Source organism: Corythoichthys intestinalis, chromosome 1 (genome assembly GCF_030265065.1).
Source record: "Corythoichthys intestinalis isolate RoL2023-P3 chromosome 1, ASM3026506v1, whole genome shotgun sequence".
Lineage (NCBI taxonomy): Eukaryota > Metazoa > Chordata > Actinopteri > Syngnathiformes > Syngnathidae > Corythoichthys > Corythoichthys intestinalis.
In genome coordinates, this window is record NC_080395.1 from 7,968,050 (window position 1) to 8,217,460 (window position 249,411).

Consider the following 249,411-nt stretch of genomic DNA (forward strand, 5'->3'; position numbering starts at 1 on the left):
CAATATGTCTAAATTTTTCTTAACAGACTGATGAGAGTAGAAAGGCAACTTCGTAAAGAGCAAACAATTATTTCTCGTCAGCATTTGACGATCTGATATGAGGGGACGACAGGGGAGCTGACCGGATTATTTTATTTGTTAATACCAGTGCAAAAATTCAATACGATCATCTTAATACTGATTTGCAATTAAACTGTCAAATATCAAAATGTAGTATTGTTTTTATTTCAGAGCAGCAACATTTGACAACTAGCTATTTACACTATAGTTTTAACAATAGTGACCAAAAATAATAGTGATGAGCATAAAAACTAAAATACAACAGAGCGAGAGGTAAATATGATGTGTTGGCCGTTCCATATTTAGAAATTAAACTTTCGATTTATTTTTATTTTCGTGACAGCAAGCATGCCGCGTTGGCTGGTAGCAGCAGCATTGTATATGTGATCAAGATCATGCTAAAGAAAGTCCATGCGCCCCCGACCCCAAACCCCCACTCCCCCCACAAAAGGAAAATGTTTAACCGTGTCCTAAATCGAAATGCAAGCACGAGCCATGACTTTGATCCCATACAAATACGACAGACGACGCGGAAGTTCTCCCTCGCTTTTGCAGCAGCGGGAGGGAGACGAGGCTGGGAAAGCAGAATGAGATCGTCTGTCACTCATTTCTGAAACTACGACGAGCGGTCAATGAGGAGCCTGTGTGCAAGAGCGGGAGGGGCCAAGCAATGTCACTTCCCGTTCAGTTATACTGCGAAGCGGTCTTTGGTGATTCGTTCGGCAACGTCACTTCCCGTTCACTAACCGAACGATTCATTTGGGCGGGGAGGGATATGAGGGGGGCGAACGATTCGTTGAACGATTTGTTTGAACGAATCTTTTTACTGAACGAACCGGAATGGATTCGTTTACTCAAGTGAACGACAGATCCCGTCACTAGTTCCTGACCTAGCTTGCTGCTAACTTGACTTTCCAGTAATGACTATGCGGTGAACGAGTCATAAAATGAAAGGAAATGACTTTGTCACATATTTGTTAACGTGGAGCCTATCAAATGCTGCTCAAACAGACAAAAACACCACACAAATCTAGCGAGCATGGTTTAGTGTTCTACTTTTCTCAACAGACTCGGGACTACATATAATGACATACTATCAAATTTACAGTAGTAAAGACTTTCGCGGGTAGCTACGAGGCAAGCAAAAGCTGAGCTGCGGTCGCGTGACGGCAGTGAAGCGGGCAGAGAACTGTCACTTATGGAGGCTTCATGGTAGCGATATTTACCTCATATGTGCACAGAAAAAAAAGAATATTTAGTATGATCACCATAATACTGATTTGCAATGAAACTGTATATACATGTCAATTTTTTCCGAGTGTTTTATTTTTTTTCGTGTCAGAGGGTGTCGGTTGGTTTGACAAATTATGTCAATCCGTCCATCATGTGCTACTCAAGCGCCCAAAAACAACGCACGCGGACACGGGGGATGTCGCAATATGTCTACATTTTTCTTAACGGACGAATGAGAGTAGAAAGGCGACATTTAAAAGAGCAAACAATTATTTCTCGTCAGCATTTGACGATCTGAGATGCGGGGACGACAGGGGAGCTGACCGGATTATTTTATTTATTAATACCAGTGCAAAAAAAAAACCAATACGATCACCATAATACTGATTTGCAATGAAACCGTATATACATGTAATTTTTTTCCGAGTGTTTTTTTTTTTTTCGTGTCAGAGCGTGTCGGATGTTGGTTGGTTTGACAAATTATGTCAATCCGTCCATCATGTGCTACTCTAGCGCCCAAAAACAAAGCACGCGGACACGGGAGATGTCGCAATATGTCTACATTTTTCCTAACAGACTAATGAGAGTAGAAAGGCGACATCATAAAGAGCAAACAATTATTTCTCGTCAGCATTTGACGATCTGAGATGCGGGGACGACAGGGGAGCTGACCGGATTGCTTTATTTATTAATACCAGTGCAAAAATTCAATACGATCATCTTAATAATAAAAAACAAAAATACAACTGAGCGAGAAGTAAATATGATGTGTTGGTCGTTCCATATTTAGAAATTAAACTTTCGATTTATTTTATTTTTGTGACAGCAAGCATGCCGCGTTGGCTGGCACCACGTCTGCAATATTGGTTTCGGATCTGTCCATTTTTTTGATTTGTCAGTCCCAAAGCGGCTTTTCGGATCAGTCTATTTTGTGGAATCGATGGCTGCGACATTGCCATGGGATCGGTCTAATTCCTGGATCTTCGAGTGAGTAAAAAACGCGGATTTGGATTACTATTGCTATCATTTATGTTGACTATTCTTCATGGGAGTTTTCCCCAAATCATACTAAATAATTAAAGCACGATGGCACGCTACAGTGACGACAGTGACAGACGTGGACCTCACAACAATGTTGGGAGTTAATCAGGGAACGCGTGTTTGCACGCCAGACCCACTTAGTGTTTGTTGCCAGAAAGCTCAATCTTGGTCTCATCTGACCAAAGCACACAGTCTCAGGCTTCAACTGGGACCAAGATTGAGCTTTTTGGAACCAAACACTCTAAGTGGGTCTGGTGAGCCACGAAAAGATGCGCATGCTGAAAAAGCACCTCATACCCACTGTGAAGTATGGGGGTGGGTCAGTGATGCTGTGGTGCTGTTTCGCTTCCAAAGGCCCTGGGAACCTTGTTAGGGTGCATGGCATCATGAATGCTTTGAAATACCAGGACATTTTAAATTAAAATCTGTTGCCCTCTGCCCGAAAGCTGAAGATGGGTCGTCACTGGGTCTTTCAGCAAGACAATGACCCTAAACATATAGCCAAATCTACACAGAAATGGTTCACCAGACACAAAATCAAGCTCCTCCCATGGCCATCTCAGTCCGCAGACCTTGTTTTGTTGGCAAAAGGGGGTTGTACAAAGTATTAACACCAGGGATGCTAATAATTGTGACACACATTATATGATGTCAAATATTTTTTTCTTTATGTGGGATTTTTTCCCCACTGGATGAATGCACTTGTATTGAAGGTTGGATTTTTCTCTTTTTTTCCATTAAGGTCCCATATTATTTGAAAAAAATATATATATATATTAGAAGCTAAAAAAACATCTTTTTCAGGGGTGGCAATAATTATGGAGGGCACTGTATTTGCGTTACGTGTTCTTAACGAGCAACGTCACTCTTGCGTGTTGGAAGTCGTCTCCACAACAACACAGATGGCGAACCGGAGAGCCGAAAATATGTTCCAACCCACGGTAAATTCAATTTTAAACGACCAAAAACACATCGAGTCGCTAAAACCCTAGCAACTGTCTCGCGCTAGCCATGTTGAAAAAAACTTCTCAGTTTTCCTCGTATATTTACCAACGTCGCGTCCACCCGTCGCTGATAGGTCAACTCCGCTGTCTGTTTGCTATGGCTTGCTCCGGCCTGGGAATTTGATCCGCAGACTGTATAGCTGGAACAGCGGTGAGTCTGGAGTTTCAGGCTAGCATTATTCATCAAAATCCCTCAAAAAAGAAAATTTGGAACTGCCGCATCCATCTGCCTGGGAGGACAACATGAAAAAATGGCTAACAGTCACCTTAACCAAAATGTTTTTGTATTTCATTGATTTAATGGCAGTGGATGGAAACACAATCAGGGACCTGAAAAGCTCCGGCGCATCCAGTTGAATGGATAACAAACTCATGTCATACATGGGTTTTTTACCCTGAATGCATAAATAAAAGTGTTAAATGTTTTTTGTTTGTTTGTCTACAGGTGGAAGACAACTTGATGTGCCTCACAACAACACTTACTCAACGTTGATGGACAAATATCGAGACTACGTGCATTGTACTGTTAGGGTTCCTTGATTGCAGGCTGGAAACCAGACGGGGGGAAGCGGCGACAGGTGCCAGCCATTAACATCAGCTGCCTACAAAAGCCTGATCGTCGTTGCCACTCGTCGCCAGACCAACTCTTTCGGCATTCCCGTCAGTCACGTCCAGCACTCAGGTATTTACCAACATATATTCTCCCGGCTAATCTGACCTTTGCTCCGTCCCAGGATTCCTCGTGCCTGCTCCCTGACCTGTACCGTTGCCTGATATCACGTCTACGCCTGCCAGCGACCACACGACGTGCACGTGTGCTACAACGACTCTCGACGTGCCGCTGAAAATAAACCTTGTTAAATAATAACGGAATTCTCCCTTGTCTGCTTTGGGGTCCGATTCCCAGCGCTCCCTGACAGTTTGGTCTGGCCACGTGGACCCCGCGGACATGGATCAGAGTTCCGCTTCCCCGTCGTCCCCCGCCCTGGACCGCCATGTGCAAGCCCTCGAGTACCTTTTCCAAAAGGTAGGAGAGATCTCTCTGGCTATTCAGTCTATCCAGACGCAGTTTACGCCACTCCCCGAGCGACCGACATCGTCACCCCGCCGAGGCTTCGTCTCCCCCCCGCCGACGCCACGTGAGCCACACGTGCCCCCCCCTGCTCCCTACGATGGCGACTTGGGCTCTTGTCGTGCATTTTTAGTGCAGTGCGGTCTCGTGTTCGATCAACAGCCGCATACATACAGTAGCGAGCGGGCCAAGATCGCTTACCTGATCGGGTGCCTTCGTGGGAGAGCCCTGAGCTGGGCGGCAGCCTTGTACGAGAAGGGCTCAGCGGCGTGCGCCTCGTATGCCAATTTCACAGCGGAGATGCGCAAAGTTTTCGATCACCCAGTCCGTGGTAAGGAAGCCGCCAAACGCATAATGTCCATCCGTCAGGGGGAACGCAGCGTCGCAGAGTTCTCCGTGGAATTCCGCACGCTTGCGGCGGAGAGCCATTTCAATGACGCCGCGCTTCAAGAGGTCTTCACTAACGCTCTCAGCGAATCCCTCAAAGACGAGCTGGCTTCCAGGGACGATCCAGGAGATCTCGATCAGCTCATTAATCGTTCGATTCTGATCGATAATCGACTTCGCGAGAGGCGACGACAATGCTGCGAGCTGCCGTCTTCCGCGTTTCGCAGCTCTGTTGCCTCAGGTTTGGCCCCTCCTACTAGGGTTCCTCGACCTGCTGGCGCCTCCTCACTGCCCTCTGCTGAGAATCCGGAGCCAATACAGCTAGGGCGAGCCAGACTTACTGAGGAAGAACGCACTCGGCGGCTCACTGCCCAGCTATGCATCTACTGTGGCCAGGCGGGACATTTCCTCCGCCATTGTCCGGTACGTCTGGGAGGAGGGGCAGGTTCTCCAGTAGATGAGGAAATACTGCTGAGTCAGGCGTCTAACAATCCTGCAGCCCGGCTCCAGCTCCCAGCCACTCTTTCTTGGAAAGACCAGTCCTGCAGTTTGAAGGCTTTTATTGATTGTGGAGCTGATGAAAGTTTTATCGATCGCAGGTTGGTGAAACAGCTGGGCGTCGTAACACGCCCGTTGCCCGCTCCGTTAAGAACCGTCGCACTCAATGGACAGGTGCTGTTTAGTGTGAGGGAGCAGACCGACCCAGTTAAACTTCTCCTTTCGGGTAATCACCAAGAAATGATTAGCCTATTTGTCATTGACTGCCCTCGCACGCCGTTGGTCTTAGGCCTACCCTGGCTAAAGACTCACAATCCGGTGGTGGATTGGACCCACCCCAAGCTCACCTCATGGAGTGCCCACTGCCACAATAATTGTTTACGGTCTGCCCTAGCTCCGACCTATCCTGTTCAGGATCCAGTCCAGGCCGACCTCTCGTCAGTTCCAGTGTGCTACCATGACCTGGGGCTGGTCTTCAGCAAGGACCGCGCAGGGGCCCTGCCCCCCCACCGTCCTTATGACTGTGCCATAGACCTGCTTCCTGGCGCCGTCCTGCCGAAGGGGCGTATTTATAAGATCTCTGAGCCTGAGAGGGAGGCGCTGCAGTCTTACATCACGGAGTCCTTGGCCACTGGTATAATCCGTCCGTCCTCCTCCCCCGTCGGCGCCGGTCTCTTCTTTGTGGGAAAGAAGGATGGCACGTTGAGGCCCATCATTGATTTCCGGGGCCTCAACAAAATTACAATCAAGAACACGTACCCGCTTCCCCTGATGGACTCTGCATTCACCCCCCTTCATGGTGCGCACGTGTTCACAAAGCTAGACCTGCGCAGCGCTTATCACCTGGTCCGCATCAGGGAGGGAGACGAGTGGAAAACTGCATTCAATACGCCCCATGGTCATTACGAGTATCTCGTCATGCCTTTTGGACTTGCCAATGCCCCCGCAGTGTTCCAGAACTTGGTCAATGACGTGCTGGGGGACATGGTCAATAGGTTTGTGTTTGTTTATCTTGATGATATTTTGATTTTCTCCTCCAACCCCACAGAGCATCAGCAGCATGTGCGCCAGGTCCTCCAGAGGCTCCTGGAGAACCGACTGTTCGTTAAAGCGGAAAAGTGTGAGTTCCACGTTCCGGAGGTCTCATTTCTTGGCTACGTCATTGCTGGTGGAGAACTCCGAATGGACCCCAGCAAGGTAACCGCGGTGGTGGAGTGGTCTCGCCCCACCGATCGGAAACAACTACAACGTTTCCTAGGGTTTGCTAATTTTTACCGGAGGTTCATTAGAAATTACAGTCAGGTCGCCGCCCCACTCTCGGCCCTGACGTCAACTACGTTGCCCTTTCGCTGGTCCGACACTGCCAACACCGCCTTTGAGGACCTTAAGCGACGCTTCACTTCAGCCCCCGTGCTGGCGCATCCTGACCTCACCCTGCAGTTCATCGTGGAGGTGGACGCCTCTGAAGTGGGCGTGGGAGCAGTCTTGTCCCAACGCCAGACCAGCGATGGCAAGGTGCACCCCTGTGCGTTTTTCTCCCGCAGGCTCTCCCCCGCTGAGCAAAACTATGGCATTGGTGACCGTGAATTGCTGGCTGTTAAGCTTGCCCTGGAGGAGTGGCGACACCTGCTGGAGGGAGCTCGTCAGCCATTCATAGTTCTGACAGACCACAAGAACTTAGAGTACCTCAAATCCGCCAAGAGACTCAATCCACGCCAAGCCAGGTGGGCCATGTTTTTTGAACGCTTTAATTTCTCATTTTCCTACATCCCAGGGTCACGCAATATCAAGCCTGATGCCCTGTCCCGCCAGTTCCTGCCCAGCAAAACTAAAGAAAAACCGGCTCCTATACTCCCTTCCACCTGTTTTCTCCACTCAGTGGAGTGGGAGATAGAGGCAAAGGTCAAGGAGGCCCTTGATGAGCACCCTGACCCCCGAGAGGGACCTCAGACTACCTTGTTTGTTCCCGCCTCAGTCCGGCAACAGGTGCTGGAGTGGGCCCATTCGTCCCGCCTGTTCTGTCACCCGGGTATCCGCAGGACCCTGGCTGTATTGCGTCAGCGGTTCTGGTGGGCCACCATGTCGGAGGACACTCGGGCTTTTGTCATGGCTTGCCACGTCTGCGCCCGCAGCAAGACCTCCACCAAACCCAGCTCTGGTTTGCTTTGCCCTCTTCCCATCCCTAGCCGCCCGTGGTCTCATATCGCCCTGGACTTTGTCTCCGGTCTCCCCCCTTCCAAAGGTAACACCATAATACTCACTGTGGTTGACAGATTTTCCAAGGGGGCCCATTTCATCCCGCTTCGAAAACTCCCATCAGCAAAGGAGACCGGAGAGTTACTGGTTCAGCATGTTTTCCGCCTGCACGGCATTCCGGCTGAGATTGTGTCAGACAGGGGTCCACAATTCACCTCCCAGGTATGGAAGGCTTTCTGCGCAGCTCTGGATGTTGGGGTGAGTCTCTCCTCAGGTTACCATCCTCAAACCAACGGCCAGTGTGAATGCACAAACCAGCAGCTGGAAGCGGCCCTTCGCTGTGTCGCACAGTCATGTCCCAGCTCCTGGAGTGACCATCTTCCCTGGGTCGAATATGCCCATAACACCTTGCCGAATGCCTCCTCAGGCCTGTCCCCCTTCCTGTGCTCACTGGGCTATCAGCCCCCTTTGTTTCCTTCCCAAGAGCAGGACATTGCGGTACCCACAGTGCAAAGGCACATCAGCCGGTGCACCAACATCTGGAAAAGAACACGGGCTGCACTTATCCGCTCTTCTCAAAGTTCCCAGGCTCAGTCCAACCGCCGCCGTGCACCAGCACCTGTCTACTCTGTGGGTCAGAGGGTATGGCTCTCCTCAAAGCACCTGCCATTACGGGTTGACTCCAGGAAACTGGCTCCACGGTTCGTTGGCCCCTATGAAATAGAGAAGGTGGTGAATCCCTGCTCCGTCCGCCTCAAACTCCCAAAGTCTCTCCGTGTCCACCCCACCTTCCATGTTTCCCAGATCAAGCCAGTCTCGTCATGCCCCTTGTCCCCACCAGTTCAGACTCCCCCTCCTCCATTGTCAATTGACGGGCACCCAGCTTTCAAAGTGAGGCAGCTCTTGGACGTTCGCCGCCGTGGCCGTGGGTTGCAGTATTTGGTTGACTGGGAGGGCTATGGGCCTGAAGAACGGAGCTGGATCCCTGCCAGGCAGGTGTTGTGCAAGTCCCTGATACGCGATTTCCATCGTGCCAATCCCGGTTGCCTGTCTTGGACGCCTGGTGGCGCCCGTAAGGGGGGGGGTACTGTTAGGGTTCCTTGATTGCAGGCTGGAAACCAGACGGGGGGAAGCGGCGACAGGTGCCAGCCATTAACATCAGCTGCCTACAAAAGCCTGATCGTCGTTGCCACTCGTCGCCAGACCAACTCTTTCGGCATTCCCGTCAGTCACGTCCAGCACTCAGGTATTTACCAACATATATTCTCCCGGCTAATCTGACCTTTGCTCCGTCCCAGGATTCCTCGTGCCTGCTCCCTGACCTGTACCGTTGCCTGATATCACGTCTACGCCTGCCAGCGACCACACGACGTGCACGTGTGCTACAACGACTCTCGACGTGCCGCTGAAAATAAACCTTGTTAAATAATAACGGAATTCTCCCTTGTCTGCTTTGGGGTCCGATTCCCAGCGCTCCCTGACATGTACTTTGATAATGGAAGGGTCGACTTATGCGCCACCTTCATTAATATTTTTCTAATTATTTTCTAAATTGGGATTTATTGACCAGATTTGCACATGCACCACTCATTTGAAATAAAACAAGAAATTGAATCATTTTGTCCAAAAGTTTTATTGCCATAAATATGGCGGAAAACACAGACAAGCCTGGAAAAAGCAGTTTCTGCTCTTGCACTCCTCTTTAAAATAAACTGCTGTATTTTAAGCCAATAGAACTGTTGTGTTTGATAGAACAATATGTCTATATGCGGCCACAGCAGATTCATGGCGCACTAAGCCTCCGAACTATTTTTAATTTTTTCCGTTTTACCCCCGTTTACAGACGTCATGCAACCGCTTTTGTTTCAAACTAGTCATAAAAAGAAATTTATTTATTATTCAAAATGTTTGTCATTTATAGCTTAGAATCATTAATTGATGTCTGATTTTAGTAAAAAAAAAAAAAAAAAACGACTTTTAAAAAATTATTCACTCGCATGTTTTAAACTTTTAAATGAACGTCACAATTAAAAATTTGGCGTCTGTAAAAAAGTCACGGATATCTATCTCATAACTATCGCTTCATTGTATTTTTTTGTTACTGTCGAATTTTCCCCGATGTTAGAATAAATAATCGATCCAAACAAACAAACAAAAATCGAAAAATAACGTTTAAAAGGGTAACTACCGTAATTTTCGGCCTATAAGCCGCTACTTTTTTCCTTCATTTTGATACCTGTGGCTTATAGTCCAGTGCGGCTTATTTGTTGATTTTTTTAGGTAACACTTTATTTGACAGCTGTTTCATAAGACTGTCATAAGATCATCAAAATTATGACATGACACTATCTTGGACATTACTGAATGCTTATGTCATTAAGTGTAATTTGGCAAATTATGTCACTAACTCAATTTTTGTCCATCTTGGATCTTTTGCATCCATTCAAAAGTAAGATCAATTGCTGGATAACACTTAATGACATCTGTTATAAGCATTCATGAATGCTCAGGACAGAGACATGTCATAATTATGATTGTGTAATGACAGTCTTATGGCACTACTGTCAAATAAAGTGTTAGCAAATACCATAACTAGCAATTGATGAAACAATTGGAACAGTAACTGAAGAAATATTTAGCACAGAACATGATTTTTGATTGTTATTTACATCTGTAGTGCTGCAATGCATGCTAAGAGGCATGTTGGATGACAACAGTCAACAGCAAGTGGCAGCAGAGGTTGACTGTCTCCCCCAAGGGAGCAGTGATGGCCAAATGAAGCTTCTTGAAGCAATGAAGCTTTGCACTAATTAGTTCAAAGTTTAATGATGGTTCATTTGGTCTTATGACAGTATGATGCCCCTGTAAAATAAGGTTGTACCGGTTAATATCTTTTGGTGTAAATATCCCATGATACAGTGAGGACAGCTGCGGCTTATAGTCCAGTGCGGCTTATCGATGAACAAATGCCGTTTTCGTGCCAAATTTGGTGGGCTGCGGCTTATAATCGGGTGCGCCTTATAGTGCAAAAATTAGGGTATATGAAAAAGAAAATCTCAACCACTCCTTGTTGTCTGCGATTTCTGCATCGCGACCCTTGTTATATCACCATGTGTCACCCATAAAATGAAAAAAAAATCAGGCTGTGGCCATTCACAGCTGTGTCTTGACACTCGGTGATACATGCTACATGGAGATTTTGAATCGAAACAAGGTAAGTGCGTGATAATATCTCGTTAAAATCGTGGCATCTTTGAATCTGCTCTCACCTCCAATTAGGGTTATGCTGTTTAAATTTTTTTAAATTTTTTTTTAAATGCCTTCCTGTTCAAAATTTTTGTTCCCCCATAAAATTGAGATTTTCAGCTTTCCAATGATGTATCACACATGCATTTCGGACAATTTTGAAAGTTGGCCAAATTGAGGCTCTCAGAGCGGAACTTCAAGTCATCTGAGTGTTTTCCGCCATATCTGCAATAAAAAGGAATGACATACGATTTGTGTTTATATGTACATGTGCGATGAGCTCATAATACTCTATAATCTAACCAGATGAAAAATACCTTGTAGTCTTGTAACAATTTGTGTCAATTTCTGCATTCGGCAACTGTAATATTATTTGTAATTTCGCCTCATTTTGGTCACTCAAGTGGGCGGCGTATTAATTTACACCTCATGTGAACACAGGCTGTAGAGATTGTGAGAAGTTTGTCCACAAATAATCAACGAAGTGATAAGAACAAACAGGCAATCTTTTAGGTGGATCCTTTAGGGCAGTGTTTTTCAACCTTTTTTGAGTACAGCACGTTTTTACATTGGAAAAAATTTCGCGGCACACCACAAACCAAAAAGTCGATATCCTTATTCTTCAACAGCTCTCAGTCTTCCTCTGTTTTTAGCAGTTAGGCTTGAAAATGCTCAGAATTATTAGACATGGAGACTTGAACAATGTCTTTAACCACATCAGGGCTGAGCATCTCGCAGACAATGGCTTTGCAGGCAGGCAGTATAGTAAGGGTGAATGTCTCTCTCACGGTTTTGAGACTTTTTGGATTTAGCAACAAGGTAACTGGCTTTGAGGGCTTTCTCATTTACCTTCGTAGTTTTTATCAAAAAAGTTGCTTGTTTCTCTGTGCTTTCACAAAGGCGAGCAAAATAGTCCATCGATTTGTTTTGAAACAACGGGTGTTTCGTTTGAAGATGACGTTTAAACTAAGCTTGAGAACGATAAACCGATACGACCGGATATCCGGTTTTACAGGTGAGAGATGCAGCTGTATCGATAGTAAAGTTACCATTCGACAGTAATTAGCCATTAATTATTCAATGAACTGATAGTAGAGAAAGAATTCGGCTATCGCGAGCACAAGAATCGGCTTCTAATGCCTAGTTCAATCCATTGCTTAATATGATAATAATTTAGCTTTTAGCTCACATGCTTCGCTTGTGTCATTCACCACACAGCGCACTTAGATTGTGACCACCGTCGTAGTTGCCTCAACTTCCCATTCATTTCGGCAGAACCGCTAGTAGTCGCCGTCATTACCCGATTGTCACGGACGTGTCATGACAACGTGAGAGCTAACAAAACCACTGTAACGCACGCTCGTAGCGTTTTCTTCACAACCCAAAACGAAACTAGTAGTGGCAACGAAGCAACATGCTAAAACAATGGACAGTTTGCGCACCACGCCAGCGACGTGCAACGATTGATTTTCAACGCACCACGGAAAACAAAAGTCAGACTTTGAAGTGACGAAGGCAGCCAGATCTGTTCGTATGGGACAGAGCGAGTGTGAAGTGTGAAGCGGTACAGAGATCGGGAGTTTTTAACCCTGAAAAATAACCCACTACAATGGTGGAAAGGGCAGCATGATCTGCTGGAGATATTGTTTCCACGAAACGCAGTCTACTTAAACATGAACATGTGGATCAGTTGATCTTCCTCAAGAAAAATCTGCCCTTCAAAAGAGATATAGACAGTGATGAGGAATAAAAAAATGTGGAAGCACAGGCATAAGTGAATGACTTTGCTGTGTATTAGGTTAAAGTAATGATTATAGACCCTACCCACGTGACGTCACAGCTCCGCTCTCCTGAATGGTACCGCCCACTTGTCCGTCAAAACATAGTGTTAACCTGTTACGGCTACGTACATTTCTCCTATTTACGGCGTGTTTTTCTGCTCCTTAACATTAATAATCAAAATGGTGAAGGCGTGTGTGACTGTTGGTTGCACTAACAGAGAAGATGGAAGGAGAGACTTGAAGTTTTACCGTATTCCGAGGGATCCAAAGAGGAGAGCGAAATGGACGGCTGCAATTCGACGTGAAAACTGGGCACCAAAAAATCACCACAGACTATGTAGTAGTCATTTTATATCCGGTAAGATGCATTTAAGATATACTTAGGGGGTTTTGGGCTGACAAATAACCACAATTAAGATCATTGCGAGGCTAATCGCCGACAACATACGACGTAGTACGACATAGTTTCAAATTCAAGATGTTTGTGACTTCCCTTTCTTCCACCATCGTTATTTTTTGAATAATATTTAGCTGGTACCAAGTGAAAGAAACTGGCCTCGTCTACGGGGCTGACAAATAACCACAATTAAGATCATTGCTAGGCTAATCGCCGACAACATACACGTATGTATGTAGTGAGAGTGCTATCGCTAAACCATATAAACATTAAAAGCCTTAACTCCATTGACAAACGACATGAAATACATTAGACTTGACAGTGGATGTTAGCAAGAACAAAAGATTTTGAATTGAAAATTTCGTGACTCACCTTTCCAAGCACAAGATAGATTCCTGCCGAACGAGGACCTGTTTCACCCAACCAGCAACGAAGTATTTATAAGCCTCCAAGCTCTTGAAGTTTTTAATATTTTCGTGAGAATAGGCTGATTTAGTGTGGACAAGATAATTGTAAATATCTGCGTAGCAGATGTCAGGCAGACAGGGCGTAGACCAGGGGTCGGCAACCTATGACACGCGTGTCAGCACTGGCACGCGAAGGGTTAACCAGTGACACGCGAGCGCATGGCAAAATAATAGTTATATATATATTTTTTTTTACCTGAAATTAAGACATTTTTAGTTGCACGCCCTGTTATTTAGGGCTTTACAGGAGCGTCCCTCCCGACCCCTCTGCCTATAGCGTTATTTGCGAACAATATGGATTTTGAGCACACTTCCAGCTCTTCAATTTTTCGATTCCTGCGCTCGTCGTTTTTTTTTTTTTTTTTCCCCCTCTGCGCGCTCAATTCTGCGCGCTCAATTCAGCACCCGCTACTAACGTGTCACGAAGCCAACCAGTCAGAGAGCTGGCGGAAGTACACAGTGTCACCAATCTGCACTTTTTGGTGCTGTTACTCCAAGCCCCAGCGTGGAGGCCGGCGGGCCAGTAAGCGAGTAGACAGCCGGCGAATCGCCGGCGTCCGCGCCGGGAGCCCCGTCGCTTTAACTTTGAATTGAGATCCCGATGTCACACACTCGCCCCGGCGCGGAGGCCGGTCGCTTAAGATACGGGACTGTACACCCCTGTCCCGGCGCATCGCAACACTCCGGTTGGACCCCGATTGCCAGCTGTCAGGTCAGGGCAGCGGGTGAAGCGATGCTTGCACTGTAGTATGGAGTGGACCGGCGATTAACGTGGCTCGTTGCCGTCGATTCGTCCGGTGCTTACTTCGGAGAGGTGGCAGTGTGTATAAAAACACTGTGACGCGTTGGATGGCGTTTTACTGGAGACTTTTATTAAACAAAACAAAAACCAGCGGGGGACACAGCCTCTTCTCTCCTTTTCACGGCACTCTCCGCTCTCTCTCAACACCTTCCTTTGCTCCCTCTCTTTTTCTCGCAGACGCCCAATTCTTCTTCTACGCTTAACTAGTAAGCCGATCATATTGTAGGGGACAGCGGCCCCTTGGGGATACCGGTAACAACTGGTTGCCTGGTTACTTCCGGTAGCTCTTTTGTGCATTATGCCTCGAGAGTGTTGTGTGTCGCACAACAAGTGTCAAACGCCACTACGAGACAAAACATGACAATTCATAGAAAACAGGGCCGAGGAACACATTAAAGTGGGCATCTTTTATATTTGTAATATAAAATATAAAATTGTGCATATAATTCACTGTTTAAGTTGCTAGTGAACAAGACAAAATGTAAGAGTCGGCTGTTCTGACTTTGAAGGCTCTCTGTACTGTGAGAGACCTGCACTGAGAATCACACCTGTTCTCCTTTGCGTGCTGGGGTGTGTGTGTGTGTGTGTGTGTGTGTGTGATATGTTTGCATAAAATGGTACAGCTGTACAGCTGTTATTACTCTTGCACTTATTTTCAAGTTTTGATATTTTCTACAAAATGCATTAGTTTTTAGTTAATTGATGAAGACGAATGGTAGTTATACAAATTAAATGTTTTTTTTATTTGGAGTAAAATTACAGCTCTGCCGGTTATAAAAATTCGGATGCGCGTCATTAATCTTGGGGTGGCACACTGATTGACAAGAACATTTGAAAGTGGCACTCCACACCAAAAAGGTTGCTGACCCCTGGCGTAGACAGTGGGTCGAAAAACATCGATTTGGGCATCAAATATGGATCTGGCGACTGTATAGAACGAAGCTTTTCCTCATAACGCCTTTTATGCAACAGATCCAGTGAGTTTGCGGCATCAGAAAGCACCGGTGTTCTGCCAAAATATGCTACATCGGCGAAACGTCCTACATTAGTCAAATTTGACACCTAAAGTACTACCGTGCGCTCAAAACTTGTTTTGTTTAGATGCATACAGGAATAAGGTACTAAAAAAATGCCTGCAGAAAATACTTAAATGTAGTTATATCAAATAAGGACGATTTAAACACGCTACGTGACTAATGTGGTCAACTGCTTCAAAGCTAACACAAAAAAACACAATGGTTAAACGTATGAGAGGGTAATACATGCAAAAAGTATCTTTGAGGCTGTGAAAAGGTTCTAAATAACTAAATAAAAACAAAAATAGTGAGTAATCGCCGCCTCTAACCGATGTGCGCATGCGTGTGAATGCATGCGCAAGCGCCCTGAGCATTGTGTAGGACGTTTCGCCGCGTAGTAAGGAATGGCCGAACACCGGGTCTTCCATGAAATGCATTTTGAATTCCGCCATCAATTGAAAAAAATGCTAATACAGAGTCAAAATGACGGACAAGTGGGCGGAACCATACAGCGAGCATGTGGTTTTGTGACGTAGGTGGGTAGGGTCTATAGACCTGTCCGTCTAAAATGCCATGTTTTTATTCCCCCAGTTATACCAGTGGTAAAGCATAATTTATTATTTATTTATAATAACACTAACAGGTTTAATTCTTTTTTTCAAGAGCTGCTGCATATAATATTTTTTGCTTGTAAGATGTTTACGTTGAAAGTTCGCACTTAAATTACTTACCTATTGTGTTCAAAACACCAGGAAACACAGTAATTAAAAAATTACTGCACTTTATTGTTGTCTGTCATTGGAGTTTTATTGTATTATCAATCCCATCCAACAAAATGACGGCCATATAGTAAGCCTTACTTTTTTTCTCATAAAAAAATAACATTGGTATGAAATTTTGTTGTTTAATTTTGTTATTAAAAAATGTGATCTTTTTTATATTTCTAAAATACTGTACGAACACACACAACAAATGTTTACTTTCGTATCGTTTTCACTCTGTATCGAACCGTATCGTTCTTAAACTGTATCGAATCGCTCGGCCTAAAAAATATAGTTTTTTAATCAAATCATAATCTGTGTATCTAAATACATATCGAATCAGCTTCATGCCAGAGATTCCCGACCCTAGGTTAAAATTGCTTGGCACCATGGCGCGGTTGTTGGGTAACTGCTCGTGTCGCGTTCAAGAACTGCTTGGATTTTTAGCCATTAGCCACCTTGCTGTTCTAAACAATGTGTTGGAATAAAACACAGGGGGAGGATCGACGGTCGTCACGTATAGATAAAATAGAAAGGACACTTTCGAGTACATCGACAAATGACGAGTATAACAAAATGATGTGCAGTTGACGTGCTGGGGTCCACATTGTCGCGGACAGCAAGGTCGTTGATGGCTAGAAGTCCGAGCAGTTTTTGAACGCGACACTAGCAATACTTCGATCATCACACGACCGAGAACTTTCTACCTACTCCTTCCTTCCTTCCTACTGCAACTCCGCCCGAAGACGTAAAAAAATATATTGCAATAGCCTCGAATGGGTAAATAGAAAGGAGAGGAGTGAGTGATGACTTTCCCGCTTTATTGTGGCAACAATGGAAAATAATAAACAGCGGAATCCGCAACATGCGACCGCTAACTTCGCTCTCACGCCGTTCTCCCTCCCTCCTTGCTTGCTTCCCGCTACGTCACCACTCTGCAGTCTGATGGCCCCTTCAAGGGCCTGCACAGTTACGGACATTGCAATATATATATATGGCGGAAAACACAAATTGTATGTCATTCCTTTTTATTGCAGATATGGCGGAAAACACTCAGGAGACGCCACGATTTTAACGAGATATTATCGCATACTTACCTTGTTTTGATCCAAAAACTCCATGTAGCATGTATCACTGAGTGTCAAGACACAACTGTGATTGGCTGGATTTTTGGGGGATTTTATAGTGAAACATGGTAATATAACAAGGGTCGCAATGCAGAAATCGCAGACATCAAGTGGTGGTCTCGAGTGGTCGCAATTTTCTTTTTCATATATTTACCCTTTTAAACTTTTTTTTTCCTTCAAATTTTCTTTGTTTGGATCGATTATTTATCATCTAACATATCAGAAAAAATGCGACAGTAACAAAAAAATAGAAATAAGTGATAGTTATGAGGTAGATATTCGTTACATTTTACTGACGCTTTTTTAATTGTGACGTAATTTGTCTAAAATATGTGAGTGAATAGTTTTTTAGTCTTTTTTTTATTTAAACGAAATATGAGACATCAATTAATGATTGTAAGCTAAAAACGACAGACATTTTGAATAATATAATTAATAGCCTTCGATTTATGGCTGGGTTGAAACAAAAGCAGTTGCGCGACGTCTCTAAACGGGGGTTTCCAGGGTAAAACGGAAAAATTAAAAATAGTTCGGGGGCTTAATGCGCCATGAATCTGCGATGGCAGCATATAGACATATAGTTCAAGTGAAAGGCTTCTCCTTGGTGTGTGTTCTTGCGTAATAGTTTAATTCTCGGCTCCTCGTAACACCTTTTCCCTGGTGTGTAGGTGCGTGTCTTGTCAATTCATGCTTCGTACAAAATCTTTTATGGCAAAGAGAGCAGACGAAAGGCTTGTCTCCAGTGTGTGTTCTTGTGTGTCTTGTTAAGTGATGCTTCATATGAAATCTTTTCTCGCAAAGTGGGCAGACAAATGGCTTCCCCCCAGTGTGTGTCCTCATGTGTCTTTTTAACTGTTGCTTCGTACGAAATCTTTTATCGCATGGAGAGCAGACGAAGGGCTTCTCTCCAGTGTGTGTACGCGTGTGTGTTGCCAACGTTTGCTTCGTACAAAATCTTCTATCGCAAAGAGAGCAGACAAAAGGCTTGTCTCCGGTGTGTGTTCTTGTGTGTATCTTTAAATTTCCCTTCTGGGTGAATCTTTTACCACAAAATGTGCAGACAAAAGGCTTTTCTCCAGTGTGTGTACTTGTGTGATATGTTAACGCTCGCTTCCTAAAAAATCCTTTATCACAAAGAGAGCAGACGAAAGGCCTCTCTCCAGTGTGTGTCCTCGTGTGTCTTTTTAAATTTTGCTTCGTACAAAATCTTTTATCGCAAAGAGAGCAGACGAAAGGCTTCTCTCCAGCGTGTGTTCTCGTGTGTCTTATCAACTCTTGCTTCGTACAAAATCTTTTAACGCAATGTGAGCATGGAAAAGGTTTACCACCCGCGCATTCTTTTGTGCCTCTTTTCAGTGATGACTTGTTTATGGATTTTGAAGCATTCGGCTCAAAGTCAACATCCTCCTCATCGGTAGGAAAGTCAGAAGAGTGTGATGTTGCATCATCGCTGTCCAACAGTGGTGCCAAGAGGCCGTCCAGTTGCGATCGTCCCTCACCTTTTGTTCTCAGGCGTTGAAACAAGTTACTGCTGGCTAGTTTTGCTGCTCTGCTCCCTTCACTTGGACCTTCATCTTTGTCACTCTTCACACTAACAGTCATCGGAAACTTGGGGATTTCATCTTCCTGTTCTTCTTTAATGCTGGGGGTGTCTGGCTCCGCCTCCTGTTTGACATACAGCATCTCTGACTCCTTTTTAACGTGGGGGGGATCGTGCTTCTCCTGGTGAAGATCTTCCACTGTGAGACACAGGATTAAAAAAAAAAAATCACGCTCTTGGGACGGAACAGCAGATATTTCATTCCTCTTTAATTTATCCAGTAGGAATTTGATGATTTTGGTGTATGTTTTAGCCTAATATTATGACAAGGTTATAGTGGATTTATTAGTAATAGGACGAAATGTAATCTAGCACTTTGTGGATTTTTTCCTGTGTGCCCACAATTTTTTTTTTCTAATCAGACATTATGATACAGTATTGGCCCGAATATAAGACGGCCCTTATTATAAGACGAACCCAAGGGCGTATGTTTGCATAGGGACGGTGGGGACATAACACTACCAACTTTTTAGGATGCTGAAATTATCCCCACCAACTTATAAGCAACCTTATTTGCTTTATGACTTCAGTTATATAGGTCAATTAGATTGTCTTCCTAAATGTTGTGAGGATAGAATTGATCCTACCATTATTAAGTGAATTACGTACTTTCATTATGTTCAGACTTACATTGACCCCTGCAAGTCCATATTTTTCCCTCACACGCACATTTGATTGGCTCATGACTTGAACACCCCCCTCCACTCACACACGCGAGAAATACGACATGCCGCCTCCCCGCCCATTTCGAAGACGAGGGATATTAGAATGTAGAATATACAGTGCCCCCCTTGAACCTTGCAACCTTTCGCCACATTTCAGGCTTCAAACATAAAGATATAAAATTTTAATTTTTTGTCAAGAATCTACAACAAGTGGGACACAATCGTGAAGTGGAACAAAATTTATTGGATAATTTAAACTTTTTTAACAAATAAAAAACTGAAAAGTGGGGCGTGCAATATTATTCGGCCCCCTTGCGTTAATACTTTGTAGCGCCACCTTTTGCTCCAATTACAGCTGCAAGTCGCTTGGGGTATGTTTCTATCAGTTTTGCACATCGAGAGACTGACATTCTTGCCCATTCTTCCTTGCAAAACAGCTCCAGCTCAGTGAGGTTGGATGGAGAGTGTTTGTGAACAGCAGTCTTCAGCTCTTTCCACAGATTCTCCATTGGATTCAGGTCTGGACTTTGACTTGGCCATTCTAACACCTGGATACGTTTATTTTTCAACCATTCCATTGTAGATTTAGCTTTATGTTTTGGATCATTGTCCTGTTGGAAGATAAATCTCCGTCCCAGTCTCAGGTCTTGTGCAGATACCAACAGGTTTTCTTCCAGAATGTTCCTGTATTTGGCTGCATCCATCTTCCCTGTCCCTGCTGAAGAAAAGCAGGCCCAAACAATGATGCTGCCACCACCGTGTTTGACAGTGGGGATGGTGTGTTCAGGGTGATGAGCTGTGTTGCTTTTACGCCAAACATATCGTTTTGCATTGTGGCCAAAAAGTTCAATTTTGGTTTCATCTGACCAGAGCACCTTCTTCCACATGTTTGGTGTGTCTCCCAGGTGGCTTGTGGCAAACTTTAAACGAGACTTTTTATGGATATCTTTGAGAAATGGCTTTCTTCTTGCCACTCTTCCATAAAGGCCAGATTTGTGCAGTGTACGACTGATTGTTGTCCTATGGACAGACTCTCCCACCTCAGCTGTAGATCTCTGCAGTTCATCCAGAGTGATCATGGGCCTCTTGGCTGCATCTCTGATCAGTTTTCTCCTTGTTTGAGAAGAAAGTTTGGAAGGACGGCCGGGTCTTGGTAGATTTGCAGTGGTCTGATGCTCCTTCCATTTCAATATGATGGCTTGCACAGTGCTCCTTGAGATGTTTAAAGCTTGGGAAATCTTTTTGTATCCAAATCCGGCTTTAAACTTCTCCACAACAGTATCTCGGACCTGCCTGGTGTGTTCCTTGGTTTTCGTAATGCTCTCTGCACTTTAAACAGAACCCTGAGACTATCACAGAGCAGCTGCATTTATACGGAGACTTGATTACACACAGGTGGATTCTATTTATCATCATCGGTCATTTAGGACAACATTGGATCATTCGGAGATCCTCACTGAACTTCTGGAGTGAGTTTGCTGCACTGAAAGTAAAGGGGGCGAATAATATTGCACGCCCCACTTTTCAGTTTTTTATTTGTTAAAAAAGTTTAAATTATCCAATAAATGTTGTTCCACTTCACAATTGTGTCCCACTTGTTGTTGATTCTTGACAAAAAAATTAAATTTCATATCTTTATGTTTGAAGCCTGAAATGTGGCGAAAGGTTGCAAGATTCAAGGGGTCCGAATACTTTTGCAAGGCACTGTAGATGTAGTAATGTAAAATGACGTCAATATTGTGGAGGTGGGGAACACACCACTTATTTTGCATCTGCTACAGTGCTTAAAGTCAATTTTACTCACTTAGATTTCTTGACATAAGAAAAACAGCTAGCTGAAAATAAGACTAACAGACTTATTTTAAGCAAAAAGTTTGTATATTTAATCTGAAAAGAAAAACTTGACTGTCAGAAATGTTCTTAATGCAAGAATATTGTTCAAAACATTATTTGAAAGCAATTTTTTTTTTCTGATTTAGGTAAAAAATGACCAACGTTTGGATGTATGGGCTTAATAAAAACAAACTGTAGTAATATTTACTTAAAGTAAGTGGAAGAATCTGACGCATTAATCTGTTAACTAGCCTTTAACACTCAAAACAAGATGGGAGAAAATTATTTGACTAGATTTAACAAAAAATATCAAATTAAGACATTATAAATGTGCAGTGTGAAAGTTAGTAGAGGTCATTACAGATTTATTTTGCATTAATCATTTAGCCTATCAATTAATTCGGTTCATATTGGTGAGAAGTGTAGCCCTGAGCCCCGTTCACCAAATATATTGGGTCTTCTTAATGTCCCGTCCCCAGCAAAAAGTGTATATGCAGGTTACGCTGTTATATCGTCCCTACCAATATTGAGACCAAACCTACGCCCTTGGATGACCCCCTTTTTTTCAAGACTCAAATTTGAAAAAAGACTTTTTGAACACCAAATTAAATTTTTATACAGAAAATAGTACATCAAAACAAATGATTATAACAATATATTTGAGGGGAAAAAGCATGTGATTTTGCCTCATTCAAATCTTAATATCTGAACATTTAAATATGTAAACTAAAGTGCAATCACATTCGTAAATGAATGGCTTCTGGTTTTTGAAATGTAAATAAACCAATCTATTGTGATAAAACAACAAAATTGCAATCACTGCATTAACCATCAAAGTGAAGTCTAACTGTAACTGTAGTCTTGACACAAATCTGAATAAGGAAAAACATTGCAATGAAATAATGCAAACTGGTTAAACTTGAGAGCAGCTGAGATCTGTCATGACAGAACATCGCTTCAATGATATCTGGCACCATCTAGCGTTGTCAATGGGTATAACGTGTAGACCGCAAATATAAGACAACCCCCACTTTTTCAGTCTCATTTAAATGCAAACAACGTCTTATATTCGGGCCAATACGGTAAACTACAAACGTGATTTCATATTTTCACCTGACACCCACTCATGAGTAAGCACTTCAGATGACGTAACATCTGAGTCCAGAAATGCATGAGCAGCAAGTGGCCAAGCAGTTGGAAGTCACAGTTGACGACAGTGCTCGTAGATGAAGTAAAATACACTTATACATCATATATAGTACGTACTGTTTTCAAAATTTAATGTAAGCATGATTCATTAGCATTGTTATTTCCGTCAATGATAACGGCAACGAAAATATTCCATTGACCAAAATTTTTTTTCATGACGTGATGATGAAGCTCTAAAAACGTGTCCAGGACAAATGTAACATAACGAGACGATTGCCAGTTTTCACCTGATGAGACAACGCGACAGTTTGTCATTTCTTCTGGCTTGCTTGTTTTGAGACACATGGTAAGATGTTTTCTTATCTTGGCAAGAGAGAATACGCAACATTGCTTTAGTCATTAAAGGTCTGTGCAGAGTGATCATCACACAGTAAATTTAACTCGTAGCATCAACATAGCATTCACGTTAGCTTTAGCATTTAGTGTGGCGAGTGTCGTTTTAAACTCTGAATTTTGACATTCAGTTCGTGGTGTCCAAGTGGGTTTAATTCATTGAAAATAATGTCCCGTTTTTCTGCCGAGTGAGAAATATCACAAAGTCCGGAATTCTCCTTGTAGACGCTCGTCTGTCAATGTTTCTTAAAAATTGTTGGAAACCTTCGTTTTTCAGACTAAAACTTTAGAATTTTACATATGAAAAAGTTTTGAGCAATCGAAGACTAAAACTAGATGAAGACGAACAAATTTTGGAATGACTAAAATATGAGTATTTTTGTCCAATAGACTACAACGGAACTTAACACGGCTGCCAAAAAAAATGCTATTAAGATTAAAAAATGAGTTATATTCATTATAATGCCTACAGTGCTGGCCAAAGATATTGGCATTTGGCACCTCTGCAATTTTGTCAGATAATGCTCAACTTCTCCAAGAAAATGATTGCAATTACAAATGCTTTGGTAGTATTATCTTCATTTATTTTGCTTGCAATGACAAAACATAAGAGAAAATGAAAAAAATATCAATCATTTTACACAATACACCGTGTTGGTGGTGCTCTGGTTTCCTCTCCTAAGATGCCGGATGGTGGACCAAAATTTCATTGAACCCGCCCGAAAGTCGTTCTACATGTTCTCACCGAACTCATCCCATGCCCGGTTTTTCGCTTCAGTGACCACCTGAGCCGTGTGCCTCCTGGCCAGCCGGTACCCATCAGCTGCCTCTGGAGTCCTGTAGGCCAAAAAGGCGAGATAGGACTCCTTCTTCAGCTTGACAGCATCCCTCACCGATGGTGTCCACCAGCGGGGTCTGGGATTGCCGCCATGACAGGCACAGACCACCTTATGGCCGCAGCTTCGGTCAGCCGCCTCAGCGATAGAAGCACGAAACATGGTCCATTCGGACTCAATGTTCTTGCCTCTCCCTGGACATGGGAGAAGCTCTGCCGGAGATGGGAGTTGAAACCCCTCCGAACAGGGGACTCCGCCAGGCGTACCCAGCAAACCCTCACAAAAAGTTTGGGTCTGCTGGGCCAGACCGTCATCTTTCCTCACCATCGGAGCCAACCCAGGTGGTGATCGGTTGACTGCTCCGCCCCCCCTTCACCACTTGAGTGTTCAAGACTTGCGGACGCAAGTCCGATGACACGACTACAAAGACGTTGATCGAACTGCCGCGTAGGGTGTCCTGATGCCAAGTGGACATATGGACACCCTTATGCTCGAACATGGTGTTCATTATCAACAATCCACGATGGGCGCAAAAGTCCAACAATAGAACACCGCTCCGGTTCTGATCGGAGGGGTCGCTCTTCCCAATCACGCCCCTCCAGGTCTCACTGTCATTGCCCATGTGAGCATTGAAGTCCCCCAGCAGAACGAGGGAGTCCCCAGAAGGCGCACTCTCAAGCAAAAAGGGAGAGTACTCTGAACTGCAGTTTGACGCATAAGCACAAACAACAGTTAGGACCCGTCCCCCCACCCGAAGGCGGAGGGAGGCTACCCACTCGTCCACCGGGTTAAACCACAATATACAGGCGGCGAGTCGGGGGGCAATAAGTATACCCACACCTCTCGTCGTCTCTCAGCATAGGCAACTCTAGAGTGGAATAGTGTCCAACCCCCCCTCGAGAGGACTGGCACCAGAGCCCAAGCCATGTGTGGAGGTGAGCCCAACTACATCGAGTTGGAATTTCTCAACTTCACGCACAAGCTCATGCTCCTTCCCAACCAAAGAGGTGACGTTCCACGTCCCAAAAGCCAGCTTCTCCATCCGGGGATTGGATCGCCAAGGACCCCTCCGTTGGCTGCCATCCGACATTGTGCGCTACCGACCTTCTTGGCCCCTCCCACAGGTGGTGAGCCCATAGGAAGGTACAAGAACTCAACTACTTTCAAAATGCTTGCGTATTGTATGAGATTATCCATAAACCATAAATTTTGTTTTATCGGTCATATTGTTTGGCGTATTGTCTTCATGAGTTAATGTTTCTAATTAAATAGAATGTGCAATTATTTATTGATTTTATAAAATTTTATTTTTGAGGATCAAATGGTCAAACAAATGTACCCAGTGTATTTTTACAGTTTGGATGTTACTTTCTTTTTTTTTTTTTTTTTTTTTAAACTCAGGCAACATGATGTGTGTTGAGGTAATTATCGAGGGTTGATTGATTAAATATTTGCTTGATTGATTGAATATTTGCTTGTGCTCATATATACCATAAATAATACATATTGCCATATTTTTCTCTTATTGATATAACCAGTAAATGATAATTGCTTGCTATATTAGGTTGTAGTATAATGTTTAAGTGTTACAAAGAGTAAAGAGGGTCGGGATGACAACTGCCTTGCTTCATGGCCACATCATTGCGTAACTAGACCTTCCGAGACATCTTCAGCACCTGGCGTCTGGACTTTTGTCTAGACCTTCGAGGACAATTTTCCACTCGAGGACATCTTCCATGGCCGCAGCGTTGCAGTGTCTGGGTCATTTTGACCGTTGTTTACATGTGCCTTTGCTTACACACGTGTACTTAGTTAGTTCCACCTACATGCTCACACATAGCCAACCAAAATCACATGGGTGTCTCCAGCTTGCTCCCCCCCTCCCTCAGGGCGGCACCCTTCTGTGTTAGGACAAACCCCTGAATAAAAATAGCAAGGAGGGTTTTTCCTTAGACCAATTTTGGGGACTATACAGCGTAAACTAGCATTCCTCTGTCTAGTCCCTCTTTTGCTCTCCTTGGCCAAGAAAACTGAGTGTCTTCTCTCCTTATTTTGGGGTAATTTTACATATGTCTACCTAAGGGTCTATTTTTGAACTTGACAATGTGCTTTAGGGTCTTTTCTGTTACAAACAAAATGGTGTGAATAGTTATACTTTATTGTAAGTTGATCCATTTTACTTTTTTCCCTTTAATATTAAAAATGACAAAGTTATGCATAGGTGCAGTTTTAATAATTTTATAGACAAATATTACTATTTACAGTGGCGGCAGAGTGTTTTTGGGGAGGAGGGGCGTGAAACGTTTACGTCTTCCTTGGGGCGTAAAAAAAAAATGGAGAAGAACTGCTCTATACACTGGCCAAAGATGACGTCTTCATAACGAGTACAGCAGAAATTATGGCCCACAGAAATCAAGGGGACGCCGGCGTCCCCAATTGTACAGCATAGAGCAGGGGTTCCCATCTGCCGGGCTGCGGACCGGTATCGGTCCGTGGCGCATTTGCTACCGGGCCGCACAGAAATAATTATTTATTAACAACCGGATTCTCGCCGAATTAACCCTGTGCCCCTGCTTAACACACCAATATCCCTGTCTACTCTAGATATAATACTATAGGATTGATTAGAATGTCGTCAAAGAATCCATTGATTGGACTACTAGCAGTTCATCTTGTTTTGTACATATAATATACCTATGTGCGCTTGGCCTCGATAATAACGTATGACCAAGCCGCGGACGCAGCACATTTGTTACCGGAAATAATTAGCCCCCACACGAGCGAAGATGACTGGAAAACAGATGTCTTTGGAGATTTTTTTACGGCGAAAAGGGCACCTGACGAGCCAGAAGATGAGCCTACAAACTCGAAGACCCACGAACTGTAAAGGAGTGGATTCGTGACCCGTTTTTGTGAATAAACTGAGTGATTCGGGCAATTCTGTGCAACAGGAGGATCAAATGGTAGAGATCGCAAATGACGGCGACCTTAAACTTACATTTGAGAAAAAAACAACCAAGGTTCTGGATTGAAGTCATTCTTGAATATTAAAGATGTCGCATCCCGATCGATCGGGTCCGATCACGTCATTTTCAAAGTATCGGAATCGGCAAAAAAATATCGGACATGCCTTTTTTTAATATATATACTGTATATTTTTTATTTAAACTGTTTTCTAATTGTATTGAACGTTACAGACAAAATGTCTCACACTCATCTAGAGTAGTTTTGACTTAAAGTAGGGCTATCAAATTTATTGCGTTTACGGCGGTAATTAATTTTTTAAAATTAATCACGTTAAATAATTAACGCATGCGCTGCACGACCCACTCACGCATTGTCGCGTTCAATCTATAAAGACGCCATTTTACCTATAGATAGCACTAAAAGGCAGCGTATAATGAGTAGAGAGAATTTTGACAGCCTTTGGAGCCATTTTTTATGTGGCTAAAGCCTTACAATACCTCTCTCAGCAATTAAAAATAACGTGGGAGGCAACGTGGGGAAGAAAGGTAGTAGTTGATCATTTTCTTAACACCCTATGTTCTTTCCCAACGCAGAGAAGATATATCAATTGGTGCCCCTACGCACAGTCATGGTTGCACTTCCCATCATGCATTTGGCCAGAAGTTAAATGACTGCAGTATCATTTACTGAAAGCTCAACAAATACACTAGATGGCAATATTTAGTCACAAGACACAAACTCACATTTATCCATTAAGAATTACAAGTCTTTCTATCCGTGGATCCCTCTCACAGAAAGAATGTTAATAATGTAAATGCCATCTTGAGGATTTATTGTCATAATAAACAAATACAGTACCTACGTACTGTATGTTGAATGTACAGTTTTAGGCAGGTGTCCTGCCTAAAACTTTTGCACAGTACTGTATATATATTTTTTTAATTATTAAATTTATTAGGCTCATGGAAGCTTCCACTTGGGGAAAATATATACATACAGTATATCCTGTATATACAAAATATAATAAAAATATACAGTACTGTGCAAAGGTTTTAGGCAGGTGTCCTGCCTAAAACTTTTGCACAGTACTGTATATATTCGTCCGAGTTTTATTCATTTTCTTCTTAATGCATTGCCAAAATGTATATGATCGGGAAAAATTATCGGGAATGTTTGGAATTGAATCGGGAGCAAAAAAAAAAGCAATCGGATCGGGAAATATCGGGATCGGCGGATACTCAAACTAAAACGATCGGGATCGGATCGGGAGCAAAAAAACATGATCGGAACAACCCTACTGAATATCCTGACATCGCTACGAAGCGGGCTTCTTAATTAATGCTTAACGACACGACAAAGTTGTTAACGGTGAGAGAGCGGTGTGCAGTTGTTGTGTGCAGCTAACATGGCAGGATGTGTCTGAGAACTTTTCTACATGTCCATCCATGATCAAACGTAAGTTAATATTCCTTTCTTTTAAGAAAGTTTGTAGTGTTTACTTTGAAATCGCAGCATTCGCGGCCATTTTTAACGTTACGCGCATGCGCAGAACCGCATAATTGCAATTTTTGATGGTTTGCAAAATTATTCAGAACACCGGTCCATGAAAAAAGAACCAAATAACACTGGTCCGTGGTGCAAAAAAGGTTGGGGACTCCTGGCATAGAGTGTAAAGGGGTAAGAGAAGGTTTGTACAGCACACTGTACAAATGGAAGATTTCTCCTTGGTGTGTTTTCTTTCATAATCGTTTAATTCTTGCTTCCGAGTGAAGCTTTTACTTGGTGTGTATGCGCGTGTGTCTCGTTAACTCATGCTTCGTACAAAATCTTTTATCGCAAAGAGAGCAGACGAAAGGCTTCTCTCCAGTGTGTGTTCTTGTGTGTTTATTTAAACTTCCCTTCTCGGAGAATCTTTTACCACAATGAGAGCAGACGAAAGGCTTCTCTGCAGTGTGTGTCCTCGTGTGTCTTGTTAAGACTTCTTTCGTACAAAATCTCTTATTGCAAAGAGAGCAGACGAAAGGCTTCTCTCCAGTGTGTGTAGTTATGTGTCTTGACAACGCTCGCTTGGAACAAAATCTTTTATCGCAACGAGAGCAGACGAAGGGCTTCTCTCCAGTGTGTGTACGCGTGTGTGTTGTCAACGCTTGCTTCGTACAAAATCCTCTATCGCAAAGAGAGCAGACGAAAGGCTTCTCTCCAGTGTGTCTTCTTGTGTGTAAATCTAAATTTCCCTTCTGGGTGAATCTTTTACCACAAAATGTGCAGACAAAAGGCTTTTCTCCAGTGTGTGTACTTGTGTGATATGTTAACGCTCGCTTTGTAAAAAATCCTTTATCGCAAAGAGAGCAGTTGAAAGGCTTCTCTCCAGTGTGTGTACTATTGTGTGTTGCCAACTCTTGCTTCGTACAAAATCTTCTATCGCAAAGAGAGCAGACGAAAGGCTTCTCTCCAGTGTGAGTTCTAGTGTGTAAATTTAAATTTCCCTTCTGGGTGAATCCTTTACTGCAAAATGTGCAGACAAAAGGCTTTTCTCCAGTGTGTGTACTTGTGTGATATGTTAATGCTCGCTTTGTAGAAAATCCTTTATCGCAAAGAGAGCATATGAAAGGCTTCCCTCCAGTGTGTGTACTCGTGTGTGTTGCCAACTCTTGCTTCGTACAAAATCTTCTATCGCAAAGAGAGCAGACGAAAGGCTTCTCTCCAGTGTGTCTTCTTGTGTGTAAATCTAGATTTCCCTTCTGGGTGAATCTTTTACCACAAAATGTGCAGACAAAAGGCTTTTCTACAGTATGTGTACTTGTGTGTTTTGTTAACGCTCGCTTTGTGAAAAATCCTTTATCGCAAAGAGAGCAGATGAAAGGCTTCTCTCCAGTGTGTGTACTCGTGTGTGTTGCCAACTCTTGCTTCGTACAAAATCTTCTATCGCAAAGAGAGCAGACGAAAGGATTCTCCCCAGTGTGTGTTCTTGTGTGATTGCTTAAATCGCTTTTCTTTAGGAATCCTTTACCGCAATATGTGCAGACAAAAGGCTTTTCTCCAGTGTGTGTACTCGTGTGTCTTATTAAGTCTTGCTTCGCAAGAAATCCTTTATCGCAAACAGAGCAGATGAAAGGCTTTTCTCCAGTGTGTATTTTTGTGTGTCTAATTAGAATTTCCTTCTTGGTGAATCTTTTATTACAATATGTGCAGAGAAAAGGTTTTTCCTTAGTGTGGGTATGCGTGTGTATGATTACATTTTCCTTTGTAGTGAATGTTTTATCATAATGTGAGCAGGAAAAACGTTTCCCATCCGCGCATTCTTTTGCGTTTCTTTGCAGTGATGACTTGTTAAAGGATTTTGAAGCATCAAAGTCAACATCCTCCTCATCGGTGTTAAAGTCAGAAGAGTGTGATGTTACGTCGTCGCTGTCCGACAGTGGCGCTAAGAGGTCGACCTGTGATCGTCCCTCACCTTTTGTTCTCAGGTGTTGAAACAAGGAACTGCTCGCTAGTTTTGTTGCTCTGCTCTCTTCACTTGGACCTTCATCTTCTTCACTCTCCACACTAACAGTCATTGGAAACTTGGGGATTTCATCTTCCTGTTCTTCTTTCATGCTGGGGGTCTCTGGCTCCGCCTCCTGTTGGATGTACGACATCTCTGACTCCTCCTGTTTAACGTTAGGGGGATCGTGCTTCTTCGGGTGAAGGTCTTCCACTATGACGTCTGTGGGACACAGGATACATTTTAAAAAAAAAAAATCCCTGCATGCAGGAAAAGTTCAAGAACATGCCATTTAGTAGCATTAACTAACCCCACAAGGACCATGTTCTTTTTTCTACATCGATAGTAAGTGTATTTTTCATTGATCTGTTAACTGCAATCATTAACTCAGTAACTCGCCGATGAAAACCAACAAATCTGTTGCAGTCCATGAATGCAAGGTAGGACCCTAGGTTCCTTGAACACACAAAAAACACGCGATCACAAAAAGGAGACAAAAAACTGAGTCCAGTTGGTCGGGATTAAGAAAAAAAAAAAAAAAGGGGAACTCCGTGATGAGAAACAAACAAACAAACAAACAAACAAACAAACAAACAAAACAAGGCAATGATGCAATTCGCAATGAAGGGATATACTTTACAAACTGTGAAATGGTAGCAAGTCAATATCTCGGCAACCTGCCTAGGATCGGTTTGACACTGCTGATGAGCTGGAATTGGATGCAGTTACATCGGGAACTCATGCCACAGCTCTGTTATAAAACAATCTGACCAGCAGCAGCATACTCCCTTCGCTTGTTAGCTAGCACAGAGATTCTCCCAGTCCATCCCAACCACGTCATCACCCCCAGTGTCCATTGCGCGCATCAAACATGACGACCTCCGTAGGTCAAAACATGTACTAAATATTATAGATTTTTAAAACAACGTCAATATTTTATGTGTTTCTAATAACATATTGTAGTAAAAGACAACAATTGTGGCTTATTAGAACCTACAAGTCCGAGGTACCCTTTAAGATGACGTACAGTGTATGTAACATCTAATTCCAGAAATGCATGAGCAGCAAGTGGCCAAGCAGAGGGAAGTCACAGTTAACGACAGTGCTCATAGATAAAACATACTTATATAAAATATATAGTCTTTATTGTTTTGATAATTTTATGTAAGCACCATTCAATAGCATTATTGTTTTTGTCACTGATGACGATACTGAAAATATTTGACGACTAATTTTAAAAGTTATCGCCGACTAAAACTATATGACGACGAACACATTTGAACAATTTTATTGTAATAATTGATTGTAAGCATGATACCATCGTCGTCCAATTTTGTTGAATAATGAGAATTAATGCAATACAAAGAGCACTGGTATGTACAACCCATATTTATAGAACAGAGCTCTAATAACAGTTTACAAAAAAGGAATTAAGACAGTCCGCAATGAACAAAAATGTTTGATAGTAGTAATAAAAAGGTCCAGTAATTCTACAATGAAGCAGATTTCAAATGATTGCAATGCACAAAACGACTCCTTACACCACAGGTAGTGGCAGTAATATCTTCATTTATTTTGCTTGCAATGAAAAAACACAAAAGAGCAGCAATACGCAAAGTCTCATTTACGTCATCACTCCGAGCCCGCAAAACATGGCACAAACTATTGGTCAAAATATGTAATACGGAGAGATCGGACGCCGATATGGGCAAAAAAATGCGCATCGGTATCGGATCGGCCAACATGGAAAAATTCCGATCCAGACTTCCGATCGAGTTTTTTTTTTAATTCCGGTCCGGGTTTTCCAGCGCACCGATTTACATAATCCATTCCAGTTTTTGCTTCGGTTTCCCTAAAATCCGGTCCGCATTTTACGACACCTTCAACACACTACATTACCGTCTCCCAATTTACCGAGAGATTTTATCGGTAAAAATGTCAGCTGTGTGGGATCATTTCACCTTAAAGGACAACAAAGACGAAGAGGCAGAGTGCAACATATGCCACACTAAAGTCAAGTGTGGTGGTAAAGCTGTAAGAAGTTTTAATACAACCAACCTTATCAAGCATTTAGCGAAATACCACCACAAACAATATAAGAAATATGTTAAGAAAACCGAAGACAAAAAGAAAGGTCGTACGCAACTAACACTGGCAGAAACTTTTGCTATGCGTGACAAACTGGCACTCGACAGTCCCACAGCCCAGGGAATAACAAGAGTCGAAGAATTCATTCTGGATGAAGAGCCATTATCTCTCGTGAGTAAAGACGCACCATCCAACACTTAGAACCACGGTATAACATGCCCAGCCGTCATTATATCCTTGAGTGATTCGGCCGTGGAAGATTCGAGAACACTTTAAAAAATTATTCACTCACATATTTTAAACTTTTAAACAAATTATGTCACAATGAAAAAAATGGCGTCTGTAAAAAAGTCACGGATATCTACCTCATCACTATCGCTTAATTGTATTTTTTTTTTTTTGGTTACTGTCGCATTTTCTCTGATATGTTAGATGATAAATACTTGATCCAAACAAAAAAAGTTGGAAAAAAAAAAAAAGTTTAAAAGGGTAAATATGAAAATGAAAATCTCGACCACTCCTTGATGTCTGCGATTTCTGGATGGCGACCCTTGTTATATTACCATGTTTCACCCATAAAAATCACCCCAAAATCCAGCTGTGGCCATTCACAGCTATGTCTTGACACTCAGTGATACATGCTATATGGAGTTTTTGGATCGAAACGAAGTAAGTACGCAATAATATCTCATTAAAGTCATGGCGTCTGTAATTCTGTTCTCGCGTGCTCTCACCTCCAGATAGGGTTTTGCTGTTTAAAAAATATATATATTTTTCTAGATATGCCCTCCTGCTCAATATTTTTCTTCCCCCAGAAAATTTAGATTTTAATATTTCCAATGATGTATCACACATGCATATCGGACAATTTGAAAGTTGGATAAATTGGGGGTCTCAAAGCGGAACTTCACGTCACCCGAGTGTTTTCCGCCATATGTCAAGTAAAGCGGAACTAATACACAGCGCGGTCTCTGCTACGTAATGAGAAATGGACTGCATTGCGTCCCGAGAGTAAACAACATGCTTGTCACACCCGGGTAATGCCAATGCTCAACTCACGGCTTTAGCTCAACTCATGCGGCTGGATAAAAAAACACAAGAATACCTGACTGCTGCTGACAGCCGCTACAAACTACGTCAACATCGTTTTACTGGAGATAATAGATATCGTATGTATATAGAACTAGATGCAAAAGGACAGACTCGACGGCGTTAGCAACATTGAAGTATTGAAAACTAGTTGCGTTAGTAAACAGCCGCCATCTTAAAGCAGGAGACTTCCCTCGTAGGCTGTTGTGAACCTTCCAAGCGAACCTAATTAACTTTTTATCTAAAATACCACTAAATCGGCAAAATCATGACTTGAATCTATCTTCAAAACAGTTTTAAAACTTTCACATGTCGAAAGTAGACAGAAGGGAAATTATGGAATAACGGGAGCAATTTTAACAACTTTAACAGTTGATTCGCAAAATTAAATGAATTGAATGTAGTTTAAAGCTGCTGATACAGAATGGGGACTTGAGTATTTTATTTACTGTTTTAAAACGTTAACTTGATACTGAAATAATCGTTTATCTAAACCTGAGAGGCTTTTTAGACAATTTTAGTAACTAATGCACGAAACATTAAAAGCATCTAATAGCTTGGGGGGTTTGTGGGATTTTCCACTGAGGTTGTTTGCGTGTTTTCCTTTTTTAAGACAGTTTACAATATTATTTGCACGTTTTACTGACTGACTATGCCCTTTCTGTTTGTTATTTATAATGTTTTGTATTTGTCACTGAATAAACAGGTCAGTTTCTTGTTACCAACCGTTGTGTGTTATTCAAACTCACCTAATTCAGCTGGCTAGTTGTTATCAAGAGTACTAAAACCTTTTTCAACATGAGTCTGACAACTAAGTAAGGAGGCTAAATAACTTTAAACTTTAACACATGCTCAGATAGGCCGGTATCGGTATCGGCATCGGAAGTGCAAAACAATATCGGTATCGGATTGGAAGTGCAAAAACCTGGATCGGGACATCCTTACTAAGTATTATAAAATATTGCCATTGATTTAACATTTTATGTGTTTCTAACAACATATTTTAGTACAAGAGAACAATTTTGTTTTATTAGAGCCTATGTGTATTTAAGGTCGGGGATCCCTTTAAGTTGTTTGCTGATCGTGTTAATTTAGGTAGATATGTTTATAATAATAATAATACTTTATTTGTAGACCGCTTTTACCAATGCTGAAAGACGCTTTACAGTTGAAACACAAAGCAGCAAACAACGTGATACCAAGGGCATAGGTTTGCATAGGGACAGTAGGGACATAAGAATACTAACTTTTCAGGATGCTAAAATTGTCCCCACAAACTTTTAAAGCAACCGTATTTGCATTATATAATGAGTTCAGCTACATAGGGAATTTAGGGATAGAATTCACCCTACCATTATTAAGTGAATTATTTCCATTATGTTTATGTTTGTTAATAAAAACTAGACATTTATTCGGGAAGTTTTCAAAATACTTTGGTAGTTTTTGAAAACAGAGGTTTTAATCGGATAGTGTATCTCCTGAACCAATGCACGTAAAAGTTAGTATCAGTCGATACGGATTTATTTTGCATTGATCATTTAGCCTATCAATTAATTAGGTTCATATTCATGAGAAATGTGGCCTGGATCCCCATATACCCAATCTGTTTGGTCTTATTACTGTTCCGTCCCCAGCAAAAAGTGTACATGTAGGTTATGCTTTTATATCGTCCCTACCAATGTTGAGTCCAAACCTACGCTCTTGGTTTATACAGTATACGCGTATGTGTAATATATAACTGACATGTTGCATATGGGTATGCTGTATTGCAGAAAACCACACAAACCCATCCTCATCATTCTCTTAAGTAAACCACAAATAAATGCCGAACAGCCTCTTTGAATCTCGATCGGATTCACAACATTACAGCGTCACCTGCTTTATTCCACGCACCCGTAGAGAGATCCCAATTCAAATTGGCCCTTTTTCAATCTAGACCAGGGGTGCCCATTACGTCGATCGCGATCGACCAGTCGATCGCAACGCTAGTGTGGGTAGATCGCGGCATTAAAAAAAAAAAAAAATGTATGTACATAGTTAATTATGTTATGTGAGCAAACATAATTTACCGTCCATTTTTAATTTATATATTTTTTTAATGTACACAGTTATTTGTGTTTTGTGAGCAACATAACCTCATATGTTGCTCACAAAGCATAATTACTGTAACTGTCCATTTAAATTTTTTTCTTTTTTTAGTTCACCCTCTCTTAAGGTAGATCGCGGGAGGATGTCTCATTTAAAAGTAGATCTTGGAGCAAAAAACATTGAGCACCCCTGATCTAGACTTTTTTACATTCATATCTATTAAAAATTCAGGGATTAACGCATTTATTCACAAGATTTTTCAACTTAAAATCTCGTTTTGAGACTTCAAAATATTTACGTAAAATGAATTATAACTGCCCGTTTTTTGTTTTTTTTTGGCTTTTAACCACCATGGGGAATGGGCAATGCCCTGCCCGCCTCCTGCAGGGACATCATCTTCCGTAAGCTCCTCGGAATCAAGTATGTGTGCGTGGGGAAGGCCAACTCTGAGCCGACGGAGCATTGTTTTGGCAAGCGCTGCCACATGTGGGGCACCAATTACTGGACGGGCATAAAGAACTTCATGGTCAGCAATAGGCCGGCCCAGCGCCTGCACTTGATAAAGTTCCTCGGGTTCCTTCCCGGGGACGTGAAGGCCGACCTGGACCGTGCCAAGTTAGAGGAGGAGATCTTGGCCGAGCTTGCCAGGAAGCTGGCCGAGGATCAGTCGGACCTACCGACGAACGATGGCTACCTGGCCAGGAAGGTCCAGGCCAACCAAGACCTTGCTCAGCAGGAGAACATGGAGATCGTCGTGGAGCTCGTGAGGAGTGACCTGCCTTCTGTGATGTTTGACGTCCTGATCAAGCAGGTGGACAGGGGATAGCTGGGCTGTCCTCAAGCGGCCATCCCTCCCCATGACCCATAGTGACACTGGAATTCAATAAATAATAAATTGTGATTGTATATAGAATTAATAATTTATTTGAATATTATTTATAATTGTTTCTGCATGCTTTCCTCAAGTATCACGTTTCTGATGATAAAATTGAGTAATTTATAAGCTATTGAAAAAAATGCCAAATTTCCACAAAATAAAATTTAAGCTGCTATTTTGGGCAAAAAATTCTGAAAATATAGGTGATTATATTATTGTATAGCATTTGGTGATTTTTGTGCATCTGGTGTAAAATCTGAGAATTTTATAGTAGTTTTGTTACATAAAAAATAATCGGGATTTTATAAGGGGAAAAACTTTTGAATTTTTTTTTATGCCACGGTTCATGGAGACTCAAGGTCAGTAGCAGCTTTGTTTTTGAAAATATTTAATTTGGAGGTTGTTTTTTTTTTTTAAATAGGCCCCCGATGAATCGGCCCAGTGTCCTGTCAATATATTATGAAGTCTATGGTCTATTATCTTAGGAAAAAAAAAAAAAAATAATAATTGAAAAGTAAATGTTTGCACTAGCTTCAATTTTAATGTACATCCAAAATTGAGGTTTTTCATTTAGATGTGTAGGAGAAAAATAGGAGATGGAGGTTGGGTTACTGCTGTTTTTGTTAACTTTTATTTTGCAAATCATTGAAAAAAAAATATTTTAAATGAAAATCTGTTTTCTTCTTTGTATGTGTTATAGGAATAACTGAGCCAAAAGCAGTTTTATCTGCATTTTAGTGGTTTTAGGAGTTTTGACAGTTGTTTTTATGTGTGCAATTTATTCAGATTTAGCATTGGAAAAAGATATGATGATTATGATGTTTTAAACTGTTACTGTCCCACCGAATGACTTCGAAACAAGTAGAAAAATGCTTGGCTTTATTAAATGCTTCATTGAGTGAGTCCACTCAACTCCGCTCAAGCTGCTCACTTACACACAATGAGTTGCCACAGCAACTGTTTAACAAGTTAAAGAGTGTTGACGCATGCGGTGCTTTACAATTCGCGGGCCTCCTGCTAGATAAAACGCAAACATCTGTCAATCATCATTGAATTCAAAGGGTATGTAGCGGCAAAGGGGGTGTGAGACATCAATAGAACCGTTATGTGCCAAAATAACAAATATTGATAAAGTTAACAAAAAAATCAATCACATTAATGAGCAATTATCGAAAATAGATCGAAAATGACGAACATTCCCGAAAGTGTTCCGGAAACAGCCGAATGGGGCGGGGACGTCACGACAAGTGATTGACGGTCGAGGCGGAGCCAGGTGCCATTGTTTTTTAACGACTAGAGAGTAGCGTTGGGGTTTGTTTGACGAAAACATCACAAAAATGGTTCAAAACTGCTGTGCTATGTGGTGTACAAATAGTTATTTATCGGAATATAGTATCCATGGGTTCCCGAACGCGAAAAAAAAAGCTGGACTACGCAGACAATGGGTAAAGTTCGTCCGTGCAAAGAGGGCTAATTTTCTAGACACAGCCTCCGGCACACTTTTCTGTGGTGCGCATTTTCCACCTGAAAGCTTCTCGAACTACGGACAAGTGAAATCGGATTTTGCTAAAAGATTGCTGTTCAAAGGAGATGCGGTGCCGACCATACACGCGCAGCTACCTAAATGTCCCTGTCATGCCATGTCATTTCCTGTTTTATTTTGAAAGCTTCACCCTCCTTGTGTCTGCGTACTTGCCCTTCCTCTGGTCACCTAATCACCTATTGTTTCCACCTGTTCCACATTACCCCCTGTGTATATATTGCCTTAGTTTCCCTTGTCTAGTGCAGAAGTGTCTTTCTACCAAGGTCAGTCACGTCAGCCTCTCGCCATAGCTTGTCATAGTGATTCTGAATATTATCCTCCACTTGGAGCGCTTTGTGTTTGAGCCTTTTTTTGATCTTAGCCATCTTGACTTTTTCATCCATTAGGAGTGTTTTTAGTTTTTGCCTTTCCTCCCTTTTGGAGTGCGTTTTTGTTTGAACTGTCGTTGCCCTGACTTAATCCTCCGTTGGAGAGCCTTTTGTTTGTATTTTTTCACATCCCCGCATGTCAGCGGAAGAACCTCTGTTTTCAAAATAAAGTTTTTTGCCTGAACCTCCGCAACTGAGTCCGCCTCATCGTCTCTGCCTGACAGTCCCGAGATATCAAGAAAGAGGACGATGAGTGGCAAAGGAGGCTAAGGCTAAGCAAAGGAGGGGAGCAGCCAAGCTCGAAATGGCCAGAGTGAGTACTCTTTTATAATAAAAAAATGTCACGCATTGGATACAGGACTGGACACATGTATAAATTATCGTTCGTAAAATATATAGAACAAATCCTCTGATCCCATTCATATTTGTGTCTGTTGGCAGAGCAAAAGCTATGATAGCGCAATAAATGATAATTATTCTATGCATTCCTTTATTTTGCAGTCACGGTGTATCAGCTTCACAAAAAGAAATGCAAAACAAATCACTGGTGTTTCCCACACGATCTGCTGCCGATGTTTCATCAGTGTCATTGCTCCCCTCAATGACCGTTTCATCACGCTGCATTGGCGTTCGTTTGGGCTCAAATTGGTAACCTAAAACACCGATTAAAGCTTTGTAACTCTCCTCGTCACCATTAGATGAACATTCGTTACGTCCTTCTACGTCGGATTCGTCGCTGAAACTAGAAACGAAATTGTCTGCCATTCAGTATTAAAGCACTGAGCCTTTTTCTTGTTGAAGAAACACCCCTCACTGTCAATTCTGAATTCTGTTTTATTGACAATGAGGGGTGTTTCTTCATGAGGGAACCTGGAATATGTGCAGGATGAACACAATGCAACAGCATAAACAGCTCAAAACAATGCTAATTCTCCCCTCACTAGAAGGAATTACTGTATATTGATGCAGACAGGCGCTGCCCCCCTAGTGGCCGGTGGCACTCTCTTCACTTGTCGTGACGTCACGCACACAATCTGCCAGATCTCGGCGCCGGTCGTTTTAGCTTGACAATCGAGTCAAATTTCTCTCATTTTCTTGTGTGTAATTACACAAAGTGGCATGATATGAATACAAAAGGCATGTGTTTATGGATAAATGATGGAATATTAACATTTTCCCAGGGCATGGCATACCCTTTAAAATGCACCTCCAGTGCATTGCCCGACTAACAAAGAGTATGGAGAGGGAGGACCTTGCCCAGGGCCGCTCCTCTTCATCCTGTACAATAGGAGTCCCCAAACTACATTTGGTTCGGCCCCCTGAACAACAGAGAGCATTTAGATTTAAAAAAAAAAAAAAAAAACATTTCCTGGCTTTTTTATGTGAAAAACTCAGAGCGGGTTATTTGGTTATTATCTATTTAATTAATAGCGTTATTATTACCTTGGTCTTTCCTATGGAAAGAACAAGGTATTGTTATTCTGCAACTTTATTCGCCTTATTATTACCTTGGTCTTTCCAAAGGAAAGAACAAGGTAATGATATTCTACAACTTTATTGTACTTATTATTACCTTGGTCTTTCTGAAAGAAAGAACAAGGTATTGTTATTGTGCAACTTTATTACCTTGGTCTTTCTGAAAGAAAGAACAAGGTATTGTTATTGTGCAACTTTATTACCTTGGTCTTTCTGAAAGAAAGAACAAGGTATTGTTATTGTGCAACTTTATTGTACTTATTATTTATTCATCTTATTCTCCGCGTTTTTTTGAGCCAACGCACAGCCCAAACCGTAGCACCGATCGGCACAGTTCAAGTATCGGCACGACCGGAATTTTCGCGTGACGATGGGAATTTTTCAAACCGCCACGAAAAATTTTCCGTTCGCCCGTAAACGGCAATTTTCCGAAAAATAAAAAAAGTTTCAAAATGTATCTAGTCCTACAATTTTTGACCAAATCACATAATTTGGGCATCAAAAATTCCGGGACGGTGAGGGGCATAAAAGTTGTATACAGAATTTGGCAAAAATTTACGGTTCCCCGGAAATTTGCCAAAAACTTTCCTATTCATTTTGAATGGAAAAAAAACGCGCGCTTCACAGCCCGAACCGTTAGACCGATCGGCACCGTTCAAGTATCGGCACGACCGGAATTTTCGCGTGACACAGGAAACTTTACAAATGGCCCGGAAAATTTTTCCGTTCGTCCGTAAACGGCAATTTTCCGTGAAAAAAAAAAAAGTTTCAAAATGTATCTAGTCCTACAATTTTTGACCAAATCACATAATTTGGGCATCAAAAATTCCGGGACGGTGAGGGGCATAAAAGTTGTATACAGAATTTGGAAAAAAATTACGCTTCCTCGGAAATTTGCCAAAAACTATCCCATTCATTTCGAATGGGAAAAGTCCCATTCACTTCCAATGGGATTTCCAATGGAATTTACATTGCATTGATGCCATTGACGGCCATGCATGTCGAATCTACTGATGCCAATGTACTTGGATTCAATTGATTATATGGATGTCGATGCCATTGACTGCCATGGACGTCCAAAATTTTTCCCATTCATTTTCAATGGGGAAAAAACAAAATTACCCCAAATCAACAGAAAATGACCAGATATCAATAGGACGTGTCCCCCAAACTTCCCCAATTCCATTGACGCTTATGAAGCGTGCCGCCATTGACTTCCATGGACGTCCAAAATTTTTCCCATTCATTTTCAATGGGGAAAAAACTAAATTTCTCCAAATCAACAGAAAATGACCAGATATCAATAGGACGTATACCCCAAACGTCCCCAACTCCATTGACGCTTATGGGGGGTGCTGCCATTGACGTCCATGGACGTCCAAAATTTTACCCATTCATTTTCAATGGGAATTTTTTTTTTTTCCCCAAATCAACAGAAAATGACTAGATATCAATAGGACCTGTCCCCCAAATGTCCCCGATTGCATTGCCGCTTATGGAGGGTGATGCCATTGACGGCCATGGACGTCCAATTCTCCCAATCTTTTCTAATGGCTTTTACTTTGTTTAGTGCCATTGACTGGCATTATGGTCCATTCTATTGATAGACCTGAGTGGGGCTAAGATCTGTATCTCCACAGAGGAAAGACCAAGGTGTGTAATTGTACTTATTACCTTGGTCTTTCCAAGGGAAAGAACAAGGTTATGTTGTTGTACAACTTTATTGTACTTCTTTATTATTATTCTTTATTATTATTATTATTCAATAATTGTTGACGTTTTTTTCGGCGCGCCGCGCAGCCCGAACCGTAGCACCGATCGGCACCGTTCAAGTATCGACACGACCGGAATTTTCGTGCGACGATGGGAATTTTTCAAACGACCCCGAAAATTTTTCCGTTCGGCCGTAAACGCCGATTTTCCAATTTTTAAAAAAAATTTCAAAACGCTACTTGTCCTACAATTTTTGAGCAAATCACATAATTTGGACATCAAAAATTCCGGGACGGTGGGGGGCATAAAGATTGTATACAGAATTTGGAAAAAATTTACGGTTCTCCGGATATTTGCCAAAAACTATCCCATTCATTTCTAATGGGAAAATTTCCCATTCACTTTCAATAGTATTTCCAATGGACTTTACATTGCATTGATGCCATTGACGGCCATGCATGTCGAATCTATTGATGCCAATGTACTTGGATTCATTTGACTATATGGATGTCGATGCCATTGACGGCCATGGACGTCCAAAATTTTTCCCATTCATTTTCAATGGGGAAAAAACTCAATTTCCCCAAATCAACAGAAAATGACTAGATATTAATAGGACGTATACCCCAAACGTTCCCAACTCCATTGACGCTTATGGGGGGTGCTGCCATTGACGTCCATGGACGTCCAAAATTTTTCCCATTCATTTTCAATGGGGAAAAAACTAAATTTCCCCAAATCATCAGAAAATGACCAGTTATCAATAGTAGGTCTCCCCCAAACGTTCCGAACTCCATTGACGCTTATAGGGGGTGCTGCCATTGACGTCCATGGACGTCCAAAAATTTTCCCATTCATTTTCAATGGGGAAAAAACTAAATTTCCCCAAATCAACAGAAAATGACCAGATATTAATAGGACGTATACCCCAAACGTCCCCAACTCCATTGACGCTTATGGGGGGTGCTGCCATTGACGTCCATGGACGTCCAAAAATTTTCCCATTCATTTTCAATGGGAATTTTTTTTTTTCCCCCAAATCAACAGAAAATGACTAGATATCATTAGGACGTGTCCCCCAAATGTCCCCGATTGCATTGCCGCTTATGGAGGGTGATGCCATTGACGTTCATGGACGTCCAAACTTCCCATTAAATCCCAATGGCATTTCTTCATGTTTGTTCATTCTATTGATGCCAATGTACTTGGATTCCATTGACGCTTATGTAAGTTGATACCATTGACGTCCATGGACGTCCAAAATTTTTCCCATTCATTTTCAATGGGAATTTTTTTTTTTTCCCCAAATCAACAGAAAATGACTAGACATCATTAGGACGTGTCCCCCAAATGTCCCCGATTGCATTGCTGCTTATGGAGGGTGATGCCATTGACGTTCATGGACGTCCAAACTTCCCATTCATTTCCAATGGCATTTCTTCATGTTTGTTCATTCTATTGATGCCAATGTACTTGGATTCCTTTGACGCTTATGTAAGTTGATACCATTGACGTCCATGGACGTCCAAAATTTTTCCCATTCATTTTCAATGGGAATTTTTTTTTTTTCCCCAAATCAACAAAAAATGACCAGATATCAATAGGACGTGTCCCCCAAATGTCCCCGATTGGATTGGCGCTTATGGAGGGTGATGCCATTGACGTCCATGGACGTCCAAACTTCCCATTCATTTCCAATGGCATTTCTTCATGTTTGTTCATTCTATTGATGCCAATGTACTTGGATTCCATTGACGCTTATGTAAGTTGATACCATTGACGTCCATGGACGTCCAAAATTTTTCCCATTCATTTTCAATGGGAATTTTTTTTTTTTCCCCAAATCAACAAAAAATGACCAGATATCAATAGGACGTGTCCCCCAAACTTCTCCAATTCCATTGACGCTTATGAAGGGTGCCGCCATTGACGGCCATGGACGTCCAATTCTCCCAATCTTTTCTAATGGCTTTTACTTTGTTTAGTGCCATTGACTGGCATTATGGTCCATTCTATTGATAGACCTGAGTGGGGCTAAGATTTGTATCTCCACAGAGGAAAGACCAAGGTGTAATTTCTCCCGAAATTGCAGTTTCTAGTTATTTATTCATCTTATTCTCCGCGTTTTTTTGAGCCAACGCACAGCCCAAACCGTAGCACCGATCGGCACAGTTCAAGTATCGGCACGACCGGAATTTTCGCGTGACGATGGGAATTTTTCAAACCGCCACGAAAAATTTTCCGTTCGCCCGTAAACGGCAATTTTCCGAAAAACAAAAAAAGTTTCAAAATGTATCTAGTCCTACAATTTTTGACCAAATCACATAATTTGGGCATCAAAAATTCCGGGACGGTGAGGGGCATAAAAGTTGTATACAGAATTTGGCAAAAATTTACGGTTCCCCGGAAATTTGCCAAAAACTTTCCTATTCATTTTGAATGGAAAAAAAACGCGCGCTTCACAGCCCGAACCGTTAGACCGATCGGCACCGTTCAAGTATCGGCACGACCGGAATTTTCGCGTGACACAGGAAACTTTACAAATGGCCCCGAAAATTTTTCCGTTCGTCCGTAAACGGCAATTTTCCGTGAAAAAAAAAAAAGTTTCAAAATGTATCTAGTCCTACAATTTTTGACCAAATCACATAATTTGGGCATCAAAAATTCCGGGACGGTGAGGGGCATAAAAGTTGTATACAGAATTTGGAAAAAAATTACGCTTCCTCGGAAATTTGCCAAAAACTATCCCATTCATTTCGAATGGGAAAAGTCCCATTCACTTCCAATGGGATTTCCAATGGAATTTACATTGCATTGATGCCATTGACGGCCATGCATGTCGAATCTACTGATGCCAATGTACTTGGATTCAACTGACTATATAGATGTCGATGCCATTGACTGCCATGGACGTCCAAAATTTTTCCCATTCATTTTCAATGGGGAAAAAACAAAATTACCCCAAATCAACAGAAAATGACCAGATATCAATAGGACGTGTCCCCCAAACTTCCCCAATTCCATTGACACTTATGAAGGGTGCCGCCATTGACTTACATGGACGTCCAAAATTTTTCCCATTCATTTTCAATGGGGAAAAAACTAAATTTCTCCAAATCAACAGAAAATGACCAGATATCAATAGGACTTATATCCCAAACGTCCCCAATTCCATTGACGCTTATGGGGGGTGCTGCCATTGACGTCCATGGACGTCCAAAATTTTACCCATTCATTTTCAATGGGAAATTTTTTTTTTTCCCCAAATCAACAGAAAATGACTAGATATCAATAGGACCTGTCCCCCAAATGTCCCCGATTGCATTGCTACTTATGGAGGGTGATGCCATTGACGTCCAGGGACGTCCAAACTTCCCATTCATTTCCAATGGCATTTCTTCATGTTTGTTCATTCTTTTGATGCCAATGTACTTGGATTCCATTGACGGTTATGTAAGTTGATACCATTGACGTCCATGGACGTCCAAAATTTTTCCCATTCATTTTCAATGGGAATTTTTTTTTTTTCCCCAAATCAACAGAAAATGACTAGATATCATTAGGACGTGTCCCCCAAATGTCCCCGATTGCATTACCGCTTATGGGGGGTGATGCCATTGACGTCCATGGACGTCCAAACTTCCCAATCATTTCCAAAGCCATTTCTTCATGTTTGTTCATTTTATTGATGCCAATGTACTTGGATTCCATTGACGCTTATGTAAGTTGATACCATTGACGTCCATGGACGTCCAAAATTTTTCCCATTCATTTTCAATGGGATTTTTTTTTTTTTTTCCCAAATCAACAGAAAATGACTAGATATCATTAGGACGTTTCCCCCAAATGTCCCCGATTGCATTGCCGCTTATGGAGGGTGATGCCATTGACGTTCATGGACGTCTAAACTTCCCATTCATTTCCAATGGCATTTCTTCATGTTTGTTCATTTTATTGATGCCAATGTACTTGGATTCCATTGACGCTTATGTAAGTTGATACCATTGACGTCCATGGACGTCCAAAATTTTTCCCATTCATTTTCAATGGGAAATTTTTTTTTTTCCCCAAATCAACAGAAAATGACTAGATATCAATAGGACCTGTCCCCCAAATGTCCCCGATTGCATTGCTACTTATGGAGGGTGATGCCATTGACGTCCAGGGACGTCCAAACTTCCCATTCATTTCCAATGGCATTTCTTCATGTTTGTTCATTCTTTTGATGCCAATGTACTTGGATTCCATTGACGGTTATGTAAGTTGATACCATTGACGTCCATGGACGTCCAAAATTTTTCCCATTCATTTTCAATGGGAATTTTTTTTTTTTCCCCAAATCAACAGAAAATGACTAGATATCATTAGGACGTGTCCCCCAAATGTCCCCGATTGCATTACCGCTTATGGGGGGTGATGCCATTGACGTCCATGGACGTCCAAACTTCCCAATCATTTCCAAAGCCATTTCTTCATGTTTGTTCATTTTATTGATGCCAATGTACTTGGATTCCATTGACGCTTATGTAAGTTGATACCATTGACGTCCATGGACGTCCAAAATTTTACCCATTCATTTTCAATGGGATTTTTTTTTTTTTTTCCCAAATCAACAGAAAATGACTAGATATCATTAGGACGTTTCCCCCAAATGTCCCCGATTGCATTGCCGCTTATGGAGGGTGATGCCATTGACGTTCATGGACGTCTAAACTTCCCATTCATTTCCAATGGCATTTCTTCATGTTTGTTCATTTTATTGATGCCAATGTACTTGGATTCCATTGACGCTTATGTAAGTTGATACCATTGACTTCCATGGACGTCCAAAATTTTTCCCATTCATTTTCAATGGGAATTTTTTTTTTTCCCCCAAATCAACAGAAAATGACTAGATATCATTAGGACGTGTCCCCCAAACTTCCCCGATTCCATTAACAATTATGAAAGGTGCCGCCATTGACGTCCATGGACGTCCAATTCTCCCATTCATTTCTAACGGCTTTTACTTTGTTTTTTGCCAATGACTGGCATTATGATCCATTCTATTGATAGACCTGAGTGGGGCTAAGATCTGTGTCTCCACAGAGGAAAGACCAAGGTGTGTAATTTCTCCCGAAATTGCAGTTTCTAGTTATTTATTCATCTTATTCTCCGCGTTTTTTTGAGCCAACGCACAGCCCAAACCGTAGCACCGATCGGCACAGTTCAAGTATCGGCACGACCGGAATTTTCGCGTGACGATGGGAATTTTTCAAACCGCCACGAAAAATTTTCCGTTCGCCCGTAAACGGCAATTTTCCGAAAAATAAAAAAAGTTTCAAAATGTATCTAGTCCTACAATTTTTGACCAAATCACATAATTTGGGCATCAAAAATTCCGGGACGGTGAGGGGCATAAAAGTTGTATACAGAATTTGGCAAAAATTTACGGTTCCCCGGAAATTTGCCAAAAACTTTCCTATTCATTTTGAATGGAAAAAAAACGCGCGCTTCACAGCCCGAACCGTTAGACCGATCGGCACCGTTCAAGTATCGGCACGACCGGAATTTTCGCGTGACACAGGAAACTTTACAAATGGCCCGGAAAATTTTTCCGTTCGTCCGTAAACGGCAATTTTCCGTGAAAAAAAAAAAAGTTTCAAAATGTATCTAGTCCTACAATTTTTGACCAAATCACATAATTTGGGCATCAAAAATTCCGGGACGGTGAGGGGCATAAAAGTTGTATACAGAATTTGGAAAAAAATTACGCTTCCTCGGAAATTTGCCAAAAACTATCCCATTCATTTCGAATGGGAAAAGTCCCATTCACTTCCAATGGGATTTCCAATGGAATTTACATTGCATTGATGCCATTGACGGCCATGCATGTCGAATCTACTGATGCCAATGTACTTGGATTCAATTGATTATATGGATGTCGATGCCATTGACTGCCATGGACGTCCAAAATTTTTCCCATTCATTTTCAATGGGGAAAAAACAAAATTACCCCAAATCAACAGAAAATGACCAGATATCAATAGGACGTGTCCCCCAAACTTCCCCAATTCCATTGACGCTTATGAAGCGTGCCGCCATTGACTTCCATGGACGTCCAAAATTTTTCCCATTCATTTTCAATGGGGAAAAAACTAAATTTCTCCAAATCAACAGAAAATGACCAGATATCAATAGGACGTATACCCCAAACGTCCCCAACTCCATTGACGCTTATGGGGGGTGCTGCCATTGACGTCCATGGACGTCCAAAATTTTACCCATTCATTTTCAATGGGAATTTTTTTTTTTTCCCCAAATCAACAGAAAATGACTAGATATCAATAGGACCTGTCCCCCAAATGTCCCCGATTGCATTGCCGCTTATGGAGGGTGATGCCATTGACGGCCATGGACGTCCAATTCTCCCAATCTTTTCTAATGGCTTTTACTTTGTTTAGTGCCATTGACTGGCATTATGGTCCATTCTATTGATAGACCTGAGTGGGGCTAAGATCTGTATCTCCACAGAGGAAAGACCAAGGTGTGTAATTTCTCCCGAAATTGCAGTTTCTAGTTATTATTATTATTATTTATTCATCTTATTCTCCGCGTTTTTTTGAGCCAACGCACAGCCCAAACCGTAGCCCCGATCGGCACCGTTCAAGTATCGGCATGACCGGAATTATCGCGTGACGATGGGAATTTTTCAAAACGCCACGAAAAATTTTCCGTTCGCCCGTAAACGGCAATTTTCCGAAAAAAAAAAAAAGTTTCAAAATGTATCTAGTCCTACAATTTTTGACCAAATCACATAATTTGGGCATCAAAAATTCCGGGACGGTGAGGGGCATAAAAGTTGTATACAGAATTTGGAAAAAAATTACGCTTCCTCGGAAATTTGCCAAAAACTATCCCATTCATTTCGAATGGGAAAAGTCCCATTCACTTCCAATGGGATTTCCATAGAATTTACATTGCATTGATGCCATTGACGGCCATGCATGTCGAATCTACTGATGCCAATGTACTTGGATTCAATTGACTATATGGATGTCGATGCCATTGACTGCCACGGACGTCCAAAATTTTTCCCATTCATTTTCAATGGGGAAAAAACAAAATTTCCCCAAATAAACAGAAAATGGCCAGATATCAATAGGACGTGTCCCCCAAACTTCCCCAATTCCATTGACGCTTATGGGGGGTGCTGCCATTGACTTCCATGGACGTCCAAAATTTTCCCCATTCATTTTCAATGGGGAAAAAACTAAATTTCTCCAAATCGACAGAAAATGACCAGATATCAATAGGACGTATACCCCAAACGTCCCCAACTCCATTGACGCTTATGGGGGGTGCTGCCATTGACATCCATGGACGTCCAAAATTTTTCCCATTCATTTTCAATGGGGAAAAAACTAAATTTCTCCAAATCGACAGAAAATGACCAGATATCAATAGGACGTATACCCCAAACGTCCCCAACTCCATTGACGCTTATGGGGGGTGCTGCCATTGACATCCATGGACGTCCAAAAATTTTCCCATTCATTTTCAATGGGAAATTTTTTTTTTTCCCCCAAATCAACAGAAAATGACTAGATATCAATAGGACGTGTCCCCCAAATGTCCCCGATTGCATTGCTGCTTATGGAGGGTGATGCCATTGACGTCCAGGGACGTCCAAACTTCCCATACATTTCCAATGGCATTTCTTCATGTTTGTTCATTCTATTGATGCCAATGTACTTGGATTCCATTGACGCTTATGTAAGTTGACACCATTGACGTCCATGGACGTCCAAAATTTTTCCCATTCATTTTCAATGGGAAATTTTTTTTCTTCTCCCAAATCAAAAGAAAATGACTAAATATCAATAGGACGTGTCCCCCAAATGTCCCCGATTGTATTGCTGCTTATGGAGGGTGATGCCATTGACGTCCATGGACGTCCAAACTTCCCATTAATTTCTAATGGCATTTCTTCATGTTTGTTCATTCTATTGATGCCAATGTACTTGGTATCCATTGACGCTTATGTAAGTTGATACCATTGACGTCCATGGACGTCCAAAATTTTTCCCATTCATTTTCAATGGGAATTTTTTTTTTTTCCCCAAATCAACAGAAAATGACTAGATATCAATAGGACGTGTCCCCCAAATGTCCCCGATTGTATTGCTGCTTATGGAGGGTGATGCCATTGACGTCCATGGACGTCCAAACTTCCCATTAATTTCTAATGGCATTTCTTCATGTTTGTTCATTCTATTGATGCCAATGTACTTGGTATCCATTGACGCTTATGTAAGTTGATACCATTGACGTCCATGGACGTCCAAAATTTTTCCCATTCATTTTCAATGGGAATTTTTTTTTTTTCCCCAAATCAACAAAAAATGACCAGATATCAATAGGACGTGTACCCCAAATGTCCCCGATTGTATTGCTGCTTATGGAGGGTGATGCCATTGACGTCCATGGACGTCCAAACTTCCCATTAATTTCTAATGGCATTTCTTCATGTTTGTTCATTCTATTGATGCCAATGTACTTGGTATCCATTGACGCTTATGTAAGTTGATACCATTGACGTCCATGGACGTCCAAAATTTTTCCCATTCATTTTCAATGGGAATTTTTTTTTTTTGCCCAAATCAACAAAAAATGACCATATATCAATAGGACGTGTACCCCAAATGTCCCCGATTGTATTGCTGCTTATGGAGGGTGATGCCATTGAGGTCTATGGACGTCCAAACTTCCCATTAATTTCTAATGGCATTTCTTCATGTTTGTTCATTCTATTGATGCCAATGTACTTGGTATCCATTGACGCTTATGTAAGTTGATACAATTGACGTCCATGGACGTCCAAAATTTTTCCCATTCATTTTCAATGGGAATTTTTTTTTTTTCCCCAAATCAACAAAAAATGACCAGATATCAATAGGACGTGTCCCCCAAATGTCCCCGATTGTATTGCTGCTTATGGAGGGTGATGCCATTGACGTCCATGGACGTCCAAACTTCCCATTAATTTCTAATGGCATTTCTTCATGTTTGTTCATTCTATTGATGCCAATGTACTTGGTATCCATTGACGCTTATGTAAGTTGATACCATTGACGTCCATGGACGTCCAAAATTTTTCCCATTCATTTTCAATGGGAATTTTTTTTTTTTGCCCAAATCAACAAAAAATGACCAGATATCAATAGGACATGTACCCCAAATGTCCCCAATTACAATGATGCTTATGGAGGGTGCTGCCATTGACGGCCATGGACGTCCAACTCTCCCAATCTTTTCTAATGGCATTTCTTCATGTTTGTTCATTCTATTGATGCCAATGTACTTGGTATCCATTGACGCTTATGTAAGTTGATACCATTGACGTCCATGGACGTCCAAAATTTTTCCCATTCATTTTCAATGGGAATTTTTTTTTTTTGCCCAAATCAACAAAAAATGACCATATATCAATAGGACGTGTACCCCAAATGTCCCCGATTGTATTGCTGCTTATGGAGGGTGATGCCATTGACGTCTATGGACGTCCAAACTTCCCATTAATTTCTAATGGCATTTCTTCATGTTTGTTCATTCTATTGATGCCAATGTACTTGGTATCCATTGACGCTTATGTAAGTTGATACAATTGACGTCCATGGACGTCCAAAATTTTTCCCATTCATTTTCAATGGGAATTTTTTTTTTTTCCCCAAATCAACAAAAAATGACCAGATATCAATAGGACGTGTCCCCCAAATGTCCCCGATTGTATTGCTGCTTATGGAGGGTGATGCCATTGACGTCCATGGACGTCCAAACTTCCCATTAATTTCTAATGGCATTTCTTCATGTTTGTTCATTCTATTGATGCCAATGTACTTGGTATCCATTGACGCTTATGTAAGTTAATACCATTGACGTCCATGGACGTCCAAAATTTTTCCCATTCATTTTCAATGGGAATTTTTTTTTTTTGCCCAAATCAACAAAAAATGACCAGATATCAATAGGACGTGTACCCCAAATGTCCCCAATTACAATGATGCTTATGGAGGGTGCTGCCATTGACGGCCATGGACGTCCAACTCTCCCAATCTTTTCTAATAGCTTTTACTTTGTTTAGTGCCATTGACTGGCATTATGGTCCATTCTATTGATAGACCTGAGTGGGGCTAAGATTTGTATCTCCACAGAGGAAAGACCAAGGTGTAATTTCTCCCGAAATTGCAGTTTCTAGTTATTATTTATTATATCTTCATCTTATTCTCCGCGTTTTTTCGGCGCGCCGCGCAGCCCGAACCGTACCACCGATCGGCACCGTTGAAGTATCGGCACGACCGGATTTTTCGCGCGACGCAGGGACTTTTTCAAAATCCCCCGAAAAATTTTCCGTTTGCCCGTAAACGGCAATTTTCCGAAAAAAAAAAAAAGTTAAAAAATGTATCTAGTCCTACAATTTTTGACCAAATCACATAATTTGGGTATCAAAAATTCCGGGACGATGAGGGGCATAAAAGTTGTATACAGAATTTGGCAAAAATTTACGGTTCCCCGGAAATTTGCCAAAAACTTTCCTATTCATTTTGAATGAAAAAAAAACGCACGCTGCACAGCCCGAACCGTTTGACCGATCGGCACCGTTCAAATATCGGCACGACCGGAATTTTCGCGCAACGATGCGAATTTTTCAAACGGACCCGAAAAATTTTCCCTTCGCCCGTAAACGGCAATTTTCCGGAAAAAAAAAAAAGTTTCAAAATGTATCTAGTCCTACAATTTTTGACCAAATCACACAATTTGGGCATCAAAAATTCCGGGACGGTGAGGGGCATAAAAGTTGTATACAGAATTTGGAAAAAAATTACGCTTCCTCGGAAATTTGCCAAAAACTATCCCATTCATTTCGAATGGGAAAAGTCCCATTCACTTCCAATGGGATTTCCAATGGAATTTACATTGCATTGATGCCATTGACGGCCATGCATGTCGAATCTACTGATGCCAATGTACTTGGATTCAATTGACTATATGGATGTCGATGCCATTGACGGCCATGGACGTCCAAAATTTTTCCCATTCATTTTCAATGGGGAAAAAACTAAATTTCCCCAAATCAACAGAAAATGACCAGATATCAATAGGACGTGTCCCCCAAACTTCCCCAATTCCATTGACGCTTATGAAGGGTGCCGCCATTGACTTCCATGGACGTCCAAAATTTTTCCCATTCATTTTCAATGGGGAAAAAACTAAATTTCTCCAAATCAACAGAAAATGACCAGATATCAATAGGACGTATACCCCAAACGTCCCCAACTCCATTGACGCTTATGAAGGGTGCTGCCATTGACGTCCATGGACGTCCAAAATTTTTCCCATTCATTTTCAATGGGAAATTTTTTTTTTCCCCAAATCAACAGAAAATGACTAGATATCAATAGGACGTGTCCCCCAAATGTCCCCGATTGCATTGCTGCTTATGGAGGGTGATGCCATTGGCGTCCACGGACGTCCAAACTTCCCATTCATTTCCAATGGCGTTTCTTCATGTTTGTTCATTCTATTGATGCCAATGTACTTGGTATCCATTGACGCTTATTTAAGTTGATACCATTGACGTCCAAATTTCCCATTCATTTCTAATGGCATTTAATTATGTTTTTTCATTTTATTGATGCCAATGTACTTGGATTCCATTGACGCCTATGTAAGTTGATACCATTGACGTCCATGGACGTCCAAAATTTTTCCCATTCATTTTCAATGGGAATTTATGGGACATCGGCGTCATCCGCACGTTGGACTTCGTCGACTGGACGTCGGCGTCATCCGCATGTTGGACGTCGGCGACGTTTGCTAGTTGGACGTCATCACCGTCCGCTCATTGGACGTCGGCGCCGTCCGCTCGTTGGAAGTCGGCGCCGTCTTTATGTTGGATGTCGGCAGCGTCAGCACTTTGGACGTCGGCAGCGACAGCAATTAGGACGTCGGTGACGTCCGCTCGTTGGACGTCGCCAAACTTTGGACGTCGGCGTCGTCCACTCTTTTGACATCGTCACCATCCGCTCGTTGGACGTAAGACGGCGCATTCTGCACTTTTGACGTTTGCTTGTTGAACGTCGTCATTGTCCCACGTTGGACGTCGGCACCGTCCGCTCGATGGACGTCGGCAGCGTCAGCACTTTGGACGTCGGTGACGTCCGCTCGTTGGACGGCGCATTCTGCACTTTTGACCTTTGCTTGTTGAACGTCGTCATTGTCCCACGTTGGACGTCGGCACCGTCCGCTCGATGGACGTCGGCAGCGTCAGCACTTTGGACGTCGGTGACGTCCGCTCGTTGGACGGCGCATTCTGCACTTTTGACCTTTGCTTGTTGAACGTCGTCACTGTTCCACGTGAGATGTCGGCACCGTCCTCTCGATGGACGTCGGCGTCATCTGCTCTTTTGACGTCTTGGACGTTGGTGACGTCCGCTCGTTGGACGTCGCCAAACTTTGGACGTCGGCGTCGTCCACTCTTTTGACATCGTCACCATCCGCTCGTTGGACGTAAGATGGCGCATTCTGCACTTTTGACGTTTGCTTGTTGAACGTCGTCATTGTCCCACGTTGGACGTCGGCACCGTCCGCTTGATGGACGTCGGCAGCGTCAGCACTTTGGACGTCGGTGACGTCCGCGCCGTCAGCAGTTTGGAAGTCGGTGATGTCCGCTCGTTGGACGGCGCATTCTGCACTTTGGACGTCGGTGACGTCCGCTCGTTAGACGGCGCATTCTGCACTTTTGACGTTTGCTTGTTGAACGTCGTCACTGTTCCACGTGAGATGTCGGGGTCATCTGCTCTTTTGACGTCGATGACGTCGGCCTCTCACGCTAACTTTTGACGTCGGCGCCGTTTGCTCGTCACCATCCGTTTGTTGATCGTCGGGGACGTCGGCGTCATCTGCTCTTTTGACGTCTTGGACATCGCATTCTGCACTTTTGACGTTTGCTTGTTGAACGTTGTCACTGTCCCACGTGGGATGTCGGCATCATCTGCTCTTTTGACGTCGGTGACGTCAGCCTCTCGCGCTAACTTTTGACGTCGGCGCCGTTTGCTCGTTGGACGTCGTCACCATCCGTTCGTTGATCGTCGGCGCCGTCCTCTCGATGGACGTTGGCGTCATCCGCTCTTTTGACGTCGGCGACGTCCAATCCACTCTGTGGTATACGCATAAAGTAGGAAACTGACCGGGGATCGAACTACCATCCTCTCGTACCAAGGTCAGCGATATTAACACTGAGCTATCCATCTGCTAAATGCAGTGTTGTGTGATATGTATATAAAGTTATCATGTATGTGATACAGGCATTGACAAAAGCTAACTTGGTATTGACAGAGGTTCGATCCTACGACCTCCCGCATCAAAGTCATTTTCAATTGGAATTTTTTTTTTTCCAAAAATCAAAAGAAAATGACTAGATATCAATAGGACGTGTCCCCCAAACTTCCCCAATTCCATTTACACTTATGGAGGGTGATGCCATTGACGTCCATGGACGTCCAAATTTCCCATTTATTTTTAATTATGTTTTTTCATTCTATTGATGCCAATGTACTTGGATTCCATTGTAAGTTGATACCATTGACGTCAATGGACGTCCAAAATTTTTCCCATTCATTTTCAATGGGAATTTTTTTCCCCCCCAAATCAACAAAAAAACGACCTGATATCAAAAGGACGTGTCCCCCAAACTAGTCCAATTCCATTGACGCTTATGAAGGGCGCCGCCATTGACGGCCATGTACGTCCAAATTTCCCATTCATTTCTAATGCCATTTAATTATGTTTTTTCATTCTATTGATGCAAATGTACTTGGATTCTATTGACGCTTATGTAAGTTGATACCATTGACGTCCATGGACGTCCAAAATTTTTCCCATTCATTTTCAATGGGAATTTTTTTTTTTTCCCCAAATCAACAGAAAATGACTAGATATCAATAGGACGTGTCCCCCAAATGTCCCCGATTGCATTGCTGCTTATGGAGGGTGATGCCATTGACGTTCATGGACGTCCAAACTTCCCATTCATTTCCAATGGCATTTCTTCATGTTTGTTCATTCTATTGATGCCAATGTACTTGGATTCCATTGACACTTATGTAAGTTGATACCATTGACGTCCATGGACGTCCAAAATTTTTCCCATTCATTTTCAATGGGAATTTTTTTTTCCCCCCAAATCAACAAAAAATGACTACATATCATTAGGACGTGTCCCCCAAATGTCCCCGATTGCATTGACGCTTATGGAGGGTGCTGCCATTGACGGACATGGACGTCCAATTCTCCCAATCTTTTCTCATGGCTTTTACTTTGTTTAGTGCCATTGACTGGCATTATGGTCCATTCTATTGATAGACCTGAGTGGGGCTAAGATCTGTATCTCCACAGAGGAAAGACCAAGGTGTGTAATTTCTCCCGAAATTGCAGTTTCTAGTTATTTATTATTATTATATCATATTATATTATTATTTTATTGACTTTTGTTCCGTGAAGAATCCAGAAAGGGTTATTTGATTGTGGCTTTCTGAAAAACAATTTTTTACATTTAGGCACTCCTGCAATCATCACACTTTTTCTGTTACAACCTGACCCTCATCAGAGAAGGGAAAAGTTATGTGGCCCTGACAGGAAAAAGTTTGGGGACCCCTGCTGTACAATCATGACTAATTCCTCATCCGTTTTTCATAAATATTTGCTGACGATACAAATGTATACTTTTCCCATAAAAATCCAACTGCACTTGGGTAAATCATCGTGAATTAGAGAAAGTAGACACATGGTTCAAATGCAATAAACTCTCTCTAAACATCAATAAAACGAATTACATTGTTTTTCGCTCCCATAAAAAACAGGCCATTAAACATATCTGGCCAAACATAAATGGGGAAAACACTGAAAGAGCCGGCTCTACAAAATTCCTGCTGGCCCATACTGATGATCTCACAAATAAACTGTTGAAATATGCTGCTGTTTTCTAAACTGGGACATTATATCCCACTCTCTGCACTTCATTCTGCGTAAATGTTTATTTGAACCAGATCTGCAATATTGTAATACAAAATGGTGCAACACATTTCAGACTTATCTTAAAAAAAAAAAAAAAGTTTGAAATATGACAGAAAAAGTTATACAGTGCGTGCCCTAACATGGTCCGAGTCCACTGTTCCAACTAAATTCATTTTTCACCGCCATCACCATCTGAGGCTACAAGAAGAGAACTACTTTCAAAATGCTTGCGTAATGCAGGGGTCGCGTTAACCGAATATTTTCCGTCGTTGACTGGTTTTTTAAAACGGTGACGGAAAGAACTGAAGTCCGTCCGTTATTTTGACAGGTTGCAATTGCACCCAGACCACAGGGTGGCGAGTGAGCATATTAATTAGCTATTGTCTCTCTTAATGCATGACGTCGTTGGCTATTCTGTCAGAATATTGTAGCGTCACCGGGGTCTGGCGGCGGCACCGTGATTGGCACATCAACGCGAGGTTCTTAAGGCCCAAGTACACTGCATGCGTGATCGTTGCGGTTCCGGTCCGGTTCAGTGTTGCCTGCGTGCCACGCAGTCCGTCAAAAACAGGCAAATCATACCGGCTGCTGCACGGCTGCGGTCCGCCAACCTCGCCCCCCCCCCCGTGAGCTCTCGCGTGATCGCGCGCGATAATGTGCCATTTAAAACAACGAAAAACACACGGAGTCTATACTCATCAGAGAAGCAGAGAGAGAGCACATATTTTCTTTGCATATTGATATTTTAGTTAATCTGGAATTAAGAGACAGACATCACTGCATCATGATGAGATCAGGACAGAAAAACACACACAATAGGACACCTTGCAGCTTCCTTTTTTATATTGTCCTTATAGAAAGGATCTGCTGCATCATAAATGATTTTGTGGGTTTCCACCTCCATGATGAAGCGCTCATCATCCATCTTCGCTCGTGTTTAAACCGTGATTAGGCACCTGGGTTGTTATGTCCAGGCCCAGCTCCGCCCATTTTGCCGGATGCGTGTCCGGCAAAAATAGAAAATAGCCTATACCATCCGGCGGGCATGCGGCACGCCGGAGGTGGTTCGCAGTCAAGCCGGAGCACTGACGCGGCCGGTATACGTTGAACAATAGGATATAATGGGAACGGATTGACTCCGGCGCTATTTTTTACCGGAGTCGGACCGGAACCGCAACGATCACGCATGCAGTGTACTTGGGCCTTTATTGGTGCACCCGGTGTGCCAGCGCGTCATCCAATTGGTGGACTAGATTGCCGCCTGTGTATAGACCCCAATCACATGACGTAACAACTCCACCCCCCTGACTGGAGCCGCCGTATTGTCCGTCAGATCGTCGTGTTTACACATTACCGCTACGTACACGCCTCCTATTACGCCGTGTTTTTCTGCTCGTTAACATTAATAATCAGAATGGTGAAGGCGTGTGTGGCGGTTGGTTGCAGTAACAGAGAAGATATACGGAGAGACTTGAAGTTCTACCGTATTCTGAGAGACCCGAAGAGGAGAGCGAGATGACTGCTGTAATTCGACAAGAAATCTGGGCACCAAACGATCACCACAGACTATGTAGTAGTCATTTTATATCTGGTAAGATGCATTTAATATATATTTAGAAGATTTTGGGCTGACAACCACAATTAAGATCATTGTGTGACGTTGGTGATTGGGGTCTATATAGTTGTCTCTTTTTCTATGGGGGTGGAGTTGTTGTTTTGTTGGTGTTGTTGGCGGTAAGCAGAGTAAAAAGAGGGAGAAAAATACCACGACTTCCGTGTCTAATTTTTCGCCGCCAAGCAAGCGTTACAATATCAATTAAAAATGAATGAAAACTAAATACTATTGAATATGTCATCATCATCATTTTAAAAATTAAGTGACGGGTAAAAATAGAATATGACCGGATTTTTATGACCCTGTCAGTCAAAATGACAGACAACGAAAATGTCTAGCGCAACCTCTGGCGTAATGTATCAGATCATCCATAAACTAAACCATAAATTATGTGATCCCATCCCAATCTCCTCACTCCTCGGCACATACAGAGTAGTATGAGAAAGTATCTGAACCTTTTGGAATTTCTCACATTTCAGCATAAAATCACCATCAAATGTGATCTGATCGTTGTCAAAATCACACAGATGAAAAAAATGGTGTCTGCTTTAACTAAAACCACCCAAACATTTATAGGTTTTCGTATTTTAATGAGGACAGCATGCAAACAATGACAGAAGGGGGGAAAAAATAAGCGAACCCTCTGCCTAACGAGACCTAAAGAGCAACTGAAACCAATTTTTACCAAACAATTTAAGTCAGGTGTGTGCCCAATCACTAATGATTGGTTTAAAGCAGCCCTGTCCACTATAAAAAAGCACACCTGGTAAGAATCGTCTTGATGAGAAGCATTGTCTGATATGCATCATGGCTCGGTCAAAAGAGATGTCTGAAGACCTGCGATCAAGGATTGTGGATTTGTATAAAGCTTGGAAAGGATACAAAACCATCTCTAAAAGTCTGGATGTACATCAATCGACAGTCAGAGAAGCTGTCTACAAATGGAGAGTTAGACACTGTTGCTCCTCTCCCAAGGAGTGGCCGTCCACCAAAGATGAAGCCAAGAGTTCAGCGCGGGATACACAGAGTTAAAAAAGAACCCTAGTGTCTGCTAAACACTTACAAAAATCAACGGCACAGTCCGATATCTATGTGTACACATCAACTATATGTAAAACTAAGGCAAAGAATGGTGTTTATGAGAGGACTCTACAGAGGAAGCAACTGCTGTCTAAAGAAAACATTGTTGCTCGTTTAATGTTCACAAAAAGGCATTTGGACACTCCACAAATGTTTCGGCCAAATATGTTGTGGACTGATGAAACCAAAGTTGAATATTTTGGGAGTAACGCACAACGTCATGTGTTGAAAAATGGAACAGCTCACCAACGTCAACACCTCATCCCCACCGTGAAGCACGGTGGAGGAAGCATGATGATTTGGGGCTGTTTTTCTGCCTCAAGGCCTGGACAACCTGCAATCATTAATGGAAGAATGAATTCAAAAAAATATCAGGATGTTTTGCAGGAAAACCTGAGGCCGTCTGTCAGACAGTTGAAGTTAAAAAGCGGATGGTTGAAGTTAAAAAGCGGATGGATGCTGCAATAAGACAATGATCCAAAACACAGAAGTAAATCAACTTCAGAATGGTTTCAGAAGAACAAAATACACGTTCTGGAGTGGCCAAGTCAAAGTCCAGACTTGAACCCCATTGAGATGCTGTGATACGACCTAAAGACAGCGATTCAAGCCAGACATCCCAGGAATCTGACTGAACTACAGCAGTTCTGTAGAGAAGAATGGGCCAAAAATAGTCCTGATCAATGTGCCAGACTGATCTGCAGCTACAGGAAGTGTCTGGTTTAAGTTATTGCTGCCAAAGGGGATCACAAAATATTCAAAGTGATGGTTCACATACTTATTTTTGTCCCTGCTGTCATTGTTTGCATACTATCCTCATTAAAATATGAAGAACTATAAATGTTTGGGTAGTTTTAAAGCATTTTTTTCATCTATGTAGTTTTGACAAAGATCAGATCACATTTGATGTTTATTTTATGCAAAAATGTGAGAAATTCCAAAAGGTTCAGATACTTTTTCATACCAATGTATACTACGAGTAGAAAAATCACTGCAAGGGCATAAGTTTGGTCTCAATATTGGTCGGGACGATATAACAGCATAACCTGCATGTACACTTTTTGCTGGGGATGGGACATAATAACACTGAACAGATTGAGTGAACAGGGGTCAGGGTTATATTTCTCACCTATATGAATCTAATTAATTGATAGGCTAAATGACTAATGCAAAATAAGTATTGATTTATACTAACTTTCACACTGAAAATTTACAGTATAAAATTTACAGTATAACGTCTTAATCTGATCATCATCTTAAATCTAGTCGAATAATTTTCTCCATCTTGTTTTGAAAGTTAAAGGCTTAATGTGGCAGATTCATCCACTTAAAGCACATATTACTACAGTATTTACTCTGATTAAGCCCATACATCTAAAAGTTGGTAATTTTTCACCTAAATCAAGAAAAAAATGCTTTCAAATAATGTTTTCAATGATAACCCTGAATTAAAAAGATTTCTGACCAACAAGTTTTTTAAAATATTAAATATCCAAACCTTTTGCTTGAAATAGGTCTCTTAAGGTTATTTTCAGCCAGCTATTTTACTTCAAATGTAAGAGAGTAAAGTTTCTTGAAGCACTGGCAGAAAATTTTACTTATTTCTAGTAGATTTACACTGAAAACAACGGAGTTGTTTTTTGGGGGGGGGGGTTTGCAGTGCATATGTACTAGGTTAGGTGGTACACCGTTCGGTTAAAACCTTTGTTTTCAAGAACGACTCAAGAAATATTTTGAAAACTTCCAGAATAAGTGTCTGCATTTTATAGGCAAATTTAAATGGCAATATCCGAACACAAATTATATTAACAATCATACACAAGAAATACAAACTTGTTAATCATCTCTTAACTATTCAGTAATTAAAAAAAATAAACGGTTCTGTGCCTGCGCGTATATGTTAAAAATGGCGGCGAATGCAGCGGTTCCAAAGTCAACACTACAAACTTTCGACAAAGGAATATTTATTTACGTTTGCTCATGGACGAACATGTACAAAAGTTCTCCTCAGACACATCTTGCCATGTGGCTGTACACAACCCAACTGCATGTTGAAATTTTCCATAGTTCAGGGTCCCCCCAGAATTTATAAATCTAAATTCAAGACTTTTAAGACCTTTTTTAATGCCATTTCAACTGAAAATGAATACTTTTCTCGCACCCATTATTTAGATCATATTGAATCATATTAAATAAATAAAGCACTGAACATCAAATTTAACCTCAATTACTAAGTGTGTTTGACAAAAGAATGCACATATATTGAAGATACAATTTAAACACATTTAAAGTAACATTATAAAGTCTGTCCGAATTTTTTTTAAACCCACACACGCACACATTAATTATGGACAAAAAGAGGAGGACAGGACTCAGACCAGCCATCTTCTGTAACAGGCTAGCCGCTAGTGCACCTGCCAAGACCCCAGTAAACATGGCTAACTCTTGAGTTAAAACGGCGAAATTCACATTCATTCGAAAGGCAAACCGAAATGTTTAAGCAGGTCCACTGGCTTCGCATGACCCATAAACTGCAACCTAAAGCATCTGGATGTAACTTGAGCCCCTATCACATACTCCAAAACAACGGGAATATCGCGGGACTTAACCGTGCAGCAGTTGTGTGTGAAAACAATTTCCCGTGTCGATTGACATGGGAAGCAGTGTGCGTGAAAGCAGGCTTTAAATTCCCGGGTCACAGCAGATGGCTGATGACTTAAATATCATAGCGGCGGCCGATGTAACTTCCTCCCTCTTCGCAGTAAGAGGAAAAGCGGTAAACAAACATCGCAATTATAAACATAGTAAGCTGGAAACAGCTAAATTAAACTGAAAACATGACCAAAATTAAAATGTCAAATATTATGTCGGGCCGGGCCAGGGTTCTTTCTCGCTAACTTTTTTAAATAACTATATATTAACGATGTATGAATGATAAACTAAGGAATACTTGTTATAAAATAAATAATTTGGATTAAAAAAAAGAAGGCGCTGTATGGTCATTGCAGAGCCACTGTGTGCCTATACGCCATTTTTAATCTTCCCCTCTGCGAGTCTGCAAAACCGCATCTATTTATAATTAACAAACTTTTCGACCGTTATTTCGTTGTGTAAAAAAATTTATAATGATCATAAAAATATGTAGTCTATTTAAACATTAATGTGCGTTTTTTTTCCCCCTGCTAACTGAGAATTCGTTAAAAAAGACAGGGTTTTATGCAGACATCGTCACAAACATTATCACACAAAACGCGGGTCGGGCTTTAATACCCGCCGACCAGTTCGGGTCGGGCTGGATTTTTTAGGCTCGATTTTACCTCTATTTTAAAGTCTTAATGAGCTTAAATTTACTGCAGTTACGAAGTGGGAATGCTCCCTCCGGAAAAAAACACGATTTGACCAACATTATGTTTAACAAACTTTTCCAGCGTTATTTCTGTAAATGCATTTATAATAAACATAAAAATATGTAGACTATTTAAACATTCAGAAAATGTGCTTTTTTTTCTGCCAACTGAAAATTCGTTACAAAAGACAGTTACGACATCGGGAACTCTCCCTCTGGAACAAAACGCAATATGACCAACATTGTGATAGCCGATGCCGACCAAAAATGACATAATATCCGAAACAGATCACCAATGGACTCATTTGAAATATATGAATGGTGGTCTGTTTTGGTGTTCAGAATCCACAATACTTCTGCCTGCAGGGTTTTCGTTTCACCGACAAACGGACGCATTCCCGATGCAGAGGTGGGTGGATTCTCCGTTGAGCCGGTCGTGGTGGTTTGGCACGCACGAGTTGCATTTCGATTTGTAGTGCAGTGCATTGTAAAAATTCTATGCTAAATCTTCGTTATGGATTAAAAATAAATAAACAAATAAAACTTTGTCACAGATATAATTTCGGTTGCACTGAGATGTTCTTGAAAATTAAGACCACGGGGAAAAAAATTCCAGACTTACAACGGCTAATTTAATACTTTTAATCATGGACAACTAAATTCAATGCTTTTTAAAATACTTTTAATAACCCGCGGGGACCCTGTAGTTAATTTTATGTATGGGGGTGGGTGTGTGAATGCTGTCCAACTGGGCCCCTACTAAAAAAACTTTACATAGCTTCTTTGAAGTGTCCCTTTCGCACATCTTATGAGATGAACAGTTTGTATACGACCATGTTTTGTGTGTATCTTGATATGATGTGTGAATAAACTGTAGCTGGAGGGAGAGTGAGACTACGTGATCCTCTCGGGACAAGTCATCTGTATTTATTTATTTTTTAATTGAAAAAAATCCGCGAGGACACTAGGACACAAAGTAAATGGTGTAAATGGTGTTATACTTATATAGCGCTTTTCCACCTTTTTCAAGGCGCTCAAAGTAGCGAGGCATCATTGTAATTCACTGCTTCTACTCGCCTGCAAAGGCCAGGATTCTCTTCTACTGATGTTCTACAGCCTTCTGTCCCTGCCTTGTCGTTGTGATGCCACTTTGTTGATGTACTTGTAAGAAAAATTGATTATTCCAGCAGAGACTTGATATGAAACATCGCAAACTTTAACTCGCGACCTTCAAGTCAACTCAGGAAAACTCATTTAGTTACCATGCGACAGTGCAGCTATCTGGTGTTGAATGAAAGAACGCCACCCCAGGGGGGCACAGAGCGATGCCAGGGGTGGCACATGTGACCTCGTTGAACTCTTTTGCCATACTAGAATAAATTGTAATTGCACATCCACTCAGTGGGTGGCAGTGCTCTCATTTTCAGAGTGTGCGCAGTATTTTTGAACCAAACAAGAGCACACAGCAAAGAGCACTGGAGATATGAAGAGCTAAGATGAGGAAATATGACGAAGCGGATGTACCGTTTGTCTCTGACTTTTAAAACAGTGGGAGATGAGGAAAGACCAGTGTGTTTCCTGAGTCTAACAATGTTTGCATTGACAAACCACTTGATATTTTTCAGCAAAAACGTGCGGAATATTGCCAGCAATCGTCCCGCTATGTCAGTGTTGCATTAGTAACCCGGCGAGCACTGTTAGCATCATATAAGGCAGCATAACAAGTTGATCAATGCAAAATATCCCCACACCCTAGCAAAAATGAAAACTGTCCCTCTGTCCAATTACACAATTTTTTACAGTTTGGATGTTTATTTTGTTTTTTGTTTTTTTTTTAATTCAGGCAAAGGTCTTTTCTGTTACAAACAAAACAGTGTGAATGGTTGTATTTTAATGTGAGTTTATCAATTTTTTTTCTTTACTATTAAAAATGACAATGTTATGCATAGGTGTGTACTTGTAATAATTTTATAGACAAATGATTGAAATTATACTATTTACAGTGGCGGCAGAGTGTCTTGGGGGTGGTGGTGGTGGTATACGAAACATTTACGTCTTCCTTGGGGCGTAAAAGAATATAATTAAGCACTGCTCTATATACTGGCCAAAAATGACGTCTTTATAACAAGTACAACAGACATTATGGCCCACAGAAATCAAGGGGACGCCGGCGTCTGCAATGGCGTACCGCAAGCAACACGTCTCTTTCGCTGATTCATATTCATGACATTAGCTACTGTTGCTAAGGAGATTTCTACAGAGCTAAACCTACCAATTATCTCCGAAAACGATGTCCCTGGTGCCAAATTCACTGGCAAAGATGTGGAAGAACATAAAAATGTTCAGTTAAAGAGATGGCTTGAGTGTCGAAGGCTGAAAAAAGACAAAAAAACGAGCCGACCTCAGCACAGCCTTAGCTTTTTTTATCTACGCGATTGACAATGACATTTTCCCGTTTCATCAAGCCATCCTTTATCACCGGCCCTGTCTTTCTTATATATTATATTATCTGGTTGTCCAACATCTCTGACCATTCTTGGGGGTAATTTAGTTTTGTGTAGCAATCGCAAATGCTACTCAGTGACAGCCAACGAACACTTTTATTTGTTTTCATTGATAACAAATCTTAATTCTATAATTTATTCACACTTCCCCTGAACATTTTTTTTTAACAACAGAAAAGGTAACTGGCAGTCAAATACCATTTTAATTCTTTTCAGGTCATTCATTGTCATACAGAAGCAGCACGCCACAACGTCACGCTAAAAAATAAGTTAAAAATATCAAAATGACTTACCCCTTTGTCTTCTGAAAGACAATGCCAACCCAACAAAAAGTTTTACTGCATAAATGTTTACTGCAGAGCTGGCGTTAAAAGTCTGCGCAAGTTGATTCAGTCTTCACATTTTTTCCTCCGAGTTTTTGGTTTTGCGAAATGTATGAAGAAAACGTCCTTTATATGTCGTAATGTCTAGAGTCGTTTCAACAAGTTCCAAAAAAGCAATGTGTGATCGGCATCTTCGTTATTGAATGATTATTGGAGAAAAGTAGCAGAATTGACATTGCTTCTATGCGAGGGTGGGTCTATAATGTACCACTTCTACTTTACTTCAGCTTTACAATGTGACGTCACGGTCTAAAAATATCATGCGTGCGGTACGCCATTGTACAGCTTAGGCTGTAAAGCAGTATGTCCAAAGTCCGTCCCGGGGGCCAAATGCGGCCCGTGGTCAAATTTCATCTGGCCCCCAGCCTCAGTCATAAAATCAATAAAGTCTGGCCCACACACAGACTTAATAAATTGGTCAGCAGTACTGCTACCAGCATATGAAGTATCTTACACACTAAATGCAGCTCCTCATTTTCCCACTAAAAGGCAGCAGCACTCTAACCAACATTACCCTGTGTGACCATTTACTCCCAATTTTCTAAAATGACGACAATCAACATAAAAAAAAGAAAGTTGACTGTGATGGCCGACGCTTCAAGGATAGGTGGAAATTGGACTATTTCTTCACAAAAATACGCAACAACTGTGTCCGCCTCATTTGCAAAGAGACAGTCACTGTTTTTAAAGAGTTCAATGTGAGGCGATATTACCAAACAAGACACGCTGACATGTACGACAAGATTACAGCGAAAATACATAGTGAGAAATTGAAGCAACTTGAAGCTAGTTCAATTTCACAGCAGCAGTATTTCGCAAGATCCCGAGAGTCGAAAAAGAACGCCACAAAGGCTAGTTGCGAGATTGTGCAAATTATTAATTTAAAAAAAATAACAAAGCAAATGTGACACACAGAATGGCTTGCTAAAATTTACTTGAATATATCAGAAGTTGCGCTAGACTTTTTCGTTGTCTGTCATTTTGACTGACAGGGTCATAAAAATCCGGTCATAATCTATTTTTACCCGTCACTTAAATTTTTTAAATGATAATGATATTGTGGTGACCCTTTGTTTGGCATAATTCACCTTCCGTACTTGGGTGTCCATTTGGCCGTGCGCGTTAGCGGCTACGACACAGTCACGTGACAGAGACACTTAAGAGCCGCGCGCGTTCCGGCTTGAATAGAGTTCACAGAGAGCAGCAGAGCTACAGCGGCTGGACACAGCAATTCGAGCTAACAAGACTCTTAACATTGCATACCGCTTCAACATATTCAATAGTATTTAGTTTTCATTCATTTTAAATTAATATTCTGTCCGAACAAGTTAACAGAGAATCCACACCGTGCCATCACACATCAAGCAGATGAATATGTAACTTTTTCTCCGCAGTGACAAAAACAGCCGACTGTGGCCCCAGTAGGTAAGGCTACATATGGAACAACGAAATTAACAGTTCACCTGCTGTGGCCTGAGCGGAGTCTTACACCTTCCTCCTGGTGCGCATGGACTTGAATTGCGTGCCCGCTTGTGCAGTCCCCGTTTTTTCACCTCTTTTATCAACACCATCGTCGTTTTGGGGCTTTTTGAAGAAACTTCGGACACTCAGTTGCCTTGACATTTTTCCGAGTAAGGCCAACGACGTCATGCATCAAGAGAGAAAATAGCTAATTAATATGCTCACTCGCCACCCTCTGGTCTGGGGTGTGAATTCCAACCTGTCAAAATGACAGGTGGACTTCAGTTTTTTCCGTCACCGTTTTAAAAAATCTGTCAACGACGGAAAATATTCGGTTAACGCGACCCCTGATATATTGTCCTACGTAACGGACGTCTGCCAAGGTCAGTCCCCTCATTTTTACTACACCAAATCTGGCCCCCTTTGCAAAATGTTTGGACATCCCTGCTGTAAAGGGTTAAGAGAAGGTTTTTACTGCACACTGTGCAAGTGAAAGGTTTCTCCTTGGTGTGTGTTCTTTCGTAATCATTTAATTCTTGTTCTGGGTGAACCTTTTACTTAGAGTGTATGCGCGTGTGTCTTTTTAACTCAGACTTCGAACAAAATTTTTTATCACAAAGAGAACAGTTGAATGGCCTCTCTCCAGTGTGTGTCCTCGTGTGTCTTGTTAACGCTCGCTTGGAACAAAATCTTTTATCGCAACAAGAGCAGATGAAGGGCTTCTCTCCAGTGTGTGTTCGCGTGTGTGTTGCTAACGCTTGCTTTGCACTAAATCTTCTATCGCAAAGAGAGCAGCCGAAAGGCTTCTCTAAAGTGTGTGTTCTTGTGTGCATCGTTAAATGTACCTTCTGGGTGAATCTTTTACCGCAAAATGTGCAGACAAAAGGCTTTTCTCCAGTGTGTGTACTTGAGTGTTTTGTCAACGCTCGCTTTGTAAAAAATCCTTTATCGCAAACAGAGCAGTTGAAAGGCTTCTCTCCAGTGTGTCGTCTTGTGTGTTCTGCTAACGCATGCTTCGTACAAAATCTTCTATTGCAAAGAGAGCAGGGGAAAAGCTTCTCTCCAGTGTGAGTTCTTGTGTGTAAATTTAAATTTCCCTTCTGGGTGAATCCTTTACCACAAAATGTGCAGACAAAAGGCTTTTCTCCAGTGTGTGTACTTGTGTGATATGTTAACGCTCGCTTCGTAAAAAACCTTTTATCGCAACGAGAGCACATGAAGGGCTTCTCTCCAGTGTGTGTACGCGTGTGTAATTTTAAATTTCCCTTCTGGGCGAATTTTTTACCACAAAATGTGCAGACAAAAGGCTTTTCTCCATTGTGTGTACTTATGTGTTTTGTCAACGCTCGCTTCGAAACAAATCTTTTATTGCAAGGAGAGCAGACGAAAGTCTTCTCCCCAGTGTGTGTTTTTTTGTGATTGCTTAAATCTCTTTTCTTTAGGAATCCTTGACCGCAAAATGTACAGATAAAAGGAGTTTCTCCAGCGTGTGTACTTGTGTGTCTTATTAAGTCTTGCTTCGCACAAAATCCTTTATCGCAAAGAGAGCAATTGAAAGGCTTCTCTCCAGTGTGTCTTCTAGTGTGTATAATTAGATTTCCCTTCTTGGTGAATCTTATACCACAAAATGTACAAGGAAAAGGTTTTTGTTCAGTGTGTGTATGTGTGTGTATGATTAAATTTTCCTTGGTAGTGAATGTTTTATCACAATGTGAGCAGGAAAAAGGTTTCCCATCTGCGCATTCTTTTGTGTTTCTTTGCAGTGATGACTTGTTTAAGGATTTCGAAGCAACGAAGTCAACATCCTCCTCATCGGTGTTAAAGTCAGAAGAGTGTGATGTTATGTCGTCGCTGTCCGACAGTGGCGCTAAGAGGTCGTCCGGTGGCGATCGTCCCTCACCTTTAGCTGGCAGGTGTTGAAACAAGCTACTGCTTGCTAGTTTCGCTGCTCTGCTCTCTTTACTTGGACCTTCATCTTCTTCACTCTTCACACTAACAGTCGTTGGAAACTTGGGGATTTCATCTTCCTGTTCTTCTTTAACACTGGGGGTCTCTGGCTCAGCCTCCTGTTTGATGCACGGCATCTCCGACTCCTCCTGTTTAACATTGGGTGGAACATGCTTCTCCGGGTGAAGGTCTTCCACCATGACGTCTGCAGGACACAGGATAAAAAAGAAATCACTTCTGCTGCATGAGAGATACGCTTAAGACCACACGGTTTAGTAGCATTAACTAACACCACATGGACAATGTTCTTTTTTTCTACATCAATAGTGTATTTTTCATCAATCTATTAACTGCAATCAGTAACTCAAGTCCTCAGATGAAAGCCAACAAATCTGTTGCAGTCCGCAAATGCAAGGTAGGACCCCAGGTTCATTGAACACACAAAAAAGGCAATCGTGAAAAGGGAGACCAAAAACAGGATCCGTAACAATTGGTCGAATCAAAATAATAGAGGGAAAAGCGCGATGAGAGGAAGACTTAAAGAGCATACGACACGAGAAAAAAAAGTCTTAAATGGCATTATTATGTGAATTAGAATCATATTTTGAGACGATTCGACTATATACAACAATTTAGCAAAGCACAGAATACGAGAAATTAGTCTTTTAATCTGCCGTTTAGCCACACCTACCATTATAGGGCTTTAGCGTCCCAAACAGGTGGATGACGTCAGCGGTAGACTGGGCTCATCGGTTTTACTATTCAGCCCATTGAGGGGGAATTATTCAGAACGAGGAAAACGCGACGAAGAGAGCCGCAAAATGTCATTGTTTCAGTCTCTCTACTCCAATATTTTTACAGGATATTCTTTTTATCCAAGTATTTTTCCCCAATAGCTATATAAATGGCTTGAGAAGGACCAGTCAGCCCGTCGAGGGGGAACTATTCACATGAATGGGAACCTTTTGAAACTCCAAAAAGGCGCATACGCCTCTCCCTCATACAGAATGATTTTTCTGCAGCCGTTTGGCTGGCGTGATGCGAAAAACAAACGTATTAATCCGCAAAATCAGCTGAATCCTTCGTCCTCATACACAACAGTACACTGTAGCGTGAAGAGGACGCCTTCTACCGTACACGTCACAGCGCCCTCCTCCTCAATGCAAGACTGAAGCCGGAAGTCACTCATTTTCATGGCGCGGGATTAAAAAAACTAAATAAAAATAGCGATCGCTTCCACACACATCCAAGCGGCCCATATCATTCAGGGGCATAAAATACCGCGTGTATTATGAAATAAACATGCTTTTTCGTGTCACATGCACTTTAAAAAAACAAGGCAATGATGCAACTCGCAACAAAGGGATATACTGTACAAACTGTCAAATGGTAGCAAGTCAATATCTCGGCAACCTGCCTAGGATCGGTTTAAAGACACTGCTGATGAGCTGGAATTGGATGCAGGTACGACATCAGGACTCATCCCATAGTTCTGTGTACAAAACAATCTGAATAGCAGCAGAATTTGACAAAATTATGTCTGTCTTCATACTAGCTTCGCTTGCTAGCTAGCACAGTTATTCTAAGTCCAGCCCAACCACATTATAATCCCCAGCGTCCATTGCGCGCATATCACATGACACTCTCCGTAGGTCAAAACATGTACTTCACTGCTGGCCAAAAGTATTGGCACCCCTGCAATTAGGCTTGAGTGTATGACGTGGCACTCGCGAGGTTTCCGCCCCTATCGCCCTGTTGGAAGCATGAAGTTCAGTGTCAGAACTCCGGGAAACACAAAGAGTGAGGCATTTCGACTCCGGTCACTCTTTAAAAATGATTGGAAATTATTGTTCGGTAAAGAATTGCAACAACCGATCGAATAGAAAGGAGAATGTACAGCTCGACGGAACCCCATCGAGTTTCTTCCGGATCCCTACATGGACAAAAGGCGAGGGAAAGCTCATATCTGAACTTACCAAATGTCGAAGAATGGCATGGGTGGCCTCGATCAGAAGGAAGGGCATAACGTTTGATTCTCCAGTTACACACATAGTTTGCTCTATGCACTTCCACTCTGGTAAGTTATTTTCGATTGTCTACGCAAATTTCGGTAACTTTATGCCCCAAGTCGGCCTGTTGTTAGCTATAGCTACAGCTAAACAACTAGAATGCATATATGTGCATTGTCTTCATAAGACATAATTCCTGTCGTTTCTAAATGAAAAAGCTATAACATGTTGCCGTGAGATAGTGGCAAAGAATTTGTACACAGGCTACATTGTCTGCAACAAATCTGTTTTCTAAAACACAGCATTGATTTGTCACTTAACAATCACAGCTCAGCACAGCACAAATTCAGATGTTCATGACAATGAAAATGTAAACACACATTGCCTACCTTTGCAAGAACGATGGTGTTGCCGTTTGCTACGGTCATGATGTGCAGGTCCTGCACCGACCCGCAGCAAAACTGTTTGTAGCTTTGTAGCGATTTGTAGTTTCGGAAGTGCTGATGAATGTAGTAACTTATACCAAACACTAAATACAGCATGATGTCAATTTCACGTAGTGGTGGAAGCTTGTCGACATCTTTATTCCATTTGTGTTCGGTTTGCTCGTAAGGGTCAACATTGTTCACATCCTTAAGTTTGCTCACATATCTGTCTTTCACCGTAGTAACAAGTTTGTCTCTATATCGAACTGGCAAGTTTTCCTTACTTTTTTCCATCTTTGGCACTCGTAGTTGAATTGTATTTGCCGTTAAGTTTATATGTCCCGTGATGCAGACGTGCTTCCAATATGGCTGCGTTGTCGCAAATCTCGCATGATCCCGTGTTGCTGTGACGTAAACGCTCGAGCCTAATTCTGTCAGATAATGCTCAATTTCTCCCAGAAAATGATTCCAATTACAAATGCTTTGGTAGTAATATCTTCATTTATTTTGCTTGCAATGAAAAAAAAACAAAAGATAATGAAAAAATATTACTTCATTATAGTTTTACACAAAACTCAAAATGGGCCTGACAAAAGTATTGGCACCCTGAGCCTAGTACTTGGTAGCACAACCTTAGACAACACTCTCGACCCTCGCCAGTTCGCATCTCGGATTAACAGATCCACAGAGGATGCCATCACCTCAGCTCTGCATGCTGTGCTGAGTCACCTGGAACAGCAACAGAGCTATGGCAGGATGCTCTTTGTGGATTATAGTTCTGCATTTAACCCCATCATCCCGGACATTCTCATTAAAAAGCTGGACACCCTGGGCCTCCCCCCATCACATGCTCCTGGATCAAGGACTTCTTTTCCAACAGACCCCAGACTGTGAGACTCTGCCCCCACCATTCATCCACCCGGCTCACCACAGGGCTGCATGCGGAGCCCCCTCCTGTACTGCCTCTACACCTACGACTGCAGTCCAATCCACAGGAGCAACACCATCGTCAAGTTTGCTGATGACACCGGTGGTTGGACTAATCTCACAGGAAACTGCGAATTAGCGCCCCCCCCCCCCCCATTTTTTTTTGTGTGTGTGTGTGTTTTGTGTGCTCAATGTACTTTTTCAGATTTAGCATTGGAAAGAGATACATATTAGACATGTTTTTTTCCCTCGCTTTTCCCCCCAAAGCGATTTTAAAAAATGTATATAAATAAATGATTTTTAAGCACTTCAAATGTCATAATTATGATCAGTTTTAAACATAACTGTTCAACCAAATCATTTTTGTACAAGAATAAAGTACTGTAGTAGATAAATGCTTGGCTTTATTAAATGCTTCTGTTTATCTACCTTAGCTGTAACTGTTGGAGTGACATGAAGAAATTTCAAACTCCTCATGAACACTTCTGGCATTTATATCTCTCCAACGTCTCCACACATATACTCTAGCGCACTTCCTTGCAGAAACTGTTTAACAAGTTAAACGATGATTGACAGATGCCTGTGTGAAGTCTGCTTCTTTGGCCAGATCAAAGCCATCGTTAACTTTAATAAGCATGTGCCGCAGTGACTGAGAGGAACAAAGGGCTGGGAGAGGGAGAGTGTGAGGCTGGCGCAGAGCAGAAAGCAAGGCATATGTGGATAAAAAATTTTTTTTAAACTATCGCACGTGCTTGCGATGGGACTATCGCGCATGCGCACATTGTGATGGCGATGTTTAAACGATATATCGTTCAGGCTTATGTTAAATAGCATTATTATGTGAATTAGAATCATATTTTGAGACGATTCGACTATATACAACATGGGTGCCCAAGTCCGGTCCTATCCAACTTGTTTTCCATGTCTCCCTCCTCCAACACAGCTGAATCAAGCAATCGGGATCGTTATCAGGCTCCAGCAGCGCTTGCTGATGAGCTGATCATTTAATTCAGGTGTGCTAAAGGAGGGAGACATGGAAAACAAGCTGGACAGGGGCTCTCGAGGACCGGACTCGGGCACCCCTGATATAAAACAATTTAGAAAAGCGCAGATGACGAGAAATTAGTCTTTTAATCTGCCGGTTAGTCACACCTACCATTATAGGGCTCTAGTATCCCCAACAGGTGGATGACATCAGCGGGAGAATGGGCTCATCGGTTTTACTATTCAGCCCATTTAGGGGAATTATTCAGAACGAGGAAAACGCGACAAAGACAGCTGTAAAAAGTCATTGTTTCAGTGTCCTCCAATATTTTTACAGGATATTCTTTTTATCCAAGTATTCTTCCCCAATAGCTAAATAAATGGCATGGCCATGACAAATAACAGTCTTGTGCTAAATGTAAAATGAAATACTACAAATGCATTTATTCAGGACGACAAGTCAACATTACTCTATAATGGTCAAAACTGTCGACTTAACCTTTACTGTTGCACCTTATGTCATGGGCTTATGTCATTTCCCTTCTCCGGCTTCGGAGAATGTAAATAAACCAATAGGCGTGACAGCTAGCCGACATGCTAACCCGAACCGAGTGATGTTTCAAAGTCTTCGAAGCGGAAATTCACATATAACTAGCCCGGACATTTCATATGACGACTCGGTTGTCAGTTGTCTTCGCCGATCGGCAACCCGCCCGGCGGCGAACAAGTTGGAGCTCGTCGTTCCCCTGCTGAGGCAGAGCGCTCGTTTGCGGGGAAGCAGCTGGACAATGATCGCCGGACAAACCGGCCGATGTCGGAGGAGAGTGTAACTGCCAAATTGTTAACACGAATATGGCAAAATAATGCTTTACTACACGGTGAAATCGTAAACAGCGAGACTCAAAGGAGGGTGGCTGCAGTTGTTATACAGCTAACATCACAATATGTGTATGAAGAGTGTAAAGTGCTTTGAGCACCTCGAAAGGTGGAAAAAGCGCTATACAAGTATAACAAGGAATGAGGACAGCTTTTTACGTGCCCAGCCATGATCAAACATAAGTAGTCCTTTATTTAAAGAAAGTGTGTAGTGTTTACTTTGTAATCGCTGTATTCGCGGCTATTTTTAACACAAAGATGCCATTTCTGATCGGTTGGAAAATTTGACAGAACACCGGGCACATGAAGAGGGCATTAAGCCGAGTAGCCTATAGAGCTCTCCGACAGGGGCTTGTGCGACAAGCCGCCGGTCGTCGGCCAAGAGGACAAGGAGCATGTCAGCCACAAAATGCAAGCCAACTACTTATTAAAATGATCCCAGTATTTGACATAATACAAATCACGATGTTTATTCACTTCCTTGTAAGTCCCATGGTCCCACAGTAGTAGGGCTTGTTTTGGCCAATTTCCACCAGTGAATGGGAACCTTTTGAAACCCCAAAAAGGCTCACACGTAAAGCAAGATTTTTCTGCAGCCGTTTGGTTGGCGTGATGCGAAAAATAAACGAATTAATCCGCAAAATCAGCTGAATCCTTAGTCCTTCCCATAGAACAGTATGGCTGTATAGGGAAGAGGACTTCTTTTCCCGTACATGTCACAGCGCCCTCTTCCTCATGCAAGACCGAAGCCGGAAGTCTGTCATTTTCGTAGCGCAGGATTCAAAAAATTGAATAAATATATCGATCGCCTCTTTACACATCCAAGTGGTCCATTTCATTCAGGAGCATAAAATACCGCGTGTATTATGAAATAAACATGCTTTTTCGTGTCACAGGCACTATAAGCTTTTGGAGAAAATTACTTGATTTAAGAAAAATTATCAGATTAAGACGTTATTAGGGCTGCAGCTATCGAATATTTTAGTAATCGAGTAATCGACTGAAAATTCTATTGATTAATCGAGTAATCGGATAAAACATTTTTTTAGGTAAAAAGAAATTATTAATATACATTTGAAAACAAGACATTTAATCAAATATTGAACCATTTTCAGTCAATCAATGTCTTTATTTTCGATGTAAATTGTTGAAAACAGCCAACAATTGCATCTCAGAGGAGACTAGAATAAAAAGACTAATTCACTGCTTTTACTTAAAAAACTTCTAGATCTTATAAAAAATATATACATATATTTCTTACCAAAAAATGTCATTACGCTTGATATCACACACCACTTAAAAGTTAGGTGTTTTCCCCATGTGTTTCAATAGAATTTCCATTTGTGTCAAGCTATTTTTAAGTTCTAGTTAAGTTTGAAGTTAGTCTAAACTGTAAGTCCTGATAGGATTTTGAGTTTTTGCAGTGTTCAAAATGAATGTACGTATGATACCTGCTATATTGGAGCATATTAGGGACCAGTGCTTCTTGGTGTGTTATCCAGCAATGACTACTGAGCTAAAATTGACAGTTAGCATTATTTTTTATTTTACACCCGCATCACTCTACAGCGCTATGTTTTCACAGATTAAACAAAGCCTGTATGTAAGACACGTTAGCCACACATCGACAGCGGTCTTAATTGATAGAAAACTAGCTCTAACGTTACGTGAGCTAATGACAGTAACGTTAATCTTATTTATTAGCGCTATGTAGTCTACTGCTTTAAGATGGCGGCCGTTTACTAACGCCGCCCTGTCTGTCATCTCGCATCTAGTTCTACTTACATATGACATCTATGAGACGCATCAGAACTTAGCTACCTGCTACCACTGTAGCATCATGCGGGCGTAGTTTTTAGCAACGTCGGCGTGGCTTGTAGCAGCTTGTCAGCTGCAGTAAGGTGTTTTTTTTTTTTTTTCATCGGTTCTTCCTCTACGCACGTGACATCAGCGCGTGGTCCCGCATTAAAAGTACTCCGGGGAAAGGTGATGCTTAGAGCTGGCAAAATTAAACGATTCCTCGAGGTGAATAAAGTTACTCGGATCAGTTTTTTAACTCAAGTTACTCGAGTTGCTCGAGTATTCGTTTCAGTTCTCGACGTTATACTGCAAATTTGCAGTGTGAAAGTATAAGTCAATACAGATTTATTTTTGGATTCTTAATGTAGCCTATCAACTAATTACCGTAATTTCCTGAATATAAGGCGCACCAGTCTATAACGCGCACCCCAACTTTACCTGTAAAATTCTAGGGAAAATTCTTGTACCCGTGTGTAATGCGCACCCTAATTTTAGCACCAATAAATATGAGTCTCATGTCTCGAACTTTTATAAAGTACGTGGTTGCAGCATTTTTTAATCCTTTTGTCAAATATCTTTAAAAAAAAATAGAATATTAATTTTCCGTGGTAAAATTGCTCACAGTATACGATAATTTTCACAAAGTAAGGAGTTGTAGCGAGTTTTAACAGAATTCACCAGCGGAACTAATGTTGGCAAGTTGTGTAGTTCCCAGGGGGAAGAGTTTAGTTAAGGGAACAGCCGGAAGTAAACAAATGTCCCGCGATTTGCGTGCAAGATGTACATTGCTACTTTGTGAGTTTCAATGTAAATAAAACAACGCGGCTTGGCTCAGTGGTTCGACACTCTTCTTCAGACTCCTGTCCTAGCTTTCCACACGGTCAAAATTTATACGAAACGGATCGCCGTATACGTTCACTTCAAGACATCGTCGCCGTGTGCTGGCATTTTGCAACGCAAAGGTAAGAAAAATGTACCGGTAAATAATGAACGAATAGTACAAAAAAAACCATTTTAATTTTATTAGATGTGAAAAATATCATGAAAACAATTATTTACCACATGAAACTTGATTATTATATCACTGTCGTTCGGATTAGGGAATATTGTGCTGGTCCATGCTTACAATGGAACATGAATCATGATGAATTTTTTCTGTCTCCGTCCCTGTACCCGTGAATAACACGCACCCATGATTTTACGAGTAAATTTTGGGGAAAAAGTGTGCGTTATATTCGGGAAATTACGGTAGTTCCTCTTGGTGAGAAGTGTAGCCCTGACCGCTGTTCACCCAATCTGTTTGGTCCTATTTATGTCCCGTTCCGACCGCTTTTGTGACTCTCTTCAATGTTTAAGGATTTTGAAGCATTTTGGTTTAAAGCTGTAATGTGAAGTAATTTCATAACATGCCAAATAGGGTCACAATTAAATTAAACATTGTCCAACAAATAAAGCATGAAAAATAATTTGTATGTTGTATATTTGACAAAATAATTGTGTTTCCGAAGTTCGAGCCTGAAAGGGGACGAACCCGGAAGTGATACGTCACACCGAGAACAGCGATGGCAGCGCTCCATACGGCCGCCGTACAAAGCCCTTCAAACAATGACTCAAACAGCGATATAAGCAATAGATCGAGCGCAAGGGAGGAGATCCAAGTTTTTGAAGAGTTGGAGGAAGAAGAGGAGCTTGTAATTTCATGTTGGACCTAACATGTATTAGCCATCAGGCTGCAAACAATGTGCCTAGACTACCTACTTCACATTTGACAGCATTCTGCCGCGGTCCTCCTCGCCAGCTGTTTGCTCGCCATTCACGCTCGTTTGCATTTGATCGCTAGTCTGATACACTCCCGCTTTTTCGGTGAGGTCTTTTGTGTTTATTCGTTATTGGATCGTTTTTGTTCACCACTGTAAATAAGAGCACTGAAGCAAGAAGGGGTAAGTCGCCATTTCTGCGAAACCCGTTTTCTCCTGTTTTTTTTAGCGTAAGAAGCTAGGTTAGTGGCTGTCTTTTCTTCGTTCTTTTTCATGATCAGGGTTTAGGGATCTAGTATATTCGGTGATAAGCTGATGCAAGATGGCGCCCCTGTGTTTGGCTGGCCGTCTCACTCTGCTCGATGTATTGTTATTTTGCCTGTATTTACTACTTGTTATACGGACAGTGTCACCGCTGCACGATCGCCTGACACTTTTTAATATACGTGACACGTTGGAAAAGTTGCCGTATGGTGGCTATAGTCACTCAAAGTCACCGCCGCCTTTTTTGGCGTTTTTACCACCACATCTACGGCGTCTTCCTTGTTGGTTGCCTCGTACCTACCGCCGCCGGAGACGTGGAAAGCGGGGAGGAATTGCAGTCAAATTAAAAGCCTACCTGGCGTCCTATCGCTGCGATCGCTATCATCCACCGGCTAGACGCCTGACTGCCTTCAAGGGATATGATCTACGGAGTTCCTTGGAGTTCCGTTATCGGTGGCTTCGGCTGACTAACCGGGACGTCGGGACGCTACTTCCGCGTTGTCGGCCGGTGAGGCTTTCCCTGCGTGGCTCTGTGCCGGGGAACCTTCGCCCGCTCCGCGGCTTCACCCCCACAGCTGAGCACTCCCTGGTTCACTCAGCGCTAATTAACACAAGGTCCCTTACGAATGAGACGTTTATTTTGAACGACTTCTTTTCGACACATCATTTGGATTTCCTTTTTCTAACGGAGACCTGGCTGAAACCAGGTGAATGCAGCGCCTTTTCGGAGCTCCTCCCATCTGGCTGCTGTTTTTTCAGCACCCCGCGAGCGTCTGGCCGTGGTGGCGGCCTGGCTGCTGTATTCAAGGACAAGTTCAAATGTAGGACCATAACTGCTCATAATTATTCAAGTTTTGAACTGCAGTTATTCTCTATCGCGCTTTCTCCCCCATTGCTTTGTGCCACTATTTATCGGCCCCCTGGTTTTAACAAGGATTTTATCCAGGAGTTTTCAGAGTTTTTATCAGACTTTATTCCAACATTTGGCAGGGTTTTAATTTGCGGGGATTTTAACATTCACGTCTGCTGCTCTGCAAATCAGCTGGCGAATGAGTTTAAAGGACTTCTGGACTCATTTGGCCTCACCCAGTCTGTGAATGCACCAACTCATGAGCATGGTCACACTTTGGATCTGGTGATTTCGCTTGGGCTTTCAGTCTCCATCAGAGAAATAGTGGATATTGCCATCTCGGACCACCTTCCCATCATTTTTGACTTTGCTGCCCCTTTGTCTGCAGAAAAGCAAATTTCTCCAGCTTGTTACCGCCGGCGCATCACTCCATCCACAGCAGGAGAGTTTGTGACTGCATTTGGAGACCTGCAGCAGCATCCTGACGCCGTTCTGCCTTCTCCTGTCTGCTCAGACAGTCTTCTCTCCATTTTTTGTTCCACCTGCACTGCTGTTTTGGACTCCATTGCCCCTCTACGGCAAAAAAGTTCCAAACCCAAAGCCACTCCATGGTTTAATGACTATACCCGCCTGCTTAGGCAAAAATGCAGGCGGGCTGAACGTCAATGGAAAAAGGACAAACTCCATGTTTCTTTGGAATTGCTGAGGGACACCTTGGCTGCCTATCAGGAGGCCCTAAAACAGGCCAAGTCGAATTATTTATCTTCTATTATACATAACAGCTCCAGCCATCCAAGACTGCTTTTTAACACAATTGACTCTGTTTTAAACCCGCACCCCACTGTCTTAACTGATGTGTCAGGAGCCACTTGTGAGGAGTTTCTCGCTTTCTTTCAAAACAAAGTCTCTTCGGTCAGGCAAAATGTCTGCAATTCGGGTATCTCATCAGATAATCTACATCCTCCAGAACTGCTCACTGTTTTTGAACAATTTGATCTCCTTCCATTGTCATCTCTGTCTGAAATAGTTAGTGGCATGAAACCCACTAACTGTCCGTTAGATATAATTCCAGCTGGGCTTCTAAAGGAAGTCTTTAGTTGCCTCGGACCAAGTCTGCTGGCTCTTATAAATAACTCTCTCAGTACCGGTTCTGTCCCAGCTGCCTTCAAACAGGCTGTAGTCAGACCCCTTCTTAAAAAAACCCATCTCGACTCCTCCGTGCTGTCCAATTTTAGACCCGTCTCCCACTTGTCTTTCCTTTCTAAAGTTTTAGAAAAAGTTGTTTTTATTCAATTGCAAACATTTCTAGAGACAAACTCCACCCTTGACAAGTTTCAATCAGGCTTCAGGTCCAGACATAGCACTGAGTCAGCACTGTTAAAAGTGCACAACGACATTGCACTTTCTGTAGATAATGGAAACCCAGCAATCCTTGTTTTACTAGATCTCACAGCAGCATTTGATACAGTCGACCACACAGTCCTTGTATCTCGTCTAGAACACTTTATAGGTATCCGTGGTAAAGCTCTACAGTGGTTTAAATCGTACCTGGAACATAGGACCTTCTCAGTAATGATTGGGGAATTTTCCTCCTCACAAACCTCTCTGTCTTGTGGGGTGCCACAAGGCTCCATTTTAGGGCCTGTTCTCTTTGCACTTTATCTCCTACCTTTAGGATCAGTTATAAAAAAACATAATATCTCTTTTCATTTTTATGCTGATGACCTGCAGCTGTATCTCCCCCTGAGACCCAACGAACAAACTGCTCTCACTAAATTAATGGAGTGCATATCCGATGTGAAGCAGTGGCTAGCGCAAAACTTTTTACATCTTAACGAAAGCAAAACTGAATATATTACTTTTGGCACACCTTCCATGTTAAATGCCCTTGAGCCCAACCCTGGCACTCTGGCTCCCTTTTTTAAAACACATGTTAAAAATCTCGGAGTGATATTCGATTGCAGGCTCAACTTTGAAAAACAGATTAGTTCTGTTGTAAGAGCAAGTTTTTTCCAGCTCCGTCTCCTGGCCAAAGTGAAGCCTTTTCTTACTCGCCACGACTTGGAAAAAGCAATTCACGCTTTTATAAGCTCAAGGCTGGATTACTGCAACGCTCTTTATGTTGGTCTTCCCAAATCCTCAGTTTCTCGTCTCCAACTTGTTCAAAATGCTGCTGCTCGATTTTTAACAGATACACCTAGACGTGAACATATTACCCCCGTGCTATCATCGCTCCACTGGCTTCCAGTCCATTTTAGAATTGATTTTAAACTTTTACTGTTTGTTTTTAATTCTATTAATGGCAAGGCTCCTTCTTACTTATCAGAAATTTTAACCATCCGTAACTCTGGCAGGAGTCTTCGCTCTACCGGCCAACTTCATTTGCAAGTCCCAAGGTCCAAACTCAAACAGTGGGGAGACCGATCTTTTGCGGTTGCTGCACCCAGGTTATGGAATAGTCTTCCCCCGGAAATCCGCACCACTACAAATTTGGGCCTTTTTAAATCTCGTTTAAAGACACACCTTTTTAGACTCGCCTTTCCCCAAGATTAGTTTAGCCTGGTTTTATTTCTTTAGGGTTTTTAATGTTTTCGGATTTTATCTGTTTTATTGTTTTGTTTGGTGTCTGACTAATCGTGATGCGATGGTTCGTTTTTTTTCTTTTCTTTTCTTCCTAATGTCATTTTATAACACTTTCCTGCCTTTTATTTACTATGTGCCATGTTTGTCTTTGTTGTAAAGCACTTTGGGGACCTTTCGGGTTTTGTAAAGGGCTATATAAATAAATTTGATTTGATTTGGTTAGCGGGTGGGGTTCAAGTGTAGATTCCTTTTGTTTGTTGATTTGGCCTGGGCTTACCCTGAAGCCGCGCTTCATCTACATTTTGTACATATTCATTGCGAGTTTGATTGTTGTGTAAATTTTGTGCCACTTGTGAAATTGTGTGGCTCGTTTTATGTTACACCCTTCGCGAGCCGTCCTTGGAACGTAACACCAGCGAACACAACAACAACTATGCCACGACTATTGCCATGAGTTGGCTTTCGGCTAACGTCGCTAGCTTCTACTGTACATTCCACAACAGTTGTCAGCTCTGCTTTGACAAAGTCATCAGTCATCTATCCAAAAATCACACTTACTTTTTGGCAAATCCTTGATCATAAGCAGACCGGTTAAGGAAGCAGGCATCTTCGAAGTGTTTGCAGCAGAGAACACTACTCGATGATGGCGTGAAATTCATTCGCTTCGTGCGAACGAAAGATGTCCATTTACGTGCCCTGCTATCCTTTGGCCACTCATACAACTTTTCGTTTGAGTGAGAACAAAACATCGCCACACACCGCCGTGGCATCTTACTGAGAAGCAATGCAACAAACAATACTGTTCTATGGCGGACTTCCCTCGCACTTCCCGGTGTGACGTAATTTCCGAAGATTTCCGAAGATTGCCGAAGAAAAGCATTTTCGTTGTCAAGGGCGTTGCTATGGGTTAAACAAAGAATCTGGAAGGGTTGCGTTAAAAAAAATAACGAAAATATGCTTATAAATGTTTAGCCATTGATATTATTCAAAAACATAGTTGGCCAACCTTACTTCACATTACTGCCTTAAGTCTTTATCCTCCTCATCAGGGTTAAAATCAGAAAGGTGTGACGTTATGTTGTCACTGTCTGAGAACAGCGCTAACAAACCTTCAGGTTGCGATTGTCCCCCTCCTTTTGCTGTCAGGTGTTGAAAGTAGCTGTCGCTCGCAGGTTTTGCTGCTCTGCTCTCTTTGCTTGGACCTTCGTCGTCTTCACTCTTTACACTGACAATCATTGGAAACTTGGGGATTTCATCTTGCCCTTCTGTAATGCTGGGGGTCTCTGGCTCCTCCTCCTGTTTAATGTACGGCATCTCCAACTCCTCCTGTTTAACATGGAGTGGATCTTGCTTCTTAGGATGAAGGTCTTTAATAGTGACGTCTGGAGGACACTGGAGAAGGAAAAATATCATGTGATTGGCTAAAGTCAAGCTTTGCTCATTCTACTGCCATGATTTTCATGTTGTATATTTTTGACCGACACTAAGGTCTGGAAACCCCAGTTTACAGTCGTCGCGCAACCGCTTTTGTTTCAACCCAGCCATAAAAAGAAGTAATCGTTTTTATTATTCGAAATGTGTGTCATTTTTAGCTTAGAACCATTAATCGAGGTCTAATACTTCATTAATAAAACGACTATAAAAATTATTCACTCGCATATTTTCAACTTTTATACAAATGACGTCACAATGAAAAAAAATGGTGTCAGTAAAAGTCACTGATAACTACCTCAAAACTATTGCTTAATTGTATTTTTTGTGTTACTGTCGCATTTTCTCAGATATGTTAGATGATAAATAATTGATCCAGACAAAGAAAAATTGAAGAAAGAAACAAAAAACGTTTAAATTAGAGCAGGGCGGTAAACCGAAAATTTACCGTTACCGAAATTCTTCTCGATGACCGACGTAATTTTGACCATGTCGGTAAATTCGTTAATTTAATAGAACAAGAAAATATAGTCTTTTCATCCCGCGTTGACTGTGTTGTTCGGCTATGCTCATTCCCCTTTAAGAAAGAAGACAGTGTGCTTACGTATGGAGTCACGTGGTTTTCAGGAAGCCAAACAAACAGAAGCCTGGTAGGCTAACGCTACAAGAAAACGGGATGGAGTCGGGCTTAAGTTAGCTTTGCAAAACTTTCACCAGACATTAAGTAAACTCTTGGCGGGTTCCAGACAGGCTTTCACCCGCTGTCATCCCTGGTTCTCAGGATTTCAGGAGAAGATGGTTTCAGTGCTTTCTTCTGGTAGCCAAGCCACAGGCTAACGCTAGCGGCTAATGGTAGAAATGAACGTGATGGAGTCGGATAGCGGCTCTAAACTTGTCGAAACGGCTGAAATTAATGAGTGGACTGGGCACAGACTTCATGTAGCAATCATTATGTCGCGTTATTTGGTATCTCTGTGTGATTTCTCTGAAAGCTTTCATGATGGTAAAGCACTCAGCATAAAGTATAATCCAACAGTGAAGCCTATATATAATATGACAGTTTAATGGCCACAGCTATTTTTCTGTATGTGTCTGCTTTATTCTGCCATCATAAAATCTAAAATGTTTCACTGGCATCAGAGCAATACAGCTTTTATCTGGTTGTGTCTGTGTGGGAGGTGCATGTATTAAAAATTGTTCTGGAAAAAAAAAACTGAAACCTTGACGTAAACACTTGTGTTGAATAATTATGTCACAGCAGCCATTACCAATAAGTTGTCTCAAGTGTACTGTTAAAGCTGCAAGTCATTTGTGTTAGAATGACATGTTTTCACAGTCATATTGAGTTTTATAATGTACATTTTTCAAGTCATACAAGCTGTTATAAATGTTCAAACTAGAATTTTTATTGTTTACAAGATTTTTTTTAATACTTAATGTTTAGACTGCATATGCAATTGTTAAATTGAAAGCTGGTAAATAAATTTAACGAGAAACGGTTAATTTGTATTCCACGCATTGATTCAAATTTTTTAATTATCTAACAGTCTGCTTGGGCCAATTTATCGTCATTTATCGTTATCGAGGTAAATCTGCTCAATTTATCGTGATGCGTACTTAAGGCCATATCGCCCAGCCCTAGTTTAAATATATGAATAAGAAAATCTCGACCACTCCTTGATATCTGCGATTTCTGTATTGCAACCCTTGTTATATGACCATGTTTCACCCATGAAATCCCCCCAAAATCCAGCTGTGGCTATTCACAGCTATGTCTAGACATGCTACAGGGAGATTTTGGATCGAAACAAGGTAAGTATGCGATAATATCTCGTTACAGTCATGGCGTCCGTAATTCTGCTCTCGCATGTTCTCACCTCCAGATAGGGTTTTGCGGTTTAAAAACCTTTTTTTTGAAAAAAAAAAATATGCCCTCCTGTTCAAATGTTTCTTCCCCCAAGGAAATTGAGATTTTAAGCTTTCCAATGATGTATCACACATGCATATCGGACAATTTTGAAATTTGGCCACATTGAGGGTCTCAGAGCGGAACTTCAAGTCACCCGAGTGTTTTCCGCCATATACAGTGCCTTGCAAAAGTATTCGGCCTCCTTGAACCTTGCAACCTTTCGCCACATTTCAGGCTTCAAACAAAGATATAAAATTTTAATTTTTTTGTCAAGAAACAACAAGTGGGACACAATCGTGAAGTGGAACAAAATTTATAGGATAATTTAAACTTTTTTAACAAATAAAAAACTGAAAAGTGGGGTGTGCAATATTATTCGGCCCCCTTGCGTTAATACTTTGTAGCGCCACCTTTTGCTCCAATTACAGCTGCAAGTCGCTTGGGGTATGTTTCTATCAGTTTTGCACATCGAGAGACTGACATTCTTGCCCATTCTTCCTTGCAAAACAGCTCGAGCTCAGTGACGTTGGATGGAGAGTGTTTGTGAACAGCAGTCTTCAGCTCTTTCCACAGATTCTCGATTGGATTCAGGTCTGGACTTTGACTTGGCCATTCTAACACCTGGATACGTTTATTTTTTTAACCATTCCATTGTAGATTTGGCTTTATGTTTTGGATCATTGTCCTGTTGGAAGATAAATCTCCGTCCCAGTCTCAGGTCTTGTGCAGATACCAACAGGTTTTCTTCCAGAATGTTCCTGTATTTGGCTGCATCCATCTTCCCGTCAATTTTAACCATCTTCCCTGTCTCTGCTGAAGAAAAGCAGGCCCAAACCATGATGCTGCCACCACCATGTTTGACAGTGGGGATGGTGTGTTCAGGGTGATGAGCTGTGTTGCTTTTACGCCAAACGTATCGTTTTGCATTGTGGCCAAAAAGTTCAATTTTGGTTTCATCTGACCAGAGCACCTTCTTCCACATGTTTGGTGTGTCTCCCAGGTGGCTTGTGGCAAACTTTAAACGAGACTTTTTATGGATATCTTTGAGAAATGGCCTTCTTCTTGCCACTCTTCCATAAAGGCCAGATTTGTGCAGTGTACGACTGATTGTTGTCCTATGGACAGACTCTCCCACCTCAGCTGTAGATCTCTGCAGTTCATCCAGAGTGATCATGGGCCTCTTGGCTGCATCTCTGATCAGTTTTCTCCTTGTTTGAGAAGAAAGTTTGGAAGGACGGCCGGGCCTTGGTAGATTTGCAGTGGTCTGATGCTCCTTCCATTTCAATATGATGGCTTGCACAGTGCTCCTTGAGATGTTTAAAGCTTGGGAAATCTTTTTGTATCCAAATCCGGCTTTAAACTTCTCCACAACAGTATCTCGGACCTGCCTGGTGTGTTCCTTGGTTTTCATAATGCTGTCTGCACTTTAAACAGAACCCTGAGACTATCACAGAGCAGGTGCATTTATACGGAGACTTGATTACACACAGGTGGATTCTATTTATCATCATCGGTCATTTAGGACAACATTGGATCTTTCAGAGATCCTCACTGAACTTCTGGAGTGAGTTTGCTGCACTGAAAGTAAAGGGGCCGAATAATATTGCACGCCCCACTTTTCAGTTTTTTATTTGTTAAAAAAAGTTTAAATTATCCAATAAATGTTGTTCCACTTCACGATTGTGTCCCACTTGTTGTTGATTCTTGACAAAAAAATTAAATTTCATATCTTTATGTTTGAAGCCTGAAATGTGGCGAAAGGTTGCAAGATTCAAGGGGGCCGAATACTTTTGCAAGGCACTGTATATTCACACAACACCAAAGTCACTCACTCACCTTATTGATTAGACGTCATTCTTGGGGAGAAGACCTTAAGTTCGACAACGCAGCACCTCACGAAAATGGCGAGGAGTGGCATATACAATAATTAATAGTGATGCAAGTCAGTAATGTCAATGTTTGTTAGCTAGGTAAACTGCCGTATACTGGCTATTATCATGGTATTGTAACGTTGGTTCCCTACATTATGCATACTTTCTCACATTGCTGAATGTTTGTTGCCACTGTCGCAATTTTATGACGTCAAACTCTACACGCGCTGGATGATCCCTTTGTAGCCACAGCAACCTATCAGATGGGTCAATAATGTGGCCCAGTCTGATCAGGCCCAATTCCGATTTGGACTATTTCTAAGAAAAAAGGGTGAACTGCCAGCCATAAAATTTCGATTTGAGGACTAAACAGATTGGAATCATGTATCCACCCATCCTTCATCATCTCTTTCACGATCATTGATGGTGATAGAATTGTTAACCCATTGCCACTGACGGCCATCGGTCAGGAAATCATTCTAGGATATTCTACAAACAACTAATAAACAGAAAAACAAGCTTCTGCTGTGCATTGGAATGTGTTTATCACTAGTAGACGTCTAATCCATTTGAACTGGGAGGGATGGCAGCGAATGAATATTCATTCATTTGCTGCCATCCCTCCCAGTCCAAACGGATTGAACGTCTATGGCCGGTAGTGGCAGCCAATGCCAAGCAAAGAGGTAATTTTGGGTCATTTAAGGTCATTTAGCCTTTGATTCTCAGTTACTTCCTGTTGATTTTGGGGTATTACATGGGTCACTTCCTGTTCTTTAACTCAAGATAAACAGGAAGTGAATCACCCAAATGAATAGCCATTGACTCAAACTCAACAGGAAATGACCTGTTAATGCCCTAAAATGAACAGCAAATGACCTGTAAATGGCCAGAAAATCAGACAGAACGACTGTGAAATGTGAATGCTCTGGTTTCGAATGAACAAACGTTCCCTAAGGGGCCGTTTACATGGTGACTCTCCGAGAATACGAAAAATTTCAAATTTGCATTCATATGGGCCCGTCTCCATTCGAACAATGTCGAAATTCCGCATGTAAACGATGTAGTATTCATGCCAGGCCCTAGGGGGCGGTGCAGATTTACAAGGCGATCGCGAATGATGCACTTTGACCCTAACAAGCTCCTCAGCCCGGAAAAAAATATGCCCGCCCACTCGAAGCAATGGCATTTTTCTTTTGTTCAAAAAAGGCAGAACAATGGAAACATTCAACATATTTAGTTTAAAAATATTATTAAAACAGTAAATTAACGCAGACATTCTGCCATATTTGCTGTTTTTAATGTTTAGTAGCACCGCTGCTAGGGGTGTGACAAAATATCGAAATGGTGATATATCGTGATACTTTGTATCCCAAAAGGTTATCGATATGCTCCTGCCAAGAATCGATATCGCGTTAAAAAGGTGTCAATGTTTAAAAAAAATAAATTAAAAAAATTAAAAAGGAACCAACAAGTTGTTATCAAAATCTTCCACCATAATACAACCCCTATCAAAAAGTATACAATCAGCAGTCTCGGAGTAGCACTCACTCAGACATTTTATCAGGTAGAACAAACTCCGATAAAAGGCTTGGAAAAATAATGAACTATTTCAAAAGTGCAACTCTTTAGCATTCAGAAACACTAAAAGAAATGATTAAAAAGCAATGTGGTGGTCAGTAAATGGTAATTTTATAGAGCAAGTGCAGGGAAATATATATGGAATCACTCCATTCTGAGGAAAAACAATATGGAATCATGAGAAACAAACAAAGAACTAACAATCAAAACTAGGCTGCAGCTATCGATTATTTTAGTCGTCGATTAATCGATGAACTAGTTATTTCGAATAAACGAGTAATCGGATAAGGAACATGAAAAATTAAAATCCCTGGGATGAGCCTCAAACGGTATAAAAAATGAATAAATGAGGATCTATGTACAACAAAAGAACAAATGGCTAACTTACATAACATTTTATTGCATTTAAGTTAGCTGACGTTTGCCAACTTTAAAATTTTTTTTTTTTTTTTTTACAAAGCTCTTAACAAATGGTTCAGACTCATATTCGCCTATAAATTAAATTACGAATGCATTAAAAACATTAGCCCAAACAAAAATGTAGCTTACGTTGGTCTTAACAGGGAGCAGGTTGATTCAGCCATGTGAAATGAGGCAGACCAGAGGGCAATGTATCCACCCTAATCAATAAGACTAAATTTAAACACTTTCAAAATAAACCATTACTTTAATTAAACGAATACTCGAAGCAATTTAATTCGAATATTTTATTCTTATCGAATACTCGAGTTAATCGATTAATCGTTGCAGCACTAATCAAAACACATCTCTAGTATTTAGTCGCACCACCTCTGGCTTTTATGACAGTTTGCAGTCTCTGAGGCATGGACTTTAGTATTCTTCATCAATTTGGTTCCAACTCCCTTTGATTGCAGTTGCCAGATCATCCATGCAGGTGCCATGCTGTGGACCATTTTTTCAATTTCCACCACAGGTTATCAATAGGGTTGGGATGTGGGCTATTTGCAGGCCATGGCATTGCCTGAATGAGTCTTTCTCCAAGGAATGCTTTAACCCTTTTAGCTCTGTGGCATGACGCATTGTCATCTTGGAAAATGACAAACATTTTCAATTGAGGGATAAGAAAGCTCTCGAAGATTTAACCACAGCCATCTCCCCAGTGCCTTTGCCTGACATGCAGCCCCATATCATCAAGGACTAAGTAAATTTCTTCTTCAGGCAATCATCTTTGTAAATCTCACTGGAACGGCACCAAACAAAAGTTCCAGCATCATCACCTTGTCAAGAGTCAAGAATCTGCATTGGACAAGGTGCCAAGAGTCAAGAATCTGCATTGGACAAGGTGATGATGCTGGAACTTTTGTTTGGTGCTGTTCCAGTGAGACCTTAAATGGCCCAAAACTACCTAATTGCCTGGCATTGACTGCCACTGACAGCCATCTGCCTTCAATCCGTTTGAAGTGGGAGGGATCCCAGTTCAAACGGATTAGACGTCTACAATGATAAACTAATTCCAAATCACAATAGAAGCTTGTTTTTCTGTTAATTAGTTGTTTGTAGAATATCCTAGAATGATTTCCCGACCAATGTATCGATAATTGTATCGCCATATCGTCAGATCATTGTTATCGCGAGCTTTGTATCACAAATCGTATAGTATCGTGAGGTACCAAGAGGTTCCCACTCCTAACCGCTGCACACGCCCAATGTGACATGTACGAGTGCTGACGTTATCGGCACAGTCTTGCGCCGCGGGAGCTTTTGATATTCATGCGAAGCAAGCCCCCCTCAATCCCCCGCAATCGGATTCTTCCACTTTAGAGGCAGGATTCAGAATTTTTCGTCTTCGCCGACACCATATGCACACGAGACCATTCCGCTACTCAGTCATTGCCAAAGAGAGCCACACAGTTTTTCGACCTCTCTATCAACTCTCTCCTTCGATCTCTTTGTTTTTGGATTTAACTATCAAATGGATTATTTTTCGTTTCCTCATTTGCTCGCGTTTGGATTACGTTTTGTTGGACTAAACAAGTCTTTTTTGGGGCTGGCTGAGGAAAACAAGGAAGAGCGTTGAGCTGGGCTTTTTACGTTTTGGAACCTACAGACACCTTTTTAAAACGATATCTCAATTCTTGGCAGAGCGTATCGATAACCTTTTGGGACACAAAGTATCACAATTTATCACTATTTTGATATTTAGTCCCACCCCTATTGAAATTCACAGCAGAAAGAATAGCTCGTTTTTTTTCTGTAGAATATCCTTGAATGATTTCCTGACCTACGAGTCGATAATTGTTGTATCGCCATATTGCGAGATCATCGTTATCGTGAACTTTGTATGGCAAGTCAGATTCAACCCTTAAATACCTGCAACATGAAGCAATTATCAGAGAAACCCAAATTTTGAAAAATAAGGTCCTAATGAAACCTTTTTTTCACATTTGTAGAAAGAAAAGTCCAAATGAAAATGTGTAATAAGCGCTCTAATGTCTATAACCCTTGCTAAATCTTTTTTTTTTCCTCATGGAACCTGCAGATGCATGTGTTGACTTGCATCCATCATTTTATTTTCAAAAAGAAATGTCAAAATTCTGAATTAGTCTCAAAATCATGAAATTTTAGGTGCATCAAATGTGATACATTTGGCAATAAAGGGATATGGGAATTTTGCCGTACAGTCACAATCACATCAAATCAAGTCTGATATTGCATAAAAAGTAAAATTACCCATGACGTGATCTTACCCTCATTCTCTTTTGTTTTCCAGTTGCTCGTCGTGGCCTGGATTTCCTCTCCTCATCTTCCACGTCCCTACTGTTTAGCTTAATGTTCTTGATTGGGTTGGCCTTCAAAACAAGTCGAAAAGCGTCTCTTACAAATAAATGTAATCACTCTAATGTTAACTGAGCGACCCCCTCCCCCTTATAACAAAATTTACAATTTGGAAGTGGCATTAAACTAAAGCAATCGAAATGCATTCACGTGTCTTGGCTAGCGAGCTATGCTGAACAAAACGAAGTTATGTTAGCCTGCAAAGCTTCAACATTAAGCCAAACGACTTCTACTAAGCGTTAATATGGGACGTTTTAGCCCACCAAATTCTTATTTTAGTACTTACCCGATGAGAATACTTTGAAGGAGCTCGTTTGGTTAGGAGGTGGGAACACGAAAGAACCACAAGTCCCGTGTAGAGCAAGAGAAAGCGCTTCCGAGTGAACCTACACCGCCATCTGCTGGGTTGACGGTTTGGCGAGAGATCCGGTTCTGAATGTCACTACCCGATCGTGACGGCCTACCGGATCGCGACGGACTACTACTGCGCTTGCGCAAACCGATATGTACGTTTTGATTTAAAAAAAAAAAAAAAAAAAACATCAAATGACGATGCCATAGATAGAAGTAGTGATGGCAACTTGAAACTGAAACTTCAAAACCCGCTCCGAACCGATGACGTATATTTTCAGTGAACCACTGCTCCGGAAGCACTCTCTCTTGACCGGGTCTTGCTGTTCTTTCGTGTTTCCTTCTCCTAACCAAACGAGCTCCTTTAAAGTATTCTCATCGGGTAAGTACCGAAGTAAGAATTGAGTGGACTAAAACGTCCCATTTTAAGGCTTAGTGGAAGTTGTATGGCTTTATGTTGAAGCTTTCCAGGCTAACATAACTTCGTTTTCTTTAGCATAGCTTGCTAGCCAAGACACGTTAACGCAGGTGTCGGGAACCTTTTTGGCTGAGAGAGCCATAAACAACATTTTTTTTTTTAAATGCAATTGCCTGAAAGCCATACAATATGTTTAAAACTAAAAAATACCAGTAATGTGTGCATTTTATGTAATTTCAACATTTTAAAAGTACAATAAGTCTCTGAATTCTTTTTAATAACATTGTTATGCTGTTGATAATCAATGATGAGTATTTCTTACCATTAATGCGACTTCTGGTGCTGCATGGTGTTACTAATGGCTTTGTAGTCTGGTTCATACTTGATAAGGTTAAGCGTCATGCAGGTATTGAGAAACTTAGGATACGTCTCTTTTCACGTTCACGGAGAAGCGACACGAATCCTCTTGTTGGTTCCAACCATACACTGAGCACCATCAGTGCACACCGAAACAAGTTTGTCCATTGGTAGATTTTTTTTTTCTTTAGCGAACTCAATGAAGGACTTAAATGAATCCTCCCCTCTTGTTGTCCATTGCATAGCCAAAACTGCCAGACTTTCCTCATGTAGTGTGTCACCGATAGTGTTGTCACAGATTACTTGAAAAAGTAATTTAATTACTGATTACGCCTCAAAAAAGTAATCTTGTTACTTTACTGATTACTTCTTTATCAAAGTAACTAAGTTACTTTAAAAGTAATTTGTCACTTACTTTATACCCATTTTTCTCCCTTTGCTGCCTCAACATAAGAATGACAACAGAAAACTGTCATCACATGTAATTGACTTTCCGATGATTGAATTTAAAGGGGAATAACAGAATTTGGCGCTAGCTTAGCCACTCCGGAGCCCTGAAACTAACAAATATCTGACAAACTGCTTGAAACTTGTTGAAATCAACTCCACCGACCAATTAAACCCCGCTAATTCTAAGATTAAGCATAATGTCAAAACTTCTGAATTTCGGGTTCTGGTTAACAGCATATCAGTGCCAATGTAAAACAATGCAAACTGACTGCTTAAAATTGCAAATGTGGTGGCGGGCGCGGATGCGCGTCCACAACCCGGAAGTACTCCTCTCAACACACACGCGGTCAATTTGGCCACAAAACGTGGCGGCAACTAAGCACTTTACACTCAATCGGACTTACAACACATCCCACAGATGCTAAACGAACACATCACCTCACGGCATAAATGTGCAACACACATATGATGTAAACAAAGCTTGCCAACTTGGAGCGACAACTGCCCGTCGTTGCTACAGCAAAGCTACGAAACGGCCACGCATATAGGAAGTTCAACCTTTTGCTGATACCCTCCAGAATGAAGGAAAAATACTCACCTTCATTCATGGATATCCAAAGATCAACATTCCCTCAACACTCGCCCTGAAGGCCCACGCCTTCAGTCCACCAACACATGTGACACGAGACCAAAACAGGAAATAGCTAAGAGGATGTCATGGAAACACGTACCAGGAACCTTTTATTTTAGCATTTTCTATTCAAAATGCTCTTCGTACATGACTAAAATAATCTTCATTTTACATACGTTATGAGGCAATGAAAAAATAGTAACGCAGAGACACTAAGGAAACTAACTTCAATCAGATTACTGGTGTAGAAAAATGAACATGTTAGATTACTCGTTACTGAAAAAAGTAATCAGATTACAGTGACGCGTTACTAACTAACCAGTGACAACACTGGTCACTGACAACATACCTTGCGATCACGCTGAACTGTGATAAATTGCTTACGTTCGTTGACTCATCCAAAGCGAGTGGAAACAAATGGAGCCGAATTTATGTCCTTCACTTGCGTTGCCTCAATTTGATTTGTTTTGACATCATGATGATACAATTGTGAACAGTTCTTGCTGACAGGGGCATGTCTTTTATCCGTTTAATGATCTTGCTTTTATCCGAAAAGTCGTCCAAAAGTTCATTGCTTTCCGTTACTCACAATTGCTAAAGCCCCAGCGAAGCTAGCTGAATTCCAGTCACCTTGTTTGTTCCAAACATGGAGTTGCAACTGACTAGCATGCACTCTTGTAAGAAGCTCTTGACATCCTTTCTTCCTGTTGTCCCCTGCCGGATATTTCGATGCAAATGAAGTATGGCGGGTGTCGAAGTGCCGCTTTATATTTGACCTTTTCACAGATGCAATTTTATCATTGCATATTAGACACACCGCAGAACCTGCTCTCTCCACAAAGGCAAATTCCTCTGTCCATTCCTGCTGAAAAGAACAATACTCCTCGTCTTTTTTTTTTTTTTTGCCATCTTCTCAAAAGGGTTTTTAAAATTAGCGGGGAAAACAAAACTAAAACCGTGGGAAAATTACTACGCACATGCGCACATCAGCCGCTCTTTTTGACAGCAAAATACGGCGACCCCACTCGATCTGTGTCTGCCTCATCTTCGTTGCCAATTTTTTTTTTTTTTTTTTAGAATTAGAGATTTGTCTGCGAGCCAGATGCGGCCTTCAAAAGAGCCAGATATGGCTCGCGAGCCATAGGTTCCCGACCCATGCATTAACACATTTCGATTACTTTGACTTTATGGTAGTTGTAAATTTTGTTTTTAAAGGTCGGGGGGTCGCTCGGTTAACATTATAGTGATTACATTTAATTGTATGAGACTCTTTTTGACTTGTCTTACAGATGCGACAAAATAATCCTGACCGAAGGGGGACGCAATCAAAAACATCAAGCTAAAGAGTACAGACGTGGATGATGAAGACAGGGAATCCAGGTCACGAAGAGAAACTGAAAAACAAAAGAAAATGAGGGTAAGAGCACTACGAGTTGTTTTACTTTTTATGCAATATCAGACTTTCTTTGATGTGACTGTGATCAGTGTGACTGTAGGGCAAATTCCCAAATCTGTCTTTCCATACAAAGCTCACAATAGTGAAGATCTCACGATATGGTGATACAACAAATACATGGGTCGTGAAATCATTTCAGGATATTCTACAGAAAAAACAAGCTATTTTCATCCTTCTGTTGTGAATTTCAATGAGTTCATCACTCTTAGACATCCAATCCATTTGACCTGGGAAGGTGGCAGTTCGTTCATTTGCTGACATCCCTCCTACTTCACTTCAATGGCAGCCAGTGAGTTAACAATGCTATCTATCATCATGGCAGTGAAAGAGTTGATGAAAGATCGGTGTCAGTAATAAAGTGTATTTACCAAATCTACAGCTAAAGGGTTCTTAAGGCCAAATTATCCCGGCTCCGCCAAGATGGAGCGGTGGAGCAAATCCGTTTCCATTCTATCAAATTGCCACTCCTCGCCATCTTGGTGAGGTGCCGCGTTGTCGGACACAAGCAGTGGGCGAACGGTAGTGTTGTCCCCAAGAATGCAGTCTAATAATTCTTAAAAGTAATTGAGTTACTTTTGTTGTTGTTGTGTATGTTGTATATACCTCTACCAGGCATGTGCCCGTATGATAACCTTAAGCCAAAATATCACGATAATGCACTGTTTTTCAACCTTTTCTGAGTCACGGCACGAATTTGCATTGGAAAAAAATTTCGCAGCACACCACAAAACAAAAATGCTCCAAAATTACTTTCTGTAAAGTATATTTAATAATAAAATCTTAAAATTTATACCTACTCAGTGTGAAACTTGAGCCAGTTTCGACGAACACAAGGCCGATATCCTGCCAGGAATTATCGTCAATAAACAAAAAAAAACATTTGTCTTAAGACCACTCAACATTTGTCGAAATAAATTAAACAGAACTAAAAAAAATGTCTTCGTCAGGTTATAACAAAATTTGATAATAATGGAGCCTTCCTTCAGGTATAACACTCAAAAAAAAAAAGCCGAACTCAAAAAAACAAAACAAACAAAAAAAACTTTCTACCTCGATTATGATGAGTGTATGATTATCTGAAAAATGTCTATACGCTGCAAATAAAAATATTTATAAATAATGTAAAAAATAAATACAGTGGTATGAAAAAGTATATGAACCTTTTGGAATTTCTCACATTTCTGCATAAAATCACCATCAAATGTTATCTGATCTTCATCAAAATCACACAGATGAAAAAAATGTGTCTGCTTTAACTAAAGCCGCCCAAACATTTATAGGTTTTCATATTTTAATGAGGATAGTATGCAAACTATGACAGAAGGGGGGAAAAATAAGTGAACCCTCTGCCTAAGGAGACTTAAAGAGCAATTGAAACCTATTTTTACCAAACAATTTAAGTCAGGTGTGTGCCCAATAACTAATGAGTGCTTTAAAGCTGCCCTGCCAACTATAAAACGCACACCAGGTAAGAATTGTTTTGATGAGAAGCATTCTCTAAAACCCTGGACGTTCATCAGTCGACAGTCAAAGAAGTTTTCTACAAATGGAGAGAGTTTGGCACTGATTGTTGAAAATTGGTTTGAATTGCTCTTTAAGTCTCCCTAGGTAGAGGGTTCACTTATTTTTCCCCCTTCAGTCATTGTTTGCATACTTTCCTCATTAAAATATGAAAACCTGTAAATGTTGGGGTGGTTTTAGTTAAAGCAGACCCTGTTGATTCATCTGTGTGATTTTGACAAAGCTCAGATCACATTTGATGGAGATTTTATGAAAGAAAGTGAGAAATTCAAAAAGGTTGATACTTTTTCATACCACTGGACATTTTAAATAAATGCAAGTCATGAGCCGATCACACGTGCGTTTGAAGGGATAAAAATGGGCTGGCACATTCAGCAAGTGAAAAGAGGTTAGCCCAGGGTCTCCAAACCAGTCCTCGAGGGCCGCTGTGGGTCCTGGTTTTTGTTCATTTCGATCAAGCACAGACCTTTTAACCAATGTAGTTTCTACTGACTGCAATCAAGTGATTACACTTGTAAAACACCAGATTGGTGAAAAGGTATGGTCTTGTTTTGTTGGAGTGAAATCCTGCACCCACTGCGGCCCTATGTGGAATAGTTTGGAAATCACTGGATTAACCGCTGAACCCTTCACATTTTGGCTGCCAGTCTGAACAAGGACTTGGTGTCGGTAAAAAAATATACAACATGAAAATCATGGTGGGACACTGAGCAAATTGAGCAGATCACGTGATATTTTTCCTTTTCCAGTATCCTGCAGACGTCACTATTAAAGAGCTTCACCCTCAGAAGCACGATCCCCTCCACCTTAAACAGGAGGAGAAGCCAGAGACCCCAAGCATTAAAGAAGAAGAACAGGAAGATGAGATCTCCGAGTTTCCAATGACTGTCATTGTGAAGAGTGAAGAAGATGAAGGTCCAAGCGAAAAGAGCGGAGCAGCGAAACCTTCGATCGACAGCTCATTTCAACACCCGACAACAAAAGGAGAGGGAAAATCGCGACTTGATGGTTTGTTAGCGCCGCTCTCAGACGGTGACGACCTAACTTCACAGTCTTCTGATATTAACACTGATGTGGAGGATAAAGACTTTGACCAAAAAGCTTCAAAATCCTTAAACAAGTCCTCACTGAAAAGAGGCACAAAAGTGGTTCGGAAACCGATTACCTGCTCACTTTGTGATAAAACATATTCTAAGAGTAATCACTTAAAAAGACACATGTATACACACACTGGGGAGAAGCATTTCGCCTGCTCATTTTGCGGTAAAAGATTCACTGAGAAGTCACATTTAAACACTCACACAAGAATACACACTGGAGAGAAGCCTTTTCAATGCACAACTTGTGGTAAACAATTCGCTAATAAGGGATGTTTAAACAAACACACAAAGATACATACTGGAGAGAAGTCTTTTGTCTGCACACCTTGTGGTAAACGATTCACCGAGAAGGGACAGTTAAGCAGACACACACTCACACACACTGGAGAAAAGCCTTATCTCTGCACAAGTTGTGGTAAAAGATTCATTGAGAAAAGAGATTTCAGCAGTCACACAAGAACACACACTGGAGAGAAACCTTTTGCTTGCTCTCGCTGCGATAAAAGATTTTGTACGAAGCAAGTGTTAACAAGACACACGCGTACACACACTGTTGAGAAACCCTTTGCCTGCTCTCGTTGCTATGAAAGATTTTGTACGAAGCAAGCGTTAACAAAACACACGCGTACACACGCCGGGTGAAAAGGCTTTTCTCTGCAGGCTTTGTGATAAAAGATTTACCCGGAAGGAAGATTAAAACAATCACTCAAAAAGACCCACCCAATTTACTTCTGGCGTACTCCTTTTTAGAATTTGACATCTGATTGTCGACAATACTTTGTTTTTTCCCTTCTTTTTGTCGTTGTTTGTCCAATTTCCAACCATTTATTTATTTATTTATTTTTGTATTTGTCTCGCACATTGTAATAATTTGAAATATGCTTCATTTTATGGGGCAGGGTTTCCCTTACATACAAGATATTGTGGCGGCACGCCACACTAAAATAAAAGCCGCCACGCCTTGCAAATGATTTTTTAAATTTTTTATAAATCATTATTATTTAAACATTTTTAAGGCAGTTTCAAACTAGCAGTAGCCTAATGATACGGGTTCAGCGGAAACCTATTATTTGTGTATGGCAATGTCCGTAATTATGCGAGGCCCCCTTAAAAGACGAACTGTGACGTAGAAGGAAGCGAGAAGGAGAATGGGCGAGATGGCGGTTGCATGTTCCGGCAGCCCGCTGTTATTTTGTTACTGTTTTTCTTTATTATTGTTACCACAATAAAGTGGGTGAACCAATACAGACTTCTGTCCTTCTTCCCCATATCCGGGGCATTACAGTAGTTTGGATCGGACATTTTGGCAAAGTGAGCGGTGGACAGCCGTCTTGGATGGAAGGCCAAATTTGAATGAATTTGCGCCGAGAGCCTTGTTGGATTTCCAGAGCGCCACCGCGCTAACTTCGACAACGAGGGGCAGGCGTACTTAATCTGTGCTATCAGGCTGTTTCGGCAGACGCAATCACGGCTGACGAAACCGTGATAAATGCGCTTTTTTTTTCAAGTTTTGCGAGCTCTGGGACACTCCAAAAATGACTGTCATGCCTCTCCTTGCTAGGTTAATGGTACCTCGATGTGCGTTTGCGTGTAAATGTAGTTCACGAACAACAACAAAAAAAACTATTCACCTTCTCATCCGTAACTAGTAAAACTCTTTACACGGCTATTAAAATTTCCCCCCTACTCCTTGAAATGGGTCCGTTGCCAGAAGGACCATGATTGTTGTGGTAATGTAGCACGTATTAGGGCTAAATATATGGAAAAATAAGGACTACGACACGGGTCTGCAACCCGTGGCTCTGGCAGCTCTTTAGCACTGCCCTAGTGGGTTTCTGGAGATTTTCAAAGATTTTTGAGAATAGAAAAAGATGTGGGACGGAAATATATATACAGTGGGGCAAATAAGTATTTAGTCAACCACCAATTGCGCAAGTTCTCCTGCTTGAAAAGATTGGAGAGGCCTGTAATTGTCAACATGGGTAAACCTCAACCATGCGAGACAGAATGTGGGGAAAAAAAAACGAAAATCACATTGTTTGATTTTTTTTTTAAGGATTTATTTGCAAATCATGGTGGAAAATACTGTAAGTATTTGGTCAATACCAAAAGTTCATCTCAATACTTTGTTATGTACCCTTTGTTGGCAATAAGGGAGGCCAAACGTTTTCTGTAACTCTTCGCTTGGTGTAAAGAAATCAACTGTGGGAGCAATTCTTAGAAAATGGAAGACATACAAGATCACTGATAATCTCCCTCGATCTGGCAAAAATCCCAGAACCACAAAGGGGGACATAGTGAATGACCTACAGAGAGCTGAGACCACAGTAACAAAGGCTTCTATCAGTAACACAATGCGCCGCCAGGGACTCAAATCCTACACGGCCAGATGTGTCCCCCTGCTGAAGCCAGTACACGTCCAGGCCCGTCTGCGGTTCGCTAGAGAGCGTTTGGATGATCCAGAAGAGGACTGGGAGAATGTGTTATTGTCAGATGAAACCAAAATAGAACTTTTTGGTATAAACACAGGTTCTCGTGTTTGGAGGAGAAAGAATACTCAATTGCACCATACCCACTGTGAAGCATGGGGGTGGAAACATCATGCTTTGGGGCTTTTTTTTTTTCTGCAAAGGGACCAGGACGACTGATTTGTGTAAAGGAAAGAATGAATGGGGCCATGTATCGAGAGATATTGAGTAAAAATCTCCTTCCATCAGCAAAGGCATTGAAGATGAGACGTGGCTGGGTCTTTCAGCATGACAATGATCCCAAACACACAGACAGGGCAACAAAGGAGTAGCTTCGTAAGAAGCATTTCAAGGTCCTGGAGTGGCCTAACCAGTCTCCAGATCTCAACTCCATAGAAAATCTGTGGAGGGAGTTGAAAGCCCGTGTTGCCCAACGACAGCCCCAAAACATCACTGTTCTAGAGGAGATCTGCATGGAGGAATGGGCCAAAATACCAGCAACAGTGTGTGAGAAGCTTGCGAAGAGTTTTACAGAAAACGTTTGGCCTCCGTTATTGCCAACAAAAGGGTACATAACAAAGTATTGAGATGAACTTTTGGTATTAAACAAATACTTATTTTCCACCATGATTTGCAAATAAATTCTTTAAAAATCAAACTGTGATTTTCTGTTTTTCCCCCACATTCTGTCTCTCATGGTTGAGGTTAACCCATGTTGATAATTTCAGGCCTCTTTAATATTTTCAAGTGGGAGAACTTGTACAATTAGTGGTTGACTAAATACTTATTTGCCTCTCTGTATAAGCTGTTTACAGATTACTTTTCATTGTGTCACAGCGTAGTTTTGTCAGTGATGCCCCATGAAAAGATATACTTAAATATCTGCAGAAATGCGAGGGGTGTATTCACTTTTGTGATACACTGTACAAATAGAACTTTTATTTGTGTTGGGGACCGGTTAGTTTGTACTCGAGTACATCCAAGTGAGCTGGTGAGTCTGAATTTGTTTTGTTTTGTATTGGTTGTGGATAGTGATGGCCGACGAAGCTTCTTGTGAAGCTCCGAACCACTTGGCCAAATCAATTCGAAAATAGATCAGTTCATAAAACTTCCCAGTGATATATCCTGGCAACAGATGGAAGTGTAGGTGCCCACAAGGAGTCATTCCTTTGAAGTGGGATGCACACAGGAATGCTGATTTTGATGTGCTATTTCGTTGGACAGCCCACGTTTATGCTCATCGCACCCGCGCTCTGTTCACATTTGATGCACTGCCACTGAGACTTACCATAAGATCGGAGGAAAGAGTAAAGTACATAATATGTAGATGGCCGATATCCAAGCAGCTAATGAAGTTCTATTCAAGAAAGACTTCACACTCCAGATGATTTCAGAGATGCTCTACCATGTCTCCCTTTTGTGAAACTAACACAACAAAAAAAGATGTACAATCAATAATACTGCTGCAAAAAACAAAAAGCTATCTGCATATGGAAACACATTTGCCTTGCATAAAATAGTGCTGAAAAAAACCTAATCTGGATGCCTCAACCATTAGTAATTACAGGCCAATATCAAATCTGACATTCCTGGGGAAAATTATCGAAAGGGTTGTGTTCGAACAGATCCAGACTTTTATGATGCAAAACAATCTTTTTAACTCATTTCGGCCACAACACAGCACCGAGACCGTGCTTATCAAAGTCCTAAATGATATTCGTCGGAATACCGATGCAGGCAAATCATCTGTTCTGCTACTATTGGATCTCAGCGCCGCATTTGACACGGTTGATCACAACATACTACTCAACAGATTGGAACAGTAGGTAGGGCTTACTGACACTATTCTTCAGTGGTTCACATCCTATTTAGAAAATAGGGATTTCTTTGTGCCAATCGGAAACTATCAGTCAAAACGAACCAAATTCAGGTGTGGAGTCCCTCAAGGGTCAATTCTTGGACCACTCTTATTTAACATCTATATGCTTCAGTTAGCTCAGATAATGGAACAGTATGACATCTCCTATCACGCCTATGCAGATGACACACAACTGTACATTTCTGTGTCCCCACATGATTATAGTCCCTTAGTCTCCCTGAGTAAATGCATTCATCAAATCAATGAATGGATGCGCCAGAATTTTCTCCAGTTAAATGTGGAGAAGACAGAGGTGATCAATTTTGGGCCAAAAAAGGAAAGGTCAAAGATAAGCAGGCAACTAAGCACTTTGTCACTTACAGCTACAAATCAAGTCAGAAACCTTGGCGTAATTATTGACTCAGACCTAAAATTGGATAGCCATCTAAAGTCTGTCACTAAATCCGCTTATTACCACCTAAAAAATATAACCAGAATTAAGGGGCTTCTGACTCAACAAGCCATGGAAAAACTTTTTCATGCATTCATTTTCAGCAGATTTGGACTATTGCAACGGTATATTTACAGGTCTTGATAAAAAATCAGTCAGGAAGCTGCAGCTAGTACAGAATGCTGCAGCCAGAGTCCCCACAAATACAAGGAAGCTGGACCACATTACACCGGTTTTGAAATCGCTACACTGGCTTCCAGTGAGTCAAAGGATAGACTATAAAATACTACTGCTCGTCTACAAAACACTTAATGGCCTTGGACCAAAATACATGCTTGACTTGTTAGATTCCTATGAGACATCTAGACCCCTAAGGTCGTCTGGAACCGGTCTTCTGTATGTTCCAAGAACAAGAACCAAGCAGGATGAGGCAGCATTTAGTTATTATGCTCCTCACCTCTGGAACAAGTTACCTGCACGTCTGAAGTATGCTCAAACTGTTAGCTCTTTTAAATCAGGGCTAAAAACGCTTTTGTTTAGCACTGCATATCCATAACTGTCTATATATTTCAATCTACTTGCTTTCTTTTCCTCTTGTGCTTATACCCATTGCTGATTTCTATTATTATTAGTAGTAGTAGTTTTTGTTTTATTTTTATTTTTGTTTTATTTCTATTTATTTATTTTTATTCTATTTGTGATTAAATGCGATCGTTTGTCTTGGTTTTTACGTTGTATTGATTTAAATGTGATTTTTATGATCTTCATGTGATGTAAAGCACTTTGAATTGCCTTGTGTTGAATTGTGCTATATAAATAAAGTTGCCTTGCCGTCAAAGTACAAAACACATTCTCTATCAAAAGAAAAATAATCCAGAAAAGTCGTCATGAGAGTTGAGCTGGAATGGATCACAGTAAATAAAAAAACAAACAAATTCTGGTTTGCATTCTCGTCCTACTGTTTTTTTAATCACAAAACAAAACGACAACTAAATGACACACTTTGCCAAGCGAGAAAGACAGAATCGACTGCAATAAAGATAATATGACCCAACTCAAAAATGGGTCCCTATGGGAGTTGTCTGTCACTACCCGATCATGACGGCCTACCGGATCGCGACGGACTGCTACTGCGCTTGCGCAAACCGACGCCATTTTCTCCTGGGGGATGATGGGATACATTGATATGAACGTGTTGATTTAAAAAAAGGAAAAAATAAAAAACATCCAATGATGATGCCACAGATAGGATAGAAGTCGTGATGGCAACTTGAAATTGAAACTTCAAAACGTGCCCCGAACCGATTACGTATATTTTCAGTGAACCACTGCTCCGGAAGCGATCTCTCTGGACCTATCCGGGACTTGACGGTCTTTTGTGTTCCCTTCTCCCAACCACACGAGCTCCTTCAAAGTATTCTCATCGGGTAAGTACTGAAATAAGAATTTGGTGGACGAAAACGTCCGATCTTAAAGCTTAGTGGAAGTCGTTTGGCTTAATGTTGAAGCTTTGCAGGCTATCGTAACTTTGTTTTGTTTAGCTTAGCTCGCTAGCCAAGGCACGTGAACACATTCCGATTGCTTTGACTCTATGCCAGTTGTAAATTTTGTTTAAATGGCGGCGGTCGCTCGGTTAACAGTGATTACATTTAATTGTATGAAACGCTTTTCGACTTGTCTTAAAGATGCGACAAAATAATCCTGACCTAAGGCGAACGCATCAAAAACATCAAGCTAGGAGAGACGTGGAAGATGAGGTGAGGAAATCCAGGCCACGAAGAGCAACTGTAAAAAGAAAATGAGGGTAAGATCACGACATGAGTTGTTTTACTTTTTCTATGTAATATCAGACTTGATTTTGATCGTGATCAGTGATTGAGGCTGTAGGGTTAAATTCCCATATATGACTTTCCATACAAAGCTATCGGCTGCAGCTATCGAATATTTTAGTAATGGAGTAATCGACTGAAAATTCTATCGAGTAATCGGATAAAACTTTTTTTTTTCTAAGTAAAGAGCAATTATAAATATACATGAGAAAAAAAGACATTTAATCCAATATTGAACCATTTTCAGTCAATCAAGGTCTTTATTTTCTATGTTGTGGCGTTACTTTTTACATAATTCTCTCAGAGGAACGTGTAGTGAGTGAGTACATTGTTGAAAATAGCCAACAATTGCATCTAGGGTGTGACAAGAAAAAAATCGCTTCGTTCACTCAAAAAACTTCTAGATCTTATAAAAAAAACTTACCTAAAAATGTAATTACGCTTGATGACACACATCACTTGAAAGCTACGTGTTTTTTCCACGTTTCAATTGAATTTCCATTTGTGTCAAACTATTTTTAAGTTCTAGTTAAGTTTTAAGTTAGTCTAAACCAGGGGTGTTCAAACTTTTTGCAAAAGGGGCCAGATTTGGTGTGGCAAAAATGTGGGGGGCCGATCTTGGCTGACGTCCTTTACGTAGAACAATACAATACAAATTTTAGCTAGCCGTTCTGTGTGTCACATTTGCTTTATTATAGGGCTGCAGCTATCGAATATTTTAGTAGTCGATTAATCGATGGACTAGTTAGTTCGAATAATCGAGTAATCGGATAAGGAACATGAAAAATTAAAACACCTGAGTTGAGCCTCAAACGATATAATTTTTTTTTCTAATGAGGATCTGTGTACAACAAAAGAACTATTGGCTAACTTGGATATAGGGTTTGTCTGCTAGCTTAAATGCTATTAAATGCTAAACTTTTTTTTTTTTTTTTAACAATGCTCTTAACAAGTGGTTCGGACACATATTCCCACAAAAAACGGCTAAATATACCTACAAACTAAATTAAGAATGCATTAAAAAAACATTCTCTCAAACAAAAACTTAGCTTATGTTGGTCTTAACAGGGAGCAGTTAGATTTAGCCATGTGAAAAGAGGCAGACCAGAGGGCCTTGTATCCACCGTCATCGGTAAAATTAAATGCAAACACTTTTAAAATCAACCATTACAATGCCACTTTAATTACACGAATACTCGAAGCAACAAAATTTAGTTCGAATATTTTTTTCTAATCGAATATTCGAGTTAATCGATTAATCAATGCAGCATTAAGTTTTTGTTTTTTTTAAATTAATAATTTCAACAATTTTCCAACTAGCCTTTGTGGCATTCTCTTTCGACTCTCGAGCTCTTGCGAAATACTGCTGCTGTGAAATTAAACTAGCTTCAAGTTGCTTCAATTTCTTGCTACGTATCTACCCTGTAATCTTGTCGTACATGTCAGCGTGTCTTGTTTGGTAATATCGCCTCATATTGAACTCTTTAAAAACAGCAACTGTCTCTTTGCAAATGTCGTTGCGTATTTTAGTGACGAAATAGTCCAGTTTCCACCTATCCTTGAAGCGCCAGCCGTTGCAGTCAACTTTTTTTGTTGTTGATTGTCGCCATTTTAGAAAATTGGGAGTAAAGGGTCACATATGGTAATGTTGCTTAGAGTGCTGCTCCCTTTTAGTGGATAAATGAGGGGCAGCATTTAGTGTGTAAGCTCCTTCATATGCTTGTAGCAGTACTGCTGACCAATTTATTAAGTCTGTGTGCGGGCCAGACGTTATTGATTTTATGACAGAGGCTGGGGGCCGGATGAAATCTGACCACGGGCCGCATTTGGCCCCCGGGCCGGACTTTGGTCATGTCTGGTCTAAACTGTAAGTCCTGATAGGATTTTGAGTTTTTGCAGTGTTCAAAATAAATGTATGATACCTGCTGTATTTGAGCACATTAGGGACCAGTGCTACTTGGTGTTTTATTCAGCAATGACTACTGAGCTAAAACTGACAGTTAGCTTTATTATGTTTTCATTTTACACCCTCATTAATCTACAGCGCTGTGTTTTTACAGATTAAATAAAGCCTGTATGTAAGACACATTAGCCACGCATTGACAGTGGTCATAATCAATAGAAACCTAGCCCTCCGAAGGGCTAACGTTACATGTGCGAGTGACAGTAGCGTTGTATTTATTAGCGCTGAGAAGTCTACTGTTTAAAGATGGCGGCTGTTTACTAACGCTGCCCAGACGCGGCCGAGTCTGTCATTTCGCATCTAGTTCTAAATGCGTGCGATATCTATGAGACTCATCGGACACTACCTGCTACCACACTAGCATCATGCGGGCGTAGTTTGTAGCGGCTGTCAGCTGCAGTAAGGTTTTTTCTATTGCTTGTTGACGCACGTGACAGCGCGTTGTCCCTCATTATAAGTAGTCCGGGCAAAACGGGATGATTAGAGCTGGCAAAATTAAACGATTCCTCGAGGTGAATAAAATTACTCGGATCAGTTTTTTAAACTCGAGTTGCTCGAGTATTCGTTTCAGCTCTACAATAAGGCAATACAACAAATCGCCATCAAATGTGATCTGATCTTTATCAAAATCGCACGGATGTAAAAACAGTGTCTGCTTTAACTAGGCATGTGCCGGTTACCAGTTTCACGGTTTACCGTGGTGTGAAAACGTTGCAGTTTCAAAACCACTAAAATTTTCCGTCAGACCGTAGTACGGTATTCGCCATTTTTCATGTGTCAAAAATGCAGCCAGAAGTGGCGTGGCGCGGCAGCGCTCACCCCCTCCCATTTGTTTCTGTGTGTGAAAGTCACGCTATCGGCTAGACAGCAACCAAACCCAAAAACAAATACTCCAAACATAAGTCGTTCTTTTCTTCAATTTATTGAGCTCTCAAATCATGGTAAGTGTAATATACAAAATAAATACATTTAAAACGTTGTACAATTGTATTTTTCCATGTGTGAGACGTGAGTAGCTTCAACAGATTAGCACCATGGAAAAGTTCGCTAAAAACAAAACACATTTTCCTTTCAAATTCGATATACGCACTAACTAAAAGCTTACAAAGATGAATGTTAGCCTAAGCTTAGCTGGAAGAGCAACTTCGTCGAGTGTTACAGCCGCAGAGTGAGAAAACAAGCTTGATTAGCTTGAATGAAGGGGGAAAAAAAGGCATAGCATCAAAGATCGTTAATTGACGAAAGATGATCGTGCCCTAAGCACAAATCCACGTTTGTTAGCTCAAGCAGAGGTCTCACTCCCAATGTTTTTTTTTTTTTAGATGAAACCTTTCCACAACAATATTTACATTTTAACTAACTTTTACATTTTTAACTAACTTATACTAACTTGTACATTTTTAACTAACTTATTAACTTATGAATTCTTTATGTTCTTTTTAACACAAAGGCATGACCGGATTTGACACAGTGGCTGAAAATGGCAAAACTTCACTTGAGCTTTTCCACCCTCAAAAAAAAAAAAAAAAAAAAAAAAAAAAAGTCATGCAGTATACATTTTTAAAAATTTTATTCAGAAGTGTTTTTACTTTTTACAGAAATTATTTTGTTCTTGCTCTAATCTTAAGCAACTTGAGCTGTGGCTGTGGGTATAGTCTATTAGTTATATTTTAATTTTATTTAAAATGTTTTTTTTTTATTGATAATGCATTTATATTAACAATATATTCATGTTACAATTTGCAACTATGTTCTGAAAAAAAAAAAAAATCCTGTTCAATGGAAAGTTATTTTTTTTAACCCATGCATCTCAAAATAACACATTTTGTAGCTATAATTGCAATTGCAATACCGTGATACCGTGAAACCGCGGTATTTTTGCTCACGGTTATCGTACCGTCAAAATCTCATACCGGCACATGCCTAGCTTTAACCTATTAATGTTTGGGTGGTTTTTGTTTTCATATTTTAATGAGGATGGAATGCAAACAATGACAGAAGGGGGGGAAAATAAGTAAGTCAACCCTTTGCCAAAGGAGACCTAAAGAGCAATTGAAACCAATTTTTACCAAACAATTTGAGTCAGGTGTGTGCCCAATCATTAATGATTTGTTTAAAGCTGCCCTACCCACTATAAAACGCACACCTGGTAAGAAGTGTCTTGATGAGAAGCATTGTCTGATATGCAACATAGCTTGGTCAAAAGAGCTGTCTGCGATCTGCGACCTGCGATCAAGGATTGTTGATTTGTATAAAGCTGGGAAAGGATACAAAACCATCTCCAAAAGTCTGGGTGTTCATTAATCGACAGTCAGAGAAGTTGTCTACAAATGGAGAGAGTTTGGCAATGATTGTTGAAAATTGGTTTCAATTGCTCTTTAAGTCTCCTTAGGCAGAGGGTTCACTTCTTTTTCCCCCTTCTGTCACTGTTTGCATAATAGTCTCATTAAAATATGAAAACCTGTAAATCAAGGGTCCCCAAACTACGACCCGCGGGCTGGATACGGCCCGCCTCCACATTTGGTCCGGCCCCCTGAACAATATATATATTTTTTTCAATATGGTTATTTATTTCCTGGCTTTTTTCTGTGAAGAACCCAGAGAAGGTATTTGGTTATTATCTATTTAATTAATAGTGTTATTATTTATTATTATATTATACCATATTATATTTAGGGCTGTCAACGATTAAATTTTTTAATCGAGTTAATCACAGCTTAAAAATTAATTAATGGGAATTAATCACAATTCAAACCATCTATAAAATATGCCATATTTTTCTGTAAATTATTGTTGGAAATGAAAGATAAGACACTAGACGGATATATACATTCAACATACTGTACATAAGTACTGTATTTGTTTATTATAACAATAAATCAACAAGATAGCATTAACATTATTAACTTTCTGTTAAAGTGATCCATGGATAGAACGACTTGTCGTTCTTCAAATATAAATGTTGTCCAAGTTATAGAAATTTTATATTAAAACCCCTCTTAATGTTTTCGTTTCATAAAATTTGCAAAAATTCCAAACAAAAAATAAACAAGTTGCTCGCCATTGTTGATGTCAATAATTACACAATGCTCATGGTGCTGAAACCCATGAAATCAGTCGCACCCAAGCGCCAGAGGAGGGTGACAAAACACCCAAAAACACAAGTAACAAATGGACATGACACTGTGCTGTCATTTTAATCTGTTTGAGCGGGGCATGTGCGTTAAATGCGTCAAATATTTTAACGTGATTAATTATAAAAAATTAATTACAGCCCGTTGCCGCGATAATTTTGACAGGCCTAATGATATTATATCAGGGCCATTTGGGGGCCCTAAGCAAAATAATGCAAAGGGGCCCATATTTTTGGCCCACCATTTCGTCACAGTGTACTGTGAAACCCATACGTACATATTTTGTATATTAATTAGATTTTGTTGCACTGCATACTTCAAACTTCTCACCCCAAATGATTGTCAGTACTTACAGTAGATAGCGCCAAACCTTTTTCTAAAAGAGGAAAGAAAAGATAAGGAAGAACTTTTATTTTTTTAAGCTTGTAATCAAGTATCAAAACTCACAAAAGTCAAATAAAGCAAACTAGTCAACAAAATAGAATATAAATTAAACAATTGCCAGATTGGGGGCCCCCTAGTGGTCAGGGGCCTTAAGCAGCTGCATAGTCTGCGTATAGGCTGGGCCAGCCCTGATTATATTATATTATAATTATTTTTCTTTTATTTACTTTTGTTCCGTGAAGAATCCAGAAAGGGTTATTTGATTGTGGCTTTTTGAAAAACAAGAAATTTTTACATTTAGGCACTCCTGCAATTGTCACACTTTTTCTGTTACAAACTGACCCGGCCCCTCATCAGAGAAGGGAAAACTTATGTGGCCCTCACAGGAAAAAGTTTGGGGACCCCTGCTGTAAATGTTTGGGTGGTTTTAGTTAAAGCAGACCCTGTTTATTCATCTGTGCTATTTTGACAAAGATCAGATCACATTTGATGGGGATTTTATGCAGGAATGTGAGAAATTCAAAAAGGTTGATACTTTTTCATACCACTGTTCATTTTAAACAAATGCAAGTCATCAGCCGATCACACTTGAGTTTGAAGGGGGAACAAATGGACTGGCACATTCAGCAAGTGAAAAGAGGTTAGCCGCTGAACCTTTTACATTTTGGCTGACAGTCTAAACAAGGCCTTGGTGTCGGTAAAAAAAAACATACAACATGATAATCATGGCATTAGACTGAGCAAAGCTCGACTTTAGCAAATCATGTGATATTTTTCTTTTTCCAGTATCCCGCAGACGTCACTATTAAGGAGCTTCACCCTCAGAAACACGATCCGCTCCACGGTAAACAAGAGGAGTCGGAGATGCCGTACATTAAACAGGAGGAGAACCCAGAGACCCCCAGCATTAAAGAAGAAGAACATGAAGATGAAATCACTAAGTGTCCAATGACCGTCAGTGTGAAAAGTGAAGAAGATGAAGGTCCAAGCGAAAAGAGCGGAGCAGCGAAACCTTTGAGCGACAGCTCATTTCAACACCCGTCGACAAAAGGAGAGGGACGATTGCAACCTGACGGTCTGTTAGCGCCGCTCTCAGACAGTGACGGCGTAACTTCACACTCTTCTGATTTCAACAGTGATGAGGAGGATAAAGACTTTGACCAAAATGCTCTAAAATCCCTAAACAATTCCTCATTGAAAAGAGGCACAAAAGCGTTTGGGAGACCTTTTACCTGCTCACTTTGTGATAAAACATTTTCTCAGAAAGCTCACTTACAACGACACATGTATACACACACCGGGGAGAAGCCTTTCGCCTGCTCATTTTGCGATAAAAGATTCGCTGAGAAGTCACATTTAAACAGACACACGCTGGCACACACTGGAGAGAAGCCTTTTCCCTGCTCAGTTTGTGATAAATCATATTCTGAGAAAAATCAACTACAAAGACACATGTATTCACACACTGGGGAGAAGCCTTTTCTCTGCGCAAGTTGTGGTAAAGGATTCATTGACAAAAGAGATTTAAACAATCACACACTCACACACACTGGAGAGAAGCCTTTTCCCTGCTCAGTTTGCAGTAAAAGATTCTCTCAGAAAGTACTACTAAACTTTCACTTTAAAATACACACTGGAGAGAGGCATTTTGCATGCTCAGTTTGTGATAAAAGATACTTCAGAAAGTCACATCTAATCAGTCACACAAAAACACACACTGGAGAGAAGCCTTTCGTCTGCACATCTTGTGGTAAACAATTTACTCATAAGGGACATTTAACCCAACACGCCAAGAAACACACTGGAGCGAAGCCTTTTGTCTGCACATCTTGTGGTAAAGGATTCACCGAGAAGGGACATTTAAACAAACACACACTCATACACACTGGAGAAAAGCCTTTTGTCTGCACAAGTTGTGGTAAAAGATATCTTGATAAAAGAGATTTAAGCAATCACATGCGTACACACACTGGAGAGGAGCCTTTTGCCTGCTCTAGTTGCTATAAAAGATTTAGTACGAAGGTAAAGTTAACAAGACACACGCGTACACACACTGGAGAGAAGCCTTTTTCCTGCTCTCGTTGCTATAAAAGATTTTGTACGAAGCGAACGTTAACAAAACACATACGTACACACACCGTGTGAAATGGCTTTTCTCTGCACACTTTGTGGTAAAAGATTTACCTGGAAGGAAGGTTAAACAATCACTCAAAAACACTCACAGCTTACTGCTTTTACAATTTGACTTCTGATTGTCAACAAAACTTGGATTCTTCCCTTCTTTTTTTGTTGTTGTTGTTTGTCCAATTTCCAACCTTTTATCTGAATAGTTTCAGGGTAGATTTTTTTTAATTTGTTTTGTGCATTGTAATCATTTGAAATCTGCTTCTTTGTAGAAGGACTGGACCTTTTTAATTTTACTATCAAATATTTTTCCTTATATCTGAAGGCCCAAGTACACCGCCTGCTTGATCGTTGCGGTTCCGGTCTGGTTCAGTGTTGCCTGCGTGCCACGCAGTCCGTCAAAAACAGGCAAATCATACCGGCTGCTGCACGGCTACGGTCCGCCAACCTCGTCCCCCCTGTGAGCTCTCGCGTGATCGCGCGCGATAATGTGCCATTTAAAACAATGAAAAACACACGGAGTCTATACTCATCAGAGAAGCAGAGAGAGAGCACATATTTTCTTTGCATATTGATATTTTAGTTAATCTGGAATTAAGAGACAGACATGACTGCATCATGATGAGATCAGGACGGAGAAACACACATAATAGGACACCTTGCAGCTTCCTGTTTTATATTGTCCTTATAGAAAGGATCTGCTGCATCATAAATGATTTTGTGGGTTTCCACCTCCATGATGAAGCGCTCATCATCCATCTTCGCTCGTGTTTAAACCGTGATTAGGCACCTGGGCTGTTACGTCCAGGCCCAGCTCCGCCCATTTTGTCGGATGCGTGTCCGGCAAAAATAGAAAATAGCCTATACCATCCGGCGGGCATGCGGCACGCCGGAGGTGGTTCGCAGTCAATCCGGAGCACTGACGCGGCCGGTATACGTTGAACAATAGGATATAATGGGAACGGATTGGCTCCGGCGCTGTTTTTTACCAGAGTCGGACCGGAAACGCAACGATCACGCATGCGGTGTACTTGGGCCCTTACTGACTTGCTTTTTTGTAAACTGTTTTTAGCGCTCTGATCTGTAAATATGGGTTGTATATACTTGGCATTTGCCGATTACCTGTTTGAAAGTATACCGTGGTATGAAAATGTCAAGGTTTCAAAACTACAAAAATTTTCCATCATACATTCCTCGAAGGTATTAGCTATTTTTCATGTCCCAAAAATGCATTGACACATAAGACACGAGAAAGAAAGTATTTTTCCCCCAATTGCTAAATAAATGGCATGGTCATGACAAATAAGTCTTGTGCTAAAGGGAGTATGAAATAATAAAAATGCATTTATTCAAGATGACATGGCAAAATTACTCCATAATCAGGGGTGCACATAAGTGGTCCGCATGCGCGCATGCATACTGGACGTAGACAAACGCGCTGACCCTCAACGGTTTCCATACGCTTTTGCGTACCGATGGCTGACCACTGTATTTGCAGCGGACACGAGAAAATAACTTCTCAAAAAGTCGAAGAGGCAGGCCACACTGAGTAATTACGTCGGTGTTCCCCCACCCCCGTCAAAAGACAGACGACAGAGACGTCACCGGAGCTACCGAAAAAAAGGACTTTTGCTGAAAAGTGGCTACAGGAGGTACCATGGCTAGAAGCAAATGATGCTCGCACGGAAATGTGGTACAAAATGTGCCGTGAGAATCCCAATTTCGCCGATAAGAGCAGCGCATTTTATGTAGGGTCAAGGAATTTCAGCCATCCAGACTTTGAAAAGCACGAAAAAAACAGAGCATGTGGCAATTACGCAAACTATCGATGTCAAACAGGACCCCATTCGCCCTATGGACAAGTGGCTGAATAGGGCGGAATAAAGGTAATGAACAGCGACATGCACTGACAAACGTGTTTTTGCTCGCATTTTACAAAGCTAAACATGCACGTTCAATGAGGTCTTATGAGGAGGACATCTCACTTTTAAAAAGGCTTGGAGTTAATGTGGGAGCCGCATAATGCCCTTTATTTTGAATTGGTGCTTTTTATTTCTTTACATTTCACTTCAAAGTAATGGCAATTTTGTTGTGCCAGTTGATGTTTCTGAATGAGAATTGATTAATCAAGCATTAATTGTTAATATGATTAAAGTTAATTGGCTCTAAGTAAAGCTTGTCATAAATTTATCGCATCAGGCGGGTCGGCTCTCAAGCTCAATGAGGACCAAGTCACATCTCCAGGTCCTCCTCTGAGAACCTGGGCAAAAAAATTATGTGCACCCCTGTCCATAATGGTCAAAACTGTCGACTTCACCTTTACTGTCGCACCTCCCGAACGATATGCCACTTAAATCGGGCTTATGTCATTTCCTTTCTCCGGCTTCGGAGAATGTAAACAAACCAAGAGGCGTGACAGCTAGCCGACATGCTAACCCGAACCGAGTGATTATTCAAAGTCTTCGAAGTGGAAAATCTCACATAACTAGCCCGGAACATTTCACATGACGACTGGGCAGTCGATTGGCAAACCGCCCGGCGGAGAGCAATTTACAGCTCGTTCCCCGGAGGAGGGCGGCTGCAGTTGTTGTGCAGCTAATGTGCATGAGGAGAGCTTTTTACATGCCTATCAATGATCAAATGTAAGTAGTCCTTTATTTAACGAAAGTTTGTAGTGTTGACTTTGTAATCGCTGTATTCGCGGCTATTTTTAACACAAAGTTGCAATTTCTGATCGGTCGGAAAATTTGACGGAAAACCGGGCACATAAAGAGGGCAGTAAGCCGAGTAGCCTATAGAGCTCTCACGACGGGGGGGATGTGCGACAAGCCGCCGGTCATCGGCCGAGGGGGCAAGGAGCATGTCAGCCATAAAATGCAAGCCACCTACATATTAAAATGATCCCAGTATTTGACATAATACAAAAAACAATGTTTACTCACTTCCTCGTAGGTCCCATGGTCCCACAGTAGTAGGGCTTGTTTTGGCCAATATCCACCGGTGAATGGGAACCTTTTGAAACCCCAAAAAGGCGCACACGTTTCTCCCTCGTACAGCAAGAGTTTTCTGCAGCCGTTTGGCTGGCGTGATGCGAAAAATAAACCTATTAATCCGCAAAATCAGCTGAATCCTTAGTCCTTCTCATAGACCAGTACGGCTGTATAGTGAAGAGGAGGACTTCTACCGTACACGTCACAGCGCCCTCTCTCTCCACTCGAGACAGTTCCCGGAAGTCACTCATTTTCATGGCGTGGGATCCAAAAAATTAAATAAATATAGCGATCGCTTCCACACACATCCAAGCGGTCCATTTCATTCCGGAGCATAAAATACCGCGTATATTATGAAATGAACATGCTTTTTCGTGTCACAGGCACTTTTAGGCTCAACCCTCCCCCACCGGTTGTCGCTCAGTGTCAGTGAGTCAGCTATGCTACACGATGCATGGAGGAGGTGAAACTCCTGAATTTTTTTTTCCCCCATCGAAGAAAATGTTCCCTCTAATTTTTCATGTGGCTGAGCAGACACGAGCTCTCTGAGCACACTGTGGACCACGGTGAGCAACATCAGATGTGTACACTGAGGCCACGCACCAGTATCACGCCTATTCAAAACCTTGGATCATAGCAAGTTACATGGCTTGTTAAAAGAATGAAATTACAACAGCAATTTTCATTATTTTAGTTTTAATACGGTATAATTAATTTGACCCACATAAAATGAAAAAGACTATGTTACATGTGAGAGTCCATAAGATACCATAGGAGAGTCCTGCTTTGGCCTGGGTAAGGTCCAATTGTGGCATGGGTGAGTTAATAAATAAAGCATAATGATCAACCTGTGTCACTTCCACATTAAAACTGTTCAGACAATAAGGGCACTCAAGATTCCTATTCTCTATGAGCAGCTACACTGCAAAAACACACCTTAAAACTAGTTCAATCCCCTCGTTTTCAGTGTAAATCTACAAGAAATGAGTGAAATAATCTGCCATTGCATCAAGTAAATTTTTCCTCAGATTTCTTGAAATAAGAAAAATAGCTAGCGGAAAATTACCTTAAAAGACATATTTTAAGCAATAAATTAGTATATTTAAACTAGGGCTGTCAAAATTATCGCATTAACGGGCGATAATTTTTTTTTTTTAAATAATCACGTTAAAATATTTGACGCAATTAACGCATATGCCCCGCTCAGACAGATTTAAATGACAGTACAGTGAAATACCCACTTGTTAATTGTGTTTTATGGAGTTTTGCCGCCCTCTGCTGGCGCTTGGGTGCAACTGATTTTATAGGCTTCAGCACCCATGAACATTGTGTAAGTAATTATTAACATTAACAATGGCGGGCTACTAGTTTATTTTTTGATTCAAAATTTTACAAATTTTATAAAAACGAAAACATTAGGAGGGGTTTTAATATAAAATTTCTACAACTTGTTCTAACATTTATCTTTTAAGAACTACAAGTCTTTCTATTCATGGATCGCTTTAACAGAATGTTAATAATGTTAATGCCATCTTGTTATAATAAACAAATACAGTCCTTATGTACCGTATGCTGACTGTATATATCCATCTTGTGTCTTTCCATTCCAACAATAATTTACAGAAAATATGGCATATTTTATAGATGGTTTGAATTGCGATTAATTGCAATTAATTACAATTAATTAATTTTTAAGCTGTAATCAACTCGATTAAAAATATTAATCGTTTGACAGCCCTAATTTAAACTTTAAAAAGCTTTAAAAGGTCAAAAATGTTCTAAATTCAGGAATAGATATTATTCAAAACATTATTTGAAAGCATTTTTCTAGACACCTGTCGCTCATTGAGTTACGTTGCAAAATTGTACAGAAAACAATTTTGTTGGTCTAATTAACTATATTAGTTCAAAAATTAGATATTATTACTGTAGCGCTTGCAAAGATTGGCAGCGGAATGTTGCTTCAGTAAATCAGCAGAGTCAACTGGCTTTTCTCCACCAATGGGAGCGTTGCGTTGCCGTATCGAAAGCACCAATGGGACTGTCTCGCAGTCGAGATCATTGCGGCGCTAACAGACAGTAGTCCTTTGAAGTGGGATGCACACAGGAAAGCTGATTTTGATGTGCGATTTCGCTATTTTATTGGACAGCCCACGTTTATGCTCATTGGGCCCGGGCCCTGTTCACATCTGATGTTCTGCCACTGAGAATCACCAAAAGATCGGAAGACAGAATAAGGTACATGACATGTAGATGGCCGCTATCCAAGCAGCTAATAAAGTTCTATTCTAGAGAGACTTCCCACTCCAGATGATTTCAGAGTTGCTTTACCATGTCTCCCTTTTGTGAAACTAATACAACAACAAAAAGATGTACAATCAATAATACTGCTGCAAATAACAAAAAGCTATCTGCATGTAGAAACACATTTGCCTTGTATAAGATAGTGCTGAATTAAAAGTACAAAACATTCTTGATCAAAAATGTAACTTCAGGATAATTAGCAAAGTGAACTTACTTTAAATCCATTAAAGGGTATTACAACACCTGGGGAAATGCTAATATTTAGGATTGTTCCGATCATGTTTTTTTGCTCCCGATCCGATCTCGATAGTTTTAGTTTGAGTATCTGGCGATCCCGATATTTCCCGATCTGATTGCTTTTATTTGCTCCCGATTCAATTCCAATCATTCCCAATAATTTTTCCTGATCATATACATTTTGGCAATGCATTAAGAAAAAAATGAATAAAACTCGGACGAATATACGAATATATACATTCAACATACAGTACATAAGTACTGTATTTGTTTATTATGACAATAAATCCTCAATATGGCATTTACATGATTAACATTCTTTCTGTGAGAGGGATCCACGGATAGAAAGACTTGTGACTTGGTATATTGTGACTAAATATTGCCATCTAGTGTATTTGTTGAGCTTTCAGTAAATGATACTGTAGCCATGGCCAAATGCATGATGGGAAGTGGAACCATGACCGTGCGTAGTGCTACCAATTGATATATCTTCTCTGCATTGGGAAATAATTTAAGGTGTTAAAAAGATCAATTGCTACCTTGCTTCCCCACATTGCTTCCCATGATATTTCTAATCGTAGGGAGAGGATTGTAAGGCTTTAGCCAATTAAAAAAAGACTTCAAAGGCTGCCAAAATTCACTCTACTCATTTTACGCTGCCTTTTATCTCACTATGTAGGTAAAACTGCGCCATTACAGATTGAGCGCGACAATGTGTGAGTGGGTCGTGCAGCGCATGCATTAATTGCGTTAATATTTTAACGTGATACATTTTTGAATAATTAATTACCGCCGTTATCAGGATAAATTTGATAACCCTACCTTAAGCCAAAACTAAAGACACTGGATGAGTGTAACATATTATGTCTTTAATGTTAAATACAATTAGAAAACGATTTAATCAAAAAAATATATTTTAAAAAGGCATGGCCGATGTTTTTTTGCCAATTCCGATAATTTGAAAATGACGTGATCGGACCCGATCCTGATCGATCGGGACATCTCTACTAATATTCCATCATTTATCCATAAACGCATGCCTTTTGGATTCATATCATGCCACTTCGTGTAATTACACACATCGCAACACCAAGAAAATGATAGAAATTTGGATCGATTGTCAAGCTAAAACAATCGGCGCCCGAGATCCCGGAAATCTAGCATATTGTGTGCGTGACGCCCAACAAGGAAACAACCGGCTCAGTGCTTAGTACTGAATGGCGGCGATGATGGTGGACAATTTTGTTTCTAGTTGCAGCGACGAATCCGACATAACAAACGTTCAAATGGTGACGAGGAGAGTTATGAACATTTGTTTGGTGTTTTGGGTTATCAATTTGTGCCCATTTGTGCCCAAACGAAAGCCAATGTAGCCTAATGAAAGGATCATTGAGGGGAGCAATCACTCTGATGAAACACCGAATGGTTTGTTTTGCATTTCTTTTTGTGAAGCTGATACACCGTGACCACAAAATAAAGTAATGTATATGAATAATTATCATTTATTGTGCTATCATAGGTTTTCGCTCTGCCAACAGACACAAATATGAATGGGATTAGAGGATTTGTTCTATATATTTTACGAGCGATAATTTACACATGTGTCCAGTCCTATATCCAATGCGTGATATGTTTTTTATTATAAAAGAGTACTCACTCTGGCCATTTCCCTCCTTTGCCTGGGGTGGTCTCATCAGAGCCAGTCATCGTCCTCTTTCTTGATATCTCGGGACATTTAGGTGGCTGCACGTGTCTGGTGGGCACCGCATCTGCTTTTCTTAGCAAAACCTGATTTAATTTGTCCATAGTTCAAGTAGTTTTCAGGTGTAAAATGCGCATCACACAAAACCGTGCTGGAGGCTGGGTCTGCAAAATTAGCCCTCTTAGCACTGACGAACTTAACTCATTGTCTGCGTAGTCCAGCTCTTTTTCTCCCGTTCGGGAACTCATGGGTACTACATTGCGAAAAATGGCTATTTGTACACCACATAGCATGACAGGTTTGAACCATTTTAGCGATTTTTTGTTGTTGTTGATAAAACGCAACTCTCTCGTCGATAAACAACGATGGCACCTGCCTCGACCTTTTGTTTCCTTGTTGTGACGTGTCCGCCCCATTCAGCTGTTTCCGGAATACTTTCGGAAATGTTCGTAATTTTCGATCTATTTTCGATAATTGCTCATGAATGTGATTTATTTTTTTGTTAACTTTATTAATATTATCTTGCCACATAACAGTTCTATTGATATCTCACAGCCCCTGAGTATTATAATACACCTTAAAGTCGTGAGAGTTGAGCTGGAATGGATCACAGTAAATAACAACTTCTGGTTTGCATTCTCCTACTGGTTTTTGAATCAGAAAACAAAACGACAACTAGGTGACGCACTTTGCCAAGCGAGAAAGACAGTATCGACAACAATAAACATAATACAACCCAACTCAAAAATGGGTCCCTATGGGACTTGTCTGTCACTACCCGATCGTGACGGCCCAACGGATAGCGACGGACTACTACTGCGCTTGCGCAATCCGACGCCGTTTTCTCCCGAGGGATGATGGGATACATTGATATGTACGTGTTGATTTCAAACAAAAAAAAAAAAAAAAAAGGGAAAAAAACATCCAATGATGATGCCATAGATAGAAACAGTGATGGCAACTTGAAACCGAAACTTGCTCCGAATCGATGACGTATATTTTCAGTGAGGGGGGCCTGTTGACCAGGAAAGAGGGGGGGGGGAGTCTATAAGCTAAGTGATTGAAAGGGATAGAGTGTACACAAATCAGCTCTGTGATCTAGAACCCAGTAATCGTGTGAATCCCTTGTGAGTGTAAGCCCGTTGGCGACCGACCCTACGCTGCCTCATCGCCAATTCCAAATCGCCACCCAAGCACCCAATCACATCCAGCCGCACGCGAGCCCCACCAAGCACGCGACAGCCACACAGATGAGTGGAGAAGCCACGCGGGCGCCAACCCAGGGCCACGGCCCCCACCCAGCCAGCCCGGGGAAGGAGGGAGGGTGGGCGGGGGGGGGGCAGCGCAGCCCATCCCGCAGCCCAGCAAAGGAGCCAATCGGAAATGGAGATTCATGAGCAAGAAGGTGATGCATATTTTTGGGATATGGCAGAGGAGAGTTGAGTGATCAAACTTGAAATAACAAAAATGACTTTTCTTTAATGACATGTAATAAATGTTTCAACAGTGAACAACATCAAATAAAATAACACTTTAATCTGATTTTTTTTATATATATATACAGTGCTGCTCGAAAGTTTGTGAACCCCACAGCGATGGTCAGATTTTTTGTAAAAAAAACTAAAATAACCTTATTAAATGTTAAGTTATACCCAAATCCACAATACTGACATTCCAAATAATGGACTGAAACAAAAGAAATAGTTATATTGTCATTCTTTATTTAACAAAAGTGGTTGTTTTAAGAAAAACTCAGATATCATGTGTGCAAAAGTATGTGAACCCCTTCAGTTAATAGGATATTGCGCCTCCTTTTGCAGAGATTACCTCAACCAAACGGTTTCTGTAGTGACTAATCAGCCTCTCACATCTACTTTGGGGGATTTTTGCCCATTCTTCCTTGCAGAACGCAGTCAGTTGAGAGAGGTTTGATGGGCGTCTGGCATGAACTGCTCGCTTCAGGTCCCGCCACAGCATTTCAATGGGATTTAGGTCAGGACTTTGACTGGGCCAGTCCGGAACACGAATCTTCTTCTTTTTCAGCCATTCCTTGGTTGTATTGCTGGAATGCTTTGGATCATTATCATGTTGCATGATCCACCTTCTGCCAAGCTTTAACTTCAAAACAGATGGCGTCAGGTTATGTTCTAGGATTTGACAATATTCCTCAGAATTCATGATTCCCTGGACTATGTGGAGTTGTCCAGGTCCTGAGGATGAAAAGCAAGCCCAGATCTTGACATTCCCACCTCCATGCTTCACTGTTGGGAGAAGGTTCTTTTGGTGGTATGCAGTGCTGACTTTTCGCCAGACATGGCGGTTTTGGTTGTGACCAAACAGTTCAATTTTGCACCTACATCAGTTGATGAAAACTCTTTTTAATTTAGTCTCGACAACACAACTGTTAAAAAAACAAAAAAAAAAACTACTGAATTGATTGATTAGGAAATCAGGTTGAAATAATAGAAAATTCCAAAATGTTGAGGGGGTTCACAAACTTTTGAGCAGCACTGTATATGGTTCACGTTAATTCAAGTCCAGACTGATACTTCACTTCAGTCCACACACTGTCATGACTCCATTTGATATTATGGTCGCAATTGCTGGTAGCAGGTGCTCAAAGTAAACCTTCAGATGGCAGATGTGGTCTTCAGTCCTCTTCTAATTGTATGGCATGTCTATGATAACCTACACATTTGGGATCCATACAAGGAATTTACTATTTCTTTTGTTTGCACAATGCATGCCATTTTGGACTTCATAATAGTTGCATAATCTAGATGCTGGTTCTTTAAGGGTGCACTTTTCATTAACATACTTCACATCATCATATCTGTTTGAGTCAATCATTTTTCTGCAGACTGCCATCACATGCTTCAAGTTTCATTGCAGACATCAAGCCTCAGTCTACATTGATTGATGCTGGGCTGCAAGCCTGCTACTAAAGTCTGTTAATACTCCAGCAATGACGGCTACCGTTAGAGGGCGCTAGAGTCAATGTTTTCAGTGAAGCACTGCTCCGGAAGCACTCTCTCTTGACCTAACCGGGACTTGCTTTTCTTTCGTTTTCCCTTCTCACCAAACGAGCTTCTTCAAAGTATTCTCATCGGGTAAGTACCGAAGTAAGAATTTGGTGCACTAAAAACGTCCTATCTTAAAGCTTAGTGGAAGTCGTTTGGCTTTATGTTGATGTTTACCAGGTTTACATAGCTTTGTTTTGTTTAGCTCAGCTAGCGAGCTAAGACACGTGAAAGCATTTCGAATGGTTCAGCTGAATGCCACTTCCGAATTGTAAGTTTTATTTTAAGGGTTAATATTAGAGTGATTACATTTAATTTTTTTTAGACGCTTTCCGACTTGTTTTAAAGGCCAACGCAATCAAAAACATCCAGCTAAAGAGTAGAGACGTGGAAGACCAGGTGAGGAAATACCGGCCACGACGAGCGACTGAAAAGACAAAAGAAAATGAGGGTAAGATCACAACATCAGTTGTTTTACTTTTTATGCTTGCTTTGATGAGACCGTGATCAGTGATTGTGACTGTAGAGCAAAATTCCTTTACCTGACTTGCCATACAAAGCTCACGAGAAGGATAATTTCACAATATGGCGATACTACAATTATTGATAGATGGGTCAGGGAAGGATTTAAGGATAATCTACAGCGAAACAAGCTATTCTTATCCTTCTGGTGGGAATTTCAATGAGTTCATCAGTCGTCGGATGTCCAGTCCAATGAACTGGGAAGCTGGCAGTTTCGTTCATTCGCTGCCGTCCCTCCTACTTCAAACGAAATGGACGTTTATGCCCGTCAATGGCAGCCAATGACTTAACAATTCTATCTACCATTAATGGCAGTGAAAGAGATGATGAAAGATAGGTGTTAATAATAAAGTGCATTGGCTGTATCTACAGCTAAAGAGTTCTTAGGCTGCGTTCAGACTGGAAGCATATCCAGTGTTTCCCACCAATGAACGAGACTGTGGCGGCCCCCCCCCCCCCCCCCCCGCCGAGAAGAAAAAAAAAAAGATAATTATCAGATGCATCAGTCAGCCGATTACACAGCTGTAGCCCACTCCACTCTACTACCCGCGAGAGCGCGCGCGTGCGTGCGTGCACACACACAGACACGCGCCAACAGGTCGCGCTCATAGACGGGACTACTAGCCTGGTACACCAGACTCATAGCTGTGCTATGCAGACATGAAAATATCTCACCTTTCGGCGAAATTCGCCGTTTTGAAGTCAAAAAGGGTGACCTACGCGAATTGTGTAGATCCGAGGAGAAATTCTTTTTGGGAGGAGGGGGGAGGAGGTCGGGAGGTTTTATTTAATTATTATTATTATTATCATCATGTGATTAACTTAGTACGTAAACTGAGCACTTAAGAAATCGGTTCTTTAAAAAAGTGACACTTGGACAGTCAGCAAATCCTTCTAGATGCTTCGCTGACGAGAACCAATCATCGGCCCAAGCTGCGTTCCATTATTCCAAACGCGCGCACTCTTTACGTGTACATGGAGTGCTCGGAGAGCCTTTGGTTGCATTGCAAAGCTGCGAAAACAAAAAGCAGGGCTTATCCATACCGGGGCAGACCAGGGCGCAGCATACACACTTGCCTGTATTTGCCAGCAGATTGAATTTGGTGAGTAATGGTTTCAATCGTTTTCACATTTTGCGATATAAAAAAGTTACTGCCATTCGTTGCAGCTTGCGTTGAACGCTACCAGAGCTAGCCAAATCTCCCATGTAAAAAAAATAGCTCCCGTTAAATTGGCGTCAAGCTTGTGTATTTAGCGGTAATATAAACGAAGAAGTTGAGTCAAATTAAGCGGCATGCTCTCGGATGGAAGGGGGCGCCTCGTATCGCTCCCGTCGTCCACCTGAGACGCGTTATTTTCGGCTGCGACTTTAGCTGACGGCCGGTGTCGGCCCGACGAGTGGTGGGAATGACTCTTGCTTCTTAAAGCTTTTCAGAAATAGAGGGATCCCTCGTTTTTCGCGGTTAATGGGGACCAGAACCCGCCGCAATAAGTGAAAACCGCGAAGTAGCGCCCCCCACCCCCACCCCCATTTTTTGTGCGTGTTCAATGTATTTATTCAGATTTTACATTGGAAAAAAGATACATATATATATAAGACATGTTTTTTCACTTTTTTCACTAAAGTATCATTTATAAATGGTTTTCAAGCACTTCAAAATGTAAGAATTATGATAAGTTTTAAACATGTTACTGCCCCACCGAATTATTTTTAAACAAGAATAAAATAGTAAGAAAATGTTTGGCTTTATTAAATGCTTCATAGTGAGTCTACTCAAACCCTCTCAGGCTTTGGTAAACGGTGATTGACACATGTGCAAAGTTTTTCTTTTTATATATATATTTTTTGTTTGAAGCAACTTATTTGATTGAATAATAAAGACACAAATGTCCTAGCCAAAATGTGGCCCAAACGCAAAACAACATTACTTCAATGGAAAAATTTGTTTCAATCAAGAAAAATAGTTTTCAAATGCTTTTTTTTTGTCTCAAATTTATTTTAGCAATCAAAAACAATTTTTTTTTATTGAAGTGACTTTTTGGGGATTAAAAGTATATACTGTATTTTGATTGAAGCAACTTTGTTTTTGATAGAAGAAACTTTGTTTTTTGATTGAATAATAAAAACACAAATCTACCTCCATCGTTATTGAAAGAGAAAGAAATTAAGAAAGCTTTAAAACTAAAAGCCACCGGGGAGTCTGTTTTTTTGTTTTTTAAAATATTTATATTTCATTACATAGACATGCGTCGTAGGGAAGGGAAATTGAGGGATAAAAAAAAAAAGGAGTTAGATTAAGCTGCTAAAGGCAGTGGATACCTCATCAGCTGGGTGAATAGCAGACCTGGTAAGAACAAGTTTGCAAGGATAGTCGGGTATTAAATACAATTATAAACACAATTACAATGTTATTTTTCTATAAGATTTTTATGTCATTGCTTTATTAATCATTAGGTGCTAGAGTTGTTAAGTATGGATAATAATGAAATAATAGTTTTAAGAAAACTGTGCTGTTGGTGGCTCAGTGACCATCTGATGTGGTTTGTTCTCAGATGAACAAGTTGAGGAAGGAAGTTTTGATGCAGAGGTTGAAGGAAGAAAAGAGGCAGACTGACTGAGTCACAGCCAGAAAGTGTTGATGACAGTTTTGATTTTTATTCACTGTTGCCCCCTCCCAATTAAAGTATGTCACAGTCGCAGCCAATTATTATCTAAAGCTGGTTAAAATTGAAGTTATGTTGTTTTAAGGTGTATTAAATACTTGTTCATGTGCCCCTTTTGATCTACGAGCACCCGCCCCTCCACCGGTCTCTGCACGGCCCTGCTGAAACACAGTGTGGGTCGACAGAGCTCAATATTTTGTTGGGGTGTACAGTGTACTGGAACATATTTCCTCCACACCCTTCTCACCTTTTTAACCCCTGACCCATTTTCATGCCTGGCTATGAGAGTATGAGTCTGGCCACCATTAAGCAGAAAAAAATTCCCAGGGCGGAGCCAGCCACAACAAATAGACAGGGGAGCGGGCCAATCAGCGACGGGCTGACGCGACGTCGGTTAAGCGACAAGAAACTAGCGAGAGACATTTCAACATATTCAACATGGCTAGCGCGAGACAGACTGTTGGTTTTAGCGACTCGATGTGTTTTTGGTCATGTAAAACCGAATTTACCGCGGATTGGAACATATTGCCGCTGAGTCTGGTGTACCAGGCTACGGGACTACTGTCTGCTGCATTCTGCTGCATTTGGCGCGATCCGGCGACACCGCATACAGCAATTTATATTACATTCAGTGGTCTCAAAATGCCCTAAAGAGATACACCAGGCTTGAAAATGTACACACACACCCTCCCCCGAGGGTCAGAGACCCTCCCACCACAGTCTCCTAAAATCCTTTGGGAAACACTGACCATTATTTGTACACCACTCCTCACCATCTTCGTGAGGTGCCGCATTGCCGAACACGAGCAGTGGAAGAACGCTGATCTTCTTCCCAATATGTGATGTAAAATTTAATGCCGAAAATAGCTAAAATTGTTTTTTCAAGATCAAAAGTTTACCACCAAAGAACCATAGTTTGCTTGTGATGACTCAATCAAAACGCCTTGAGAAGCAACGTTGCTTCTCTTCCCACGTCACATCGAGTACAGTGCATTTGAGCCCGTGTGTGAGTTGTTAGGAATTTAATCAAGCGAGCAGTAAACAAATGAATGAATTTTAATGCATACATGATCATTTGCTGTGATTAAGTAGAATAACTTTATGGTGTGATCACTTCTTTTTGTCACATTTTTCCCCACGGCTTCCACACCCTTCTCTGCCAGTCGCTGTTTAATCCGGCCGGGAGCGACTTTGCACGGCTTCGTCGCCGCTAGGACTCGGCCCACTCGCCAGGCTCTCAATCGATTCCACTTGTTGCACAAGAAAACCGCTAATCTTATTTAAGGAATACGAGCTTGTACACTGGGTGACTAGTGATGAAGAGACTAGTCAACTAGATATTAAAATTAGAAAATAGAAATAAAGTAAAACAAGTGGTAGGTAGAGTGAGAAAAAGGAGAAAAAGGACTCAGTGGCTGTACTTCCCCCAGCATTATAGCTTCTAGTGCAGCTTAGATCTATGTACAACAAAAGAACAATTGGCTAACTTGCATAGCAAAAGTCAGCAAGCTTAGATGCTATGAAATGCTAACTTTTTTTTTTCCAATGCTCTTAACAAATGGTTCAGACTCATATTCCCACAAAAAACGGCTAAATATACATATAAACTGAATTACGAATCCATTAAAAAACATTAGCCCAAACAAAAACTTAGCTTACGTTGGTCTTAACAGGGAGCAGTTGGATTCAGCCATGTGAAATGAGCTAGACCAGAGGGCAGTGTATCCACCCTAATTAATAAATTAAATGTAAACTTTCAAAATAAACCATTACAACGCCACTTTAATTAAACGAATACTCGAAGCAACAAGATTTAATTCGAATATTTTTTTCTAATCGAATACTCGAGTTAATCGATTAATCGTTGCAGCACTAGATTTGTTTATTTACATTTCAAAAACCAGAAGCCATTCATTTACGAATGTGATTGCACTTTAGTTTACATATTTAAATGTGCAGATATTAAGATTTGAATGAGGCTAAATAACATGCTTTCTCTCAAATATATTGTTATAATCATTTGTTTCGGATGTACTGTAATTATTTTCTGTATAAAAATTAATTTGGTGTTCAAAAAGTCTTTTTTTAAACTTGAGTCTTGAAAAGGAGGGGGTCGTCTTATAATCAGGGCCGTCTTATATTTGGGCCAATACGGTAGTTCAAAAGTGCAACTCCTTAGCATTCAGAAACACTAAAAGACATTAATTAAAAACATTGTGGTGGTCAGTAAATGTTACTTTTATAGAACAAGTACAGGGAAATATATTTAAAAAATGGAATCATGAGAAACAAACATAGAAATAACAATCAAAACACATCTCTAGTATTTAAGAAATCCCACCTCTGGCTTTTATGACAGCTTGCAGTCTCTGAGGCATGGACTTGATGAGTATTCTTCATCAATTTGGTACCAACTCTCTTTGATTGCAGTTTCCAGATCATCCTTGCAATCGGAGCCTTGCTGTGGACCTTTTTTTTTTTTTTTTCAATTTCAACCACAGGTTTTCAATATGGTTGAGATCTGGGCTATTTGCAGGCTATTTCATAGACTGGATGAGTCTTTCTCCAAGGAAGGCTTTAACACTGAGATAAAATGTCTGAGTGAGTGCTCGTCATCGCCATCACAATGTGCGCATGTGCAATAGTCCCATCGCAGGATGTGTGATAGTTTTGGTTTTCTCCATAAAAACAGCAATTGTGCAGCGCCATGGCTTCCTGGATTCTTTTTATAAACACCAATCTTCATATCTTCATCATTCACAAATAAAAACCGTTAGCCTGGATTAAATGTTATTATATGAATTACAGCTGAAACGAATACTCGAGCAACTCGAGCAACTCGAGTTTAAAAACTGATCAGAGTAATTTTATTCACCTCAAGGAACAGTTTAATTTTGCCAGCTCTAAGCATCACGTTTTGCCTGGGCTACTTTTAATACGGGACAACGCACTGATGTCACGTGCGTAGAGGAGGAAGCAATAAATAAAAAATAAAAAAAAACCTAACTGCAGCTAACAGCCGCTACAAACTACGACGACGTTGCTAAAACTAGCCCGCATGATGCTACTGTGGTAGCAGCAGGTAGCGTCTGATGCGTCTCGTAGATATCACATAATGTTGAACTAGATGTGAAATGAGAGAGTCAGCAGCGGTAATAAACAGCCGCCATCTAAAAGCACTCGCTCACGTAAAGTTAGCCCTGCGGAGAGCTACGCTTCTTTACATTATGACCACTGTCGATGTGTTGCTAACGTGTCTTACATACAGGCTTTATTTAATCTGTGAAAACATAGCGCTGTGGAGTGATGAGGGTGTAAAATAAAAACTTAATAATGCTAACTGTCAATTTTAGCTCAGTCGTCATTGCTGGATAAAACACTAAGTAGCACTGGTCCTTATTGTGCTCTAATACAGCAGGTATCATACATTTATTTTGAACACTGCAAAAACTCAAAATCCTATCAGGATTTACAGTTTATACTAACTTAAAACTTAACTAGAACTTAAAAATAGCTTGACACAAATGGAAATTTAATTGAAACACGTGGGAAAAAACACCAAACTTTTAAGTGATGTGTTATCAAGCATAATGGCATTTTTAGGTAAGAATATATTTTTTATAAGATCTAAAAGGTTTTTGAGTGAAAGCAGTGAATTAGTCTTTTTTTTTTTTTTTTTTATTCTAGTCACATCTGAGATACAATTGTTGGCTGTTTTCAACAATGTACATCGAAAATAAAGACATTGATTGACTGAAAATGGTTCAATATTAGATGAAATGTCTTGTTTTCTCATGTATATTTATATCTGCTCTTTACCTAAAAAATATTTGTTTTATCCGATTACTCGATTAATCGATAGAATTTTCAGTCGATTACGAAAATATTCGATACCTGCAGCCCTAATATGAATACTAGGAATGTCCCAATCGCATATTTTTTTGCACCCGAGACAGAGCCTCATTTTGAGAATCTGCCGATATAGTCCCGATCTGACACCAAAAAAGTTAATGTTTTTGCTTTGACGCTCACGCTCCCGAGAATAGCCTCTCACTCAGACAATGAATGAGTTGACACAGCTCACTTCAAACTGTGTACCAAGCTTAGCGACGATTAACACATTTGTGCCTTTGATCGTAGAGCTACCGAGGCATTTCTGGCCAGATCAATGCTACAAACCTGTCAATCATCGTTAAAAGCTTTGTTTTCTCTCTGTAAAGCTGAACAACTTCACGTATAGTGAGGTAGGGCTGGGCGATATGGCCTTAACAGGGTCCCCGCGGGTTATTAAAAGTATTAAAAAAGCATTGAATTTAGTTTTCCATTATTATAGGTATTAAAAGTATTAAATTAGCTGTTGTAAGTCTGGAATTTTTTTCACTGTGGTCTTAATTTTCAAGAACATCTCAGTGCAACCTAAATTATATCCGTGACGAAGTTTTTTTTAAAAATTTTATTTAATCCATAACGAAGATGACGCATAGAATTTTTACGATGTACTGCACTGCAAATCGAAATGCAACTCGTGCGTGCCAAACCACCACAACCGGCAAAACGGAGAATCCATCCACCTCTGCATCGGGAATGCGTCCGTTTGTCGTCGGAACGAAAACCCTGCAGGCAGAAGTATCGTGGATTCTGAACACCAAAATAGACCACCATTCATATACTTCAAATGAGTCCATTGGTGATCTGTTTCGGATATTACGTCATTTTTGGTCGGCATCGGCTGTCACAATGTTGGTCATGTTGCGTTTTGTTCCAGAGGGAGCGTGCTCGATGTGTTAACTGTCTTTTGTAGCGAATTTTCAGTTGTCAGAAAAAAATGCACATTTTCTTAATGTTTAAATAGTTTACATATTTTTATGACAATTATAAATGCATTTACACAATGAAATAACGCTGGAAAAGTTTGTTAAACATAATGTTGCTCAAATCGTGGTTTTTTTTTTTCCCGGAGGGAGCATTCCCGACTTTGTAACTGCAGCCTATTTAAGCTCATCAAGACTTTAAGATAGAGGTAAAATCGGGCCTAAAAAGTCCAGCCCGACCCGAACTGGTCTGCGTGTATTAAAGCCCGACCCGCGTTTTGTGTGATCACATTTGTGACGATGTCTGCATAAAAGCCTGTCTTTTATAACGAATTCTCATTTGGCAGAAAAAAAACGCACGTATTCTTAATTTTTAAATACAATACATATTTTTATGATCATTATAAATTTATTTACACAACGAAATAATGCTGGAAAAGTTTGTTAAATATAAATAAACAGATGCAGTTTTGCGGACTCGCATAGGGGAAGATTAAAAAGGGCGTATAGGCACGCTCTGGCTCTGCAATGACCATACAGTGCCTTCTTTTTTTTAATCCAAATTATTTATTTTACAACAAGTATTCCTTAGTTTATCATTCATACATCGTTAATATATAGTTATTTCAAAAAGTTAGCGAGAAAGAACCCTGGCCCGGCCCGGCCCGACGTAATAATTGACATTTTAATTTTGGTCATGTTTTCAGTTTAATTTAGCTGTTTCCAGCTTGCTTTGTTTATAATTGCGATGTTTGTTTACCACTTTTCCTCTTACTGCGAAGAGGGAGGAAGTTACATCAGCCGCCGCTATGATATTTAAGTCATCAGCCATCTGCTGTGACCCGGGAATTTAACGCCTGCTTTCACGCACACTGCTTCCCATGTCAGTCGACACGGGAAATTGTTTTCACACACAACTGCTGCACGGTTTAGTCCCGCGATATTCCCGTTATTTTGGCGTATGTGATAGGGGCTCAAGTTGCATCCAGATACTTTAGGTAGCAGATTATAGGTCATGCGAAGGCAGTGGACCTGCTTAAACATTTCGGTTTGCCTTTCGAATGAATGTGAATTTGGCCGTTTTAACTTGAGAGTTAGCCATGTTCACTGGGGTCTTGGCAGGTGCACTAGCGGCTAGCCTGTTACAGAAGATGGCTGTTCTGAGTCCTGTCCTCCTCCTTTTGTCCATAATTATTGTGTGCGTGTGTGTGTTTAAAAAAATTCTGAGACTTCATAATGTTACTTTAAATGTGTTTTAATTGTATCTTCAATATATGTGCATTCCTTTGTCAAACACACTTAGTAATTGAGGTAAAATTTGATGTTCATTGCTTTATTTATTTAATATGATTCAATATGATCTAAATAATGGGTGCGAGAAAAGTATTAATTTGCAGTTGAAACGGCATTAAAAAAGGTCTTAAAAGTCTTGAATTTAGATTTATCAATCCTGGGGGGGACCCTGCTTAAGTACGTATCACGATAAATTGAGCAGATTTACCTCGATAACGATAAATGACGATAAATTCGCCCAAGCGAACTGTTATGTAATTTGAAAATTTGAATCAATGCATGGAATACAAATCAACCGTTTCTCGTTACATTTATTTAACCAGCTTTCAATTTAACAATTGCACATGCAGTCTACACATAAAGTATTTAAAAAAATGTTGCAAACAAGAATTCTAGTTTGAACATTTATAACAGCTTGTATGACTTGAAAAATGTACAACATTATAAAAATCAATATGACGACTGTGCAAAAATGTCATTCTAACACAAATGACTTGCAGCATTATCAGTACACCTCAGACAACTTATTGGTAATGGCTGCTGTGACATAATTATTCAACACAAGTGTTTACTTCAAGGTTTCAGTTTTTTTTTTTGTCCCCGAAACATTTTTTAATACATGCACCCCCCACACAGACACAACCAGATTAAAGCTGTATTGCTCTGATGCCAATGAAACATTAAAGGTTTTATGATGGCAGAATAAACCAAACACATACAGAAAAATAGCTGTGGCCATTAAACTGTCATATTATATATGGGCTTCACTGTTGGAGTATACTTATGCTGAGTGCTTTACCATCATGAAAGCTTTCAGAGAAATCACACAGGGATGCAAAATAACGCGACATGATGATTGCTACATGAAGTCCGTGCCCAGTCCAATCATTAATTTCAGCCGTTTCGACAAGGTTAAAGCCGCTATCCGACTCTCACGTTCATTTGTAGCCGCTGTTAGCCGCTAGCATTAGCCTGTGGCTTGGCTACAAGAAGAAAGCACTGAAAGCATCCTCTCCTGATATCGTGAGAACCAGGGAGGACAGCGGGTGAAAGCCTGTCTGGAACCCACTAAGAGTTTACTTAATGTCAGGTGAAAGTTTGGCGAAGCTAACTTAAGCCCGACTCCATCCCGTTTACCTGTAGCGTTAGCCTACCGGGCTTCTGTTTGTTTGGCTTCCTGGAAACCACGTGACTCCATACGTAAGCACACTGTCTGCTTTCTTAAAGGGCAATGAACATAGCCGAACAACACAGAGTCAAAGCGGGATGAAAAGACTATATTTTATTGTTTTATTATATTACCGAATTTACCGACATGGTCAAAATTACGTCGGTCATCGTGAAGAATTTTGGTGACTGTAAATTTTCAGTTTACCGCCCTGCTTTATAGTGAGGACAGTACATGTCATATTACCGTAATAAAGTAAAATAAAGGATACTGTGAGGTACAGTATGGTACTGTTTATTCGATTCGATTACGATTCAGGGTGCTACGATTCTATTATCACTGTATTGACGATGATCACGGGTATCACAATTATCGATGCATTGTACTTATTTATAAAGTAGCCAAACAAATTTATGTCCATTAATTATTCAACATATCCTAATGATTCAACGGGAACGATGGAAACATGGCCATACAACAAAAAGCTGCCCTTAAGCTGCTTTTTTAATTTATTTATTTTACAAGAGAGTGCAAAAACATTAACCATTTTTAAGGCAGTACTTATTTCTCTCAACAATACAATAAAATTTGCACGGGTCAAATGAATTCCATATTTTCTGGAAACAGTGTCATTAAAAATTAGACTTCTTTTAACCAATATACTTTGTTTTCACGTATTTATGTACTATTTTGCATGTTTGTAGTGTTACTGCTGTACTTAACCATGGCTTTACCATTCTGCATATGAAATACACGTAAGCGCATTAGCTAATTAGCTTAGCGCTCGACGCTAACAGTTAACATCTCAAAAACGACAATAAAAGCTAAACAGTACAAGAGGGTTTGTGTACTCACCTCTTATAGACGCACAAGACTCTTAGCAACACACTCAGGACATTTTTCAATTGACATGACTTGAAACTACTGCTGGACATCTGAAAGACAAGGAGCAACGAACTATCTCCCTCCCCCTCTTGCTCTAAAAAATTACTTGCGCACAGAAGAGCTCGCGCCAGGTCCATGCCTGTCTCATACACAAATTTATTTTGAAAAGGAGTAAATCTCTCGCTCACTAACCAGTCGCATCCATCATAACGTTGTGTGCGCGTGTGTGTGGCTGACGTGTCTTGAATTTCGTTCTGCTACGAGCGGCTGTCATAAAAGTTAACAGGGAAAAATCATCATTTTTAAACCTTTTTGAATCGTAATGAAATCGTCACGTGTCGTATATCGATGCATCTAATAATCGATTATTTGAAACTCCCTTTATTTAGATGGGCTAAAAATCAGATTTTGTCTGCCAGTCTGAACAAGGCCTTGGTGTTGAGGTAATTATCGAGAGTTGATTGAATATTTGCTTAATTGATTGAATATTTGCTTGATTGATTGAATATTTGCTTGTGCTCATATATACCATACATAATACATATTGCCATATTTTTTCTGATTTGATATAACCAGTAAATGATTATTGCTTGCTCTACTAGGTATAATGTTTAAGTGTTATAAAGTGTTAAAAAGGGTCGGGATGACAACTGCCTTGCTTCATGGCCGCATCATTGCGTAGCTAGACCTTCCGGGACGTCTTCAGCACCTGACGTCTAGACTTTTGTCTCGACTTCCGAGGACAATTTTCCATTCGAGGACATCTTCCATGGCCGCAGCGTTGCATAACTGAAGTGTCTGGGTCATTTTGACCTTTTTTTTTTTTTTTTTTTTTTAAACTCTTTATTTTGTTATTTTTATATATATATATGAACAACAGGAACAAAGACAGTACAAACTAACATATATATATGAACAACAGGAACAAAGACAGTACAAACTAACATAAAATTACAAAATAAAATAGTACAAGGGGGGCATATAAATTCTCATTTAGTTGAGTGAGCATTGTCTTTGTCTTTGAATAACGTCCATTTTCTCCAGTTTTGCGTAAAGTCACCTGCTTTGATTCGCAGATGAAAGGTCATTTTCTCCATCACGTAGATCTCCTCCATAATGTCCATCCAGTGTCCTGTTTGTGGAGCATCACTTTTTAACCAGTTTCTTGTAATGGCCTTCTTATAGGCGACAATCATTATTTTGAAGAGGTACCTATCTTCTTTCATAACAACTCCTTCTGGGATCAATCCCAGATACAGAACCCGTGGGTCCCTGGGAACCTTATAATTTAAGATGTCCTCCAAAAGTCCAATACTATCATCCCAGAAAGATTGTAGTTTGGCACATGACCAGAAAATATGACTGTGATTGGCGTTATAGCTTCCACATTGTCTCCAACATTTTTGTTGTAGTCCAGTCTGTTTGCTTTTAATTTGAGGCGTGATAAAGAAACGTGTCAGATTTTTCCAGCCAAACTCCTGCCAGCGTTTGGAGCTTGTAGAGCTGTGTTGTGTTTTGCATAATAGACTCCAATCACACTCTGAAATTTTGGTCTGCAATTCACCTTCCCATTTAGATTTTATATACAGTGAAGTGTTGCCATTACATTTCTGTAGGCATGTGTATAGTTTAGAGACAGCTTTGGAAGGCATTTCCTTATAGGCATCCGTCATCATTTTAACCAGCACATTGCTCTCTGATGATATAACAGTTTTCACTTGTGTATCAAAAAAGTGTCTGAGTTGTAAGAAACGAAACAAGTCTTTGTTTTCTAGTTCAAATTCGTTTTTAACCTTTTCAAATGATTTCATTTTGACCTTTTTACCTGTCCCCTTGCTCACACACGTGTATTTAGTTAGTTCCACCTACATGCTCACACATAGCCAACCAAAATCACATGGGTGTCTCCAGCTTGCTTCCCCCTCCCTTCAGGGCGGCACCCTTTCTGTGTTAGGACAAACCCCTAAATAAAAAGAGCAAGGAGGGATTTTCCTTAGATCAATTTTGGTGACTATACAGCGTAATCTAGCATTCCTGTCTTAGTCCCTCTCCTGCTCTCCTTGGCCAAGAAAACTGAGTGTCTTCTCTCCTTATTTTTGGGTAATTTTACAAATGTCTACCTAAGGGTCTATTTTTTAACTTGACACTTGGTGTCGGTAAAAAAAATATACAACATGAAAATCACGGCGGGAGACTGATCAAAGCTCGACTTTTGACAATCACGTGATATTTTTCAATTTCCAGTGTCCCGTGGACGTCACGATGAAAAAGCTTCACCCTCAGAAGCACGATCCCCTCCCCGTTAAACAGGAGGAGTCGGAGATGCCGTACATCAAACAGGAGGAGGAGCCAGAGACCCCCAACATTAAAGAAGAAAAACAGGAAGATGAAATCCCCGAGTTTCCAATGACTGTCAGTGTGAAGAATGAAGAAGACAAAGTTCCAAGCAAAGAGAGCGGAGTAGCGAAACCTTCGAGCGACAGCTCATTTCAACACCTGACAACAAAAGGAGAGGCACGATCGCAACCTGACGGTTTGTTAGCCCCGCTCTCAGACAGTGACGACGTAACGTCACACTCTTCTGATTTTAACACTGATGATGAGGATAAAGACTTTGACTCAAATGCTTCAAAATCCTTAAACAAGTCCTCATTGAAAAGAGACACAAAAGCAGTTGGGAAACGTTTTACCTGCTCACTTTGTGATAAAACATATTCTCAGAAACAGCACTTAAAAAGACACATGCATACACACACCGGGGAGAAGCCTTTTGGCTGCACAGTTTGTGGTAAAAGATTCGCTTTGAAGTTTGAATTAATAAGTCACACAAGGACACACACTGGGGAAAAGGCTTTCGCCTGTACACATTGCGGTAAAAGATTTTCTTGGAAGCAAGCGTTAAAAACACATACTCGTACACACACCGGGGAAAAGCCTTATCTCTGCAAGTTTTGCGGTAAAAGATTCACGCAGAAGGGACAATTAACGCGTCACATAAGTGCACACACTGGAGAGAAGCCTTTTGTCTGCACATTTTGTGGTAAACAGTTCGCTGAGAAGGGAAGTTTGAAGAAACACACAATGACACACACTGGCGAAAAGCCATATCCCTGCTCAGTTTGCCATAAAAGATTCTCTCAGAAAAGACTACTAAACTATCACACAAGAACACACACTGGAGAAAAGCCTCTAGTCTGCACAGCTTGTGGTAAACGATTCACTGAGAAGGGAAGTTTAAACAAACACACAATGACACACACTGGAGAAAAGCCATTTCCCTGCTCAGTTTGCCATAAAAGATTCTCTCGGAAAGAAAGGCTAAACCGTCATATGAAAACACACACTGGAGAAAAGCCTTTTGTCTGCACAGCTTGTGGTAAACGATTCACTGAGAAGGGAAGTTTAAACAGACACACAAGTACACACATTGGAGAGAAGCCTTTCACCTGCAGTCATGAAAATCACTCACCTTTCGGCAAAATTCACCGTTTTGAAGTCAAAAAGGGTGACCTACGTGAATTGTGTAGATCCGAGGAGAAAATTTTTAGGGGGGGAGGGGAGGTCGTAAGTCAATATAACTAACTAACGACATGTTTTATTGAAGTTGCTAAGCCTGTCGCGATATGCAATGAGTCCATTTATCTGCAAGGTAAATAAAAATGAGGGCAGTAATTTTCACGGCTGCGTTTTATCACCGCATGCGTGCATACATTTGTGCGTGCGTGTAGATGACATATGAGACTCCAGTTGTTGTGTCCAGATGTTTATTGGTCAATAACATGCCTTAGAATTACAGTTCACACATACAAAATAAGGAAACACATCTATATTAAACACTGTAAACGTTAGCATTGCTACATTGAGACTAATGGGGAAAAACGACAACTTACTTTAGAAAACCAGATGAGTTAATCAAGTATAATCAAGTATACTGGTTGTCAACCATAATACTGTGTCAATGTTTACACTTGGTACTTAAGGGTATTTATTATATGGGTTTTGCACTTTACCAACTTAGTTGTATGGATGCTCCAAACAAAGTTTCATTGTGCTTTTTGCAACAATGACAATAAATATTCTGAATCTGAATCTGCTATAAAACAATGGCAGTCTTTTCCAAAACGCAAACTTGCGGTTAAAAGGTGATACTTCAAACATGAAAAATCGCTGGTTAACAACATTTGCAAACGAAAAAATGAAAAGGAAAAAAAAAAAAATCAGCGACAGCACAAACAATGACAAAAAGTGCTTCTTGCGGAATGTAAAGTTGTCAGCGGTTTAGCGAACGTACTTCCGGTGTAAATTTTAATGATAAAAGCATGTCATATAAATAACGATTTCTGGAGCTAATCTCACATACTTAAGAAACAGAAATAATACTATAATATGTAAATACTATAATACTTCAGAATTCAGATTTTACCATAAGAATAACTTTAAAATGACACCCTTTTTTAAAAAAAAATATGATTGGCAATTGATATTATAATTGTTATAATACTATTATATGTAGTAGTATACTATAATAATATTGCTAGACATTTTTTTGTTGTAAGAATTGTTTTGAATATTGTTGGAAAGGCGAAGTCAGTGTTCTGAATCTGTTTACATTCCATTCTTCGCACGGGTAAATGCGATCAGCTAAGCCTGCACAATATATCCTTTGAACATCGCCATCGCAATGTGCGCATGCGCAATAGTCACATCGCAGGATGTGCAATTTTTTTTCTTTTTTTCAACATTTAAACTTTTGTTTTACATCATGAACGCAGCACGTGTGCAGATCCTGGACTAAACTGAGTTATGAAAATTAGAGCCGATGGCACCATCTTTCAGAGCATCGGAATTTAAAAACAATATACAATCATGTTGTAACATACATTCACGGTGGCTGAGTGGTTAGCACGTCTGCCTCACAGTTCTGAGATCAAGGGTTCAATCCCGGGCTTTGGGTTTGCATGTTCTCCCCGTGCCAGCATGGATTTCCTCAGGGAATTCCGGTTTCCTCCCACATCCCAAAAACATGCATGGTAGGCTGATTGAACACTCTAAATGGCGTACCGCAAGCAACACGTCACTTCCGCTCATTAATATTCATGAAATTAGCTACTGTTGCTAAGCAAGGACAAGCCACCGTTTGTCCCTAATAGGAAATGAATGGAAATCGTGTACGAAGGAGCTAATCCTACCAATTCTCTCCAAAAATGATGTGCCTGGTGCCAAATTGATTGGCATAGATGTGGAAGAACATAAAAATGTTCAGTTAAAGAGATGGCTTTAGTGTCGAAGGCTGAAAAAGACGAAAAAACGAGCCGACCTAAGCATAGCTTTAGCTTTTTTTATCGACGCAACTGACAATGACATTCCCCTGTTTCAACAAGCTATCCTTTACCATCAGCCCTGTCTTTCTTATATATCCTCTGGTTGTCCTACGTCTCTTACCGTTCTTGGAGGTAATTTAGTTAGCTTTGTGTAGCGATCGCAAATGCTACTCAGTGACCGCCAACGAACACTTTTAATTTTTTCATTGTTAACACATCTTAATCCTATAATTTATTTACACTTCCCCCTTACTAAAGTTTTTTTTTTTATATATATATACAACAGAAACGGTAACAGTGGCAGTCAGATACCATTGTAATTCTTCTCAGGTCATTCATTGTCAGACAGAAGCAGTACGGCACAACGTTACGCAAAAGAAATAAGTTAAAAATATAAAAATGGCTTACCTCTTTGTCCTCTGAAAGACCATGCCAACCCAACATAATGTCTACTGCATATGAAACGTGAATGGATTCGCCGAGCTGGTGTTAAAGTCCGCGCAAGTTGATTCGGTCTCCACATTTTTTCCTCCCGAGTTTTTGGTTTCCGGAAACCTATGAAGAAAACATCCTCCATGTGTCACAATGTCTAGAGTCGTTTCTACAAGTTCCAAAAAAGCAATGCGTGATCGGCATGTTCGTTTTTGAAAGATTACCGGAGAAAAGTAGCACTTTTTACTTTGAGTCTATGCGAGGGCGGGTCTATAATGTCCCACTTCGGCTATACTTCCGCTTTACGATGCGACGTCACGGTCTAAAAATAGCCTGCGTGCGGTACGCCATTGTCCGTAGGTATGAGTGTGTGCGTGAATTAGGCCTGTCGCGATAACAAATTTTAGTGTGCGATAATTATTCTCATAAATTATTGCGATATTATTGCATATTATATAGATAAATTCAAAAATACTCTTTAAGAAATCACAACTAAAAACAATAGACCATGCTTCTTAAGTAAAAAACAACAATATTGATACCGCACAGAAACACAGAATACATAAATTGTGTTAAAAAAAAAAAAAGAAACAAAAAAGGCACTTAATAACTTAAGCATTTAGGCAAATTAAAACTTTTCCCGTCATAGCTTCTGCAATGGTGTTCCATAGGGATGCAACGACACAGTTAAGTCACTGTTCGGTACGATTTTTGATACGGGGGACACAATTTTCGATGCGATTCAATTAGAGCTGCAACAATAAATCGATTAACTCGAGTATTCGATTAGAAAAAGATATTCAAATTAAATTTTGCTGATTCGAGTATTCGTTTAATTAAAGTGACGTTGTAACGGTTTATTTTGAAAGTGCTTGCATTTAGTTTTATTGATTTGGGTGGATACACTGTCTTCTATTCGGCCTCAATTCACATGGCTGAATCCAGGTGCTCCCTGATAAGACCAACATAAGCACAATTTTGTTTGAGGATTTTTTTTTTTTTAATGCATTCGTAATTTAGTTTATAGGTATATTTAGCCTATTTTTGTGGGAATATGTGTCTGAACCATTTGTTAAGAGCATTGTAAAAAAAAGTTTTTGCATTTTATAGCATTTGAACTAGCGGACTTTTGCGATGCAAGTTAGCCAATTGTTCTTTTGTTGTACATAGATCCTCATTTATTTATTTATTTTTTAATACCGTTTGAGGCTCAGCTCAGTTAATTTAATTTTTCATGTTCCTTATCCGATTACTCGATTATTCGAAATAATGGTTTATCGATTAATCGACTACTAAAATAATCGATAGCTGCAGTCCTAGATTCAATACATTTAATGCTCTGTAAAAAAAATAACAATTATATTATTTGTTTCGTTTTTTTTGTTTTTTGTTTTGCTAATGAGCAAAAATTAAATTGCCATCATATAAACATGCATTTTAGTGCATAATATTTATGTGCTTACTTCTTACTGATCTGAAAAATTTTTGTATAAAAGTGCTGAGAACAATCTTTACTGTTGGTAAAGTGAGGCAAGGCACACTGTTGATTGCTACAGCTCTCTTAGCAGCTAGGTTTACTACATGAGCAAGACATCCTATTTGTGGTCCGAATCCATCTGTGTCACGTACTGAATTAACAATATTTGCAACATTATCTATAGTCACTGGAATGGATTGATTTGGCCTTCTTAACTTACATTCAGTCATGACAGTTTAGAATTCATCGATGTAGTATATGGACTACGTGTCCCATAATCACTCTGTGCTCACGTAGCCAATGGCATGGGACGTAGTACATCTAGTTTGCCATTTCATGATATCTAGTGTAAGTGCCGCTGAAGTCACGTCTGCTCATTACTACACAACACCAGCATATGACACAGCGCTCTTAATTTCATTCAACTGTTCGTTGTCAAAGCGAGTTTGTTCGTAGCAGCCTAGTCGGTAACAAATGTTTTGGCGGACTTCTTTGTAAATATCCGGCGTTGTGCTGAAAAATAGCCGCCCCGCGTGAAATGTCACTCCTGACGGGAGCGCCCACACGTCAACAACACCGGCGCGCCGTAGATGGTCCACAGTCACTCCGGAGCACTGACGCGGCCGTTATACGTTGAACAATAGGATATAATGGGAACGATTGGCTCCGGCGCTAGTTTTTGCCGGACCTGGAACGAAAATGCATTTTGCGTAGTTGGTAACGAGGAATCCGAACTTTTAACAGCACGTCTGCCGCACGCGCGCGCGCACATGAGGCGATAAATCGCAGGGGGAAAATTACCTTCATTTTTATTTATCGCGCGATAAATGCAATTATTGCATATTGCGACAGGCTTAGCGTGAATGGTTGTATGTCTCCTTGTGCCCTGCGATTGGCTGGCAACCAGTTCAGGGTGTCCCCTGCCTACTGCCCGTAGTTAGCTGGGATAGGCTCCAGCACCTCCGCGACCCTCGTGAGGAAAAGCGGCATGGAAAATGAATGAATGAAGGATACATTCATGTTTTTCTGTTTCATGCTCGTACGGCACCAGTGTCTCACTCTCCCTCCTGCTAGGCAGCGTGACCAAACTGTTTTTCTTCGTCAACAGTGCGGTATCCCGAACGGAGCTATTCAAGTTATTTGGTGAAATGTTCTCGTTTTAATATCGCAAGATAATATCGCAAACTCCCCAAAAAGTTTTTCCAATATCGTTCAGGCCTACTATCAGCATTTGACCTCAGTGTTCATGTGTGATTGATTATTGTTATTTACATGTTTATTTGTACTTTAATAAAGAATTTAAGTGTTCCAAAATGTCTTTGTGAATTAATAAGCGTCAACAAAAATTTAATTGCTAAATTAATAAAAATAAATAAATAAAATATTTAGTCGACTAATTGTAAAAATAGGTGGCTGACTAATCGGGAGAAAATTAGTTGTTTGGGACAGCCCAACCGGAACATATTTCCTCCACACCCTTCTCACCTTTTTAACACCTGACCCATTTTCATGCCTGCACCTGATCATTTTGTGGTAAAGGATTCAACCGGAATGAAGATTTAAACAACCACGCAAAAAGACACACCTAATTTACTTACGGCTTACTGCTTTTGACAATTTTACTTCTGATTATCGGCATTTTGAAATACAGTGATCCCTCGTTTTTCGCGGTTAATAGGGATGACCATAACCCCCCTCCCTTCCCTGCTCCAAACCCTGGTGGCATCCACACCAGATGACCGAACCACCTCAACTGACTCCTTTCTACATGAAGGAGCAGCGGCTCGACTCGGAGTCTCTCGCGAATAGCAGCGTTTCACACCCTGCCTCTAAGTGAGACACTAGCTATCCACGTGAGAAAGTCCATTTCGGCCGCTTGTACTCATGATCTTGTCCTTTCGGTCATGGCCCATGGTTCATGACCATAGGTGAGGGTAGGAACGAAGATTGAACGGTAGATGGAAAGCTGTGCCTTTCGGCTCAGCTCCCTCTTTGTTGCAACAGTGCGATAAAGTGACTGTAATACCGCTCCTGCTGCCCCGATTCTCCTTCCAATCTCACGCTCCATTGTTCCCTCACTCATGAACAAGACCCTGAGATACTTTAACTCCTTCACTTGAGGAAGGACCTCTTTCCCTACCCGGAGAAGGCAATCCACCGGTTTCCTGCAAAGAACCATGGCCTCAAATTTGGAGGTGCTGATCGTCATCCCCGCCGCTTCACACTCTGCTGCAAACCTGTACAGTAAGTTCTGCAGGTCACAGGCTTATGATGCAAACAGGACCACATCATCTGCAAAAAGCAGCGATGCAATCCTCAGCCCACCTAACTGTAAACCCTCTCCACCACGACTACACCTCAATATCCTGTCCATAAAAATGACGAACAGATTTGGTGACAAAGCGCAACCTTGACGAAGTCCAACACCCACTGGGAACAAGTCTGACTTACTGCTGAGGACACGAACACAACTCTCACTTTGGGTGTACATGGATTGGATGGCCCTAAGAAGTGGCCCCCTCACCCCATACTCCCGCAGTACCTTCCACAGTATATTCCGGGGGACCCAGTCATATGCCTTTTCCAAGTCCACAAAGCACATGTAGACTTGATGAACATACTCCCAAGCCCCCTCCAGGATTCCAGCGAGAGTAAAGAGCCAGGACAGAACCCAGATTGTTCCTCCTCAATCAGAGGTTCCACAATTGGCCGCACCCTCCTTTCCAGTACCTTGAAGTCGACTTTCCCCAGGGAGGCTTAGGAGTGTGATGCCCCTGTAATTGGCACAAAACCTCTGGTCCCCCTTTTTAAACAGAGGAGCCACCACCCCAGTCTGCCACTCTTTCGGTACTGTCCCAAACTGCCACGCAATGTTAAAGAGGCGTGTCATCCATGACAGCCTTTCCACACCCAGAGCCTTCAGCATTTCAGGGCGAATTTCATCAACCCCCGGTGCTTTGCCACCGCGGAGTTGTTGAACCACCTCGGTGTCTTCGCCCAGAGAGATTGAATCAATCCACCCTCATCCTCCAGCTCTGTCTCTATAACAGAGGGCGGGTCAGTTGGGGTAGTTGGATTCAGGAGTTCCTCAAAGTGTTCCTTCCAACGGCCGACATCTTCCTCAGTCGAGGTCAACAGTGTTCCAGCCTTGCTGTACACAGCTCTGATGGTTCCCTGTTTCCCCTTCTTGAGGTGCCGGACAGTCTTCCAGAACAACTTTGGTGCCGTCCGAAAGTCCTTCTCCATGGTCGCTCCGAACTCCTCCCACTCCTCTATTTAGCCTCCATCACAGCCGAGGCTGCAGTCCATCGGGCCTGTCGGAACCTTGTATTTGCTTCAGGAGTCCACAGTGACAACATGCCCCTGAAGGCTTCCTTCTTCAGTCGAACGGCTTCCTTGACCACCGGGGTCCACCATGGTGTTCGAGGGTTACCACCACTTAAGGCACGTAAGACCTTAAGACCACAGTTTTCGGCTGCAGCTTTAGCAATGGAAGCTCTGCACACAGTTTTCGGCTGCAGCTTTAGCAATGGAAGCTCTGAACACAGACCAGGTTCAATGTCTTCAGCTTCCACAGGGATTTGAAAGAAGCTGCTTCGGAGGTGGGAATTGAAAGTCACGCAGACAGTCTTCCTCCAGACGTTCCCAGTTCACCCGCACTATCCGTTTGGGCTTACGAGGTCTGTCCAGAGGCTTTCCCTGCCAACGAACCCAACTTACCACCAGGTGGTGATCGGTTGACAGCTCAGCCCCTCTCTTCACATTGACCTTTGACCTTGAGTGCTCTGGTACCAGGTACACTTATAAGCATCCTTGTGTTTGAACATGGTGTTAGTTATGGACAAATCCATGACTCGCACAGAAGTCCAATAACATATCACCACTCAGGTTTCGATCAGGGAGTACGTTCCTCCCAATCACACCCCTCCAGGTGTCTCCGTCATTGCCAACGTATGCATTAAAGTCACCCAGGAGACAATGGAGTCCCCTTCAGGGGTCCCGTGAAGAACCCAATTCAAAGACTCCAAGAAGGCCAAATATTCTGAGGTGCTATTTGGTGCATACGCGCATATGGTTAAGCTACCCTGTTCTACAGTTTGTAAGCCAAACATGCTTTGTATATGAGGCCAAGGGTGTTGATTATTTTCAGGTACAACATCGGAGACTGTTGCCGCTACCATTTTACAAAGGCTTTTCAACTCTTTTGGTTCTTTGTTTCAAATACTTTTTGTTTTGTCTTGAAATGCCACGTAAAAATGTTTAACTTTGTTTATCTTTGTGAATTGTTTCTCAGCATAACGTCAACTGCAGTGGGGCAAATAAGTATTTAGTCAACCACCAATTGTGCAAGTTCTCCTACTTGAAAAGATTAGAGAGGCCTGTAATTGTCAACATGGGTAAACCTCAACCATGAGAGACAGAATGTGGAAAAAAATAAGGAAGAAAATCACATTGTTTGATTTTTAAAGAATTTATTTGCAAATCATGGTGGAAAATAAGTATTTGGTCAATGCGAAAAGTTCATCTCAATGCTTTTTTATGTACCCTTTGTTGGAAATAACAGAGACAAAACGTTTTCTGTAACCCTTCACTCTTCGCTTGGTGTAAAGAAATGAACTGTGGGAGCAATTATTAGAAAATGGAAGACATACAAGACCACTGATAATCTCTGGCTGGGTCTTTCAGCATGACAATGATCCCAAACACACAGCCAGGGCAACAAAGGAGTCCATTTCAAGGTCCTGGAGTGGCCTAGGTAGTCTCCAGATCTCAACTCCTTAGAAAATCTGTGGAGTTGCCCAACGACGGCCTCAAAACATCACTGCTCTAGAGGAGATCTGCATGGAGGAATGGGCCAAAATACCAGCAACAGTGTGTGGAAAAGCTTGTGAAGAGTTACAGAAAATGTTTGGCCTCCGTTATTGCCGACAAGGGGTACATAACAAAGTATTGAGATTAGCTTTTGGTTGACCAAATACTTTTTTCCACCATGATTTGCAAATAAATTCTTTGAAAATCAAACAATGGGATTTTCAGTTTTCTTTTTTCCACATTCTGTCTCATGGTCGAGGTTTACCCATGTTGACAATTACAGGCCTCTCTAATATTTTCAAGTGGGAGAACTTGCACAATTAGTGGTTGACTAAATACTTATTTGGCCCACTGTACAGGAACTGCTGTTGAAGCAATGAAACTTTTCAGCCAATTGGTTCAAAGCTTTATGGTGGTTAATTTGCTCTTAAGTGGGCTTGGAGCCCAAGAGGTCAACAGTGTTGTGAATTCTTTAGCTATATAATCTTTGTTTGGGGAAAATGATATGAATGTGTAAGCCTGTCGCAATATGCAATTTGTCAAATTAACGCACGGTAAATAAAAATGAGGGCAGTAATTTTCCCAACTGCGATTTTTCGCCGCGTGCGTGTGCGCGCCGCGTGCACTCGACACAAGTGCGTGTTTTTGCATATGAGACTCCAGTAGCTTTCACAGATATTTATTGGCCATCAACACACCGTAGAATTAAAGTTCAGACATACAAAATAAGGAAACATTTTTATATTAAACATTGTAAAACGTTAGCATTGCTACATTCAGGCTAATGGAAAAAAGACAATGTACTAACCACTTTAGCCTGCTATAAAACATTGGCAGTCTTCTCCACAATGCAAAATTACGATTAATAGGTGACACTTCAAACATGAAAACTTGCCGGACTAAAGAATTTGCTGGTGAAAGAAAAGAAATCTATTACCGATACTTCATGCATGACGAAAACGAAGTCCACTTTTGTTTTTTTACTGAGTGTAAAGCTTACGGTTAGTGGCATAGCAAACGTACTTCCGGTGAACATTTCAAAATAAAAGCACGTCGTGTTCAGATTTCTGGAGGCAATCGCATATACTTCAGATTCTACACTAAGAATAAATTTAAAATGATACCCATTATGAAAAATCTCATTGGCAATGATAATATGATGTAATAAATGATGATAATTTGGCATCAAATTTGTTGCATGCGCACATTGCAGGACAGGTTGACAGTCATTTTGGATCCAATTAACACTTTTAATGGGCTCTAATTGGCAGACAACAAAAATGACGTTGGGTTTCACACCTATTTCATATTCTGCACCGAACTAGCTTTAAAATGACTCACTATGCATTGTGTGTTTTTTGTTAAATATTTATACATTTTAATAGTTTGTTTTGAATGAAATGAATGAATGAATGAAATATTTATTATCATCATCGGTATCATTGACAATCATTTAAAATTACAAAATGTGATATGATTTGCCCGAACGAAGAAAGAACCAAAGAAAAAGACAAAGGCAGACAGGAGAAGCATATGCTTATCATTTTCCCGAACAATCAGGCATGGTACAGTTACATACATCACATGGCCGCAAACTGTACAATAACACAATCAATTTTCTGGGTTTGAACAATAACTCAGCGTCCAGTCAAGCAGCTCCATTTGCGGCTGTTGATCACACAGCAGTCTCGTGCACAAGATTAGTGGTCTGAGTTTCAGAGCGTACAAGGTTATCGCTTTGTCATTGTCCCTGACATTCTAGCATCTATTTGTTGTGGGAACATTTTGTTGTGGCTATGTGTGTGGCAAAAGTGTTATGTGTTATCACAGCTGGCGTGCAAGTAGCGACTCAAAATGCTTATAAGTCTCTTTAAAGGGTACATTACTAAGGTGTACATGGTGTCAACAACTGCCGCACACAAAGATCACTGTAACAGTTTCATCAGACATGAATGTATGAGACAACATGTTGTACATATTTTATCTCAAGATTAATTTCTCCACAACAAAAGACATGCTTAGTATTCGTTTTAAACAGTATGTTTTCCATATACTCAGGAAAGAGCTGGACATTTGAATCAGGAGCTCAGTAGACACAGCAGATAATAATGTTTTTACAAATGGGGATAAGGAGCTCAATTGTAGTACATTCCAGGAGATCGTCAATCCTAATTGACATGTCATGTAGGATTTCAAACTTAAAATTTTCATTAACAAACAAGGCAAAACCCCCTCCCCCCTTAGATGCCCGATTCATTTGTGCCATGTTATATCCGTGTAAATAGGTCCGAGCCTTTATCTTTAGTAGATAATCCTTAATGTGTTCAAAATTCTTGTAGAGACTCCTGCCGTAAATAAGTTTCAGCTTACCGTCCACATCCACGGAGTTGTTATACTGGTCCGCTGTGTAGTATTTACAGTTATCCAACATGCTATTGTAGAAGTTGTGGTCCGGATCAAGCTAATCATTTGGGTCATCATGGCACTCTTCAATCTATTCATCCAATTTTAATCGAAGTGTGGTTTCAGATGTCAAGAAGAAGAACAATTTATTGCATTTGAATAGATGATTTATTAAGATGTATTGTCACTATATGCTTGGCTGAATAGGCTAAAAAAAAGCAGGCAATAATATCGCATATCAGCAAAAATTTATGAGTCAATATATCGCCTACTAAAATTTGTTATCGCAACAGGCCTATGAATGTGCTTGTGTGGACAAAATGTAACAAATGCTATTAGGATGATACGTTTTTTATATTCACAATTAATAACTTTCCAACAGTGTTTGGATTTAGATGGGGTTTTTTTTCTTTGGAAAGTATATCACTCGTACAGTTAATATTTTTTCACAGCCTAGAATCCACATAGTGTGAGATGATATTCCATGCCAAGACCGAAAACCATCAAATTCCTACTGGAAAAATTATACAGAAATGAAATATCAGCCATTCTATCACAAGAGCGTGATTTTTTAAAATTCTGTGTCCCGCAGACGTCACAGTGGAAGACCTTCACCCAGAGAAGCACGATCCCCACCATGTTGAACAGGAAGAGTCGGAGATGCCGTACATTAAACAGGAGGCGGAGCCAGAGACCTCCAGCATTAAAGAACAGGAAGATAAAATCCCCAAGTTTCCAATGACTCGTAGCGTGAAGAGTGAAGAGGATGACGGTCCAAGCGAAGAGCGCAGAGCAGCGCAATTAGCGAGAAGTAACTTGTTTCAACACCTGACAAGAAAAGGTGAGGGACGATCGCAACCGGACGATCTCTTTGCGCCACTCTCGGACAGCGACGACGTAACATCACAGTCTTCTGACGATATCACCGATAAGGAGGATGCTGACTTTGATGCTTCGAAATCCTTAAAAAAGTCATCACTGAAAAGAGACGGAAAAGAACGTGCGGGTGGGAAACCTTTTCCATGCTCACATTGCGATTTAACATTCACCACCAAGCAAAATTTAATCATACACACACGCACACACACAGGAGAAAAGCCTTTTGTCTGCACATTTTGCGGTAAAAGATTCACCCAGAAGGGAAATTTAAATGTTCACAAAAGAATACACACTGGAGAGAAGCCTTTCATGTGCTCTCTTTGCGATAAAACATTTTGTACGAAGCAAGAGTTAACAAAACACACGTGGACACACACTGGAGAGAAGCCTTCTGGCTGCACATTTTGTGGTAAAAGATTCACCCTGGAGCGAAGTTTAAAACGACACGAAAGAACACACGAGCTTAATTCAAAGACACACACAAGAACACATACTGGAGAGAAGCGCTTTATTTGTACATTTTGTAGTAAAAGATTTTGTACGAAGCAATTGTTTGCAACACACATGCGTATACACACAGGGGAAAGGCCTTTTGTCTGCACATTTTGCGGTAAAAGATTCACTCAGCAGGGAAATTTAAATGTTCACAAAAGAATACACACTGGAGAGAAGCCTTTCGTCTGCTCTCTTTGCGATAAAAGATTTTGTACGAAGCAAGCGTTCGAAACACACACGAGCGTACATACAGGAGAAAAGCCTTTTGTCTGCACATTTTGTGGTAAAAGATTCACCCAAAGGGGAAATTTAAAAGTACACAAAAGAGCGCACGAGCTTAATTTAACGACACACACAAGTGCACATACTGGAGAGAAGCGCTTTCTTTGTACATTTTGTGGTAAAAGATGTCGTACGAAGACAGCGTTGGCAAGACACACTAGTATACACACACGAGAAAGGCCTTTTGTCTGCACATTTTGTGGTAAAAGATTCACTCAGCAGGGAAATTTAAATGTTCACAAAAGAATACACATTGGAGAGAAGCCTTTCGTCTGCTCTCTTTGCGATAAAAGATTTTGTACAAAGCAAGCGTTCGAAACACACACGAGCGTACACACAGGAGAAAAGCCTTTTTTCTGCACATTTTGTGGTAAAAGATTCACTCAGCAGGGAAATTTAAATGTTCACAAAAGAATACACACTGGAGAGAAGCCTTTCGTCTGCTCTCTTTGCGATAAAAGATTTTGTACGAAGCAAGCGTTCGAAACGCACACGAGCGTACACACAGGAGAAAAGCCTTTTGTCTGCACATTTTGTGGTAAGAGATTCACCCAAAGGGGAAATTTAAAAGTACACAAAAGAGCGCACGAGCTTAATTTAACGACACACACAAGAGCACATACTGGAGAGAAGCGCTTTCTTTGTACATTTTGTGGTAAAAGATGTCGTACGAAGACAGCGTTGGCAAGACACACTAGTATACACACACGAGAAAGGCCTTTTGTCTGCACATTTTGTGGTAAAAGATTCACCCAGAAGGGAAGTTTAAATGTACACAAAAGAACACACACTGGAGAGAAGCCTTTCGTCTGCTCTCTTTGCGATAAAAGATTTTGTACGAAGCAAGAGTTAACAAAACACACGAGGACACACACAGGAGAAAAGCCTTTTGTCTGCACATTTTGCAGTAAAAGATTCACTCAGCAGGGAAGTTTAAATGTACACAAAAGAACACACACTGGAGAAAAGCCTTTCGTCTGCTCTCTTTGCGATAAAAGATTTTGTACGAAGCAAGAGTTAAAAAAACACGCGCATACGCACTAGGTAAAACCAGAGCCGTACAAAGAGAGTCGCGACACTCTTTGATGTCGCCGCAGGTGGTCACGTGGTTCCTGTAGGGTGTGGGTAGTTCCAAGCACAAGCAGCGCTGTAGTCGTTTTCAATGGAACTGACAGCGGCAATAGACCCTACTCACCAACGTCACAGAATGACGTGTCGCTGTATCCGGCCGCCATATTGTTTAGCCCTATTCTCAATGGTTTCAATTAGTCGTTCAGTTTATAGAGCAATTAATGGAAGCCATGCTTTCAGACGCTGTAAACTCATTGGATGCGTTGCATAAAAGGCGTTATGCGGAAAAGTTTCCGTCTATCCATTCGCCAGGTCCATATTTGATGCCTAAATCGATATTTTTCGACCCGCTGTCTTCACCCTCTCTGCCTGACATCTGCTACCCTGATATCTACAACTATTGTGTCCACACAAAATCAGCCTATCCTCACGAAAGTTTGAAAAACTTTAAGAGCAGCACTCTAAGCAACATTACCCTGTGTGATTTCTAAAATGGCGACAATCAAAAAAAAAAAAAAAGTTGACTGCGATGGCCGACGCTTCAAGGATAGGTGGATATTGGACTATTTCTTCAATAAAACACGCAACAACTGTGTCTGCCTCATTTGCAAAGAGACAGTCGCTGTTTTCAAAGAGTTCGATGTGACGCAATATTACTAAACAAGACACGCTGACATGTACGACAACATTACAGGGAAGATACGCAGCGAGAAATTATAGCAACTTGAAGCTAGTTTATTTTTTCACAGCAGCAGTATTTCGCAAGAGTCCGAGTGTCGAAGAGAAAGCCTCAAAGACGAGACTGTTTGATTTGATTTTTTAAAAATTTGATTAAGTTATTTCGAGGAGTAATAACAAAAACAGCAAGAATAGGGGAAAACAATAACAATAGTACATGTTGATTTTAACAAAAATTAATAACAAATAGATACAGTACATACGTAGCTCGAAAAGGAGTGGGAAGAAGCAGAGCTTTTTTTTGGGTCCCACCCCCAATTTACTCCCCAAAAATTCAATGTAAATACAGTCACTTCCCAAAAATCGTCAGCATCATTGCACTATCACCACCACCACTGTTGAAATTATGAATTAAAAAAAATAATAAAGCAAATGTGACACACAGAAGGGCTTGCTAAAATTTGTTTAAATATATATTGTTCTATGTAAATCAGCCAAGGTAGCCCCCCGCATTTTTACCACACCAAATCTGGCCCCCTTTGCAAAAGGTTTGGACACACCTGTTTAACTGATGATCCGTAGACGAGGCCAGCTTCTTTCACTTGGTACCAGCTAAATATTATTCAAAATGTAATGATGGTGGAGGAAATAAGCATCTTGAATTTGAAATGGTATGTTGTCGGCGATTAGCCTCGCAATGATCTTAATTGTGGTTGTCAGCCCAAAACCCTCTAAATATATATTAAATGCATCTTACCAGATATAAAATGACTACTACATAATCCGTGGTAATCGTTTGGAGCCCAGTTTTCTCGTCGAATTGCAGCAGTCCATTTCGCTCTCCTCTCCGGGTCTCGGAATATGGTAGAACTTCAAGTCTCTCAGTCTATCTTCTCTGTTACTGCAACCGACCGCCACACACGCCTTCACCATTTTGATTATTAATGTTAACGAGCAGAAAAACACGCCATAATAGGAGGAATTTACGTAGCGGTAATGCATCAACACGACGAGTAGACGGACAATATGGCGCGGAGGCGTGGTTGTGACGTCATGTGAGTAGGGTCTATTGGGACATTTATGGGAAAATGGAGTATGAAGTAGTAGTTTGATTTTGTCATTGCATTATAACATTTAAATGCTACTTTTACATTTGGAGGTGTTAGGCGACAACTGAAAACTATGTAAACTGTTACGCAGAAGGGAACTTTCCCATGTGGAGTGAAAGTTTCTTGTTTGTGTTAGCATTTGCAGGAGAAATCGACTTTTACATATGATTTGGGTTTTTCTTTTTTCACAAGAATACTGTTCTTTCCAGAGAACGTCAAAATTTCCTTGACTCGCCTACCTGTGGTAATATATCTAAGCTAACACCATGTATAACATAGTTTGTTCCTAAGTTCTAAATGGCACATCCTAGTTTGTTTCGTCGCATTGACATATAAAAACACTGGTTTCCCAAAAAGTTGGAGGTCTTTTGAATTCTATTTTCCACTTTTCTTTACTGTTGTAATTTCTAATGCTTATGTGTGTGTGTGTGTGTGTGTGTGTGTGTGTGTGTGTGTGTGTGTACATTTTCCTTTGTATTTTATAGACTTAGTTTGACCTGAAACACAAAGATATTACGTTTAACAAATATTTCCCACCTAACTCAAATTTTGAATATAGCATCTAATTTTAGCAAAACCAAACCTGTACCCTTTTATTGGCATTTTTCATTTAGTTTGGACCCAAGCAACACAAATAAAATGATTACAAGACAGGAACAAAATTGTATTATTTTCTGTAACATGGTGTAATGTATAACAATAACAACTTGATACCCTTTGATAAAGAGAAAAATGTTTTATTGAACAATTGGTGAAATTGGTGTCATGGTTCATTGTATACACCTAACATTTTATAGATCAGTGGCCTGTGATGGCTGGTTGTGCAGCATGGGAAGAACAAAAACAGCAGAGAAAATGGATGGCAATGGTCAGCTGTCAAAACATGAAATAAAAGGCTTATTTAATATGTTTTTTGCTATTTGAAAAATGGGCTTCGTGCTCAAAGCCAGCAGGCACCAGCAGCAGTCCCCAGCAGAAGCGGATCTTGAAAATGTGATTGTATTAGTTTGAAAATCGACCGGATCCACTGTATTTTTACACGAGTGACTTCCGGCCCGATCCTAGCTACCGGTGGTAGTATTGATGCAGGAGGGCCGCGTCTTGCGTCAAATGATAAACTCTGCCGTTCTTTTCGCGTGCGTTGCGTTGAGCCGTTTCTGGGACGCATCTAACACGCGGCCGCACTGCGACCGGTGTGAATTGGCTGATTGACTCTAACGGCCGCGTTTCACTGCGTTCTCGCAGCGGCCACGTTGTTGCGCCGTTGACGTTTCTGGGTTATACTGTCCTACCGTGTTGGTCCTCGTTATAGCAGAGAAGACGGAGTGAATAAAATCTACGCAAAGAACTGTAACCCGATTGACTCGCAGCCTCGAAAAAAAGGGTTCCATTACGTCAGAAACTCGTTCGGTACCCCTCCGTTCCGAACCGGCCACCCCCAACCGAAACGGTTCAATACAAATACATGTACCGTTACACCCTTATTTGTTATCATTATGCACATGGCATCATCACAAATGTGATCACACAAAACGCAACCACGCATCGCATCCCCGCATTTTCTCCTCCTCCTGAGTCCTCACAAATAAAACGGGCTCGGGTCTACAAATAAAACGTACATTTTCGGGGGGTTTTGGAGCTCGGGCATACAAATAAAACGTAAAATTTCGGGGGTTTTCTGGCTCGGACTACAATAAAGCAAGGGCGTAGGTTTGCATTTGGACGGTAGGGACTTAACACTAGCAACTTTTCAGGATGCTCAAATTGTCCCTACCAACTTTTAAGCAACCTTAATTGCATTTTATAATGAGTTCAGTTATAAAGGTAATTTAGATTGTCTTCCCATATGTTGTAAGGATAGAATTACCCTGCCATTATTAAGCGAATTACTTTCATTTTGTTGAGACTTCCATTTACCAGTTTTCATTTGCTGAATGTGCCCGTCCATTTTTTCCCCCTCAAACGCACGTTTGATAAGCTGATTACTAGAACCCCCACATTCACACAGTCCCGACAGAGATAGACGTCAACAGAAGAGGATGGATATTAGAAGTTTTTTTGGCCAGCAGCAGCAGCCACTGTAAGTAATGTAAAAAGATGTTGGTGTTGTGGAGGTGGGGAACACACCACTAACTCCTCCAGAACTCAGCAGCACGCCTCATCACACGAACCCCCGCAACGCACCACATTACCCCCATCCTCTGTCAACTTCACTGGCTTCCCGTCAAACAAAGAATCAATTACAAAATCCTCATCATCACCTTCAAAATACTCCATGCCCTGGCCCCTCCCTACCTTTGCTATCTTCTCCATCTAAACAATCCAACCCGTTCACTTCGCCCTACCACTATTCCCCCCCTCTCCATCCCCCGTGTCCGCCTCTCCACCTTTGGTTCCGGAGCTTTTAGTCATTGCGCCCCCCAGCTCTGGAACTCCCTACCCCCTGATCTCCGCAGCATATCTACTCTATCACTTTTCAAATCTCGACTGAAAACACACCTGTTCACTCTTTCTTACCCACCATAACCCCTAGCTGTCATATTTTTACCTCTTTTTATTGTGCTTTTAATTTTTTAAAATCCTTTTAATACCTTTTTATCATACTGTAATTCCATGCCTTTTGTGAAGCGTCTTTGTGTGTTTGAAAAGCGCTCTAGAAATAAAATGTATTATTATTATTATTATTAATTTTGCTACTGAAAATCTGACCTGCATCGGCGTTAGCATAACGTTAAACTGTGTGAACATGCTACCTCGAGTAGAAAGCTGCTTAACGAGGTGTCTTCCTGTATGTTTTCTACTGTTAACGTTAATTCAACTTTGCATTTTGTGCATTTATTCATGAATTTTAATTTTCTACATAATTTTTCAAAATAAATATTTTTTTTGCAGCCTATGTAGCGTGGTGCAGACAAAGACGAAATGCTTGGGTCTGTCGCTACACATTTATTTTATTTTCCTTTTTCTTGCACACTGTAACACAAGAAAATACTTTTTAGCACAACGTTCGTCTGGCGTGGCTGTACAAGTGCTCAGACGGCTATTTCTTATTCGCTCCCACTCGGATAAGAACTCTTATCTAATTACATTAACAAACAAATACAAATATTTGTGACATAACATATTTAACTTTTTCATTGCAAACACTACTCACATTCACTCATCTTCCGCTCGTCCCCACAAGCACCTCTGCATTCATTCACTCACACACTAAACAATTAACACATTTCTAAACTATACCAACACATAATCTACATTATAATCAGTCCAAAACAAAGTAATCTGCTAATATACACAGTCAAATTCTAGCATTTTTCTCACCTGTAACACAAGAAAATATTTTTTAGCGCAACATTCGTCTGGCGTGGCTGTACAAGTGCTCAGACGGCTATTTCTTATTCGCTCCCAAAATGCGACTTCCCATAGCCCAGACATGTCCAAAGTGCGGCCCGTGGTCAAATTTCATCCGGCCCCCAGCCTGTGTCATAAAATCAATATGTCTGGCCCACACACAGACCTAATAAATTGGTCAGCAGTACTGCTACCAGCATATTTAGTAGCTTACACACTAAATGCTGCTCCTCATTTACCTACTAAAAGGCAGCAGCACTCTAAGCAACATTAGCCCGCCTGACCCATTATTCCCAATTTTCTAAAATGGCGAAAAGCAACAGCAACAAAAAGAAAGTTGACTGTGACGGCCGACACTTCATGGATAGGTGGAAATTGGACTATTTCTTCACTAAAATACACAAAAACTGCCTGCCTCATTTGCAAAGAGACAGTCGCTGTTTTTAAAGAGTTTGATGTGAGGCGATATTACCAAACAAGACAAGCTGACATGAATGACAAGTTTACAGGGAAGATAAGTAGCGAGAAATTGAAGCAACTTAAAGCTAGTTTAATTTTACAGCAGCAGTATTTCGCAAGAGACGAAAGAGAACGCCACAAAGGCTAGTTGCAAGATTTTGTGGAAATTATTCATCAAAAAAGAATAATAAAGCAAATGTGACACACAGAATGGCTTGCTAAAATTTGCATAAATATATTGTTCTACGTAAAGGATGTCAGCCAAGGTCGGCCCTCCACATTTTTACCACACCGATTCTGGCCCCCTTCGCCAAAACTTTGAGAGGAGTCTGGCTGCAGCCCGCCTCTCTCAGTACCCTGCGCCGCTCTTCTCAGTACCCATCCCGCAGACAGGAAATGACGCAATACCGCAGCTCTCAATCCCCTCAGACCGGAAATGTCGTCAACCCTTGCGACGAAAACAAGTTACGTTATTTCACCTCTCGCGAAGAAAACACGGTAAGTGGCCGCACTGAAAAAAAGTTTTTAAAAGCGTATGCATGTTTAAAAATGTTAAATAGTTAAACAACACTTGCGGTGAAAATATGAAGTGTTTATTCTGAGTTGAAAAGACCGTACTTATATCTAGTATTCTTAATGTAATTTAAATAATGTCTTCCTTTACTAACTGCATGTGACTTTGCTCTACTTATATTGTTTAATACGTACTGATGAATTCAGCAGCGAATTGGCTAATGCTGCTAATGCTTTTTACATTTTTTTCCCCTCAATGAACAGTCTTCTTTGTGTAGTTTTCATTATATTGCACTCTTATTTTTCATTATGTACATGCCTGCAATTCGCAGCTCGCTGTTTTTGTTGTTGTATGGTATTGTTGTTTTACCTTCATTTGTTTTGTCTGGTCCTTTGTAGTTTGAATGTTGTCACATGATCCAAATAGGACAAGGTTGTAATTTTTTCTTGATATTGTTACTCTGCTTAGCTATATATTTTTTCATTATTATTATTTTTTTTTTACTAGCTCCTTGATCACCACCCCATTGGGAAGAAACTAAATCACGACCCCCAAATGGTAGTCTTCCCATGCAGATACAGGGATGTCACAGAGATCCAAATGGAAGTAAGTAGCATAAGTAGTAATGTACTTTAGATTTTGGACTGTGCTGAACACTTTTTTTTGATAGACATCGAACACTGTAAAACCCACTGTGCAGACAGGACCAATGGTGACAATATAAGACCATGCCGAGCTTCGTGGACGGTTCAAACTCATCCTGCCCAGGAACGGCTGGTATGTTTTTATGTCTGAGACAAATGTTGTGCTCAGTGGAAATCTGGATAGGCTTATTATTCCTTATATTAGTTAACAATTGGACATAATTGATTATTTACTCTTTGTTTATTTAACCAATCAACATTCTCATTAGCTTATGCAAATCTTGAATATAAAGAGGCCAGAAATGGTGTTGATTGTCTAAAAAAAGAAAGTTTGATTGACACGTGCTGACTTTTGGAACGTTGGCCTGAACAATGAAATGGAATCAACTGTGAATTTTGAGGATTTAGTTTCTCTAAAGAACATAATGTCACTTGTACAATTAAGTAAAATGTAACTTTTTGTGTTTGTTTTTTGCAGATATGAAATGCATATTTATAACTTGTCTAACAAGTAGCTCATTCAAAGGTATAAAAAAGTATTTTTTGGCATGTGTAGGGTATTTTAACTATGTAGCCTACAGAATGCTTGTATGGGCTCATGTAGGTGTCTGCGTACGTTTGTATTTATATAACATATGTCCGTGTGTATAGATTATGTATTTTTCACGGAAGGACCATATTTGTGGCTGACCCCTATGTTGTTGCAACATGGTGAAAGCCTACAGGATGTGACCCACACATGCATTTGCCTGTAAGGCTGATTAGTAACAACTACAACTTGGAGCATTGGTTCATTTTCAAAGAACAGTCAAATCATAACAAATTAAATGATCCAAATTCCAATTATTTGTGGGAAGAAAAACAGATCCAATCATGAGATCAGGGAACTATTGTTATCTCTAATGAAATTCAGTATCCATTCATATTGGCATGGCGTTTCCATGATGATCCAGAATAGCCTTGTTTGGTTTTGAAGGTATGTTCCAGTCGATCCTTTTATGTTGCCCCTTCAATTAAAGCAGAATTGCACTCCAGATGATTCATCCAATCATTTGAAGCAAATATCTAAAATGCCACTCTAAAATTGCGAATGTTTTGTTTCAAGGGCGTTGGCCCGGTCTCAACATTGGTAGGGACGAATATAATGCAAGTAAGGTTGCTCAAAAGTTGGTGGGGACAACTTTAGCATCCTGAAAAGTTGGTCGTGTTATGTCCCTACCGTCCCTATGCAAACCTACGCCCTTGTTTTGTTTGCATGAATCATTTAAACCTGTCTGGTTGGTGTTCTTATGCATGGAAACACGTTTGTAATTGTTTAACTACTGTATTTAATATGAACCTATATTTTCAATTGCAGAAAACGTTGACAGTCAATCAACAGGGGGACATGGAAAGAGAGGATTGGAAGTGAAATAGAGGTATTTGTAAAAGTGTGTATATTCATTGATTCAAAACTTGAAGGAAGTGACTCGGTTAAATTCTTACGTTAGGGTTTTCCGGGACAGCCATAGGGGAAGGACTGTGGCATCTTCATGTTGATGGTAGGTGAGTTTAACTGTCCAATTTTGTCCTCTGTGATATTTGTATTCATTTATCCATTTGTAGTATGCTCTTTGCACTGTTCTGGATGCTCTCTTTGAGTTTAACCATTGTAAAATGAAGTTCACCGAATCATTCAAATTGGGCTACAAAATATCCTTGTCGTTATTCTTTATTTACACTTGTTTTTAATTTTTGTTAGACTGATATGCCAACTCTGAGGAAGTGGTGGTGTATATTGATAGCGGACAATTTCAAACTTGGGTGCATGGTAAGTCTTTGAAACTGTTGATATGGCATTCATAGGAAAGTAGGTGCACAGCACCTTAATTCTTTGTTGGAAAATGTGGAATACTTATTTTTGTATTTTTTTCAACTTATGTGAGCCACAGGAAAGAGTTTGCCCATTGGACAGATGAGGCAAAAGCATTACTGCAGGGTGAAGTGCCACCAGTCTATCAGTTACAGAAGTGAAATTTGAATATAATTGCTGAGGTCAGCTTTTAAAGACTTTTTAGTGTCCATTACTCTGACGCACTTTTGAACATGCCCCCCTTTATTCACTGATTTATTTTAGGAAGAGGTGCAACCACAGCTCCTTCAAGTTAGTGGTGGCCCACTCCAAAAAGATATGGCGGGAAAAAATGGTAAGATTGTTTATATACCTAGTTTAATGCAATGCCTGAAAAGAAAAATCAAGTATAAAATTAACAAAGCATCATTTTTATTTTACTTATGTAATATTCAAATAGCTCTTTTCTTTCTCTTTTCCAATGAACAGTTTTGGTAAAAGGATTGTGCAAGACAGCACAAAAGCCTCGGACAGGGCTAGGGGGAAAAAAAAAAAATCAATGCAGTAGGAGTTCCCAAGCATCCTGCAGATGGAAGAGGATGAGCACGAACTACAATGTCTTGGAGCCATTCAAGTTCTGTTTCAACCATCTGGAAGATGGATTTACCTTTTTTGAGGAGATTGTTGACTAAAGAAAATATCTATTCTCTCAATAATAATAAAAAATAATAAAACTAAAAAAATAAAGTTTACCACATCAGAACTGGTTGTATTGAGTTCATTTTTCTACACTTATGAATGTTTTTTTTTTTTTCTTTTATCTCAGATGTTAGTTGTAGGTAGTTTTAATTACCTGTGATGAAGGCGGGAGTGCTTGCCGAAAAATGTCAGGTAATTAAAACAACCTACAACTATTGTCTGGGATAAAAGAAAAAAAAAAAACAACTAACACATGACAACTTTTGTCATTTCTGTTTGAAATAAAGTTGCCTTTCCTGGAGCAGAAAGTTTAATATAGTTTCTGAATTAGTTAATTAGGATCTTCACCCACATGAATGAATTTAAGTAGCAAAATGAAAGACAAAATTGGTTTGGTTGCAACATTGAGAGAATATGACGTTTTTGATACATTAAATTGTAATGAAGCTATACTAATGTGTCCGTTCATAAAAATGTAAGGATGACAGCAATTTTGTAATAATTCTCAATTGGAGTATATTTTACAATTGACAAACTAAAGTACACACTGTGATAGGTCACAGGCGATCTTTCAGTCACTAATTAAACCTTTATTGCAGTAGTGTGTATTTTAATTTTGATGTACTGTAACCGTGTTTTTCATTTTGGTAAAATCAGCAGGCTTTAACAAACTGACCGCGCTTAAAGAGTTAATCTCCCGATTTCACCAAATCAATTTAAAGAGCATATAAATAAATTATTATTTAAATAATAATGAGTGATGCTGAAACCGAAAATAAAAGACGTGCGAAAAGAAAAGTAAACTAGTATTTACGTTCGAATGGACGCTAACTATTACGATAAAACCGGAAGCTCGGAGCTCCAGCGCAGCTTCATGTTGTCATTTCCGGTCTGAGAGCTGCGATATTGCGTCACTTCCTGTCTGCGGGATGGGTACTGAGACGAGCGGCGCAGGGTACTGAGAGAGGCGGGCTGCAGCCAGACTCTCTTGGAGAGAAAACTTTGGACACCCCTGCCATAGCCCATTCACGCCAAGCGGCGAACGCTGACACCTGCTGGCTAAAACCCATCAGTACAATTTTCTTTTCAGGCAGAAACGTCTGGGTATTTTTCCAAAACACAATGAAACAATATGAAACGTTTTAAACACATGGCGAATCACGTTGTGGATACAACAAAATATTAAAATTACTATTTTGATTTTAACTGTGTGCCACACCTACGCACATTTTTTAAATCTCACCCCTCAAAAAACACAACAACTGTAAATTTCCTTTATATGAAGCAGGCATTTTAAAAAAGGACTTTCTCCCATCTAAATAATTGTAGTTTTTTTTTTTTTTTTTTTTCATTTTTACGACGGAACAAGCTATTTTTGAGAAATGTACCCAATCTGTTTGGGCTTATTAATGTCACGTCCCCAGCAAAAAGTGTACATGCAGGTTATGCTGTTATAGCGTCCCTACGAAATTTGAGACCAAACCTTGCAATAAAGATAATATGACCCAACTCAAAAATGGGTCCCTATGGGTTGGCTGTCACTACCCGATCGTGACGGCCTACCGGATCACGACGGACTGCAACTGCGCTTGCGCAAACCGACGCCATTTTCTCCCGAGGGATGATGGGATAAATTGATATGTACGTGTTGATTTAAAAAAGGGGGAAAAAACATCAAATGATGATGCCATTGATAAAAGTACTGATGGCAATTTGAAACTGAAACTTCAAAACGTGTTCCGAACCGATGACGTATATTTTCAGTCAACCACTACTCCGGAAGCGCTCTCTCTGGACCGGGTCTTGCCGTTCTTTCGTGTTCCCTTCTCCCAACCAAACGAGCTCCTTCAAAGTATTCTCATCGGGTAAGTAGTACTGGAACAAGGATTTGGTGGACTAAAACGTCTGATCTTAAAGCTTGGTGGAAGTCGTTTGGTTTAATGTTGAAGTTTTGCAGGCTAACGTAACTTTGTTTTGTTTAGCTTAGCTCGATAGCCAAGGAAATGTCAACGCATTCCGATTGCTTTGACTTTATGCCAATTGTAAATTTTGTTTTAAATGGCGGGGGTCGCTCGGTTAACTGTGATTACATTTAATTGTATGAGACGCTTTTCGACTTGTCTTAAAGATGCGGCAAAATAATCCTGACCGAAGGGAAACGCAATCAAAAACATCAAACTGAGACGAGAGAAAAACATCAAACTGAGACGAGGAGATGAGGAGAAGAAATCCAGGCCACGACGAGCAACTGAAAAACAAAATGAGGGTAAGATCACAACACGTGTTGTTTTACTTTTTATGCAATATCAGACTTGCTTTGATGTGACCGTGATCAGTGAGTGTAACTGTAGGGCAAAATTCCCATATCCGACTTTCCATACAAAGCTCACAATAACTATGATCTTATGATATGGTGATAAAACAAATATCGATACATGGGTCAGGAAATCATTTCAGTATATTCTACAGAAAAAAACAATCTATTTTCATCCTTCTGTTGTGAATTTCAATGATTTAATCTAGGGCTGTCAAACGATTAAAATTTTTAATCGAGTTAATTACAGCTTAAAAATTAATTACCGTAATTTTCGCACTATAAGGCGCACCTTACTATAAGCCGTTACCCACCAAATTTGGCATGAAAACGGCATTTGTTCATAGATAAGCCCCACTGGACTATAAGCCGCAGCTGTCCTCATTGTATTATGAGATATTTACTCCAAAATATATTACCTGGTAACACTTTATTTTACAGCGGCATCATAAGACTGTCATAAAACCAAATGAACCACCATGAAGCTTTAACCCAATTGGCTGCAAAGCTTCATTGCTTCAAGAAGCTTCATTTGGCCATCACTGCTCCCTTGAAGGAGACGGTGAACCTCTGCTGCCACCTGCTGTAAATACTGTTGTTATCCAACATGCCTCTTAGCATGCATTGCTGCGGTACAAATATAAATAACAATCAAAATTTATGTTCTGTGCTAATTATTTCTTCAGTTACTGTTCCAGTTGTTTCATTAATTGGTAGTTTTGGTATTTGGTAACATTTGATATGACAGTGGTGCCATTAGACTGTCATAATTATGACATGACACTGTCATGAGCATTAATGAATGCCTATAACCGATGTCATTTAGTGTTATCCGGCAAATTATCTTACTTTTGAATGGATGTAAAAGATCCAAGCTGGACATAAATGGAGTTAGTGACATAATTTGCCGGTTGACACTTAATGACATCTGTCATAAGCATTCAGTAATGCCTATGATGGTGTCATGTCATAATTATGGCAGTCTTATGACGCCGCTGTCAAATAAAGTGTTACCTATTAACCCAAATAAATCAACAAATAAGTCTTACTGGACTATATATGGCGCAGGATTCAAAATGAAGGAAAAAAGTAGCGGCTTATCGTCCAAAAATTACGGTAATCGTAATTAATCGCAATTCAAACCATCTAAGAAATATGCCATATTTTTCTGTAAATTATTGTTGGAATGGAAAGATAAGACACAAGATGGATATATACATTCAACATACTATACATAAGTACTGTATTTGTTTATTATAACAATAAATCAACAAGATGGCATTAACATTATGAACATTCTGTTAAAGCGATCCATGGATAGAAAGACTTGTTCTTAAAAGATAAATGTTACTACAGGCTATAGAAATTTTATATTATAACTAGGGTTGTTCCGATCATGTTTTTTTGCTCCCGATCGATTTAGTTTGAGTATCCATTGATCCCGATATTTCCCGATCCGATTGCTTTTTTTTTGCACCCGATTCAATTCCAATCATTCCCGATAATTTTTCCGGATCATATACATTTTAGCAATGCATTAAAAAAAAATGAATAAAACTCCGACGAATATATACATTCAACATACGGTACATAAGTACTGTATTTGTTTATTATGACAATAAATCCTCAAGATGGCATTTACATTATTAACATTCTTTCTGTGAGAGGGATCCACGGATAGAAAGACTTGTGACTTTGTATATTGTGACTAAATATTGCCATCTAGTGTATTTGTTGAGCTTTCAGTTAGTGATACTGTGGCCATCCCAAATGCATGACGGGAAGTGGAACCATGACTGTGTGTCGTGCTACCAATTGCTATATCTTCTCTGCGTTGGGAAGTAACTTAAGGTGTTAAGACAAAGATCATTTGCCACCTTGCTTCCCCACATTGCTTCCCATGATAATTCTAATCATAGGGAGAGGGATTGCAAGGCTTTAGCCAATTTAACAAGGGCTCCAAAGGCTGCCAAAATTCACTCTACTCATTTTGTGCTGACTTTTTCCCACTCCATATAGGTAAAACGGCGTCATTACTGATTGAGCGCGACAATGAGTGAGAGGGTCGTGCAGCGCATACATTAATTGCGTTAAATATTTTAATGTGACAGTTTTTAATAAATTAATTGCTGCCGTTATCGGGATAAATTTGGTAACCCTACCTTGAGCCTAAACTAAAGACTCTGGATGAGTGAATCATATTATGTGTGTAACGTCAAATACAATTAGAAAACGATTGAATTAAAATATATACAGTATACATATTTAAAAAAGGCATGGCCGATATTTTTTTGACGATTTCGATACTTTGAAAATGACGTGATCGGACCCGATCGATCGGGACATCTCTAATTAAAACCCCTCCTAATGTTTTCGTTTTAATAAAATTTGTAAAATTTTCAGTCAAAAAATAAACGAGTAGCCCGCCATTGTTGATATCAGTAATTACACAATGCTCATGGGTGCTGAAGCCCATAAAACCAGTCGCACCCAAGCGCAAGCAGAGGGCGACAAAAATCCAAAAAAACACAAGTAACAAGTGGACATTGCACTGTGCTGTCATTGTAATCTGTTTGAGCGGGGCATGTGCGTTAATTGCGTCGAATATTTCAACGTGATTAATTTTAAAAATCAATTACCGCCCGTTAACGTGATAATTTTGACAGCCCTAATTTAATCTCTGGTAGACATCCAGTCCATTTGAACCGGGAAAGTGGCAGTTTCGTTCATTTGCTGACATCCCTCCCAAACGGAATGGCCATTAATGGCAGCCAATGAGTTAACAAATTTATCTATTATCATGGCAGCGAGAGAGTTGATGAAAGATAGGTGTCACCGTGTCAGTAATAAAGTATAATCTGTCATTGTTTGCATACTATCCTCATTAAAATATGAAAACCTGTAAATGTTTGGGTGGCATTAGTTCAAGCAGACCCTGTTTATTCATCTGTGTGATTTTGACAAAGATCAGATCACATTTATTGGGGATTTTATGCAGGAATGTGAGAAATTCCAAAAGGGTGATGCATTTAAAATGTACAATGGTATGAAAAAGTAAGTCCTCAGCCGATCACACGTGCGTTTGAAGGGGGGAAAAATGGACTGGCACATTGAGCAAGTGAAAAGAGGTTTACATTTTGGCTGCCAGTCTGAACAAGGCCTTATTGTCGGTAAAAAAAAAAAATACAACATGAAAATCATGGCGGGAGACTGAGCAAAGCTGGACTTCAGCAAATCACGTGATATTTTTCCTTTTCCAGTATCCCGCAGACGTCACTATAAAAGAGCTTCACCCTCAGAAGCGCGATCCCCTCCACGTTAAACAGGAGGAGTCTGAGATGCCGTACATTAAACAGGAGGAGAAGCCAGAGGCCCCCAGCATTAAAGAAGAAGAACAGGCAGACGAGATCCCCGAGTTTCCAATTACTGTCTTTGTGAAGAGTGAAGACGACGAAGGTCCAAGCGAAAAGAGCGGAGCAGCAAAACCTTCGAGCGACAGCTCATTCCAACACCTGACAACAAAAGGAGAGGGACGATGGCAACATGACGGTTTGTTAGCGCCGCTCTCACACAGTGACGATGTAACTTCACACTCGTCTGTTTTTAACACTGATGAGGAGGATAAAGACTTTGACCAAAATGCTTCAAAATCCTTAAACAAGTCCTCATTGAAAAGAGGCACAAAAGAGGTTGGGAGACCTTTTACCTGTTCACATTGTGATAAAACATATTCTCAGAAAAAACACTTACAAAGCCACATGTATAAACACACTGGGGAGAAGCCTTTCGCATGCTCATTTTGTGATAAAAGATTCACTGACAAATCATATTTAAACACTCACACAAGAACACACACTGGAGAGAAGCCTTTTCAATGCACATCTTGTGGTAAACAATTCACTGATAAGCGATGTTTAAACAAACACACAAAGATACACACTGGAGAGAAGTCTTTTGTCTGCACATCTTGTGGTAAAGGATTCTTTTATCAGGATCATTTAAAAAGACACACACTCACACACACTGGAGAAAAGCCTTTTGTCTGCACAAGTTGTGGTAAAGGATTCATTGAGAAAAGAAATTTGATCAGTCACACAAGAGCACACACAGGAGAGAAGCCTTTTCCCTGCTCAGTTTGCAATAAAAGATTCTCCCAGAAAGTACTACTAAACTCTCACTTGAAAACACACACTGGAGAGAGGCATTTTGCGTGCTCAGTTTGTGATAAAAGATACTTCAGTAAGTCACGGTTAAACAGACACACACATACACACACTGGAGAGAAGCCTTTTCAATGCACATCTTGTGGTAAACGATTCACCGAGAAGGCACATTTAAACACACACACAAAGATACACACTGGAGAGAAGCCTTTTGTCTGCACATCTTGTGGTAAACGATTCACCGAGAAGGCACATTTAAACAGACACGCACTCACACACACTGGAGAAAAGCCTTTTGTCTGCACAAGTTGTGGTAAAGGATTCAGTGATAAAAGTGTTTTTATTAATCACACAAGAACACACACTGGCGAGAAGCCTTTTGCCTGCTCTCGCTGCGATAAAAGATTTTGTACGAAGCAAGTGTTAACAAGTCACACACGTACACACACTGGAGAGAAGCGTTTTGCCTGCTCTCTTTGCTATAAAAGAGTTTCTACGAAGCAAAAGTTAACAAAACACATGCGTACACACACCAGGTGAAAAGGCTTTTCTCTGCACACTTTGTGGCCAAAGATGAATGAATGAATGAATGAATTTATTGTCATTGTCATCATCATCATAATCATTGACAGTTTCAGAGTGTGGAATTTGCCCGAAAGAAAGACGATGACAGACAAAGGAAAGACGGGAAAAAAACATATGCTTATCAATACCCGTCCCCCAAACAGCCCGGGACGCACAGTCAAGCATGTTTGTGTTACAGTCCAGTTATTATCAGTTTGTTTTTTTTTTTTTTTATTTTCACATATCATTCAACTACTCCTGAGCAGGCCCTGTCCTTGTGAACTCATACCGCGCTGTTTTCTTTTTGCAAGCGTTGATAAGCGTCTTGGTCATCCAAGGTTTGTTTTGCATTCTTTGTCTCGTGGGAGTTAACTTAACAGGGCAGTGCTTATCGTTATGCTGAAGTGTATTCATAAAAAGCTGCATTCACATTAGATCTTTTTTTCATTTTTTCTATGCTTTAGACAGTTCTGATTCTTTTGTACACTGTCTTTGTCAGATTTACACAGTGGTTGCATGGAGTGTAGTTTGTGAAGATAGGCAGATGGTCGATGATATCACAGCAATGTTGTATCCGTGCAAATTAAAGTCAGTTCCTTTGTTTTCATAGCAGATGGTCGGTGATATCACAGCAATGTTGTATCCTTGCAAATTAAAGTCAGTTCCTTTGTTTTCAAACTTGTTATTGAAGCTCTGTAGATATTCGTCAATGCTTTCAAAATTTTTATTGTATAGACTCCTGGTGTTGAAGTGGATTTGTTTCAGCTTACCGTCCACAATGGAATTGTAGTACTGTTCCGCTGTGTAGTACTTACAGTTGTTCGACATGTTATCATAAAAGTTGTCAGGATCAAGATTATCAGTTGGGTCATCATGGTACTCATCAATCTGATCATCCAAAAGGTGGTAACAGGTGTCATCATTAATTTTCGAAGGAGGTCGAAAGATTTACCCGGAAGGAAGATTAAACTAAAAAAGACACACCTAATTTACTTACGGCTTACTGCTTTTCACAATTTGACTTCTGATTGTCAACAATACTTAGATGCTTCCCTTCTTTTTGTTTGTTTGTCCAATTTCCAAACTTCCAAACTCAATAGTTTCATGGAAGATTTTTTTTTATTTGTCTTGTACATTGTAATCATTTGAAATCTGCTTCATTGTATGAGGACTGGACCCTTTATTTTTACTATCAAATATTTTTGTTCATTACTGACAGACTTTCTTCCTTTTTTGTAAACTGTTTTTTTGTAAATATGGGCTGTGTACAGTGGTACCTCGACATACGATTGCTTCGACACACAATCTTTTTGACATCCAACGTAAAATTTGACTTGCCATTTGTTTCTACATTTGATGACATGCTCGAAGTAAAACGATTTATGACAGCGCCACAGTTTCTTTGTTTTCCCGCAAGATGGGAGCACGGCGGATTTTCTTGAGAGAAATGAACAGTTTCCAAGAAGGTCATTGCAGGTAGTGAAAAATGGTGACGCTTACCATTGCAATGAATCATGTATTCTTATGGGGAAATCCGGCTCGATATACAGTGAGGCAAATAAGTATTTAGTCAACCACTAATTGTGCAAGTTCTCCCACTTGAAAATATTAGAGAAGCCTGTAATTGTCAACATGGGTAAACCTCAACCATGAAAGACAGAATGTTAGTATGTTTATTGTGTCTAGCAGTGGTAAAACGGGGTGTTTTTTTTCTCTCTGGTAACCGTCTGTGTTAAGAGAATGTGTATAATGTAAACATGATACGAGTCATACACTCGTGCTTTTTGTGGACAATAATTTTTGTTCTGATGGTAATAATGTTATGCTGTTGGTTTAGGCTCACCTAAAGGACTGCATTTATTTTAATTTAGATTTTTTTTGTTTTGTTTTAACATTATACTTATGTTCCAATTTAAAAATAAATAAATAAAATTAAAAAATAAATAAAAATCCTGTTCAATGGAAAAAAGTTTTTTTTTTTTTTTAAACCCAGATTTCTCAAAGTGACACATTTTAGAGCTGTAATTGCAGTACTGTGAAACTGTGATATTTTGGCTTCAGGTTATACTGTCAGAATCTCATACCGGTATGTACCAGTACTCTTTGCATTGCATTAATTTAATTTATTGGACGACAATGGTATCATATTTACAATAAATTATGATATTAGTAGGGCTGTAGCTATCGAATATTTTAAAAACCGAGTATTCTACTTAAAAATCCGTCGAGTAATTGAAATTGGATGAAACATTTTTTATTTTAGGTAAAGGGCAATTATAAATATACACAGGGGTGAAAGTGGGCCAGAACGGTCAGGAACGCAGTTCCGGTATAAGATTCAGGGGCAGAATGCTGTTCCGGTACACGGTGCTTTGATTACGAAAATACGACGGCAACTGTCAAAACGCTATGTTAAGAAAAAAAAAAGCTAAGCTGCCACACATGCATTTCATCTCCAAGAAGAAAACAATCTACCAACATCAGATTTACGTACACAAGTGTTAACAACAAGCATAATAAAGTGCTTGTATAGCGTAATCCGTTTCCACCAATATTCATTATTTGTTTTATTCCACGGACGGCATGGAGGTTTCCCCAGCTGCTGCAGTTATCCGAGTCTGACGGATTCATTTATCCAATCAATTGACTGACATACTGACATGTGATCAGCAGAGATGGCGCTGATTGGTTCAAATGTGCATGTTTTCTGGAACAGCAAAAAAAAAAAGGTTAAATTGATGCGACAATAAAAGGGCAATGCAACATAAAATGGATCAAAATCTTTAGGAGCAATCAAAGAGATGAGGAAGCTTATTTATCATATTTTTTTTTTATTTGCTCTAAAGGGGAGGTTCAGGGCATCTTAGCTTTCAATGTGCACTTTGGACTTTTATTTGTTCATTTATGTTAGGCTACTTATTCATTTCCTTATGATTTAAAAAAGTCAATGTTTGCGCGATCTTCAAATTATGTTCGATTTCACTCTGCAAAATATGTCATCTGTACTTATTTTTCTGAATGTATGTTACTTATATCTTTATTATTAAAAAAAAAATGTAAATGTTTACATGAACTTCAATTTTAATATGCATCCTATGTTCTTAAGTAGTTAAAATTGAGATTTGGCATTTAGTATGTGAGGAAATGAGGGAAAATAAAAATTAGGAGATGGAGGTTGGGTTTATTACTGTTTTTGTTAACTTTTATTTTGCAAATTATTGGAAAAATAATTTTGAATGAAAATTAGTTTGTACGTGTTATGAAATAATAATATGAAATAACTGTCCCAAAACAGTTTTCTTTGCATTTCAGTAGTATAAGAGGTTTGGACCCCCCCCCCCCCCTCCCCCTGTCAGAAAAAAAAGAAAGAAAGAAAAAAAAAAAATTTCTGGCTTCGTGGCGACCTTCACGTCGGGGAGTTCCGGCAAGAAATTCTAGCCACTTTCACCCCTGAATATACATGAGAGGTTTCTATTAATTATAACTACTATTGATGTGTGGCTAACGAGTCTTTCAGACAGGCTTTAATTTCTAAAAACACAGCGCTGTAGAATGATTAGGGTGTAAAATAAAAACATAATAAAGCTGTCAATTTTAGCTCAGTAGTCATTGACGGATAAAACACCAAGTAGCACTGGTGCCTAATGTGCTGCAATACAGCAGGTATCATACATCTATTTTAAAGACGGCAAAAACTCGATGGATGGGAAAAACACCTAACTCAACAAGAATTTTTTTCTAATAAGATTTTATGTTTTCTACCGGCTGGGTAGAAATTCCATGCTGCGGTCCCACTGCGCCAAGCCAAGCTCTCCTATTTTAATGCATACATTTCACTACCCTCCCCTCACAATCCCATCACGGTGCTGGGTAATGGCTGCCAGCCGGGAACCTGGCAGCCACAGTAATAGGGTGGTAGGTAGGTGGGTCCCACTTTTTTTTCCTCTATGGCACAGGTGTCAAACAGATTCTAGAAAGGGCCTAGTGGGTGCTGGATTTTGTTCTAACCGATAACGCGCAGAGACTTTACCCAATGAACTTCCTGCTGAAACAAGCAGCACCTGACAAAGTTGAACTGATTACACATGTAAAAGATCTAATTGGTGAAAAGATGTCCTCGTCATAGGTTGGAAAGCAAACCTGCACCCACTAGGCCCTTTCTGGAATCGGTTTGACACCTGTGCTCTATGGCAGGGGTCCCCATCTGCCGGGCCGCGGACCGGTACCGGTCCGTGACGCATTTGCTACCGGGCCGCATAAAAATAATTTAATTTAATAACGTCCGCATTCTGGTCTGGCTGAATTAACCCTGCGCCCCTGCTTAACACACCAATATCCCTGTCTAGATATAATACTACGGGATATATTAGAATGTCGTCATAGAAATCCATTGATTGGACTGCTAGTAGTACATCTTGTTTGTGTATATAATATATCTAGGTGCGCTTGTCCTTGACAATGTATAGACCCTACTCACATGACGTCACAACTAAGAGTGTGACAATATCTCGATACAGCGATACATCGCGATATTTTGCAACCCGATTGTTTATCGATCTGCTCCCGCCAAGTATCGATACTTTTATTTAACATATTGGCCATACAATGGAGTATGGATGCTGTAAACTGCTCAGTGTTTGTTGAGCAATTCCTTGGCGGTCCACTAGGGGCGCTCGGGAGTGGCGGTGAAGGTAAAGTGTGCACAAGTCGTCTAGAGAAGAAGAGAGGAAGCTCCAAGTGGGTTGAAAAAATAAAAAAGCTTTGTGAGAACGGTGGAGGAAAAAATGAGAAAAATATTGCTACAAATCACACATGGGGACACAACACTTTAGATTTTACACCAACAAGAAAGGAAGTAAGGTGAACAAGGACTTTGCTGTATGCAAGAACTGTCTAACAAAAATAAGGTCCACTGGTAGCTGGTGACGTAGTGGACACCGGAGTTTGTGAGCTTCGCTTTCATCACTTGAGGTAAGAAAGTTTTGCAATGTAATTGATTTTTAATTTACATGTATCATTTTGATGACATTTGGTGTTGAATGATATAAAATAAACCAGGACCCTAAACTGGATGTAAATGAATATTGAACAAGCCCACATGAATTTACCGATTTATTTGATATTATTTGAGAAACACTTTCCATCTAGTTTACTACACAAACTGCTATTACTGCCATTTTGATACAATAAGTCACAAAAATGGTTAGAATAGCTTCCAAAATATATAAAGTGATGTGCTTGATAATTAATGTAGCCTACATATTAAAAATAGGTCATTATTGCATTTTTAATTTCTATAGATTCAAAACATATATTTTTTGTAATTCACTCAATACTTCCAACACAAAAAATATATATCTGGATTTCAACTCAAAAGCTATTAAGTAGCTAATATTTTTTGTTTTATTTTGTTATTTTTAAGGTGAGGAAGAATGTGACTGACCAAGTCTGACATCTCAAATGCTGAAGCGCTTTTGGCAACAAAGGTCATATACGAATAAAACACCCACCAATTTTATCATTGCCCCTCTCCAAGCTCAACTGATGACTAACACCTACAGCACTGATGTTTTTTTTTAAAAGATTTAAAACTTAAAGGAAATTAAGGGTGCCATTCATCATGATCTCTCCAACAGATATCAGTGGTTGTGGTTTGTTTCCTCCCCTTGCACAATTTGCAGTAGATTCATATTTTACAGCAATGTTGCACAGAAAAGGTGTCACTGTTTAATAACTGACTTAAACAGTATTTTTTCTATTTTGAAATATCTTTTTTTTTTTCCGTTTCAACAGTTGTATCGTAGAATATCATGTATCCAATTTCTGACCAATATATCGATAATCGCTGTATCAGGATACCGTGAGATAATCGTTATCGTGAGCCTCGTATCGCGAATCGTATCGTATCGTGAGGTGCCCTGAGGTTCCCACTCCTAGTCACAACCACTCCTCCGCGCCATATTGTCCGTCAACTCGTCTTGTTGACGCATTACCGCTACGTAAGTTCCTCCTGTTATGGCGTGTTTTTCTGCTCGTTAACATTAATAATCAAAATGGTGAAGGCTTGTGTGGCGGTTGGTTGCAATAACAGAGAAGATAGACGGAGAGACTTGAAGTTCTACCATAATCCGAGAGACCCGGAGAGGAGAGCGAGATGGACTGCTGCAATTCGACGAGAAAACTGGGCTCCAAACGATTACCACAGATTATGTAGTAGTCATTTTATATCTGGTAAGATGCATTTAATATATATTTAGAGGGTTTTGGGCTGACAACCACAATTAAGATCTTTGCGAGGCTAATCGCCGACAACATACGGTTTCAAATTCAAGATGCTTATTTCTTCCACCATCATTACATTTTGAATAATATTTAGCTGGTACCAAGCGAAAGAAGCTGGCCTCGTCTACGGATCACCAGTTAAACAGGTGTGTCCAAACCTTTTGCAAAGGGGGCCAGATTTGGTGTGGTAAAAATGCGGGGGGCTACCTTGGCTGATTTACATAGAACAATATATTTAAACAAATTTTAGCAAGCCCTTCTGTGTGTCACATTTGCTTTATTTTTTTTTTTTAATTCATAATTTCAACAGTCTCGTCTTTGTGGCGTTCTCTTTCGACATTCGGGCTCTTGCGAAATAATGCTGCTGTGAAATTAAATTAGCTTCGAGTTGCAATAACTTCTCGCTGCGTATCTTCCCTGTAATGTTGTCGTACATGTCAGCGTGTCTTGTTCGGTAATATCATTATCGCGTCACATCGAACTCTTTGAAAACAGCGACTGTCTCTTTGCAAATGAGGCAGACACAGTTGTTGCGTGTTTTATTGAAGAAATAGTCCAATATCCATCTATCCTTGAAGCGTCGGCCATCGTAGTCAGCTTTTTTTTTTTATTGATTGTCGCCATTTTAGAAAATTGGAAGTAAAGGGTCACACGGACTAATGTTGCTTTGAGTGCTGCTCTTAGTTTTTTAAACTTTCGTGAGAATAGGCTGATTTTGTATGGACAAGATAGTTGTAGATATCAGGGTAGCAGATGTGAGGCAGAGAGGGCGAAGACAGCGGGTCGAAAAATATCGATTTAGGTGTTCTGTCAAAATTTGCTCCCTCATAAAATTTTGCTCCCAAAGCTTTTGTGGCGCTGAAAAAGCCCTCTTTTACATTCAATTGGACTGTCAATGTTATCCAAAGGTGCTAACTAAACTAGATACATCATAAACATACATGTGCAACACGAAAATGGCGTAAATTAATACTTAACAACACGGCGAAGTCATTAACAGTGAGAGCGCAGGGTGCAGTTGCTGTGTGCAGCTAACATGGTAAGATGTGTTTGAGAACTTTTGTACATGTCTTTACATGATCAAACTTAAGTAAATATTCCTTTCTTTAAAGAAAGTTTGTAGTGTTTACTTTGGAATCGCTGCATTCGCTGCCATTTTTAACGTTACGCGCATGCGCAAAACCGCAAGGTAGCAATTTTTGATGGGTTGCAAAATTTGTCAGAACACCTGATACAGCGACACGTCATTCTGTGACGTTGGTGAGTAAGGTCTATAGCTAGACCGTGGGCGCAGCACATTAGTTCCTTGAAATAATTAGGCCCCACACGAGCAAAGATGACTGGAAAACAGACATCTTTGGAGATATTTTTATGGCGAAAAGGGCACCTGACGAGCTACCACCTCAAAGACCCACGAACTGCAAAGGAGTGGATTCGTGACCCGTTTGTGAATAAACCGAGTGATTCGAGCATGTCTGTGCAAAAGGAAGATCAACTTGTAGAGATCGCAAATGACGGCGACCTTATTAAACGTACATTTGAGACAACAACTCTACCGAGGTTCTTGATTAAAGTCATTCTGGAATATCCTGACATCGCTACAAGAGCATTGAAAACCTTGCTACAATTTCCAACATCGTATCTTTGTGAAGCGGGCTTCTTAATTAATGTTTACCGACAAGGCGAAGTCGTTAATGGTGAGAGCGGTGTGCAGTTGTTGTGCGCAGCTTACATGGCAGGATGTATCTGAGGAGACCTTTTCTACAAGTCCTTCCATGATCAAACGTAAGTTTATATTCCTTTCTTCCAAGAAAGTGTAGTGTTTACTTTGGAATCGCTGCATTTGCGCATTTTGCGGCTATGTTTAACGTTGCGCACATGCGCAGAACCGCATCGTTGCAATTTTTGATGGGTTGCAAAATTTCTCAGAACACCGGTCCATGAAAAAAAGATCCAAATAACACCGGTCCGTGGTGCAAAAAAGGTTGGGGACCCCTGCTCTATGGCATGGCTCCCTGATCGCGACGGACTGCTACTGCGCTTGCGCAAACCGGCGCCGTTTTCTCCCGAGGGACGATGGGATACATTGGTATGTACGTGTTGATTCAAAAATGAAAAAACAAAAAACATCCAATGATGATGCCATGGATAGAAGTAGTGATGGCAACTTGAAATTGAAACTTCAAAACGTGCTCCGAACCGATGACGTATATTTTCAGTGAACCACTGCTCCGGAAGTGCTCTCTCTGGACCTATCCGGGACTTGCCGTTCTTTAGTGTTCCCTCCTCCCAACCAAACGAGCTCCTTCAAAGTATTCCCATCGGGTACTGAAATAAGAATTTAGTGGACTAAAACGTCTGATCTTAAAGCTTAATGGAAGTCATTTGGCTTAATGTTGAAGCTTTGCAGACTAACGTTACTTCGTTTTGTTTAGTTTAGCTTGCTAGCCAAGACACGTGAACGCATTTCGATTGGGTTGGCTTTATGCCACTTGTAAATTTTGTTTTAAAGGGCCGGTGGTCGCTCGGTTAACATTGATTACATTTGATTGTATGACACGCTTTTCGACTTGTCTTAAAGATGCGATAAAATGATCCTGACCGAAGGCGAACGCAATCAAAAACATGAAGCTAAAGAGCAGAGACGTCGAAGATGAGAGGAAATCCAAGCCACGACGAGCAACTGTAAAATGAAAATGAGGGTAAGATCACGACATGAGTTGTTTTACTTGATTTTGACCGTGATCAGTGATTGAGACTGTAGGGTCAAATTCCCATATCTGACTTTCCATACAAAGCTCATAATAGCGAAGATCTCACGATATGGCAATACAACAATTATTGATACATGGGTCAGGAAATCATTCAAGGATATTACCCAGGGTTAAAAAAAAAGCTGTTTTCATCCTTCTGCTGTGAATTTCATTGAGTTCATTACTCGTTGACATCCAATCCATTTGAACAGGGAAGGTGGCAGTTTTGTTTATTCTCTACCATCCCTCCCACTTCAAACCGAATGGCCATCAATGGCAGCCAATGAGTTAACAATTTTATCATAAATACAAACTTGTTTATCATCCCTTTACTTTCCAGGAATACAAAAAAATAAACATTTTTCTTAAGACCACAAATGTTTGTCGAAATAAATTAAACAGAATTGAAGAAAAACGTCTTAGTCAGGTTATAACAATAGATGATAATGGAGCCTTGCTTCAGGTATAACCAGTGTTGTCATGGATTACTTAAAAAAGTAATTTGATTACTGATTACACCTAAAAAAAAAAATCTAGTTACTTTACTGATTACTTTATTATCTAAGTAACTAAGTTACTTTAAAAGTAACTTATCAGTTACTTCTTACCAATTTTTTCCCTTTTGCTGCCTCAACATAAAAATAACAGAAAAATGTCATCGCGTGTAATTGAGTTTTTCACATAAGACTTAATCTTTGAGTTAGCGGGGGTTTAGTCGACCACCATTGACTCGCCCTTGCTTAGCCATTCCGGAGCCCTAAAACTAACAACTGATAAACTGCACAAAAATTGTTAAAATCAACTCCAACGACTAATTAAACCCCCGCTGACTCCAAGATAAAGCCTAATGTCAAAAATTCTGAACTTCCCCTTTGAAATAAAGACCTAGCCGTTAAAATGTTGTTTCTAAAACTTGTAAAGCAATAAAACAAACAACAAAAATTAATGAAATGAACAAAAAGCCTACAAAGTGAAGTTTTCCTAATGGGTCAAAATCATTTTTCGAACAGATCATGTGACTAGCACCTTGGAGACTATCCTTTGCTTTGCTTAGCCAAAACTACACCAGGGGAGGCAAGATGGATATTTAGAATTTCTTTAATCCTAAGCTTTCAAGCGCTGCCAACAACAACTTGAACAGTTGATTGAACTCGAATAGTGTCAAGATGTGTGTATATATATATACAGTGCCTTGCAAAAGTATTCGGCCCCCTTGAATCTTGCAACCTTTCGCCACATTTCAGGCTTCAAACATAAAGATATGAAATTTCATTTTTTTGTCAAGAATCAACAACAAGTGGGACACAATCGTGAAGTGGAACAACATTTATTGGATAATTCAAACTTTTTTAACAAATACAAAACTGAGAAGTGGGGCGTGCAATATTATTCGGCCCCTTTACTTTCAGTGCAGCAAACTCACTCCAGAAGTTCAGTGAGGATCTCTGAATGATCCAATGTTGTCCTAAATGACCGATGATGATAAATAGAATCCACCTGTGTGTAATCAAGTCTCTGTATAAATGCACCTGCTCTGTGATAGTCTCAGGGTTCTGTTTAAAGTGCAGAGAGCATTATGAAAACCAAGGAACACACCAGGCAGGTCCCAGATACTGTTGTGGAGAAGTTTAAAGCCGGATTTGGATGCAAAAAAAAATTTCCCAAGCTTTAAACATCTCAAGGAGCACTGTGCAAGCCATCATATTGAAATGGAAGGAGCATCAGACCACTGCAAATCTACCAAGACCCGGCCGTCCTTCCAAACTTTCTTCTCAAACAAGGAGAAAACTGATCAGAGATGCAGCCAAGAGGCCCATGATCACTCTGGATGAACTGCAGAGATCTACAGCTGAGGTGGGAGAGTCTGTCCATAGGACAACAATCAGTCGTACACTGCACAAATCTGGTCTTTATGGAAGAGTGGCAAGAAGAAAGCCATTTCTCAAAGATATCCATAAAAAGTCTCGTTTAAAGTTTGCCACAAGCCACCTGGGAGACACACCAAACATGTGGAAGAAGGTGTTCTGGTCAGATGAAACCAAAATTGAACTTTTTGGCCACAATGCAAAACGATATGTTTGGCGTAAAAGCATCACAGCTCATCACCCTGAACACACCATCCCCACTGTCAAACATGGTGGTGGCAGCATCATGGTTTGGGCCTGCTTTTCTTCAGCAGGGACATGGAAGATGGTTAAAATTGACGGGAAGATGGATGCAGCCAAATACAGGAACATTCTGGAAGAAAACCTGTTGGTATCTGCACAAGACCTGAGACTGGGACAGAGATTTATCTTCCAACAGGACAATGATCCAAAACATAAAGCCAAATCTACAATGGAATGGTTCAAAAATAAACGTATCCAGGTGTTAGAATGGCCAAGTCAAAGTCCAGACCTGAATCCAATCGAGAATCTGTGGAAAGCGCTGAAGACTGCTGTTCACAAACACTCTCCATCCAACCTCACTGAGCTCGAGCTGTTTTGCAAGGAAGAATGGGCAAGAATGTCAGTCTCTTGATGTGCAAAACTGATAGAAAACATACCCCAAGCGACTTGCAGCTGTAATTGGAGCAAAAGGTGGCGCTACAAAGTATTAACGCAAGGGGGCCGAATAATATTGCACGCCCCACTTTTCAGTTTTTTTATTTGTTAAAAAAGTTTAAATTATCCAATAAATTTTGTTCCACTTCACAATTGTGTCCCACTTGTTGTTGATTCTTGACAAAAAATTAAAATTTTATATCTTTATGTTTGAAGCCTGAAATGTGGCGAAAGGTTGCAAGGTTCAAGGGGGCCGAATACTTTTGCAAGGCACTGTATATATATATGTATATGTACACAGTATTGGCCAAAAGTTTGGAGACACCTCAAAGGTGGATACTTCAGTGGCGCCTCCAGAAATTTTTCATAGGGGTGGCCAGATGGGGGCCACTTAAAATCTTGGGGTGGCCAAAACCAAAAGCCATAATTTCAGATTTTCATTATATTATTGCAGTAAAAAGGTCAGGGGAAAACTATCAGAAAGACTTAAGGACACGGCTACTGATATACTTTGGTGTATTGTGTAACATTTGATGTTACTAATGATTTAATGTGCATAGTCCATAACTGTCCAGTCAACATTTTGAGTTCCACAACAATTGTTTTATTGTGTTATGTATATATTAGGCATAAGGTGTACATTTAACTAGGGCTGTCAAACGATAAAATTTTTTAATCGAGTTAATCACTGCTTGAAAATTAATTAATCGTAATTAATAGCAATTCAAACCATCGCTAAAATATGCCATATTTTTCTGTAAATTATTGTTGGAATGGAAAGATAAGACAAGACGGATATATACATTCAATATACTGTACATAAGTACTGTATTTATTATAACAATAAATCCACAAGATGGCATTAACTTTATTAACATTCTCTCTGTGAAAGGGATCCACAGATAGAAATACTTATAATTCTTAAAGGATAAATGTGAGTTTGTATATTGTGACTAAATATTGCCATCTAGTGGATTTGTTGAGCTTTCAGTAAATGATACTGTAGCGACTTAACTGTTCTGCCCAAATGCATGTTGGGAAGTGGTGCAACCATGACTGTGTGTGGTGGCTGCAAATGCTATATCTTCTCTGCGTTGGGTACGCTATAGGGTGGTAAGAAAAAGATCAACTCCTGTCATTCTTCCCCACGTCGCTTCCCACAATATTTATAGCTGCTGTGGGCGCGATGACAAAGCTTTTGCCATTTAAAAGCATGGCCCCAATGAATGCTTGTATCTACTCCACTCTGCCTCTTATCTCTGTATATAAGTAAAACGGCGCCATTGTAGGCTGTTTGCGGCAATGCGTGAATGAGTCGTACCGCAAATGCGTTAATTGCAATAAATATTTTCACGTGATTAATTTTTAAAAATTAATTAGTGCCCGTTAACGTGATAACTTTGACAGCCCTACATTTAACAAAACAAAATTGCATTCATTTGGGAAGAAATGCATAACTGATGTTACAACTATCTAATGATATACTGGCAAGCGGGGTGGCCAGTGGGGTGGCCAACCAATTTATAGGGGTGGCCGCCTGGTGGCGCCACAGGGATACTTTGAAGAATTTCTAACCTGTTTTCAGTTATTTCACTTTTTTTGCCATTCCACATGTTCGTTCATAGTTTTGATGTCTTCAGTGAGAATATACAATAGTAGTGAAAATATATAAAACGCAAAATGTGCGTCCAAACTTTTGACTTTCGTTTCAGTCTTCAACACGCTTCTCCCCCCCAGTCCCACAAATGTAAAACTCCGCCTATGATTACAAAGTTTAACTATAAAATGTACATAATTACACATATTATAAAGGCTGGTTACAAACTGTAGAAGTGCTGGCTGTCTCGTTACCTGTCGGCTTTTTTTTCGCGACGCATTATGCTGTAATTCCAAGTGCTTCCTTGTAGTGCTGCAACGATTAATCGATTAACTCGAGTATTCGGTTAGAAAAAAAAGATTCGAATTAAATTTTGTTGCTTCGAGTATTCGTTTAATTTCAGTGGTGTTTTAATGGTTTATTTTGAAAGTGTTTGCCTTTAGTTTTATTGATTTGGGTGGATACACTGCATTCTAGTCTGCCTCATTTCACATGGCTGAATCCAGGTGCCCCCTGTTAAGACCAACATAAGCTATGTTTTTGTTTGAGCTAATGTTTTTTAATGCATTCGTGATTTAGTTTATAGGTATTTTTAGCCTATTTTTGTGGAATATGAGTCTGAACCATTTGTTAAGAGCATTGTAAAAACGTTAGCATTTTATAGCATTTAAACTAGCTGACTTTTGCTATGTAAGTTAGCCAATTGGTCTTTTGTTGTACATAGATCCTCATTTTTTTTTTTTTTCTCCGTTCGAGGCTCAGCTCAGGTAATTTAATTTTTCATGTTCCTTATCCGATTATTCGAACTAATGGTTCATCGATTAATTGACTACTAAAATAATCGATAGCTGCAGCCCTACTTCCTTGTTGAATTGGATGTCGAGTATATAGCGGTTGACAGTCTTTCTGAGCCTGCGCAGAGTTTGCACCGCACGGAGATATTTTTGTCATCTTTATTGGACGGATATGTGAAGTAATGGCTGTATCTCCAGTGAGCAAATGCAGCCGTTTGTTGTATCTCTCCGGCTCCTTTACTGTTAGCATCCTGATAGGTAGCCACTAGTCAGGCTATGTTGTTGACTGCCGTGGCAGATGGCGCACGCACAGGCAGCATGGTATTACACGTGACCCACCCCTCCCCCCCGATGAGAAAACGTGAGATGTTATGTCACTCCCAAACTCAAGCGCAGTATTTTCTTTCCAAATGCTCTGTGTACATGACTACAATATTTTTCATTCTACATACAGTATGAGGCAACAACAAAATAGTAACGCACAGGCACCGAGGAAACTAACTTTAATCAGATTACTGGCTTGGAAAAATGAACGCGTTAGATTGCTCGTTACTGAAAGAAAGTAATCAGATTACAGTAACGCGTTACCGACAACACTGGGTATAACACTACTGCTTTTGTCCACAAGCACAGCCAAACTCAACAAAACAATTAAAACTTTCGACCTCGATTATGATGAGTGTATGATTATCTGAAAAATGTCTATACGCTGCAAATAAAAATATTTTTTAAATGTAGAAAATAAATACAGTGGTATGAAAAATTATAAGAACCTTTTGGAATTTCTCACATTTTTGCATAAAATCGCCATCAAATATGATCTGATCTTTGTCAAAATCGCACAGATGAAAAAAGTGTCCGCTTTAACCAATAAATGTTTGGGTGGGTTTAGTTTTCATATTTTAATGATGATAGCATGCAAACAACGACAGAAGGGGGGAAAATAAGTGAACCCTCTGCCTAAGGAGACCAAAAGAGCAATTGAAACCAATTTTTACCAAACAATTTATGTCAGGTGTGTGCCCAATCACTAATGATTGGTTTAAAGCTGCCTTGCCCACTATAAAACGCACACCTGGTCAGAATTGTCTTGATGAGAAGCATTGTCTGAGATGCAACATAGGTTGGTCAAAATAGCTGTCTAAAGACCTGCAAATGGTAAATGGTGTTATACTTATATAGCGCTTTTCCACCATCAAGGATTGTTTTTTTTCTATAAAGCTGGGAAAAGATACAAAATCATCTCCAAAATTCTGGATGGCAGTCAGAGAAGTTGTCTACAAATGGAGTGAGTTTGGCACTGATTGTTTAAATTGGTTTCAATTGCTCTTTAAGTCTCCTCAGGCAGAGGGTTCACTTCTTTTTTCCCCTTGTGTCATTAGCCACGTTTACATGCTGACTTTTATTCATACTGATTCAAATCATTCCGAATGGAAATTTCACATCAGCTGTTTACATGTCACTTCATCTATTCCGATCCAGCGTTTACATGTGACTGCCTTTATTCCGAAAGGACGTTTGACAACTGCCGTCTGACATGCGCAAATTAATCAAAACAAAGCGTCACGTTGCAAAACATGGAGATCGATCGTCAGATCAGCTGCTGTTTTAACTTTTCGAGTGGAAACAAAACTTCAGAATGATACGCCGTTCATTTAAAAAGTTGTGTGGGTGCGCTGTGCGTGTGCTTGGAAGCCATGTTGCAAGTGACGTCACCATGTCACCAAGTGACGTCACCACGTCAGTGCGGAGCATGCGCAGAAAGAACGCAACCAGACACCATTCCGCTTCCCTGTTTACATGATATAATTTGACTTCTAATCGGTTTGGGAAAAGGAATATTCCACCCCTGTGAATCGGAATGAAATTCCATTCGGTTTGGGCCTGTTCATTCCGAATGAGGTGTTTATATGGAACACATTTATTCGGTTTGAACAAATATTCCGATTGTAATTGGAATATTTGGCTCCATGTAAACGTGGCAATTGTTTCCATACTATTCTCATTAAAATATGAAAACCTGTAAATGTTTGGGTGGTTTTAGTTAAAGCAGACCCTGTTTATTCATCTGTGCCATTTTGACAAAGATCAAATCACATTTGATGGGGATTTAATGCAGGAATGTGAGAAATTCAAAAAGGTTGACACTTTTTCATACCACTGTATATTTTAAATAAATGCAAGTCATCTGCCGATCACACGTGCGTTTGAAGGGGAAAAAATGGACTGGCACATTCAGCAAGTGGAAAGAGGTTAGCCGCTGAACCCTTTACATTTCGGCAGCCAGTCTGAACAAGGCTTTAGTGTCAGTAAAAAAAAAAATTATACAACATGAAAATCATTGCGGTAGACTGAGCAAAGCTCGACTTTACCAAATCACGTGATATTTTTCCTTTTCCAGTATCCCGCAGACTTCACTATTAAAGAGCTTCACCCTCAGACGCACAATCCCCTCCACGTTAAACAGGAGGAGTCGGAGATGCCGTACATTAAAAAGGAGGAGGAGCCAGAGACCCCCAGCATTAAAGAAGAACAACATGAAGATGAAATCACTAAGTGTCCAATGACCGTCAGTGTGAAAAGTGAGGAAGATGAAGGTCCAAGCAAACAGAGTGGAGCAGCGAAGCCTTTGAGCGACAGCTCATTTCAACACCCGACGACAAAAGGAGAGGGACAATTGCAACCTGACGGTTTGTTAGCGCCACTCTCAGACAGTGATGACGTAACTTCACACTCTTCTGATTTTAACACTGATGAGGAGGACAAAGACTTTGACCAAAATGCTTCAAAATCCTTAAACAATTCCTCATTGAAAAGAGGCACAAAAGTGGTTGGGAAACCTTTTACCTGCTCACTTTGTGATAAAACATATTCTAAGAATAATTACTTAAAAATACACATGTATACACACACCAGGGAGAAGCATTTCGCCTGCTCATTTTGTGATAAAAGATTCGTTCAGAAGTCACATTTAAACAGTCACACAAGAATACATACTGGAGAGAAGCCTTTTCAATGCACATCTTGTGGTAAACAATTCACTGATAAGGGATGTTTAAACAAACACACAAAGAATCACGCTGGAGTTAAGTCTTTTACCTGCTCACTTTGTGATAAAACATTTTCTCAGAAAATTCACTTACAAAGTCACATGTATACACACACCGGGGAGAAGCCTTTCGCCTGCTCATTTTGCGATAAAAGATTTGCTACGAAGTCACATTTAAACGTTCACACAAGAATACATACTGGAGAGAAGCCTTTTCAATGCACATCTTGTGGTAAACAATTCACCCAGAAGGTACGGTTAAACAGACACACAAACTCACACACCGGGGAGAAGCCTTTCACCTGTTCATTTTGCGATAAAAGATTCGCTGAGAAGTCATATTTAAACAATCACACAAGAACACACACTGGGGAGAAGCCTTATCAATGCACATCTTGTGGTAAACAATTCACTTATAAGGGATGTTTAAACAAACACACAAAGATACACACTGGAGAGAAGTCTTTTGTCTGCACATCTTGTGGTAAACGATTCACCGAGAAGGGACAGTTAAGCAGACACACACTCACACACACTGGAGAAAAGCATTTTGTCTGCACAAGTTGTGGTAAAGGATTCACTGAGAAAATAAATTTGCTCAGTCACACAAGAGCACACACAGGAGAGAAGCCTTTTGCCTGCTCTCGCTGCGATAAAAGATTTTGCACGAAGCAAATGTTAACAAGACACACGCATACACACGCTGCTGAGAAGCCCTTTGCCTGCTCTCGTTGCTATGAAAGATTTTGTACGAAGCGAACGTTAACAAAACACATACGCACACACACCGGGTGAAAAGGCTTTTCTCTGCACACTTTGTGGTAAAAGATTTACCCGGAAGTAAGATTAAAACAATCATTCAAAAAGACACACCCAATTTACTTACGGCTTACTGTTTTTCACAATTTGACATCTGATTGTCGAGAATATTTTTATTCTTCCCTTTTTCTTGTTGTTTGTCCAGTTTCCAACCTTTTATCTGAATAGTTTCGGAGTAGTTTTTTAAAAATTTGTCTTGTGTATTGTAATCATTTGAAATCTGCTTCATTGTAGAAGGACTGGAAGGACATTGTAGAAGGACCTAAGGCGATCGTCTACTTCGCCTGAATAGTAGATCTGCCTTTGGCGAAGGGAAGCTGCTGATGAGGCAATACCTCCAATATGATTTCGCATCTATACAAAATGAAAAGTTGGTAAAAACTGTAAATAACCGAAGCCTAATTCTTCTGTCTACTGAACGTCTTTTGTAATTTGCCATTACTTTCTGTTACACTTTTATTTTGCCGTATTTCCTGTTCCGTGTGTTTTGCAATGGTTGTAACTTGAAGGCGGGGCCAAAAGGAGTGATGGCGAACTGTGATAGTTTTGATCTAGTCTAGTGGCCCTCTGAAAGAGGAAAAGCTCTTACGGTGATCCTGGTGATCGTTTTATTTTCCAAGGTAAACAGCTTTATTTTCTTATGATTCAAGGGAAGTGTTTTGCAAGGTTTGACAATAAAAGACACCAAATCATCAGTCACGTCTCACCCTTATTCGGAGCGGGTCTGCGACAAACACTGTCATGAGCATTTCGCCCCAGCTACAAGAGTTAACTCCAGTATGTTTAGTGTGTCTAGCAGTGGTAAAACGTGTTGTTTTTTTCCCTCTGGTAACTGTTAATTTTTAACTCCCTTTTTTAATTAATCACGTTAAAATATTTGACGCATCTAATGCAAATGCCCCCTCCCCCCCAAACATTAAAATGACAGCACAGTGTCATGTCCACTTGTTACTTGTGTTTTTTGGCATTTAGTCGCCCTCTGCTGGTGCTTGGGTGCAACTGATTTTATGGGTTTCAGCACCATTGTGTAATTATTGACATCAACAATGGTGAGCTACTAACTTATTTTTTGATTGAAAATTTTACAAATTTTATTAAACCGAAAACATTAAGAGGGGTTTTAATATAAAATTTCTATAACTTGTACTAACATTTATCTTTTAAGAACTACAAGTCTTTCTATCCATGGATCGCTTTAACAGAATAGTAATAATGTTAATGCCATCTTGTTGATTTATTGTTATATATAAACAAATACTGTACTTATGTACAGGATGTTGAATATATATATCCGTCTTGTGTCTTATCTTTCCATTCCAACAATAATTTACAGAAAATAATGGCATATTTTAGAGATGGTTTGAATTGCGATTAATTACGATTAATTTTTAAGCTGTGATTAACTCGATTAAAAATTTTAATCGTTTGACAGCCCTAATAAATATATATATATATTTGCTTAACATTATACTTATTATTTTTTAAATTGGAACATAATAGAAATCCTGTTCAATGGAAAAAAGTTTTAAACCCAGATTTCTCTAACACATTTTGGAGCTGTAATTGCAATACTGTGAAACCGTCATATTTTGGCTTAAGGTTATCATACCGTCAGAATCTGATACCGGCATATGCCCAGTATATGGCGGAAAACACTCAGGTGACTTGAAGTTCTGCTCTGAGACCCTCACCTCTTCAATCTCTGCAGCAATGCTGACAGCACTCCTGTAACGAGTCACATGACATTTTGGAGGGAAAATGACAAGCAGTACTCAGTTTGGACATTTAGGGATGTACGTAGTTCCCATGCGGTGTACTCACTTTTGTTGCTGAGAGATGGGATATTAATGGCTAAATTTTGAGTTATTTTGAGGGGAAAATAAATTACCGTATTTTTCGGACTATAAGTCGCACCTGAGTATAAGTCGCACCAGCCATAAAATGCCCAACGAATAGGAAAAAACATATACAAGTCACACTGGAGTATAAGTCACATTTTGGGGGGAAATTTTCTTGATAAAATCCAACATAGAGAACAGATATCTTATCTTGAATCTTTAATATAAAAATACAATAGAGAAGAACATGCTGAATAAGTGCACAGTATGATGATGTTACATGATGCATGAACAACAAAATGCAAACGTGGCCGGTATGTAACGTAGCTATGATGAGTTATTCAGATAACTATAGCATAAAGAACATGCTAACATGTTTACCAAACCATCAGTGTTACTCCAAAACACCAAAATAACATGTGAAATGATATGTGTGAAATTATTATCACATTATTATAAGTCGCTCCGGAGTATAAGTCGCACCACAAGCCAAACTATGAAAAAAAAACTGCGACATAGTCCGAAAAATACGGTAACTCTATTATATAAGCTGCACACAGATTACTTTTCATTGTGTCACAGTGTCATTTTGTCAGTGGTGTCCCATGAAAAGATATACTTAAATATCTGGAGAAATGCGAGGGGTGTACTCACTTTTGTCGTACACTGTACAACTAGAACTTTTATTTGTGTTGGGGACCGGTTAGTTTGTACTCGAGTACATCCAAGTAAGCTGGTAAGTCTGAATTTGTCATCCATTGGTTGCAGATAGTGATGGCCAACGAAGCTTCTTGTGAAGCTCCGAACCACTTGGCCATATCAATTCGAAAATAGATCAGATCATAAAACTTCCCAGTGATATCTCCTGGCAACAGCTGGAACTGCCGGTGCTCACAAGGAGTCTTTCCTTTGAAGCAGGATGCACACAGGAAAGTTGAATGTGATGTGCTATTTCGTTGGAGAGCCCACGTTTATGCTCATCGCACCCAGCCTCTGTTCACATTTGATGCTCTGCCACTGAGAGTTACCATAAGATCGGAGGACAGAATAAGGTAAAATGTATCTGGTATTCCATATCGGTGTATTATGTGGCGTAAAATAATGGCAGTACAATAGTTTCCAATGAAGCAAAGTCCAATCGGTAATGATTTACAATCAAAGTCTCATCCCAACAAAAAGTGTATTCCCCCTACCTTTTGAAAAACCATGTTAGGAACGATGCACCAAAATGATTTCTGATTTGTAAGAATATATTTTAGCCATTTCAATTTTAAGACTCCATTCATGACCTCAAAATCTATGGTGTTTATACCTCCTTCTTCATACCCTTTAACCATGTCTTTTTTTCTTATATACTGTCATCTATTTCACCATATAAACTCAAATTAATAGTATCTTCTTAATCATTTTGGGCGATATTGGTAAGGAAAAAGCAGGATAAAAGACTCTTGACAGGCTCTCCATTTTTGTTATATGTACGTGGTGATTTAAAAACATCCAATGATGATGCCATAGATCAGGGGTGGGCAAACCGGTCCTCGAGGGCCGCAGTGGGTCTTGGTCTTTGTTCCAACTGACCCAGCACAGCTAGTTTAACCAATGAGGTTTCAGCAGAAATGAGAAGCACCTGACTGCAATCGACTGATTACACATGTAAAACAGCAGATTGGTGAAAAGGTGTCCTCTTAATGGGTTGCAACAAAAACCCGCACCCACTGCGGCCCTTTGTGGAATAGTTTGCCCACCCCTGCCATAGATAGAAGTAGTCATGGCAAGTTGAAACAAACTTGCTCAGAACCGATGACGTATATTATCAGTGGACCACTGCTCCGGAAGCGCTCTCTCTGGACCTATCAGGGACTTGCTGTTCTTTTGTGTTCCCTTCTCCCAACCAAACGAGTTCCTTCAAAGTATTCTCATCGGGTAAGTACTGAAATAAGATTTTGGTGGACGAAAACGTCCGATCTTAAAGCTTAGTGGAAGTCGTTTGGCTTAATGTTGAAGCTTTGCTGGCTAACGTAACTTTGTTTTGTTTAGCTTAGCTCGCTAGCCAAGACACGTGAACGCATTCCGATTGCTTTGACTTTGTGCCAATTGTAAATTTTGTTTAAATGGCGGGGGTCGCTCGGTTAACAGTGATTACATTTAACTGTATTGGACGCTTTTCGACTTGTCTTAAAGATGCGACAAAATAATCCTGACCTAAGGCGAACGCAATCAAAAACATCAAGCTAGGAGAGACGTGGAAGACGAGGTGAAGACACCCAGGACACGAACAGCAACTGAAAAATAAAAATGAGGGTAAGATCACGACATGAGTTGTTTTACTTTTTATGCAATATCAGACTTGATTTTGACTCTAATCAGTGATTGAGACTGTAGGGTCAAATTCCCAAACTGACTTTCCATACAAAGCTCACAATTAGGCTCGAGCGTATGACGTGGCACTCGCGAGGTTTCCGCCGCTATCGCCATTGTGGAAGATAAACTGAGGCATTTCAACACAGGTCGCTCTTTAAAAATGGTTGGAAATTATTGTGCGGTAAAGAATTGCAACAACCGATCGAATAGAAAGGAGAATGTACAGCTCGACGGAACACCATTGAGTTTCTTCCGGATCCCTACATGGAGAAAAGGCGAGGAAAAGCTCATATCTTAACTTACTAAATGTCGAAGAATGGCATGGGTGGCCTCGATCAGAAGGAAGGGCATAACGTTTGATTCTCCAGTTACACACTGAGTTTGCTCAATGCACTTTCACTCCGGTAAGTTAATTTCGTTTGTTTACGCAAATTTCAGTAACTTTACGCCCTAAGTCGGCCTGTTGTTAGCTATTGCTACAGCTAAACAACTAGCATGCATACATGTGCATTGTCTTCATAAGACATAATTCATGTTGCTAAATGAAAAAGCTGTAATATTTTGACGTGAGAGAGTGGCAAAGAATTTGTACACAGGCTACATTTTATGCAGCAAAAGATTTGTACATCCGTGGTCACAGACTAATGTAAACACACATTGCTTACCTTTGCTAGAAAGATGGTGTTGCCGTTTGCTATGGTCATAAAGTGAAGATCCTGCACCCATCCGCAGCAAAACTGTTCGTAGCTTTGTAGCGATTTGTAGTTTCGGAATTGCTGATGAGTGTAGTAACATATACCAAACACTAAATACAGCATGATGTCCATTTCGCGTAGTGGTGGAAGCTTGTCGACATCTTTATTCCATTTGTGTTCGGCTTGCTCGTGAGGGTCAACATTGTTCACATCCTTAAAATTGCTCACATATCTGTCCTTCGCCGTGGTAACAAGTTTGTCTCTGTATCGAACTGGCAAGTATTCCTTACTTTTTTCCATCTTTGGTTGCCGCTAAGTTTAAATGTCCCGTGATGCTTCCGCAATGGTTGCGTTGTCGCAAATCTCGCATGATCCCGTGCTGCTGTGACGTAAACGCTCGAGCCTAATAGCGAAGATCTCATGATATGGCAATACAACAATGATCAATACATGGGTCAGGAAATTAAGGATATTCTCCAGGGAAAATAACAAGCTGTTTCCATCCTTCTGTGTATTTCATCGAGTTCATCACTCGTAGACATCCAATCCATTTGAACAGGGAAGGTGGCAGTTTCGTTTATTCACTGCCATCCCTCCCACTTCAAACAGAATGGCCATCAATGGCAGCAGACCCGGCTGCAGAAAGAAATTACAGGAGGGCATTACATTTTTTTGGGGGGGGGGCACACTTCTTCAATGTAAATTTAGCCGTAACAGTGGCGTTTTTACCCGTTATATTTTCTGATGATAGTGTCAGTCAGTGAAACTGCAGGAGGTGGCAGCGCTATCCCTTCATGTTGACTTTCGGCCGCGTCTTTGTCATGGCTTGAGTTCGTCTTTAGTTTCTTGAAAAAATAAACACTGATGTCCATTCCAATTTGAATTAGCAACGGAGGAGCCGTTCAACCGCCATTTCTGTAACCGGAGCAATCCCTATCCAATCGCAGTACACAATGGCCGGCTACTCAGCCCGCCCCCCTTATCTGTGACTGGCTAGAAATTGCCAACATTCGCTGCTCTGATTGTGACGACAGATCAAGATAGGATGACTAGAGCAGTGTTTTTCAACCTTTTCTGAGTCACGGGACATTTTTACGTTGGAAAAAATCTCGCGGCACACCACACCAAAATGTTCCAAAATTACTTTCTGTATAGTATATTTAATTATAAAATAATTTCTCAGTATTTATACTTACTCAGTGTGAAACGTTTAGCAATTAGGCTTGAAAAATTATCAGAGAGGGGATTTGAGCAATGCATTTAAGCACATCAGGGCTGGTCGTCTCTGTGACAATGGCTTTGCAGACAGGTAGTATTAACGTCTCTGCCACAGTTTGGGACTTTTGGGATTTAGCAACAAAGTAACTGGCTTTCAGGGCGTTCTTATTTACCTTTGTAGTTTTCCTCAAAAAAGTTGCCCATTTCTCTGTGTTTTCACGAAGGCGTACAAAATAATCCATCGACTTGTTCTGAAGCGACGGGGGTTCATTTGGAGATGAGTTTAAGCTTGTATGGCGCCATGGCACTAGATAGCCGCTCGTGTCGCGTTCAAGAACTGCTCGGATTTCTAGGTATCTCCCACCTAGCTGTCCTCGATAATGTGTTGGAATAAAACAAAGAGGGAGGATTAACGGTCGTCACATATGGATAAAATGGAAAGGACACTTTTGTATATATCGACACTTGACGAGTCAAATAATGAACAGTAGAAGTGCTGGGGTCCACATTGTTACGGAGAGCAAGGTGGCTGACGGCTAGAAATCCGAGCAGTTCTTGAACGCAACACGACTCATCTGCACACAACCGAGAACTTTTTCCACATTCCTTCCTTCCTACTGCAACTTTGCCCGACGATGTTAAAAAAAAAGCGACATTGGATAATTTCTCGCTGCGGTGGCACAATTGGTTGAAAAACACTGGAATATAGGGTTCATTCTCCCCGTGTGTGTGTGTTTTGTGGAAGATTTAATGAAAAAAAATTTTTTAAATTAGGGCGGGCACGGCCCCCTAATGCCCGGCCATGCCGCCGGGTCTGAATGGCAGGCAATGAGTTAACAATTATATCTATCATAAATACAAACTTGTTTATCATCCCTTTACTTTCAAGGAATACAAAAAATAAACATTTTTCTTAAGACCACTCGATGTTTGTCGAAATAAATTAAACAGGACTGAAAAAAACGTCTTAGTCATGTTATAACAATAGATAATAATGGAGCCTTCCTTCAGGTATAACACTACTGCTTTTGTCCACAAGCACAGCCAAACTCTACAAAACAATGAAAACTTTCTACCTCGATTATGATGATTGTATGATTATCTGAAAAATGTCTATACGCTAAAAATAAAAATATTTTTTTAAATAATGTAGAAAATAAATACAGTGGTATGAAAAATTATAAGAACCTTTTGGAATTCCTCAAATTTTTCATAAGATCGCCATCAAATATGATCTGATCTTTGTCAAAATTGCACAGATGAAAAAAGTGTCCGCTTTAACCTATAAATGTTTGGGTGGGTTTAGTTTTCATATTTTAATGATGATAGCATGCAAACAACAACAGCAGGGTCGGGGGGATAAGTGAACCCTCTGCCTAAAGAGACCAAAAGAGCAATTGAAACCAATTTTTACCAAACAATTTCTGTCAGGTGTGTGCCCAATCACTAATGATTGGTTTAAAGCTGTCTTGCCCACTATAAAACGCACACCTGGTAAGAATTGTCTTGATGAGAAGCATTGTCTGATATGCAACATAGGTTGGTCAAAAGAGCTGTCTGAAGACCTGAATGAATGAATTTATTGTCATTGCCATCATCATCATAATCATTGACAGTTTCAGAGTGTGGAATTTGCCCAAGAGAAAGACGATGACAGACAAAGGAAAGACGGGAAAAGCAGAAGCTTATCGAAACCCGTCCCCCGACAGCTAGGGACGCACAGACAGCATATTTGTATTACAGTCCAGTTATCATCTTTTTTTTTTTTTTTTTTTTCTTGTTTTTGTTTTTCACATATCATTGAAAAGTCATTGATTGCCATGGAATTTCACATATTGTCAATTTGAGTGGGTTCATTGTATCAGTTGATGTCCAAGTAGGTGTAGGGAGGGAAGGCCGGGGTTGTCATGGAGGCCCCCGTCTGCTGTATCCGCTTCAGAAGATTAGTCATCATCCTCCCTTGCCCGGTTTCCTCGGTCCCGGAGCGCTGTGATGATTTTTGTGACCACTTGAGCGGTGGCGTCACTTAACGCTGCTTGTTCGTTCGTCACCCGTGACAATTTGTCGCCGTTGTTACGAACAGCCTCCATTGCCTCGTTGAGTTGACTCTTCATTCTCGTCGAGAAGCGGTGTACCCAGAGGGCACCAAGAAGCAACAGGAAGGCGAGCACCATCAGAGAGCCGAAGATAAAGAGGTCCTCGACATCCCCAATCTGGAGAGACGTCAAGCATATTGGCCTCCATTTTCCCCAGGAATCCTCCACATACCCAGAAGTGAAGGTGTTGGTCGGACATGGCCGTTGGCTTGATGTAGGCCTCATTGTAGAAAAAATTTTGTCCAGAGCGCTGAGCGACCAGTCCAGAAACTCCATTTTACAGCAGGTCAGACACGGCACTCTTGTTGCAATGGCGGTTCAGTAATCTAATTTACCTAATTTTATAAACCTGCGATCAAGGATTGTTTTTTTTTTTTCTATAAAGCTGGGAAAAGATACAAAATCATCTCCAAAAGTCTGGATGGCAGTCAGAGAAGTTGTCTACAAATGGAGAGAGTTTGGCAATGATTGTTGAAAATTGGTTTCAATTGCTCTTTAAGTCTCCTCAGGCAGAGGGTTCACTTATTTTTTCCGCTTGTGTCATTGTTTGCATTCTATTCTCATTAAAATATGAAAACCTGTAAATGTTTGGGTGGTTTTAGTTAAAGCAGACCCTGTTTATTCATCTGTGCCAATTTGACAAAGATCAGATCACATTTGATGGGGATTTTATGCAGGAATGTAAGAAATTCAAAAAGGTTGACACTTTTTCATACCACTGTATATTTCAAATAAGTGCAAGTCATCTGCCGATCAAACGTGCGTTTGAAGGGGAAAAAATGGACTGGCACATTCAGCAAGTGAAAAGAGGTTAGCCGCTGAACCCTTTACATTTCGGCAGCCAGTCTGAACAAGGCCTTAGTGTCGGTAAATTTTTTATACAACATGAAAATCATTGCGGTAGACTGAGCAAAGCTTGACTTTAGCAAATCACGTGATATTTTTCCTTTTCCAGTATCCCGCAGACGTCACTATTAAAGAGCTTCACCCTCAGAAGCACGATCCCCTCCACGGAGATGCCGTACATTAATCAGGAGAAGCCAGAGACCCCCAGCATTAAAGAAGAACAACATGAAGATGAAATCACTACGTGTCCAATGACCGTCAGTGTGAAAAGTGAGGAAGATGAAGGTCCAAGCACACAGAGCGGAGCAGCGAAACCTTTGAGCGACAGCTCATTTCAACACCCGACGACAAAAGGAGAGGGACAATTGCAACCTGACGGTTTGTTAGCGCCGCTCTCAGACAGTGACGACGTAACGTCACACTCTTCTGATTTTAACACTGATGAGGAGGACAAAGACTTTGACCAAAATGCTTCAAAATCCTTAAACAATTCCTCATTGAAAAGAGGCACAAAAGTGGTTGGGAAACCTTTTACCTGCTCACTCTGTGATAAAACATATTCTAAGAATAATAACTTAAAAAGACACATGTTTACACACACCGGGGAGAAGCATTTCGCCTGCTCATTTTGCGATAAAAGATTCGTTCAGAAGTCACATTTAAACATTCACACAAGAATACATACTGGAGAGAAGCCTTTTCAATGCACATCTTGTGGTAAACAATTCACTGATAAGGGATGTTTAAACAAACACACAAAGATACACACTGGAGAGAAATCTTTTACCTGCTCACTTTGTGATAAAACATTTTCTCAGAAAATTCACTTACAAAGACACATGTATACACACACCGGGGAGAAGCCTTTCGCCTGCTCATTTTGCGATAAAAGATTTGCTGTGAAGTCAGATTTAAACATTCACACAAGAATACATACTGGAGAGAAGCCTTTTCAATGCACACCTTGTGGTAAACAATTCACTAATAAGGGATCTTTAAACAAACACACAAAGATACACACTGGAGAGAAGTCTTTTGTCTGCACATCTTGTGGTAAACAATTCACTAAGAAGGGATCTTTAAACAAACACACAAAGATACACACTGGAGAGAAGTCTTTTGTCTGCACATCTTGTGGTAAACGATTCACCGAAAAGGGACAGTTAAACAGACACACACTCACACACACTGGAGAAAAGCCTTTTCTCTGCACAAGTTGTGGTAAAAGATTCATTGAGAAAAGAGATTTTAGCAGTCACACAAGAACACACACTGGAGAGAAGCCTTTTGCTTGCTCTCACTGTGATAAAAGATTTTGTACAAAGCAAATATTAACAAGACACACGCATACACACACTGTTGAGAAGCCCTTTGCCTGCTCTCGTTGCTATGAAAGATTTTGTACGAAGCGAACGTTAACAAGACACACGTGTACAAACATCGGGTGAAAAGGCTTTTCTGTGCACACTTTGTGGTAAAAAATTTACCCGGAAGTAAGATTAAAACAATCACTCAAAAAGACACACCCAATTTACTTACGGCTTACTGTTTTACACAATTTGACTTCTGATTGTTGACAATATTTTGATTCTTCCCTTCTTTTTCTTGTTGTTTGTCCTGTTTCCAACCTTTTATCTGAATAGTTTCAGAGTAGATTTTTTTATTTGTCTTGTGTATTGTAATCATTTAAAATCTGCTTCATTGTAGAAGGACTGGACCTTTTTATTTTTACTAGGGCTGTCAAATTTATCGCGTTAATGGGCGGTAATTAATTTTTTTAATTAATCATGTTAAAATATTTAATGCATGCGCGGAACGACCCACTCGTGCATTGCCGCAAACTACAATTGCGCCGATTTACGTATATACAGAGCTCAGAGACAGGTGAGAGGATCGGATACAGGCATTCATTGGGGCTGTGCTTTTTATTGGCAAAAGCTTTAGCATCCCTTCCACAACAACTGTTGTGGCGAGTGATGTGAGGAAAAAAGACATGAGATGATCTTTTTCTTAATACCCTGTATTGTGCACAACGCAGAGAAGATATAACATTTGCAGCAACCACACACAGTCATGGTTGCACCACTTCCCATCATGCATTTGGGCAGAACAGTTAAGTCGCTACAGTATCATTTACTGAAAGCTCAACAAATACACTAGATGGCAATATTTAGTCACAATATACAAACTCCCATTTATCCTTTAAGAATTAAGTCTTTCTATCCGTGGATCCCTTTCACAGAAAGAATGCTAATAATGTTAATGCCATCTTGTGGATTTATTCGTCAAACCTTTTCTTTTATCCCAGGCATTAGTAGGTGGTTTTATTTACCTGACATGTTTCGGCGAGCACTTCCGCCTTCGTCAGAGGGTCACTGATTGTGTGACGCGTCTTTATCTGCTGCCCATTCACTCTTCCAAGATGCTGTTCCAGGTCATAGAGAGCATGTATGCCCCCTCTTCCCTGTTGATGGTCCTCGGGCCCTGCTTGCGGATCTCAATGGCCTCCCTGATCCAGCGCTGATGTTTGTTTTCTTCTTCGATGAATGGGCTTTATTTTCTTATGATACAAGGGAACGGTTTTGCAAGGTTTGACAATAAAAGACCAAATCATCAGTCAAGTCTCACCCTTATTCGGAGCGGGTCCACTACAAACACTGTCATGAACATTTCTCCCCAGCTACAAGAATTAACTCCAGTATGTTTAGTCTGTCTAGCAGTGCTAAAATGTGTTTTTTTTCACTCTGGTAACTGTGTTAAGAGAATGTGCGTGTGTATAATGTAAACATGATATGAGTCATACACTTGTGCTTATTATGGACAATAATTCAATTATTTTATTTCTGATGGTAATAATGTTATGCTGTGGGGTTAGGCTCACCTGAAGGGCTGCATTTAGAATTTTTATATCTTATTTTATTTTGCTTAACATTATACTTATGTTCCAATTAAAAAAAACATAATAATAAAAATCCTGTTCAATTGATTTTTTTTTTTTAACCCAGATTTCTCTTACACATTTTGGAGCTGTAATTGCAATACTGTGAAACTGTGATACTGTGATATTTTGCTTATCATACTGTCAGAATCTGATACCGGTATATGGCGGAAAACACTCGGGTGACTTGAAGTTCTGCTCTAAGACACCCCCCCCCCCCTTCAATCTCTGCAGTAATGCTGACAACACTCCTGTAACGAGTCACATGACATTTTGGAGGGAAAATGACGAGTAGTACTCAATTTGGACATTTAGGGATGTACGTAGTTCCCATGCGGTGTATTGCCAGGAGTTGAGATATCAATGGCTATATTTTGAGTTATTTTGAGGGGAAAATAAATGAACTCTATTATATAAGATGCTTACAGATTACTTTTCATTGTGTCACTGTGTCATTTTGTCAGTGTTGTCCCATGAAAAGATAAATATCTGCAGAAATGCGAGGGGTGTACTCACTTTTGTCATACACTGTACAACTAGAACTTTTATTTGTGTTGGGGACCGGTTAGTTTGTACTCGAGTACATCCAAGTGAGCTGGTGAGTCCAAAATTGTCATCTAAGCGGGATGCACACAGGAAAGTTGATTTTGATGTGCTATTTCGTTGGACATCCCACTTTTATGCTCATCGCACCCGGGCTCTGTTCACATTTGATGCTCTGCCACTGAGAGTTACCATAAGATCGGAGGACAGAATAAGGTACATGATATGTAGATGGCCGATATCCAAGCAGCTAATAAAGTTCTATTCAAAAGAGACTTCACACTCCAGATGATTTCAAAGATGCTTTACCATGTCTCCCTTTTGTGAAACTAACACAAAAAAAGATGTACAATCAATAATACTGCTGCAATTTCAAAAATTTCAATCTTAAAAATTCCTTCGCTGGGTATATTTCATTTAAAACTTTGAATTGCACCTTTTTGCTTTAGGAGGCACTGGAAATGACAAATAGTTCTTTCTTAATCTTATCAATCTCAAAATGATTCACAATATATATTCTTTTAATTTGATTTGGATAATATTCATTCATCAATAATATCCTGATATCTTTATTACATTTGTTATCGCCAAAATCTTGTGCTCCGATGCATAATTTTCTCAAATTTTGTGAGACTCAAGAATTTTGAATATCCTCCTTCACCATTGCTTTTACTGCCATGAGAATTGCATTTGTGAACTTTGTAAAATCTTTTAAAATACACTGTATTTGGTATTTATGACAAATCTTGATAGGGCAACAATTTCCCATTTTCATCCAACAACTGAGCAACAGCCCATATACCCATTGAATACCATTCTGCCTTAAAAACTGACTTCCTATTTATTAAAATGTATCTGGTATTCCATATCGGTGTATTATGTGGCGTAAAATAATGGCAGTACAATAGTTTCCAATGAAATAAAGTCCAATCGGTGATTTACAATCAAAGTCACATCCAAACAAAAAGTCTATTCCCCCTACCTTTTGAAAAACCATGTTAGGAACGATGCACCAAAATGATTTCTGATTTGTAAGAATATATTTTAGCCATTTCAATTTTAAGACTCCATTCATGACCTCAAAATCTATTGCGTTTATACCGCCTTCTTCATACCCTTTAACCATGTCTTTTTTTCTTATATACTGTCATCTATTTTGCCATATAAACTCAAATTAATAGTATCTTAATCATTTTTGGTCAATATTGGTAAGGAAAAAGCAGGATAATTGACTCTTGATAGGCTCTCAATTTTTGTTATATGTGCGTGGTGATTTAAAAACATCCAATGATGAGGCCATAGATAGAAGTAGTCATGGCAACTTGAAACAAACTTGCTCAGAACCGATGACGTATATTATCAGTGGACCACTGTGATTTATTTATTTTTATTTTGAATTTTGGCAGCTTTGGTCCTCCATAATGGAGGAATGCTTTGACATTCGACGGTGGATAATGCATATTCCCTCACTTCTCACCAAGTAGGACTACTAGGTCGGCTATTTCCCTGACTTTCAGACCCACGTTCCGTCGTCTGTGGCAGGCATGGCTAGTAGATTTCAGAAATCGAATGTCGATCAACCAATAAGCGAATAGACCCTACCCACGTGACGTCACAACTCCTTCCTCCTGACTGGTGCCGCCCAATTGTCCGTCAACACATCATGTTTACCTGTTATGGCTACGTACATTCCTCCTATTTACGACGTGTTTTTCTGCTCGTTAACATTAATAATCAAAATGGTGACGGTGTGTGTGGCGGTCGGTTGCAATAACAGAGAAGATAGACGGAGAAGACGGAGAGACTTGAAGTTCTACCGGATTCCGAGAGACCCGGAGAGAAGAGAGTGAGATGGGCTGCTGCAATTCGACGAGAAAACTGGGCTCCAAACGATTACCACAGATTATGTAGTAGTCATTTTATATCTGGTAAGATGAATTTAATATATATTTCGAGGGTTTTGGGCTGACAACCACAATTAAGATCATTGCTAGGCTAATCGCCGACAACATACACGTATGTATGTAGTGAGAGTGCTATCGCTAAACCATATAAACATTAAAAGCCCTAACTCCATTGACAAACGACATGAAATACATTAGACTTGACAGTGGATGTTAGCAATAGCAAAAGATTTTGAATTGAAAATTTCGTAACTCACCTTTCCAAGCACAAGATAGATTCCTGCCGAATTTTCGTGGATGAGGACCTGTTTCACCCAACCAGCAACGAAGTATTTATAAGCCTCCAAGCTCTTAAAGTTTTTCAAACTTTCGTGAGAATAGGCTGATTTTGTGTGGACAAGATAGTTGTACATATCAGGGTAGCTAGCAGATGTCAGGCAAATACGGCGGAGACAACGGGTCGAAAAACATCGATTTAGGCATCAAATATGGATCTGGCGAATGGATAAACTGAAGCTTTTCCACATAACGCCTTTTATGCAACGCATCAAGTGAGTTTACGGCATCCGAAAGCACCGGGTCTTCCATGAAATGCATTATAAATTGCTCGATCAATTGAGACCATTGATAATACAGACACAAAATGACGGACAAGGGGGCGGAACCATACAGCGAGCACGTGATTTTGTGACGTCGGTGGGTAGGGTCTATAGTTCAACCCATAGCACCCTTAGGAGCGCCTCCTCATTTGAATTACATTTCCACTTGCAAGTTGGCGCTGACAATTAAATAAGTCTATAGAGCCTACCCAGCGACGTCATAAAACCACGTGCTCGCTGTATGGTTCCGCCCACTTGTCCGTCATTTTGTCTCTCTATTAGCATTGGTTTCAATTGATCGAGGAATTTAAAATGCATTTCATGGAAGACCCGGTGCTTTCTGATGCCGTAAACTCACTGGATGTGTTGCATAAAAGGCGTTATGTGGAAAAGCTTCGTTCTATACAGTCGCCAGATCCATATTTGATGCCTAAATCGATGATTTTTGACCCACTGTCTTCACCATCTCTGCCTGACCCTGATATTTACAACTATCTTGTCCACACAAAATCAGCCTATTCTCACAAAAGTTTGAAAAACTTTAAGAGCTTGGAGGCTTATAAATGCTACGTTGCTGGTTGGGTGAAACAGGTCCTCGTACACGAAAATTCGGCAGGAATCTTGTGCTCGGAAGGTGAGTTACGAAATTTTCAATTCAAAATCTTTTGTTCTTGCTAACATCCACTGTCAAGTCTAATGTATTTCATGTCTTTTGTCAATGGAGCTAGGGCTTTTAATGTTTATATGGTTTAGCCATAGCACTCACTACATACATACGTGTACCTGTATGTTGTCGGCGATTAGCCTAGCAATGATCTTAATTGTGGTTGTCAGCCCAAAACCCTCTAAATATATATTAAATGCATCTTACCAGATATAAAATGACTACTACATAATCTGTGGTAATCGTTTGGAGCCCAGTTTTCTCGTCGAATTGCAGCAGCCCATCTCGCTCTCTTCTCTCCGGGTCTCTCGGAATCCGGTAGAACTTCAAGTCTCTCCGTCTTCTCCGTCTATCTTCTCTGTTATTGCAACCGACCGCCACACACGCCTTCACCATTTTGATTATTAATGTTAACGAGCAGAAAAACACGTCGTAAATAGGAGGAATGTACGTAGCCGTAACAGGTCAACACGATGTGTTGCCGGACAAGTGGGCGGCACCAGTCAGGAGAGCGGAGTTGTGACGTCACGTGGGTAGGGTCTATATAAGGCAAAGCCCTTTTATTTATTGATTGACATTTATTTCAATCAATATATCTATTTTTGTATTTATTTCCACATTTATTTTTGTATTTATTCTTACATTTTTAATGGAATTTCCTATTTTTGTATATATATTCATTTTTATTTTCACTTTTATTTAATTAGCTATTTATTTCCATATTTATTTTTGGATTTATTTTTAGTTTTTGTATCTTAATTCTTATTTTGTATTTATAGTCGTTTATATTTTGACTTTTATTGATTTATTTTAAATTACTTTTATTTTTAATTTTGGCAGCTTTGGTCCTCCATACTCCGGAAGCGCTCTCTCTGGACCTATCAGGGACTTGCTGTTCTTTTGTGTTCCCTTCTCCCAACCAAACGAGTTCCTTCAAAGTATTCTCATCGGGTAAGTACTGAAATAAGAATTTGGTGGACGAAAACGTCCGATCTTAAAGCTTAGTGGAGGTCGTTTGGCTTAATGTTGAAGCTTTGCAGGCTAACGTAACTTTGTTTTGTTTAGCTTAGCTTAGCTCGCTAGCCAAGACACGTGAACGCATTCCGATTGCTTTGACTTTATGCCAATTGTAAAATTTGTTTTAATGGTGGGGGTTGCTCGGTTAAGAGTGATTACATTTAATTGTATGACACGTTTTTCGACTTGTCTTAAAGATGCGGCTAAATATTCCTGACCTAAGGCGAACGCTATCAAAAACATCAAGCTAGGAGAGACGTGGAAGATGAGGTGAGGAAATCCAGGCCACGACGAGCAACTGTAAAATGAAAATGAGGGTAAGATCACGACATGAGTTGTTTTACTTTTTATGCAATAATCAGTGATTGAGACTGTAGGGTCAAATTCCCAAACTGGCTTTCCATACAAAGCTCACAAAAGCGAAGATCTCATGATATGGCAATACAACAATGATCGATACATGGGTCAGGAAATTAAGGATATTCTCCAGGGAAAATAACAAGCTGTTTTCATCCTTCTGTGTATTTCATCGAGTTCATCACTCGTAGACATCCAATCCATTTGAAAAGGAAGGTGGCAGTTTCGTTTATTCACTGCCATCCCTCCCACTTCAAACAGAATGGCCATCAATGGCAAGCAATGAGTTAACAATTATATCTATCATAAATACAAACTTGTTTATCATCCCTTTACTTTCAAGGAATACAAAAAATAAACATTTTTCTTAAGACCACTCAGTGTTTGTCGAAATAAATTAAACAGGACTGGAAAAAACGTCTTAGTCATGTTATAACAATAGATAATAATGGAGGTCAGGTATAACACTACTGCTTTTGTCCACAAGCACAGCCAAACTCAACAAAACAATGAAAACTTTCTACCTCGATTATGATGATAGTATGATTATCTAAAAAATGTCTATACGCTGCAAATAAAAATATTTTTCAAAAAATGTAGAAAATAAATACAGTGGTATGAAAAATTATAAGAACCTTTTGGAATTTCTCGCATTTTTGCATAAAATCGCCAACAAATATGATCTGATCTGTGTCAAAATCGCAGTGATGAAAAAAGTGTCTGCTTTAACCTATAAATGTTTGGGTGGGTTTAGTTTTCATATTTTAATGATGATAGCATGCAAACAACGACAGAAGACAGGGGGGAAAATAAGTGAACCCTCTGCCTAAAGAGACCAAAAGAGCAATTGAAACCCATTTTTACGAAACAATTTATGTCAGGTGTGTGCCCAATCACTAATGATTGGTTTAAAGCTGCCTTGCCCACTATAAAACGCACACCTGGTAAGAATTGTCTTGATGAGAAGCATTGTCTGATATGCAACATAGGTTGGTCAAAAGAGCTGTCTGAAGACCTGCAATCAAGGATTGTTTTTTTTCTATAAAGCTGGGAAAAGATACAAAATCATCTCCAAAAGTCTGGATGGCAGTCAGAGAAGTTGTCTACAAATAGAGTGAGTTTGGCACTGATGTTGAAAATTGGTTTCAATTGCTCTTTAAGTCTCCTCAGGCAGAGGGTTCACTTATTTTTTTCCCCTTGTGTCATTGATTGCATACTGTTCTCATTAAAATATGAAAACCTGTAAATGTTTGGGTGGTTTTATTTAAGCAGACCCTGTTTATTCATCTGTGCCATTTTGACAAAGATCAAATCACATTTGATGGGGATTTAATGCAGGAATGTGAGAAATTCAAAAAGGTTGACACTTTTTCATACCACTGTATATTTTAAATAAATGCAAGTCATCTGCCGATCACACGAGCGTTTGAAGGGGAAAAAATGGACTGGCACATTCAGCAAGTGGAAAGAGGTTAGCCGCTGAACCCTTTACATTTCGGCAGCCAGTCTGAACAAGGCCTTAGTGTCGGTAAAAAAAAAAATTATACGACATGAAAATCATTGCGGTAGACCAAATCACGTGATATTTTTCCTTTTCCAGTATCCCACAGACTTCACTATTAAAGAGCTTCACCCTCAGAAGCACGATCCCCTCCACGTTAAACAGAAGGAGTCGGAGATGCCGTACATTAATCAGGAGAAGCCAGAGACCCCCAGCATTAAAGAAGAACAACATGAAGATGAAATCACTAAGTGTCCAATGACCGTCAGTGTGAAAAGTGAGGAAGATGAAGGTCCAAGCAAGCAGAGCGGAGCAGCGAAACCTTTGAGCGACAGCTCATTTCAACACCCGTCGACAAAAGGAGAGGGACAATTGCAACCTGACGGTTTGTTAGCGCCGCTCTCAGACAGTGACGATGTAACTTCACACTCTTCTGATTTTAACACTGATGAGGAGGACAAAGACTTTGACCAAAATGCTTCAAAATCCTTTAACAATTCCTCATGGAAAAGAGGCAAAAAAGTGGTTGGGAAACCTTTTACCTGCTCACTTTGTGATAAAACATATTCTAAGAATAATAACTTAAAAAGACACATGTATACACACACCGGGGAGAAGCATTTCGCCTGCTCATTTTGCGATAAAAGATTCGTTCAGAAGTCACATTTAAACATTCACACAAGAAGACATACTGGAGAGAAGCCTTTTCAATGCACATCTTGTGGTAAACAATTCACTAATAAGGGATGTTTAAACAAACACACAAAGATACACACTGGAGAGAAATCTTTTACCTGCTCACTTTGTGATAAAACATTTTCTCAGAAAATTCACTTACGAGGACACATGTATACACACACCGGGGAGAAGCCTTTCGCCTGCTCATTTTGCGATAAAAGATTTGCTCGGAAGTCACATTTAAACATTCACACAAGAATACATACTGGAGAGAAGCCTTTTCAATGCACATCTTGTGGTAAACAATATACCCAGAAGGGACGGTTAAACAGACACAAAATCACACACACTGGAGAAAAGCCTTTTCTCTGCACAAGTTGTGGTAAAAGATTCATCGAGAAAACAGATTTAGACAATCACACAAGAACACACACTGGAGAGAAGCCTTTTCAATGCACATCTTGTGGTAAACGATTCACCGAGAAGGGACAGTTAAACAGACACACACTCACACACACTGGAGAAAGGCCTTTTCTCTGCACAAGTTGTGGTAAAAGATTCATTGAGAAAAGAGATTTTATCAGTCACACAAGAACACACACTGGAGAGAAGCCTTTTGCTTGCTCTCGCTGCGATAAAAGATTTTGTACAAAGCAAATGTTAACAAGACACACGCATACACACACTGTTGAGAAGCCCTTTGCCTGCTCTCGTTGCTATGAAAGATTTTGTACGAAGCGAACGTTAACAAGACACACGTGTACAAACATCGGGTGAAAAGGCTTTTCTGTGCACACTTTGTGGTAAAAGATTTACCAGAAGTAAGATTAAAGCAATCACTCAAAAAGACACACCCAATTTACCTACGGCTTACTGTTTTTCACAATTTGACATTTGATTGTCGAGAATATTTTGATTCTTCCCTACTTTTTCTTGTTGTTTGTCCAGTTTCCAACCTTTTATCTGAATAGTTTCAGAGTAGATTTTTTTTATTTGTCTTGTGTATTGTAATCATTTGAAATCTGCTTCATTGTAGAAGAACTGGAGCTTTTTATTTTTACTAGGGCTGTCAAATTTATTGCATTAACGGGCGGTAATTAATTTAATTAATCACGTTAAAATATTTAAAGCATGCGCGGAACGACCCACTCACGGCTTGCCGCAAACAGACTACAATGGCGCCGTTTTACGTATATACAGAGCTCAGAGACAGGTGAGAGGATCGGATACAGGCATTCATTGGGGCTGTGCTTTTTATTGGCAAAAGCTTTAGAATCCCTTCCACAACAACTATTGTGACGAGTGATGTGAGGAAAAATGACATGAGATGGATCTTTTTCTTAACACCCTGTATTGTGCACAACGCAGAGAGGATGTAATATTTGCAGCCACCACACACAGTCATGGTTGCCTCACTTCCCATCATGCATTTGGGCAGAACAGTTAACTCACTACAGTATCATTTACTGAAAGCTCAACAAATACACGAGACGGCAATATTTCGTCACAATATACAAACTCCCATTTATCCTTTAAGAATTCCAAGTCTTTCTATCCGTAGATCCCTTTCACAGAATGTTAATAATGTTAATGCCATCTTGTGGATTTGTTGTTATAATAAACAAATACAGTACTTATGTACAGTATGTTGAATGTATATATCCGTCTTATGTCTTTCCATTCCAACAATAATTTATGGAAAAATATGGCATATTTTAGAAGTGGTTTGAATTGCGATTAATTACGATTAATTTTTAAGCCTTGATTAAATCGATTAAAAATCGTTTGACAGCCCTAATATACATATATATATAGATAGATAGATATAACTTTTTTTTTTTTTGCTTAACATGATACTTTTTTTTTTTTTTTTTTTTTTGGAACGTAATCCTGTTCAATGGAAAAGAAAGTGTTGGTTTTTTTGGTTGTTTTTTTTTTTTGTTTTTTTTTTAAACCCAGATTTCTCTAACACATTTTGGAGCTGTAATTGCAATAATGTGAAACTGTGATATTTTGGCTTAAGGTTATCATACCGTCAGAATCTGATACCGGTATATGGCGGAAAAAACCCTCAGGTGACTTCAAGTTCTGCTCTGAGACCCCCACCTCTTCAATCTCTGCAGCAATGCTGACAGCACTCCTGCAACGAGTCACATGACATTTTGGAGGGAAAATGACGAGCAGTACTTAATTTGGACATTTAGAGATGTATGTAGTTCCCATGCGGTGTGCTCACTTTTGTTGCCAGGAGTTGGGATATTAATGGCTATATTTTGAGGGGAAAATAAAAATAACTATTATATAAGCTGCTTACATGCTTGTCATTTTGTCAGTGGTGTCCCATGAAAAGATATACTTAAATAGCTGCAGAAATGCGAGGGGTGTACTCACTTTTGTCATACACTGTACAACCAGACCTTTTATTTGTGTTGGGGACCGGTTAGTTTGTACTCGAGTACATCCAAGTGAGCTGGTGAGTCTGAATTTGTCATCTATTGGTTGCGGATAGTGATTGCCAACGAAGCTTCTTGTGACGCTCCGAACTACTTGGCCAAATCAGTTAAAAAATAGATCAGTTCATAAAACCTCCCAGTGATATCTTCTGGCAACAGCTGGAACTGCAGCTGCTCATTCGGAGTCTTTCCTTTGATGTGGGATGCATACAGGAAAGCTGATTTTGATGTGCTATTTCGTTGGACAGCCCACGTTTATGCTCATCGCACCCGGGCTCTGTTCACATTTGATGCCCTGCCACTGAGAGTTACCATAAGATCGGAGGACAGAATAAGGTACATGATATGTAGATGGCGGCTATCCAAGCAGCTAATAAAGTTCTATTCACACTCCAGATGATTTCAGAGATGCTTTAACATGTCTCCCTTTTGTGAAACTAACACGATAACAAAAGATGTACAATCAATAATACAGTTGCAAATAACAAAAAGCTATCTGCATATGGAAACACATTTGCCTTGCATAAGATAGTGCTGAATTCAAAGTACAAAACACATTCTCTATCAAAATTGTAACTTCAGGACAATTAGCAAAGTGAACTTACTTAAAAAAGAAAAAAAATCCATAAAAATCGTGAGAGTTGAGCTGGAATGGATCACAGTAAATAACACATAAACAACTGTTGCATTCTCCTACTGTTTTTTTTTAATCAGAAAACAAAACGACCACTAGATGATGCACTTTGCCAAGCGAGAAAGACAATCGACTACAATAAAGATAATACGACCCAACTCAAAAATGCGTCCCTATGGAAGTTGTCTGTCTCTACCCCAGTGCTTCTCTATTTTTTTTGTTACGCCCCCCCAAGGAAGACATAAATGTTTCGCGCCCCCCCCAAACTCTGCCGCCACTGTACTACTATTATAAGTACGCCTCTGCCTCACATTGTATCCTTTTATTTCTATTAGAGAAAATAACAGAGATGAACTTATAAAGTATAACTTTATTAACATTGTTTTTGTTTGCAACAGAAAAGACTTAACGCGCATCAATTTGCCTAAATTAGAAAAAAAAGTCACATCCAAACCGTAAAAATATACTCAAGGTACATTTTTGACCATTTGATACTGAAAAATAAAATCAGTAAATAATAACAAATTCAAATTGATTGGAAACATTAACTCATGAGGACAATATGCCAAAAAATTTGACCGAAAAAACAAAACTGAATAGAAGTAGAAAAAAAAAGTGTCTTTGGAGAGAAGGACAGTTTTTATTTTCGCTGCTCCCAGTATCACCTCCAATTTGCAATGATGTGGGGTTATTTTTGCACTGAGCATGCTAACAGTGCTCACTGGTTTACTGATATAACACTGACAAGGCGGGACGATTGTTGGCAATATTCGGCACGTTTTCGCTGAAAAACAACCAAGCGGTTTATCAATGAAATTGGGGTCTAATGTCTTTAAGTGGCGTCTTAATTGATTTGGCTTCCGGCTGTCCGCTATATTCATTTTTAGACACAGTAAACAGTGGTCTTTCCTCGTCTACCACTGTATTAAATGTCAAAGCCAAAAGGCAAACGGCCCGAAAAAAGCGCACTCTCGGCGGCCGAGGGAGAACCGTAGGTGCGGGCAGTCGTCGTGACGATCCCAAGCCGAAAATGGCACTTCTCGGGCGGACACGTGAGAACCGGAGAAGACAGTGGGTTGCTGCGTGAGTCCGGCCGGAAAACGGCTTTCGAAAACGGCGCACAGCTCTCCAGCTCTTTGTGAGTCTCTTCCGTGTGCTGAGTGCTCTTGCTTACTTCAAAAATACTGCGCGCACTTCGAAAATGAGAGCGCCGCTGCCACCCACTGAGTGGATGTGCAAGTACACTTTATTCTAGTATGGCAAAAAAAAAAAAAAAAAGCATGTTCTCTGGCATCGCTCAGGGGGGGCGCGCCCCACTATTTGAGAAGTACTGCACTACCCGATCGTGCCGGCCTACCGGATCGCGACTGACTGCTACTACGCTTACGCAAACCGATGCCATTTTCTCCCAAGGGATGATGGGAGATATTGATATGTACATGTTTTTTTTGTTTTTTTTTAATTGAACCATATACAAACAAAACAAAGCATTCAAGTATCAAAATCAAACACATTACTATAGATTGAGTTTAACCACATAACCAAGCAGACAATAACAACAACATTAACAACAACAAAAAAGAACAATCACAAAAGTAAATGAACATTCAATTCATTTCCTTTTGAGAGAGGACTTTTTAAATCAACTTAAATTGTTTAAATAAAGAAAATAGATGAAGGGCTTTCCCATCCATCAAATCCATAATGGATGATAATGGATAATATTCATTTATCAATAATTTTCTGATATCTTTGTTATTACATTTGTTTTCGCCAAAATCTTGTCCCCCGATGCATAATTTTCTCAAATTTTATGAGACTCAAGAATTTTGAATATCCTCCTTCACCATTGCTTTTACTGCCATTAGAATTTCATTTGTTAACTTTGTAAAATCTTTTAAATTACACTGTATTTGGTGTTTATGACAAATCTTGATTGGGCAACAGTTTCCCATTTTCATCCAACAACTGAGCAACAGCCCATATATACCCATTGAATACAATTCTGCCTTAAAAACTGACTTCCTATTTATTAAAATGTATCTGGTATTCCACATCGGTGTATTATGTGGTGTAAAATTATGGCAGTACAACATAGGTGCAGTTTGACTTTTTGGGCAGGGGGGCACAGCATGTTGATGACCCCGAAATGCAGTGTCAGCAATAAAATGAACTTACAAGAATATTTATAAGAGTAAGTTGAGAATGAGTGTTTTTTTCCCATTCTTGAGGGGAATTCTAAATCAGGCTGCTTAGGCAATACTTTTCGCCAAGATCGTCATCCATTGAATATGGTACCCCCGCCGGTGTCGTGCCAATGTAGTTACCTCCAGTCAAAAATTGTATACCCTGGGCGGAGCAACATGGAGGTAGATTTGTGTCTTCATTATTCGATCCCAAAAAAAGTTGCTTCAATCAAAATACATATTTTCAATTAAAAAAAAAAAGTCAAAATGTGTTTGAATGCAAAATCACATTTGAAACAAAAAAAATGCATTTGAAAGCTATTTTTCTTTGATTTTCTATTTTATTTATTTATTTTTTTTAATCAATTTTTTTTTGGGTAATGTTGTTATGCGTTTGGACCACATTTTGGGTAGGACATTTGTGTCTTATTAATTCAGGCAAAAAATAAGTTGCTTCAAACAAAAAAATATGTATTTTCAAAAGAAATCCCTACAATAAAAAAATTGTAATTTCAATCATAGGAAAAAAGTTTTTGAATGCGAAAAAATATTTGAGACTCAAATGCATTTGAACACTTAATTTTTCATTAAAAAAGTTTTCTTTGATTTTAGCAATCTTTTTGTGTGACATTTGTGGCTAAATCATTCAATCCCCCAAAAAGTTGCTTAAATAAAAAAAAAAAAATTAAAACAAAGAAAAAAATCATTTGGAAGAAAAAATTGCCCTCCTCTAATTATTATTTTTTTAAATAATATGCAAAGCAAATGACCGTCTAAGGTGCTAGTCACATGATCTGTTCGAAAAATTATTTTGACCCATTATAAAAAGCTCTTCTTTTGTTCATTTCATTCATTTTTGTTGTTTGTTTTATTGCTTTACGACTTTTAGATGTATACACCCCACTCACCAACGTCACACAATGACGTGTCGCTGTATCCGGCCACCATATTGTCCGCCATTGTTTATCCATATTCTCAATGGTTTCAATATGTCGTGCAATTTATAGTGCAATTCCTGGAAGCCCCGGTGCTTTCAGACGCTGTAAACTCATTGGATGCGTTGCATAAAAGGCGTTATGTGGAAAAGCTTCAGTCTATCCATTCGCCAGATCCATATTTGATGCCTAAATCGATATTTTTCGACCCGCTGTCTTCGCCCTCTCTGCCTCACATCTGCTACCCTGATATCTACAACTATCTTGTCCATACAAAATCAGCCTATTCTCACGAAAGTTTGAAAAACTTTAAGAGCAGCACTCTAAGCAACATTACCCCGTGTGACCCTTTACTTCCAATTTTCTAAAATGGCGACAATCAATTAAAAAAAAAAGTTGACTGCGATGGCCGACGCTTCAAGGATAGGTGGATATTGGACTATTTCTTCAATAAAATACACAACAACTGTGTCCGCCTCATTTGCAAAGAGACAGTCGCTGTTTTCGAAGAGTTCGATGTGACGCGAACAACATTACAAGGAAGATGCGCAGCGAGAAATTATAGCTACTTGAAGCTAGTTTAATTTCACAGCAGCAGTATTTCGCAAGTGCTTGCGTGTCGAAAGAGAACGCCACAAAGGCGAGATTGTTAAAATTATGAATAAAAATAAATAAATAAATAAAGCAAATGTGACACACAGAAGGGCTTGCTAAAATTTTTTTGAATATATTGTTCTACGTAAATCAGCCAAGGTAGCCCCCCACATTTTTACCACACCAAATCTGGCCCCCTTTGCAAAAAGTTTGGACATCCCTGTTTAAAGGGGATGTAGCGCCCTGGGAAAATTTTGATATTCCATCATTTATCCATAAACGCATGCCTTTTGTATTCATATCATGCCACTTCGTGTAATTACACACAAGAAAATGAGAGAAATTTGGCTCGATTGTCAAGCTAAAACGACCGGCGCCCGAGATCTGGCAGATTGTGTGCGTGACGTCACGTCAAGTGAAGAGAGTGCCACCGGCCACTAGGGGGGCAGCGCCTGTCTGCATCAATATAATTCCTTCTAGTGTGGGGAGAATTAGGGGTGTTTTGAGCTGTTTATGCTGATGCATTGTGTTCGTCCTGCACATATTCCAGGTTCCCTCATGAAGAAACACCGCTCGTTGTCAATAAAAGAGAATTCAGAGTTGGCAGTGAGGGCTGTTTCTTCAACAAGAAAAAGGCTCAGTGCTTTAATACTGAATGGCGGCGATGATGGCAGTCAATTTCGTTTCTAGTTTCAGCGACGAATCCGACGTTGAAGGACGTAACGAATGTTCATCTAATGGTGACGAGGAGAGTTGCAAAGCTTTAATCGGTGTTATAGGTGACCAATTTGAGCCCAAACGAACGCCAATGCAGCGTAATGAAACGGTCATTGAGGGGAGCAATGACACTGATGAAACATCGGCAGCAGATCGTGTGGGAAACACCAATGATTTGTTTAGCATTTCTTTTTGTGAAGCTGATACACGTGACTGCAAAATAAAGGAATGCATAGAATAATTATAATTTATTGCGCTATCATAGCTTTTCGCTCTGCCAACAGACACAAATATGAACGGGATCAGAGGATTTGTTCTATATATTTTACGAACGATCATTTATACATGTGTCGAGTCCTGTATCCAAAGGCGTGACATTTTTTTTTATTAATTATAAAAGAGTACTCACTCTGGCCATTTCAAGCTTGGCTGCTCCCTTCTTTGCGTAGCTTTAGCCTCCTTTAGCAGTCATCGTCTCTCTCTTGATATCTCGGGACATTTAGGTGGCTGTGCATCTATGGTCGGCACCGCATCTCCTTTGAGCAGCAATCTTTTAGCAAAACCCGATTTCTCTTGTCCATAGTTCGAGAAGCTTTCAGTTGGAAAATGCGCACCACAGAAAAGCGTGCCGGAGGCTGTGTCTAGAAAATTAGCCCTCTTTGCACGGACGAACTTTACCCATTTTCTGTGTAGTCCAGCTTTTTTTTTCGCGTTCAGGAACTCATGGATACTATATTCCGATAAACAACTATTTGTACACCACATAGCACAGCAGTTTTGAACCATTGTTGTGATGTTTTGGTCAAACAAACCCCAACGCTACTCTCTCGTCGTTAAAAAACAATGGCACCTAGCTCCGCCTCGACTTTCAATCACTTGTCGTGACGTCGCCGCCCCATTCGGCTGTTTCCGGAACACTTTCGGTAGTGTTCGTCATTTTCGATCTATTTTCGATAATTGCTCATTAATGTGATTGATTTTTTTGTTAACTTTATCAATATTTGTTATCTTGGCGCATAACGGTTCTATTGATGTCTCACACCCCCTTTGCCGAAACATCCCCTTTAACTGATGATCCGTAGACGAGGCCAGCTTCTTTCACTTGGTACCAGCTAAATATTATTCAAAAAATAATGATGGCGGAAGAAATAAACAACTTGAATTTGAAACTGTATGTTGTCGGCGATTTAGCCTCGCAATGATCTTAATTGTGGTTGTCAGCCAAAACCCTCTAAATATATATTAAATGCATCTTACCAGGTATAAAATGACTACTACATAGTCTGTGGTGATCGTTTGGTGCCCAGTTTTCTCGTCGAATTGCAGCAGTCCATCTCGCTCTCCTCTCCGGGTCTCTCGGAATACGGTAGAACTTCAAGTCTCTCCGTCTATCTTCTCTGTTACTGCAACCAACCGCCACACACGCCTTCACCATTTTGATTATTAATGTTAACGAGCAGAAAAACACGCCATAATATGAGGAATTTACGTAGCGGTAATGCGTAAACACTACGAGCTGACGGACAATATGGCGCGGAGGCGTGGTTGTGACGTCATGTGAGTGGGGTCTATTGGAAAGTCTATTACATGCAATGACACTTTTCGGCCACTGGGGGGGCTAGCCCCCCTGGCACCCCCTTAAACTCCGCTTATGCATTTATATCTCCTTCATACCCTTTAACCATGTCATTTTTTTTAATATGTCATCTTTTTCGCCATCTAAACTCAAATTAATAGTATTTATCATCTTAATCATTTTAGTCGATATTGGTAAGGAAAAAGCAGGATAAATGACTCTTCACAGGCTCTCCATTTTTGTTGTATGTACGTGGTGATTTAAAAAAAAAAAAAAAAAAAAAACATCCAATGATGATGCCATCGATAGAAGTAGTCATGGCAACTTGAAACTGAAACTTGCTCCGAACCGATGACGAATATTATCAGTGGACCACTGCTCCGGAAGCGCTCTCTCTGGACCTATCCGCGACTTGCCGTCCTTTTGTGTTTCCTTCTCCCAACCCAACGAGTTTCTTATCGGGTAAGTACTGAAATAAGAATTTAGTGGACAAAAACGTCCGATCTTAAAGCTTAGTGGAAGTCGTTTGGCTTAATCTTGAAGCTTTGCAGGCTAACGTAACTTTGTTTTGTTTAGCTTAGCTCGCTAGCCAAGACACGTTAACGCATTCCGATTGCTTTGACTATGCCAATTGTACATTTTCTTTAAATGGCGGGGGTCGCTCGGTTAACAGTGATTACATTTAATTGTATGACACGCTTTTCGACTTCTCTTAAAGATGCGACAAAATAATCCTGACCTAAGGCGAACGCAATCAAAAACATCAAGCTAGGAGAGACGTGGAAGATGAAGTGAGGAAATCCAGGCCACGAAGAACAACTGTAAAATGAAAATGAGGGTAAGATCAGGACATGAGTTGTTTTACTCTTGATGCAATATCAGACTTGATTGTGACCGTGATCAGTGATTGAGACTGTAGGGTCAAATTCCCGTATCTGACTTTCCATACAAAGCTCACAAAAGCGAAGATCTCACGATATGGCAATACAACAATTATCGATACATGGGTCAGGAAATCATTCAAGGATAGTTTCCAGGGAAAAAAACAAGCTGTTTTCATCCTTCTGTGTATTTCATGGAGTTCATCACTCGTAGACATCCAATCCATTTGAACAGGGAAGGTGGCAGTTTCGTTTATTCACTGCCATCCCTCCCATTTCAAACGGAATGGCCATCAATGGCAGCCAATGAGTTAACAATTTTATCTATCATAAATAAAAACTTGTTTATCATCCCTTTACTTTCCAGGAATGCAAAAAATAAACATTTGTCTTAAGACCACTCAACGTTTGTCCAAATAAATTAAACAGGGCTGAAAAATCGTCTTAGTCATGTTATAACATAAATAGATGATAATGTTACCTTTCTTCAGGTATAACACTACTGTTTTTGTCCACAAGTACAGCCAAACTCAACAAAAAATGAAAACTTTTTACCTCAATTATGATGAGTGTATGATTATCTGAAAATGTCTATACGCTGCAACAAAAAAAAATATTTTTTAAATAGAATAATGTAGAAAATAAATACAGTGGTATGAAAAATTATATGAAAGTTTTGGAATTTCTCACATTTTTTTGCATAAAATCGCCATCAAATGTGATCTGATCTTTGTCAAAATCGCACAGATGAAAAAACAGTGTCAGCTTTAACCTATAAATTTTTGGGTGGTTTTAGTTTTCATATTTTAATGAGGATAGCATGCAAACAATGACAGGGGGGGAGGCAAGTAAGTAAAACCTCTGGGGATGACGTGCCTCAGTGGTAGTGTAGTCGTTCCCCAACCCAGACTCTTCCCCCCTGATAAGTATCCCTGAGCAAGATACCAAACCCCACGTTGCTCCTGGTGCTGCGTCACCAGTAGGTAAATGGGGAGACAGTGTAATGCGCTTCGATGGCCTTAAAATGGTGGAAAGGCGCTATAGAAGTGTAACACCATTTACCACCATTTGCCTAAAGAGACCTAAAGAGCAATTGAAACCATTTTTTTAACCAAACAATTTAAGTCAGGTGTGTGCCCAATCACTATTGATTGGTTGAAAGCTGTCCTGCCCAATATAAAACGCACACCTGGTAAGAATTGTCTTGTTGAGAATCATTGTCTGATATGCAACATAAATAGGTCAAAAGAGCTGTCTGAAAACTTACGATAAAGGATTGTTTTTTTCTATAAAGCTGGGAAAGGATCCAAAACCATCTCCAAAAGTCTGGATGTCCATCAATCGACAGTCATAGAAGTTGTCAACAAATGGAGAGAGTTTGGCACTGATTGTTGAAAATTGGTTTCAATTGCTCTTCAAGTCTCCTCGGGCAGAGGGTTCACTTATTTTTCCCCTTCTGTCATTGTTTGCATACTATCCTCATTGAAATATGAAAACCTGTAAATGTTTGGGTGGTTTTAGTTAAAGCAGACTAGAGCTGAAACGAATACTCGAGTAACTCGAGTTTAAAAACTGATCCGAGTAATTTTATTCACCTCGAGGAGTCGTGTATTTTTGCCAGCTCTAAGCATCACGTTTTGCCCGGACTACTTTTAATGCAGGACAACGCGCTGATGTCACATGCGTAGAGGAAGAAGCAATTAAAAAAAACCTTACTGCAGCCCGACGTTGCTAAAAACTAGCCCGCATGATGCTACAGTGGTAGCAAGTAGCGTCCAATGCATCTCATAGATATCACATGTATGTTGAACTAGATGCAAAATGACAGAGTCAGTGGTGTTAGTAAACAGCTGCCTTCTTAAAGCGGTAAACTTCTCAGCGCTAATAAATAAGGTTGACGTTACTGTCACTCGCTCACGTAACGTTAGCCCTGCGGAGGGCTAGGTTTCTATTTATTATGACCAGTGTCGATGCGTGGCTAACGTGTCTTACATACAGGCTTTCTTTAATCTGTGAAAACATAGCGCTGTAGAGTGATGAGGGTGTAAAATGAAAACATGATAAAGCTAACTGTCAATTTTAGCACAGTAGTCATTGCTGGATAAAACACCAAGTAGCACTGGTCCCTAATGCGCTCCACTACAGCAGGTGTCATACTGTAACGTTGACAAAGAGTCACCCGTTTCGTTAGGTTGCAATAATTTATTTTTTGGGAACTTGTGGAACGACAACAACAACAGGAAGACACGTCTCTTGCTCTCCCACACCTCCCTCAACCCCGCACGTCACGCGGTGCATTCAGGAACGCATGCAGATATCCCCACCATATTATAACCTGATACGTTTCATTACATTTATTTTGAACACTGCAAAAACTCAAAAATCCTGTCCGGACTTACAGTTTAGAGCAGGGGTCCCTGACCCGCGGCCACATTTGGTCGGTCCCTGAACAAAAATGTTTAAAATTTTTTTTTTTTTCAATATTGTTATTTAAATCCTGGCTTTTTTCTGTGAAGAACCCAGAGAGGGTTATTTGGTTATTATCTATTTTGGGCTGTCCCAAACGACAAATTTTCTCCCGATTAGTCAGCCGACTATTTTTACGATTAGTCGACTAATCTAATATATATTTTTTTTTTTACTAATTTAGCAATGAAATTTTTGTTGACGCTTATCAATTCACAAAAAACATATTGGAACACTCAAATTATTTATTAAAGTACAAATAAACACGTAAATAACAATAATAAATCACAAATAAACAATGAGTTCAAATGCTGATAGAATTAACTCGTGTAGCCTCCCGATTGAAAAGATGGTCTCTTAAACTGATGGTTTACAACTTTTATTCCATCCTTGATGTAAACACACTGTAAGAGCTACGGTGCACACAAATAAAGCAACATAATTAGAAATTAACAAAAACTTTTCACCTTTTTCCTTTTAAACCTTATTTATATATCAATGAATTGCCTATATGAATTGCCTTTACCTTAATTTATTACCTTATCATTGACAATCTCTCCCTTGAGTGCAATCACTGTATATACTGTATATATTTATGACCTTTTAACCTTATATAATTTTCTATACCATAAAATAAACCATAACATGAAATAAACCTTTCAATTAGCATTAAGAACAATAGTAATAGCACTTATAGGCCCATTGTCAATGAAACATTATTATTTAGTAAGGCGACAGCACCCTCTGGTGTACAAAAAAAAAATTAAAAAAATACAAACTGCGTGAAGGCGCTTGAGGTGTTTATTCACGGCCGACGTGCAGCCAAGCTTGGCATTGAAGAGACAGGACAGAAGAGTGTACTCTCCTTTGTTTCTTTGAAATAAGGCAATGTTTTGGACACTCTGGTGCGCTTTTTTTTTTGGCTTTGTGCCGCTTTGCAAACAGAGCATCCGACATTCTAACTTTCCACGCATATATTTTTTTAACCCTTCATTAACCGTCGACGGGATGTTGTGCTCGTCGACGGATTTACGTCATCGATGACGTCGACTATGTCGACTAGTCGGGACAGCTCTAATCTATTTAATTAATAGTGTTATTATTATATTATATTTTATTATTATTATATTTTATTATTATATATATATATATATATATATCTTTTTTTAAATTTTTTTTTTTTTTTTTTTTTACTTTTGTTCCGTGAAGAATCCATAAAGGGTTATTTGATTGTGGCTTTCTGAAAAACAATACATTTTTCTATTTAGGCACTCCTGCAATCGTCACACCTTTTCTGTTCCAAACTGACCCCGGCCCCTCATCAGAGAAGGGAAAAGTTATGTGGCCCTCACAGGAAAAAGTTTGGGGACCCCTGGTTTAGACTAAATTAAAACTTAACTAGAACTTAAAAATAGCTTGACACAAATTCAATTGAAACACGTGGGAAAACACCTTAAGTGATGTGTGTTATCAAACGTAATGGCATTTATAATTAAGAAATATATACTTTTTTTTTTTTTTTTTTTTTAATAGATCGAAAAGTTTTTGAGCGAAAGCAGTGAATTTTTCTTTTTATTGTAGTCACACCTGAGAGGCAATTGCTGGCTGTTTTGAACAATGTGCATTGAAAAGACATTGATTGACTGAAAATGGTTCAATATTACATCAAATGTCTTGTTTTCACATGTATATTTATAAATGCTCTTTACCTAAAAAAGTATGTTTTATCCGATTACTCAATAGAATTTTCAGTCGATTACTAAAATATTCCATAGCTGCAGCCCTAAAGCAGACCCTGTTTATTCATCTGCGCCATTTTGACAAAGAAAAGATCACATTTGATGGGGATTTTATGTAGGAATGTGAGAAATTCAAGAAAGGTTGATACTTTTTCATACCACTATACATTTTAAATAAATGCAAGTCATCTTCTGATCACACGTGCGTTTGAAGGAGAAAAAAACGGACTGGCACATTCAGCAAGTGAAAAGAGGTTAGCCGCTGAACCCTTTACATTTTGGCTGCCAGTCTGAACAAGGCCTTAGTGTCGGTAAAAAAAAAAATACAATATGAAAATCATGGCCGGGGACTGAGTAAAGCTCGACTTCAAATCACGTGATATTTTTCCTTTTCCAGTATCCCGCAGATGTCACTATTAAAGAGCTTCACCCTCAGAAGCGCGATCCCCTCCACGTTAAACAGGAGGAGGCTGAGATGCTGTACATTAAACAGGAGGAGAAGCCAGAGACCCCCAGCATTAAAGAAGAACAACATGGGGATGAAATCACAAAGTGTTCAATGACCGTCAGTGTGAAAAGTGAAGAAGATGAAGGTCCAAGCGAAAAGAGCGGAGCAGCGAAACCTTCGAGCGACAGCTCATTTCAACACCCGACAACAAAAGGAGAGGGACAATCGCAACCTGACGGTTTATTAGCGCCGCTCTCAGACAGTGACGACGTAACTTCACGCTCTTCTGATTTCAACACTGATGAGGAGGATAAAGACTTTGACCAAAATGCTTCAAAATCCTTCAACAATTCCTCATTGAAAAGAGGCACAAAAGTGGTTGGGAAACCTTATACCTGCTCACTTTGTGATAAAACATTTTCTCAGAAAGGTCACTTACGAAAACACATGTATACACACACCGGGGAGAAGCCTTTCGCCTGTTCATTTTGCGATAAAAGATTCGCTGAGAAGTCATATTTAAACACTCATACAAGAACACACACTGGAGAGAAGCCTTTTCAATGCACATATTGTGCTAAACAATTCACTAATAAGGGATCTTTAAACAAACACACAAAGATACACACTGGAGAGAAATCTTTTGTCTGCACATCTTGTGGTAAACGATTCACCGAGAAGGCACAGTTAAACAGACATACACTCACACACACTGGAGAAAAGCCTTTTCAATGCACATCTTGTGGTAAACAATTCACTCATAAGGGATCTTTAAACAATCACACAAGAACACACACTGGAGAGAAGCCTTTTCCCTGCTCAGTTTGCAATAAAAGATTCTCTCAGAAAGTACTACTAAACTCTCACTTTAACACACACATTGGAGAGAGGCATTTTGCATGCTCAGTTTGTGATAAAAGATACTTCACAAAGTCACATTTAATCAGTCACACAAGAACACACACTGGAGAAAAGCCTTTTCAATGCACATCTTGTGGTAAGCAATTCACTAGTAAGGGATGTTTAAACCAACACACCAGGATACACACTGGAGAGAAGTCCTTTGTCTGCACATCTTGTGGTAAACGATTCTTTGATCAGGCACATTTAAACAGACACACACTCATACACACTGGAGAAAAGCCTTTTGTCTGCACAAGTTGTGGTAAAAGATACCTCGATAAAAGAGATTTAAGCAATCACATGCATACACACACTGGAGAGAAGCCTTTTGCCTGCTCTCGTTGCTATAAAAGATTTCGTACGAAACAAAAGTTAACAATACACACGCGTACACACACCGTTGAGAAGCGCTTTGCCTGCTCTCGTTGCTATAAAAGATTTTGTACGAAGCGAACGTTAACAAAACACATACGTACACACACCGGGTGAAAAGGCTTTTCTCTGCACACTTTGTGGTAAAAATGTACGCGGAAGGAAGATTAAACAATCACTCAAAAAGACGCACCTAATTTACTTACGGCTTACTGCTTTTTACAATTTGACTTCTGATTGTCAACAATACTTAGATGCTTCCCTTCTTTTTGTTGTTGTTGTTTGTCCATTTTCCAATCTTTTATCTGAATAGTTTCAGGGTAGATTTTTTAATTCGTTTTGTGCATTGTAATCATTTGAAATCTGCTTCATTGTAGAAGGACTGGATCTTCTTAATTTTACTATCAAATATTTTTCTTTATTACTTACTGACTTTTTTGTAAACTGTTTTTAGCCCTCTGTTCTGTAAATATGGGTTGCATATACTTGGCATGTGCCGATTACCGGTTTGAAGGTATACTGTGGTATGAAAATGTCAAGGTTTCAAAACTACAAAAAATTTCCGTCATACATTCCTCCAAAGTATTAGCAATTTTTTATGCCCCAAAAATGCATGGAGAAATCCCTCGCTTGCAGCTTTAAGGCTCAACCCTCCCCCACTGGTTGTTGCTCAGTGTCAGTGTGTCAGCTATGCTACACGATGGCTGGAGGAGGTGAAACTCCTGAAAATTTTTCCCCCATCGAAGAAAACGAAATGAAATTGAAGAAACGAAATTGCTGGTATGGGAATACTTTGGCTACAGAGTAACTGTAGCCAAAGCTGCCCAGGAGAACCCACCAACATGTAAAACATGTTTGCGGAAGGTGACTGCCAAGGAGGCAATACCTCCAATATGATTTCGCATTTATACAAAATTAAAAGTTGGTAAACACTGTCATGAACGTTTCTCCCCAGCTACAAGAGTTAACTCCAGTATGTTTAGTGTGTCTAGCAGTGGTAAAATGGGGTGTTTTTTCTCTCTCTGGTAACCGTCTGTGTTAAGAGAATGTGTGTATAATGTAAACATGATACGAGTCATACACTCGTGCTTTTTGTGGACAATAATTTTTGTTCTGATAAGGTCTTAAGGTCGTCTGGAACGGGTCTTCTGCATGTTCCAAGAACAAGAACCAAGCAGGGTGAGGCAGCATTTAGTTATTATGCTCCTCACCTCTGGAACAAGTTACCCGAAGGTCTGAAGTATGCTCAAACCGTTAGCTCATTTAAATCAGGGCTAAAAACGCTTTTGTTTAGCACTGCATATCCATAACTGTCTATATATTTCAATCTACCTGCCTTCTATTCCTCTTGTGCTTATCTCCATTGCTGATTTCAATGATTATTATTAGTAGTAGTTTTTGCTTTATTTCTTGTTTTATTTTTATTTATTTATTTTTATTCTGTGATTAAATGCGATCTTTTGTCTTGGTTTTTACGTTGTGTTGATTTAAATGTGATTTTTATGGTTTTCATGTGATGTAAAGCACTTTGAATTGCCTTGTGTTGAATTGTGCTATATAAATAAATTTGCCTTGCCTTGCCTTGCCTTCTGATGGTAATAATGTTATGCTGTGGGTTTAGGCTCACCTAAAGGACTGCATTTATTTATTTATTTTTTTAACATTATACTTATGTTCCAATTTAAAAAATAAACAAAAATCCTGTTCAATGGAAAAAAGTTATTTTATTTTATTTTATTTTTTAAGCCCAGATTTCTCAAAGTAACACATTTTGGAGCTGTAATTGCAATACTGTGAAACTATGATATTTTGGCTTTAGGTTATCATACCATCAGAATCTCATACCAACATATGCCCAGTATTTACCAGTACTCTTTGCATTGCATTCATTAACTTTGTTGGACGACAATGATATCGTATTTACAATAAATTATGATATTAATAGGGCTGTAGATATCGAATATTTTAGAAACCGAATATTTTACTTAAAATTCCATCGAGTATTTGAATGAAACATTTATTTTAGGTAAAGGACAATTATACTAGTCCTTCTTAAAAAATGGCATATTGTGATAAAGTTCATTATTTTCTGTAATGTACTGATAAACATTCGACTTTCATATATTTTTGATTGATTACACACAACTGAAGTAGTTCAAGCCTTTATTGTTTTAACATTGATGATTTTGGCAAAAAAGTCAAGAAAACACAAAAATCCCTATCTAAAAAAATTAGAATATTTCATCCGACCAATACAAAAAAAGTTTTTTAATACAAAAAAAGTCAAACTTCAATTATATCAGCTATGCACTCAATACTTGGTCGGGAATCCTTTTGCAGAAATGACTGCTTCAATGCAGCGTGACATGGAGGCAATCAGCCTGTGGCACTGCTGAGGTTTTATGGAGGCCAAGGATGCTTCGATAGCGGCCTGAAGCTCATCCACAGTGTTGGGTCTGGTGTCTCTCAACTTCCTCTTCACTATATCCCACAGATTCTCTATGGGGTTCAGGTCAGTAGATTTGGCAGGCCAACTGAGCACAGTAATGCCATGTTCAGTAAACCATTTACCAGTGGTTTTGGCACTGTGAGCAGGTGCCAGGTTGTGCTGAAAAACGAAATCTTCATCTCCATAAAGCTTTTCAGCAGATGGAAGCATGAAGTGCTCCAAAATCTCCTGATAGCTAGCTGCATTGACCCTGCCCTTGATAAAACACAGTAGACCAACACCAGCAGTTGACATGGCACTCCAGACCATCACTGACTGGGGGTACGTGACACTGGACTTCAGGCATTTTAGCATTTCCTTCTCCACATTTCCTTCTCCACAGTCTTCCTCAAATCTCTGGCACCTTGTTTTCCGAATGACATGCAAAATTTGCTTTCATCTGAAAAAAGTACTTTGGACCACTGAGCAACAGTCCATTGCTGCTTCTCTGCAGTCCAGGTCAGGCGCTTCTGCCGCTGTTTCAGGTTCAAAAGTGGCTTGACCTGGGGAATACGGCACCTGTAGCCCATTTCCAGGTTTCTGCAGGTCCCCCAAGGTCTGAAATCGGCCCTTCTCCACAATCTTTCTCAGGGTGCGGTCACCTCTTCTGGTTGTGCAGCGTTTCCTGCCAGACTTCTTCCTTCCCACAGACTCCCCACTGAGGTGCCTTGATACAGCACTCTGGGAACAGCCTATTCGCTCAGAAATTTCTTTCTGTGTCTTAGCCGCTTCCTTGAGGGTGTCAATGATGGCCTTCTGGACAGCAGTCAGGTCGGCAGTCTTGCCCATGATTGCGGTTTTGAGTAATGAACCAGGCTGGGAGTTTTTAAAAGCCTCAGGAATCTTTCGCAGGGGTTTTGAGTTAATTCGTTGATTCAGATGATTAGGTTAGTAGCTTCTTTAGAGTAACTTTTCATGATATGCTAATTTTTTGAGATAGGAATTTTTCTTTTTTCTTGACTTTTTTACCAAAATCATCAATATTAAAACAATAAAAGGCTTGAACTACTTTAGTTGTGTGTCATGAATCTAAAATATATGAAAGTCTAATGTTTATCAGTACATTACAGAAAATAATGAACTTTATCACAATATGCTATTTTTTTAGAAGGACTAGTATATATACATGAGAGGTTTCTATTAATTATGACTACTGTTGATTCGTGGCTAACGCTTCTTTCAGACAGGCTGTAATCTCTGAAAACACAGTGCTGTAGAGTGATTAGGGTGTAAAATAAAAACATAATAAGCTAATTGTCAATTTTAGCTCAGTAGTCATTGATGGACAAAACACCAAGTAGCACTGGTGCCTAATGTGCTTCAATACAGCAGGTATCATACATTTATTTTGCAGACTGCAAAAACTCGATGCTATTAGAACTTTCAATTTAGACCAAAACTTAACAAGAACTTAAAAATAGCTTGACACAAATGGAAATTAAAACGTGGGAAAAACACCTAAGTCAACAAATAAGAATTTTTTCTCCAATAAGATTTTGTTTTTTGAGTCAAAGCAGTGAATTTGTTGTTTTTTTCGAGTCTCATCTGAGATGCAATTGTTGGCTGTTTACAACAATGTAAATGGCGGAAAACACAGACAAGAAAAAAAAAAAAAAACTTAAAAAAAATATTCACTCGGATATTTTAAACTTTTAAACAAATTACGTTACAATGAAAAATTTGGCATCTGTAAAAAAAAGTCACTGATATCTACCTCATAACTATCGCTTAATTGTATTTTTTTTTTTTTTTTTTGTTACTGTCGCATTTTCCCCGATATGTTAGATGATAAATAATCGATCCAAACAAAGAAAAATGGAAAATTAACGTAAAAGGGTACCTATATGAAAAAGAAATCTCAACCACTCCTTGTTGTCTGCGATTTCTGCATCGCGACCCTTGTTATATCACCATGTTTCACCCATAAAATTAAAAAAAAATCTGGCTGTGGCCATTCACAGCTATGTCTTGACACTCGATGTTACATGCTACATGGAGTTTTTGGATCGAAACAAAGTAAGTACGTGATAATATCTCGTTAAAATCGTGGCATCTTTAATTCTGCTCTCTCCTCCATATAGGGTTTTGCTGTTTAAAAAACATTTTTTCTTTAAAAAAATGCCCTCCTGTTCAAAAATTTTCTTCCCCAGAAAATTGAGATTTTAAGCTTTCCAATGATGTATCACACATGCATATAGGACAATTTTGAAATTTGGCCAAATTGGGGGTCTCCGAGCGGAACTTCAAGTCACCTGAGTGTTTTCCGCCACATCTAAAATAAAGAAATTGCTTGTCTAAAAATGGTTCAATAGCAGGTGAAATGTCTTGTTTTCTTATGTCGATTAATAATTGCTCATTTCCAAAAAAAAACAAAGTTTTATCTGATTACTCGATTAATCGGAATTTTCAGGAGAATACTCGATTACTAAAATATTCGATAGCTGCAGCCAATGTTCCCTCTGATTTTTCATGTGTCGGAGCAGATACACAAGCTCTCTGAGCACACTGCGGACCATGGTGAGCAACATCAGATGTGTACACGGAGGCCACGCACCAGTATCACGCCTATTCAAAACCTCGGATCATAGCAAGTTACATGGCTTATTAAAAGAATGAAATTGCAACAGCAATTTTCATTACTTTACTTTTAATACAGTATAATTGATTTGGCCCCTTAAAATGAAAAAGACTATGTTATGTGTGAGAGTCCTGCTTTAACCATGCTAGCGGAAGAGGAGGATCCAGTCCTGCTTTGGCCTGGGTAAGGTCCAATTGTGGCATGGGTGAGTTAAAAAAACATAAAGCACAATGAACAACCACAATGTATCACACTGTATCTCCCCCACATTAAAATGACACTCAAGATTCCTATTCTCTGTGTCTGAGCAGCTACACTGCAAAAACACACCTTAAACTAGTTTAATCTCCTCGTTTTCAGTGTGAAGCTACAAGAAATGAGTGAAATAATGTGCCAGTGCTTCAAGTAAATTTATACTCAGATTTCTTGAAATAAGAAAAATAGCATGCTGAAAATTACCTAAAAAGACGTATTTTAACCGATAAATTAGTATATTTAAACTCTGACAAGCTTTCAAAGGTCAGAAATGTTTTTAATTCAAGAATAGATATTGTTCACTCCTGTAACGAGTCTCATGACATTTTGGAGGGAAAATGACAAGCAGTACTTAATTTGGACATTTAGGGGTGCACGTAGTTCCCATGCGGTGTACTCACTTTTGCTGCCGGGAGCTGAGAGATTAATGGCTATATTTTCAGTTATTTTGAGGAGAAAATAAATTAACTCTGTTTTATAAGCTCTACACAGATTACTTTTCATTGTGTCACAATGTCATTTTGTCAGTGTTGTCCCATGAAAATATATACTTAAATATCTGCAGAAATGTGAGGGGTGTTCTCACTTTTGCGATACACTGTACAACCAGACCTTTTATTTGTGTTGGGGACCGGTTAGTTTGTGCTTGACTACATCCAAGTGAACTGGTGAGTCTGAATTTGTCATCTATCGGTAGCAGATAGTGATGGCCAACGAAGCTTCTTGTGAAGCTCCGAACCACTTGGCCAAATTGATTTGAAAATAGATTTAGTTCATAAAACTTCATTACCAGTAATATCTCCTGGCAACAGCTGGAACTGCAGGGGCTCACAAGGAGTCTTTCCATTGAAGTGTGATGCACACAGTAAAGCTAATTTTGATGTGCTATTTCGCTATTTTGTTGGACGGCCTACGTCTATGCTCAGCGCACCAGGCCTCTGTTCACATTTGATGTTCTGCCACTGAGAATCACCGTAAGATCGGAGAACAGAATAAAGTACATGACATGTAGATGGCGGCTATCCAACCAGCTAATAAAGTTGTATTATTCTAGGGAGACTTCACACTCCAGATGATTTCAGAGATGCTTTACCATGTCTCCCTTTTGGGAAACTAACACAACAAAAAAAGATGTACAATCAAGAATACTACTGCAAATAACAAAAAGCTATCTGCATATGGAAACACATTTGCCTTGCATAAGATAGTGCTGAATTCAAAGTACAAAACACATTCTCTATCAAAAATGTGACTTCAGGACAATTGGCAAAGTGACCTTTAAAAAAAAAAAAATCCTTGACCCACTCAAAAATGGGTCCCTATGGGAGTAGTCTGTCACTACCCGATCATGACGGTGTAGGCTCACTATCCCATTCCCCTCACTATCCACTCGCGGGGGCCTGCGCTTGTCAGTGAGGTTCCTTGAGGTTCCTTATTCTCGCTATATGAATATACAACTTTAGCATTTGTTAATAATACGCTCTGTTTGTAGTATCATCCATCGATTTTCCTTTTTAAATGAGCAATTTTAAGCGAACGCAAGAAGTAACAACGGGAACATTTTTAAACAGGCATTTCACGGGAGAGCATTTCGACTCTTCGGCCAATCACGGGAGAGCATTTCGACTCTTCGGCCAATCATATAGCGAGAGCGAGTGGATAGTGAGGGGAATAGGATAGTGAGCCTACAACGGCCTACCGGACCGTGACGGACTGCTAATGCGCTTGCGCAAACCGACGCCATTTTCTCCCAGGGAATGATGGGATACATTGATATGTACGTGTTGATTAAAAAAAAAAAGAAAGAAAGAAAGAAGGGGAGTCGGGGGGGCGACAACATCCAAGGATAGATAGAAATAGTGATAGGAACTTAAAACCGAAAGCTCCGAACCGATGACGTATATTTTCAGTGAACCACTGCTCCGGAAGCGCTCTCTCTGTTGCCTGGCTCTGCCAGACTTTTCTCCCTGTATTTTTCAAACACTGAGAGAAATAGTCTGGGAACCATCCCATTAACAGCGTTTTCGAGCAGGTACAAAATCAATCGACAAATCAGATTCGTTTATTTGCGTGACGTATTTTTAACGAGCAACGTCACTCTTGCGCATCGGAAGTCGTCTCCACAACAAAGCTGAACAGGAGAGCCGAGAATATGTTCCAATCCAAGGTAAAATCAGTTTTAAATTACCAAAAACACATCGACACGAGTCATTGACAAGTCTGTCCCGCGCTAGCCATGTTGAATAAACTCCGCTCTCCTCGTACGTTTACTTCCGCGCGCAAGTCCCTGGTCCTGCCCTCGTCGCTTTAATAACGTGACGTCTGCCCTGCCCGTCACTGATTGGTCCACTCCGCTGTCTGTTTGCTGTGGCTTGCTCCGCCCTGGAAATTGTATCCGCGGGAATGGTGGCCAGACTCAATAGCTGGAACAGCGGTGAGTCTGTTGTACCAGGCTACTCTCTCTGTACCTATCCGGGACTTGCCTTACTTTTGTGTTCGCTTCTCCCAACCAAACGAGCTCCTTCAAAGTAGTTTCATCGGGTAAGAACTGAAATAAGAATTTGGTGGACTAAAACGTCCAATCTTAAAGCTTGGTGGAAGTCATTTGGCTTAATATTGAAGCTGTGCATGCTAACGTGACTTTTTCTTTTTAAGTTTAGCTCGCTAGCCAAGACACGTGAACGTATTCCGATTGCTTTGACTTATGCCAATTGTAAATTTTGTTTTAAATGGCGGGGGTCGCTCGGTTAACAGTGATTACATGTACCGGTAATTGCATGAGATGCTTTTCGACCTGTCTTAAGGTTGCAACAAAATAATTCTGACCTAAGGCGAACGCAATCAAAAACCTCAAGCTAAAGAGGAGAGACGTGGAAGATGAGGAAAGGAAATCCAGGCCACGGAGAGCAACTGTAAAACTAACTAGAAAATGAGGGTAAGATCACGACAGGAGTTGATTTACTTTTTATGCAATATCAGACTTGATTTTGACCGTGATCAGTGATTGAGACTGTAGGGTCAAATTCCCATATCTGACTTTCCATACAAAGCTCACAAAAGCGAAGATCTCACGATATGGCAGTATTACAATTATCGATACATGGGTCAGGAAATCATTCAAGGATATTATCCAGGGGGGAAAAAAACAAGCTGTTTTCATCCTTCTGCTGTGAATTTCATGGAGTTCATCACTCGTAGAAATCCAATCCATTTGAACAGGGAAGGTGGCAGTTTCGTTTATTCAGTAGCCACGTTTACATGGAGCCAAATATTCCAATTACAATCGGAATATTTGTTCAAACCGAATAAATGTGTTCCATATAAACACCTCATTCGGAATGAACAGGCCCAAACCGAATGGAATTTCATTCCGTTTCACAGGGGTGGAATATTCCTTTTCCCAAACCGATTAGAAGTCAAATTATATCATGTAAACAGGGTAGCGGAATGGTGTCTGGTTGCGTTCTTTCTGCTTATGCTCCGTACTGACGTGGTGACGTGACTTGGTGACGTAAGTAACGTCACTTGCAACATGACTTCCAAGCACACGCACAGCACACCCACACAACTTTTTAAATGAACGGCGTGTCATTCTGAAGTTTTGTTTCCACTCGAAAAGTTAAAACAGCAGCTGATCTGACGATCGATCTCCATGTTTTGCAACGTGACGCTTTGTTTTGATTAATCTGCGCATGTCAGACAGCAGTTGTCAAACGTCCTTTCGGAATAAAGGCAGTCACATGTAAACGCTGGATCGGAATAGATGAAGTGACATGTAAACAGCTGATGTGAAATTTCCATTCGGAATGATTTGAATCGGTATGAATAAAAGTCAGCATGTAAACGTGGCTACTGTCATCCCTCCCACTTCAAACGGAATGGCCATCAATGGCAGCCAATGAGATAACAATTTTATCTATAATAAATACAAACGTGTTTATTATCCCTTTACTTTCCAGGAATGCAAAAAATAAACATTTGTCTTAAAACCACTCAACCTTTGTCGAAAAAAAAAAGAACTGAAAAAAAAAAGTCTTAGTCAGGTTATAACAAAAATAGATAATAATGGAGCCTTCCTTCGGGTATAAAACTACTGCTTTTGTCCACAAGTACAGCCAAACTCAACAAAAAATGAAAACTTTTTACCTCGATTATGATAAGTGTATGATTATCTGAAAAATGTCTATACGCTGCAAATAAAAATATTCTTAAAATCGGTTAATGTAGAAAATAAATACAGTGGTATCAACAAGTATATGAACCTTTTGGAATTTCTCACATTTTTGCATAAAATCGCCATCAAATGTGATCTGATCTTTGTCAAAATCGCACAGATGAAAAAAGGTGTCTGCTTTAACCTGTAAATGTTTGGGTGGTTTTAGTTTTCATATTTTAATGAGAATAGCATGCAAACAATGACAGAAGGGGGGGAATATAAGTAACTAAACCCTCTGCCAAAGGAGACCTAAAGAGCAATTGAAACCAATTTTTACCAAACAATTTAAGGTGTGTGCCCAATCACTAATGATTGGTTTAAAGCTGCCCTCCCCACTATAAAACGCACACCTGGTAAGAATTGTCTTGATGAAGAGGATTGTCTGATATGCAAAATAGCTCGGTCAAAAGAGCCGTCTGAAGACCTGCGATCAAGGATTGTTTATTTTTCTATAAAGCTGGGAAAGGATACACAACCATCTCCAAAAGTCTGGATCAATCGACAGTCAGAGAAGTTGTCTTTAAATGGAGAGAGTTTGGCACTGATTGTTGAAAATTGGTTTCAATTGCTCTTTAAGTCTCCTCAGGCAGAGGGTTCACTTATTTTTCCCTCTTCTGTCATTGTTTGCATATGTTACGGGTCCCAAAAATGGTACCACACAACAAATACAATAGTCTGTGGAACAGGCAAAAGTGCATGAGGAATGAGGACACGATGTTGTTCACGTGCTGTCCAAATTTAGTCTTTTTAATATCAACACAATGATTCCAACACCACATTCTAATCCGTTTAAATTAAATGTCTTTATACTCAGTAAAACGAAAATCAATTCAAAATATTATTTGCAGTGAAAAGAAAACATGTTCTTCAATCAATAACAGTCTTGCTTTACTGTGATAAATACAACTGACATCTGTTGTTGTTCTTAGCTTTACGACATACTTTCGCCACAAGAGTGCGTGCGCGGATGAATATAACGGTTTCATTGTCCCTTTTCTTTTCACATCAACAAATAATCATTTTACACTTTCTTAAACAACACAGATAATGTACAACAAACTCGCTAAATATCTTTACTAAACAACATGTCCGCTAAATACATTTACTGAATAAAAGGAGGGAGAGTCGTGACTACAAGTATTGTATGACGCAATCTACATTGCACTCTTCAATTCTACTGTACAGCAGAGGGCAAAATAGCCGTTGCTATAACTCCGCCATGAGAACGCAGTTTCTTTTTACTTTCTTGTCAATTAACTTCTTAAATGACCATCATACTTGCTCTTCACATTCAATCAATAGAATAAAATTACACTTGACTTAAAATAAGTCAACACTGGTGAGTAATGACCTGTGGAACAGACAAAACTGCATGAGGAATGTTGTTCACGTGCTGTCCAAATTCAGTCTGAAATATGGGCAGAAGTCCACATCTAAGATGAGCCCAGAGGGCAGCAGTTCCGGTGTCAAAAGTTCCACTTAGTTTTTTCGTTTGATTTTACAATTAATAACAAAATGAACCTAAGGGCAAATTTTGTTCCTTGTGAAACCACAATTTATATTAATGTCAGGGAAGTTCAGTTTGAACTCCAGGACAAGTGTTACCTTGATTAGAGAAATAAATACGACCACAACCATGGATTGATTTTCTTCGAAGGTTTTAGTACAAGAGCTCTCGGGTACAGACGCGGAGCCACGCACAAAGCGCCTCTCCGCATGTGGACAAAAGAGAAATGCAGGGCATGCCTCTATATGGGTTGACATCATAGAAACGAAACTCATCATCTCACAAACCTTGGTATTTTTCCATACAAAAACATCTTTGAGAAGAGACCTTGAACACCGGTGCCGGGTGGAACGAAGATAAGAAACTACTGTACTCCCTTGACTTTATTCAGGGCACATTGGAAAACAACGGCGCATAACAGTCCATATTTGGGCATATGGTGATACCGTCTACGATCATCAAGGCCATGAGAAGGCACACTCAAAAAGATTACAACAGATTATTATAACAATGATACTCTATGCTATAATGTTCTCATGCAAGCATAACAGATGCATACAAAATATGAAATGTATAATGGTTGTGTTTTAAGCATGAATAAAATTCTCTCACAATTAATATGATAACATTTTTTTTAGTTACTACACATACTATCCTCATCAAAGTATCATAACCTGTAAAAATTTGGGTGGTTTTAGTTAAAGCAGACCCTGTTTATTCAGCTGTGCCATTTTGACAAAGATCAGAGCTAGAGGTGTGCAAAATTTCCGATTCTTAGATTGTTCGCGATTCGGCCGTGGAAGATTCGAGAACGATTCACAAACATCCAAATTCCGATTATTGAAATATGCCAAGTAAAGCGGAAGTACAACACACTCAGCGCGCCGCGCGGTCAATGAGCAACGGAGCGAGAGTAGCTAAACATCATGCTTCTCATTACCCGGCCCCTCGGGTAATGCCAATGCTCAACTCACGGCTCTAGCTCAACTCATGCCACGAGATAAAAAACACAACAACATACCTGACTGCTGTTGAAAAGCTGCTACAAAAGTACGTCATCCACATAATGTTACGGTAGATATCATTTATATAGGACTAGATGCACTACGGTAGCGATAGTGTTTGCAGCACATCTACAAAAAGCTAGATGCGGACGTAGTAAACGGCCGCCATCTTAAAGCAGTACACTTCCCTGCAAGGCTGTTGTAGCGAACCTTCCAAGCAAACCTAATTAACTTTTTATGTAAAATACTCCTAAATCGGTAAAATATTGACTTGAATCTATCTTTAAAATAGTTTTAAAACTTTCACATGTCGAAAGTAGACAAAAGGGAAATTATGGATTAACGGGAGCAATTTTAACAACTTAACGGTTGATTCACAACATTAAATTAATTGAATGTAGTTTAAAGCTGCTGATACAGAATGGGGACTGGAGTTTTTTATTTACTGTTATTTTTGTATATTTGTTTACTGCTATATGTTAACTTGATACTGAAATAGTAGTTTGGTTTAGCCTGATAAGATTTTTGAACATTTTTGGAACTAATGTACAAAACATTTAATTTATAAAAAAATTTTAAAAAAATAGGAGGGGGGGGTGCATCAATAATCGTTTTAGAATCAAATCGGAGCATCTGAATCGTAATCGAATCGTTAGGTGCCCAAAGATTCCCAGCTCTAATCAGAACACATTTGATGGGGATTTTATGCAGGAATGTGAGAAATTCAAAAAGGTTGATACTTTTTCATACCACTGTAGATTTTTTAAAAATGCAAGTCATCAGCCGATCACACGTGCGTTTGAAGGGAAAAAATGGACTGGCACATTCAAGTGAAAAGAGGTTAGCTGCTGAACCCTTCACATTTTGGCTGACAGTCTGAACAAGGACTTAGTGTCAGTAAAAAAAATATACAACATGAAAATCATGGCCGGAGACTGAGCAGAGCTCGACTTTAGCAAATCACTTGATATTTTTCCTTTTCCAGTATCCCGCAGATGCCACCATGAGAGAGCTTCACCCTCAGAAGCACGATCCCCTCCACGTTAAACAGAAGGAGTCAGAGATGCCGTACATTAAACAGGAGGAGCCAGAGACCCCCAGCATTAAAGAAGAACAATATGAAGATGAAATCACTAAGTCTCCAATGACCATCAGTGTGAAAAGTGAAGAAGATGAAGGTTCAAGCGAAAAAAGCGGAGCAGCGAACCCTTTGAGCGACAGCTCATTTCAACACCCGACGACAAAAGGAGAGGGACAATTGCAACCTGACGGTTTGTTAGCGCCGCTCTCAGACAGTGACGACATAACTTCACACTCTTCTGATTTTAACACTGATGAGGAGGACAAAGACTTTGACCAAAATGCTTCAAAATCCTTAAACAATTCCTCATTGAAAAGAGGCACAAAAGTGGTTGGGAAACCTTTTCCCTGCTCACTTTGTGATAAAACATATTCGAAGAATAATCACTTAAAAAGACACATGTATACACACACCGGGGAGAAGCCTTTCGCCTGCTCATCTTGCGATAAAAGATTCGTTCAGAAGTCACATTTAAACATTCACACAATGATACACACTGGAGAGAAGCCCTTTCCCTGCTCAGTTTGCGATAAGAGATTCTCTCGAAAAATACTACTATACTATCACACTATAACACACACTGGAGAGAAGCATTTTGCATGCTCAGTTTGTGATAGAAGATACTTCAGAAAGTCACATTTAATCAGTCACACAAAAACACACACTGGAGAGAAGCCTTTTCAATGCACATCTTGTGGTAAACAATTCACTAATAAGGGATGTTTAAACAAACACACAAAGATACACACTGGAGAGAAGCCTTTTGTCTGCACATCTTGTGGTAAACGATTCAGTGAGAAGGGACAGTTAAACAAACACACAGACACACGGGAGAAAAGCCTTTTGTCTGCACAAGTTGTGGTAAAAGATTCATTGAGAAAAGGGATTTTAGCAATCACACAAGAACACACACTGGAGAGCAGCCTTTTGCCTGCTCTCGCTGCGATAAAAGATTTTGTACGAAGCAAGTGTTAACAAGACACATGCGTACACACACTGTTGAGAAGCCCTTTGCCTGCTCTCGTTGCTATGAAAGATTTTGTACGAAGCAAGCGCTAACAAGACACACGTGTACACACACCGGGTGAAAAGGCTTTTCTCTGCAGACTTTGTGGAAAAAGATTTACCCGGAGGGAAGATGAAAACAATCACTCAAAATGACACACCCAGTCTACTTCCGACATACTGCTTTTCACTATTTGACATTGATTGTGGACAATACTTTGATTCTTCCCTTCCTTTAGTTGTTGGTTGTCCAATTTCCAACAACTAATATCTGAATAGTTTCAGGGTAGATTTTTTTATTTGTCTTGTGCATTGTAATCATTTGAAATCTGCTTCATTGTATGAGGCCTGGACCCTTTATTTTTACTTTCAAATATTTTCATTCGTTCACTGACTGACTGACTTCTTTTTTTGTAAACAGTTTTAGCGCGCTGTTCTGTAAATATGGGTTGTATATATAGTGGTGCCTCGACATACGATCGCTTCGACACACCATCTTTTTGACATGCGACGTAAAATTTGACCCGCCATTTGTTTCTACATCTGACGACATGCTCGAAATACGACGATTTATGACAGCGCCGCAGTTTCTTTGTTTTCCCGCAAGATGGGCGCACGGTGGATTTTCTTGAGAGAAATCAACACAGGTTCCAAGAAGGTCATTGCAGGTGGTAGAAAAAAAAGGTGACACTTACCACTGAAATGAAGATGGAAATAATATGAGCGTGGTGGGCCCATCCGTGAAATGGCTCAACAATAATCCGACGACTTCCGTTCGCCAGTCTTTATAAGTTAAGGTGACAATTATTATTGTGATCACCAGCTTCGTCAGGTTTTTAATCATTTATTTCAGACTTGTCTAACGCAACATGCCCAATGTCAGTCGTAGCTGAACAAAATGAAAGTTGAAAAGTCCCTCACTCTGTCGAGTTAGGCACGCGGTGCGTTCAGGTGCACCGTGCAAAAATCCGTCACGTTAGAACCCGATTCGTTACCTTATTACAGGTAGTATTATGCTATTGCTGTATTCTGATATTTATTCAGAATTTATTATTTGTGCTCTGTGTAATTGCCATCTGCAATAGTACCAACAGTATTCATTAAGGATTTAGAGTAGGTTTTTGGGCTGCGGAACAAATTAATGCCATTATCATGTATTCTTATGGGAAAATCCTGCTCAACATACGACCATTTCGACTTATAAACAAGGCGCTGGAACGAATTAACTTCGTATGTAGAGGTACCACTGTACTAGGCATGTACCGATTACCGGTTTGAAGGTATACCATGGTGTGGAAGTGTAAAGGTTTCAAAACCGCAAAAAAATTCCGTCATACCGTCCCTAAGGCATTACCTGTTTTTAAATGTCCCAAAAATGCATGGGCAAATCCCTCGCTTAAAGCTGTAAGGCTCAACCCTCCCCCACCGGTTGTAGCTCAGTGTCAGTGAGTCAGCTATCCTACACGATGGCTGGAGGAGGTGAAACTCCTGAACTTTTTCCTCCATCGAAGAAAACGAAGTCGCTGGTATGGGAATACTTAAAGAAGTGTTACAAAAGCCTGTGAGACCCCGACATGTAAAACATGTTTGCGGAGGGTGGCTGCTGAGGAGGCAATACCTCCAATATGATTTCACATTTATACAAAATGAAAAGTTGGTAAACACTGTCATAAACATTTCAGCTACAAAAGTTAACTCCAGTATGTTTAGTGTGTCTAGCAGTGGTAAAAAGTGGTGGGTTTTTTCTCTCTGGTAACTGTGTTAAGAGAATGTGTGTATAATGTAAATATGATACGAGTCATACATTTGTGCTTTTTATGGACAATAATTCAATTTTTGTTCTAATGGTAATGATGTTATGCTGTGGGGTTAGGCTCACCTGAAGGACTGCATTTATTTTAATTTTTTTGTTGTTGCTAACATTATACTTAAAAAAATAATTCAAATCCTGTTCAATGGAAAAAAGTTTTTTTTTTAAACCCAAATTACTCAAAGTAACACATTTTGGAGCTGTAATTGCAAAACTGTGAAACCGTGATATTTTGGCTTGAGGTTATTATACCATCAGAATCTGATCCCGGCATATCATCAGTATGTGGCGGAAAACACTCAGGTCACTTGAAGTTCCCCTCTGAGACCAAGGGCGGACCGGTAATCTGTAGCTTCTGGAGGATCACAGAACGGCCGGTGCTGTGGACGGCCAGCGGCCGATGACCACTGTTTTTGTCCCCCCAATCCTCTATGATTATCTACAGTTCGCATCCAATCCGACAGGTGGCAGCAATGCCCCTGGCTGTTAACCGCCAATCTGATAGGAGAAGAACGAAGAAAGCACAGAGTAGCCTACTTTGGTAAAGTCTTACTCCTTGTGGAAGCAAAATAACGACGAGCGTGGCTGAACAATATGGATGGTAGTGACAAAAAAAAAAAAAGAGAAGGGTGGTGTGGAGAAGGTTAGAGAAAAAAAACTGAAGAAACTGGAGAACGAAGCATCAAAAAAGTTGACACATGTTCGCAAGCAGCAGTCTGGCTGCAACGACCACGCCGGCTAGCAAAAGCCCAGCACCCGGCAATGGTGAGAGTGGGAGCGGCAGCTGCTCTCACGTGCAGATGGTGCAGGGAGAGACGACAGACGATGATGAGCTGGTGGAAGTTCCCCAGACAAGCGCAGAGCAAGTAAGTAGGGATGAAGAGGGTTACTTGCTAGGTATAGACCCTACCCACGTGACGTCACAACTCCGCTCTCCTGACTGGTGCCGCCCACTTGTCCGTCAACACATCGTTTTGACCTGTTACGGCTACGTACATTCCTCCTATTTACGGCGTGTTTTTCTGCTCGTTAACATTAATAATCAAAATGGTGAAGGCGTGTGTGGCGGTCGGTTGCAATAACAGAGAAGATAGACGGAGAGACTTGAAGTTCTACCGGATTCCGAGAGACACGGAGAGGAGAGAGCGAGATGGGCTGCTGCAATTTGACGAGAAAACTGGGCTCCAAACGATTACCACAGATTATGTAGTAGTCATTTTATATCTGGTAAGATGCATTTAATATATATTTAGAGGGTTTTGGGCTGACAACCACAATTAAGATCATTGCTAGGCTAATCGCCGACAACATACATGTATGTATGTAGTGAGTGCTATCGCTAAACCATATAAACATTAAAAGCCCTAGCTCCATTGACAAATGACATGAAATACATTAGACTTGACAGTGGATGTTAGCAATAACAAAAGATTTTGAATTGAAAATTTCGTAACTCACCTTCCGAGCACAAGATTCCTGCCGAATTTTCGTGTACGAGGACCTGTTTCACCCAACCAGCAACGTAGCATTTATAAGCCTCCAAGCTCTTAAAGTTTTTCAAACTTTCATGAGAATAGGCTGATTTTGTGTGGACAAGATAGTTGTAAATATCAGGGTCAGGCAGAGACGGCGAAGGCAGCCGGTCAAAAATCATCGATTTAGGCATCAAATATGGATCTGGCGACTGTATAGAACGAAGCTTTTCCACATAACGCCTTATATGCTACACATCCAGTGAGTTTACGGCATCAGAAAGCACCGGGTCTTCCATGAAATGCATTTTAAATTCCTCGATCAATTGAAACCAATGCTAATACAGAGACAAAATGACGGACAAGTGGGCGGAACCATACAGCGAGCACGTGGTTTTATGACGTCGGTGGGTAGGGTATATACTGGCAGTGTTGTCAGTAACGCGTTACTGTAATCTGATTACTTTCTTAGGTAACGAGTAATCTAACGCGTTCATTTTTCCAAGCCAGTAATCTGATTAAAGTTAGTTTCCCTAGTGCCTGTGCGTTACTATTTTATTTTTGCCTCATAATGTATGTAGAATGAATACTGTAGTCATGTACGAACAGCATTTCTCATCGGGGGGGAAAAAAACTGGTCACGTGTATTACGGTGCTGCCTGAGGCTGAGCGCTGTCTGCCACGGCGATCAACAACATAGCATTCTGACGAGGCAGTGAGGCTAACAGTGAAAGGCAGGATATATACCGCAAAAGGATGCCTTTGCTCACTGGAAATACAGCCATTACTTCACATTTCTGTCCAGTAAAGATGACAAAAAATATCTCCGTGCGTTGCAAACTTTACGCTGGCTGAAAATGACTGACGGTCGCTAAATCAACAAAGAAGCAATTGGAATTACAGTACAACGCGACAAACCTCGAAACGGTTTACAGGTAGCAAGACAGCCAGCACTTCTACAGTTTGTAACCAGCCTTAATGCACATTTTATTGTCAGTGTTTGTAACCGTAGGCGGAGTTTTACTTTTGTGGGGCTGAGGGTAAAGCATGTTGATGACAAACAAAAGTCAAAAGTTTGGACACACCTAAACATTTTTGCGTTTTATATATTTTCACTACTATTGTAAATCCTCTCTGAATACATCAAAACTATGAACGAACATGTGGAATCACCCAAAAAAGTGAAATAACTGAAAACAGGTTTTATATTCTAAATTCTTCAAAGTATCCACCTTTGAGGTGTCGCCAAACTTTTGGCCAGTACTGTATATATACATATATATAAAACTGTTCAAGCTCAGTTGTTGGTTGCGTTTGAAAGCTTAGGTTTACAGAAATTCTAAATATCCATCTTGCCTCCACAGGTATAGTTTTGGCTTAGCAAAGCAAAAGCAAGTGTCTTAGGTGCAAGTCAAATGATCTGCTCGAAAATGATTTTGACCCATTATGAAATACGTTGTAGGATTCTTGTTCATTTCATTCATTTTTGTTGTTTGTTTTATTGCTTTACAACTTTTATAGACAATATTTTAACAGCTAGGTCTTTATTTTAAAGGGGAAGTTCAGGATTTTTGACATTAGGCTTTATCTTGGAGTTAGCGGGGGTTTATTTAGTCGTTGGAGTTGATTTGAACAAATTCCGTGCAGTTTGTCAGTTATTTGTTAGTTTCAGGGCTCCGGGGTGGCTAAGCTAGCGTGAGTCAATGGTGGTTGAAATCTACTCAATCGACTAATTAAACCCCCGCTAACTCAAAGATTAAGCCTTATGTGAAAAATTCAATTACATGTGATGACATTTTTTTGTTGTCATTTTTATGTTGAGGCAGAAAAAGGAGAAAAATTGGCAAAAAGTAACTGATAAGTTACTTTTAAAGTAACTTAGGCTACGTTCATACTACAGGTCTTAATGCACGAATCCGATTTTTTTGTGTTTTTCCGACTCTAGTGAGGCATTAACTTGACGGTCTGAACGTGACAAGTCGCATAGAACTGGACCATTTCAAATCCGATCTGGGTCACTTTCGTATGTGGTTCAAATCCGATCTGGGCCACATTTTTCCAGACTGTCGCGGCGGTCTGTACTGTCCATTCTCCGGAATCGGAATTCATGCACTAATTACGTCAGCAAACAGCAAGAGGCACGAAGGACTGCAGCGATGCAGGCATTAGCGCCTAGCTTGAACTCTTCTTTTAAGCACGAAGCGGGCTTGACCACAGTCATAAAAAAATAAAATGAAGAAAAGGATAACCCTGTCAATTTTCGATTTTAATTCTGTGCGCCAAATGAGCAATATTTCATTATTGAACACATTGCGGAGTCGGGGCAAACTGACGCACCCACGTCATTTCACGCACACACGTCAAGGCTTATGTGTGTGCGTGTATGCGTTCTATCAGTCCATATAAACTTTGAAAATAAAACTAAACGTGGATTATTAATGTCTGTTATTTGTATCCTCTTTTTAACAAGAAAAATATGATAATCCCTGGAATGACAGCCAACATGTGTGGTCATTTGTTTTGATGCTTCTGCGCATGCGGGTCGTCTTGCTCAGCGTGTGTCGGACTGCAAATTAGTGCGCATGCGTAATACTTGAATGGTCTCAATGGTCAAAGGCAGTCTGAACGGGCATGCCAAAAAATACAGATATGACAAAAAATCGGATTTGTGCATTAAGACCTGTAGTATGAACGTAGCCTTAGTTACTTTGATAATAAAGTAATCGTTAAAGTAACTAGATTACTTTTTTGAGGTGTAATCAGTTATCAGTAATTAAATTACTTTAAGTAATCTGTGACAACACTGTATATTGGCAATTGTTATCCACCAGGTAGCTACATTTTAAATGAAATAAATGGCAATTAAAGGGTTAGTGCCAGCTAGTCCATGTCCCCGTTTGAAATTGTGTCAAGTTACAGTATGCTAGTCCTACTATCCCTCTCCTAAGAAAAAGTATTTTAGCTGTATAACAACGTATGCACACGCAGCAGCAATATTAATTCAGAAGAAATATAGTCTGTCTTTTTCTGGTTCTACATAGAGATCCTGAAAGTGTTCTGTTCATTTCTCAGTATTCAAGTTAAAATGTGTTCAGCCTCTTTTCATTGTGATTTGTCATAAATCATACCATGTTTTCTTCGTGCTTCAGGCAGTCTCCTGCCTTTTCTGGTTCTACATTGAGACCTGGACTATGCTGTTTATTTCTCAGTGAGTATTCAAGGTAAAATGTATAATAATGAAATGTGTAGTTCTTCATAACCGCTTCATTTTTTTCTCAAAGTGCAAGGAATTGATGCATTTTACGATAAAATGTTAAAAAAAAAAAAATTCTCCCGGAGGGTGCATGCACCCCTCGCACCCCCCTAGAGGGTCTGTCTTTCCCTTCGTACAGCGATTCTTGTGAGCTGGGCTGAGTCAAAGTCCAGGGCTGCTTTTTAGTCCCAGTCCGCCCCTGTCTGAGATCCCCACCTGGAAAATAAATTAACTCTTATTATATACGCTGCACGCAGATTACTTTTCATTGTGTCACAGTGTCATTTTGTCTTGTCCCATGAAAAGATATACTTAAATATCTGCAGAAATGCGAGGGGTGTACTCATTTTTGTGATACACTGTACAACCAGACCTTTTATTCGTGTTGGGGACCGGTTAGTTTGTACTCGAGTACATCCAAGTGAGCTGGTGAGTCTGAATTTGTCATCTATTGGTTGCGGATAGTGATGGCCAACGAAGCTTCTTGTGAAGCTCCGAATCACTTGGCCAAATTAATTCCAAAATAGATTCAGTTCATAAAACTTCATTACCAGTGATATCTCCTGGCAACAGCTGGAACTGCAGGGGCTCACAAGAGGTCTTTCCATTGAAGTGTGATGCACACAGTAAAGCTTATTTTGATGTGCTATTTCGTTGGACAGCCCACATTTATGCTCATCGTACTCGGGCCCTGTTCACATTTCATCCTATGCCACTGAGAATTACCATAAATTCGGAGGACAATAAGGTACATGACATGTAGATGGCCGCTATCCAAGCAGCTAATAAAGTTCTATTCTATTCAACAGAGACTTCACACTCCAGGTGATTTCAAAGAGATGCTCTACCATGTCTCCCTTTTGTGAAACTAACACAACAAAAAAAGATGTACAATCAATGATACTGCTGCAAATAACAAAAAGCTATCTGCATATGGAAACACATTTGCCTTGCATAAGATAGTGCTGAATTCAAAGTACAAAACACATTCTCTATCAAAAATGTAAGTTCAGGACAATTAAATTTAAAAAAAAAAAAATCCATAGAAGTTGTGAGAGTCGAGCTGGAATGGATCACAGTAAATAACAAAAACATCTTCTGGTTTGCATTCTCCTCCGACAGTTTTTTGAATCACAAAACAAAACGACTACTAGATGACGCACTTTGCCAAGCGAGAAAGACAGAATCGACTACAATAAAGATAATACAACCCGACTCAAAAATGGGTCCCGATGGGAGTTTTCTGTCACTACCCGATCGTGGCGGCCTACCGGATCGCGACGGACTACTACTGCGCTTGCGCAAAGTGACGCCATTTTCTCCCGAGGGATGATGGGATACATTGATATGTACGTGTTGATTTTAAAAAAGGAAGAAAAAAAACATCCATACCATAGATAGAAGTAGTGATGGCAACTTGAAACTGAAACTTCAAAACGTGTTCCGAATCGGTGACGTATATTTTCAGTGAACCACTGCTTCGGAAGCGCTCTCTCTGGACCTATCGGGAACTTGCCGTTCTTTTGCGTTCACTCTTTCTCCCAACCAAACGAGGCCCTTCAAAGTATTCCCATCGGGTAAGTACTGGAATAAGAATATGTTGGACTAAAACGTCCGATCTTAAAGGTTAATGGAAGTCATTTTGCTTAATGTTGAAGCTTTGCAGGCTAACGTAGCTTAGCTCGCTAGCCAAGACACGTTTAAGCATTCCGATTGCTTTGACTTTATGCCAATCGTAAATTTGGGTTTAAATGGTGGCGGTCGCTCGGTTAACAGTGATTACATTTGATTGTGTGACACGCTTTTCGACTTGTCTTACAGCTGTGACAAAATAATCCTGACCGAAGGGGTACGCAATCAAAAACAACAAGCTAAAGAGCAGAGACGTGGAAGATGAGGTGAGGAAATCCAGGCCACGAAGAGCAACTGTAAAACTGTAAAAAGAAAATGAGGGTAAGATCACGACATGACTTGTTTAGCTTTTAATGCAATGTCAAACTTGATTTTGACCGTGATCAGTGATTGAAACTGTAGGGTCAAATTCCCATATCTGACTTTCCATACAAAGCTCGCAATAGCTTCGACATAATTCAAGGATATTCTCAAGCTGTTTTCATCCTTTTGCTGTGAATTTCATTGAGTTCATCACTCGTAGACAACCAATCCATTTGAACCGGGAAGGTGGCAGTTTCGTTTATTCACTGCCACCCCTCCCACTTCAATCGGAATGGACATCTATGGCAGCCAATGAATTAACAATTTTATCTATCATAATTAAAAACTTGTTTATCATCCCTATTCTTTCCAGGAACGCAAAAAATAAACATTTGTCTTAAGACCACTCAACGTTTGTCGAAGAATTCAACAGGACTGATAAAAACGTCTTAGTCAAGTTATAACAATAATAGATAATAATGGAGACTTCCTTCAGGTATAACACTACTGTTTTTGTCCACAAGTACAGCCAAACTCAACAAAAAAATGAAAACTTTTTACCTCGATTAAGATGAGTGTATGATTGTCTGAAAAATGTCTATACGCTGCATATAAAAATATTTTTAAAATCGATTAATGTAGAAAATAAATACAGTGGTACTAACAAGTATATGAACCTTTTGGAATTTCTCACATTTTTGCATAAAATCGCCATCAAATGTGATCTGATCTCTGTCAAAATCGCACAGATGAAAAAACAGTGTCTGCTTTAACCTACAAATGTTTGGGTGGCTTTAGTTTTCATATTTTAATGAGAATAGCATGCAAACAATGACAGAGGGGGGGATATAAGTAAGTAAACCCTCTGCCTAAGGAGCCCTAAAGAGCAATTGAAACCAATTTTTACCAAACAATTGAAGTCAGGTGTGTGCCCAATCATTCATGATTGGTTGAACGCTGCCCTGCCCACTATAAAACGAACACCTGGTAAGACTTGTCTTGTTGAGAAGCATTGTCTGATATGCAACATAGGTTGGTCAAAAGAGCTGTCTGAAAACCTGCGATCAAGGATTGTTGATGTGTATAAAGCTGGGAAAGGATACAAAACCATCTCAAAAACTCTGGATGTTCATCAATCGACAGTCAGAGAAGTTGTCTACAAATGGAGAGAGTTTGGCAATGATTTTTGAAAATTGGTTTCAATTGCTCTTTAAGACTCCTCAGGCAGAGGGTTCACTTATTTTTCCCCCCTTCTGCCACTCTTTGCATACTAGCCTCATTAAAATATGAAAACCTGTAAATGTTTGGGTGGTTTTAGTTAAAGCAGACCCTATTTATTCATCTGTGCCATTTTGACAAAGATTACATTTGATGAGGATTTTATGCAAGAATGTGAGAAAATCAAAAAGGTTGATACTTTTTCATACCACTGTATATTTTAAATAAATGTAAGTCATCTGCCGATCACACGTCCATTTGAAGGGGGAAAATTGGACTGGCACATTCAGCAAGTGAAAAGAGGTTAGCCGCTGAACCCTTTACAATTTGGCTGCCAGTCTGAACAAGGCCTTAGTGTTGGTCAAAAAAATATACAACATGAAAATCATGGCAGGTGACTGAGCAAAGCTCGACTTTAGTAAATCACGTGACATTTTTCCTTTTCCAGTATCCCGCAGACGTCACTATTAAAGAGCTTCACCCTCAGAAGCGCGATCCCCTCCACGTCAAACAGGAGGAGTCGGAGATGCCGTACATTAAACAGGAGAAGCCAGAGACCCCCAGCATTAAAAAAGAAGAACAGGAAGATCAAATCACAAAGTGTCCAATAACTGTCTGTGTGAAGAGTGAAGAAGATGAAGGTCCAAGCGAAAAGAGTGGAGCAGCGAACCCTTTGAGCGACAGCTCATTTCAACACCCGACAACAGAAGAAGAGGGACAATCGCAACCTGACGGTTTGATAGCGCCGCTCTCAGACAGTGACGACGTAACTTCACACTCTTCTGATTTTAACACTGATGAGGAGGATAAAGACTTTGACCAAAATGTTTCAAAACCCTTAAACAAGTCCTCATTGAAAAGAGGCACAAAAGTGGTTGGGAAACCTTTTACCTGCTCACTTTGTGATAAAACATATTCTCAGAAAAATCACTTACAAAGACACATGTACACACACACCGGGGAGAAGCCTTTCGCCTGCTCATTTTGCGATAAAAGATTCGCTGAGAAGTCACATTTAAACAGACACACAGTGGCCCACACTGGAGAAAAGCCTTTTCCCTGCTCAGTTTGTGATAAAACATATTCTGAGAAAAATCACTTACAAAGACACATGTATTCACACACCGGGGAGAAGCCTTTTCTCTGCGCAAGTTGTGGTAAAAGATTCATCGAGAAAAGAGATTTAAACAATCACACAAGAACACACACGGGAGAGAAGCCTTTTCCCTGCTCAGTTTGCAATAAAAGATTCTCTCAGAAAGTACTACTAAACTCTCACTTTAAAATACACACTGGAGAAAGGCATTTTGCGTGCTCCGTTTGTGATAAAAGATACTTCAGAAAGTCACATTTAATCAGTCACACAAGGACACACACTGGAGAGAAGCCTTTTCAATGCACATCTTGTGGTAAACAATTCACTCATAAGGGATGTTTAAACAAACACACAAAGAAACACACTGGAGCGAAGCCTTTTGTCTGCACATCTTGTGGTAAAGGATTCACCGAGAAGGGACATTTAAACAGACACACACTCACACACACTGGAGAAAAGCCTTTTGTCTGCACAAGTTGTGGTAAAAGATACCTCGATAAAAGAGATTTAAGCAATCACATGCGTACACACACTGGAGAGAAGCCTTTTGCCTGCTCTCGTTGCTATAAAAGATTTTGTACAAAGCAAAAGTTAACAAAACACATGCGTACGCACACCGGGTGAAAAGGCTTTTCTCTGCACACTTTGTGGTAAAAGATTTACCCGGAAGGAACATTAAACAATCACTCAAAAAGACACGCTTAATTTACTTACGTCTTACTGCTTTTCACAATTTAACTTCTGATTGTCAACAATACTTAGATGTTTCCCTTCTTTTTTGTTGTTGTTGTTTGTCCAATTTCCAACCTTTTATCTGAGTAGTTTCAGGGTAGATTTTTTTATTTGTCTTGTGCATTGTAATCATTTGAAATCTGCTTCATTGTAGAAGGACTGGAACTTTTTATTTTTTTACTTGTAAACTGTTTTTAGCGCTCTGTTCTGTAAATATGGGTTGTATATACTTGGCATGTGCCGATTACCGGTTTGAAGGTATACCTTGGTAGGAAAAATGTCAAGGTTTCAAAACTGCAAAAAAATTCCGTCATACAGTCCCCAATGTATTAGCTATTTTTTATATTCCAAAAATACATAGAGAAATCCCTTGCTTGCAGCTGTAAGGCTCAACCCTCCGCCACCGGTTGTTGCTCAGTGTCAGTGAGTCACCTATGCTACACAATGGCTGGAGGAGGTGAAACTCTTGAACTTTTTCCCCTCCATCGAAAAAAACTAAATTGCTGCTATGGCAATACTTTGTCTACAGAGTAACTTTTCTGTAGCCAAAAATGCCCGTGAGGCCCGACAGACATTTCAAACATGTTTTCGGAGGGCGACTGCCAAGGAGGCAACACCTCCAATATGATTTCGCATTTATACAAAATTAAAAGTTAATAAACACGGTCATGAATGTTTCTCTCCAGCTACAAGAGTTAACTCTAGCATGTTTAGTGTGTCTAGCAGTGGTAAAACAAGGGTTTCCCCTACATATAAAACATTGTGGCACACCACCACACCAAAATAAATAACACCACAACTTGCAAAAGAGATTTTTTTTTTTTTTCAAGGATGTTTCAAACTAGCAGCACCCTAGTGTGAAGGGTTCAGCAGCAACCTATGCATTGTGTATTCTCATGTCCGTAACTAAGCGTGATCCCCTTAAGAGTCAAGCTGTGACGTAGAAGGAAGCGAGGTGGAGAACGGGCGAGATAGCGGTTGCATGTCGCGACAGCCCGTTGTTATTTTGTTTTTGTTTTTCTTTGTTATTGTTGCCAAAACAAAGTGGGAAAACCAATACTGACCCCCCCCCCAATCCGGTGCATTACAGTATTTTGGATGGGACTTTTCGGCGAAAGTGAGCGGTGGACGTCTGTCTTGGACAGACTTATTAATGTGTTTTGTGTCACTGATCTGAGCGATGTGGAGGGAAAAATTGCATTGTGAACTATGGTCATTATGTGGGATGGGGAACATTGAAAGATTTTTTTGATATACATGATTATTGGCACAGTTTTTGGATTAAGTTGATTTTTTTTTTGCTTACAACTTCATCACATTTAGAAAAAAAACTCGCTCACAGGGAACAGATGATGCTGGTGTGCATAAAAAATGTTTTGCTAAATAGAATAAATGAGGGTACACATTCTGATGGTAAATGAGTGGGTTTTCGCCATTCCCAGTGGTGGATCAGCTGCTCTTCCTTTGTTGCATCTGCTGAGGCATTCCTTGACCTCCTGGTATCAGATGCATCTCTGTCCAGAGTATCGAGACTGAACTTTAATTTTGCCAGCAACGTTAATGTTATGTAAATCTAGGGCAGAGGTCGGCAACCCAAAATGTTGAAAGAGCCAAATTGGACAAAAAAATATATAGTCTGGAGCCGCAAAAAATTAAAAGCCTTAAATAAGCCTCATAATGAAGGCAACACATGCTTTGTATCTGTATTAGCTATATTAGCCTACTATCAAAATGACTAAGTCGGCTAAAAATACATAATGAGCCTTCATGATTTAATGTTTATTTTTTCCTGAAGTGCATCCAACGCACCACGTTACCACTCTGTTGTATGATGCCACCTCAAGTTTAACTTTATAACAATATTAATGACTTTCTTCATTGTTTTAATGAAATTAAAGAAATGCAATAAAGAAATCTGATTTTTGATGTCATTTTTTATTTGAGGTTTCGAAAACAAAATTGATCGTGCATAACATGCCCCTTATCTGGGCATGTCTTTTTTTTTATCTCTTTTGTTTTTGAAGTCTGCAATTAGTTGTTCTGATATGTTGATGAATGTTTCCTTCATGTACTCACCGTCTGGGAATGGTTTTCCTCGCTTTATTATCTCCAGGTGTAGGTACACTATCCAGTTGTCCTCACTATCCCCTGAGGGGGCCTGCGCCTGACAGTGACGTTTCGTTATTCTCGCTATATGGTTGTGCGAAGAGTCGAAATGCATCTAGATGGCCGCTATCCAAGCAGCTAATAAAGTTGTATTCTATTCTAGAGAGACTTCACACTAGATGATTTCAGAGATGCTTTACCATGTCTCCCTTTTGTGAAACTAACACAACAAAAAAAGATGTACAATCAATAATACTGCTGCAAATAACAAAAAGCTATTTGCATATGGAAACACATTTGCCTTGCATAAGATGGTGCTGAATTCAAAGTACAAAACACATTCTCTATCAAAAATGTAACATCAGGACAATTGGCAAAGTGAACTTCTCTCAAAAATTTTTTAAAAAATCCATTAAAGTCGTGAGAGTTGAGCTGGAATGGAACATTTAAACCACGTCTGGTTTGCATTCTCTACCTCCTGTTTTTTCAACCAGAAAACAAAACGACAACTAGATGACGCACTTTGCCAAGTGAGAAAACAGAATCGACTACAATAGGGTGACCAAATGTTGATTTCCATGAAAAGAGGACACTCAGTCCGGCCTCAAGATACTTGAATTTTACTTGATGTTCACTCAAAGATGCCGATATAACTTTAATATACAGTGTATTTATAGTGTGCCCCCTCACTCTGGATGGAAAAATGCAGTTTGAAAAAAATAATAATATATGTAGAATGCAGACCCATGGAAATGTAATCCAGTCAATACACATACACACAGTAGTAGGGTGACCAAACGTCCTCTTTTGCCCGGACAAGTCTTACTTTCACGTAGTATCCTAGTTGCCCCGGGCGGGTTTTATAAATTCATAAAAATGTCCGGTTTTTATGATTTTTATCGGGACCAATTGGAAGAGAATCCCTCCGGCCGCTGGGTGGCAGCGCCTGCCTGCGATGACATGGCTCCTAGTAGTAGGGAGGGAAGTAGTTCTTCTTGTTTTTGTTGGCATTTACCCCTATCATTAGGCATTACCGCCATCTACTGGGTTGATGCCACAACGCCTGACCAATTGTTAAGTTTTTTACGATAAATACGTATATAGTGGCAACTGTTGACTTCTGTCGGACCTTTGACTGTAAAATCCCGTTTGGTGTCGCATCGTTGCGGTGCCGATGATTGTAAACTTTTATAGCAAAGTTTGATTTTTGCCTCAGCTGGCTATCAGTAAGCCAAACCACGCTAGGCATTATGGGAAATGTCAGTTTATTTCGGTTATTGTTTGTGTGCAATCTAGAACATTGAATGACAAAATCAATTGAATGGGAATAACAATTTGTCAAGGGCAATTGTAGTGATAGTAATTTATAAGCCTACTGTGTGTTTCCATGGGTCTGCATTTTATACATATATATATATATATATATAATATATATGTGTGTGTATTTTTTTTAGTCATTATTTATTTTCAAACTGCATTTTTCCATCCAGAGTGAGTGGGCACACTTTAAATATATTAAAGTGATATAGGCATCTTTGAATTTCGAGTAAAATTCAAGTATCTTGAGGCCGGGCTGAGTGTCTTCTTTCAATCAAAATATGGTCACCCTACACAGTAGGCTATGTGCCAACCAGGGGTCGCGTTAACCGAAAATTTTCCGTCGTTGACCGGTTTTTTAAAACGGTGACGGAAAAAACTGAAGTCCATCCGTCATTTTGACAGGTTGCAATTCACACCCCAGACCACAGGGTGGCGAGTGAGCATATTAATTAGCTATTGTCTCTCTTGATGCATGACGTCGTTGGCCTTACTCGGAAAAATGTCAAGGCAACTGAGTGTTTGCCTGGCACGGCCAGACTGTTCTCCCTGTATTTTTCAAACACTGAGAGAAAAGTCTGGGACACAGCCTCTCGAGTAGCTACAAAATCAATCGACAAGTCAGATTTGTTTATTTGTGTGACGTGTTCTTCACGAGCAACGTCACTCTTGCGCGCCGATCGTCATCTCTACAACAACACGGATGGCGGGAGAGCCGAGAATATGGTCCAATCCGCGGTAAATTCAGTTTTAAATGAGCTAAAACACATCGACACGAGACATTGACAACAGTCTGTCTTGCGCTAGCCATGTTGAATAAACTCCGTTCTCCTCGTATGTTTTCTTCCGCGCGCAAGTCCCTCGTCGCTTTGCTAACGGCACGTCTGCCCGTCGCTGATTGATGCACTCCGCTGTCTGTTTGCCTCTTGTTAAGCTTGTTCGGACAGATTATTAATTAAAAATGAATGAAAACTAAATACTATTGAATATGTCATTATTATCATTTTAAAAATGTAAGTGACGGGTAAAAATAGATTATGACCGGA

General features: G+C 40.2%; 9 protein-coding genes and 1 long non-coding RNA gene across 32 annotated transcripts; 9 read left to right on the forward strand and 1 right to left on the reverse strand.

Moving 5' to 3' along the window:
* Positions 1-30,108: 30,108 nt before the first annotated feature.
* On the reverse strand, positions 30,109-91,120 carry LOC130915150 (zinc metalloprotease ZmpB-like). The gene is made up of 6 exons (XM_057834960.1): positions 90,994-91,120; positions 90,620-90,721; positions 82,232-82,514; positions 68,601-68,852; positions 35,975-36,153; positions 30,109-30,237 (listed from the first exon to the last, which is right to left on the reverse strand). Exons 2-6 carry the CDS (start codon positions 90,623-90,625, stop codon positions 30,229-30,231), a joined length of 729 nt encoding a protein of 242 aa, XP_057690943.1. The 5' UTR covers positions 90,626-90,721; positions 90,994-91,120; the 3' UTR covers positions 30,109-30,228.
* A 161-nt stretch (positions 91,121-91,281) lies between these two features.
* Positions 91,282-98,234, forward strand: LOC130915144 (gastrula zinc finger protein XlCGF17.1-like). Its single transcript, XM_057834948.1, has 3 exons — positions 91,282-91,440; positions 94,204-94,331; positions 96,641-98,234. The coding sequence occupies exons 2-3, from the start codon at positions 94,326-94,328 to the stop codon at positions 97,631-97,633; spliced, it is 999 nt and encodes a 332-aa protein (XP_057690931.1). The 5' UTR covers positions 91,282-91,440; positions 94,204-94,325; the 3' UTR covers positions 97,634-98,234.
* Positions 98,235-102,796: 4,562 nt separating this feature from the next.
* On the forward strand, positions 102,797-112,864 carry LOC130920477 (gastrula zinc finger protein XlCGF26.1-like). The gene is made up of 3 exons (XM_057843746.1): positions 102,797-103,195; positions 103,454-103,572; positions 109,865-112,864. The coding sequence occupies exons 2-3, from the start codon at positions 103,567-103,569 to the stop codon at positions 111,221-111,223; spliced, it is 1,365 nt and encodes a 454-aa protein (XP_057699729.1). The 5' UTR covers positions 102,797-103,195; positions 103,454-103,566; the 3' UTR covers positions 111,224-112,864.
* Positions 112,865-121,460: 8,596 nt separating this feature from the next.
* Positions 121,461-152,770, forward strand: LOC130922836 (gastrula zinc finger protein XlCGF58.1-like). 9 transcript variants are annotated; one of them, XM_057847999.1, is made up of 5 exons: positions 121,464-121,545; positions 121,661-121,726; positions 121,804-121,906; positions 135,043-135,331; positions 147,836-152,770. In XM_057847999.1, exons 3-5 carry the CDS (start codon positions 121,901-121,903, stop codon positions 149,941-149,943), a joined length of 2,403 nt encoding a protein of 800 aa, XP_057703982.1. In that variant the 5' UTR covers positions 121,464-121,545; positions 121,661-121,726; positions 121,804-121,900; the 3' UTR covers positions 149,944-152,770. The 9 variants fall into 9 exon arrangements, with proteins under 9 accessions (XP_057704027.1, XP_057703982.1, XP_057704019.1 ...); XM_057848036.1 differs by having other exon boundaries at positions 121,473-121,545; positions 121,666-121,726; XM_057848027.1 differs by having other exon boundaries at positions 121,497-121,545; positions 121,646-121,726.
* Positions 152,771-155,885: 3,115 nt separating this feature from the next.
* LOC130919899 (uncharacterized) lies at positions 155,886-159,327 on the forward strand. Of its 10 annotated transcripts, none has more exons than XR_009064078.1 (10): positions 155,887-156,065; positions 156,480-156,513; positions 156,589-156,687; positions 156,782-156,858; positions 158,083-158,143; positions 158,216-158,266; positions 158,467-158,535; positions 158,651-158,759; positions 158,842-158,911; positions 159,046-159,327. It is a non-coding gene; the product is annotated as an uncharacterized LOC130919899 (long non-coding RNA). The 10 variants fall into 10 exon arrangements; XR_009064053.1 differs by having other exon boundaries at positions 155,893-156,065; positions 156,752-156,858; XR_009064097.1 differs by having other exon boundaries at positions 155,886-156,513; positions 156,752-156,858; positions 158,216-158,270.
* A 1,430-nt stretch (positions 159,328-160,757) lies between these two features.
* LOC130918106 (gastrula zinc finger protein XlCGF57.1-like) lies at positions 160,758-170,218 on the forward strand. The gene is made up of 3 exons (XM_057840013.1): positions 160,758-161,120; positions 161,384-161,521; positions 164,830-170,218. The coding sequence occupies exons 2-3, from the start codon at positions 161,471-161,473 to the stop codon at positions 166,270-166,272; spliced, it is 1,494 nt and encodes a 497-aa protein (XP_057695996.1). The 5' UTR covers positions 160,758-161,120; positions 161,384-161,470; the 3' UTR covers positions 166,273-170,218.
* A 4,106-nt stretch (positions 170,219-174,324) lies between these two features.
* LOC130918120 (gastrula zinc finger protein XlCGF57.1-like) lies at positions 174,325-184,828 on the forward strand. Of its 2 annotated transcripts, XM_057840015.1 has the most exons (4): positions 174,325-174,903; positions 175,160-175,280; positions 182,667-182,955; positions 184,368-184,828. In XM_057840015.1, exons 2-4 carry the CDS (start codon positions 175,269-175,271, stop codon positions 184,397-184,399), a joined length of 333 nt encoding a protein of 110 aa, XP_057695998.1. In that variant the 5' UTR covers positions 174,325-174,903; positions 175,160-175,268; the 3' UTR covers positions 184,400-184,828. The 2 variants fall into 2 exon arrangements, with proteins under 2 accessions (XP_057695998.1, XP_057695997.1); XM_057840014.1 differs by having other exon boundaries at positions 182,667-184,828.
* A 2,820-nt stretch (positions 184,829-187,648) lies between these two features.
* On the forward strand, positions 187,649-196,256 carry LOC130918192 (gastrula zinc finger protein XlCGF52.1-like). Its single transcript, XM_057840021.1, has 3 exons — positions 187,649-187,894; positions 188,153-188,272; positions 193,297-196,256. Exon 3 carries the CDS (start codon positions 193,358-193,360, stop codon positions 194,633-194,635), a length of 1,278 nt encoding a protein of 425 aa, XP_057696004.1. The 5' UTR covers positions 187,649-187,894; positions 188,153-188,272; positions 193,297-193,357; the 3' UTR covers positions 194,636-196,256.
* Positions 196,257-200,690: 4,434 nt separating this feature from the next.
* Positions 200,691-220,623, forward strand: LOC130918146 (gastrula zinc finger protein XlCGF57.1-like). 4 transcript variants are annotated; one of them, XM_057840017.1, is made up of 3 exons: positions 200,691-200,786; positions 213,202-213,321; positions 217,967-220,623. In XM_057840017.1, the coding sequence occupies exons 2-3, from the start codon at positions 213,310-213,312 to the stop codon at positions 219,407-219,409; spliced, it is 1,455 nt and encodes a 484-aa protein (XP_057696000.1). In that variant the 5' UTR covers positions 200,691-200,786; positions 213,202-213,309; the 3' UTR covers positions 219,410-220,623. The 4 variants fall into 4 exon arrangements, with proteins under 4 accessions (XP_057696000.1, XP_057696001.1, XP_057695999.1 ...); XM_057840018.1 differs by lacking the exons at positions 213,202-213,321; positions 217,967-220,623 and adding exons at positions 201,050-201,169; positions 202,810-205,212 and having other exon boundaries at positions 200,701-200,786; XM_057840016.1 differs by lacking the exon at positions 200,691-200,786 and adding an exon at positions 212,877-212,945.
* A 20,674-nt stretch (positions 220,624-241,297) lies between these two features.
* LOC130918208 (gastrula zinc finger protein XlCGF57.1-like) lies at positions 241,298-246,803 on the forward strand. 2 transcript variants are annotated; one of them, XM_057840022.1, is made up of 3 exons: positions 241,298-241,538; positions 241,783-241,914; positions 243,563-246,803. In XM_057840022.1, exons 2-3 carry the CDS (start codon positions 241,909-241,911, stop codon positions 244,832-244,834), a joined length of 1,278 nt encoding a protein of 425 aa, XP_057696005.1. In that variant the 5' UTR covers positions 241,298-241,538; positions 241,783-241,908; the 3' UTR covers positions 244,835-246,803. The 2 variants fall into 2 exon arrangements, with proteins under 2 accessions (XP_057696005.1, XP_057696006.1); XM_057840023.1 differs by having other exon boundaries at positions 241,783-241,859.
* Positions 246,804-249,411: the final 2,608 nt, after the last annotated feature.

Excerpts from the sequence above, each read along its gene's own strand:
- LOC130918106 (XM_057840013.1), top strand. The coding sequence starts at position 161,471 with ATGAGGAGAAGAAATCCAGGCCACGACGAGCAACTGAAAAACAAAATG. Across the intron at positions 161,522-164,829 it reads AACTGAAAAACAAAATGAGG|TATCCCGCAGACGTCACTAT; the intron begins GTAAGATCACAA and ends TTCCTTTTCCAG.
- LOC130922836 (XM_057848044.1), top strand. Across the intron at positions 135,332-147,835 it reads GGCACGATCGCAACCTGACG|ACGTCACAGTGGAAGACCTT; the intron begins GTTTGTTAGCCC and ends TGTGTCCCGCAG.
- LOC130915150 (XM_057834960.1), bottom strand. Across the intron at positions 68,853-82,231 it reads GGGACAATCGCAACCTGAAG|ACGTCATGGTGGAAGACCTT; the intron begins GTTTGTTAGCGC and ends TGTGTCCTGCAG. Across the intron at positions 36,154-68,600 it reads TCAACACCTGCCAGCTAAAG|TGTCACTATGGGTCATGGGG; the intron begins GTGAGGGACGAT and ends ATTGAATTCCAG.
- LOC130918192 (XM_057840021.1), top strand. The coding sequence starts at position 193,358 with ATGCCGTACATTAATCAGGAGAAGCCAGAGACCCCCAGCATTAAAGAA.